Genomic DNA, 250,007 nt, shown 5'->3' with positions numbered 1-250,007 from the left:
GTGAAGTCAGACAGGCATAGGCTCACAGTGAGCTAAACAAAAAGCCTTCTTGCTTTCCACACACAGACACACTGCAGACTGACACTAAGGTCTGAAAAAATTGCATTTAAAAATGTTCTTTCCAATGTGCAGCTAACTATATAATACTAATATTATTAAATATTAAAGCAAAGTGGGTTTTTAACTACGCTTATTTGGAAGCCATAAACTTGTAAGACATCTATGTAAATTTCTCTGCAGAGTGCATAAACAAGTTTCCATCACATTTCTGCAAATTAGTCCACCGACTAACCACGATTAGTTTCAGTTAAGCTGCGATGACAAACTGAATTATTGGAAATAATTATCTGCACCTACTATTGATAGCTAATAGTCCTCTATACAATGTTTATACGAAACGGGTAGCAAGTCTGCACATTAGGGAGCACAACAGCAACTTCATACATATTGTCAAAAGCCTGATTGAGATTAATCTGAGAGACGTTTTTCACTCTGGATGGAAACAAGAAAAATGAGGAACTGGAAATCAACAGATTGCCTTTACACTTACCGTCAAGATCAGACAGTCGAGACTAAGTAAATGTAATTTGTGAAAATCCTTTCATTTGAATGGCAACCCAGTGAAACGGCGTTCGAAGCAACACGGGCTGTCACGGCAAAAATGCAATGCCATACTCAAATCTGTTTTCCACAGTACACTGCAACCATCCGAGGGGTTGATGGTTGGAAGTGTATAATTGCAGAGAAAGGCACATTTACATGCTTTGCTTATGTTTTTACATTGTTAGTATGACACTATCAGTTGAAATTAAACAGGATTAACTACATTCCATTGTAAATACATATTATAGTATAAGATAAAATGAATTATACACAGAAAGAGAAGTAAATAGATTACACCAAATGACTGATTATATTAATTTGCACTGCTATGGTTAGAAAATAGCAATAGTATTTTCTAACCTGCTTCGACTGACGTATTTTCCCCATGTACCACTAATTCCAATATTGGATATAAATCTCCTCGTGTGGGTTGAATTTCACACCAGTAAAGAGCAGATCAGCTTCACACAGACTGACTTTCAAACAATGAGTGTTATTGTTGGTTTATTTTTACATACAGCATTTTCTGTGTTTATACCTTTTTTACCCATTTATACCTATTTTACACATGACTTACTTTGTATGTTGCATCTTGGCAATACCAGCACATGAAAAAAAGTACAGGTAATGCATTAGATGCTTCCAGAAATTGATTTCTGGCTCAATCATTTCAAAGATATAGGACAAGCACCTATGTATCAACGTCACAAGCACTATCCAAAGAACTACAATAATCCTAAACCCATTCTGAATAATCAGACCCCAAAAGAACTGCTGTGTGATGATATATACCATATATTCTATTTCTGCATATTCCATGTTAAAGGAAATATACTGAGGTGATCCTACAGTGCTTTGACTTTGCTGCTTCATCTCAATTCGCTGTGTCTATTACAGCCAGTTGGACAGCTCAGAGTTGCAGCATACAGGGCTCGATGATTATTATGGAACCTCAGCAGGTCTTTTCTCAGTAAGACTGCTGTTGGTCTGTACGCATACGGCCCCTGTTACCACTCCCCTGTCAGGGCCCTCTGCTGGGAGGGTTACCTTCACTGCTGCTGCTGCTGCTGCTGCTGCTACTGTCCTCGCTGCCACTGCTGCTTCCAGAGCCCTCTTCCTCTTCTTCCTCCTCCTCCTCTTCCCCCGAGTCCGAGTAGAACTTATCTTCGGACTTGGCAGGCTTCCCCTTCCCCAGAGGTTTGGCCCACTCTTTCACCTGTGCACAGGGTTGGTGAGGAATTCCCCAGTCAGAGCCCCAGCCAATGGGAGACACCCTCTTGGTGGATTACTGAAGTTTGCTGGGAATACTGGATTGAAGATTATTTCACACAATTAATAACAAGGCTGTCAGAGTCTGCTATAGCTATGCAGCTGTAGCTACCATACGGATCAAACTGCTCTGGAAATTATTCTATGTGGAGACCACACACATGAGCCAACAATAACTTCCAATAGGGCTGTACTAATTTGTTAGGTGTTGAATGTTTTTTTTTCATTCAGTGTATATACTTACCTTTAATAACTTGCTTGCTTTAACAGAATCACTGCTGTTAAAGTGCAAACATAACTTAAATCCAAACTCAAATCTGTGCTTAAATCCAACTTCCACAGCACTACGCTGCCATCTGAGATGATATGGCTGTAAGTCAAAGCTGTTAAATGACTAAGACAGGCAAGTTTATTCATTTGGCTAACATATGGTATGACCAACACTCTGGGTACCACAACTGAGTATCTTCTACTCAAACAAGGCCGCCTCAAATGTGTATACGTATGGCAATGCAGATAGAATGACATAACCTACACATCGGATTTTGTGCATATTCTCAGAAAAAAAGTCTTATATTTTCAGCACTGCCCCTCATACCCATAATATTCTCTGACATACTTTGACTGATATGTCTTTGCAAAACGCAACTTAGTCTCATGACGACACCTCCTTATGCGGACTTTGTGCCTGCTGATTACAAGGTTAGGCCTGTGCAGACCCTGTTTTGAGCTGTCAATTGTGACTTGTATTTTCATTTAGGTTCTTCAGCTGCAAAATCATCAGCTGACTATTGCATGCGGGAGTATATCAACTGTGCACATCATGCAGAGGATGATGGGCAAGCTTAAAACTGTTGGGCAGTAAATGATACGAGCTAATGCTCTTGCTCGGTGGTGAAGTGAAACAATAAGCGTCTCACAATTATGGCAGTACAGAAATGCCTCACGCGGGCACCATTTTCTGCAATCACTCATCTAACATTATCATCAGCTTACCTAGTTCACACAGAGGAAAGACTATGTAATTCGACAACTCTGATTGGAGCACGGCGCCCGAGGCGAGCGTGCGTAACCAAGCGGGCGTGGCACGGGAGGCCGCGTGACAGGCCGACGCGTGTCCGTACCGGCTCAATAACCTCCACGTTCCTCACGGACTGGTCGGGGGCCTCCGTGGGCCAGTCGGACAGCTCCAGGTAGCCGGTGGCCTTCGTGTTGAGGGTGTGGGAGAGGGTGCCCAGCTGGAAGCGATCCCTGTCTGCGGGAGGAGCAGGGGAGAGAGGAGCGGCGTAATAAATAACAGGCGCCCCGTGTCACATGGCTCGGTCTTAATCAGAGCCGCTGGTAATTGGCACTAAATTAGCCGAAATGTCACGGTATAAATACAAACTAAGGAGGCTCCTAATGGGTCAGAAAACTGATTTCAGCCCATAGATTACAATAATCTTCCACATAATGGTCAATAAAAAAGGTAATCAGTCAGTGTGTTTAGGTGTTGCTCTGAAATGTAGCTTCTCTAAAAATGACTTTTCTGTGAATATTAAGAATGACAGCACAGTTAAACAATCCCCATACATGTCTTGGCACAAACCCATTCAGAATTTTAATGTTTCTTTCTTTTTTTCCCCCTCCTCTCTCCTGGAAACGGGAGCCCTTCTCCGTCTGCTTTTTTTTTTTTTTCCTCCGCCGATGGCAGAAAGGTAGGAATTAACATTGCAATTTATATATTTATTCGGAGGCGAGTGGGAGCTCACAACCTGGTGACCTTCTCACAGTGCGATCGTGGCAGCTGAGCATTTTAAAATAGGCAGCCGGCCTCACTGTGGTATAACGGGGGGTGTGGGGGGAGAGATATTTGCATGACTCCAAATGCGAGACAGCCAGGCTGCCACTTTCAAGTGCACACATGAAGAACTGCATTCTGGAAGCAGACAGAGCTGGAGGGGATGGACACACAATAATGGATTCCGCACAAACTGAACCTCTGCCTCTCTAAAGTGATGAAAAAATGGCTTTGTACTGTGTGTGGACTGAATGGCAAATACCAATGTAATGGGAAACGAGGGAATTCCTCGTTTTTTTTTTATTTATTTTTTTTTTATTCATACCACTCACATTTCGCGTATGAAGATCAAAAAGGGTGTGGAGCACTGAAACACTCGAAGGGAAATACTGCTGTTACAGCTTTTAGTACCCACCATTAAGAGAAAGACACACATTAAAGGTCCCGTGAAAGCACGCAGTAAAAATCCCCTGTGACAGAGAGCATCAATCACACGCCACAGCGCGACTCCTTGTTTAACCTAAATTACCCAGTGGAAGGCTTCTCCTTTTCAAGGGATTTCATAACTATGTTCTTGCCTTTGTTTGCTGCTACATTATTAACAGGAGGAGCAGAAATGTGCTGGAGAGGGGTTGAAAGGTGTGCTGTTGTGACCGTCGCATGGCATCACCGTGCAAGCTGTCAGATTAATGGAGGAAAACTATCAGCCACCTTTTGGGGAATTAGATGAGGGTTTAGCGCGGTTACTTCAACAATCTTAAGGTGGGAGTTGTGCGTCCCTGTTCCGTTTTGTGGAATGAATCTCATTCACGAATCGAACACAGGGTGTGATCAGGAGAGACGAGCAGAGGGCCACTCTACCTTTGAAGGACGACTCAAGCACTGGGGCCGGCTTGGGGGCCAGGAGGATCCTCTTGGCATACTTGCTGAGCGCCCCGCTCTTCTCGTTGGGGACGATGAGCTGCCTGATAAACCTAGTGCGGTCCCTGATGTCGTAGTTCTGATCGTACTTGCCCAGATTCAATATGTACTGTGTAAGCAGTTTCGTCTGGGCGGAAAAAAAACAGAGAAAGAGCGAGAGAGCGAGAGAGAGAGCAAGAGAGAGAGAGAGGGTGAGACAAAGAGAGTTATTTATGATTATTGATAATTCTGAATAAACATATTTAAAGCGGTAATAAAAACAAATGGTTATGGGCAAACAGACATCGCCCGGCGGGGGAATTAGCTCGGGTTCTGGAGTGGCGGATCGAATCGGTGAGCCAGGAACGCGTGTCCTCTCCCAGCGGCGGGGGTAGGTGAGCGGGCCCCCGGCTGCTCGGCGAGCCGGGCGTGCGCCAGATTATTAAACCGCTGGGGCGGAAAGAGAGGCGTCATTAAAAAATAATCATATATGGCAAAGCCGCTGAAGGCTCCGTGTGAGGATAATGAATATAGAAATACAACTAAAAACACTGCCCTCCAAACTTAATCGGAAAAATATGCGGGACATCAAAACATCGGCGTGTGTTAGAGTGGGGGTTTGGTGGGGGGGGGGTGTGCGGCGGAGTGGTGGGGCACTGAGGTGCCGCGGCTTTATGAAGAGATACTTTCCGCCGGTGCGGGCCGCGTCCCGCTCCCCGGACCCACTCGTGTGCTCTCTCCCTGAATTATGGCCCATTAAGGCTGGCCCATGAATCACCGCAGTGTATTACAGCAAATTATTTGCAGTGCATTTAGCTGCTACTTCCTCTCTCTCTCCACCCCCCCCTCCCGGAGCTCAGTGGAGATGCCGGTGCCCTTTCACTGGGGGAGCCGGGGATAAGTGACTTCACACCATCCTTCCTCCCATTTATGGCCCCGGGGCTAATGCTTGTCTTTTACTGTGAGGGGAAAAATAAGAGTTACTGTCCAGAAGGTGCCGCCGCGGGCCCGGGCACATTACCGCGGGAAGATATAATGATCCGCTCGTTGAGGAGGTATCAGCTCCGCTATAAACCGGGGCCGCATTTACATTTATTTAAATGAGCTCGCCCATGAAGCAACCAATGAGATGCGGAACATTAAGGCAAAATTTTATAGCGCTGTGTATGTAGCAGAACATTGCCCCCATCTACGGCACTTTCCCGATGGCCCGGCGACCAGGGTCCTCCATCGCCGTTAAAACATCTAAATTTAATATGCAGCGGGTTTGTAAACCCGCAGAGGTAAGCCAATATGTTTTTTTTGCCCCGCTTTAAGTTTCATATAAATTATGCTTCCATATAAATTACATATGTGCTGCGGGTCCATTTTTATGCCTGCATCTGTTTGCTGTTTATGCATTTATGTCACACCGCCAGAACTGATATCCATCTAAGGTGTATTTCTGGGAAAACAAGTATTTCACCTCATCCAGTCCATCTAGCATGGATAACATGTCTTGTTACAGCACAGATTTCACAGCTGAACTTGAGGAGAGAGACCAGTGAGAAGACAAAGAGCGAACTGCTTATGCAGACAATGCTGTTGGTAATATGCAACACCTCAGAATGCTGACTCCACTGCACTCACCCCAAGCTAGGGGAATTGATCCAATTTCTTATTGTAAACTAGAGTTTGTCCCCCTCTATTCCTTTAACTGCCACTAATAAGTGCAGTTATTGAAATTATTAATTAACTATTATTAATAATAGTTAAATTTAGGCATTTGAACTCAAAAGTCAAAAATGCTATGTGGAGAGCATTATGATGATACTTCTGATTATAAAATGAATGTAATACATAGACATATAGTATTTTGAACAGGAAGATATATGGGTAGGCAGCAAAAACAGCCACAGCATTTAATAATATCTTAACACACGGCAGTAGCTTCAGCAAGTTAAAAAGTAACTATGGTTGAACCAAAACAGCTGCCTCTTAAATCGTCAGACCCTTAAATACTGTCACTTTCTGTTATAAGGACAGCTACATCTACCAAAAAAACTGTTTGTACATATTGCTTCTAAAATGGTGCAATTTGAGATGCAGCTTTCCCACCCACTTCTACTGACTCTGAGGCACATTCTGCCCCCATGTGGCTCCTTTGCATGTCATACTGCACTTAATCAGAAACCTCAATACGTTCATCAGCTTTCATGGGAAAGCGCAGATGTCTGACGACACATTTCGGAGTCTCTTTGAGGTTGCATTTTCCACCATCTTCATAATTATTTCTCATTTCGCCTTGGGTCCTTAGCCTCCTTTTGCGCTCATGTTTCTAAAAAGCAACTGAGCTGACCGTTCCATTTACCTCTAAAAGCAGGAAACCTCTGAGCACAGGCGAATCAAAAGGGGACTGTAAACAAGTGCAAAAACGAATGCACTTTCCCTCTGATACATTTGTACAAAAAAAGAAATACCTGTTCCTTCAAGTGCTTGAGTTACCATCCATCCACTTAGCCATCTAATAACGGCCATAAAAATATCGAGAGTAGGAGTGGGGAGTCAATTGGCTCTAAGTGATGTTTGTTCTTACCGTTTTTCTTGCATGGCAGACCTAAGAGGCTTAACAACTATGTGGGAAGACTGCCAGAACACAATGTACATAAAAGTGTGCAGGTCAAGACTGGGACGTCCTATTTTGATTCTGAAAGACAGCAATATTGCAGGATTAAAAGTTCTCATGAAACCACGCACTGCCACGAACACTGCCAACTGTAGCAAAGAGCTACAGTTAAGTTAAGATAGCAACTAGCCGTATGAGAGCGCTCGCTGTGCAGGTGCAATGTTGACCTGTTGATCTGTGAGCGGCGGTCCCTGCTCGATGTATCGGGGACTACGGGGATCGAGGGCCTCTCACCTGCTTGGAGTTGGTGAGGTACAGTTTGGCGGCCAGGTTGACCGTCTGCAGCTTCACTATGTCCTCCTCGGAGGTGAAGGTCTTGGCCATCTTCCGCAGGACGTCGGGGGCGATCTTGGGGACCCGCTCGCAGTACTCTCCAATCAGCCACAGGATGCTGGCTCTGGCCATGGGCACCTGGGGAAAAAGGAGCACTCCAAGGTTAGCACGCCCGCTCCAACAGCTTCATCTAGGAGAGTCAAAAGCATGCAGCTCGTGTAAGCAGCAGGAGTGGAAAGACTGAGGTTTTGGACAGGGGAAAAACATGTGAAGCGCATTTACAGGATACACTACATCATTACTTTGACAGTAAGGTGGACTCCCTGAATGTGGTGCCTTACACTTAATGCTCTCACTCTTGCCGAAGAGCGAGTGACCTGCGAGCTGGCACATATTGTCCCTACTGGCGCGGTGAGGTATTGCGCATGGTAATAGCGCGTGTAAGTGATGGATGATGTCGAGTGGACGAGTGAGTGAGCGAGCGAGCGAGTACGGGGCTGCGGAGGGCAAGCTCTTACGGTGATGTTGTCAAACAGCTTGGCCATGTGTTTGATGATCTCGCTGTGCTGGGAGGGCTGGGTCTGGAGCAGCTTCTTGATCACCACCACGCTCTCTGCAACCACTATCTCTGTGTGAGGCAGGAAGGCAAACGCGAGTCTGAGCTGACAGACACTGATAAAGCCCACCGCAATTGTTACTCATTCCTCCATAGTTTTGGTTTCCTCCTCCCTCTGGCTAAGAGTCTGCATGGAAATGTGGCTGTTTACCCACTCAACTCCCGATTCATCACTCTTCGTACCTAATTTTGGTCAGGAGTTAGGATATTTGGCAATCTACAACAGTGTTTTGTAAACATACTAATTTCTCTCTTTTTCTACACCTTGTCTTCCTGTTCAATTCTTTAGTTTCTGCTTGCTGTTGTAGTGCCATTAGAAATTACCAAAGTGTAAAGGCCTTTCAGTACTTAAGAAAAGGACTTGTCAGGATATTGCTGCAGCACAAAGATTGACAACTGTCTTGCAATAAATATGCAGACCATTAACCACAAATTACCTCAGCATTAGTTTGAACCAGTAAACCTGGTATAACTACTGCATAAAGTCAAGGGTTACTTTACAGCAATATCCAGTCATGACAGACTATAGACAACACCAAACTTTTTTATTGCTAAAAAGTAAGTATACTTTTTATTACTTTTATTTCACTCTTTAAAATGAAAAGAACATACATATCTAATAACTGATGCTATCCTAAATCTAGTATAAAACCACCATTTCCAGAAAAAAAGGACTACCATACCCAAAGGGATGGGCGTTCCTTTTTATCTTTAACATAACATTTTAGGGGAATTTAGCTACACCAATGCATTTAAAATGACCAACCACTTCGAGCTTTCATAAATGAACACACAATAAATACTGCAGAGAATTTAGTAGCCATTGTTCCGTGTTGCACATGATAACAGCACCATCTGTACTCTACTTAACAGTGAAAGCATGATCAGGACTTCCCCAGACTGACGACAGGGGACAACACAGACTGACAGGTCTCTATTAGAGACTCGACCACTGCCCAGAGATAGTACTGTACTTACCATCTCTGTTGGACAGCAGCAGCACCAGCCCATTGAGGCAGGTGTCTGTAACTTCAGAGATGTTTGTTGCGCATCTTCCAATGGCCTGGATGGTGGCAGCGGCGAAGGCTTTGTCCTGGCTTTTGACGTATGTCTGAGGGTGGAACGATGACCCGGGTTGGGAAGGGACAGCACAAGGAGCAGAAATCATTTTAACATGCTTCCGTCTAAATACTTCTCATACAAATACAAAATATGTAACCACTGTAACTGAACAAGCGTTCGTAAGATGGAGCCGACAGGAGCGATTGACAGGGGGGAGAGAGGGAGATGAAACACTTGCCTGGAACTCCCGCAGGATGGTGGAGATGTTCGCCTCATTGGCCAGGTTGGTCAGGATCTCCAGCTGGGAGAACGGGAGAGGTCAGGGGGAGAGGAAGAAGCAGAGCTTAGATCTGGAGCCACATCCAGGGGCACTGAGAGCAGCTGCTGTCAAACCATTCCCTTTCAGATGAGAATATTATTGCACGGTCCTTCTCATTTAAACATTCCCAGAAACAGATTACAATCTGCAATTAAGACATATCTTAAACAATGAGTATTTTCTATCATTTTGTAATTGATCATTTGAAAATACACATTTATTGTGCGAGTCTGCAAATGGAATTGTATCCTTGGCCATAAGCAGACAGCACTGCAGAACACTCTTACAACACAGTGTCTAATAGATCTAAAGCTTCTGTTCATTAACAGCTGGGGAAAAGGACAGTCTCTTAACTGACTGTGCTGATTGCCCTGCACTCAAACTCCAAGCCATACGGTGCTGCCGATAAGTTCATTTCAATTTCGTAATTGGCATTAATAATTTGCATAATTAAAAAGTTAGATTAGTGCAGGGAGAGCACAGCGCAATTACCTTCAAGGTCTTGATGTGAGTGGCATCTGTAGATCTCACATAGAAGCTTTTCAGGTATGGCTCAAACATGCCCTGGTGGGGAAAAGTCATTATAATGAACCATGCTGTGAAGAGTAAGATTTCAAAGGCCTCTATAGAATGAGTCTTATCTAAAAGCACTTCGGTGAGCATTTTAACAAATGAGCATTTATATATTAATGTTTATATTGGTCTGAAAACTAATCAGAGAGATCAATAGTTAGCAGGTACATGTTCATAACACTCATTTCATTGAGCCATACACAGACATACAATACATAAAATAAGCCAATGATATTCAAGGTAAATGTGTACATCTCTCCATTTTCTGCAACATATGAATGGCAGATCAATGATTTGTTGGTATATTGCAAGTTTGTGTGATAAACTGTTCCATATATTTTTATTGCTGTTTTTAACTTGTCATTGCAGGTTGATGGAAGTTATTAAAAGTCACTGAATTAGAAACTGAAATAATTACTGAACAGATTGGCACAACTGAAATCATGAAGCTATTTTGATAACACATGAAAAACCAGCTTGTAAATCACTTGCGAAGATAAAATAATAGAAAATAATGTGGAAATAACATGGGTATTACATTAAACAACACCGGTATATCTCTAGGTAACCTACAAATATCACAGATTGAATGGGAAAACTGCATTAGGTCTGTCTACATTTGTCCACAGTTACACTGAGGTCAGCTTTAAATACACTCAACAGGTGGATGGAAAAAGGCCTACTGGGTGACATCAGCAGACAGATGAATGGTAAACAATCACTGCTTGCCCCTGACCACTCACATTAACACCACACCACCCCTAACACTCACCTTTCTCTGGATGGACATGGTAGCGATGTTCTGCAACACAATATACTGCACCTCTCTGTGAAAACAGGAAACAGCTCATGAGAAACCCTGTGTTGCTTTGCATCACATTTCAGCTTGTTCTGAATCTATATATGAAATATGGGTGTCTCACTCTGTGCTAATTCGTTTTTAACTGTAGTAAAGACTCGTGGATTGAACTGACCCCTATGACTCTGATAAAGAGACTTGGTAACTTTACTTACCCCTCTAACAGTATTACAGACCCAGTGACTGTACAAATTCCTCTAACACTGTTACAAACTCACTGACCGTACTAATTCCTCTAACACTGTTACAGACTCGCTGACTGTACTAACCCTTCTAACACTTACAGATTCAATGACTGTACTAATTCCTTTAACACTATTACAGACTCAGACTGGCCTAAACTGCACTAACCCCTGTAGCACTGTCACAGAGACTCAGCTGTAACTGCAACAGTTCCCCTGACACTGTCATAGAGAGTCATTAACTATACTAGATGCCCTCACAGTCACAGAGACTCAGTAACTGTACTAGCTCCTCGCTAACACTGTCACAGAGACTCAGTAACTGTACTAGCTCCTCGCTAACGCTGTCACAGACACTCAGGGTGGTGCATGGAGTGGAAGGGGCAGTACCTGTGGCTCCGCAGCAGTCGCACTAATGACTTGGTTACGATGCTCACTTCATGCTTCGGGGCCAGGTGCCAATACAGCTGGGCCACCGCCATCACCACCTGAACACCGCAGACAGGGAAAGAATTATTTAGTCTTTTTCTCTGGAATATCTGCCCCAGAGTAAACAGGACAACCCCCCCCCCCATTCAATACTGAAACCACTGTGTCACGCAGCCCCCCCATTACAGAAATGAAAGCATTGATTATTTGTTGTGCGTATCAGGAACTCAAGGGCAAGAATGACTTTTTTCTACCGAGAGGCTTAGTAAAGACAAACTGATCCAGGCCACTAAAAGAGAGAAGCATCGTCGTGTAGACCCTCGGTCCAAACTGCTCTATTTGTCAAGACCAGCACTCGGTAATCCGTCGTAAACTTGTAGACAGAACAAACTGTCACGCTTAAGGAGGCCGCTGATGGAAAGAGCAACTTTTCGCAAAGCTTAAACAAAGGTACATCAAGATAAAGCGCTTTGCTTTTCGCTGGGGCAACATGACATGTCACATTTTAATCAACATTTTCATGTGAAACCCATTTTTGGTCTCCAGCATTCAAAGGAACGCAGACCTTGAGTCCCCTGGGTGATGGAAATCTAGAGCCTGCCGAGTGCGCGGTAATATATAAAGTGCATCGCCTCCGGCGCCGTAGCCTTGAGGGGGAGAGCGTTCCCTACGATAACGCACAGACTGAGGACCGAAAGCGTGCGCTTAGGAGCCGCTATCAAGGCTGGCTTTATTCTTCACACCAGGTTCAAGTACGGCGCAGACTGTCAAATCCCAGCACTGCGCTCGCCTCCGGCTACACATTACAAATTATATATGCTTCTAATTCCAAATATTAAACCTGGGCCCGCGCTGGATGGAAGAAAAAGTGAGCAGCGTGAACGTCACACTGACTGCGGTACAAGTTAGGTGCGCTGATAAATTTCTTTTGTGATCTGGTGAGGGACGCATCTTCTTCAAACACTGAGACAGAACGGATAGGTAATGCATAACTAAGCCGGTACAGTGTGTATTTTTTTTTAACTGTTATCAATTTGCTGTTAATTTCCAAACGTATATGCTGTCTGAAAATTTTCAGAGAACATAGATCTTTCAACAACTCAACAATTGTCTCCTAATCTTCTTCCCCACTTCACTTCTACCTATGAGCATTTTAGTTTCAAGATGTAAACTGACAGAACTGACTTGCAGCATATTAAACACAATTAAGTATAAGGTCTACACTGTATACATACCAATTGTCCACTGCTTTTCAGCTCTAGAATAGCAAACAGAAAGGGTATGTGTTCTCACACCGCTGAAGTGCAGCCAGTGCATTTGGTCCTGCTCTGTGGTGAAGGGAACTGGCAGGGAGTGTATTCCAGCCTCCATATTAACAGTGAGCAGTGTGTGTGTTGGACTTCGTAGCTGAGCTGAAAGCGTGTGTACTGCTGCGCTGTAGCAGTGTGGACACTGAGTCTGTATTGCGTTAGCACTCAGTGGTGGAGTACAGCCCGTGCGTTGCCGGTCTGTAATAGAGGGGACGAGGTGTTCCTGCTTTGCAGTAGAGAGAACCGTGAATGTATTTTATCTCTGTGTGGGAGCTGACAGACAGGGGAACTCACGGCTGTGTTCCTGCTCTGCAGCAGAGGCTTAGTGTTTCTCAGGAGGAGGCGGTGGTCTGGGTCCATCACATAGGGCTTGGATTCGGCCTTTTCCTTCTTCTCCTCGTCAGAGTCGTAGAAGGCCTTCTCGCTGTTCTCGTCAAAAAGGCCATCCTGGAACACAGACGCTGATCGTGACCACCCTGCTCAAAATGAAATGGTTATGTGCTTACGCCTCAAACTACAGCTAGTTTTCTTGAATAATTCCAGATTGACAGCTCCTCCCCCACAAAACAATCGCATTTAGAACTATCTCCATTTCACCTTACTCTTTAGCAAGTATGTGCGAAGCATCTTCTAAAAAAATCCACACGTACAGAGGTAATAGACAGCTTGCTGAGCGCCAACCTGACAGCAATTACATACTTTAACCCTTACTTGTCCAAAACCACTTCATTATATAAGCAACCAGACAAATAAACATGTACAGGGAAGCAGTTATTGATGGTTCCAAAGCACACGCCAGTAATAAACACCAGCAATTCAGAGACAAAATTATTTCCTCTGCTGCAGAGTTGCATTAAAAAGCCTTTTATCCATTCTTCACAACAGCACAATGGTTTTTTTCCCCCCTTTCATTGGTATTCAGGATCTTTCGTCAGCGGCCGGCCTTAATGATTCTGCTGAAAATGCATTAGTAATGAGCACTTTATGGCAGCGGGAGTTCAGCGCCTCAGACTGCATTAGCATGCTGCGGGAGCGGCTGCCAGCCATCAGCGCTCAGCCGCACTTTCCCGGCCCCGCGCTGGCACGCGAACACCACCGGCACACAGCCGCGCACAACACTCTTCCACCTCGGCTCGCTTTGGACCGTCCGCCGTCAATCAGCGGCTACGCCCACGCCAGCTAAAACAGGCGGCAGCGGCGCGGGGGGGCGACAAGGGAACTGGGCAAGCGTTGTGTCTAGGAGGTTGCAGGTTCGAACCCTGGTTGGGACACCGCTGCTGTACCAGTTAATCAAAACATGACAGCTTTCTGTGTTTCTATCAATAGCACAGTGGACGCACAGTAACGTTTATACTGATGATGTGCTTATGCCAAATGGGAACAACAGGCAATTCAGCAAGACCCCCCACTGAAACAACGTTTTCCACTTTCCATTGTAAAAATCAAACCATTATGTTATGTACAGTGAAAACCCCTCTGGGGACCCTGGATATTTCATAAATAGTTAGCCGTTGAGATGGAGATGTAAACTCACTAGCCAGCTTGAAGTGAAGTGATATGAATGAGACATTTACGAACTCCTGATAATACTCACAAAGCTGGACACTGATGCCAGACAACCACCAGAGGCCAGGTAAGCATGACATAGCTACTACTTTAACATTCACTACATTCACTTTCACACTAGGCCCCTGAGCTATGCAAATCAAAGCCCCAATAACAAACAAACTGAAATGGCCACATTTCCAGACAGCCTGTAACCACACAATCCCCTTGCTGCTACGCTCCTCGGGCGTCTCATTTTCCTTGGATTTGTCACTTCAGAAATGTGTTCCGTTACCATGATAATGCCATTTTAAAACAAGTCACCTGTGTTTCAGTTTACATGTGACCTTTCCCACTCTGCATTTGAGACCTGGAACAGTGTAGCAATTTCCACTAATTTCCAAAGTTAAAACTGACGGCTCGGCACAAAACCAGTGACCTTCAGAGAGAACTCATTCTGAAAATTACACTCCACACCTCCAAAGCACAGCACGCAATGGCAATCTGGGATATCGTAGAGCAACAAAAAAAAAGGAAAATCAGAATCACTCAAGTTTATAAACATTGGAACTTCAAATAGCATATCGAATTTTGGTTGCATTTTTACACTGCTCATATGCTGAGAGGAGACGTTTGCCTTTCAAATGTGAACCAAGGGTACTCTACTTAAATCTGACATCTTAGGCATGCAAAGTGCCACAGCACTTTGTACTTAACTCTGAGTGACAAATTTAAAAAGAATGACATTTTCTTCACACATTTCAGAGACTGCCAACTTGTGACGAGGTCTAAGAATTTGAAAAAAAAAAAAAGAATAATTTAAGTTTTTCTTAAATTATTAACTCAGAATTAAGGACAGGCAACACTGTGGAAAGACAGCAGTCACTTATCTAAACTTCATACCGCCACTGCAGCAATGAGAGCAGAAGGGAAAGCTGCCGCATTGTTTGGGAGAGCAAAAAACAGACAAGAGAATCCCAGATATGCAAATGTAACTGGCTCATCATTACCCAAGAGTCCGGTAATTTGCAAAAAATGAAAATGCAAATACCTCACGTTAAACGCATTGGGGGGGGCGGGTTTCGAACGTATCAAACTATAAGGTTTAATTTCCATTTTTCCCCTGCATCAGCTTTATTTATAAATGTCGTGCCCTATGAATATCCGGTTATTTTCTTATACTCAAGCAGCCTCTTAACAAATCTTCTCATTAATATGTAAATTTAAAGTCAATCGGTCTTTCCTCTGACAGCACACCAAATTCCTAGCGCACGGTGTAATCAGCTCTGACTGGGCGTCCACGATTCATCATAAAAGATGTCCCTTTAGAAAAATTACCGGGAACGCACCGCAAACAACAGAACCGCTCTCTCTCTGTTTAATTGTCCTCAAATTGCAGACTTACATCCTTAAGGGCTGGATGTTGCTTCGCAAACAATTCATATTTTACGTCAATAAACTGCGGAGCCATTCTGCGGGGGGAAATCCTATGTTGCTGAGTGCTGTGTTCTGAGAACGCAGACATAAATTTGAGCAAGCTCTTTTTCTGGAGACATCTGAGTGCCGGCATAGTCTCCACCAATCAGTCAGCTTTACCATTTTCTTTTCTTTTACATGAGTATCTCACCCTGATATGACTAACTACAAACAACAAAATATTCAGACTAATTATATCTTTTTATCAATAAGTGATTTTCCATTCTGAATGACCTGCTAGACCACACCGGAGCCTGCACTCATCAAGCATCTGAGAATTACCCCTAAGAGTCCTGCTAAAAGCACTTTTAGAAGTAAAAAGCAATGGGAGTTATTTATGAAGCCTCCTACTCCTCCTCTCAGCTGGGAGTAAGACCATTTTCTACCAGTAGATACCAGTAGTTGATTTTTATGACATGAAGTGCTGCATACAAATGGTAGTGATGACATTTTTCACAGTTCACCCGTAAGTGGTGGTGGTGTTCTTCTCAGAGAAAGAGTGACAACATTTCTGATGAGGTCGGTGACAAATAAAATAACCTCCCTAACTGATTGATATCTCACTGGATGAATGCTCACTGGATATCTATCAGTTTTTACTTATTTTAAAATACTGATGCCAGCTCATATTCATATATTTGTATGTGTACATTCTTGTATGTTTTTATTGTGGTGGACTTATTTGATATAACAGCATGTTTGATGCAAAGCAAATTTCTGTGCACAAAAGACAATAAAAACTTTTAAATCTAAATCTAAAACGTATTTGTTCTCCCGCAAAATGCATGGCCACCTGTCAGAAACTCCTAACTGGTTAGGACCACTTGCAATCACTCCTAAATACCTGCTGAGGCAGGAGTATTCTTAACTCTAAAGAGTTGTGATAAATTTCTTTTACTCTAAGGAGTAAGAATAGGACCTAACTGATGTCACTCTCAGAATTTTCTAGCTGTTAGGACCTATTTCCTACTCTGAGACGTTTGGTGAATAAAGGCCCTGGTTCTGTCTCTCAAACTCTCCAGGTCATGCTCCTTTCATTACTCTGGCCTCCTGAAATTACTACCCTCTTACCTGTGAAACTTCCTGGATGGCTTTAGGGAAACAAAAATAAATGGCAAATTAATACATAAAAGCCAAGGTCTGAACAAATTTTGACATGAAATTGAGCCATTGACCAGAACAACTAACTCTCCACCCACAAACGAAGACTGAAGAAGTACCAGCCCCTTTCAGGTCAGCTGACAGAATAAGCCAATAATATAGCTTTCCTCCACAGCGTGCTATAGTATCACAAACTGAACGACACCACTATTTCAGGTGCTTAAATCGTGTAAAACAATACAACACAGTTTTCCACCCTCTGGACTGACTGGTTTTGTATAGTAATTTCAGTTTGTTCAGCTCTACAGCAGAATTCATATAAAACTTTGTACTGTGGGCAGATTGCTTGGACTCTAAAGGCAAGCAGTCTCTGGCAATCACATTGCTGAGCCTCTAAAGGACAGGGTTCTCTAGCTATCCCATTGCTTAGCCTCTAAAGGACAGGGTTCTCTAGCTATCCCATTGCTTAGCCTCTAAAGGACAGGGTTCTCTAGCTATCCCATTGCTGAGCCTCTAAAGGACAGGGTTCTCTAGCTATCCCATTGCTGAGCCTCTAAAGGACAGGGTTCTCTAGCTATCCCATTGCTGAGCCTCTAAAGGACAGGGTTTTCTGGCCATTCCATTGCTTGGCCTTTAGGACAGGGTTTTCTATCCATCTCATTGCTTGGCCTCTAACCCCCAGCCTCCACCTCCCTTTGCCTTGGCCCCAGGTGACCCACCTCCTTCCACGGGCTGAGGAACTGTGTCCGGGCGTAGCGGGTCAGCATGTTGATGATGACCACCTGGCCCCACTCCTCCACGTCCACCAGCAGGTTGCAGAGCTTGCGGTAGTTCTTGTGGATCAGGTCGATGCGGTCAGGGCACACCTCCTCGAACGCCATGACCACGCTCCCGGCCACCAGCTGCAGGAGACAGGAAGGGGAAGGAAACACGCTCACTGCGGCAGCCATTACGGTTCAGAGCGGTCTTCAGGACCACTGCCTTCCCACCAACGTGCTGCAACACTCCGCCATTCAGCAACCAGTCTCCCGATATCATCTATTACAACAGCTTGAGAAGCCAAAACCTTTGCTTTGAACCCAGAGAAACCAAGTCGTAAAGGAAGCACTGAGGACTCTTCATCTGATTACACAGCCATGACGATACAGAATGAGAATACATGCTTCCTGTTCTGCTCCAAATACTAAAACCATGGTGGGGCAAGAGGTAATTAACACAAACAGATCCAATGACCACAGGAGATGAACGCTTACTGTATAAATAATAAACAAGGATGGTGCAAAATTAAACAATTAAGCAAAAACAAAACAATCATTAGACAAACAATAAGGAAATGTTAATCAGATAAGATGTAAAACACCCTAATTACATTAACCAGTGCAATTACATTCTGCACACAGCAGTGCATGGCTATTCTGTGATTATTGAACTACTATGGCTGCAAGCCTATTACTGAGTTTCTTTCCTCTATGAAAAAAAAATGATAATAAACAGAGAATATGTTTGAGATTCACTGTGTTCTCCGCCTATGTCTAATTTCCCCACCTGATTTAGGTGGCCAGGGAGGAGAGGGTTTGTTAAACGACACATTATAATACTGGCATTTTACTTACAAAAAAAAAGATCTGGCTCCCTGAAGTTAGCAATTCAGTTATTTTTTTTTCCAGGCTGACTGACACGGGTTTATTAATATGCAAACAGCATTAAACCCGGGAGCGGAAGGAGCCGAGAATCTAGTTTCCCCATTATAATTGACTGCTGTTGGGCCCTATGGGGAATTTGTGCGTTTACCCATCAGCATAAACGTGAACTCGCATTTATGGGCTCCAGGCCTGCTGATGTTCTGGTAACCGCTGGGCCCAGCAAGGACACTAATCATTCGCAGATCTGCCAAGTTTGGGGCGTAAACAAGCGGCGCACATCAAGCGGCCCCGGGTCTACCGGCGCTGCCAACCGCCAGGCTGGGAAATGAGGCTGCTGTTTTTAGTCGGAGAAGCTGTCCCCCTCATCTCTGCCATGTTTTTCTGTCTTGCTGTAGAGTGAATGGGTAAGTAAATATGTAAGAGATGAGTAAAACGGTGCCCTGCTCTATTTCAGTCCTGAATCTCATTAAAGCAGAAAACACAATTCAAATCATTTTCATATTTTAAGCATTACACTTGCGCTTACAGTTTGTAATTAGCAATCAAGCTCGTTGCGGCTTTTAATTTCAGCGTGTGATGCGGTTTCGAACAAACAGAGACGCGGGGCTAAAAATACACTCTACTCCGCTCTTAATCTCTCGCCTTGAACGTGGCCCGCACTTCGAGGTAATGAACTAGGTCAAATATGAACTTGGAGGGTGAGTCGCTTATTGTGCGCGCAATTTGGTATTTGCGGAACATTCCCCATTTATGTATTTTGGATATTAAAGCGATAAGCAGGAGCCATTTGTCTTGCCTCTGTTCCTGAAGCCGGGCTTGTTTCGCGCGCTTGGTGGGAACTTCAGCCATTAGCTGTGCTCCAAGGTAAACTACTTGCCCCATCAACAAAACTGACACCCAATCTATGGAGTTCATATTTTCTCCAGATTATCTATGCTAGTTGACAAGCCAGTAATGGAAAAATCACACTAAGCAAATGGTTCCTCTAATAACAATAAATTTCCTATAAAATTATGAAGGGTACAAAACGTTTCCTTGCATCTATTTTGTCATGAATTCTAATTACGGTGGCGGAATCCTGAGAACGCTGGGTCATCACTGGGAGACTGCTGAGGCTTGATTGATAACGCGGCGCGGGGTTGGCCCTCCGCTGCCAGCGTTCCCTTTCTTTTTAAATTAATGGCCATCCCACCTACCCTAATCATACAGCCCCAATGATATTCCCCTTCTTATTTCAATTTTCTGGAGGAGCGGAAAATGGGAGAGATCACTCATTTATCTTGTAATAGCTGGATAATAGATCCATCACAATGAAACATCTGCACAAACTCACTGTTTTCTCCCCCCCCCTCTCCTTCCCCCACCCCCAGTAACGCTAAACAGCAACCCCCTCTTTCTTCCCCCTCAGCTACCAGCAACAAAACTAAATCAATACTGTGTGGAGGCTGTGCCCTACCTTGCCTTTTCATTCTAAAACATACAGATTCACATCTATGCTGTGAGTGAAGAAAACAAGAATTTCTCCTGTAGCACACTACCATAAGGGATAAAATATGTGTGTGGTACAAAAGCTTTGGATCGTGTATTTGGTTCACTGTACCACTACTCTGTAAGTCACAGCAGAAAAGAGTATCCACTGTATGACTAAATGTGAATGTTCATACATTCCACTTTACTTTGATACCTTTTAAATCCACTGAATATCCGCTAACAAGCTACTTTTAACTGACGCATGAGGCTTGCTGTACACAAGTTACTCTGCATGGAGATGGAAAATTCAGTGAGATTTGTTACGGCTTCTTTCTGACTGCCTGTGGAACACACATACAAATGAAGACCCCTGGCGTCCGACGTTAAACCTAAATGCACAGAATCAGAGCATGATCTAAAAAGAAAAAGTGGTTGACACTTATGGAAAGAAAAATGTGAAAAATTCTTCTCTGCCACAGCAGTGGGAAGTGTAAGATATGGAGGAAAATGTAATCAAGATGGACGCCGTCATCCTCAGTGCAGTATATATTGCTGAAAGAAGGTTATGAACTGGGGAAAAATGGTGGCCTGCATGTGAGGCATTACCGCACTAGTGTGAAAATAACGCAAAAATAAATCAAACACATTACAGCACTTTTCAATTAGGCTGTGCGAGCAGACAGACATGGAAAGCACGCTTGACACACTTCCAGAAAACCGAAGCACTCTAACAGCATACAATGTCAACATGCAATTCCAAGAAACAAATTCAAGAAAACAATTCTAACTGCTACAGAAAACTATGCGAGTCTTTAAAAAAAATAATGATGAGAAATACTACTTCAACAAAACTAAATTCTGTTTCACATGTAATTATCTTCTCTCCCAATTCTGCCCTCCCTGCAAAAATATGTTTTTACACAAAGTAATAATTCTTCAAGACCTCTTCAGACCTAATGTTCAATGCATATGGGAAAATGCATTGCAGTGCATTCCAGACCACTCCTGACCTTTTAAATCCACCAAACATGAAATTACAAGCTACTTTTAGACCAGTGCAGAAGGCAGACTCATACACTATATGGACAAAAGTATTCGGATGCCTGACCATTACACTGTAATGACATTGTATTCAAATACATATACTTTAATATGGAGTTGGTCCCCCTTTTGCAGCTATAACAGCTTCCACTCTTCTTGGAAGGCTTTCCACAAGATTTTGGAGTGTTTCTGTGGGAATTTGTGCCCATCCATTCTGTAGAGCATTTATGAGGTCAGGCACTGATGTTGGACGAGAAGGCCTGGCTCGCAATCTCCGCTCCAGTTCATCCCAAAGGTGCTCGATGGGGTTGAGGTCAGGGCCAGTCAAGTTCTTCCACACCGAACTCATCAAACCATGTCTTTATAGTCCTTGCTTTGTGCACTGGGTCACAGTCATGTTGGAATAGAAAAGGGCCTTCCCCAAACTGTTGCCAGAAAGTTGGAAGCATAGCATTGTCCAAAATGTCTTGGTATGCTGAAGCATTAAGATTGCCCTTCACTGGAGATAAGGGGCCTAGCCCAAACCCTGAAAAACACATGTGGCCAAATACTTTTGTCCATATAGTGTATATTATTCCCCCTCTGTATTTTGATAGTAAAATAAAATTTGGGGCACAAAAAATATATAAACACCCCTTTGCTTTTTACAGTCATTTAATGCAAAATTGTGTTCAAGCTCCTTGAGGTAAAATTACCGTGCAGGTGCCGCATCTCTGTTGTTGTGTCATGGCGGTGCACTGTCCTGTCAGCCCACGCTCTGCTTTCCCCTGACAGCTTTTGTTAAATGAGTGTGGCTCCCAAAAACAATGCCCAGACCCCTCTCCCCAGCCGGCCAGGACACCAGATGATGGGCTTCAGAGACGAGCTCGGCCACCCCATCTTATTTGCGCTCAGACGGGGCCCCGCGCTTTCACAAAAACACCCATGTAGAGACGAGCCACGTAAACCAAGCAGGAGGTTGACCCTTTCAATTCCCTTAACTTGTGTAAAAAAATCACAATTGAGCTTAATGTGTGTCATTTTTGGTGTACAGTCAAAGTGAGTAACTGAAAGCAATGCGTTCAACACTGAATTCTTAACACTGAATAGTGTCACCCCCCTCTCAGGTGATTAATGAAGGGTGAACTATCGTATCCATTCACTCAGCGACAGTGTTTAACGAGCATCCCCAAATGACCCTGGCCAGGTGTTAAAGAGGGATAATGGGAGAGCCATTAACCCCTTGTCTGCTATTCGGACCAGGCCCAGGTGAAGTGGGAACGGCGGCAAACCAAAACGCCAAACGCTTTCCATTGCATTTCCCTTCACAAGCCCGGCCAATCAAGGGCAACTGAGAAGTGTCATATTTACTTCATTACAGGGCTCGAGTGGCACGGCTCCGGATTGCATCGCCCTCCTTTAGCCCGATATGAAACGCAGCAGAAAAGCATTTGGAAAGAGGACCTCGGCCTCACTGCGTCCAGCTCTGAGGGCGGGGCTCTGGCTCTGGGGCTCAGGCCACGGCTGAGGCTCCGCTCCCTCTCACCTCTGATGACACAAGCAGAGTGAGACGTGTGTGACGCTCGTGTCTCCCATTTGCATTTTGGTCGACACACGATGCAACAGTCACGCATCCCCCGTGGGGCATTACTTGAATTCCCTGCCGTAGCTCCGCTCTGCCTCTGTAGCGGCACCAGTCCTCCTGCCTAGGTGAGTGGCTGTTTCACTTGGTTACTCAATGCGAACAGTCAAGGAAATCAGATTAATGGATCACTCTACAGCAGGAAGGCATTGTGCGAAAATGCAATGAATTATTCAAAATGGACAATAACCACTGCACGGCTCTACAACTACACAACACCCCAAATGGGTATATTTATAACGCCTTGGCAGACATGCTATGGGGCTCATCTCCATTAATCGTGTAACTTCACACACCCAATATAAACCCACAGCACCTCAGTGAAATATTTTTCACTGAGGTGCTGTGGGTTTGTATTGTATTGTAACTTCACACAACCAATACAAACCCACAGCACCTCAGTGAAATATTTTTCACAGAAGTGTCAAACACTTGTTATCATTTATATATAATATTACTATGCTCATATACAGTCAGCATGATAATGGGCGTCTATAATAGCCATTGTATTGTATCGTGACCTTCTGAGGGCCAATTCTACGGATCCAGTATTAGGTTTTTCTGAATGCCTTTCATCGCTTAGCTGGCTTTGAGCAAAGACTGGTGTTCAGGGTTACAGCGTGCTCAGACATCCTTTCTGAGAGTTTCCAGCTTTGCAATGAAGTTCAAACTCAAGTGCATTTCATAGCACCAAATGAACACGGCTCTTCAACAGAGCAACTCATAGAGGACTGCACAGTGCCAGGAGTTTCTCTTTAAGCTGTGAGTGAGGCAGTTGGCTGCGTGCACCAAAAAATGACACTAAAACCGCCTCAGAAATGTCTATAAAACTGATCTCAGCGCAAAGGAAGAATTGAAGATGACGGTATTAAATTTCATCCGTCACACCTGTCCCCCGATGTTTAAATAACCGGAGAACATACTTCAGAATATTCAGACGAACATAAAAATCGTCTTCTTGAAAGGCTAACTCCAAAAAAAAATGGAATGTGTTGTTCCTTACCTCATGGTTGAATTTGTAGGCACATTTAAAAGCATGAAACTGACTTCTTTCTACAATTCTTTCCATGCTGTAATGTCAGCACATGAGGCTTCCCTCGAATGCATGAGTGATGAAACGGACCTTGATTTATGCCTCCCTGCAACAAGTCAGTTTTTCCCAGTCCTCCACATAAGCCTTCAAAGCATTTATAGGCGGCTACCATGAAAAAATTAAAGCCATTCATTATTTGGCTGAACTTGTTTTTTGTGGAAACTGAGCACACACCACACTTTCTTCCTCTCTAGCTTCAGTACACAGAATGCAGTACGAAAGTGGTTAAAACCCATCTGACTGTTAGGATAAAGTTACCAGAAGAAAGACTGACAGGCAATTACAAAAGTAGATTACACCTACATGTTTGCTAAGGACTTGGAATCTGTATTTATGAGTTCATGTGATCACGAATGTTTTTTCAAGAGTGAATAACACCAATTCGGCTTCGAAATGTAATTGTGAACAAATGCACGAAGAAGCAGAGAAACAATGCCTCATGGGATTTGTATGAGGGCTCCAAGAAAAGAAAAGGGTTTACAAAACTGTGACAGGATTTCGTATTATTTTGTGTTGAGTTTGAACGTTTAAAATGGTTTTTCAACATGAACCCATATCATTTAAAAGGTAAGGAACAAAATCAAATTTAAAATTCACAGTGAATTTACCTTTCAGTCCATGACTAATGCCATGTCAAGTAGCTACAAGGGTTTGAGATTAATCATGAAAACCAAGATTATGTAAACTAATGATTTCTAAAAGTTCATTTACATTTTACTGTCTTTTGACAGAGGATTTGGAATTTAATGGGACAGTGCATTTCCCCCAGGAAGGGTAAGAAGGTAAACAGCTGTACATGAAAACGTGACGGTAAAAACTGCTTGGTTGGGGCTCCCCCATGTGTTCAACTGCTGCTACTGCACCACAATGAGTACTGCTCCCCCTTTACTTGCCTTTTGTTGGAAATTTAGTAGCAGTCTTCCTGACATCACACAAGTACCCATTTCATAAACAAAGTTGAAGTGTTGGCCACATAATCTGTCAGTAATTCTCATTATGTTTTTAACTGCAAAATTAATTTTAATGAGAGCTGTGAAAAAAACCGTACTTACAGTGCTTTTGTCCTTCAGGAGTTTCTCAATCACTTCAATTAAATGTTCTTTTTGGTCCGGTTCAAGACTAAGAACACAAACAGAAACAAGGCAGCCCTCTATAAAATGCAGCATCTTAAAAATTTGCTTAACTGCTCTGACACCACATCACTTTCAAATATCTAATTGAAAAATTTCGTGTAATTCTCCACAATAAAACAGAGAACGCTACAAGAAAACGCAAAATAAGAGTTACCACCCAACCGACACCTACAATGGTATACTCTTTGCATCTGACGCTTTAAAAAACACTGATGTCCCTGGACATGTGCGTGCCCTCACTCTTTACCTGTAAAGTTTCTGGATTGCGTGAGCGGCGGTTTTCCTGACGTATGGGGACAGGTCCGTGGCGGCCTCCTTGATGGCCAGCATCATGATGGGAACGATAATGGGCACCCGGATGCTGGACAGAACTCTCAGGGCGCTGGCCCGGATCAGCTGGTTCGGATCCTTTCGGTGGGCATTGGCAAAGACAGACAGAAAACACCAGCGTTAAGCAGTGTCCCTCTGCCCCATCCGCCTCCTCTAAACCAGAGGAACGATGCCTTCTATCCACAACAAACTGATTTAGCAGGCGGTGAACTGGATTCAACACACAAAGCACATACCTAAATCAAGGGCATTCATGATGGTACACACTACACATTAAAGTATCTACACACTAAACATGACCGACACCACGAGACTTGTCCAAATGTGATGTTGTATTGCATTTACACCACATTTACTTGGCCTGCACTCTAAGCAGAATATGTAACCCAGACACTCCAAGCAAGCCATGTCCATTGCTGTAATCCACAGCAAATTACATGTGTCATAATCATGTACATGTTATCTGTTTATACAGCTAGATGTTTGCTCAGGCGATTCTGATTACATACGTGGCAAAAGGGTACAGGATCAGTGCCCCACCTTGAGATTTGATCCTCAGTTTAAAAGTCCTGCTGCTTATATAATTATAAATATCCATGCTGGGCAACACTCCCTCTTCTTAAAATGCACTGCGCGCACACTCCCTGCTTTATATGGGGCCATTCTGCCACTGGGCTTTCATGTTAACTTATATCTGGTTATTTATATATTATATCCATTTATTGTATTATTAAATATATAAATACATTAATCACTCCTTTGCTGCATTATTGCACTGTTTTTATACTGAATATTTGGTTATTTTGGTGTTGGGAACGAACAAGAAAGTCACAAGAAACTCGTTACTGTTCGGATTTACCCACTTACCCTGTGGGGTCTGTAGAGAGTATCTGTGGCACTCAGAGAAGGCCAGCATTTCGGTCTCACACGGACAGGTTGTGGGGCGTGCCCTATCTAGTTTGCAGGATCAGCATGTGAGATAGCAGTGGTTTTTTTGGCAAGAGCCTCTCGGAAGCAGAAAAAAGCAACTTGTATAGATGCCTCTGAGGGGCTTCCAGTGACGCCTCGTGTTGGGTGTCGATTCCCGCACGACCAGTGGCCTGTCCAGAGAGTCACCGTGCGCCGGCCACACAAGTCACGTGCCCCTCTCTCCTCCCGCCCGGTGAACACGGTGTAACACTCAGAGGCGGGGGAGTGGTAAGGGGGGGATTGGGTGTACGGCACGTCGGCCCCAGGCCCGGACAGGTCCGTCCACGCTAGACTGCCCGCCGGTAGAAGTGCTGCGCCAGCAATCCGACGCAGCCAAAGAGAGGGGGCCGTTTCAAAGGCCCAGATGTTGGGCTAAATTGAAGCATGATTGAGAACTAGCAGGGGTTGAAATGGGTTTTTCTGCACGGGGGCTGGGGAGCGCAGAGGCGGCTTTTAAAACATCGCCGTTCCCCGGCGTCGGGACGCGGCCGCCGCTGCTGGAATAGCTCAATACTTCTCCTCCGGGTGGACGCCAAACCCGCGCACACCAGAATACAAAGACGGGAGGCTCACACTGCACACACACACTGTCCACAACTGCGGTGTGCCGTGCTGTAAATTCACACGCTGGTTTTAAACCCAGTTACTAGTGTGTCACAAATACAGAGTTTGGGGCAATTCCACCTTAATTCAGTCACTTCAGGAAAGGGACAAAAATTCAACTCCCTGACACAAAAATCTTCACAGAAAAATGACTGGCGACTCAATGTCAATTCATCTCCTCAATATACTGAATTGAAATGGTACTGACTGCAACGCTGATGCTTAATGAACGTTATTTTAAAAAAAATGACCTATTCACTTCTTTAGACATCTTCCTCATTCATTTCAGTGGGTTTTTACATGTTTCCTGGAAATAAGACATTGCTTGGCAGTTTCCTGGTGAGAGAACCATCCACCCAGGTTGGGTCTAGTCAAACAGTCAAAATGTGGTATTTATTCACAGATGCTCACAGTGTCACTCACAGGGCTGTGAACTGTGAAAACACCAGTCTGAATCACTTCCATTTTGTAATGACTCTTTCCTCCTGGTTGCCTGTTTTTATGTAAGATTGGCACAGCAGTAAGATGGCTGCCACCAAAGGTAAATGACACAGTGATTAAACAGATAGAGTGTCTGGCTTCAGAGACCACAGTGTATCACAGATGAATTAAACTGGATAACCAGCAATATTTAGTATAAAAAGTCTCAATATAATGTCACTTTGAACACCGTATTTCAGACGAGAATTGTGGACAACAGCTGGGCAGTTAATCTGGTTTCCATGTGCTAGTGAAGAAAGTTACGCTTCACAATTCAATACAAAACCCACACACTAACTATCTCTGAAACAAATGGTGCAACACTGTGGATTATAGCAATGGTTATAAATGTTACATTCATAGGTGCATGTTCATCCATTCCATATGTATAGATGAGTATGCCAAAATCTTAGATCTTTCTGTAATTGTCCAAAAACATACAACTCAAATACCAACTGAATTCATCTGCAATCACACCTATAGACAAGCTCATTTTCCAAGGACGCTATTGAACTCCTGGACAAAATCAAAGTGAACCGCCAAGACAATTCCGGTAGAGTTCCAACAGCAAGGCATTGTGGGAACAGAGCAGGGACTGACCTTAAGGGCGCGCTGGAAGGTGCTGATTGACAGGAGGGCCAGGTCTTGCTGCTCCTCGGCATATCTGACGAGGTAGACGTAGACCAGCTTCTTCAGCTGCAGAGTCGAGGGAAAAAAAAAAAGGGAAAGCGACACATCACTCTCATCATCAGGCCAGAAAAGCCAGCGGACAACGAGGGCTAGCCTCCGATCGCGCTCGTTCTCCACAATGGTATTTTCATTTCCTTTTAACTGCACTTCATTAGATAAAATGAACCCCACAGCTGCCAATAAATTGCTTTCGACAGCATTCGCTCTACCCGTTTGCTTTAGGGGAGCTGGTCTGGACCTTCCTGCGTTTCTCTGCGAGGCGACAATGGCTAACTTCCTCCCTCTGACACGTCCGGCGCTTTGCTCAAATTCTTTTTAAAAACTCAAGTGCCGACTGACCTCTTGTTATGCTTGGAAGGGGCAACAGAGCCATTCCAGGTTTCGGAGGCCGCTCTGACGAGGCTTTTGTTTGATAAGGCGCGGCGGTTAGCCAGGTCGGCCCTTATCGCTTGCCTGCACTCTCCCCGCTCTCTTTTGCACGGGAGAGGAAGGCTGAGCAAATATTTGCCGACCCGCTGATGAGTTTCGCTGGCCGGGTCAGAGATCGGACCTTTCATAATTCTCTTCAATTCCTCAGGTGAGGGAGCCCGACCTGGCTCTCCCCCCCACCCCCCCAACACCCCCGGCCGTCCTCCGCGTGATTATCCTCCGAATTAACGCCCTAACTCACTTAAAACCCGACACAGTGCCAATCTGTCCAGCCTTTTCAATTCAATTTATACGCCCTGGACTTTGATCTGAATTCTAAACAGAGGAGGGCCTGTTACAATGAGGGGATTCTCATGACACGGCAGCCACACCATCAGCCTGGAACAGCTAGGTGTGCCTTCAAATAACCAACGTGCTTTAAACAAGAACGCTTTGTGAGGCAGATCCATTAATATTAATTCTTGGGGTGTATAGTTGAAAGCATAAGCATAATGACTATTTTTTCAAATTCGTATAAATTTCTAACCTGCCTCTGGGCAATGTGTCCTTAAGACTTTGCAGCAGGTGTGAGAGAGGCACTCTGATCATAGGCGTGATCTTACAGCGCACTGCATTTTTGCCCATCTTAAGGGAATGTTCCTTGTTTAATTCCTTTTTAACATATGCACTGCACTACAGGCTATACCTTTCTCCTACAGCAAAAACAGAATAATTCAAATATGGATAACACCATATTAAAGAATGAATCTGATAACTGAACAATCGTTATAGATAGGATTACCTACAATAGGCTTCGGGACTTCATTTGCGTGGATTCCCATGTAACCAACCTCCATCCTGAAATCTGGTTTATTTGGCCGTTCATGTGCTTATTTAGTGAATATTCACAGTTGTGTGACCCAGTTGTTTCACAGATGCATATCTTCAAGAGAATAATGCGTCTGTCAGTCAGCACATATGTTATTGAGGTGATCTGCGTTGGATGTGAATAAGGCTCCCCAATTTTTTGAAACAGTAAAATCAAAGCTGACCCAACCTTTGAGAGAATGAAACCCGGGAAAAGAGTGTGGATGAACCAAAGACCTGTTAATCCGCCTTGCAAAGCCCACTGATGTGGCATCTGCTTAGCATGTGCAACACTCTCCCTGGGTCTAATTTTCAGACAAAAGTGAATTATATGGATCACACACATGCACAACATGGTGCAGATAATGTGTTCTCATTTCAAGGTTGTCAGCTGGAGCTCAGAGCGTGCCATAACCCCAACACCAAGCTCATCGCTAAATCCTGGCGCAATTACACAAGAGATCACTTACACAGCACTTACACCGTACCTTTCAGCTAACAAAATTAACATTGGGAAGCCTGCAAGGGTTTTAGCCTTACAGTAAGGATTTTTTGTTTAATCTTGGGAAGACAACAGAAAAAAAAAATCGATACGGAAGCCAAACGCCGGGCAAAGCAGGGCTTGTCTGGTAACGCCCGTCACTTGCTCAGTAAACTTATTACCGCTGAACACATCGTGGCGGCCTTTACCGCATCCAGAGGTGAATGACAATTAAATCAGAAAATAAAATCCTGACCTCTGGAGTCTTTGACCAGCGACCACCGTACCCAGAGGACATTGGCCGCCTCCGCCGCCGTGGAAACTCTTGAGCACTCATAACCCAGCAATCTAAACGAATAAACCACTTGATGGATTCTGTAATACTTTCTCTTTGAAGGGAGTGCGAGCGAGAGAGAGAGAGAGGGAGAGAGGAGAGAGAGGAGGAGAAAAAAAAAAAAAAAAAAAACACACACACAGCTGAAGGTTGCTGTTCCAAAAGCACTTTTTTGCACTGGTTTAGGAACACAGCATCCTGATATTAAATCACAGAAGGCAGCAAAACACTCGATTTGTTCCTGCGCCGCCTCTGATTAGATGCGATCAATGTCAGCCAGCGGGGGCCGGTGGTTCGGGGGCCGCGGAGAAGCCCAGGCCCGTCGGTGAGCCGGGGGGAGGGAGGGGAGGCGGGGGGGAGGCGAGGGGGAGGGCGGCGGAGTCGGACGTGACCGCGGGCCCTCCATTGCCAATTACCACTCCCGGCAACGAGGTGCCCTGCCTGGCGGCTAATCAAAACAGAAACGCATTAGGCCCCCAGAAACACGGGCGGCCCTCCCGTTGCCAGAGGTTTCATTTATTAATCGATATTCACGGGCCAGGCTTCGTGACTCATTGGACCCAGCATCCATTCCGCGGTTCACCGTGCCGGTGAGCCTTTACTGGGTCACACAGAAGCTCCCGCTCCGCCTCCCTGACACACCGAACATCCTGACACCTCGTTACCAGGCAGCGGGAGACAGAATTCTAATGTGATTTGATAGAAGGCCAGAAAAGCCTTGAATGGTCTGTGTGTTTTTGTTCTTTTTTTTTTAACTAAAGCAACCTGGTCTAAACAAAAGATAAAATAATTGGCTACTCCTTTGGTTGGTTTATCGTTAAACTTACTTACACAGTGCATCCAAAACTCAATCTTTCTCTGAGGAAAAAAACACACCAGCCAATCATGCGGTCAATAAATCTGGCAAAAACGTGAGCTCAAACCCAGTCGTTTTCAGGTTTCGTGTTAATCACCTTGATGCTTACATTCGTTTGGGTCTGCTAATGATCTGTGCAACGGCAAACGAGGGTCAGTGCGGGTCTGTGCTCACTGCGGTCTTAGACACGTCTGACGCGGACTGCGCTCTCATGGCACGGCGTGCGTATGTGAACAGAACGGCCGAACGGGGTCATACCTCGATGTTTTTACTTGCGACGTTCTTCACCACCGCCGGGAAGAGCTCCGATGCGTTCTTGCCTTTGGCAATCAACTGCAAACAGAACACATGAACAGAACAAAAAAACCCCACAAAGCATTACTTCAACGCATCCAAGCCATTCACGCTCACTGAACACCACAGCAGCTGGGTACACTATGTTTAACACTGCAGGACATGGGCACGCTAAATGACATCAACAAAGTCAAACACTGGAAATGAAAGAAGAATACGTAAACACCAGCGTTACTAGCATTACTGCACTGGTTTCTCTATAAAGGCTGTCACGAGTTTGAGTTTGCGGAAACATCTTCTCTGTTTCCCTTCGCACGCTTTAGTCACAGCTCTTACCCCAACGATCCTTTTCATCGCCTCCAGTTTGAGGGATTCCTTGTTGCTTTCCAACATTTCTTTGAGGTCATCATTCCTGTAAAGAGAAAACAATTCATGAAGTACAGCTGGGTTCACTGGCACAGGTCAAGGTTTGGTGTTACGCTTAGAAAAGGCTTTTAAAGTTTTTTTTAAAACCCAGTTGAAGAGACAAGGCCTAAGAAAGATGACAGAACACACTAAAACTGTGTTTAAACCAGTGCCATCTGCAGATTCAAATCTAATATGGTGACACTGATCTCTCCGCAGCCCGTTAATTTTCTGTTTAAAGTGACAGCGTTCAGATGATACCTGGTGAAAGTCAGGCCACTACCACTTTGAAACGATATGGAGTATAAACTCTTGTGCTATCAGATAATGCTCCAGACACACTCAACATGGACTCCAGTTACACCTATCAAGTATGTGCCCATTTGTATATTAACTGACACTCTTCCAGCTGAAAGACTGGGTCTATTGACTGCACCCATTTCAAAGACCCTGTTACATCTCTGTCCAACCCTGTTGAATTATGTTGCCTAACCCCTCTTTGACAACCCTGGAATAATACGGAGGCAATCTAAAAAAAACAGGCTAATTAATGCGCATAGTACACAGACGGATTGTGAGTATTTATAACACAGAACACAAAAAGCTTTACTGTTACGCTCCTGAGAGCAAGTCAGTGATGTACATTTTGAAGGTGACTCATGAGGTTGTCACGCAAAGAATTTCAAGTGTTGCCTTAAATGAATTCGTTTTCTGTTTTGACTTTGAAAATTTTATCAGTCTTCCTGCAAAATCTGCACTAAGCGATAACTGCAAGTTAGCCAAGTAAGACCAAAAACACAGACCCAGGGCAGTGCAGCTTTCAAATGAATCATTTATCATCAAAGACAATGGAGAGGCACCGAGCTTCATTGCAGAGGCCCAGGTAGCGTCACAAACAAAGCAACACGCGTTATGAATGCTGGGTGGCTACAGTGATTACGGTGTCAAGCATTCTAATATTGTAATATTCTGAAACTGACAAAACATGCATTATTGGCTTCTGAACCACCCGATCCATTATCTTACACACACTGCTTGACACTGTTTGAAACCTGTTGAATATGATCACCTCTGAGCCATATTAATTCACATCTTCAATATGCCTGTAATGGGACTACTGGGGGAATGTGGCACATTAATCACCAGAGCCTTTGGTTTCAACCTCTTTTCCCTGTTAACCTTACGAAAGCAATCTTTCAAAGTAAACATTTTTTTCTTGTAGTCATTGAAGAAGCAATTCAATTTTAACTTTGCAAAGAGGCTTAATAGCTGCCATTAGGTAGGGTGACTCAATAACACTAATAAAATCAATAAGATACTGAGCACAACCTACGATAGTATTACTATTTAAGCGTATCATTAAGCATTATGCAATCCTATGCTTACATTCTGTAATACCAATGCTCAAACAGTCCCAGCTGAGATTAAAAGCCACTCCTGCCAGTTTACTGCTATGACCACTATTCCATATGTTTCCTTAACATTTTGTTATAGAATCACAATTAATATACATGGTATTTAAAATGGCTCTTACTAAGACAAAAACAGGGATCATCAATAGAGAAGATCACACTGCATATTTAATTTGAATCATATTCATTTTTGTGCATCTTAGAAAACTCATGTAATTACATCTTTTTCGTCTTATTGCTTGGGACGTGATGCATAATTTCGAGACTGATTTCTGTTTTCGTTTTAACTGGTGCAATACAGGTGATCCTTAACAGCACAACAGCAAAGCCTCCTCAGCTCTGAGTCCAGTGACCTTAGCTCACAATGCAACACCTGAGGAGGGGGTGAGATCATGCACGTACACACACACACGCAGCATATACACATTATACATACAACACGCATATATACTCCATGCGTGCAGAAACACACGTACCCACAGAATAACTCTCACACACACACACCGCCACGCTCTCAGACACACCCATACCCGGCTCCCTGAGCCTCCTCCACACTGCCGCTGCTATTGGTCAGCGCCTGCTCCTCGACGGTGGGCTCGGGGTTGATGGCCAGCTGCAGGTTCTCGGCAGTCAGCAGCGCCGTCCTGACCGCGCACACCGCGTCGACCCTCAGGGTGGCGAAACCCCCCTCCATGCCAGACCCTGCTCTCCTCTCTGTCCTCGCCCTCCCGCTCTGCGCTCTCCGCCGCGCTCCTGCTGGCAGTCAGAGGACTCCGGCTCCCCTCATCGCGGCCGCTCGGCGGGAGCTGGGCAGTGACCGGGAGGCAGGCCCGAGCGGGGTGGTTTGCATAAGGTGCTTCCGCGGGGAGGGCCGAGGGCGAGGGCGACTCTTATCGCCTCGCTCTGTAAACACTGGGGAGCTTTCATCGGTCGCAGCGCACAATGTCCTCCTTCAAACATCCCCCCCCCCCCCCCCCCCCCCACAGGCAGGACGTGCCAGAGCAGCACAGAAGCAGACGCTTCCCCCAGCCGGGGCAATGTTTTTCTTCCCCTTCCAGCCGGCTGTGGTGGTCGCGATAACCAGGCCCTGATGGCCCTGGCTCCGACACCCATCCTGCCTCCCTCTGCCCTGGAGAGAGAGGCCCTCCCGACACTGCCTGTGAAACTCACACCGCCTCAGACGCGGCGCAGAACAAGCCAATGAAATGAGCTTTAAAACCTCCATTCTTGTTTTACTCGTAAACCAAACTCATAAATCAAGTTCAACAGAGACAGAATCTGGCCTTGAGATTTACTTTGTGGGGGGAGACCATGACATGGTATGGCTTTATGGAGTGACCCAGCTGCACTGACAAGCATCTTCATGTTAAACTACAGTGTTTGTTGAGAGTGCAGAAAACTTATACCATGTGTTTAATGACACACACATACTGTATCCCTAAATGCAATTCACACAGCATGACTTTTATGTCCATGTAACATTTCAGTAGCAGGGGGCCAGTCAGAAGCAAAAAGGAGAGCCAGCGCCTCAGTGTCGGGGGGCCGGGGGGGGGGGCGCTAGGTAACTCAACCGAGCACATGGACTCACCAGGGTCAATAAGGCAGAATATTAGACGCCCCACCCCCCGGTGTGGTGAAAGGTGCACGCCTGTCACCTGTCAGCCAAGCAGAGGCCGCCCCACCAGGGTCCTGCGTGGCTGTCTGGCCCGCTGACGCCCCGCTCACCAGAACTCTGACGAAAGGATCATCTGCCATTCTCCACAGCTGTCACCAGAACACAGTCCTCACTCTATTCTGCCTTTCCTCCATGTTTCCGCTTTAATGCCGTCGCGTCCGCCGCCAACCCCCCGGCTCTCCTCGCTATCCTCTGAACGCCACGTTTACTGAGCGATTAACCCCACTTACAATGTTTGTTTTTTCCTCAACAGGTTGCAGGATTGAGCAGGTCAGGGAAATGGACATGGATGTCAACATCAGAGAGCTATGCACACAGTCGTACATTACTCCTAAAATCAGTGGAGTTCAATTAGCCTGCTGTGGAATAATAAAGGCTAAGCTGGTAGGAACTGAGTTCTCAGACCATCCTAGAAACATCATTTCATTTGGCCTTGGAAATTGCACTTAGAAACTCAAAGTTATGGCAAACAAATTCTTAATAGCAATGAGCAAGTGAATGAATGAATCTCACAAATGAATTTAGATCTGTGATATTGCCTGTGTAAGCTGAGATTTAAAGGCATTCAAATAAAAGCCAATTTTCCAATTTCAATTAGTGTAAAACGCTGCCCTCTAGTGTTCCTCTCGAGCTCCACTAAGTTTTCTTGATTGATTGCAAAGAAATACACCACAAAACAACAGCATGTGGGAGTGCTATTTTTGAGGCAGGAAATACAAAGATTTGAAACACAGTTATCGGGTACATACATTTCCTTTTTAAAAAGGTTTAACACGCAGACCTAAATGACCAATTAGTGATGGACTGTGTTCCCTCAGCCATCTGCCGCTGCCTGACGATCCTTTGTGTGACTGCTTTCAGGTATACTAAAAATACGCCCATCTGCTTTTGCTGCAGTGGCACGGTCCTTCCCTTGAAATTCAATAAACTGGAGGATATTTAAGCGAGCAGCGGCCCAAAATGCAAGCCTTGTGTCGGGCTGATTATCAGAGACGCAGAAGCATCATTAAATTCCAGACGCTTCATTCCAGATCCGCGGCCTCCTCAATGGGCGCCTTCTTCCCAGCGACCGGCCCTGGGTGAATTGCGACCATGTGACGGCGGTGAGTTAGTTAAGCCGAAATGACATTAGCCCCCGCTTGCTGACTCAAGCTCCGTCCCTCCGTCACAACGGGCCCTCACCCTCTGGCCGGGGCGGGGAGGAGAGAGAGAGGGAGGGGGAGAGAGGGACAGCGAGAGAGGGAGAGAGGGAGAGAGGGGGACAGGGAGGAGGCATGTCTGAGAAATGTACACGCCGCCATGTGTTGATCACAAGGGGGGACAGTGAGTGACACGGAGCGCCGAGGGTGCACAGCTGCCCATTGACAATCAGGGAAGAGTCATCAGGCGTGTACAGTGACATGGAAGAGCAGGCTTCATTAATACCCAATTAATCCCCTTTGCTCTAATTAAGAAACGATCATGCTGCGTGCGGCGCTACAAGATGAGGCTTGTCTTTTCGGTGAATTCTAGGGACAGCTGCAGAAACCCAGGCCGAGTCTAAAAAGCGAGGCGTGTTATGCATAGAAAGCAAGTGTTAAATACATGAGATAGGTAGCCGTGTAAGGTTTTCGTTTTAAGCATTCATCCCCTGACCTCCAGGGTGTACCTTAGAAATAAGACATATTTCCCTTTCAGAACGCAACATGATTTAACTTTATACTTCTCTTGTCTTCTTGGCATAATATTTGTCACAAGAAGAGAACAGGGAACAGAAGTAACTGGTCATTTTGGAAATGAAAACACCGCCTTAAAACTAAAGCACTCGGGCTACGCTAAATCCATTCAAATTCTACATGGCTGACAGATTTCGCCGGGGTCACATGACTGTGCTCGGTCTGAGCGGAGGGGTGTGGCGGGGGAGCACCCGAGGTGAGGGGTTGGAAGCGCCTGCGGTCAGTGCTGCACATCTCTCAGCCCGGGAGACAAACACAAGGCTCCCTCACATGGCCAAGCGGGACAGAGCGCCATTCCAGGCCTCCCTCCCAGCGTTAACCCTTTCCACTCCTGGCTCAGCCTGCTAAAAATCTAGAAAAACAGCAATGAGCCACGGAGACGAGCCTCTCCGAAAAACCGTCTGGCTCAACAAACAGACAGTATGTAGAAATAACATGGCTTACTATTAACTTGAATTGTGAAGGTGGGCAAATATGTGGAGGAATGCAATGAAGTTATTATTACTGATACTGAACAATTCAGTCAAAGAAGCGCGACAGACTAAAAATAGGCCTCTTAAGCATGAACATTTTGGTCACATGTGACCAATTTTTTGTCAATCCAGCATTTATTTTCTTTTAGATGATTCAGTAAATTATAACACCGGTGGTTAGCAGTGGCCCTAGTTCCTCCCGGCAGCTTCACACTCGATCGAAGGCCATCAATGGATCACTTTCACAAACAGATTAAGTAAACCTCTCAGGTTTAGTATGGATTTAGTGGACTTAATGGTATGGGAAAGTTAAAACAAAGCTGTGGGCAAGAATTCCCTCATAAAGTCAAATACTCTGTCCTAAGACCAATACACCTGCTGCATGAAAATGCCGCATTAGAAATCATCAATATGAATCAACTGTTTATACCTCACGCAGTCTCAGCTCTGATAAAACGCATATTGAAAGGTCTAATTTTTTGTTACATTTTAAATTAACAAATTCTTATAACTTTGTGTGTTTTCTTTCCACACATTTATATTCTTAAATTTAGTTAAAACAGTGCTCCTACAGATGTATAACTGTTCATAACAGTACAACAATGCAGAATACCACCTTAGCACACATATCTGTTATTTACTTCTCAGCTGCTAATATCCCACGCTAAACATCCAAGCTGATTTTTAACATGCCATTGATTTCATCAACTGGCATGTTACACGACAAATCCTCTAAAAACACATCTCAAACCACAAACAAAATCCATCACTTTCCTGCACATAATTACCAATGTAACTGCAAGTAATATCCACAATATTCTTTTACCCAGCCATTTTTTTTCTAAGGCAGTTCAGGTTAGGTGCCTTGCAAAAGGATACATCAGCAGTGCAACACCTGGGTACTGAACCTACAGCCACTGGGTTAAGAGCCCTGCTCCTTACCACTACTCCACACTGCCGCCCAAGAAATTTCAATGGAAATCACACAGAAACAAATTGCATTAATGACAGACTGGTGGTAATCTAATTGGGGCAGCAGTGTGGCGAAGTGTTCAATGCTCTGGACTGTGAGTCAGAATAAAAAAAAGGATTACACAATTTCAGCAATCATTTATAGAAAACAAAACCAACCAACGACCTTGACAACAAACATCCTTGGTAAAACACTCAAAGAGCATGTTAAAGAAAGAACAACGCAATGTTATACTATTTATAAGAAATAAGAATTTTCTTTTCTGGAAGAGGGTGAGCTGAAGATAAATCCTGCATTTTATTCTCGAAGCAAGAGACACCGCCACCTGGATGTGGTAATTCACTGACATCTAGTGGTACATATCCGAAAAACACTGCTGGTGGATTTTCATATTGGTTTCGGTACCTACCTGGACTGCAGCCGAAAGAGGGAAGTGTTAATCGAGAAAGCCATGTACGTGCAATGTCATGAACAGCACACACAGCTTTACATATCCTGATCTCTTTACTGTGCTTCCCATGAATATACTATTGTCATACTTCCGAGAGGTTTCAGTGTATTCGATATCAACGTGCATCACTGCAAAAAGTGCTACAGGTGTGCCCCTAGCTGACTACAATCGATGCACTGTATCTCCAAATTGACAGCCTGGCTTTAATAACTGAACATACAATTTTAGTTTCATCTGAATTTTTAGTTCCTTAATTGTGCTTTTGTCCATATTCCAAATAAATTAGCTAGGCCTTTCCCAAATTATCAACAGTAATATAAAACAAAACGCGCTGCTAATGCTGTTTTTTTGCTTGCACGTACTGTTTCATTTGGTTGATGTCCCCTTCACTACTGTGCAGCCCTATTAATTGGGAGACTGTTTCGGAAGTCTTCATTCTGACAGATAACTAGCCGGGACAGTAACTCCAAAATAGCTAGCTGGCAAGGTAATTCCTTATCTCCTCGACACTGCTTCCATGACTGTCAAATGGCACCAAGATGATGTCAAAAAGTGATGAATTGATTACTACGGTTATATTCACCTCATATAAGACGTCGCCGAGGACAAATCTGAGAGTTAAAAACACTACCTTAGCTCAGTTTGACCACTGCCGGATTTATTTTCACAAAATCTTAAAACTAAGAGCTAACGGTAGTTCGGCGAGCTGTGATGTAGGTTGTTAGCTTAGCTACTCAGCTATCGGGCTGGTTCACCAGCCAACCAGCTAGATCATATAATGGGCAACCTTGCTACCTTGCAGATGTATCATAAAAGTGAATGGACTTACTTTTTAAAATCACTGCTGAAAAGGCCTAATCCCATCCCGGAGGTAATGGTGCTGGAGGAGGTCGGAGTGGTCTCCTGCCCAACTTCAACAGCAGACTCCGCTCCTCCTTGGTCATTATACGACAAGCTGTTCGTCGACATGCTCAACATCTGCCTTTTCGTGAGCGCACCGCGAGTAAATTGTGCCGTCTGATCGTTTTCGGAACCCAAATCCTATATTTTACGGCGGAAAACGGATGCGCGACAATGCAAAACAAAAACAGAACTTTTCATCAAACGTGTAACTTTTTTCCTCCCCTCCACGCAATACCGGAAGTAGCCGTGAGACCGAGAAGAGGTCAAGTCACATGACTGGAGCATGAGGATGAATGAGGCGCCTGACCGCCCGGTTGCTGTGGCAACTGTGGCCGCAGTCCAATCAAAATCTGGATCTCGTGGCCGTGAGTTCGTGGTTCCAATCAATGGGGTGGATTGACGCGAGTAATTTTTGCGCATTGAACGCGCAGGGCCATCGCAAATAAAATCAAGCTGCACAAGAACTCCATTGCGGGTGGAGGAGCTGGCGTGGCGCTGGGTATGTACCGTTTTGCAACGGTGGAGGGAGCTCTTCCAAACGGAACGCATTAGTTTCTCGGCTCGTTAGCTCCGTTTGTTGAAAGAGTACTTCATGTTTTCAAAACTATTAACTCAAAGCTTGAAACGGTTTGTTGACACAGCAAAATCCTCACAAATCCTGTGCAGAATGGAACCTTAACCTCAAAACCCTGCTAGCACTCCCTAGGATCGAATATTTGCTTGAAGATACAGTTTTTTTTTTCAATTGATTAAATGCATTTCTTGAATCACTGTCTACATTTTCAAACCATTGGGTGCAACTCCCGCAACAATAATGTGTTTCCTCAAAAATCTATATAATTTCCTGATTGCTTTCACCCAAAATGTAAATGCAAAGCACAGTTTTGCAAAACAATAAACACACATTTGAGTACACGCAAAAAGAAATCAAGTAAGCCTTGTGAACCAACATGGATTATTTTGGTTTTAATTGTGTGCTACCACTTCCATATTAATTTATTCATGTATTCCTTTGCTCCTTGTTAATATCAATATATCTACATTTAAATGAGGTTACAGGAAGTTGCACTGTGTTGTTGATTTATTATATATGTTATATACACACATATATACATACACACACACACACACACACACACATTTTGGCTGAGGGAAGAGAGCTGATGAAGTCAAAATTATGTGGAAGTCTGGGACAGTGCCACCTCTGTTGCTGTCCCACCATCGAGTACAAATTGAATAACTCCTGCCATTTTTCCCTTTCTTCAACCGTTCTGAAGAGTTCTTCTCTGGAGATGGAGCTAGAAGGTCTCTGACCACTGGTCTCGGTGTAATCATAATCATAATCTCAGTATAATGAACGTTGGCTGCAAGGACATCACAGGAGAATCATACAAGGGATGGGAGCAGCATGCATTATCTTTTTTCCCACATTGTATTATAGGAGACAATATCAGATGATATCTGATGTGGATGAAAATTTGTGGCCAAAAAGAGAGGACAGACTGAATGGTCAGTGACGCTTTGAGAGAAATTTTACAGAGAAATTGATCTCTCTGGATGTTATGTTATACTACTACAGTTTGGCACAGCTTTTTGAATTTACTTTGCAAAAAGTAGCATTGTTTGTAATATACAGTAACATTGTTTTGCTTTATGTATTCGCCTTTGTTTCATTGTACTGTACTGAAAGAAACATAACTTGAAACCTGTTCCTCAATAACACGTTTGTACTGAGAATTTCGTGTGTGGCAACATCATTATTGACAACACATCTTTGATCACTAGTATCAATAAGCTATAAGATGAAGGAACATGCACTCAGATTTGTCCGAATCATACTGATGTTTTTCTTAGATAATTTAGTATTTTTGGTACCTTTGTTTACACACTGATAAAGAAATCGTTCCATAATGTGACACTGTTGCATTGTTTGATGTATTTCTCTGCTTTTGAAACGTTTTCAGTGTCAGGGCCTTTGCAGCTGAAGTGTGTGGTTTTGCCAACACTTGTTTTACTGCTGCGGGCTTTGCAATCACTGTTTTGAGAATACATAAAGTATTGCAAGAAATGCATTTAAGGAAATGAGAAAAATCGATAGCTTGTAGAACAGGAAATGCAGGCGAGCAAACACAAGGTGAATGTACCAGCGAATTTGAATGTCATATTCTATTGGCATGACACTGAAAATTGTAACATTTTACTCAGGTTTCAACAGATTGAGGCAGTTGCATTGCATTAAATATTTAATTCTGACCCAATTATTCAGGCCTGTAAGAAAACGATAGAAGACAATGTTAGGGAATCATCAAGACTCCTGTTCAAAATGATGTTTCATTTTTATTAGTGGTAGTAGCACTTAGTCAGTCACTCAAATCTCAATAAAGGAAATGCCACGGAGCAGTTTGCAGGGCACACCTCAGTGAAAGTCATAGATGATGTAACTTGAAAATCAATAGATTCATTGAGCTTTTGCAACAGTGAAGACTGTTACCTTGGGGAACAGTAGGATGCAATCAAACTATGCTCGATCCAAAACTGAAGCATATCTGCTTGTTTTAGTAGATCATAGAATTGAGCTAGGGAAGAAATAAAGCTGCAACAGATATCTACCATTGATACTGTCAGAACTTACTAAAAACAGAACCAGATAAAAACCAGGGGCAAGTTCTGTAGTAGCACAGAGCCTCTGCACTGATCGGGGGGTGGAGTAATGGATGTACTGAAGTGTATGTTTAATCTTCTTACCGTATCCAGCAAAAGGGGTCCTGTTGAAGAGCACAAGAGAAAAGAACCCACTGGTGCCTTTTTGTCAGTGGGTGACTTTAAAAGTGTGATCTGGTTACTTATTTATTAGTCCACCAGCTTTGTGAAATACGCTTTTGGGGTTGTCTTTATTAGCTTCAATAAGGTCAGAGAAATAAAATGACCTTGAGGGAGACAGAACTTTTTGTATTTCACAAGTATGTCTTCAGGCTAGGATGAAGGCATACAGTTATTGGTTTCCGGTTTAAACTAAATGTAAAGTAAGTAGGCATATTTTCACATTGTTGGAGGGCACAGGCCTTATAAGTAATCCTTTTAACTTAAGTGATGCAAGTATGTAGAGACTATTCTACAGAAATAGAAATAGGTCTGTGGAGCCAGAGGGTGTTCTGCATTCAAGGGAAACTGTACTCAATAGCCTCTCCATTTGCAAGATAAGAAGAAAAAAGATAAGAAAATGGGAATTTTAAAAATAATTGATACAGATGAGGAGTCAAGTGAAGGGCAGTGAAAAGCTCACTGTAAGACGTGATAATATTTGGCTGTATTATTTCAAACACAGTAAAGAACAATCAAATAGGGAAAGATTTTAGTGGATTTTATGTCTGGTTAAGTTTCTCATGAGCAGGCTAGGTGAGATAAACAAGGCTAATTTATGATTGCATATATATATATACCTAACCTATACCAAAGCCTAATGAATTGGCTATAGATTGATTATTCTCTTTAAATGAATTATTTTCTCAGTCAACATGACAATTAAAATATTTGCAATTCAAGGTTGTATATGTGTCAAATCCTAGTTTGTTTTTGTTAGTTTTGTAGGCCAATAAGCATTTATAAATGTGCAGTAAGCTAAATTTAAAGATAACAATAATAAATGCTTTGTGCTGTATGGCTTTGGCCAGCAGTAACTGCCCATTCTACAACATTGCAGGGTACGTGCTCAGTGTATAGATACCTCACACCATGGATCAATAAGCTTATTATGAAACCTTCCCCATATGATCAAACATAGACCTTTGTTCAATTTTCAGTTCCTCCCCCCCCCAGAAAAATTGCATTCACTACCTTTTGGTTGTCACTGGGCCCCTGAAATGCCTGGTTCATAGATCATCACACACATTGACTGACACATTTTTCATACTGCTGTTGTATTTGTCAGATGTGTCTAGTGCTCATAGCCGAAATCATCTTTGTTTGCTCGCCATGTTGGTTGGTAACTTCGCCTCAATCCTACAGCCTGCAGTGTTTGGCTGACACACATCTAGATCTGACACTGCCCAGCAAGGGACTGTGTGTTGGCTTCTCCTGCTAAGTGCAGACGTTCCTGGAGTCTGTTAATTCATGATCCAGCTACACCACAGTGTTTGTTATGCTTATTGAAGTCCTTCCTTCTCTCCCTAAAGAACTCAAACTACATTCTTTCCTCAGTCAATTTATTAAAACAGTGAACTTTACATGAAATCCTTCTACCTTCCTATTTTTTGATATATTAAGACTGAACAAGAGGAAGAGTTCATAAATTTATCTGATTGTTTGGTGTGTAGAAATATGTAAATACTTACTGTGGTAAGCCTGAAAATGTGGAGCTGGCCTACGTAGCAGTGAGAAGTAAAATGAATTTTACAAGTACACAAAATTCAGCAAAATTCAACAAAAGGTTATATATTGGGATGATGTATTCAAGGGAATGGATATTGACAGGAAAACTTACAATTCCAGGCATAACGTAATTATCCATAACACAAAGCTCTTAAGTCCATAAATCAGGTTCAGTTATCCTTTCGGGTGTTCTCTCCAAAGAAAAGTCAAAACCATGGTCAGAATATATGAAAATAAAATAAAATTAAGCTATCTTTGGGCCATGTGAGGATTGATAAATACGGCAAAATATCAGTTTTAACTGACTTACAATCAGTCATAAATGTGCTTTTTATGCATTATAACACACTCCGTTACATATTTGTCGCAGTACATTTAAGAAGTGCTTTGTAGTCCCCATATCCTGCATGGATGCATTCTAGAGAGAATCAGTGCAGCTTGGCAGCGCGCCCGCAGCTGTGCCGGGGCTCTCCAAGCCCGTGGCTGCAGTGGAGCATGCCAGTCACACTGCAAGTCTATCATTCTCCGGGCAGCAGACCTTGTGAGCAGTGGCCTGGAGTGCTGACTCAGCATCCACAGTTCAACATGCCCAGTCACATCCACACTTCAGCTTCATGCTATCTGCTGTGCTGTCTACTGTTTGGAGAGGTCGGGAATAGAGCTGTGGCATGTAGAAATATACTACCACTGCGCTGCTGTCAAACTCAGCTACCGTGCAGCTGCTTGGTTTCTAAGGCAACATGAATAAAAGAGGGTGTATGTTAAAAAAAAAAAAAAAAACGGCACCATGCTATTATTTGAGTTAATGCTTCATTTGACATTGTTTGATTTAACAATTGTTGAATTTTTTAAGATGTCAGTGCTGTGACACGGGCAATGAGAAAAGTGAAGTCGGAAAATCAAGTATCTCTCGTGTTAAGATGAGATGTGTTTACTAACAACTATGTGACAAAGTGGTCACTCAGTGCTTTTATACCCTTGGGCACGGTACCTGAATTGCATTACATTATATTACATTACCGACATTTAGCAGACACTCTTATCCAGAGTGACTTACATCAGTTACAGTTCTTTACAATGCTATCCATTCATACAGCTAGATATTTACTGAGGCAATTGTGGGTTAAGTTGCCCAAGGGTACAAGAGCAGTACCTTTTCGGTTATGAGTCCTGCTCCTTAACCACTGTGCGACACTGCCTTAGTATGTATCCAGCTGTATAAATGGATAACATTTAAAACTAAGCTATGTAAATTACTTTGGATAAGAGTGTCTGCTATGCAAATGTAAATTGACTACTATTGCCTTGGTCTCTAAAAATGTTATGTAAAGCTTGTAAATGTGAGGCTCAGGGTACAATGTGAAAACCCTGGTTTCTCTTGCGTACAGAATGAGGGTTTCCCTGGAAGACAGCCCTGAGCCTCCCTGTCCGCCTTTGTGCATCAGACGTTAAGGAAACAAAGCAACTGTCACACAAATATCAGGCCATGGAGATTTCCCCTCCGAGATCAAAGATGCCGTTGGCTTTGCTGACAGTTCCATATGGAGCCGCAGTCTGATAACTGTCTCTGAACCACACCTGACACCATTTTTCATTTTCTGCATCTGATCACCTAGAATTTATCAATGTAATGTCTTATATATTTGTAACCCCACTTCTTTACCAGCCCATAGTCTACATTTTACAAATACCAAACTGGGGGGCAATGGGGTTACATATGACATAGTGTTTGCTGTCATGAGTCCTTGACGACCGGCCCCATTTCCAACATGCATGCAAACACATTGAGAAGTTAAAAATTGAAACATAAACATGTAAAGTAGTGTATTGTATATGCTCACCTAACCTCATTTGGTTCTTGTACATGGTTGCTATAGGGGTACAGTGCACAAGGTAGAAATCTGCCCTCATTGCACTCTCACTACAGAACTAAAGAAAATATATAGATAAGTATTTTCAGTAGCTAGTACTAATGTTTTCATGTAATTTGGGGTTGTACATGTCTACCTTGTATAAATTTTATCCAAATAAATCAAGTAAAAAAGAAAGAAACAAATCAACCAAAAAGATGGCAAACTCTGCATACTGAACGTATCACTTAAATTCAAAGTAAAATTGTTTATGTTGTTTAAACCCAATCTTTCTACTGTGAAATTAATTTCATTTCAGCCAAACCTACATGCTACTGGGCAACACATACTCAAAAGTAGTTAGCGAATGCGTAAAGGAGCATCTGATATGTTTTAGCCTACAGGGGGGATACAAAATAATGGAAAAACCAAATAAAAAAGTATTCATATTTTGAATATACCAGCTGCGATAGAAAAGGTGCCTACGTATGTTTAATTGCGTTTATGTCAATACTAATTACCAATATGTTTCTACTAGGCCTATAAAAGATGTAAAGACAACACTTTAATATGTGACTTTTTAAAGCGTCATGAGAGATCACACAGATATTGAAAGAATTGGTACCCAAGTAGCAGGTGTGTTAGTGACAGACATGGCGAACAGCATGCACCAAACAAGGAAAAACTGCATCAGGAAAGCGGAGCAATGTTCACAAGTTGAGACTCACTAACAGGGATAGGCAGACACTTAAAAGGGTGGTTGCTAAAAACCACAAAATAGTGGTTTTGAAATTACCGCGGAACTGAATCTATGCTGCTGTGACCCAGTCTCAACAAAAACCGCATGTCATGAGTCTCACAGAGCTGATATTTATGGTAGCACTGCTGTCTGGAAACCACCTGTAACCAAGGCCAATGCTTAACGATGCATAACCGGCTGTAATGAGCACAAAATCTGTACGTCTGAGCAGTGGAAGAAAGTGATGTGCTCTGATGAGTCATCCTTTACTCTTTTTCCTTCATCTAGATGCGTTTATGTTTGGAGAGACTCAAAGGAAGCCTTCAGCCCACGCTGCCTGTTCCAAAACTGTTAAACATGGTGATGGATATGATACGGTATAGGCAGCCACCTTGTGGGAGTCATTGGGTCCGATACTTAGTCTGCATGGTACAATTATGGCCGGAATAAGAAGCCATTTTCATTGACCAGGTGCACCCTATGATGCAAATATTGCTTCCTCAAGATGTTCCCATATCCCAAGACGACAATGCCACCATACACATTGCAAAACGGATCCAAGAGTGCTTTTAGTGTAGAGCAGATTCATCTCTCAAAGAACTGCAGGCTTTCCATCTTGGAAGAATGGTCCAACATCCCACTACAAATAGTTCAAAACTTGTTTAGCATTGCAAGAAGGACTGAAGCTGTTCTGAAGGCAAAGGCCGGGCGGACTCCTTATTAAATAAATGCTCATATAGTATTTGGTGCTTCCATTATTTTGTCTCCTCCACTAAACTTTACAGTAGGCACTGTGCTTTCCGGTAGGTAGCGCTCTCCTAGTGTCCGCCAAACCCAGATTCATCCATCAGGCTGCCAGATAGTGAAGCGTGATTCATCAGTCCAGAGAAGGTGTTTCCACTGCTCCAGAGTCCAGTGGTGGCATGCTTTGCACCACTCCAGCTGTCGTTTGGCATTCCACATAGTGATGTTGGGCTTGTGTGCAGCTGCCATGGAAACCCATTTCATGAAGCTCCCAACGCACAGTTCTTGTGCTGATGTTGCAGCCAGAGACAGTTTGGAACTCTGTAGCGAATTATTCAACAGAGAATAGGCAGTTTTTACATGCTACGCACTTCAGCGCTCGGCAGTCTTTTGTGGTCTACCGCTTCGTTGCTGAGCTGTTGTTGCTCCTAGATGCTTCCACTTGACAATAATAGTACTTACAGTTGACCGGGGCAGATCTGGCAGGGCAGGAATTTCTCAAACTGACTTGTGGCAAAAATGGCATCCTATGACAGTGCCACTTTTAAAGTCACTGAGCTCTCCAGTACGACCCATTCTACTTCCAAGGTTTGTCTATGGAGATTACATGGCTATGTGCTTGATTTTATGGACCTGTTAACAATCAGTGTGGCTGAAACACCTGAACTCAATAATTAGGAGGGATGTCCACATATTTTGGCCATATAGTGTACATCAGATAGCTAAATGAATGGGTAACGGGGAGGGCGACTGTATGCTGTGACGGGTTTGATTGAAGTCGGACATCACTTCCGTTTCTGCCATTTTGCAGCTGAAGCCGAGAGCGAGCGGTATTTGCTGCGGACGCTGTGCTGGGGGGACAGCCCATATATTTGTAATTACTCACTGGAAACAAAAAATAACAAGAAAGGAACTATCCCCAGAAGACAACACCTCCACAGAATGTCAGATTTCGACAGCAACCCGTTTGCAGACCCGGACTTTAGCAACCCCTTTCAGGTAAAAACAAATTTAAAATGTGTTGACTTTCATGATAGCTAGTCTAACTTAGCTGTTAGCTAGCTAGCTAGCTGGCAAACAAGTGATAAAGTGCCTCAATCTTTATCATTTAGTTAGCCGTAAAACTCGTTACAGTATGTTCAAGATAGATAATAGCTAGCTAGTAAGCTACCCGACAATAAACAATATTTATCCGACCTTAGCGAACTTACTGAGTTATCTAGCCAACAATTAATTGAAATGAAAGCTTCCCAGGGCAGTTTTCCGTGGCAGTCGGGTTAGGGAGGAAGTTCATCTTCGGTTTCTCAGAAGGAGCAACGTATCGTTAGCTTTCTGTGTTGCCATTTCATTATTATTTGCGTACGGGATCGTTATTTTAAACTAGCTATTCGGGGAAGCTAAACAGCTACATGGTTGACTATCTGCAAGGTGTCGATTATTGTCATTGGCTTCGTGGCGCATTCCCGGCTAGCTAACAGCAGCTAGCTAGCTAAGTCATACTGATTAGCTAACGTTTAGGCAAGTTATTTGAACTGCAATCTCCTTAAAATGCAGCTAGCTAGTAAATGGTTAGGCGGGCCCTTGAAACAAATTGGCATTTGTATTTTTGTAATTTTATTTATTTTAATGTAGACCAGTTATACTATCTATACTATAGAGCTACCCAGGTAACGTTAGCTATCGAGGCTAGCGACGTGCGTTTGACAGCATCAGTACCGGTTAGCCAGCCTTGCTCGTATTTATAAAACAGGATCTTCCATCCAGCTCAGCACCACATCACGGATATACACAGTGTAGGTTAACTTTACACCCAGTGCTAGCACGCAAGATAGGATTACAGCAGTGAGCCAGCTAGCTAACTATAGTCTAGATAACAATAATTTATAAATGTCAGCTTTAAGCACTGTTTTGCAAGTAACAGAAGGTGGCAACATTTTGAGATCGTTGTTAATCGAGCAATTAAAGTCTGATTGTTGTGGCTATAGCTGAACTTGTCTGTTCTTACTTGCGAACTCACTAGCCTGCTGGCTAACTAACTGTCCAACTAGCTGGCTAGATTTCACTAGAAGCCACAACGATCTAGTTGCTTTAGTAGCCATTAAGTCCAACATTAAAGGGAACACTGAATCTTTTGAGAATCTGAAGCAGAAGAAAAATGCAGATCTAATATTGTTAGGTTTAACCGTAACACCTCACTGTCATAACAGCGCCGTTGCGAGTATGAAAACAAGACCATCGATCTAGCAAGCCAGCTGCGGTCTGTCATCCATGTAGAAACATTTTTACAACATCGCTGTAGGTATGTGGCTGGGTGGCCCAAGAACACTTCCCCTGTTTTTGCTTTGAAATTAGTAACTCGTTAATACAAATTAAACTCACACCGCCATCTTTGAGTTCGCATTGCTGAGGGATGTTGGCTAGCTATCCGTAAACATGGCTAAGCGCTGGAGTGTGCATAACTAGTAAGAGTAGGTCTGACTTCATCCTACCATCGCGCAAACAGCACTGTTACTCTATTTCAGACACAATTTCTTTAAGTTTCTTCTGCAAGTTATGCTCTGCTTAAACCAAGCTGTTGATTTAAACAGCAAAATCTTGATAACCACTGCGTTTTAGTTTGCAGCTTGCTAGTTTAACTTTTGTGAAGGGGTTTTTCCATTGTGGTGAGGTTGCATAGTTCACACCTCTCCCGGTTATCTAATGCGTGTCAAGTGCGTTAAGTAGAGAAATGTGCCACAAGCTGCTTGCCAGCAGTGGTCATTTTCTGCATTGCAGTCTGTGGCTAAATGTGCCATTGTTGATTTCAGGCCATATCCTACATGTTTTAGGGGGGTTGTAAAGGGAGGTTTCAATTTCAGCTTTTGACTTTTGGTTTCTTTGTCTGAATGCGTGTAGGCAGTATTGTGACTGCAGCCTTACCAAATGAAACCAGAGAGGAGACTTATAACCACAGCGCAGGTGATTGCGTAATCATTCATGAAAATGAGAGGGACAACAATGCAGCTTTTGTGAGCGTTCAGATCACCGTCTTGGATTGATGAAGTGGTAGCAGTCCCGTTCAGAATTAATACACACTGATACAGAATTGAGGTGGCAAGTCAGGAAGCCCTCCCTGCCTCACACACAGGCACACACATCACAATACAGAACATCCCTGTCTTCACAATCCCTCTGTTTACACAAACATCATTTCCACAACACATCCCTGTGAAAAATAAGTTGTTTTTTTCCATTATTCTCACAAGTTATAACCAAGTACTCCTTCACTTTGCAAGTAAGTGATAATGGCACAGCTAATAGAGCTGCCTATAGCTGCTGTTTAACCGTTGCTAAAGATACAGACAATGCAAACAGTCCTTCTGCTTGACTCCAGCTGGCGGGAACACTGTAAGTTGACCTTTGACCTATTGACCTTTGACACATTGTGCTGACCATGTGACCTCAAGCCACCACCATGCCAGGTTTGCTTTCACACTATACCGGGTGTCTCACGGATATGCCATAAGTGTGTTCCATGGTACCTTGAGAGGTGGCTGCTACTCTTTGTGTGGAAGTTGATTGTGGATGTGTGTTTCTTTCTCCATACACTACACTACTAAAACTCAGTTTTGCAGATCTCCTGAAAAGCCTGGATCCAAAGCCGCAGTGTGAGTCATTGTGTAAGGAGGGTCTTAAGCCGTTCAGTGGTAGGGTTATACTAATATGGTAGGAGCTTGTCCACGAGGACACTGTGTTCTCCTCAAGCTTGGAGTATTCAGTGTGGTGACAGCGTCGGCTGTCTGTAAATAATGTAGATGCCGCCAAAGTGAAGAGAACGGGGGGACCTGAATTTCAGTAGTGAGAGTGGTGGTGTGCCTGTTTAGGTGTTTGTTTGCGTGTGAGCATGCGCTTGCCCGGTGCGGAAAGTAACAGCAGGCTTGCGGCGACAGGGCAGTGCCTGATCACAAGACGGCGGGCGGGTGACCGGGATTGTGCAAAGCCAGTCCCGGTATCCAAGCGGGGGCTCATGTGTCACTCCCTCCGCCCGCTCTCTCCGCTCAGAGACATGCCAGCGGAGAGACCTGTTTACTTCTGCCTGCTTCACCAACACATGCAGGCAACCTGTTACCAGAAAGCTGACATTTTCAGCTGTATGGAATTTAAATGGGTTAGTCAATGACAGAATGGAATTGTGTCTAAGTATGTAGCATGTAAAGTTAGCTAGATAGTTAGATAAAGTTAGTATGTCACTGTAGCATTAAGGAGCACTTTTTCTGTAGCACAGCAGAGATGCGCAACTGGGGGGAAAAAAGCTTAAGAAAGTCATTTCAGCCACTCACCCAGACACTACTAAACAGAAGCTGCCAGCCTTTTGTTGAAATCAAATGTAACCGGCAGCTTTTTTTATGGTATCAAAACTAATAAGAAAAGAACCCATTACTACATTTTCTGTTGCTCTTTTTTACCTTGGGGGGTTGATTCTGAAATGGGTGAAGGTCTAATTCTTTCCTCATAAGGCACATCTCTCTTTTAATCCTGCATGGCAGTTTCCAAGGACTAGTGATTATCAGGTAGATTGGTAGAGATGCATCAGACCTCTCCAGATCAATAATGTCCCGCAGTGAGGTAATTAGGGGTGAAAAGGGAGGATGAGTTCTACTACACGCATTGGAGAAGAATAAGTCGATTTATAAGGGAGTCTCCAGCTAGCTGATGTGGAGGTTATTGTGCGTAAAACAAATGATTATTCATAGAAAGTGTGGTTTATCTGTCTTCTCAAAAGCAGAACTGGTTTTAAATGCTTTTTGTTAGTTCCGCAAATGGCAAGTGCTGATTAATGAAGCATGTAGCTTTTTTGATTGATTGTTTGAAGTTTTGTCAGTTTCTCAGAATGATCTGGTTTTAAAGCCAGTGGACTCTTCTTTGAAAGCATGTGAGCAGCTGTGGTCGTTGTGTGGTTTGTTTGCAATCCAGAAGCCAGAGGGTTGCAGTTTTACATGCTTCCAGATAAGCTTGTCTTGTGGTTACATCAAAACAGATCTTTCTCTGTAGCATACAGGATGGGCGATGGGCTAGAAATATGATTTTGGTTATACACCTTTTTTATTTTTCATAAAAAATAGCCTTCATATCCACTGTGACTGAGGCAAGAAGCCTGGATTGACTGCCTGAGAGCTTCGTCATTCCGAAAGTCATTTCGTTATCGGGCTCGTCTCCTTTGCTCAAACAAATTACTCACCAGAGCACAAAGAAACATATCTGCAGACTCGCTATTTAACCAGTCTTATCAGCAGTTCAGCAGATGTGCCCCTACAGTATGCTGTTCCAACCACACTTTCATGACGTGCGGGTGAGGTATCGTTTGCAAAGTTAGGTCGGGATCCCTCGGTAAACAAACTTAATAAGATTTATAGAACATGATAGTGTTATACAGAGTGGTTTGATTGCTTGCTGCTGGTCTACACACGTTGGAAAGGTGATTGTACGTGGTGACAGGGGTGGGAGGAAGCAGTCCAAAACGATACTGCCTTAATGGGGTCTGTGACAGGCAGCAGGTTACTCTACTAGGCCAGTAAGAGCAGCAGGCCTAAAGTTCCAACAGGGCACAACCGCACTACCTTAATAGGACGTCACCAGCTTGGTTCTCACCTCCCGGTGGTGGGTGGTGGAGCGCCGTGGTTTGGTTTCTGACACAGCAGCCAAGAGCGTGCCAGAAAGCGGCTGATTTTGGTGATGAACTCAGCATTTAAATCCCGCGGTTTTGAGTTTGAAGTTTAAAAGTATAACAGGATGTGACTGTTGCAAGTTTCTTATCATGTAAGCCACACCTGCTCGTCTGATCATTTTGATTTGAGGAGTGTAGCAGATACGTGAGCATGGTACTACACTCTAAGATAAACCATGACATACAGTAAAGGTTTATTTCGGCCCCCCCGCTCCCACATAATTGGCTGTAGAATGCTTGTGCAATCTAATACTGATACCCTAGTTAGTACGCTGAGCATAGAACCAGATAGTCAATTATTTATGAAGTGCCATTATTCTGTGCTTCTCGGAAAGGCTTTGTAATGGGAGAATCCTAGCCTTCAGTTTTGTACTGGGTATTCTGATCTGTAAATGATTGTAAACTGTTAACTTGCATTGTTTCCACAAGGTTACTGTTCTGAATCTGCATATACTAGAGTCTGTACTTCCATGGTCTCAGAATTGCTAGCAGAATAAGGGAGTTAATGTTTGAAAGTGTTGTGGTTTTCAAATGGAATTGGGCATTTCAAAATGGAATCCAATACTTTCCATGGCCATATTATTTGTTGCATAACAATTAGTGAGTTAAACATATCGCCTTTTTCAGTTGTTTTAACAGCGTAACATAAGGTGGAGGGGGTATGCGTACTGATTGATATTAAGCTGCATGCTTTCTCAGGATGCAGGCATTACTTTAATGCAACTTGCTTGGTCTGTGTCTGTTTTTGGTGTGATACCTCCTCAGCACCTTGTTACTTCACGAAGGCTTGCAAGGACCAAACTAAGATTTAGCAGATCAGGTAGTTCTGGTGTGGGATATTGTTATATTAAAATCACTATTATTGCAGTGTGATCATTGACTCAAACTCTGAGTTGGTTTTGATTACTGATTTTAAATAGTAGAAGTAAGAAAGCAGTAGATATTTTGGATGAGGTTTGCGCTGTTTACATCTAAAAAGCCCTTTAGTGCTGAAATATAAACAGATCTTTGTTTTTACATTACATTATTGTCAGTTAGTAGACACTCTTATCCAGAGCAACTTAAGCCACTTTCAGACATGCACGTCAACCTTGAACTTATCTAGACATGACCTGAAGGAGCTGTATGTGAGAACGCAAATGTCCGAATCAGTTGGACTGGACATTATACGGACTTTACCCTGCCAGCTCCCTAGTACAAAGTCCATGTAATGTCCAGTTGAGTCCATGTGTGAATAGAGCAGGTCATTGTCTGGAGAATTCACCACGAGTGAGTGGGCGTGTTGATGACGTTTCTATCATGCGACTGGCGCAAAACCGAAAGAATACAAACAACCGAGGGTGAGGAAGAAGGGTCATTTACACGAAGACGCCAACGAAAATGTGTAAGTGGAGAGACAACGAGATTCAGGAACTTCTGTCGGTGAGGACCGATGCCGAAATCGTCAGACAAATTCAACGAATGTCAAGAGACTCGGTTGTCTATGACCAAATTATGAACCAGCTACATGACCGCGATTTCCGCAATGTACTTTTTGCATCATGTCCTGCCTCCTCGCTCTACCCAGGTGCCACCCCTCACCTAAACCAAATGGAGTTTTTCCAGAAAATGAGAATGCATCTGACAGGGACACTCTCCTGTTGTGTGCTATATGTGTGAAAGGGCAACTCCAGACAATCTCCGGACATTGCCCGGAGTTCATATGAGAAAACGGCTTTACATACTTTACAATTGTATCCAATTTGTACGTCTAGATAGTTGCTGAGGCAATGGTGGGATAGGTACCTTGCCCAGCGATACAACAGCAGTGCCCCAGCGGGGAATTGAAACAGCAACATTTCAGTTACTATTCCTGCTACTTACCACTGCACCATTGTCTCAGATGAGCTCAATAATGTGCATTAAATGGTGAGGGTTGCATTGCCCTTTCCCTTGTATATTATTTAGGAAAAAATATCACTTTAGCACCAGTTATGCACTGACTGGCTACACACTGTGCACTGCATGTAGTGTGAGGACAGCACAGAGATCTGACTGTGTCACGAGATACAATGCCTCACCAAGGATTTTTTTTGGCTGAATGGGGCAGAGTGCTCCAACAGAATGAAGGAGCAGGCTGATTAACCAGGATCCAGAAGCAGCCTGTGCGGGCATATAATCAATACACCACTAGCAAGCAGATGAGACTGACCCTTTCTGTTACTCACTTTCCTTGCAGCCGGGAACTCAATAACAGTGGAATCATTCAATTTGTGAAATGCTATAGGTGTCTCAGGTCGCATCTATGAACATCTGTGAAGAGTATCACCTGACCTGTATTCCGACATATTTTGGTCTCTTACAGTTGTTATGGTTGGTATTGATTCAACACAACGAATTGCCGTCATTTTCTGGAGTGAGAGTACGGTGAAAATGGTGGTGTGTGTCCACTTGGAGAGGAGTTTCATTCTAATTGTGATAAAGCTCACCTGATTATAACAATGCAGTGAAAGGTAGCTATGACCTATGAGTTCCAGCAATTACTCACATCAAAACTGGCCAGCTGGAAAGAGCACATTAAGGATCACATTCACTTCGCTGAATTGGCTGTAAGAAAAAAAAAGTCCCTTTGTATAACAGTGCCATCCTCCTTTTAATGAAAATTGTAGGTTTCAGTGTAGAAGTTCAGTTAAGGCATTTCTCGCACTCTGGAGAGCCCTTTAAGGGAATTGTATTTCACAGTAATTGAGCAGTGGGTAAAAAGTGGGGAAGGATGTTTCAGAATTGGTTTGCATTTTTCATTTTTCCGTTTGCTTTGACTTGTAGTCAGTAAGTTTTGTCTGTGTGGGAGAAACCTGTTATGTGTTTTCTTCAAAAATGTTTGATTCATTTTTCCCCTTCTTTTAGTTCGCACGTAGGCACAAACTTATTGCCTGGAGATTCAGTAACGCTATCATTGAATTACCGTAAAGAAAAATAGGTGCTGTGTTTTGTCACATTAACAACTATGTAGTTTTATAGGTTAGAGTGTGACTGTTCTGTCAAGGGTGCATAGATGGGCTGTCAAACCCAACCTCTGGTCAAGAATGTGGAAGTTGTATTTTTGGAATCGCTTCACCTTGAGAGATTTGGTGACTGGAAACACATAACCCCTTAACACCGTGAGCACACAGAAAACAAGTGTTTCATATAAAGCCCATAAATGCTTTGTCTGTGCTTGTCCTTGATTCAGCACAACCTAAAACCACCCGCTTACTGGTCCACAGGTATTCTTTGCTAGCGCCAGCACAGGCAGCGAAAGACTTGTGACAGATGTTGAAGTCAGAGGATGCTGTGTTCGCCGTGTGGAGCGTGGGGTCACTGATGGAAAGTCGCGCTTCAGGTTAGAGCGGGGAGGACCGCGCTGTGCAGCTCTGACAGCGGGCTGACGTGTTGCTGTGGAAACGGTCACATCCTGCTCAGACAGCGTTGGCTGGTGCTCTCATTTGTTTCCGCAGTGGAGAATAGTTTCGTTTTTAAACCCAGGACAGTGTGGTGGTTGCGCTCATTATTTCTGTGCACACATCCTCAGCGCGGGCGCTTTCATGGAGTCGCCCCCTGCTCTTTTACACAGCATCCAGTCTTTTTGTAAAAGTATCTGTGTGTGTGTGTGTGTGTGTGTATTGGGAGGGACTCTCACAAAATAATGAACGAGCAAGATTTAATATTTCTGAACTGTTGGCAATACCCAGATAATTGGACCAGTTAAATTAAATTAGACATATTGACAAGTCACTCAGGCTTATAAGTAAAGATGCATTCCAACCACCAGTCCTAGAACACACACACACACACACACACACACACACACACACACACACACACACACACACACACACACACACACACACACACACACACGCTGCATTTCTGTCTGAAACCAATTTGGTATGCAGTTTTTTCCCAGAGCGGCTTTTGCTGATGCCTCAGTTAGTGCTGTCTTCTTAAGCCATTTATCGGTGTGTGTTTGATTTTGACTGGCACTAAGCAGCACCGCAGACCTTATGAGCAAAAGGCATCAGTGCTTCCTCATAATCAGATTCTGACTTTTTTGATAAAATGTGCATAATGGCCATAATCATGTGGTTCGTACCAAAGGGGTTGAAAGCTGTGTTTTTCCCTGTCTCTCAATGGCTTCCAGTAACATCAACGCACAGAAGTCATCTATTTTGTGTTGCCCTGTGAAAAATGTGTGTGTTTCATTGAGTTACTGAGTATGTTTTATTATGCTTGTCCAAATTTGGAGCAGTTCCAGACAATGTCCCTTCATGCTGCCTTCTGCACTGCACTGCATCATCGAAGTGTAGCATTCCTTAACAAATGCCGCATGTTCAAACACGTTCAATTTGTTTATTATTTTCCTCGTGAAAGTGAAACTGAAACAGCACGAAACAGTCAGTATTGTGCTTATCCATTCTTCAAGAGCGAACACGTCCTGTGCGATGAGGTCCCTGATGGCAGGGAGTAAAAACTCAATACCAGGCGCCAAGTCCAAGCAGTGGCCTTTCGTGCTATTGATGTGAGGCAGAAGAATATGTCAGTGCCTCTCCAGAATCTTAGACATGAGGAATGTGAAGTGACCAATAGCATGCAAGGATGCACAGCAGAAATTAAAAAATAAAAAATCTCCTCAATTTCCAGTCCTTAGAAGGGCAACACCGGTTCTGTGGGCCTAGAGGAACCAGAAGCTGCCTGTGATCAAGAAGTGTGTGTTTGTGTTTGTATTTGTGTGTGTGTGTGTGTGTGTGTGTATGTGTTTGGTTGTTTGTGTATGTGTATGTGTTTGGTTGTTTGTGTGTGTGTGTGTGTTTGGTTGTGTGTGTGTGTGTGTATGTATGTTTGGTTGTTTGTGTTTGTGTATGTGTATGTGTTTGGTTTTGTGTGTGTGTGTGTGTGTGTGTGTGTGTGTGTGCTTGGTTGTGTGTGTGTGTGTGTGTGTGTGTGTGTGTGGTGGGAGTGAGAGAAACTGAAGGGCACAAATGTAACGCTGGCACATTAGACAAAGTTAAGTGGAAAGGAGTCAGCTGTGGGGATCCTTGCCAGAGCTCATAAGCACTAATAACAGTCAAATACCTTCAAGGGTCATTTCTGATTCCCTCTTACTTCCAGCTCATGAGCTGCCTCTGAGCTCTACACTTCCCCATCCACCCGGATCACATTAAGTGTCAGATATCATTACACTGAAGAAACAGGTAGGTACAGTCAATGGAAGAAAATAAGTTAAACTGGCTATTTCCATCTTGTATAGAAGCAACAGGTCCACGCGAATGAAATGTCAACAACAGCATGCGGCCAGTAGTGCAGGAGTTGGTTTAAGCATACGATTGTCCAGGAAGAATTTTTTCTGGATGCAATAAGCTCTTAAAATATTCAGCAGAAAACACCTGAAATATTCATGCTGTTCTCCTCATTGTAACTACTTTGTGTGTGTGTGTGTGTGTGTGTGTGTGTGTGTGTGTGTGTGTTTGGGGGGGGATCCAAGTGTGACCAGCACACAAACTTGATTTTGGAGTCAGAAGCTGCTCTAAGACTGTGCTGTTTGGTGTCAGTGTCCTCGTGGTACATAGGGAGCCAGGTTTCGCCCTGACCCTGCCCACATTAGCCTTTTATAACCATGTTACGGGTGTGGACACGGTTTTGACCGTTCTGAATGGGTTATATTCTGTGTACAGGGCCCATGTGTATAATTCAGCGTTTTAGGGCTGTGCCCCTGGAGCTGCCTCCTTGTCTAATGTTTGATTGATGTGCGGAGACCATTAGCAGCTGTTCAGCTCACCTCCTGCCAGATATGATGGGCTGGTGCTCCCGCTTCCCCAGATGATTCACATTAACTTTGTGTGGAGACAGTGATGTGTTAACACTAGTCCTTCGTCTGGAAAAACTTGAATTGACTGAGAGCGTTTAATCCAAGAGGAGCTGGTACTGCTGTATTGCCCTCTCTCTGTGCCAGACAGGATCAGTTAGCTTTGCAAATGTGAAGGATTGATGCCTCCATCCTTATCAGTTTCTACACCGCTAAGTCCTGGGCTGTGTACCAGAGTAATTCTGTTTTTTTATATATGTATATGTATATGTGTGTGTACATATATATATATATATATAAATATATGCCTTTTCCCTGTACCCGTGTGTCATAACTACAAAGCACACGCAACACCACAGATACCACGCTACGAATCCGGAAGCCTTGTCACAGCATTCCTTTTGGATCTTTAGGAAAACCTAGAATGCATCTGCGTAGCTGCTGTCTTAACACTGAGTAAATATTGCGGATGTTCTGTGAAGAACTGAGCAGGAGTACCCTGGGCTGAGAAGCCAGATGATTTGTGATATCTGCGTGGCAGCAGGTCTTTAGCGCAGCTTGCTTGGCTCACTCATGCGCCCCCGTCTCCATCCCGCTCCCCCCCCTGCCTCTCGTGTCATACCCCTCAGACGGATATTGCCCCACGTGTATTTTTCTCCCTCCTCCGACACTCGAGGAGGTTATTTATAGATCACTCACAGTGGGGAAAATTATTAGAATCTTCCCTCCATGCCGGTTTTAAATTATAGCCCTCAATTCAGAATTAAGTACAGCATTTGACTGTTGCAGAAGATCAGGATGTTGAGAAATATTGGTTCGCCCTAAAAATAAGAGCTCAGCTGCTCGGCGGCACACGCTCAACTGTTTCGCGCTCCGGCTTAGCGGAAAGCCATTTTGCATCATTGAAAGCGTTAGCGTTAATGCCCCGCGGTACAGCAGCAGCTGTATGTGAATGGGGAATCCGGGACCCCCTTCCTTTGGCCCCCCTGCAGTGCTCCTCTGTCATTTCCAGCAGCACAGTGGGAGCCCTGTGGATGTGAAAGTAGGGGCGGCTTCGCAGCACGTCTGGAACGGCGGAACGCAGTCCACAGAGTTTGCCTGTGCCGTGCCGTCGATGGAGTGAAGACGTGCGCCTGCAGTTGCCATGGAGTCTTCAGCTTTGTCACACGCTCAGTGCGAAGCGAGCGCTCGGCGCAGTAGCCTCTCTGTATCTGCGTTGTTGCGTAAATGTAATAAATATATCTTGTAAGTACGTGCTCACCATCATTCACCGGGCTCTGTGTAGGACGTTTTTCCCATTCTCGGTGGTTGCGCAAATGAAAGCTGAAAAAAAAAGTCAGAAGTTAATCATGTTGATTTACCCCTGGGGCAGATGAGGGAGGAGGATATTAATGTTTTTCTCCTGGTATTTGCGGGCCACAACTTCAACACCAGCCAAAGTGGTAAAAGGACTTGAATTGCAGTAGCTGGTTTGAAGCAGTGTACTACCAGGCTACAGTTTATTTTTCACTTGTGATGTTTGATTCAGCATGTGAAGTCAGACAATAGCGGATGTTTCAGCACATCTGCAGCGGTGGCCAGTAGAGGTTTGGTTTCAGTGAGACTGCACTGCAGCTTTTCCCAATGACGCTGTCATGCTTTGCTTGGTCAGACCATTTCTGTCAGTATTCCCTCAGCAGTAGCCGTGACCAGCTGTAGGTGAATGTACATCCCAAGTGGCAATTTATTTCAGAGTGCCAGTAGGCGTTTTTGAGATGTTTCTGTCAGATATGTAGTGAGTCAGGATTACCCATAGTAAGGCTTCCACCAATGTTGTGGCAGATCCAATACCAAGTACCTCTTTTATGGGAATCTTCTGATACCAAGTACCATTTGAGTACTTTGAGGATGTAGGCTAAGCTGTAGCTGTACATAAAAACACTAGGCCTATGCTCTGACTTACCACATTCCCCTGGGCAAAGCTCTGTACCATAGCTCTGTACTCAGCCTATTAGGCTCCAACAGAATTCCAGTTAACATAAGGAAAACCTAATTAATTCAGTGTTTCTTAAAAAAATGTGTTCCCATTCAACAGTTCTGAATATTTTTGGCAGAATAAAAAACATAAAATAAGAAACATATCTCATCTGTAAAATTCATGAACAGCATGTTAGCAAAATATATGGGGAGAAACGAGGAAACCAAACGTCACTGAGGAAGTGTTGCAAACCAGCTGTGATTCATCTGTGTATTTCATAGCAGTTGGCCCAATACAAACTCAACAATTTTCCACATAACAAAGGTATCTGCCAAATGAACAATTGCAGGCAGATACTAACAAAAGCATTGACCTACCTAACAAAGTCATATGTATGGTCTAATCTACAATGGGGAAGCCTACCTGGCTCCTGCCTGGAGGAACTGGAGGTGCTTCAGCATCTCTGCCTTGTCGCATGACAGCCTGTTTCATGCCTCATCCAGTATGCATGAGACAGCGCTGAAGAGCTGCTCCAGACAACGGTGGAACCCCATGTTTTCCGCATCGTTGAAAGTCTGACCATCAAGGGCTGTAAATTCTATTACTTGCTCCCTATTACTATTCCCTAGAGGCAGTAGATGGAATATTCTCCTGTATTTCAGATAATTCTCTGGTTTCTGCCAGCGTTAGCTGCGTTACTGGTTTCCTTCTTGTTGCGTCAGAGCAGTCATTGTACTGTTTAAAGTGATGTGATTTTAAATGCCTGATCAGGTTGGGCGTATTGAACGCCTCTGAATGATCTCCTCCATGCGAGATGTTTTTATTGCATTTTACAATGTGCCGATTTCACATCGCTCTCGTTTATTGTGAAATAATTTCCGGATAGGTGACATTTGACCCGTCTGGAAATTCATCTTGTCGAGTGGCGGGTTTCGTCTACCTGCCATATGTCACATTTTAGAAACATCGCATAGACGTATCAGAGCTGGTACCGGCCTAATTTTCTCCTTTTTTTCTTCTCCCAGGACCCTTCTGTGACACAGGTAACACAAAATGTCCCTCCAGGTTTGGAAGAGTACAACCCTTTCACAGACGCTAAATCAGTAAGTATCATCTGCTGTATCAGATATCTTTTGATTTTCAGTATGTTCGTCATGAGGCTGTAACAAAGTCGGCAGCATTTTCATGTGTATCATGTGGCTGCTCTTTAAGGTTTGCCCTTAAAAGTGGTCTTTCAGGTCCTCTGAGGTAAGTCTTTCAAATGGGTTCCACGTCAGACTCCTGTACAGCAAAGAAAAATAAATCTAAAATTAGAGAGTAAAAAGTTTTTTTTTTTACTTTCGAGCCTGGGGTAATAGAGTGGTTCATCTTGGGTCTTTGCTTAATGTGGATCAAAGCTTTCACTTTCAGAAGGTGACACTTTCATTTTTAGGAGAAAACCACTGTAATCATATGAAATCTGTCAGAGCTATGTAGCATATACCTGAATCGGTTACCAGCTCTTGTGGTTTTAGTACATTTACACCCAAAATGTGTCAAAGTGCAAAGCAATTGCAAAGTGTCCTCTGCCTAGAAAATTGAGTTGGAAGCTCCACTCAGTCCACCGGGGGACTAAAATTTGAATAATCCCGTTCACGTCATGTGCATTACCAAAGCGCGACCCATGTATGCCACTGATATAATTCTGGTGTAGGAGAGAGTTTGGTAAGCCTGCTGCAGTCATAAAGTCATAAAGGAGCTAAACTGATCCCAGAACAGTAATGACATTAAAGCTCATCTCTTTGACCAGCAGTGAGGGATATTCAGATGGTTGTCCATCTGTACAGAAGTCTCTGCGCTGTAGCATGAGAGACGAGAGGCACGGCTCGAAACGAAGAGCCGCCCGGGATGGATCATGCCGTGAGCATTACCCGGAGGACATGATCATTTGCATGCAGCCCATGGCGCTTGAGTGATTCGCATTTCAAGATGAGCGTTCCTCCAGCTGGCTTCGGCGGTAAACATCATCACGTGATCAACCCTTTAGGGTTGGACACACGGCCACCGGTCGCCTTATAATATTAATGCGTCCACCCGTGCTTGGATGACACATTTGGCGGCATTTTTAATCGTCTCTGGGAATGAGAAGCACATGCCACGCGGCCTGTTGCTGAGCAGGAAGGGTTTAGGACAAAGGGGACAGTCAGTCAGTTTGTCCCGCGGCTCAAGTGCCCGTAATTATTAATGAGCTCCCTTTCCTTCTGCTGCATGAGAGATACTGTTCTAGTGACCTGATTTGCTCAGCTGACGCGGGCCTGCTTCATTCCAATATGCAGACCGGTGTAATTCGATGTCAGATCTGTCAGCTGAGTTGAGGACGATACTGGGACTGAAGTCACCTGCAGCTGGTTGAAAGCGGCGGCAGTGACGCTAGCCATGCAGGCGTGCACGCGGGGGACTTTCGGTTTTAAAGCGGCGGCGAGGATTCGTTTTCTCGCGCGGCTCCTTCTCTTCGCGGGCGCCGCTGACCGGGCCTGGGCAATCAGGAGATTTTCTGGCTCCTTGTCGTGTCACTCCATGAGTTTCGGTAATTGAATTTTTAAATTGTTTCCCTTCCAGGGGAGGATGAATTGGCAGCGCTGTCAGACCTGTCAGGATTACGGTTGCGGTGTATTTAATCCTCCAGCAGCAGCTGCACTCCGCAAACACCATCTGCATCCGCAGCGCTCCTGCTCCCTCGGCCCCTCTCTCCCTCTCTCTCTCTGTGTGAGCTGGCCCCTTCTCCCGCACTCTCACCACGCGCAGAGGCTCGACGTGGATGTCACCAGCATGTGAAAATGGGCCAAGGGTAAAAACCTGAGCTGATCCCGCTAACCCGTAAAAACACTCGTTTGCGCTGCTCCTTTCTGGGATGATTTCAGCGCAGTGCGAATGTTCTGTTCACCGTCAGGGCTGCTCAGCTCCGGTCCCAGAGGGCCGAGGCCCAGCGGGTTCTCACAGCTCGCTTCAAAGCGCCAACGCTGAGAAGTGGGGAGGGAAAAGCCGAAACGCTTCAGTCAGGATAACGATTTGTTGATTCTTGTGGATAAATGCCTGGCTATAAGGCAAACCCCGCACACGCTATTGTCCTCCAGGACCGGGCTTCAGTTAACTCTGCTCTCCATACAGTTCTAATGTCTCCCCGCCCCCCGGCCTGAAGGATTCTTCTGCTTGTTCACTGTTGTCCGCCATAATGTTAGATCTACACTTCCTTCCTCTCTCATCTCACATAATGCAGCGCTTAGCAATTCTTTGTAAAGAAGCAGCCGGTTATTTGGATAGCGGTCCTTCTGCAGGGTCTATGAATTAAACACGCTCTGTGAAGAAAGGGGACGTGTTAGTTAAGGGGGAGGGAGCGTTATTAAAGAGTGGATGGCGTTCCCCGCGGTGGAGTGCGTTTTCTCTCGGCCCGTGTGAAGGTGTTTTAAGCCGCCGCTGCTCTCGCCCATCGCTCTTTGGTCTTAAACACGCCAAAAGCACGGGGAAAATCAATGCAGCGGCGCTGGCCGAGAGGTGGGCCAGGTGCCCGCAGGAAATCAAAGCCTGACACATCACTCAGGAAATCAAACGCTGCCCTCAGCAGATGGCTCTTACCCCAGAAATCTGCCTGAATCCGGTTATAAAAAAAAAAAAAAAAAAACACATCCATCCCCACTATTCACACAACAGGCTGCGTTGGCCAGGTGTACATGGGGGAGGTGATAAATATCATGCTGGTATTAAAAATAGATCATGAAATATCTCATTTCTGCTAAGTAGCTGCTGCCATTTCATTGAGCAGCCGTTGTATTGGTGGTGATTCACGGAGTAATCCTACAGGAGCATGGCAGCGATAGGTTCACAATAGGATTTGGAAGCTTAGGGCACCATCTTCTTGTAAAGATGGTCAAAAATTTAAATCTGACGTTTTACCATGTGTAAATGAATAGAGATATGAATGATTGAGCTGTAAGTTCACCTTCCTTGTCTAGCTGATGTCCTCCCTGCAAGCCGCGTTATTGCAGGTTCGAGCTTTTAATCAGCCTGAGTGGGTAAAAACTACATCTTGTTGAAAACAGTGTTGATGATGTGTAAGAGGTTGTGTGGTTATGAATAGTTTGCACGTGGCCTTGTTTAAGGAAAGCCGGGTTTGTCTTTGGGAAGACTATCCCCCATTGGAAGGATCTGCATCATCTATTCTTTCATTTGTTTAGCTTAGGCTGAAGTTTAAGTCTAAGTTCTTATTCAGTTTCCAAACAGTGAAATCATCGCCCTGTGCGACACACACATTGATACACTCACAAGCGGTTTTAATGCTTCAGTTTATCTTTTTTTGCAAGTGAAAGAAATAAAACGATCACGTAGGACCAGATGGATTCTGCAACGCGGAGAAAACCGGAGGATTTAATGGAATCTGGAGTTTACTACAAAATTTGATAAATTGAGGCGCCGCTGCAAAATTCCATTTGGGAAGCTCTGCAGGCACATAGTAAATCCCGGATTCCCTGACAAAGACATCCCTGCCCCTGATTAGAGCGATGAAGCATGGGTCCTTGAGCAAGCGCTCAGTGACTGAGCAGCAGCGTTGCGTGATTCTGTAATGCAGGGACGTTATGTTGATGCGCTCAGCTCAGGACGTAGGCGGCAAGCTAGCCAGTAACCTGAATCATGAGCTAGTAAGTTGAATCATGAGCAGTAAAGAAACTTCGACCAAAATATTTTACAGTAAAGTTACAGTAAAGTTCATGGCAGATGAGTATCCCATTTTTTTTATTTTGTATAGAAGTATTTAAATTCACATTTCTGTAGGAATACAGAGACAGTGCTATTTCATTTTGTTCAGATTTTCATTCCATTGTATATATGAATTGGTCTTTCTCATTTTAAACACTAAGTGAAAATGTCACGTGGTGTTTATTTGTCAAAAACGTCAAAGTCTGGACATTTTACATTGAAAACAGAAAATGTGATTTACACGGAGAAAACAGAACTCAAGAAATTGTAAAGTGGAAAATTGGAGATAATATAATGAGTTTCATTAGGCCCTAGTTATAGTAGTGTGCTCCTTTATTTATATCCTCAGTTTTTAGCACTGATGGAAGCAGTATAGTTACTCCAGATGCAACCAGTCTGTCTCTTAATCGCCCCTCAGTCATGAGTGCAAATGTCAATAGTCAAATCTAATCCTCAACAAACTCCCCTCCCCCCCAAAACTGTTCAGAATGAAAGGGTACCATTAAACATTTCTGGGACTTATTGGATATGCAAGGAGGGTGGGAGTTGCTTTTTACTTAGGTTAGTTTATTCGAGTTTACTATGAAGAAATGCTGTTGTACTTTCCATGGAACAAACTTGGTTAGCTTGGTTATCTAGCTAACTAACATTAACATCAGTGGAGCATTACAAAATTTAGCTGACATGACAAAACAGCAAAATACACTTCATATTAATTATGAAGACTATAATTAATATTTATATTAATTATGAAGGTGTTAAATAGTACTATTTATGATTTTGAGGAAACGCCTTCAATAAACGTTAAATAAATAAAGTGCTGTTATGATGGAATTCATTTGCAAAAAATATCCATAATTTTCATTAAATACATGCTTGTTGATTAAATGTTGATTAAAGTGATTAGTGCCTTTTTTATCAGCAAAATCCTATCAAAACTTAAAAAAGACTTACAGTTACTGTTAATGTATCTCATGCTCCATTAATAACGATAAATTGTTAATCAGCCTTCTCTGCCATCAACTAATCAGGGGACAGAAATGTGTCATTTACATCCCTGGTTATTACTCGGCTTGCTGATTCCACCCACAGCTACCATGTAACTAGGCCAGCATCAGTAATAATAGCTTCCCAATTGGATTCATAGGAAAGAGAATGGAAAACTACCCAGATCTTGAAGCAAACATCCTGGTTCCAGCTGAACAGTGGAAAAGGGTTTAAAACACGATTCAGTACAGTGCTGACTGACTGCAATGGCATGTAGTCTCCTTTACTGCCACAGTTCTTTCCAGGAATTCTCTCACCCATCAGGTTGAAAGGTTCACAAGCTGGGATTTTCCCAGTGTCCTTTCCAGGAGCCTGGGAGCTGCGTTATAGCGGTCACATTTTTCTTGTTACTTTTATTCTTCAGTGTGTCTCCACTTTGGGTCGTCATTGTTCTGACGAAGCCAGCAGCTCAGAATGTTACGTTAATATTTAGTTGAATTGAGTTGAACACTGAGGAATGACCAGTCCTGTGATCCGTGTTTGCGTTCGGTGTTTTCCCAGGTGCCGCCTGGCAATGCCCCCAAAGCGCCGCCCACCACCAACACACAGCCCGCCATCATGAAGCCCACAGAAGAGCCCCCGGCCTACTCGCAGCAGCAGACGCAGGTACCGCCCCGCCCCGTTCTCCCCGCCCCGTTCTCCCTCGCCCTGTTCTCCCTCGCCCCGTCCCCTGCCCGCCTCTCGCCCTCTTTCAACCCTGTCCCCTCCGCCTCCCCCGGCAGCCCCCCTCCCCGCCCCTCCACCCAACTGTTGCTGGAGGAGCGACAGACTTCCTCGCCATGTCTGTCCAATGGGTTGCCAGCCTTTGGGATTAAAAAGTACGCTGAGTTTCTGTGAAAAGCAACTACAGGGAATGCATTGTATTCATTTTTTAAGACTAGGACAAATCTCCCCCGGCTTTGTGTACGTTCAATTCCAGATTAGGAGTTATAAAGCAAATTAAGTGTTAGAAATGCATAGCACAGACCATAGTCCACGCTGTGGTGTTGCAACAGTTCTCTGCATTAGCCCAACATGAGGAGCGGACCTTCATATTACATACTGCCTACTGCATATCTTGCTTTATATTGAGAAGACTGCTGTCATTTAAAGATGGCTTTCATTGAAAATGAAGATGCTTTTGTGCATTTCCTATCACGCTAGAAACTCTTCAGTCTCGGTTATATAAACATTCCTCGTCTGTCATGTCTGCATTTCGGTGCGCTGGAAGAGAAAACCAAACAGTGCTCTCTCGTCTAACATCTACAGACACACCTGAGTGATGCTACAGATTTTAAACTGCAGCGGTTTGTAGGTTGTTTCTTTTTCTTTGAACATGTCAGTGTCGGATGAATAGCACTCATAGTCAAAGCACAAGAGTGGTTCCGTTTCCAATGAGAGGGGATATATGACAGCTTTTGCGAGAGATTCAGAGAAGGATATGTGAATTGTACGTCCACACAGAAGCCCAGAAGGAGACAGGGACTGTAAGTGAGAGGGGGGGACATGTATAATTCAGAGCTGCCAGAGGCTTTTTTGATTTAGGGGAGTCCACATTCTGTGGACAGGCTTTCAGGGAGGCTGTTGGCAGGGTGTCTGTGACAGTCAGGCCAAGTCATGTGACACTGGTCCTCGGAGCACTGAGAAGTGAGAATTAAAAACAGCTTGAGAATTTGTCGTTTAATTGGTAGTCAATTTCTGTGATATCCTGTGCAATATTGAGGATTCAAAATTTAATGAGCTTTTTTTAGTTTAAAAACTAATTACATCTTGTCACAGTCCTGGAGTGAGGATACGGACTGTTCACAGACCACTGTGATGATTCACCCGGGAAATGCAAGGCAAGAAGAAAATCACAGCAAGCATGCAGGGGCATGAATTGCAACAAGTCACCAAGACAATATTAAACTTCCATTTCCATTAAAGACAGTACAGCCACCAGCTGGGCACAGCAGTATCAACATAGCTGTGTGCACACATGTAACTTAACATAATAACTTGTGTCACGCCACACAGAGCTGTAGGTTTGTGTGTGTGAGAGAGAGAGAGAGAGAGAGAGAGAAAGAAAGAATATGTGTGTGTGTGTGTTTGTGTCTGTGTGTGTGTGTGTGTGAGTGAGAGGTGAGAGAGAGAGAGACAGAGGATCTTAAACACCACCCTGCGTGTTCCCCAGGACCAGGCCCGAGCCCAGGCAGAGCTGATGAGGCGCCAGGAGGAGCTGGAGAAGAAGGCCGCGGAGCTGGACCGGCGGGAGAGGGAGATGCAGTCCCTCAGCGCATCGGGAGGTGAGGAGCCGAGGATGGGTCCATGGAGAACACCGCTCTCAGGCCTCCTCTCTGTTACATTGCAGTGCACTCTAACCTTCATCTGAATCAATTGCAAATCTCAATTCTTTACACAATATAGTGAAGTCAGCTTTCACTGAAACGCATGACAGATTTTGTGTGGCTATAAAAATGTTTTACTTACAAAATGCATCGTGGGGACGTTTAATAAGGGCCTCACTGCAGAGGCTACTGCCCATACTCAGGGAAACTCAAAGACCGTTGTATCTTGTTTCTCATAAGGAAATAAGTAGCTCTGTCAGTTTAGTGATGTTTTAATTACAATGCTGTTATCTTTAATTGTTTGACTACTGAGTAGTTAGTTTATTCAAAAAACGAACAAAAAACTTGGGCTACCAATGGTTCTGCATATTGTATTTGAAGTAATAATGGTTTCAAATAGGAATATTTTAAAAATGAAATTACAAGACAGAAACCTTTTGCTCAGGTTAACATATTGATCCAGGTTCAGTCATGTCATTTAGATCTTTCATGAAAATCCCAGCCAGTCAGTTGCTGGTATAAAAGTGAAACATGTCTTCATCCTTCTCTTTTTTCAGACCATTTTGCAGTTGGGTAAAGCACATTTCTTGCTCCTTCTGGCAGGTTTACAAGCATTACCCACCCACTTGCCCCACACACACACACACACTCACTCACACTCTCACGCACACTCACGCACACACACGCACGCTTTCTTACACTCTCTGTGTATGGTGCATGTTCTTGAGGATACTGCCCCAAAGTGGTATATATTTTGTGCAGGTGTACAGCAATACCTGTACTAAAACATACTGATCATATTAGGAAAATGTATGGCAGACATTAAGCGCATGTATTGTAATTATTACTTTCTGGGCAGGTTTGTGTAAGTGTATGTGTGCTGGTATCAATTAGTTTTCATATAGAAGTGTCTTTGTGAGTGTACATTATCACGGTCCAGTCTCAGTTTGCCTAATCATGCATGTGCACAGTCAGACCCCCCCCCCCCCCCCCCCATCCCTAAGCATGAATATCAAGTATTTCTGAGTTTGTTGACTCAAGTATGACCTTTAAAGGTTACTACCTGGGCTTATTCTTTCTCTTTCCCACAACAGTTCATTTCTTTGTCTCACCAACTTGCACAGGGATACACATGTGGTCCGCAGAAGTTATTGTTCATTTATAATGTATTCTCACATTCTACTCCATTGCTGTGGTGTGCACGGGTTAGTGGTCCAGCGTTATTGTCAGCTCTTAACACTGGTCCCCTGTATACCTAATAATCTTGGAATGATTAGCACTTTTATCTCACTGACTGTTTCAGGGGGAATCTTGTTTAAGCGTAACAGTATCTCAAAGCTTAATGCCTGCAAACGAAATCCATGAGGCTTAATTGTTTTCTCCTTATTGCATCCCCCCGACACATGCACGCGCCTACTTACAGATTTCTGTGAGCGTCAGTAATTTAACACACACAATGAGCAGCTTACACCTATTGAGATCAGACAGAATTTTTAAAGAGCAGACAGTAAGTAGTTTTCCTTTGTGTGCCACAGTGCAGAATTCAGTATTTATAAGCAAATACTTATTCAACCCTTGGCAGGACTGAATGAGGCTACAGGAACATTAATGACGAAGATGAAGTCTGCCTTAATTTATCTGCTGCTTGTGCCTCTGTCTGTTCATTGTTTCAGATAGCACACTGTCCAAAAACCCCCCCAGAGCCTGTGGCGTTTTTGCTGTTCATATTTTAAATCATGACTTTCTGGGGGGTATCGGAATGTAACGGACAAGGACTATTGCCGCAGCAGTTGTGATGTGCAGTACAGATCTGCTTGTTCTGCCGTTGCCCCGGTGTGGGTGAGGGTAGGGGAATCCGCTGAAGGTGGAGGGCGATGAGTTCAAGAGAAGGGATGACTCAACCGATGACGCTCACCCATGCAGGAGTATTTATAGCGATAGGGTGTATACTATATACATATTTACAGTGCTGTAGTGGAGGGGAGAATGGAGGGGGTTGGGAGCTGAATGACGCAGGACAAAAGAACAAAAGGACTAGGCAGACAAAACATACTTTGGCCTGTAGAATCCTACACAGTTTGCATAGCCATCTCCTTTCAGACCTAACCTCACACTGAATTCAGCCTGCTGGATGCTCTACTTAAACAAAAAGACTAGAATTGTTCTCTTCTAATTAGAGTGCAGAGGAATCCCTTGCTCCGGTGCAACTGCCATTTTTGATTAGGTTTGTCTGTGATTTTGTATGAGAATTCAATCTGTGGTAAATTTGATGAAATACAGTAATCGTGTTTTTCAGTGCTGCTATGATTTAAAGGGACTCGTGTAAATTTCACAAAGAGGCCTGTGCAGTTACACACCCTTGGGTTTCAAACCCAAGGGTGTGTAACCCAAGGGGATACTGGGATACCAGGCCAACGTGAAGGGTACACATATGCATGACCGGTTGAAGGGAATGACCAAGCGCGGGTGAAAGCTCCTTTCTCTGACCCGGGGCAGCCCCACACACATAATTTGACACCATTTTGAGGTGAAGTGCATATGGCAAGTATGCAGAAATGCAGCACAAGCTATGCCTCGGTGTGGGTCAAACCACAAACACTGAAGCAGGAAGTAGGAAGGGTCTGCTGAATGCAAGGGAAGCATGAATTCATCAAACGGCAAGTAAACATAATTAAGCATGTAAAAAACCATCAAAGCATAATATGTTATCTGCGTGTTTTGTGAGAGCTAGTAACTTTGAGCATGGTTTCTCTACATTTTTGCATCAGCAAATTGACGGTTCATAGCTACATAGCTGCCAGTTGGCTCCATACTGTAATGGCTTGTAATGTGTGTGGCATAAATAAGAGTTGGGTGAGAGGGAAAGGATTCTGTGATACAGAGGAGTAAAGAATTGTTATGCACTGCATCAGGATAGCCTACTCTGTCATGGTTGTCTTTCTACATTAAAAAGCTGTGGAAAAAGTCTCATTCATAGTCTTCTTGTTTCCTGTTTCTTCCAGGTAGGAAAACCAACTGTCTACAGTGCAGAGCTATAAAAAAGCAGAACTCATTCATATTCTTCTCATTACTTGTTTTTTTTTTCAGCAAGGAAAAACAACTATCTACTGTAAAGAGCTATGAAAAGGAGAACTCATTTATATTCATCTTGTTTTTGCTTCCTCCAGGAAGGAAACATAACTATACCTACATTGTAGAGTGGTACAAAAGGAGAACTCATATGTTTTCCTTCTCTTTCCCGTTTCTTTCAGGAAGAAAAAACAACTGGCCACCTCTCCCTGAGAAGTTCCCAGTCGGCCCCTGCTTTTACCACGATATTGCTGTAGACATACCTGTGGAGTTTCAGAAGACAGTCAAGATCATGTATTATCTATGGATGTGTGAGTGTTGCATTATTGCACAATATCACGTCACAGGCCAAAACAGGTTGTTTGCGGGTAGAACAACCCAATTTTTTTTTTTTTTGTGAGGATGAGAGATTAGAGGCTGTATAGAGATCATTATTCAAGATTCAGATTTTGAAGTGTTTCCTTTTTTTTCCAAAACATGTCAACTGTTGTGGTTAGTCATTTAATTTCAGATATTTCTTGAAGAGTTGTTTTCACGGATGAGCTCATGTGCTGTGCTTGAAATGAAGTAAAATGGAGGAAACGATTCTCACCTAAAAGATCTGAATTAATACTGCATGCAGGCTGATTGTGGTTACACTCCAAATGTTTCTTGTTAGCTACGCTTATCAGATACACCTATTCCTTGACAAGTCTATTTCGGATCTGCTGTCAAAAGTGAAAAATTCCTGAAAGTTTGTGTCACCAAACCGATATCCTGTTTAACGCAGAAAGTATGTTATCTGTCACATCTGTTGCTAAAACGGTTAGGGTGTAGCGTGCGCTTTCAAGTTGCTGTTCCACATACTGTCAGGAAAAGCCATGTCTAAGAGCATGTCCACCCTCAAAACCCTTTTCCTCACGCAGAACTAATTCCCTGCGGTTCCCGTTCACCCAGCACCCGTATCACAGCCTGGCTTGCTTTTCTTCCAGTGTGTTCCATTTCCCTTCATGGCTGTAATTCAGTTTGTGCTGGGATAACAAGTGAGCTCTTGTCAGCGTACAGACAAACTCTCAAATTCCTGACCCTATTTTAACTTTCTCCAATTTAATCAGCCTGAACCGCATGCCTGGCTCCTGGAAAAAAGTGTGAAATAACTCGGCTAATCTCGTATCTCTGGCACCACAACATAACTAGCCACACATGGCTGAAAGCTGTCATGGAACTGATGAGAATTTGGATGAGAAAACATGTATTAAATACAAAGACAATATTTGATCAATTTGTATCCAGTGTGTGGCTGGGCGTTGATGCTGTATTCATGTGATAGCGTCATGTGACTAAGAATGCCTGAAAGGAAGCATGTGAATCACTCCCACAAGCACATGCCAATTAGCAGTGCACCAGTCCATTCACATGAGTTTAGCCTGACTTTTGTAGCAGACGATACTGCATTTTCATCAGTCCGTTTTCTCATAAAAAACTGGCATTTTCTGCTGAATTGGACATAGTTTTACTCCATCCGAAAGCGTGATAGCTACCTCAGACTGAAACACCAGGAATAAGCCATTTTCCATTTTTTTTTCCGTGAAATATTTAGCGTGAGTGGTCCTTTAATGCTTGCTTTAGAAAAGCTTCAGAAGGTGTGGAAAGGCTTTTTAGCTTGCTTGCTCTCAGAGAACCCTGAAGTCCAGCGCCTGCCGTTTCCATGGGGTACTGTGAGATCTCACAGAGCCGTGTGAGATTCAGAGGCATTTTAACAAAAGCAGCCGCAGCTACTACTACAATGAAAGACCCTGGATGACATGTCAGAGGCCTTATAAAGGAGCTGTCGCCCTAAATAATTTAACTGACAGCTCTGTTCGAAATCATTCTGACGCTTTCTTTGTGCTGTACTAAAAACTGTCTTATATTTTCCTTGTCTCCTTATTATTAGATGTCATTATTAACGGCTCAGTTGTGGAGGTCATGTTTTTGTTCTTTTTCTGGGTGTGTATAAGCGTTTGAATGAATGTGCCTCATTTTTAGAGTTTGCAACAGCTAACATTTCAGCCCTTTTAGAGATGAAAGGCACTGTAATGATGGTGTAATCGGTAGAAGTCTTTGGATTGCTGTGTGCGCCCTGCTGTTAATGTGGGAAGTTCTGATGTGCAGGGCTCGTAGGCAGTGACGGAGAGGTCAGTTAGATAACCGCAGCCCTGTTTTGTGGGGTACACCCTGTGGCCGCGGGATGTGTGTGTTTAGCAGTGACGGCCTAATGCGCAGCCTGCAGGCCAGTCTGTCACCTGACCCTGTCAGGCAGCTCTGGGTTATTCCATACCAGTGCAAGTGAACTACATGATTTAATTCAACAAAGTAGTTTGGTGTGTGGTCGATTTTTGACGGTGTTACTCTGGGACAGGAAACAGTGACCTGTTTTCCGTCCCAGCCCTTGTTCAGTCTCTTATGACGCGTGACTTTCCCCCGCAGTCCACACGGGGACGCTGTTTGTGAACATTTTCGGCTGCCTGGCGTGGTTCTGCGTGGACGCTTCAAGAGGAGTGGACTTTGGCCTGGCCATGCTGTGGTTCATGCTCTTCACCCCTTGCTCCTTCGTCTGCTGGTACAGACCCCTGTACGGAGCCTTCAGGTAACAGCACCAGCCTCACACTCCAGCACTGAGGCCTCACACACCTTCCATTAGCAGCTGGACCGTTTTTTACTCTCTGGGAAACATTACATTACAATACAATACATTACATTACATTACAATACAATACATTACATTACATTACATTACAATACATTACATTACATTACATTACTGTCATTTAGCAGGCATTCTTATCCAAAGCGACTTACGTAGGTTGCAGTTTCACATATTTTCCATTTAAACAGCTGGATATTTACTGAGGCAATTCTAGGTTAAATACCTTGCCCGAGGGTACCACATCAGTGCACCAGCAGGGAATGGAACCAGCAACCTTTCAGTTCCGAGCCCTGTTCCCGACTGCTGTGCTACACTGCCGCCCCTCTGTAAAACGCTTCTGTATTTCAGCTCTCTGGCTAGTATGGATTTTCCTCTGCGGGTCATACTGTGGTCACTCTCTTACAGTCTCACCCTGTGCTTGTGTTGCAGGAGTGACAGCTCCTTCAGATTCTTCGTCTTCTTCTTTGTGTACATCTGTCAGTTCGGCGTGCACGTGCTGCAGGCCATCGGCATCGCGGGCTGGGGGGCGTGGTGAGTCACTCACAGGAAGTGATGCGTCTGCGATTACACAACTGACAGCTTTAAGGGAAAACACAGTGGTCACGCAACCAGAAGGCAGGAGGCCTTGTCAGCATTTAGTCTTCGCAAAAAATATCTTGAAGACATGTTTCTGGAAGAGGATTGACTACAGTATCAGTCAAAAGTTTGGACACATTTATTCCTTATTTTTACTATTTTCCAGATTTCAGAATAATGGTAAAGACATCAAAACTATGAAATAACGCAAACATAGTTATGCAGTCACCAAACAATTGTTAAATCAAAACTTATCAAATGTTATATTTTCAAAGTAGCCAAAAAGTTCTTTTAATAATAATTATTTTTTGGAAAGAAATCCATACATATGCATCAACGTCAAATTTAAAGCATTTAATCATAAGTCTTAAGGTCAAGATGTCTTTGAATGCACATTTCCCATTATTTTAATCAGGTAGGTCCAAACTTTTGACTGGTAAAGTATTTTGCCATCAAATCAGTTTGTATGGAATGTAATTATCAAAAATTGACTATGTCCAAGTAGTCAACCTCGTCACCAATAAAATCAAAAGCAAATGAGATTAGTGGAGACAGTGTCTTTGACACACGGTCTTTGACCCGCGGCTGTGGTTGTGCTTCTCCCGGACAGCGGCTGGATCTCGGCCCTCACAGGCCTGAACACCAGCATCCCTGTGGGCATCATGATGATCCTCATCGCGGCCCTCTTCACCGCCTCGGCCGTCATCTCGCTCATCATGTTCAAGAAGGTAGGACTCTAAGCTGGCCGCTCATCTCCATCACAAAGGGATCGAAGGCAGGCCGCTTTCTCTGGCACACGCTCACACAGGTTATGCTTGTGATAACACCGTGGGCCTCAAAGACATGCTAGGCTCAGTCCTGATGAACAGTTGTTAACAGCTGACGCATTTGTATGGCTGGCTTTTCTGTGAGCATTTTGAAGGGTACGGTGCTGTTGTGTCAGCGTCAGTATCCTTTATCTTGCAACTTTTACAAATTCAAGCAAGAGTTAATGTTTCCAATTTCATTCAAAGAATGAACTCATCAAGAATTAATCCATGCAGCCCCTACAAAACTATCTGTAGTATGCCTTAGTAAGGAAAAAAATTGCTGAAGATTATTCTTTGTGCTGCACTCTGGGTTATAGAGGGCTCCGATTCAACCAGCAGGTGGCAGTGTAAGCTGCTTTTCTGATGTAACTCAAATTTGCTCTGCCACAAGCTTTAGTCCACAAGCAAGAGAAGGCAGCAGCGCAGGAAAACAAAGAACAGGCTCACCATGGCAACATCTCAGACACCCAACACAAGGAGAAATCACGTAGGAGCACTCTGGATGAGAGCAGAGATCCAGTAGCTCCAGGGTTGTGATCACAGGAGAGCAACACTCTGGAACCCAGGTGGAGCCGCTCTGGTGGTTGGCAGCTGGTTGTTTCCTCTCGAGTGGGGTCAGTGCTGTCAATAGGGCACCCGTATCTCAGAAACAGCAGTGCTGGGGTGCGCCTGTTTCAGCAGGAGCATCCTTCACAAATGGATGAAGAGAGACCCAGAGTGCCATTAACTCAGAGCTCTCAGACCACTGCCCGGTTTAGAGAAGAATCATAGAGACGCTGGGTGGAAGGTTTTTATACCGGCTTTATCACAGAGCTTGGTGTTCGTGGCCAACAGCATCTCTCAGAGCATGATGTGAAGGGATTTGTGGTTCTGTGTTGGCCGTTTACAGTTAACGGTGCATCATTACACTACACTTCCCAGTTTGCTTTGCAGCGTCCCTCTCAGGACTTGCACAGCGGTGTATAGTTTCACACAGTGGTGAAGATGCGGGTCATTGAGTCCAGGTCTGATGGCCGCTCCCTCTGTCGCTCTCAGGTCCACGGGCTGTACCGCACCACGGGCGCCAGCTTCGAGAAGGCCCAGCAGGAGTTCGCCACCGGCGTCATGGCCAACAAGACCGTCCAGACAGCGGCGGCCAACGCAGCCTCCACCGCCGCCCGGGGGGCCTTCAAGGGAGAGCAGATCTGAGCCTCCCGAGGCGCGTCATCCTCCACTCCCCCCCCCCCCCCCCCCCCGAAAACCCTCCTAACCACACTCACGCTGCCCCCTCCCCACCCCCCCGTCACTCCATGCCCCGCCCCTCCCCCAGTCCAGCGTGGAGACCGTAGACTCCACCTCCGTTTTCATCTAACGCACTCCAGTGACTGACTGACTACGCCCCCCACCCCCAATCCTTTCCGTGTCGCTCAGCATGTCTTTTAACCTGTCCTTGAACGTGTGTGCATGGGCTGAGAAATGGATGACCTAAAGCTTGGCACTTTCAGTCACGTCGTGTACCTCCAGGCCATTGGCAGGTCTGTTTAATCACCACCCCCTCCCCCCCCAGGGTAGGCAGACATGGGGCAGCAGCAACAGCCGTGACATAGGGGCCTGCTGCCGAAACCGCGGCGTGGTTTAAACCATTCTCTGCACGGGAAGCACGGAGAGGGATGGAACCCTTGTCCTCCCTCCTCCGTCTCTCTCTCACGTCCTCTGTCCAGCAACAAGGTTGTCCAATTCCTGTGCTGGAGACACCTCCCCCCCACGGTCCATAAGTGGTCCACTCCAGTCCTGTGCAATAACCCTGTCCCCCCCTCAATGTCTTGCTGAAAGTGCTCTCTTCAGAAAGCGGAGTGATGGTATGGTTTTTCTGTTATTTCTTTGTTTTGTTTTGTTGCGTTTTTATCAATGTCTCACTAAGAAACCAATGGATGGCTGGAAAAAAGATATTTGGAATAGTGTCCTTTTCAGAAGAGAACATTTCTGAAGTAATTCCCCACGATGCACTGTGCCTAATGACTGAGTGGCACACAGATGCACACAGTTTGTATCCATCTGTATTAATTTAAAATTACTGTTTCAGTGTAAGGTTTATGCTCTTTCTGGCAGTCGCTTGTAGCAGTCAGATGTGAATTAATACCGCTAATCAGCAAATGCTCAGCTAAGGTAGAGCTCTGGGCTTTGTTTAGCTCTTGTGCAACAGCCCTCTGTTTCAGTTCTGAAAAGCCACATTCATTAGGACAGCATGGACCTCCAGGGCCCTTATGTGGTCTCCTACAAGGCATAGTGCTTTCATGTACTCAGCGATGAGATATTATTTTTGGAAAAGTATCAAGGACACCTCTTAGGACCTTTTCTCAACCCCTCTGGGCTTTTTACTATAGTTTCTCCCGGATTGTTTGTGCTTTGTGCATCTTACAGCTTCATGTGGGCGTCCTTGTTAAGTTTAAAAGGACAGAAACTACTGTAAACCCAATATTCTAACATTCTAACTGGCTCCTCTCCATATCTTTGATGCTAATGCAGTACTTTGGGGGTTCTGCTATACCATTAAATGATCTCAGACTTTGGCGAAATGTCCACTTTGATGGTGTGTATGTAGGGGCATTGGCATTCTGGAATTAAGGCAGCAGGAGATCTCAGATAAATGTGAACATATGCATACCAGATGAGCATAAGTTTTATTTCAGCAGCAACCACACTCAGATTAAGGTGTGCTTGAAATCTTTTTGAGGCGTCACAGTTTTTCTTTATTTTACATCTTGCTGTACGTGCAGCAATTTTGTAATCTTCTGCCCTTCCAAGTACAGTTAGGCAGTCTTATTCGATGCCAGATTTTCAGAATGAAACCTTTGAAGATCGTTTGTGATATTTCATCTTCTGATTCAATGGTTGCAGGCACTGTGGTTCCACCTGTTTCAGGCATTCCCTGTTGTCTCCATTTACCTCCCATCCCCAACCACCCTCAGCCGCCGCCCACTGCTTCTCATTGGGTGTCTCAAGTGTCAGTCAGTGCGTTTGCATTCACTGCACTGATCCGTGATTCTGAGGGCCTTTTAAGCAAACACATTGTATAAAAACAATTAACATTTTTCCCGTACGTGTGTGTGTGAAATAGCTACCACTTTTCTGGAAAAAAAAGCTTGAATTGAACAGCTCCTGGAGTGAGTTGGGGCATAGGTGCATCCTCTAATGGTGGCGTCTTGCTTCTTCTGCTAGTGCGTTGGTCTGTGCTGTGCTCGGTTCTAGGCCTCCAGACTTGTATCAACATCTGTGCAAAAATGCAAATAGAACGATTCCATTAATATGAAGGATACTCCAGCCTTTTCATAATGAAAACCAACTCAAAAAGGCGTTTACATCAGTAATACTCAGGATGTGTGTCAGCTGCATGAAAATTTGCCTCACAAGTTTGCCAGGACTTATTGGCTTTTTCACTGGGACGTGAATGAAGGGAAAATTGAATGGGGATTCAGTGGAATAGTAGAGGAAACTTTGCGATGGAAACTACCGGCACCTTATATCCCAGGTATACTACTGCTGTCTCGCGTTTTCAATCTCATCTGTGATACGATGGTAAAGCAAGAACACCTGTAAAGTCACCTGGTAATTCATAAATGGGAAAACCTTCAGTTTTTTCCATTTATAGGTGGTTTAATAATTAGTACACGTGAATATTTGTGTCTTGAGAGGCAAGCTCGGTTGAAGCTCCATTAGGTTTTTAGTGTCTTGTACATTTGATAGCAGCTTATATTTTCGTTGTTTCGGTTGGTCACAGTTTGTGGTCCTGGTGGGATCGAATCTGGAGGGCTAAGCTAAATTACTGCCCTGTTAATTGATATGATTTTTTTGATTCTGTGTTTTCTTTCTCTCCAGTATTGTTGATTGCATGGTCTGTAATGTTTAGCCCTCCATTCATTTCAGTGTTTTCATTTCTGATGCGATATGATAGTATATCTACCACAGTTGTTTCAGTTTTAAATTCTGAATGACGTGTTCCTGCAGACAGTCTCTGTGTGGTGTCATTGGCACAACTTCCGTGTAATTTAAATATATTAACATGGTGAAAATCGCTCAGTAATGGTCATTGCTGCCAGGCAAATATAGTCAACTTCCTCATGTGCTCTTTTCTGAAGTGTGCATTTAATCCGTGGAGCAAGGTTTTAAAATGTCATGTTCAATTATGAAAAAAAAAAACTTTGGTTATCTTATTATTTTCTAAACTTGCGATTTATTTTTAAACTGATAAAGCTATCCCACATTTCTTTGTGGTTCCTGCGTGTGCGTGTGTGCGTGCGCGTGTGTGCACGTGCCTGTGTGTTGAGCTACTGCAAGCTGTTCTTCCTTTTTTTTTTTTTTTTTTTAATAAATTCAAACAAATGGCACCTGAATGTTCCTGTTAAAACTTCTTTTCTAGTTTGTTTCATTTCAAAATATACAATTCAAAAGGGGGAATTTTGAGAAAGTCAGTCAGCCGATGTCGTTCGAACTTTCTCTGTATTGCAATGGACTGTGGCTTTAAGTTTTACTTATCAAACAATGACAGAATTATGTAGTTGAAACACTGAAAAGAAGACGTAAGTGGTTTTAAGTCAGTTTGTGATTATGGGTTTGAGTTTATTTAAAACAGACATTAAGGGATATTTGTATATTTTGTAAAATTGGCAATTGGTCTGCCATTGTCCTGAATTTCACTGTACTGTATAAATGCACTCCTGTCCCCCCTGTCGCATGTTGAGTAGTTTGAGTTTTGTATATTTATTGTATTAACACAAAATAAAATTAAAAGCCAACTACTCCGCTTGTGCCCTGTACTCCTTTTTACAGCATAGTTTCTTCTGGTTTCCTTCCCCTAATGGACCCACACAGGACCTGCAAGGCCACTGCATCCTCTGCCTGTGGTTTTCCTGTAATGGTGGTTAACACCCTTTACCAACAAGACTCCCTGGCCCATCTGTTTATAAATTTCGTTAATTAATTCATTAAACTGTAGCTTCCTTTATATCAATGTTTAAGTAATAACTCTACAGCAGATGAAAACGAATGGCTCAGAACTACAGCTGTAGTCTTCTACATCCATGTTGTGACCAGGTGAAAATCCAGTTCTGGTCTTGATGGTACTTTGACGACGGATAGAGATGATGAAGAAGGAACGTTTTAGCCACACCCCTGTAATCTGGGTTCCCTCAGCACTACAGCTGCCAGCAGGGGGCAGCGTAGTGCAGGAAATGTAGAGAAGCACTATTCATGCAGATAATGGGTTTCCTCCACAAAAAAATACATTATAAGTGAATCCAGTATTTTCTAAGTCAGCATTGTTTCACAATACCAGTTTCTGGCCTTGTGCTGTTGTAATTATTCCAGCAGCAGAGATAAATGAGGGACAGTGGGGTGCTAGGTACCCAGTGATTACAATGAACACATATGTTTGTCTTGACGCCACCTAATATGAATCTGATAAATTTAAGGGTACAGAGCCTCACCTTGTCTGTTTGTTTTTAGGACCAAATGAACCACAAAGAAATATGTCTTCAGTCTGAGTAACCAGTTCAATATAGTATTTTTCAGTATTTTTCTATACACTCTTATGTTAGTATGTCCTTCCATAGAGAATACAGGGAACTGCAGTGTATTGATGGAATGAAGGAACTGTAATCCTCTAATCACAAAGAAGTGTTCATTCAGAAGATACACTTTACCTGTGTTAATTCTGTTATGGCCTTTGTGAGTGTGGAACCCTGGAACACCCAGAGAGCATGAGAATCTACCCTCTGGGTGATTTTTACAACAATGGCAGATGAGCAAACACACCCTAAAACCTATTTGCTCTGTGATCCTGACATTTATGGCAGCCAGATCACAACTTCAACAAGTAAAGCTTATACAAACCTAGTCAGGTTGCACAAGTTATCTTGTGGTAGGGCTTGAATAGTGTTATGCTCACACTCACCGGTCTGGGGGTGTTGTGCACCTGGTCTGACACTGTTGCTCATTTGACTTGAATGGATACACTTGTGTTCTGTCATGCTGGAAGTCACTGGGTGAATGAATGTCATGTAATGTAATGTAAAGCATAACAGCAACGAGATCAGACCTAGGGATAAGATCTATTGGTGACTCTATAACCTTAACAGGTAATCATAAACAAGCTGAACTGCCTTACCATACTTGGTAAATTCACCACTCTGGCACAAACCTTATCTTTTCTGATTGTTAGTGTGCTGTAATTGAAACCTTTCGGCCACAGTCATGTCGATGCCCTGTTGATTTTGTGCTTTATGCAACTGACGAGTAAAATGTTCCAAACATCTGAGCATCTCTGTGGCTTGGCTCTGGCCCTGTGAAATGTGTGTCCATAGCTGGGTAGCCCTGAATCAGTGAAGCATTCCTTTGTAGTTGAGAGTGATGAATCTTGTGTTGGATATACTGCCTGTCACCGGAGCCACAAGCCCAGCTGAAGTCACGGCAATCTGTGAAACCGCATTCGGCGTTTATCCCGCCCATTAGCGGTATTAAATTGTTTGTGCCAAATAGCGGGCAGGTCTTTTAAACTTCCCAGATGGGAGATCAGTGAAGGACTCCCAGTCTTGCCAGGGAAAGACGTCTGAACATCAACAATGTTAACAACACAAACATGCCTGACTTCGCTGGGGGACCTGGAGTGGGTATTTGTGATGACCCTTTGAACAGACTTTATCCCACAGCTATTGAGTGACTTCACCCGCTCTGCTGACAGAATAATTGGCTGCAAGCTGCACTGCTCCCCCCCTAAACGAGTCAGAGCTGGCTGTTTGAAGTCGAGGGTTCCTCCGTCCAGAGCGGTACGGATCCTAAATCAAACCTCCATTCAGCTGCAGCAGGGGGGACGGGCTGCTTTCAAACGAAGCTAAGATTATCGAACTGCACAGTGACGTCTACCCACCCGTTCCGCATATCACTTTGCTGGGAGAGGCTGTGCGAATCAAGAGGGCCGACTCGACGTCTTCTCGAGCAAACCAGATTTATTTACTTCCAAAATCAGCGCAAATCAGTGTGGGCGTTGCGGAAACGGCGCACGCGTTCTGCTCGCTGCCCCAAAACTTTACTCCCCTCGACAAAGAACAATAGACAAGCCAGGAAGGGGCCGACTGGAGGGACACAAAGGACTGAGACTCTCACAGAGTTTTTCCCACACGAAGGGACGCCGGTGGACAGATGAAGCCAATAAAGGGCGTATAAACACAGCCAATAAGGCGTGAGGCAGATGAGAGCGCATTGATGAAAAGAGGCCTGATTGAAAAGATGTGTTCGGTGAAACCCCACATGAAAGGAGCAAGTGTCATGAGAAACTTGATCTGTCCTTAATTCCAGCATCAAGGGATTTACATGGCTGCTTCAGGAACGAAAAGCACTGCAATTTGTGGCGGCCTCCACAGTTTGAGAAATGTGGAGTGATGTCCTTTCCTGGAATGGGAACTTGAAATTCTGTTAACGGCTGGGGTACTGGTGACAGTTTAGATTTAACTGTGCCAAGGTCATGTTGAAGTGCCTGGTATTGTAACATTTCAAACATCTGGTGCACTGGGAACATTCTGCCCTTTCTATTGAATTAAAGGCAACCTGAGATGTACAGATATCTTAGACTGTCAGGTTAACTGTTAATATAGAACCATAGCACTCAGTTTGCATTTTAACTCAACATATACCAACATATACTGACTCAAATGGACAGACAGAAAAATATCTATTTAAGTGGCAGTTGAGTGGTGCCAGGTAACAGTTCAGAGAGGGGGGGAATATGAGAACTGAGGCCTCTGCAGGCTCCAGGCGGAGGGCATTATGACATTATCAAAACCGTCCACATTCATATTACCCAAGCATGTTTGTTCCTCTAATTTTTGTAGCAACAAAGCGGTTTTCTTACTGTTCACCCTCGGTGCACAATGGTGCCTGCAATGCCAAGGTCAGCCACAAGTTCCTCTTTCCCAGGAACGCCAAGCCATCAAACTCTTTTGTTTCCTTTTTTTTGGGGGGGGGGGGGGTTTGCAATGTTTTTCATGCTAAGCTACACCACTCATCATTGAAACACACTATCTCGCTTGTGCTAATGTAACAATCACATAAGTGGGCCCAGTGAAGTCAGTGAAGTACACTGCAGCGGATCATAAGCACACATGGATCTGTTCAGAAACAGGGCGAGTTTAAAAAGAGATCTGTGGCAGCCGACGTTAGGCCACATCCCTTTATTATCATTCCATTATAAATGTCATCCGCTTGCCCTTGCACATATTTTTGTCCTGACTCCCAGGTAGGCCTCAGTTTCTCAATCCAAGCCCACCTAAGACAGAAACACCTGCTGCCATGTAATATTGCACGTTTCTTACAACATTTTAGGTTTTTAAATGGTATTACAATGGTTATGACACTGCAGAGCATGCATGCCTCCTAACAGTCAGTCTCAGTCAGGTACATTCATAGAGAGTGGAGAGGGGCTAGATGACAAATGAGCTGAAATGCAAATGTTCTTTACACAGGACCAATGAATCCTTGCCATGTTGGAACAAACACAAGGAAAGACACAGATAACCCTGATGGAAGAATGTCTTTACAGTACCTTCCTGACTGGTTTAGTTTCATTGTGTCCACTGCAGCAGGAATTTGGAGATCATGCTTTTTTGTTACTCTCAGTGGACACAGCACTCAACCCACTTTCGAAGGACCGCTTATTACCAGTACAGTGATAGTCAGTTGTATTTCTCATAACTGTTTACACAACACAATGAATGAAGGAGGATTTAAACACAGTGAGTAAACAGCACAAGACCAGAATCCAGTCTGAAGTGATTTCATGATCTTTATTTAAGCTGAAACAAAACAAATGATCTGAGATCTGGCCACCAGTGACCAAGACCATAGTGACCCGGTTCACCATTTTCACTCTGTCTCCCAAACAGTCTTTACAATTCACTCCCCCCCCCCCCCCGCACCAAGGCCACTGTAAAGCTGAAGTCGACACACGTACCCCACTTGTCTTCCTGTTAGCGAGAGGGCGTGCAGTGAGGAGGACACGCCAAAGACACGCGTAGAAAGCACAGTCAATGCTCAACACTGAGCTGCCTGCGGTTTTGAGGCACGTTGCAGTTTTTTGGTCTGTTCTTAATAGCCCTCAGCACAGAGACCGGAATGTCCCTCAAACTCAACCACAGTGGACATAATGGCAATACTTGAAGTGCAAAGGTCAAGATGTGTTCAAGTCTTTACAGGTTAATAAGTAGGGAGAGGGGTACCAAACCTGCACTGCCATTATCAAGTTACTTCCGTAGTAAATCCCCAATGGACGAAACCCATTTTGTGGAAACAGGGCAATGGAGCATCACAACCTTCCCATGTAAATAGCAGGAGAGTACAGTCTTAAATCACCGGCGGAGTGACTCACATTAAACTAAAGTGCTGATAACTTCCTCCACCCTAACGTCTTGAACAAAAGAGCAGGAACCTATAAACGAGGAGAAACTGTGTCGTATCTGGAAGCAATTGTGTGGTTTCCTGGACCGAGTTCTGGGCGGACCGCACCAGTTATACTGCCTCTAACAGCGGCAGTGCACGTGACACAAGCTGTGACTCACCTCCTCGCCCCAAATCCACGCTGCAGTGGATGAGCTGAGGGGAAAGGGGGCGGATTCGGTTTCAGCTGGTACATACTGGTGACGACCGGTGCACGCTTCCAACTGCTACATATAAAACCTGACAGACAGACACTATGATGGGCCGAGTGGAATAGTGGAAAACAAAGTCGAGCTGGCAGCCCACAGGAATGATGGAGACAGCTGGGGTTACACAGTGTAAAGCAGCCAGAGTCTGAGAGCTTGATATTCACTGTTTTCCTATTAGCAAAGGCTGAAAAAAAAAATATTTGTACCAGAAAATGCTGGGAATCAGGTCCTCACGGATGGCAAATCACTCCAATGTAAGAGGTGGTTTCCTCACAGACACACAGCTGGATATTCCCCTACATTCAGAGTGCTAATACGTTTTAGCGATGGAGAAAAGCACCAGCACTTAGGTGTAGATGTAACCACCTCTTTTGAGGAACGTTCTTTGAGCTAGATTTGGAGTTCCCGAGGCGGGGGTGGTGTGTATGTGGGGCCTTGGAGGCATCAGGCTATGGCTGGCTCTCTGTGGAGGTCTGGTACGAGACATACTGAAAACAGGCACCAGTCTCTCCTTCTCTTCTCATTTTTCATTACCAGAGACCTTGAGAGTCGGACGCTTGGACCCTGCCTCACAAGGAGAGCAGAGCTTCTGGGAGAAAGTCACTGGTGCTACGCTCACACAAAGTTCTTCTCTGTCTCTTGCGTAGGATCCTCCCAACACGCTTCACTGGTTGGTCTGGAATCCCCACATGGTTTGTGTTAGGAACGTGATTGACAGAAGGTTCTGCAAATGGCAGTGAAGCACAAGCAATATGAACCTTTTTCTACATTTAAGGATGAAGCTTTCCTACAATGGAAGATGAAGCTCTTGGAACGAGAAGGCAGGATTATCCCACAGTCCAGTTACAAACAGTCACGGGTAAATCAAAGACCCTTTTAATCAAGTGATAACCTGTAATCAAAGCAGGCATTCCAGGAATATCTTCAATACATTTCTTTGGGTCAAAGATACATCTAATTTTTTCCATCTACATTCAGGAAATTGCCAGGAAGCAGAGAGACCAGGTTGAACTGAGGGCACTTCCAAGATTACCATTTATTTACCATTTAGTGGTTTCCTTGTAAAGTTATTTCAACCTGGCAAAAATTAGGCAATGAAAGTAGCTGCTAACCACTGTCTGGTAAATCTGCTGGTTTTCAAGGCTGGAGGAGAAAAAGGTACGACTCCAAACGAAAATCCAAAATCCCACAATGTGTATGAGGACAGTCTGTACAGTATATACAAGCTTATTTACAATTCATTCCGTGTCAGGACAGCTAACATTGGCACCGTTAGCCAGAGAAGCACACTTTTAAATGGCGTCATGGTGCAAACGGGAAAGAAAAAAACACGAAAAAGCTCAAAATTTTGCCACATGTTAACGAAGAAGCGGACAGACTGGTTAGTTGGTGCTAAACAGCGTCTTGATCCCTTTATCGAATGGGGGCAGGAACCCGGTGGTGGTGGTGACCGTGAGGTGACCTCACAGCAGGCAGATGAGGCTCTTCCCTTCCTCGATCTCCTCCTGCACCTTGTCGCTGGAGGTGGCGATCTCGGCCTGGGCGGAGAAGACGGCGCAGATGAAGGTGAGCACCGTCCCGCCGATGGCCGTGTAGAAGGCCCAGCCCAGCGAGCACAGGCCCACCTTGTAAGGCGAAGCGTCCGGCCCGCAGTAGGCCAGGACCTTGTCCGAGCCCCAGCCAGCCGGGTACAGCATCAGGCCCATGATCAGAAACAAACCTGAGAGGGGGAGAGAGAGAGAGAGAGAGAAACACAGTCAGTCCTCTGCTCCACTTCCAGGGTCCCATATCCCACAATGCTGTGCTGCAACCTGCCATGTATTAAAACAATCAACAAACTCTGGCAACCCATTTTTGCGCTCTGGCAACCCGTCTTCGTGCTCATTTAAGTAAGAGGAAATTTCGTTGCATCAGCGCGATGGATAATGTGCTGATGGACAGCCTTGATTGTGTCGATTGCAGGAAGGGGAGCACGCTTTGAGTGTGTGGAACAATGCGGCACAGGGAGGAGTGAACTGCATAGACTGGCCATTGTTGGAGCTAAGTTTAGCAGCAGCGGTCATGGCTCCTGGACCTTGCCAGGGTGGCCTGAGATGTAAAAGGATCATGCTTTCCTGTTATTCCCGTCACCTCTTTGCAGCACCGCAGCCCCCCCCACCACCCCATTTAAACTATGCAAGATTTCTGCTACCATCATTTCCTTCACATTAGCCCTTACTCAGGGAAAACACATTCCACAGCAAATGCTCAGAGCCAAATGTGAAAGGACCAAGTGCAGTGATTTAGAAAGACACCACATGAAATACACACCATCTGCTTTAACAGCAACATGGCATTCAATGATTTGGATGTTGTACATTTAGCAGGCCCTGGTCTGCAGCTACACCTTCCATACAAATGAACTATCAAGTGTCCAGCACAGTGCGGGATGTTGTTAGGAAGTCATTGTTCCCTGCTTACACTGACTTTGAATTCAAAGAGTTAAAAGGCAAGGACGCATATCAAACTGAAACAAAATCTCGGACTAACTGAGACATTTGCATTTGCGTCTTTCAATGCTTCGGGTGTACATGTGACCAGGGTTTTTCTCAGGACCCCAGGACTGTGTGGAGGCAGGGGAAGACAGCAGAGAAGGTGAGCTGCTCAACACTGGCCTAATTGCTGGGGAAAAGACAGAGGAGCAACAGGACTTTCTGTCTCCCATCTCTGGAAAAACAATTTCCTCAAATCAAAACATTTCCTGTTCCAATAAAGGTGGCTCTGATCTCCTACTTGCTTTGGGTCACGATGAGACCTGGACCTCTCATTTCACAACCGTGGCCTAGTTTCGAGTGCACTGTCTCAGTCATTGTTGTTTTTATTGCATATGTAAGGAAGGTAAGTGCCCAACCCTGCAAATTAATCACACTCCTGTCACAACTCTATGGGGACACAATGTCACTCTCACATGGTCTCTCACGTGCACTCTCACTCTACTTAACTGATTGGAAAATCTGATCTAAACCTGATCTAGATTCAATTAAAGAGGAAGTTAACATCCGATCCAATTTAAACAGAAAACAGCCTATAGCTAGGTGCCTGGCAAGGTACTCATTACTGATAATGTAGCTCTGTCACTGAAGTGAGTCCTAAAAGGCAGAAGTGATCAGCACCCATTAACCTGATTTCCCTCTCCATGACAATCAGGAGAGCGTCCTCTAAAGTCGCTTCCTGATCAAGTGTTGGGGGCAAGTGTACGGTCTGGGAAAGAGCCATTACCTGTTATAACACTCGGTTATTGTAGACACTGTCTCAAAAACGTAGTGATGCAAACAGTAGGACCCCTATCTGTCCTGACAACATGCCTCTGAGGGCTCACTGTCACAGAAATACAGGGTGATAGCTCAGGGTGACAAGTTAGCCTTTCAGACATCAATAGGGGTTGCAGTGGCCCAGAGATTTAGAAATGGTCTCTTCATCAAATGCCCAAAACAAATGGCATTGTTATATTTTCAGCTCACTAAATTGACAGTTTCTCCACATTCACTGTATATAGACATATCAGTGCCATTCCAACAAAGACCAACGCTGGCTGGAAAATGGAACTTTTATTCCCCAGTTCCAAATGTGCTTATTTCACAAAACAAAGACAACAAGCATGATCCTAATTGCTACGCCGTGGAGGGTGGAAATAGCCAATTCCAGATAAGATGTTCTCCAGAGCCTTCTGGAATTGCAACACAAAGGAGCCAAAGTCCTACGCTGGAGTCATCTGTTTCGCATTGGACAGAAGAAAGGAAGGCTTGATGAGACAATATAAATACAATCTGTTGGCGGCTTTACCGTGGCATCCTTCCTTAAGAGAAAACGCCATGCTAATTACACTTGAGTGAACCAATTATTCAGGATAAACACTCCGTAATTCGCTGACACAGGGCCCCTCTGCCCAGGAGGGACTCTGGGTAACCGCTCACCAGCTTGGCTTGGCTTGGCTGCCCCTTAGAGGGGCAAACAGCAGGAAGAGGAAGCCAGGTTTTCCATAGCCACTGGCTGGTGCCAACTTCCTGTGTCTGCTGACAGAAAAGGCCACTTCCACCAAACCCACTTTATCAGCACGCTACTGTATCAGTAACCCTTCAGAACACATCTGAGAGGGCACAGGAAGGCCTGACAGACCTTCATGGGGGATATGACTGTTACCGACTGTGAAAAATAGGCCTATCTTACCACATGGTGAATTTCACTCACCTTTACAACACAGACAGTTACAAGAAGAGTAAGACCATGAAGTGCACTGACCAATATCACGGATTGTAAGATGCTTTAAGATGCTGACTCCTGTGTATGTTATATTACACCAATGAGGGGAAAATCAATAGTCTCTCTGATTTAACCTGCCAACAGATGAGCGCAGGAGGAAATGACGCACCTTGCTGAGAGGCAGCAGTCAGGTGGTGCAGAGCGCTGCCAGGTCTGGCAAACCTCTCGCGGCCGCTCTGCTGCAATTACACGGCCGTCCAGCTCTGTAATTTTCAATTGCGATTTCTGAAAGCTTCAAAAAACTTCAACTGCTGCGCTTTGGCAGACACACGCAGACAAATCCATAAAGCCGGTGTCAGTCCGCCAGGTCCCAGGTCCGACGGTGGGGTAAGTTTTTCCGACAGACTCATATGCTATCTAATCCCCCTACTATTCATGACTGTTAAACGTGTGTGTGTGTGTGTGTGTGTGTGTGTGTGTGTGTGTGTGTGTCTGTGTGTGCGTATTGGAGAGCGCGAGGGGGGAAAACACAGGGCTGAGACACACACCCCCTTGGCCCATTATGAGAAAATAATGGCTCTGCCCTTCTTTTCACACCAGTGGCAGTGCGGAGGGTTACTGGACAGGGGCATTGGAGTCTACCAGGCCATGGTCCAAGCCCAGAGCTACTCCTAATGTGGGGCACTGCTGCGGTTCTTTACCCAAAGCTATGTTCTTTACCCAAAGCTAAAAGTCTGCTCCCTCTGGTGACAGATGAGGAAGAAGTCTGATATAGGCTAAAACCACTGGACTTGCACATCTGAACACTACCAATGCCAGCCTGTAGCTTTCTGCACTTTGTCATTTCCTGTCTGTTCAGTGCTGCCTCTCCTACCTTTCCCCTCTCCATTTCACTTACCTGGACTGTATCAAACCCTTTCAGAGAATTTTCAGTGCCCAAGTACTACAACACAATCCTGCTTCATCCAGACATTCCTTTGATGGGGGTCTTAGACATGCAACTACCACCATCTTTGTCTTCTGGTTTTAACATAGTAGCAGTGAAGCTCTGCAAAGATCAGGGGGTTCTACAGCTGTTGTTAAGACTGCCAGATGCCCAGACTTTTTCATATGACTACACAAATCAGTTGCTGTGTGCATGCCGGTAAGTAGGGTTTCAGCTGAATCTCCGAGAGGAACTCAAAGTGATTGGATTAAAATGACAGGGGAGGGAGGTGAAGGGAACAGCCGTAAGCGCACTCCGCCCAGCCGCAGCCTCCCCCCCGGCCCTCGGCAGCCAACCCCGCTCCAGCTCCACCGGTCTGGAAACTTCACCGAGGGGATGAAAAGCCAAACAGAACGGCGACATCAGCTTTTCTTTACTCGCAGCGCAAATATCGTATTAAACGCGGAAATGAAAAGTAGGTCATAAATTCTTTCCACATGTTATTCGGCCTGACAGCCAGACAGTTTCTGGTAACTGATGGAGGTGGTATGGTTTCAATTCGCAACCCTCCCCCGCGCCACCCCCCGCTCCCTAGAAAGGGGCTCAGAGCTGGGCTTTCAGAGCCTTTCAGCTCCAGGAAGCCACGCTAATGTCCCGGGAGGGATCCTCTGGGCAGCGGGGGGACTCGTTATTGCGTTCGTCTTCATTAGCTACAGCCTGCTCTGCGGGCCAGTGAGGCTCCCGGGCCAAGAGTGACTTCATTACTGCGCTGGCCATAGCGCTTCCCGTCAGACGACTGTGTTAGAGCACCTTCAGTGCTGCGCCCGCCGAAGCAGGTCACCTCAGAAAGAGTCCGGCCCTTGTGGTCGGTCCACATTAGTGTCCAAATGCAGACCACAAAAAGAGGGTTCCACCATCTGGAAATGAGGCCCCCTTGAATGCAGGTCACAGAAACTTGCTCCCATCAGGTACCACTGTGAAGAGAGGCCCCTGCTGAACCTCCATTTGAAATCGCAGTCCAAGTCCTGGAGCTTCACAGACACCCCTCCGATTCTGATTGGCTGGCGGTGTTTGGAAAAGCCTGCCAGCATTGAGCTGTTTGGAGCCCTCCAAACGCTGTGATTTCAGGCGCACTGTAAACAGCTCCTGCTGATTAAATGCGAACAAGGCGGATTCTGTTTCATGCGGCCGAAAAAAAAGAGAGAGCACCCCTTGATTTCTTTTCTTGCGAAACCGCAAAGTAGACTCAGCTGCCTGCGTTTGAAAAGAGGGTGGCGGTGGCAGAGAGGTAGAGCGGTGGCTCTGGGCGATTACATCGGCGTCAGGCCCCCCCGCACACACACACGCCTGTCGGCCCCGTGCTCGAACGGGCACATTTCTGCACCCCGCCCCCGAGTCACTGCGGCGGACAGGCGGAGGCGACGTCCCGCTCCGGAGACCTCCATGTTGCCGACGACCTCCTCGTTGCCAGGGTTCCCAATGCACCACGGTTGTAAATCGCTCAAAGGGACGATGAGGTGGGGAGGCTCCATGGCTGGGCGACTCGGACCCCTGTGACCCTCCTCCCTGGGCAGAATGGGCTTCCTTCCTTCCTCTTGGTCAGTCACTGCCCCACATTCACATTTTATCTACCAAGCAAACCACATTCCCAGAACAGCCCTCACACAGAGCAGAGGGCCTGGACCAGTCTCAGCTGCCGGGCCTTCTGCGACCAAGCTGGTTATGATAAATTAAAGTAATACAGTCTCTCTCCATCTCTCACACACCTGGATCTGATACTGCTCCGAGTTATGAATTAAAATACAACACTGGGCAGACTAGAGGGGCAGCAGGGCAGGCAGTGTGGTGTAGTGGTAAGGAGCATAACTGAAAGGCTGCTGGTTCAATCCCCCTCTGTTGCTGTACCCTTGGGCAAGGTCATTACTAACAATGGCACTGGTAAATATCCAGCTGTATAAATGGATAAAATTGTAACCTGTGTAAGTGACTTTGGATAAGAGTGTCTGCTAAATGACAATGATAACAACAGTAATAACAAACAGCATGAGATGCTGGGGTGGGCAGTATGAACCCATCTTGGACAGCTGTTTTCTCAGCATCTGTTCCAGCATGGTTACGTTCACCCAGTATGGTGGACGGATCCTTCCAGGGAACAGGGAATGCTGCAGCTCACTCGTGAGAATAATTATGAGGAAACGCTCATTTGTACAATACCAAAGGTCACTTCCTGAGAAACAGATGGCATCATGGCATCTCAATTACTTTGGCAGTACACCTCATGAATGCCACTGTGCGGGGGAACAATAACGACTCTGTGGAGCTTGCCAGTATCTGAGGAGGTGATGGAGAGTGGCGGTGTGCAGAGAGCGCAGGATGGAACTGGGCCCACACACTCAAGAAGCAGCTATGCTCATCTCCGAAGCTATACGCAGGAAATGCCGGCGAGGAGGTGATAGGCAATGGTGAATCGGGTACTGCCGAGAGAAACTTTGAAGGCTACCCAGATGTTTAGCTTTGACGGATATGTCAGGGAAAAAGATTATTATCTGCACAGCGTGGCGCAAAGAATTTGAAACCATGTTTAACAGGCAAAACGGGTTTACTCTGAAGAGCGATCCACGTTCATGCTTTCATGCCATCTGTAATCCTACCTCACAGGTCTGCAGTTTCCCACAATGTCTTGCTAGGCTTCAATACCTTTGAAGACCTCTAAAAACATACACCGTGCTCTGTGAGGGATGGCACTTGATATTGCGCTAGACGGATACAAACGTGCCACTCAGGTACGGGGCCAGAGTGAGACCCGCGTTTGAGGGCAGTGCCGCTGGATTTCTTAAACCTTTCTCGTAACTCGATTCTGGAGAAACGCACTCAGACAGGGGCAATCAACGAATCTTTCCCCGCCGTCCCACCAGCGGGGCCTTCCTTCACATTGCTCTCCCCCGGCGACAGTATCCCGGGGACCAGAAAGAAAACAAAGCAGAGAACAGCCCAGCTGTAATCGTTAGCAATGATAAACCAGGGAGCCGGGCCTTCCCTTTGAAAGCGGCTGAGCCGTGCGTCCAATCCCCCCATTTCCAAAGCCCACTCGTTGTATGCGTGCACGCTGTATATTTCTCAGTCCCTGTCAAACCTAAAGGTCAAGTGCACTGTATTTCTTACAAAGCAAACATTCGCATTAGCAACCGGTTTCCTGGTAACCATTACCGCGGCATCATTCATTTGAAAAGCAGAAAGTTTTATACATTTGTCGACACAGCACCTGGGTTTCCATCCAAAATCGTTCCGGGTCGATAGCGCGTGACTTTCAAAGCCCAAGAGGCTCGACTTCCGATCCTTGATCCGATCCTTTTCCTGACGCAACAGATTTCTCCGATGGCGACTCACGCCTCCGCCACTCCCGCCGTGTCAGCAGGTCACATCTGGGTCCGATCAGACGGACGCAGATGTCTGGCAGTAAATATGATATATGCTTATATCAGATAGATACAGATATGCTTCAAGACTGCACCGAAAATCGGAAACTGCTCGGCCTGGAGCTCTTCTCCAAAGCACCCCGCAGCTCAACCGCACTTGCTGTCGCGTTTGGAGACATAGCGTTAAGCAACGCGAGATGCGTTTACCATCAGGTGCGCGATCGACGAGGTGCCAGGTCACCGAGCTCCAGCGCAACTCCGGCGCCACTGCCTGCCTGTCTCACACGCTCCGAAACATTTGCTCCGAAATGTTCACTGCCGTCCCGGAAATTTTTACTCAGCTCCTCGCGTCTCATCTCTCCCGCCGCTCAGGGGACGGCCGGTAAATTGACAGCTACTAAAACAAACAACTGTAACTCACCGGACACTTCCCGCGACTGCGGAGCTGCGGCCAAAGTGGACATTGTTTCCTGCGTAAGCAGAGAGCTCTGATTTATGACACGTTGGAACATTAGGAGAGCATTCGTCTCTCCAGAGGTGAAATCACTCTCGAGGCTGGGCAGAAGAATGTAAGGCCAGGCTCTAAAAGGTTTCCTTATCGGGATTAACGCAGGCCAGCTTGATTAAGTCCCCCACGTACAACATGTACCTTTCTATCCCAGTGAGAGATTAACTTGCTGATAACTATTACAAGACCATCGTCCTCCAGTACAATGCTTCATTCATCTGAGAGGCAATCCTAAAAAACAGAAACTGTGGCAGGCAGCATGCGGTCTAAGGAGCTGCATCTCCCGGCTAGCCTGTGCCCCAAGGAGAGTGCCACAGCCTGACTACCTCGGACTAGGTGGGGCTCTCCACAGTCTGGAACACCAGACGGTGCCGGAACATTCAGGAGCCCTCAGCCTCATTCTGTCTAGAGCCCCAGAAGACAGGTGGTGAGGGCGTTGCTGTGAAACAGAAAGGCAATCAAAACTGAATCACATCACATGATGGTTGGGACAACACTTGCACTGACAGCAATGGGGGGGGACACTGGACTCCTTATCTGAGGGTGTGCCCTGTGGACAATGTTTGCCTCGTGTTGTGCAAACAGAGCTGCTCAATTCAAGTGAAGCTTGAAGCTGTTTGCGGAGTCTCCTTCGGAGAAGAATGGGTTACAACTTTTGGCCCAAAAACGTGAAGTTCAGCATTCAAATGGTCAACCAAAATCTGCAGTGAGCTGGGATTTATGGTCACATACGCAATGGAATTTGAAGACTCGAGAGTAAATGGCTCTCTCGTGGCACCTCCAGTTTGGGTCACTCCTGTTGTGCCCTTGAAATGGGTATTTTTACAATGTCTCCAGCCATACAATGTAAGTCTTATCAGATACTGACATCTGTACAGCAAATACTGTAATGGAGACCAAATGGAATCCAAGGCTGACACAGGCTGCCAGTACAAGACAGACACTAATCAATCAGAGAAGTCTAAGCAGGCTACACTTGATTAGCGAAGAGGTGCTTGCATCACACAACCTCCCAGAAATCACCCAGCCAAAAGCCAGGTTATTTCCAGTTTCAGAGCAGTGTGATTTAAGTTTAGTCAGCACACATGGTGGAAAATCCCAGCGCAGAGCAAGAAAACCCAGGGAATGGAAACACATGCCGGCCGATTGTGTATGTAATCAGCACTCTGAGACGAGACAAGGGGAAAAAACCAGGCGCTTCTCCAAGCTGCGTCCTTGCAACGATCTGAAGATCAGAGGCTGTTAAAGCAGGGGGAAAACAGCGCCCAGAAGGTGGGACTCTGTTCCACATGAGCGGAGATGGGCCGCAAAGCGCCGGGGTGGCATGTATTCTGGCCCCCCCGGCTTCCTGTGAGCAGACATTTCCACTGTTGTGCAGTAAGCGGGACAGGTCACAATAGGAATGTCCTGCTGTTATCAGAAGGTGCGCTCGCCCACTTTCCTCTTCCTCCTCCTTCCCGAGGCCACGCGACCTTGTTTCAGACGCTCTAAATCTGCTTCATCCAGCATGCCCTACGTTACATTTACATTACATTGCATTATTGTCATTTAGCAGACACCTTTTATCCAGAGCTACTTAAATAGGTTACAACTTAACAGGTTACCAATTTATACAGCTGGATATTTACTGAGGCAATTCTAGGTTAAGTATCTTGCCCAAGGGTACAAGAGCAGTGCCCTAGCGGGGATTCGAACCGGCAGCTTTTCAGTTATGAGTCCTGCTCCTTAGTGCAGGGACTGCACAGAGCACAAGGACTTCACAGAGCTCTGAGACTGTGCACAGCACAAAGACTACACAGGGCACAGGGACTGCAGAAAGCACGAAGACTGTACAGAGCACCGGGACTTCTCGTGAACAGCGATACAGTACGGAACCATGAGTTCTGAAGTTCTTGCTCCTGGCCCAGTGTGAACCCATAAAGCCCCAATCCCTGGAGCAGAGCACAGCACAACAGCTTCATTTCAGCGGGGTAACCCAGAGTGTGAGCGAGCAGCGTGTGGGTGCTTTTCCCATAGCCTCAGCTGGTAGGATGAGCGCTACGACGATCTTCCTCTGCGTTAGCGTCAGTTTACCCACACTGGCAGTGTCCGCTCCCGCTGTTTTCAAGCATGCTGGAATCACCACTCTCATTTTGAAAGCCAATCAGAGCAGTGAACCAAAATCCAGGCACTCACAGACAACAACTGGAGCTGAGACACAGTCCTCTATCTACCTTTAAGCGCATGTTCGCGGGCATGAATGCGCCGACTGTAGTGTCTCCAGGGCAGCTCGGAGAGCCACAGTTCAGGGAGGTCACATTCTCAGCCAGTTCCCAATAACTGCCTGCTTAATAACATTAACTGGATGGCTCTTCAAATCTCCCCCCGCTCCACCGGAGCTGCTTTCCTCCTTGCTTTTGACAGGAAATTAAGCAGACAACAGATTTCATCATCCTTCAGTGCCAAACACCGGCATAATCCCGCGCTGCCATGCGTTTTATTAACAGTACCATATGTAATAAAGTCAGATTTCTTTACCGGTACTCAAAATGATGCTGGCTTGGACACAGGAAATAATAATAATAAAAAATAACTAAATACATTCCACAAAATATCCTGGTGCAAGTGGAGTTATGTGACATGAATATAAGGAGAATCATGAAGTTGGTGAAGTTGGCGGACTGGTTACACCGCTAGCAGCCGATCGCTAGGACGCACACATGCCTGCAACGTGTTGCAAATACGGTGTGAGCAGTGCTGTAAAGCCGAGGAACCTTGGTCATGGCCCTTGCTCATGAATCTTAGAGCACAGTATTGCAAGTGAACTTATATGAACTATGACTAATCTCCCCTTATTATGACCCGCAGCGGGAAACTAAAAAACAAAAACATTCAATAAGAGGATATTCATACCACTGAAAGGTAGCAATGCTAATATAATATAATATACTGTTAACTACCATTTAACAGATCAGATGACACAAACATCAAATTGCATGTAAATAATGATGATGGTGTTGATCAGAATGCACACAGCAGTGTATTAACAGTCAAATCTGATTAAATCAAAACACGTCCCCTTCAAAAAATGATCTCCTCACACTCAAACCCCATGCACTAGATTTCAACCTGTCACTTAAGAATGCAGCATCAGTGCATAGCAAAGTTTCTTGTAATGTAACCAAAGCTGCGTGCTTTTGCGACCGCTCTGGTCAAACGTGCACCTGGTATAAGGGAACACCCCTCAGCTGATCCGAGGCTGCTGCCTGCTGCCCTGAATTCCTGAGGGTTGGAGTAATGCAGGCCGCTTCCCCAGGTTAAAGACACGGCCCTGTAACAGCGAGCAGGATCTCCATGCAGCCTGCAGTCTCAAGTGTGACTCGTGTCAGGGGCAGGCTAACAGAGGGGCGACCCTGAGGGCTTCAGTCACCTCGCTTTAGTTAAAAAAAGTTGTGCTTTAAGGGACTCTCCCTGTTCCCGGCCCAGCCTGTCACCGCCGGCTCGCCGAGAGGACCGTTCCGTCCCGCTGTCCTCTTGGTGACCGGCAGGCAAGCGCGGCGGGGCGTCGTGGGAACACCGCACAGCCGCAGGGGCGAGGACCGGCTGTGGGAAAGGACACGGACGGCCGCCTTCCCTCCCTCGGCGTGGTGGCAGCAGCCAAGTAAAACAGGGACTCTCTCGCTGCCCGCTAGTGCCGGCTGACACGAGCGTGGCCAAATATTTGGGACGGCTCAACCATGGCAACGGCTTTAGCGAGCGGCCAACCCTGCCACGGGGTCTCTGCCCTGCGATTGACCTTGCCCTCACCTCCATCAGCTCTCTTCATATGGCACAGTGAGAATGAGCCAAACCATGGAGATTTGGGGGCAATAACATGCTTTCAAGCAACTGACAAGTGGTCTTTAACTGGATTAGTCAATGTTTAAAGGAGACCGGGGCTCAGTAATAATGTTGGTGGTTCAGATTCCCTAGACCACGCACCCTGCTCACCCTCATGTCTTCCCTGCTTAACCTCCACATTCCTGATACTCATAGCATTAAGCTGTGTCAAACAACAGACAAGAACACAGAGAACATCACAGCAAGCGATTTAGGTCAACGACACAACACAAGCCCTAACTTTGCAGTGGACAGACAGCTGAAATAAGTAATAATTCCCTAATCACACAATGCTATAACAACTTAGTTCTGTCAGATGAGGCAAAGTCGACAGGTGACTGCGTTTGTGGTATGCAGGTGACAGTGTGAGTGACAATGGCTTAATGGAAAGGTGACTGTGGCAGGATGTACGGTTGACATCAGCAGAGTGTGTGGGTGTGATGTACAAATGGCAGTATATGTGACGTACAGGCGACGGCAGCCTCACCTGCGATACCCTGCAGCAGTCCGCACACGTTGAAGATGCTCTTCTTCATGATGCTCTGGAAGCACATGGTGAAGACGGAGATGAAGGCCACGGCACACAGCAGCAGGATTCCTGCCGCCAGAAAGATGGAGGTGGCTTGCCAGAAGCCGCTGGCAATCTCGCCGAAGTGCACGGCGTAGGGCCCGCACAGGATCCCGCGCCGGTGGCCCGTCACCTTGATGCAGCGGCCGTAGATGCCCAGCGTGGGCCGGTACGGCTCGGGCGTCCCGTGGTGGCCGATCTTGCTCTCGGCCGTGCGGGGGTAGCCCACCAGCCAGTCGGCGCTCATGAAGGCGATGAGCTCGCCGAAGGCCGCCACGATGCTCAGCAAGGTCCACAGCATGGAGCGGCACGTCACGATCACGTGGCACATGGCGCCGGTCCGGTGCAGGAGCCGCTTTACGCGGGTCTGAGGGGAGGGGGGTGGGGCGCCTCGAAATCTCTGAATCCCACCTAGGGGCGAGCACCGTACTCCTCGGACGGGGAAAGCAGAAGTTCAGAGGAGGAGGAAGTGGAGCGAAAAGCACATTCGGGCGGGCGTTGTCTCCCCAGCGCTGCGGTCAATAATTAACAGCTTATCTTATCTCCTGCTTGCGTCTCCTCTCGCTCTCCACTCTCCGCCCCCCTCTCTCTGCTGGTGCTCTGGTGACCGCCGGAGCATGCAGTGCTGCCTTACCCATTCACACACTTCTCACAACACTACATCGTCCTGGGGGGGGGGGTGTCCTCAGGGCCGGCCTGCTGACATCGCAACGAGAATACAGTGCCTACAAGACAGAGAGAGGAGGAGAGAGTGAGAGAGAGATTGAGGAGATTGAGTGAGTACATAAACGCCAGCATACACTTAAAAGAACAGGCAGTACTAACCACTCCAGAACTGAACGGCATGCACGAGAGCTCCGCCTAACTTACACAGCATCAGCTGGAAGGCTCCCAAGTCCCTTCGCCCTGACCCACTATTTATCTGCCAGAGTTTGGGAACACCCTCCAGCCCCTATGCAATCTAAGGGAAAGGGAGCGGGGACTGCTTATTGCTAGCACTGCAAAAAATTCAAAGCGCTGCCTTCTGACCAAGCTCTTAAAAGGACTTTTAACACATTCATTCCACTCCACTTCTCCAATGATCTCAATATGGTGCAGAGGTTTATCAATACATATCATGTGATCATAAAACTGACACAGGGGACAATTTAAACTTTTCTGCAGGAGCAAAGAGCAGATATTCACTTTGACAGAGCCAGCTTTCTTAATATCAACCCAAATCATACAACTATACCTTAACTAGAGAGGAGAATGACAGGTTAAAGTTAATATGATTTTTTGGCAGTTCTTTTCATATGGAAAAAGCACATTACCTCAACCCACAACTGAATGGCAAACAAAAACAGAAACCAGTCTGAATGACAACTGTAGTGAGCTCTGTAACTCTAAAGAGGCAGGATCTTGCACAAACACGTCCATCACAGGCGATTACCTGAACGATAACGACTTCTTAAAACGGCAGAGCTCAAGGAAGGAGACTACTGATAAAGCCCTCAGATACGCCGGAATGACTCCTTCCCCAAAAAATGCGTTCACATCAGACAGCCCCCCCCCCCCCCCCCCCAAAAAGGGACGGTTTGTTTCAGATCTCCAAATAATCAGCCTGCGCCTGGACTTTGAAGCGAGCCTTCCTTATCGCTGCTTTTGAAGTGCGCCTGTTTCTCCCGGAGCCCGGAGTTCGGCCGCTCACAAATCCGACCGGTGTTTTGTTCCCCTGGAGCGCCTCGGCTCTGTTTTGTGTCACCGCCGCGGCGGGAATGAGGGAGAGCAGACAGGCGCGGGTACAGGGGCGCTCTCCTGGTGGGAAAATGAACCCCTGCAGGGGAGCCCTGATTAACCCCCCGCGCTCGGGCCCTGACGTTAACCAACAGCTGATAAGGGCTGGTCCCATCAAACAACAGCAACAGCTCACAGACAGCGCTGCCACCATCATGTGAAGCGCTGCTTTTCGGAGGTTGTGAGTCACACCCTACAAAACAGCTTTAGTAATGCCGCGCCTGCCAACCACGCTGCAGTGTAATTTACTCTGAGGATCCAGCCTTGTCTGGATTTCATTTACTTTCACCTCACAATCGACTGGAGACAGTCAAGATGATCTACTCGGGAACATCAAACTACCCTCCACTACTGATAGGGAAAACAAGCACCACACAAAATGCTGAAAGTCAGCTGTTGTGTCCTGAACTTTAATGTCTTTAATGTATCTTCAAATTAGTGAAGCAATTTAACATCACAGCCTAGTGATGTAAAACCAATGCGGAGCAAGGCTTCGTGCTGTGAAAGGTTTCACCTCAGTTTACGGCTGCGCAGCACTTCCTTAGCTCTGAACACACTCGTGTGGGTCAGCTTGAGGTCAGTCTGTTTTTCTGTAACCACGGCAATATATTTTGGAAATACTAATGAGTATTCTGAGTGGCATCGACATTGTGCTTTCCTCTTGGTCACCTTTGTCTGAAAAAAAAAAACTGAATTACAATGAAAACACCCTCCCCCCAATACTATATGGCAGCTGCTGTGATAATACAAACTGAAATCTAATCTCCACAGATACTCGTAGGCTACACTTCAGTTGGTTCTGCAAAGTTTATCTAGGTTTTGCATAAGTCTGGAGTAAATGGGGGTTCAAGGCAGGACAACCTTTATCAAACATACCTCAGATACAAAAACACTATAGCATACACTGCAGTAGTCCACCACCTTACTGTAATCTTTGCTTGTCAGAAAGGGATAGGGGTCTTAAAACCGCTTACTGACAAAGCCCAACGCAGAAAGCACCGTAATATAGTTTTCAACTATATAAGTCATTTGCTGGAATGAATGTCATGTATAAACAGCATACCTAAGAAGATTATTTCACATAATTCTTTAACACCATACCATGCTATTAAAATGACAGCTTGTGTTCCTTTCACCCAAAACATTTACATCAAGATGAAATCAATCTATGCAAATCTTATGATGACTAATCTACAAACAACTTTCAGAAAAAGACACATACTGTCAACTCTACAGTCCCAAAAACTGTCAGTGAGGAAAAGCACTTGCTTGGAGTGTCTCCTTTAGGGAAGAAGTGTTAAACTTAGCTGATGTTGTTACTGGACTATGCAGAACTTAGCTGAAAGAAAAAGTGTTTCCCACCAATTTAATTTGGTGAGGGTTTTTAGGAAATAAATTGGTTTTCAACAAACTTTAAAGCCAGATAAAGCCGATTTTCCCACGACAGAAGAGTTAACCTGCAATGAATACTTGATACTTGATATCAGGACTGGCTGAGGATCGCCCCTGCGGCCGGAGAAATAATGAGAAGGTATTGACAAGCAGAGCTCTTTGGAACCAATATGTAACACCAATACATCAAAGTAAAAGTCCTCTTGAGGACTTTGTTCCAGTTCATAGACTGTCCATTTACCCTGGTCAAGTGAACACTTTCGAAAGCAGACACAGTCACGGGACTCAGATCTGGCCTGCAGATGAGATGTAGATTCCTGTGGTGGCTGTTTATGAGCCTTGTGCCCTTGCTGGGGAATTCGGCACAGCTAACTGACCCTAAGCTCCACACTGCGTGCACCCCCACCTCCATGCCTCAGGTGTTTGTGGGATGTGTGAACTCAAGCCTTGGGGAGATGGAGAAACGCACTGGTGGAGATGCCGACCGGTGACCAGTACTGGTGGAGGCCCGTGTTTAACAGAGGGAGTCTGCCAGGCTGTTAACTTTCCCAGCCCCATGACCGACCCGCACCATGACAGGGCGTATTTAGGCACCAGGAGGGAGGGAGGGCTGTCCTGCTTTCCCAGTTACCTCCCTGGGAGCGATGTGAGCTCCGCTTTCATATGCAAACACAACAGTGTTTTCACATCAGCAGCATGACGCATAAATTCAGCACTCTGCGGGGGACGGGCAAAAACCTGAGTTACCAACCGGACAGCCAGAGCTACAGATACAGAACACACGTGTAAAGCTCACACGTTCACACTGACCACACAAAACACAGCAAACCATGACAATGGAAAATCCACTAAACCACATGTGACTTTGCGAAAATGCACTAGCCATTCTACTCATTGTTCTTGGTGCCTCTGTATCTTGTCATTGATCTGGGGCTTCCAATATTCAAAATCAGCTACCTGTTCATTCTGGTTGGTCAACAGTTGTGAAGAAAATGTGCTGTGGTTGGCAAAAAAAAAAACAAAACAAGCACAATCCCCTGATCTAAAGAAAAGAGGGAAGCTAAGAGCAGACTCCACTACAGCAATGCCCAAAATGGCTCTGCTAAATCTCTGCTTTAAAGCTTGTGAATAAACTGAGCATTACAAAGGAATGCTTTGGCCAGGCTACTTCATTTCAGTGTGGACTTCTTTCAAAATAAAATTTACAGCTGCAAATATTACAATATTGAAATAAATAAACGAATAAATCAGGCAAAAAGTTGGAGGGGTCAAAGCAAGACAGAGATGCCAAATTTTAAGAGATTATCAACATGATTCATGTGTTTGGGTCTACTGTATTTTTGTACAAGTAAAGAAACTGGATTCATCAGTATAGGGCAACAGTTTCTTGGACCACTTGGACAGAAAGAATAAAATCAGACAATCAGTTTGGTGCCACATTTTAACATCTGTATGAGGAATTAGTTCAGTATTGTTTTACAGAAGAGGGGTATCTCATTAAGATCTCTATCGTTCAGCTGCTATGATGAAATGACATTTCATGGGAGGAGGAAAAAACAGTACAAATCCCTGTCGCGAGGCTGGGAATTCATTTGGCAGCACGAAATCGTCAGTGTAAGAGTTCTGGAATGCTCCAGTTGGGAATGAAGTCACAAGGTTTCGTTCTTACTCGACCCCTCTGTCTCTCCTAATGAAAATCCCAAATATAAACTCCACATTGTCTGAGAGTGCGGAGCCCTCCAAGTGCATGTGCTGCCGACTGTCTGGTTCAGAGGGGTCCTGGATCGTTTTTCGTCACACGCCCCTGTGGTCCGCTGGGGGATTAGCCCATCGCGGTGAGGTCAGACCAAAGCAGAAAGGACTGGAAGGCCGTCGTGCTTGTTTCTTCAATGATTCATGCCTCCTCGAGGGTCCTGAGGGGGCCTCCTTGGGGGGCGGCGTCAGACATTTTGAGGAAACGCTTTGACCCCAGTCACTGCAACAGTCTGCATCAACACCCCCCCCAAAGAGAAACCGTCCCAGAAATCAGAGAGGTTGATGTCAAAGTGGGAAGAAGTCAGACAGCGTCAGCCATCTCCATGTCTTAGAGAAGAGTTCCAACTTCCAGGAGGTGACATTTTCTTATGCTCAAGTAGTGGGTAAGAACTGACTTTCAAATTACCAAAGAGGATGCAAACCAGCCAAAAAGAGGACTGAGGACATATCCAGACAAAGGAGGCCCTCAAAACTTCTCTCCAACCCTAAAAACATTCATTGAACAAAGGAGACAAGTCCACCAGTGATTCTACATCTGTAGATACAGTAGAATATGAGGATGTCTTATATGAATGAAAAAAAAAACTATGAGTACTGTCAGAATAACTGTGCAGGGCTGTAAATGTCACTGACCGCATCATAAGCTGTCTCATCCTAACAGCGAGAGAGGACTGATGCTTCCATTTTCCAGAGTAATATAGTAATAATTGAGTGAACTCACTGTGAGTTTGTAATGTTGCTCTGTCCCCCTGTGTGATTCCACATTCTTTTGAGGGAGGTCAGGGTCCTTTTACAGCACCCTTAGATGGACTCAAATTGCTTTCATGATATACAGCCAGCCCAGTCCTGACTGAAACACTGACCGTGGCACTGCTCAACCCCAAGCGGGAGGTCACACACGTTTGCTGTTAAATTGACGAAAACTAATTTCGCATCACCAACGACCTGTAATAAAGCGACAACAAATAGAGCAAAACCACAGGGAAACCCTGCAGGAGGCTGGGGCCAGAGCACATGTGACCCGCTCTGAAGTCTTGACCCTTGACCTCTGACTTTGGCTTGCTGGTGCCTGCATTAAGCGGATAACGGCGAGAGGGGTCATTCTACCCTGTTTGGGGGACAGATATGAAGGTGTTAGGCAAAACGCGTGAGGCTGGAGTCATGCTTCCTGGCTGCGGTGAGGATGTCCCTGCCTTGAGCCCCGCGGGCGTGAGGATTGATGGCGTGCTCCTACTGTCAGAGTGTCAGAGGGCAGACAGCAGTCTGTAGACCCCCGCCAGTGCTTCCTGGAACCTGCTTTGGATGAACCCACCGATCCCTTGCAGACCTATAAAGTCATACAGACACTACTGCTGCAGACAAGTCAACACTCAGGATGAGGGAAAAACATCTAGTGTATCTAGTGATGCAGGTAAAGCTCATGAGTACCATCCATTACTACATCCTCCCTTTCTCCCATCCTTCCTTTACTCCATTATAAATTAATGGTCCTTGCTGAACTATCAAGTCATCAAAAAAGGAAATGCATCAGAATGAGGCTTTCAGTGTCACCCAGTTAAGTGCTGCCCCATACATTGAAGGCAACTAGCTGTCTGCAGTTTTGGCTGGCTGACAAACATTACACAAATGTGATGGTAACACAGACACATGTGGATAGTGGTACATGGATAACACTTCTCATCCCAAGTGGACTAATGGCAACTGACTAGAAAGATAAACCTCAAATTTTGAAAAAAAAAAACCAATCATTATCCCTCCAATTATACTGTCCAGAGCAATAAAAATTAATGCATGCCAAAGGAAATTTATGATGCACATACTTTTGTTTGTGAACCGCCTAGTTCCTGACCCATGGAAACAGGGAGCTGTAAAGTATTTTGTAGCTTGGATTACATCGGCCTGTGTTCATTTAGTGCCCTCACTCCACTGCCACCTGCAGCTGGCTCCTTCTGTGACCCCCTGGGCCCTGTGACGAGGGCTGAGCTGGTGGGTTACTCACTGGCTTACCTCCCTCTGCCCACTCACTGAGCAGCAATGGGCCTGTGGGCATTTCTTGCTCATAATCACAGGACTTGTGGGTAATTTTAAGCCTTAACAAATGGGCAGTTTTAGAGGCCTGAGCATTCTTGTGCGAGGGGTGGAGGGATCAGGGGTGATGACGGAGGTCATGGTTTGGTGACACTGAGGGTTAATGACAGGGTACGACAGGGTCAACCGAAAGTGTGTTCTGCATAAAGCAGATAACATGGTTAGTGAGGCCTGGAAATGGGAAGGCGTCAGGTTCGTCGCTGTGCCATTCTTCTCAACTAGAACCTGGTGCTCTGGGGCTTCAGGGGACTACTGGAGTGGGAGAACAGCAAGCTTGGCTTTAAAATTGACTTTACAGTATTTCTTTCTCAACCAGAACACGTCACTGAATTCAGAATAGAGAAAATATACAAAAGAGAAACAGATAACACCTTTGCTGGCAAAGAAAATGAACGTTGACAAGTACTTACTACCAACAAGCCAAGAGCGCTCTAACAACAGATGATTCATACAAAGGTACTAAAGTTCAGAGCACTCTGTTTTGTAACTGCTTGTAAATGTGCTGGTAGATAAGCTATGGACTGTCAAAACACAAATGACTCAGAGACATAATTACCCCCCCGAGCTCCATATCCTCTTAATATGCACAGCTGTTGTTTCCTTATCACTTATGACATCACCAGGAACTTCCTTCATACACAGCCAGGAAATTGAGTAAGCCTGGCTGGGGTGGCTGTAAAAATGGTAATACTCTGTTTGGTAAAAAGCAGACTGCTCTCTCGGTTCTCCTGGTAAATGACTGTTTACACACTCCAGGAGGTAAATGTAGGAGGAGCAGTTCGCCAAGAAAAATGGCCTTCTGTTTTTGCCACATTCTGACTTCCCCTGCATTTCCATGAGGAAAGGGCTGTGTACAGTACAATGTCTCCCCTCGCCTGCCGGATTGGAGCTAACAAGCCAACTCCCTGTGAGACTCACACGGGCCATGCATAACCACCCTTTACAAGAATGGAGATGCTGTCTTATTCATCTTTACCCTCCGCAGTGTAGGGATAATAACAATACACTATCCCTGCCCCCCAAAATCTGCTACTTCTAGTACTTGCTGTTTATTTTATGTGTAGTATTGTGATGTGTTTTGGGTTCTGTGTTCTAACGACTGTTGCATGGTAGTACACCCGGCTTCTCTTGTCTAGTCAGGTTGCACAAGTTAATTTAGGATAGGGCTTGAATAGTGTTATGCTCACATTCACTACTCTGGGAGTGTTCTTAGCCTGGTCTGACACTGTTGCTCATTCAACTTGAATGAATACACTTATGTTCTGTTGTGCTAGAAGTTGCTCTGGATAAGAGCATCTACTAAATTAGAGTAATCTACCATACTATCAATCCATAGTAGTAGAGCTTATCGTTAGATCCAGACAGGATCTTAGATGCACCAATCAGAAACGCAAAGTGACCAAAAAAATCCAGTCACAACAATGAGCTGTCAAACTGCCCCACTGGCTGACTGCAGGTGATCCAGTGTTGACAGACTCACATGCAGGGCTACAGGCATACTGAATCACAAGCCCCAGTGGGTTTGTGAATACTAATTAAAACATGACACAATACAATGTGGGTAAGAGTGACACACACTCTAACAAACTCTGTCTGTCTGTTACTCCACCACGCTCTTTAGTGCCATTAACTGGCTTGGGGGAGTCTGAGCTCAGTGAGGTCATGTCTACAGAAACAGAACAAAAGTCTCACTTTTTGGGTAAAACTCAAAAGTGACACACAGTTTATTTTACTAACCCACAAAAGTGGTAGCTAGAGTATATAAGATCAACTGCTCTAATATAGAGAAAGCACAGAAACAGCATGACAATCTTTACAGAAAGTGTAATAGGGGCCCTAACATGACTGCCTTCATATCTGGGCATGTTGTACATCTAAGAGTCTAATCTCAGCATAATCTCAGTCTAATATAATCTCAGCATTATCACCCTGTTCGGGAACAACAGAGGTGTCCATTCTGTACAACCCCTCTGCACTTGGTTCTAAATGTCAGTGTGGTGGCACAGCACGCACAGAATTTCGAAAGATGCTAAAAAGGGCAAAGGTTGCATCCTTGTCTATACTGTGTGATCCTCAAATGTGTAACGATGTACTGTGGATATCGAGGAAGCGAGTCCCAGCGCTCTCACTTGGGCAGCACAGTCTCCATGGTGACCTTAGCAGGGGGATGCCGTGAGCCTAGCCAGTTCCAGCCGGCCGCTAGAGGAGGGGGAACGCAGAGGAACAGCCGAGACCCACAGAGTCTTTCAGCCCCCATCCAATGAGGGTGCGTTCTCAGTGTTACTGCAGGTCACTGACTCCTTGTTGCTCACAGCGGAATGCCTGGCTTTAACTTTGCAAACAGACTTTAGTGAGGACTCTTAATTTGCCTGTGATCTGTTCCTCTCTGAGGCAGTGAGCTCACAGTGGAAAAGGAGCAACAACAGCCTGGGCACAGTAATCACACCCTCTCCAGCACCACAAAATGGGACTTACAGGATTCTTCTATTTTAAGTATGACTGACTCCATATATTACGTCTTCTGACATAAAACAGAAGAAAATGTAAAAAATGTACATCTAACTTTTTTTTTTTTTTTTAGAAATTATAAACCCCCACATCACAATGCTATTTCGGACTGAGGAACTATTTTAGCATTCTGTTCATTTTATTCCTGCAGTTTTTCTGGTTCACTGGTTTATCGACTTGCCTTAAATGAATACTTCTGCGTTATTATACATACAAAGGCACAGGAAACAGACCTTCATTAAGCTGGAGTTCAAAGGCTTCGCAAGTAAACACAAGTGTGCAGCATCTGTCGGGCAGACTGAAACCAGAGCTTATCTTTAGGGCTGCGTCACTGAAACCCATTTTAGGGAGGCAAGGTATCTTTCAGCCATCGACGCTTAGCCCATCCATCGGGCCAGCCCCCTGACAGCCCCATGTCATATTACGCTAACAACACCGCTTTCATATGTCCTTCAAGAATGTTTCAACAGTAGTGCACAAATGTCCTAGGTAGACTGGTTAAAATCCAAGGCTATCTTACCACTGTAATAACACAGCCTAATTGTTCAATGGTGATGAATGAGAAATGTGATACAAGTTCAAGATTTAAACACGTATTTCCCCATCAGGTTTAGCTCCCTTCTTCAGAGGTTAATGTGGGTGGGCTACCCTTACACTGTACAAGTAGTGTAGACTCACAGCACTACTTCAGAACTTTAACAGAGTCTACACACTCTGAAAGCCTACATTCATTCAAATAAAACATTTGCCATTCAATACCTAAAGAACAGTAAGGAAAAAGCAAGAGCACATTTTTGCTTTTTTGGTTTGTGAGCACCTTTACTGTACAATATAAAAGAGAAATTCCTATCTCCCCTGTTTATACTCAGGAGAGTGAATAACAGTGTAAAAGAAGAAAAAAACCTATAAATTAAAGGCAACCATATGCAACTCTATCTAATTCAGTAATTCTCTAAGGGAGAAATAACAGTGGAAGAGAAAGAGCCTTCACCTAAAAACCATCATTATTGGTATTTTCCCCTTCCCAGAAAGCTCCCTGTGGACATCGTTTCTGCCTCAGACGCCAGGATTCGGCGGAGCGAACGGTCCCTCCCTGCTGCTCGGGACAAAGCCGTCAGGCTGTCAGCCCCCCAAACACGCCCACTGATAGGCTGCACATGGCGGCCATATTTCACTGCAGGAACTGGGTTAAAACAACAGAGCCGCAGTCAGAGAAGGCTTGGCGCTGGGGGCTCCCGGAGCTCGGGGAGGGGAAAAAAACGTTTGTTTTCATTCATACATTCTTGCTCATCATGAAACGTCTGGAGCGCCGCGGCCCTTTGCAGCGGACCCCTGACCAGCCCCCTGTGATGGGAGCACTCTGGGAAGTGGCAGGAACCGGCGGTCCCCCGCTGACGCCTCAGTTAATTATATCGAGAGCCCCTTTTTTACTGCCCCGTTTCTTGTGCAAATTATAGTGTGACATGTCTGCCAAAAAGTCCTGTGACGGATTTGACTTGGAGTGGCCGGAGTGCCAGCTGTTCGCAGGTTTGCTGGGGTACTTCAGAAATGCGGCATGCAGATATGCTCCTGAGACTGATGCGGGATTTCAGTGACTTTTATCATTCTGCAATGGGTAGAGTTCATCTGAGGGTTTTTTAATAAGAAAGTACCACCAGTAATGGAAATTAAACCTTTCCTTTCATTAACTCTGCGGTAGAAAGAAATATTTATCCATTAAAGAGAACACAGGGCGCACGGGGCATTTGTACATTTTATTCTTTAGTCTTTGGAACAAACTCAGCCAAACTGATTACACTGCCCACTCAGGCGCGTTCACTGAAATATGCATTTTTGTTAAACAGGAAACAACAAACTTAAACAGGAAGTTACTAATGCATATAGATAGTTCTGAAGGGCTTGGGGTGAGCCGCATTGAAAGGACAGTAATGTTGAGAATTCCATTAAAATGGAGCCATTGGGTTATTAAAAAATTTTTTTTTTTTCTTTCAAGTCCATGTTACTGCCTACAGCGTGGCAGACAACTACCTCTGTAATATATATCACAGAAATTCAGGTCAACAACAAGGCCCCCAAAAAAGGCCCTCTTCTGACCCAAATAGCATATTGTAAAAAGACTACTAAGTGCAAGTTCAAATTTCCCATTGTGTAAAAACCAGTGCACATACTGTTGGTAGACTGGAATAACAGGATTATGTTGCATTAAACCAAACACAACAGCCACTGGTTTTAAGTATCATACAATACTGCCCTGTTTTCAGCACACTCAGCAATGCATGCATGCGATCCCCGCAGATCCTCCACGGCATTTTTTCTCTAGCTGTTGAACTGTCACTCGCAGCCGTGCAGTTGGTGCTGGGAGAGTGCTGGCCTAGCCTCGGCTCTGTCTGATTTAAATGGATCCTGGCACGGGAGCCGAGTCTGACACGGCGGCCCGGAGGATCGGCTTACAAAACACCGGCGCGATAAACCAGACCCACTCACTCGGCAGACCTAACGATCGATTCCTCCTGCCAGCTCTCATGCGAGCCACTCGGAAGGCTTTCACATCAAAGAGGGGAGACAGGTCAAATTAGAGACAGGGGAAAACCTAGAGGCCTAAACAAAGAAATGCATTTAAACCCCTTTGGTCTTTGCACTCAACAGAGGTGCGCTATATACAGTACCAGTTAAAGGTCTGGACACACCTGATTAAGATAATGGGAAACATGCATTCAAAGACATTTTGATGTAAAGAGTTATGCTTAAATGCTTCAAATTTGTTTCTTAGACAAATAAAAATTGTGAAGTTGATGCCTGTGTATGAATTCCTTTCCAAAAAAAAATTTTCTGCCTATTTTGAAAAATCTAAAATATAAGATAGATTTGATTTGAAATAACACATTTTTGGTCACCGCATAATTCCATTTGTGTTATTTCATAGTGTTGACGTCTTTACAATTGTTCTAGAATGTGGGCATTACTAAAAATAAGGAAAGTGAGTCTAAACATTTGACTGGTACTGTACTACAGACAGAGGGGCATGTACGTCCCAACACGGGTCGAGACTAAATCAACAGTTTCTCGCAGATCTGAGAGGAAATGCCGTAACGCACATGTAGGCCGGTACACTCTGAACGAGGACGTTCGGAGCGGTTGCTAGGAAATACGCGAACATCATCTCCAACACAACTTTTCCCCGCGCTGGAACGACGACTTGATGAGACCAAATTCAAAATGGCTTTTGTGGTAGGACAAATGCCACACATGTGAATCTCATCTTCTTTTTACATCCCCCCTCTCGTTCATGGCCGTCCCGTTTCTCAGACTCTGCATAATATTTTCCAGCTCCCCGCTCCCTGGAAGGAAATGAGCTTTCAGCCCAGTTCTGTTCAGACATTGTGCACCTGAACACGGAGGGATATCGTTTCAAAAGTTGCACAGTAAATGCGTGTGTATTGTTAAACGCCCTCGGCGACTAAGTGTGCACTTTTCCACGGACACCTTTTAAAAAATAAGAAACCCGCCACACATTAGGCCCTAATGGCCTTGTGTGCGTGTGCTTAAAAGCACTTAACCTTTATCAGCGGTATCAGATTTAAAGCTGTGAATCACAGCCATCAACAGTGGATTTATTTGCTCGTATGGTCAAGCCAAATCCCTGCATACCCTTTCACTGACGGAATCATTGAACTGGTGCCAAAAAGCATTTCTTATGGACGCACAGAAAAAAAAGCAATCCCTGTCCAATTTAGCTCATTAGATTTAGAAAGGCTAGATGAAACCTGGAGTCTGCCTTCATCTTTATCGTTGTTCTCTCCTTCTTTCATATTTATCCTTTTTTTCTCTCCTTAGATTATTATATGCATTTCAGATGGTTTATTGGACATGTCCCTGTGGATTCCTTGGGGTTTTGGGATGAATATTCCAAACACATTCACATTTCACACTGTGAAAAAAATGACAGGTTTTTATCTCCTTGGAGGAGCATGCTTCCAAACCGCTCCTTAATCACAAACTCCAACTTATTAACCACAGTCAGCTCAGCACCCGAACGCAGTTGTTCCTTCCAGTGAATGCGCGGCAACATATTTACTACAATAACGGGGTGCTAAAACCAAGAGATGTTATGAGGTGCCGATTTAGCAGACCCAGATTGCCACAGCATTCCCATCATTAATGAAGCCAGCTGTTCAGGGGCTCACCCGACCCAAACGAGGCCCCCCCGGCTAATTTTTCAGCCCTCGGGCGCGAAATGCACACCTCTCATTATGTCCTGGGACAAAAAGCATAAACAGTCCCAGACTCAGGTTGCAAATCACCAGCCCTGTTATTGCCCCCACAGGACCGCCACCCACTCAGGAACGCTCCGGCACCAGAAACCCAACTTCCCCCCGGAGCTGCGAGGCTGAGGCTACTGTGTCTGTACGCGGGAGGGTTTGAGAGTTTGCCTTGATTGTCACACAGCATTTAAGAAATTATTTCCTTGCTGCATTATTCAAACACTAACCCTAACCCTAACCCGTATGGCCAAGTCCAATCTCTTTCCAAGCAGTTGTGTTATTGAACAGACTTTTGATCAGACTTCATACAGGAGAGAGTGGGGTAAGCTGAGCCTGTGAGTAAAATGAGCCATCTCTTGTTGCCAGGCAACCTGGTACAAGATTAACCATCTGGTGCTATCTACATAAGGAGCTGCACTTCACATTAGCTGATACGGAGTTGACGGCATTGTGTACACGATGAGTGAACAGTGCTTTTTGGCCAAGACAAGTAATTTTATTGTGTCTATGATGTGATTTCACCTTTATCTGATGGGGAGTAGACTGAGGAGAGGCTGTATTTGTAATGCAATGCAGTACCTCTGTTAGCTTCAAGCATGACAATTGGTCAAGTGCTTTTTTCTGTGCGGTAGCGTTTGTCACTACTATGGGGCCAAGCTGTCATAGCAAATCACCTGCAATGGATATCCAACCACCCATTAAAGTTACTTCATTTTTGTCCCCTCGCACTGTAACCATCAATGCTTCTCAAACTTCTCAAGAGTATGCATGCTACGTGAAGGCCATACACTGCCATCTCCTAAAGCTTCCCCAACAGAAATGAAGAGGAAGTCAAAGAGTGGTAAGAGATCAGTCCTTAGGCACACTCTAATCCTCACACAAAAATGTGGATTCGAAAAAGGAGTTTAGAGAATATGGCTGCAAAGTATGCCAGGAAACAAAGGGTAAAAGCGAACACAGTATGTCTTTTTTTACTGTGTGTGATTAAGTAGTAGTAAAATTCAATGGGAAATCCAAAGATTATGGTTATATCAATTTAGTGGGGAAAAGTGACAGCAGTGACCTGGAAACAAAACACATAAGAAGAGGTAAGATTACTTGGCTCAGACCAGCCAACCATTACATTCAAGACAAAGGATTAGCACTCTTTCCCCAAGCAGACTGTCATCAAAATACTCAAGCTCCTTTTCAACAGGTGGGCCAGCTAGGGGGGAAAAACTATTCATCTTCTTCTGTAATGTGACCGAGTGGCATGCTGAGTTGGCTATAACAGTCCCATCTAGCATGAGCAACTTGACAAGCTGTTGAGGTGTTAAAGTTCTTAAAGCAGCCTGAGTACCTCCATTGATAAATGAGAAGAAGCTCTTTCAGTCAAAGCAGGGACATGCTGTCTTTGTGTGACATGCCCTAATGGGATAAACAAGTTACTAACTGATATTTTAGTGGGGAAAACGTTAAGTATAACATGGCACCATTGACAGAAAGAAGCGCCTGTTCCCCTTGCAGTGAAGCACAGCAGAAAGGAGCAGAGCTTGTAATCAAAAGGATGCCAGTTCAATTCCCCACTGAGGCAATGCTGCTGTACCATTGGTCAAGGTACTTAACCCAGACTTTCCTCAGTAAATATCCAGCTGTATAAACAAATATAATGTTAATATTAATAAAAACTTTTAAAGAGTGGCTAATCTGAACAGCCCCCCCTACAGTATGCATCATGGGTAAAGACAGCACAATGGAGGCTGTGGCTGGAGAGGACCTTTCAGACAGGCAAAGTGAGAACAGCTAAAAATGGCCCAGGACCTCTTGTAGCCCACATCTGAAAGTGTTAAGAATTTCAACCTTGGAAACCACACCATCTCAAGTGGTCTGAAGCACACAGAAGCTCTTGAATTTGCCATTCTGCAGACAGTAGCTTCCTGGTGCTGGATGAATGAGAAAGGTGTTGACAGAACTCTTGAGTGACAGGGTTTAAAACTGGAGTACAGTAACTGGGTCACTGCTGGGTGTTTTGGGAATGGGAGTGCTGCTCGACCGTGGCCGGTGTGCGGGGTAATCCTAAGCCCCCGTCAGACCCTGTAACTGCATAAAGGGTGTCCCACATCCACATGTCCATACTAGGAGGCTCCTCTACACAAATAAATCAGATTATACTGAAAACATTCCACCAAGGACCCGGCTACAGAAAAACAAAGCACACACCCATATTAAACACAGCTGCTTTCACTAAAGCAGTCACCAGAACAAACGGCAGCGTCATTATTCTACTCCAATTCCCAAAAAGATGAATCTATTATTAATAAACCTGTCTTGACTGAGAATGGGCTATAATGCATCCAGCCAGAAACTGACTGCCGTGGCTTTGAGAATGTGTCAGTATATACCTATATCTTCCATATGTTTCTCATAATCGTATCAGTAACAATTTCATTAAGCAGTACAACAGAGTTAATTTATTTTCAGTATGCCTACATCAAGTCTGGAGAGTGTGTGGTTATGTGTACCTCATAATTTTGAACAATTTTGCTTCAATACTGGGAAATGTGATCACAATTGGTCAGTTCCAAGATCTGGGACGATTACACTGGATGGTTTGATGAAATAATTACCAGTCCAACAATGGCTCAGTAAGTGACTCTGAAGGCACCACGTCTATGGTGCACAAAGACACAAAATCTATGCACCCATCTCATCTAACCCTTACCCAGTGGAACTGATATTTTGCCCAATTATGACAAAAAAAAGTCATTAGGACATTAAGAACAACGTGAACATGGCATAGGATCCAGAAGAGCGAACATGCTGAAGCTATCACGGCCTATTTAACAAAAGCAGAGTGGAAACAAAGAGTGAAGAATGGAAAATATTGCTATTCCAGTTGATGAGGGGCTCTGATGTCATCCAGAAGGGAAATGTTAGACACTTTTGCGCAGCTGGGTGACGAGCCAATCTGGCGACAAGCTCCTCTCCTTCCATATACCTCAGCCAACGAGAAGAGGAGACAAATGTAGATCAGACACGAGCTGTGGGGACCTCTCCTCCCCATCAACAGACTGTAAACATCATATAAGGGAATTTTCAACTTGCAGCTTGCGAACAGATTGTAAACCTTATATTAGTGTATTTTCAAGGACACTGAAGTCTACTGATCGCTGCACTCCCCTTGCCAAGAAGCAGGTTCGGACTTCTTCCATCCAAGTGCATATGGTTGAGGCTTCCTTAGGTAATGATGAGAAAAGAAGCAGCCCTGCTTCCTGGGTGTCAGACCGGGCTAAACAAGCACTAATTGCTGACGGACATCCTAAGGACGTCCCAGCTGGGAGAGACAGAGACAGAAACAGGAGCCAGCTAGATCCCTCACAACCTGAGGGCTACACTGAACCCTGCAACGCACGCCCTAATCCTGCCCCACCTATACCCTGATCCAGCCTGCAATTCCCAGGGATTTTTCAGAGCGCATTGACGATGCTCAGGTCTGGGAATTTGCACCGTCATCGTATTTTACATCGATTTTAAAGGAGGAAAAATAAATCCATAAAGCTTGGAATCTCCATTAGGCCCTGAGAAAAAGCAGCGAACGGAGGCCGTAAAATGCGAGTCGTCCGGCCATACTTCAGACCAAATGGAGTACACAGATGGGGAAAGCTGTGGGTGTTATATGTCTGTATGGGGTTTACAAGCTCTCCCTCACTGTCCTGCCTCGGTTTTGACCACCTGAGAGGGATTTCTGCACGAAATACCTGAACTGCCAAAGTACCCTGCTTGTCAATCTGTCCGCTCTGCACCGGTATCAAAAGGTTCTTTCATTACCTGTGCCTTGTCTAAAGCGGGGATAAAACGCAGCCCTGAAGGAGCTGACATCAGGTCTGGTGACGTCTTAACATCAGAGGGAGTAATGTCTACACGTTACATGCGTGTACAGTTTGCAGACAGCAGACCCCAGTCCTTTATGTATGGTCAGTTGGACTGCAGTCCCGAGAGCAGGGAGGAATGAGAGGTGCAGAGATCTACATGCTGCCCAGCTCCCGCTGGTGCCACTGCAGGGCCGGTGGAGAGAACAGCTGCTAGGTGTAAAAATCAGCATGTCAAACCCAGGCACAGAACGGCTATACTGGGGCGAGAGAGAGCAGAGACACCGATGCTAGGCAGTGAGGGAATATGGCCAAGGGGTGTTCCTAAATTACATTGCATTCGTATAACAGTTTATTACATTACTGTACTGTAAATCACATTGTCTTCATCAGAGAACGCATGGACATGCAAGCACGCGCACACACACACACACACACACACACACACACACACACCCATACGCAAACACATGTGGAGACTGCGTCACGGTTCCACCTGCACTTGCCTGCCCGCCCCAGAGTCCCATCCAGCCCCAGCTGGAGTCCCCCCTGCCCCCCCGCCAAGCCCTAACCAAATCACCCTGTCCCAGCAGCACCTCCATTCCTCTGTCATTACAGCGCAGCACGCACAGCTGAATAGACATTCTGCCCCTGTGAACATCTGCTAATCACATCCCCCCCCCAGCAACCAGACTCGCGTCACTCAATTAGCTCTGCCTCTGGGGCCGAGGGGAGGAGCACTGATTCACTTACCCATGGACATCCGCAGACCCGGGGGGGTGTGGGATGGGTGACGGCTCCTCTCAAAATCCAATTAATGCTGTGCGTGAGGGAGTGTGAGGTAATAACTGACTGCCTCAGCCGCGAGTTTCACTGTCCACCCATTCCCCGAACCACAGGTCTGTGACCACAGAGACCAGGCGGACCCCTGAGCTCTGTGACCGCATGCGGAGACAGCTACACCCACATATTCCCTGGTCATATCATGTTTCCCAATGTTATGCAAACAATGAGAGTCTCATAGCGTGGTTTAGTAAATTAAAAAAATGGGGGACTCAGAAGACAGAAACAGGCTAAAAGTGGTATGAAAAGGGACTGAAAAACTGAAGATTGTGCAAGTTTTGAACTGCTTATTGATGTAATTCTAAAAGAATTTTGGCAAATAATGGCATCTAACACCTTGGCTGCAAAAGCTGCCTATGACACTAAGGTTGCCATCCTGACTCCCAGGAGGGACATTGCTGTCGTGCCATTGAGCAGGGTGGTTTCAGAAAGCATCTAGCTAAATAAATGAATAATATGTTAAAAAGTAAGCCTCCCCAGATAATGGCACTTGCTGAGCAGAATATGTTTATAGGTAGCAAAAAAGCTACCAATAAACGGTTGTTAATGTAAAACAAGAATCAGCATCTCCTTTAGAAATGGAAACAAGGGCAACCGTGGTGACAAAGACGAAGAACATCTGCAGTTCCAGCTCGCCCCGTCACTGCGTGAGGTCTGCCCAGCTGCTCTGCTGGGAGAGAAAAGGGCCACACGGACAGCGATCTTTCTCAGCCCTTTTCCAGAAAAGAAACTTTCCCCTTATCAGCCAGTTAGCGCGTGTTTAAGCAGTTACAACATTGCGATGTGCCGCCTCATTTATTTAACAGAAACAAAGATATCAAAATAGTTTTACCTTACTTGGCACACACAGATGTAGAAGTAACCAGGCTGGCACACAACGGAAGAATTAATACTTCTTCATGCTGACCCACGGGGTTTGTTCTGAAATTGTTCTGATGTTTAACCTGGATTACAAAAACACAGCTACTGCGTCTGTTTTAAAGCTGTTAATACTGAAACACTGGCCTGTGTGGACATTTAAGCTACATTTGTATGCGGTTGCTCTCCAATCAGGCATCATTGATTTCCACTACCCTCCTTCGAGATTAAAGAGCAGGCAGGTCAATAGAATGGATTGGAGAAGTTGCATTCCTCTCAGTCCTTATTGGAAGTCACATATTCCAATGAAAGGTAAACACCGCAATTCCAATTTCTCTTTCTACTTAACCTTCAGTCCACAATCATTTCAACGAAGGTCATGAGACCTTTGACTCCAGGTTATCAAGTTTGGGGGAAACAGATGTGCACAGTGATCTCAGAGTAGTTTCTACCAGTAAGCCTTGTCATTTCTGGTGTTTATTTTGGCTCACATGCTGTTCGTGTGACTGAAAGCTAAGCCAAATTATTTATTAAGTGAATCTGATTGTTTAATCCATCCACTATTACTTTTTAGGGTAAATTTAGTGTAAACCTTTGAGTAAATTTCTGCGGTGCACTGTGTATCATCCAGAAAACAACAAGGGAAATGGTAGATACTAATAAAATAATATAAAAAAAATAAATTTTACTTAAAAACACACAACTGCTAACAATAATATTAAAAAATACAGCTGTAAGCAGTGACAGCCTGATGTTGAGCATTAAAAAACACAGATTTTGCCACCAGTTTCAATTTCATTGCTGTGGCTCTGGTGTTATTTAACAGAGCCACTTTCCCTTAGCATTCTTCTTCCTTCCACATTTCTGAGTATTATTTTTACTGTTTAAAAATGTCCAGAATCCTTACCTTATGGACATGATGTGGCCTATAGCCCTTCACCCACCTGCCAAGTTTAGTGAGTTTTCAACAAACCTTTGATGAGGTTTTGATGAAACTGATTTTTACAGAAGTTATCCCAAGGTGGTGGGGAAAAAAAGAAAAATCCACACAATTACAGTAGGGTTCCTGCAGCTTCAGTGTATAGGCACATTAATAATGATAACAATAATAAATTAGCTGGTAAAATTGACCCAACAAAACTGAGCAATTATCGATCATGATAATAAAACAATAACACCTTACAGGTAAGTGTTTGATGACAATCAGAAAGACCACATACAATGATGCTTAGGGCAAGGCTAATCCATGCATTCTGGAGAGGAGAAACCTAAACAAGGAATTTCACACCCCCCATGGTTTTACAAGGAAAGGAAATACCTTCATTTCCTCTGCTGTCAGTGGAGGGAGTTCACCATGATCACTGTCTGCAAATTTTGAGGCATAACAACTGGTCACGAGTGTAATAAGTGAGATCTTTCAAAAACACACTGTTGACTCCTGAGCTGTGAACATCCCTTCCTCCCTTGAGGTAAATGATATTTTTCCAATAAGCACAGAGGCTTGTTTGGACAGCGATAGCCTTTAATCTCGCTGGGCTGGTCAACTGTGACCCTGGTGTTTTTACTCTCGGCTTGAATGAAAAGTTCTATTGCAGAGGGGCACAAGGAAATTGTATTCAGCATTAGATATAATGGGGCAGATTCTGCAGGGAGATGCAAAAAAAGCAGAGGCTTGACTAGGAGGCCATGAACAAGACTCTCCGAGTGCGTCTCACTATAGCTGAGTGATCGGGGGGGGGACTTTTCAGTTAAGACACACTCTGACACAACGTTTTGAATGTTCGCAGTGAACAGTGACGTAAAAATCAGACATGTCATTTGAGGTGTCACCAGGTCCCCTGGATTACTGTGCCCGTGTCAGCAAGTGATTATCCTCACTGGCAGACTACAACACTTTTATATTATATGGTAGAGTAAAAAAGACAGGGTGAGCCCAGGGTTCTGCATAACTATAAAGCATTCATCTTAGTCACCTCTGTTTTAGACACCATCCTGGACACAAGGACCTTAGACCAACTGAAACCCAAGCATCAGGCCAGGAACAAGCAGCTAAGCGAGGACACCGCCTCGGCCATTTATCTTCTTAGAATAAAGTCACTTATGTGTGAATGATATGTATCTGTTAAATAATACATGTGCCCCACCCTAAACCATATGGCACCTCAGAAAAAGCAGAGTTTAAATCTCTTGTATGGGATAACATAATGACCTGAAAGGATTTCCTGCTTTTTATGATCGTACACACAGGAGATCATTTTACCCAATCCTGAAAAGCATGCTGGGAATTATTTTTCACAAAGTGATTTGACAGGGCTTGACATTTTTTGTTGTGGGTTCTCTGTAAAGTTCAGAGATTTCTCTTTTCCTCCAATCTGCAGTTAAGGCCTGGTTAAAAGGGAGTTTATGAAAAAAAGTTTATGAAACAGGCTCAGCCTTTTTCCACAGTAAACCAGAGGAAAAACAGGCTTTTTAATCATAACAGAGTACACTACACTTAACCATTTCCAGTTCCTTTATAAACAACCCATTAGCTGCAGGGGAAAAAGGTTTTGCCTATACACTCTCCTGTATAGAGGTGCTTTATGAACTATGAACCCAAGCCTTGTGAATGACATTTTGCACCACTCTTGAGAGAACCGCATTGTTCCCTATTGTGCCAAAGGAATGAATACCGATGAATCCACCTCATCCTGTGCCTTGTTCTTAACACAAAGGGTCCCACAATAGCAAAGCAGACCTCAGCGCACTCAGGCTGTGGCCCAGGTATAGCCTCGAGACCAGATAGAACAAAGTACACATCGGCCCTGCGTTCAGCTGGGGGATTTAACATCGTGTCGCGTTCTCAGAACAACAAGCAAGGCATTCCCCAGAGTGCTGTGTAGCGCTTTAGGGTTTCCCAACACTCAGAACAAGGACTGGATTGTAAAGCCGAGGAAAAAAATCTGAGCAGCGTTTTTATTTGGCTCAGGTTGAATCCCTGCTTTTCCCCATGCGGCACAGTGCTTGTCCGTGTCTGTCACCCCTCTCTCTCTCGGGGGGAGTGATGGGGGGTCGGAACAAAACACCAGCTGCGAGGGAAGCTCGACAGCTCGGTGTCTGACACACTCTGAAATAACAGCTCTCATAAGAACTGGAACCCACCACTACACCAGCCCGCTTGTACGCGATGAATCCATAACTGCAGCATTGGAGTCCAGAGACAAGCCACAGTAGGTCCGCTTACAGGCAGCTGCCTTGAGGAATCTCTCACATAAAAACAAATCCTTTAAACTCTGCAGTTTCCCACAGAGAGGCTTCCCACAGTTTAAGACACTTATCTGGACAGTGTCAAAGCGAAATCAGCTTTTGATTGAGCCTGCATCAGTTACTTACGTGGATAAATAAAATCACACCAAACGCACACTGACAGACTTCTCAATCATTCTACGCTCGCGTATTTTGTAAGCGGGGGGGGGGGTCCCTGCGCACACCTGGGGCGCGGTCGTCCTCCCCCGGGAGCCCCGCAGAGGGAGAGAGCGCCGTGTTTGCTCAGACGCCCCAGTTTCCGTGAGCGGTGTGACAGGCCTCTTCCCTTAGCACAAAGGGAATCAAACTCCAGCCGCGCTTACGGTGGTCCTCACTTTGATGTTGAGAGCACAAACACCTGCCCGTGTTACACAGGAGAGGAGCACTGGCTAAAAAAGATGGTTCTATTGTGCTTTTACTCACACAAATTGCCAGTAAGGAGCAAGTCACTGAAAGCATGGCCTGAAAGAGCTAACAGCAGCTCATTCAAAACACATAAAAATATTTTCTATTTAACAAATGTTCTCCACTGCGTTCACTGTATCTGCCTTACATTGTAGTCTTCGGCAACAACTTCTCTGCATTCAACTGATTTTGCACAACAGGGATTAGACTCCACGCGGGGTGCAAAAAACAGTACTATTACACAAAATCTTCAATGTAGGCATTGGATCTCCATTGTGTACTTTAGTGCAAACCTTAATCACACACAAATCATTACAACTCTTCTTCAGCTTTAAGCACTGCCCATATCATAACATAAACTAACTGTTTACTTGTTGCCATAGGGCTAAAGCATTGTGTTCTTGGATCCATGCATATGTTCATGTTCATTTATATGTTAAAAAGCCACACGCCACGCTGTCTGTAGATCAGACCACACAAACTTTGTTTCCTCCTGGATTATTGTTAGGGTTCTGGTTGCTCCAGCGAGTCAGAGTGATGGAACACTTAGTCCTCCAATGCAGAGACAGAGCATGTGGCATACAGACAGTACAGATAGTGCGTCATCTTGTTTTTCTACAGTAATGACAAATTAAACAACCATGCACAATTGATAACAAGCACTGTGCAATAACAAGCACGTGTATAATCCCATGTATATCAATGGCAGGTAACCCTATCACTGGAGTGCCACATTTTTCAAGGGTCTCTCTGAACAGAAAACCATTTATTAAGTCCATTACACAGTAATTCATTTAGCTTAACTTAGCCAGTTATATAATTAAGGGTTCAGGAGGTACCAAAAAGCATAAATCATATCTTGTCACTGTCCACTGGGATTTCCTACCCTTAATATACATAATTAGATGGTATGGATTATTTTGTCTGGTGATAGTTTCTGACAAGGCAGCCATTAACATTCCACCTACATATCGACACTGGGCGTTCTATTGATATTTGGACATTACAGGAGGCAACTATCATAACTGGCCCACGATAACAGGAAGAGACCCCCCATGTAAAGGCCTATTTTAAGTGCTGGTGACAGCACTGATTATTCTGCTTATTGTTTCAAGCTCTTCCTTTGAAATGGCCTCTGCAGGTGGCTTTGCAACAACATCAGTCACTCTTTTATAAACAAATCCACAAAGTTCCTGCCAGCCTCACATAAAATACCGGACAGGTTTTCGGCATCAGCAACATGCCGGATTGGGAGACAGTTAATCTATTTATGGACAAGGATGGGGGGTTCCCTTTTTCCAAGGACATGCTCCTCTCTTCCTGTCTGCTATTTCAAGAGCAGCAGGGCAGCCGTGTGACATAGTGGTAAGGAGCAGGGCTAGGAACCCAAAGATTACTGGTGCGATTCCCTGGTGGGGCACTGGTGTTTTACCCTTGGACTGTACAGCACAGTATAGCTGTATTAGAATGTATACTGCTTTGGACTGGATTGCATGTAACTAAGTTGTGCAGATCACATTGGATAAGAGCATCTGGTAAGCAACAGTTACAGGTTACAATGAGACACAAGGAAAACCAGAGACGTTTAGTCTGTGGGCTAAGTACAGGTCTCCTGTCTACTGCTGATTAAAAGCTAGTCACAGTGAATCCCTGGAAATGACAGCAAAACCTGTCAATTACAAGGTGAATTACACAGAATGGCAGGGCACTTTTAAAATCCACCTTACATACAAATCTGGATGTTTCAAGAATCCAGACTCCTGTAATTTCTTGAACTACCAGTTGAAAGAGTCCTGGCAAAGAGCTATCATATCTTAATGATGAATGTGAACGTGAATTCTAGCTTTCCAGCTCATTTCACACAGATGATTCCTGGAAGGTGGCCTCTTGTAAAGGTAAACATGCAACATTTATAACATATTGAATCACTTCATTGAAGACATCAGTGAAAGGGAAATGTTTTCAGACAGAATACTACACTTCACTATGGAGATTTCAGAATTATCTGAATGTGAAACAGAATGAATGCTCATGACTGTTGTATTTAATGGGTTAGATCTGTTACGCTTGGCTGAACACACACTTTCAGCATTTCCCAAAAACAGCGTGCAGCACTCTTAAGCAGATTGTTACATAAGCGTACGTTGAGCGCCGTATGTCTTGGCATCTGCACCAACCTTGTCCGTAGATCTTCAAGGCAGTCCTCTCAGCAGGTTGCGCAAACAGCAGCTCGGTCGGACCTGCAAAGCCAGTGACAATAAATATAAAGGGCTGCTTACCCAACTCAAATCGCTAAGCCACACCATTAACTTCAGGATATACTTTTGGCTAACTGGTCTGGAATTTTGATATTTCCGGCTTGGGTACGAAAGACTTCTTCTCCTCTATAATATATTCCCAACCTAAACAGCATGCACCATGGTGGTTTCAAAAAAGACAGAACCACCTAACTGCTATTGTTCACAAACCCCACCCCCCCCCCCCCACCCCCCAACTATTTGTTGATGGAATCTTCTGAGTGCATCATTAGTTGCACAGATTATTGAATGACAGATTACTACAAACCTCTCTCAATCAGCTCCTGACCTCCTCCTTTGCCTCCTCCTCAGAGCCCAAAGAGTATCTATCTTCTAAATAATATTGGAGAGTGTACCAAAATACCCGACAGGACCTCTACACCTTGAATGGAGCATTTTATTGCAGTAATTTGGTCAATAATCACGCAACACAATGACGTCTATTCACTAAATGGTCTGGCATTTGTCAGTATGAGCTGGAGGCCAGTTCTGAGGAACTTCTTTATTAGGCTGGGTTTGCCATCCCAAGATGCACATTTCCACAACTGCTAACAGGTACTGAGTTACAGAGAAACAGGAGAATATCAGGAGGAAAACGGTGACATGCTTTATGTGCGGGTCGTGCCAAAAAAGCATTTGTAATTTGGAAGACCTGCCGTCCCATGGAAGTGCAACATCATTTCTTTGTATCCCAAGGGGGAGAGAGGTCCGATTGAGCAGGCAGTGAGTGTCTCTAATCTCCTCATCGCCGCTGGACGCCTGGCGGCAGTCAGGTCGCTGCTCAGCTGACCAGGCCCTGCGCAGGCCAGCCAAAGTAAAGCCCCGTTGATCTCAGGCCCAGAAACACCAAAAACATCCTGAGAGCGCGGGGGTGGAGGAAGAGCCCGGGACAATGGGGCGTCTGTGATTCGGGGTCCCAACTATTATAATACAGGTCACCAAGTACAGTGGGACCCGAGGGGAGGGGAAAAACAGGAAAGGCAATGAACGAGGCTCCTCCGGTCATCGTCTGTGCTCAAACGGCACTGAGCTTTAAAAGCTGCTTGGGAGAAAACAACACAAAAAAAATGGCAGCTGAGAAGCTGCGTCTCACGTTTGAAGCGAACCAGACGATTCAGTTCCTCCAGTGGTTCTGCATTTAAAACATGGACATATTCCAGAGCCTTCAAGCCCACCACTGAGACTTTAATCAGGCTTGACACTCGGCGTGCCTGCAGATGCATGGAGCAGCATCTAGGGTTTTAGTCATGAAAATGGTCATGTTCTATTGCTGTGATGCTAAAAATACTTTAGGGGACAGTTACATGGGTAATTTACCTCAGAATCACAACTGGAATTCCATCAATGACATCTAGGAGACTGATTAGTGTTTTGTACATAAGGACCTAGATTGATTAGTGCTTTGTAAACAGGAACCAAGATTGATCAGTACTTTGTGCATAGCAACATGATTGATCAGCACTTCAGTACATAACATCTGAGATCGCCCTGCTTTATTTTAGGATTATCTGAAGGTGACTCCACTGTGTAATCTACAGAAGTTCTTAGTGAAACAGCACATATTGAGTGGCGAGTGAGCTCTCCTTTAATACACTCATACTCCCTGCATGGTCTGGTTCCCTAATAGTTCTGGTTTAATCATGTAATGGAAAAGGCTCTCACTCGGATCACCTGCCTTGATTCGGGTTTTAATGGGTCAGAACAGCTATGTATGGGGAAAATGGGTCCATTCCAAGCAGGTCATGTTTGAACGTACCACACTGTTCCCATTACAGTAAGGACACAGCAGCCTAACAACACCCCACAGAGAATTCAAAAAGACCTAATTCAAATGCTTTGCCTGTCACGTTGGGTAAACCCTTGGATACACATGTCAACAGGAAAAACTAAAACAATCTGTGAGAAGAAGAAAAAATCCAATAACAGTCAACACTGACACTAAGCACATGTTCCTCAGCAAATTCAACTTCCTTATAATCGCACATATATTAAGACGCATGGAAAAATTAAATCATTTATATTAAATCATTAACAGATAAGAAAATAATGCCACAAAGCTAAAACCTGAGACTGGAAACTTTCGCTGCTTGTAGAAAATGGATCTAGTAATACTGGTAGGCATCCTACTCTCTTGTGCCAGACATTCTTTTTTTATTTCTATAAAAAGTGAACAACTGTGCCGAAGAGAGGCAAAGGCTGCTGTAATTCCGGGTCAGCTCAAAGAGAAGGGTCCAATAAAGACACGTACACATACAACAACAGCATTGTTAAGGGTCCTCTGGTTTTGATTTCCCTGTGTCTCCAGAGTCTTTAAATCACGGCTGACAAAGAGCTGGCAGAAGTGCTACAAGGCCAGGAAACGGTCTAATTGGGCCTTGCAGGGTACTGGTCAGTGTTACAGCACATTTTTGAGCCAATTAAATCCGCAGTAAAAGTTGAGGTGGTCTCTCGGAAACTCGACTCCGCCGGCCTCTTGTTACTTGCGTTTCCTGACGGCGATCCCCTCTAGATATGCGTGAGTTGGGACTCAGGGAGCCGTGCAGATCTCTCATTTATTCGATGCTTAACTGTGCAGCGAAGTCAGACACAGATGAGCCACCCGTGGAAAAACAGCACGCGTATGATGTACGGTTCCTTCGCAAGATCAGCCAGGCTTGCGCGACCATCTCGGATAATGCACGGCAGGAACCTGGGCCAAAGCAAACAGTGCATTTGCAAATGAACCGCAGATCACTCTCTCACTGAGACAGAGCTGCGTCCAACATGCTGCCGCCCCTTCCTGCACCGTTCAAAGGCTTTTATCTGCCCATCCGATCAGTGCGGCGTTCCAGAGGGCGGCTGCTTCCACTTTTCTGTGCATCCTCAGGAACTCAAATGACAGCACCGGCATGACACGGGAGCTCGCTGTGCTGCTACACAAAACCTCATTTCCATGCCTTTGTGACATGGCCCACCCAACGACGCTCACAAAAAACCATCCCATGCATCACCCACTGCAGAATCTCACAATCCAGAGACCATCCAGACTCCCACCCCCCCAAAAAATAACAAACAAAACAAAAGACATGTATAAAAGATTATACTGATTATACTGAAAGTGATACTGATTATATCACTGACATTTGTGTTAAACCTGGAGTTTAGCATCAACGATTCCGTATTTTATTAGTGCGATCTGAGAGTTTTCAGATAATGGAAGTGGCTTCTCCTGGATTTCTCCATGAAGATGGAAGTGAAGTTTTTGGAAACTGTTTCTGGACCTAACCAGCTGTTTTTTGCCATTTCAGCCACACTGTCACGATCTACCATCTATCAGACTGAAACCCTTTGCTGTGAGAGGTCTCCCATGACCTGCCCAAGAAACGATGGCGCTGCAATGTGCACAAGCCGCAAAACCCGCTTGAAAACATCAGAGAGCAATTTAGTGCAGCAATTAAGGCCTCCGGCTCATCAGCCCAGCACAGCGACTCGTACATCATGTGAAACGCCCTGAGGAATATCTCTCCTGCTCTCTCCTCCCTCCTGGCTGTTCACATGCGGAGGTTTGGAGCCGTTTTTCCACACATTCTGTGGCGTAATGGTTTTGCCAGGGAAGGCGTTGGCTGCTCTGTGCAATCGTCGCTTTCGCTGAGCCAGCTATGATACTTGTGTAAAGAGGAAAAAAAAGGTGGAGAGGTCACAGAAATAAAGATTGATTTACAATAAACCCCGCTGCCGTACTGTAAACCAGTCGCTGAGAGGAGACGGGGATATAATACCCTGACTGCAAAACCACATGTGGAAGGACACTGCACTGTGAACGGGTCTTCTCTCAGGGAAAATGGAGCGAAAACAAGTATCCCTGTGTAGCTCGGCTGGGAAACGTGTTAGAACAAATGCAGGCATCTTATCTCTGTCACAGATCACACCGCTACTGTAAAGCGGATCTTCATACCAAAACCATAATCAAGTTCTGATTCCATTAACAATGCACTGCAACTCTGCCTTTGGTTTTGATTGTTCTCGATTTCACACATTCTGTTCTGGAAGGAGTCTGTGAATCTGCCCAGGCCATTGCTTTATATTCATTGGGAGTGGTGGGGATTGCAATCACATCCTTGCCAGTGGGCCTCTTAGCCCATTAGCAGGGGTAAGCTATGGATGGACATTTTCCTCTTTTACTGCCTGGCACACACAGCACAGTTCTTGAGCTGAGGATCCTGCCTCAGCCCTCTGCTAAACGTCGGCAGGGTGAAATCTCACACACAGCAGGCCTGGCAGCGGAACTAAGGAAGCGAGCTTCCTCTGAACTGAGGAAGACGCAAGGCCAGAGTGAGGCGCTGCCATTGCCATTGACGTCAAACTTGTTGGATTTTATGCAACGCTCAACTTCACCGTCTGCAAAATGTCTGAAAAAGAGACAGATGCCTGGATTGGTCTGTGTTCTTTTACAAACTGGAATTCTCTCTCCTTGTGCACAACCTGTGGCTAGTCCAGTCCCAACCATCCGACTATGCCTGCTGCTTAGCAACAGGGTATAATTGAGCGCATGAATCTGTGATACTTGTGAAGAGCTGAGACAAGCTGCCATCTAGGAAGCCCCGCTTGCATGGAGTTGTGCTCTGTCCGTCCTCCAGGACCCTCCATGCAGATAGAGGACCCATCCACACACAGTGAGACATTCCAGGACTGTTAGGGCAAGGGGGTTTGGGGTCAGTTGGGGCCACCACACTGGAAATTTGGAGGAACCCCGTGCTGAAGATAATGTGCCAAAGGTTCAAGCAACTTCACAGCTGGGGCCCTGAGCCGGCCAGCCAGGGGATACTCCGGAAATTCTGTGTGCATGTCAGCTACGGCTTCACTTGCCACAAAGAGGGCGTTTTTCTTGCAATTAGGGGTTTTTTGGGAGTAATTTCAAGCATTTAGAGCTAAGAGTCCTGCAGTTTTAGATGTTTTTCATGCCATTGCAGGATGACAGAAGCCAAGGTTGTCATTAATAATAGCCCTGCCCAACCGCCTCAGAGGTCATCTCACTGGGCTCTGGGCTTTAGAAATGTGGGTTACGGCATGCCAGGGTGTGTGGGCCAATCCTTTAATTCACGGATGACAGGCAGACAGAGACAAGTAGATGGAGCATATAGGCCCAAGGGAGTGGTTAAGTACAGATAATAGACTTCATAGTTGTATCGTTTCCTGGCTGCCAGAGAATGCTATGGGAAGAGTTGCGGTTATATTGGTCAGGCTATGGCCTCTGTTCAGTTCAATTTTCAACGGACTCTCTCCAAATCTAAGCAAGTGTTATGTGTCTTGCACAGCATTTTTCTGTAATTTCAGGGACCACTGAAAATGCTTTGTAAAAAAACAAAAAAAATTACCTTAACCAGTGGCTTCCATCCGTAACTCAAAGTAAAGGACAAAGCTCATTACTGAGTGTAGACGCCTATATTTAATTTGCGGGTTGACTGCACAAGTCTTGAACTGTAATCTATGGCTGCTGTCTTGCCATTTGCCGTCACCGTCCACATCATCTTATCATCACAGTTAGCTCGTCCGCAGCTCCGATTCTCTGAAGATGAAGGAAAAAAACAACCAGCTCTGCGTTTCCAGGAGCTCCATACGACAACCCCTCGGCAGGGCCGTTTCCCCAGCCATGCGGAGTTATGCAAAGAATCACGTTTCCCCTTTTGCGGATTCTCGGGAGGAGGCTCATCCAAACAGCGCTCCCTCCCCACGTGGAGGAATGCGTCCAGCTCACATTTTCTGCCGCACTTCGCCGCTGTTCAGCTACAAGCCGAGGGGCGTGCGGTCTCCCCCTCTGCGTGTTTTGGACAGCGGAGCTGCACTCCTTCCATCGGCGCTCCACATCTGGAGCTCGGGACAGTCCAGGTTCCACGTCGGTTTCCTCCCCGGCCCAGCGGGACCATAATCAGAAGCAGCTGAGGCCCTGCGTTCACACAGGAGGAGGGGAAACGCACCCTTCCAGAAATGTCCCTTGCAGGCCAACGCATTATGGGGATCTGGCAAATACACCAATAAGGTCTGGCGAAACAGGCATTTCTTGTTTCAAGTTACTGTAAGCACAGACAGATTATCATAAGGATATACTAATTAAAAGCTGTAGCATCACCTTTAATTTCACAAAAAACACAAACTCGTGGTTTTACGCCAAAAAAAGGCTAATAATTTCAATTTATTTCAAACCTGTTGTGGTCACAATTCGATGAAAGGACTATTATGCTTCCGAATACATTGGAGATTGTTTTTTCAGCAACACATCTGAGAGCTGTAGATTACCTTTAAATTTCTGAAAAGGCAGGAAGGTTTAACTAAATATGAAGGAGTGAACTAGTACTATAGCTTTTTAATGGTTAACCTTAAGAACATGGCTGTTCGGGCTTTATTAAGATATGATACATGAGTGTAAAAGTTCCTGTATTTTGCACAAGCACTGTATCAGAGTTGGGGTCAGTTCCATTTTAATTCAGTCAATTCAGGGAATTAAAATGCAGTTCATAAACTGAAAACCACCCATCATGTTTTAAGAATTTGAATTGAATTGCAAAGTTTATTATGCACAGCAGTATTTTCCAGTATTTTCCGCAGGATTTGTAACTTTAAAGAAGAGGACTGTGTGTTAATTCTGCTCTCCTTTAGCTATACTGTATTATTCCCATTGTCCTATGAAGGGATGCATGGTGGGATGATATGGTAATAATGTGGTCACTCTCCCACTCCCCCATCCCCCGCCCCCACAAAATGGAGACCACAAACATGACCAATTACTTTCCAGAAAAGAATAACTCTGGCTTTATAAGCGAGACAGTTTGACGGCTGGTTTGAGTTTATGGCTGCATTATTTTCGGAACCATTCAGAAGAGCAGCAGAACTTTTGAAGGGCTTGCCAGAGGCACTTCAAAGGGGTTGGAGAATCTTTGCTTTCCCAATGCACTTCAAGTTTCGGCTTTGAGGTTTGTACTGTTCTCCTCACTGATCAGTTGCTCCACCTGCATTCTATGTGGTCAACAAATCAGACCTGGATGAACACTCAAGGGAAGGTGGTGGGAAATGTATATTGACCTCAAGGTTAGCCAGCACCCCGGGTCCAATACTACAACTCATACACAGGAGACCCCCACAAACCCACTGGGATTTCTCTGACTGCATTACACGATCGTAACATTACAGCGGTCATGTTCAGTCAAGACATCCAAGCATGTTTGGAAATTAAAGCCCAACATCTTGTACAAATTACGCTAAGAGGAATGGATAACTCTGAAATTGTAGGAGTCTGATATTTAACTGGCTGTCACTTGACTTAGACATCACTTTACATTCGACCGAAGTGTGCAATAAATAGATCAAAATTCGATGACTGTAGCATTTTTAAAGACAAAAACCTCCAAACTAATCCCGTCCTGTATCATTCCATGCAATCTGCTCTCATTTTCAGATCATTTTCAGAGCAATCTACGCAGCAGTTTCACTGTAAGCAGCAATGAAAAATAATGCTGGTCCACAGAACACTGTTACTGTCTGAGCCCCATTTTGAAATTAAGGTCAGTGGAAGCATAAAATCTAAGACTCAGGTGGCTCCATTATGAGGTCACCACTCTGACAGAGTCCTTGTGTCCTCCCTCCATTCAGTGGTTACCACTCTGACAGAGTCGCTGTGTCCTCCCTCCATTATGACGTCACCACTCTGACAGAGTCGCTGTGTCCTCCCTCCATTATGAGGTCACCACTCTGACAGAGTCGCTGTGTCCTCCCTCCATTATGACGTCACCACTCTGACAGAGTCGCTGTGTCCTCCCTCCATTATGAGGTCACCACTCTGACAGAGTCGCTGTGTCCTCCCTCCATTATGACGTCACCACTCTGACAGAGTCGCTGTGTCCTCTCTCTTTGATGTCACTGTGCAGATTGTGACCGACTATTTTCAAAGTCAGCTGCCTCTTACTGCCTTCATGCCAACAAAGGCACCTACTTTCTTAGGTCAGCAGGACATGCAGCCTACCTGTAAAAGAATGCATATATGGACACCCTTTTAAGGCAACGTGCAGGACAACATTTAAGGTTAGCAAAAGAGCCATACTCTTGTGTTTTTACAATCACATATGCAAGTCAGGCTCCTTTTCACAAACAGGAGATCAAGATAGGCAGGCAGGTCTCATTCTGTTGACCAACATCTTTATCATGGCCATTTTATGTGTTATCCATCAACAGCAAGGTTTTACTAGGCCAACTGAGAAGTACTTGTGAGCTCACCACCACTTTCTCAAATGCAGTTAAAATGCAGCACTACACTCCAGTTCTACTGCCCTAAATCTTAACTTTGGCAACGGCAACCGCATGTCAGTTTACTGTAGTTTCTCTTGACCCAAGCACCAGTATTAACACAAGACCAAGAGCAATGCTCCTCCTCCGTAGTTCAGTGGGTGCCTGACAGGCTTCCCCTACACGTGGCCCTCCATTGGTACGGATGGGAAACGTTGTTCACACTGTCAGGAAAAAAGCCCAAAATAAGATGGGAGCAGAAAACACATAAAAGCCTGCAAGTTATGTGGGTTCCAACCTAAACACCCATTTCAGGGCTGCAGTTAAAAACAAAGTTTCTGCTCCTTCAAGAGCCCTTTAAAGCCGGCCAGTATTTTTTTATTGATGGAGATTTTAAGGGGGTCATAAAGTGTCTGTGTGCAATCGGCAGGGCTTTGCTGGAGGGAGCCTGCACGCTCTGAAACCTGGCCTCCTGTTAAGTGACAGTGCTGCTTTAAATGGAAACGCACAATGCACTTGTATCCCTGCGCACATCTTCCACTGATAATATCTTTCACCCTCAGGAATTCCCTGGTGTCTGGCGTCTGCGGCAGTACTCCAGCTGACCTCTGACCTCAGATGCTCGCTGTCATATGGTAGCAATTAAACATAATTACCTTGAGTCAAATACCTGGAAGTGAAATGAAGGCTGCTTTAAAGGTTGTTGTGGAAGTACGCACAAACACAGCAGAAGACAGACTCTGGCAGCAGGGACACAGTTGTTATATAACAAGCCTTTTCTTTTTGCCAGTGTAGAGAATCCCCCACGTGCGGCTTTAACTAAGGCACCACTTGGCCCCGGCCGGTCGCAGTCAGTCTCGCGAAGCATAATGATTCTGTGTCTGCAGACCACACCACCCAGTCTCCCTCCCACACTTCCATCCGGGCCCTTGGCAAACTCCCGTCTCCTTTAGATGACATCACCCATGCGAGCACTGCGCCAGCCTAATTGCTGCTTGAGAGCAGATTAGAAGTTTTAAAATAATCTCTCTGCCCTCGACTGCCGCTTCGCTGACGCGAGAATGGAAATAGAAAAGTCACTGTCTGTAGCTATTTCAGGCACTTCTGTCTTGACCATAGATATATGCGGATTGAGCAACAGTTTACAGTAATTATAATGACAGTGTGCCATCCACAGAAGTACTCAGACAGTACTTTTCATGTACAAGAACATGTATTTAATATAGGCTAGCTAATGCTCATGACTCCATTAATCTAACACTTATGAAGAGAATCAGGATTTTCTTGTTCTTGTGTTATTTTTTTCACTACCTCTATTTTCTTCACTATGTATCTACACTCAAATACAGAAAATCAACGTAACTAACAAGGACAAAACTTCAAATTTCACATGTACTGAAATACAAATGTAACAGAGAAAATGTGAAATCAAGGACAAAAGCAAATCAAGTTGACTGAATACAGTGCCCTGAAAGTCAAACCATCACCCACTGTAATACACTGCAACACACTGTTCTGTCAGAGAGTTCATGAAACTCATTCCCAAAAGTCAAAATGCAAAATCGAGTTAATAAAGTAGTTTCTCAATTCTATTACTGGTCCTTACTGTGTGCATGTGGAACCTGGCAATCGTACTACCACATGCAAAGCAAGCTCACATTGGCTTCAGCTCATAGCATCTTTTTAAGAGTTGCTGACACAAATATAGCTGGAATTTGCTATTTACAATGTATAGACGAAGCGCAACATCCAGCAAACGCAACTACCTCTTCAAACCATATTGAAGCTGAACTTTTATGCTTCCCCAGGGTGCTTGGAAACTCTTAGCGCAGTACCTGCACTGATCTGTCAGGAGACACTGACTTACACATTCACTTTTCAGCAAGCGATGTTGCGTAATCATGACCACCGCAAGGACACCAGCTGCAGATGTAAAAAAAAAAAAGAAAGCAAGGTGTTCAAGCCCCCAGGGCCCCCCAGCTTTACCAACAGCACTAAACCCATGATTACACGCTCAGCACTTGTTCCCTTGCTGCCTGTGGACTGCAGACCGCACACTGTGGTTACATCATCTCACAGCTATTACTTTAATGAGTCATTGTGGTGCTCCATCTTCACTGGAGGCCGGAGGAACCTCAGCGAAGCAAAGGGGCTCTGCCTTTCCCAGCGCGCATCTGCAAGCCCAGCAGAGTGTCAGTCCCCTCCCAGGCGTCCCCCTATCAAGCTGGGGGATGACTTACATGATGGGGACTGCGTGGGACATCATTTCATCCACAGAACTGAAAGCTAAACCCGCAGATTTGCGTAGCGTTCGAGAAACCACTTCTGACGTGCCAAAGTTTGGCAGCCTTCCGCGCTGGGAGTTACATCAAAAAGGGCTTTTTAAAGAAAGCACATCAAAAGGGTACTCAGGGTAACAAACATTTTCTTCCTTGCATTCCCTTCCAGCACTCATCTTTTTTTTTTATTTTTAAAAAGCATTTTATGAGGCTTTAATAATTTCCACGTATGAGCAGTCACAACCATCTGGAGCAATGTCTAACTGCCATGATTATTTATCTAAGCATGCAGAGCTACGTTACATCAGGGTTCCAGCTGCAAGACCCTCCCTCCTCGAGCACATATCAGTCCGGCTTACTGCGGGAGTCTGTCCTCAGTCTTGTCTGCCAGTTTGGTGTGGTCCATTTGTGTTTGTATTTAGACATCTTGGTTACAATGAAAGATTCTGCAGTTTACACAAGCTGCATTACCTTAGACAAAAAGATCCTCCAATAGCAACGCGGGCAGATGAGTGTAGCAGCAGACAGAGAAATGGACCTGTAACCAGAAGGTTGTAAGTTTGAGTCTCAGATGTGATACCACTGCTGCCCTGCAGCTTCAGTAAACATCTAACTGTATACATCTCAGTTAAAGTAAAAACATGGCAATTACACATTTTCTTTTTTCCTTAAACTCTCTATGAAAACCCTATTGGATGGTTTAGCCTAACCTAACCTAACATTAATCAGAGTTGCACTGTCTTGACACCTTTTGCTCTGTTGTCCTTGGAGTTGGATGGCTGCTGTAATCTTTTAACTTAAGGTTACTCCATGCACCCAACAGTTCTTGCCAAAGAAGTCAGTCTCGCTAGAAATTTAAGAAACTGATGATCAAAACCTTTAGTCAGCAACAGCACTTAAGCCAAAGGGCCTGCAAACAGCGGAGCCTAATCTGCTGACTGGATGAGGAGTGAAATGGGTTACGCTTCTTCCCTATGCTGGAGAGCATTTGGCCTTCAGTTTTACACTGGAAAGAAATTCAAAAAGAGTCGGTTTATTACAGTTTGCTTTTTGCAGAGCCAGAGAATTCAAAAGCCATCAACAGGGCTCGAATGTAGGTCATTTGCCTTCTGTTTATAGCAACAAAGGCAAGTTTAATAATTGCAGTTTAATGACTGCCTGTAACTTAATAGCGGGCGACTGGACGTGTGCCCAGTCATATGCACCGAGGCCGAATATACAGAAGAGCGGCTGCAGAAAGACAAACAGTCACGTGCTTCAGGGCTTACCCAGACGGCTTCCTAGTGGAAGGATTCCAACAAAACCACTGGCGGACTCCCTCAGGATGGCTCTGCGAAGCAGCTTTACTTCAAGTATGCATGTGGGCATTAGTTTTTGCACATGAATGCCTCCGCAAACACTGTCATAGAACATGTCACATGTCAGTGACGCAAGACCAAATCATAGTGTTTTGCTAAGCACTACAAAGTTTACTCAGTGAATCATCAAAAAGTAGGTCAACCCACTGCAGGGTTATGATGCCTCATTCTCTCATTGCTGGTGTTCGATCAATCTGAAACAGTGGTCTGGTGCCCATCTCCACGCAAACAGAGGCCTAAGCATGCTGTACACATTGGCATGGATACTCAAAGATGATCTCCAAGCAGTGGTTTTTGTGTGTGTTTAAGCATGCAACCTTGCAATGTGGCAGAACAACCAGACCTATAGACTCGAACTCTGTGTTTGGTTTTTAGTACATACTTCACTGGTGGGTAGAAAGGGTCTCATTAATTTTCCCACTGAAACAAAAAGCCCATAGGCCCCAACAGGTATGCCATTTGTTCCAGAGGGACTTTTGCTGTCATGGCATGAAAACATCAGCCACAACAAACTGGAGTCAGAACCATGGTTTGACCCAGATGCATCTGGCAGGAGTCTTCCACATCTGGCTGGTCCTCAGGATTCAGCATTCCAGTAACATAAAGGCCAGACTGCTGTTTACAGCACCGAACAACACCGTTTTTAGGCTTTTTGATCAGTTTCTTATCTCAATAAAAAAGCTAATATTGAAACTTCCTCCTGAGCCAGACACAGGAATTTCTTGTCTGAGGATTCCCCTTTTATACCCCTCTAGAGTCCCATAGTTGCCAGATCTGAGCTTGAATTTCCTTTGATATTACCACATGGGCCAAAGATATTCCCTGAAACATGCAGACCCCTTCCTTGGTGCACTGCAAACTCCGCATTATTAAGACTTCAATGAGAGGACATGAGGACTTGTACAGAGAGAGCACAGGTTTCTTTAAAGCTGTATTTCAATGTAGGTTTGACTGCAGTGATGATTTAGCAGAGACTTGCGGTACACTATACCATGTTCTCGTTTAAATGGGTTTATACATTTGTTTGGTGCGTAGCCTCTTCACTCTGCTGCATACAATTTACAAAACACGACAGCTGCAACTGTGAAATACCTCAGACTGTTTTCTCTCAAACAGGACACTATCTCTCTTTGCAGGATAATATCAGTAAGATTTGATAAGAGGTTCTAGAACCAAACAAAGACAAAACCCCATTAATCCAGAGTCCTTCCAAATAAATAAACTAGGTACAAAGGAGACTACAAATATTCAGCTCTAGATGGATCATAGATGCCTGACCTTTGCTGCAGGTGTAAATAATTGTGAAGCAGAGCACTGTTCTTTAGGGATCATTACTACAGTGTCCTTACCTGCTTATTATTATTACTGCTGGTATGACAGCATTGCTTTACCATGTTGAAATTGTCAACAGTCCTGTATATAGTTCACCAAAGCACAGATTTGCCCATATCCTAAGGGTATGGTATTATGTATCAGACTTCTTGAGAGCTAAAATGCTACCTTCTGAATGTCCCTTTATAACACACACCCATTCACACAGATGCAGATTTACAGAGCTCTCAGGCAAAAGCCACTGAAATAGGCATAGTGAAATTTGGAAGAAATGAAAAAAAAATCATCTGAATACAGCTCACTATAATTATGCACTGCTGAGTCAGAAATTGTCCACGACCTCATAAATTCTGAAAGGAGAAAACAAAGCTTTAAATTTGAAATGTTACAGGCAGACTGTACCGCGGTAAAGTTTGTCACAAGAGACGGCCTGACTCATAGTTACCCCAAAGTGGCCAACCACCTGTGAGAAAATAGCACGTGTCCATATAAATTTAGGTTTCCTTTGTGGAAACCGTAAAAAGCAGCTCCTCGCGACCGAAGCTCAGGAAAACGTTCATAACGGTCTGCAAACCCAAAAAGAGTGGCGTTTCCATGGCATCGGACAGCGCTGCCGTAAACATTGAGGATGACAGACCACGTCTTTCACCCAAGAAACAACGTGTGCTACTCCTGAAGTGCCTTTCACCCGCTGCCCATTTCCGCCCCCTTTGAAGACGTCATTAGTGGATAACTTAAGAGACCTTGGGGTTGGCATTACACTGGTTTGACAGGATAGTGACGCATCCAAATATAACGCACTCTCCAGGAGAAGGAGAGCAGACAAGTGAGTGTGAATGCATTTCAGATGCCCGGTCTGTCAAGGCATCAACGCTCTTTGAGCTCTGTATTATCTTCCATAGGGCAGATTTCATTGTTGGGCTAGTAGGATCATTTCATTTACATACAGCTGTGAAACTGCGGCACTTATACACTTCCAGCTCCAATGCCTGTCTCCATGTTCACTGCTCCCATATGAAGCACAGTTACCGCAACCTTGAGCAAGGTTCTAACACACTGGCTCAGTATATAGCCCACTGTATAAGTAGTTGTCTAATGTAATGTAATGTCAGATGTAAGCAAGAAGAGCTCAGGATAATAGAATCTGCTCTGCAAATAACAGTAAAGAAGGAGGACATTTCTATTGTCCTGTTTCTAGCCCTTTAACACTTAAAAAGCTCAAAACTCACTTTGCCCTTTCAGAGTTTGACAGTCCAGACTTTCAATATCAGATTAAAAGATGGTTTACTCAAAATTTCACACAGGCAAAGTGAAATCACTCATATATAAACATATAACATATAAAATATAAACACAACTACTCAGCATGTCATAGGTACACAGCAAATGAGCATATGTGACAAAATCTTCAGCAAATGAACTATAGATATATTAACAATTCTGGAATGGTAAAACTAGTCACAAACAAGCAAGAAAGATAATCCCTAACTAACAGTGGCAACACAGGTGTATCACACTCTTATACTTCTGAATGACTTGTTCAAATTGTAGGAAACAGAGGCGTCATTTCCCAGGTAGTGGGCTCTGTTATTAGGAGATGGGGACACACACCCTGCTGATCCTGAAAAGACACGCTGTCAGCTGGCCTATCCAGTGGCGATTTATCTCTATCCACAGGGCAAACCAGACGGAGGCCTGAAAGCGTTGGAGCCAGCGCAGCCTGAAAGTACATGCACACAGGGAGCTCGGAGCAAGCCAGACAGAGAGATTACTTGAGCACCACCTAATCTCATCAGCACGCATGAATGCCCTTGGGTAAAAGGCAGGGGCGGGAGGGAAAAGGTCTCCGGATTCATCGGCAATCACTGTGGCGATTGACCACCTCCATCTGTTGCCGGCCAGCAAAGGGGACAATGGCCACCCCCGGCGTTTGGCTCAGCGGCACTTTCACTCGGGCTCAGCTGGCCACCGGGCCCGCCCCACCGCATAGCAGCAACTCAGCAACGCACACAGATGGGCCGGAGTGGAGACGGACTGGGACTGGGACATGTGACATGGGGGGGGGGGGGGGAACCCCAACCTCTGTGGGCCTCCTCTTTCTCTATGTCCTTGTCTTTGTCCTTAAGACAACTGTTTTATTCAATTTTAAGGACAAATTTTCTCAGGTCCTTTGAAAAGGCCCATCTGTAAAGCTTTTCACACAGATGGCTTAGTTTAGGCTAATTCCAAGAGATGCCTTTAGGGAGGACTAGAAGACAAATTCATGTCGCTATCCCCCCTGAAATGAATAGCACACATCTATTCTTCACACTGTTTGGATCAATACAGTCTCAAGTTATACTTCCACTCTGACAACTTGGGCACTTCTGACAATAGAAAATCTTATCTTTCAAGGAGAAGAGGTGGCAATTATCCACTGCCGAACAAAAACTTCACAGAGACTGGGAAAACTCTCTGGCCATCTGCAACAGTAAAACCAAAAAGATCACGGGGCACCAATAACAAAAACACTGCCTTATAATTAGGCTTATAGCACCCCTCCCCACCCTCGGCCGGGTTTCAATAGGTTCAGTCGAGCAAAACTGCAAACAGATGTTGTGGCTACTTAAACGCTGTGGTCTGACCTTTCAACCGGAGCCTACATTCAATTAGTGTCTTTAACACCTCTTTCATGTTAACAGCATGGCAGCCTGCCTCTACAGTACCTCCCTCCCTCCATGTGTTTTCCACCACCGTTGACAAAACAGACACAGCGATGGGAGCCTTTGGTATGCATAGCAATGTAAATACACCCCTTGACAAATGAAACACTCTCTCAGATGCTGAAAGGGATGATTATCACTCTCTCGTAATGAGAGCCGTGGACTAGGGTTACATCTATCAGACGAGAGAATCATTTTAAGTGATAAACCAGTGGTAGCACACTCAGCAGAGCTGATACATCCATTGCCTTTGAAAAATTATGCTTTATTCAAGAGCAGGGTGTGTGGTCTAGATGGCCTGGCTTGTACTCAGGCAGTACAAAGTAACGGATTTTGATTTTTGATTGGCTGGATCTAAGAAAGGCCAACGATAACTAGGCCACATGAACAATGCGTCAGCAATACAGGCTGATTACTTTTTCCATTCTTTGAAAATGGATGGCTCTCTTTTTTAGTACATTAAAAGAAACTCTCAAAGTAACTGCATTACGGTTTGCCAAGTGAGAATGAGGAGGCTTGTATTTTCCTCTCAGGCAGACCAAAGTTGAACAGCTGAGGGGTTTCCAAGCCTATAATGAGCCGGGCACATTTTATTTTAGCTTTTTATGGACCAAATGAAGAGGCATAAGGCAGCCTATTCCCAGGGCTCTCACCACCAGCAACAGGCAACTACTGCCTACACAGGGCTGCCATCTTTATTCTCGGATTCTATAAAGTTAACAGCCACTGATGACCTACGTGTCACATAATTCAAAACCTTAAAACAGAACCGGCTTTCAGAGTGAAAATATATTAATTTTTCAGATTTTTTTTTGGAGCAGCTACCATTTAAAAGTCAGAGTGAAACAATGTGTTCAACAGAAAACAGTCATTCAGGCTCACTGAAACATGCAAAACCACTTCCAAAATATTTCTTGTAAATCTGCAACGTCCAGCTGGAGTGTGCTTGTGCATTGGACGTTACCAGTGAGTCGAGAGAGAGAGAAAGACAGAATAATCATTTACGTTATACACAGGGAGAGGTTAGATGATGTGTCTGCTCTCACACTTTCCAGCGTTGCGCTCCTCAAAGACAGGGATCATACGAGTGTTTTACCCCTCTTCGAACAGACAGAGTCAGTCACAAGCCAGGTCATAACAGGAAACCATTCTTTCCAGCAGTCACAATTCCAGCGCTGTAAGTTTTTCCAGGAGCAGATTTCGATTACATTTGTGACATGAATTCCAAGCAAATACAATCACTAAAAGCTACTGCAAGCCCACTGCAACTGCACTGTACTTGCTATTGTAGCTTTATCACAATATACCAGGGAGGTAAACAAGGTCAGATTACAAGACGATGTTAATAAAGTGTCATGCTGACTTGAGGCATTTCCAGGAACTTGAAAAAAACAGGCCAGAGAGACTTGAAAGGTAGGAGGACCTGGGTCACACTGAAGAACTAAGTAATGAATATGTCATGCCTGAGGCATAGGATACGTCATAAAGAATCAAAGGGTTGATGGTGGAACAAAACCATACAAAATTTGTGGATGTAAAACTAGATAAAAATAGAAAATGTCAGACAGAGCTAATATACCATTGCAAGTGTGTATGTGTGTGTGGGGGGGGGGGGGGGGGGGGGGGGGGTATTGACAGTGGAATCTCCCAGCGAGTTAGTTTACAGGCACAATCTCCATTTTCAGCCCATTATAAGGTAAACAAAGCAAAGGTCCAAGAGGTCTTATCTCAACATGTGATTTAACCTTTACCACAAAGAATTCTCCAAAACACTGTCCCCTGGAAGAAAAAATGAGGACCACAAGTTGCACTGACTAACCAGAAAGGGAGCCCAGAAAAAGCACCATTCCCTTCTCTGATCCCAGGATTCACAACTCAGCACACACTTTCATTATAGAGAGATGTGCTCTGAATCAGAATTTTATTTTAATGACTGCTACTCTTATAAATCAAAGACTGATTTTTTTTTTTTTTTTTTTTGCTCTCGAGTACAGTCAAAACAATCAATATATTAAACAAACTCTGTTCACATTTCACGGGAATGGGAAAAGGCAAAAAGATCGTTAAAGGTCACTTACATCACACATACTCTTTCATAAATCAATCAAAAGAAAGTGAAGCATAAACCATATTCATGGTTTGTCTTACACACTGTTTTAATACAGTTATGACCCAATATTAATTTCAATCAAAAGGCAACAGGCTTGCTATAAGATATAGGTATCTGCAAAGCAGCAAAATAACCACAGATGCACAAAATTCCGCGATCATTTGGAAAGTATGACTCGTCATTAATTTTCTCAATTTCGTCTTACAGCAAACAAGTAAATACTACCAAAAGAGAAAGTAAACCTGGCGAATTCACCAAATCAATGTTTTCTCCTTGGATGTACTTTCTGTAAATTCGGTTAAAGTCGATATTCCAGGCATGCGACTGAGCGCTACTGATTACTGTAACGTTAGCAAGAAAATTACCCAATTTAAGACTGACAGGGCAGATTTTTTTCATAGCATACCTGTTTTGGATCTATGCGTTTGGAGATTGAAATGTTTAAATGACAATGGTGAAAAGAGGACAGCTGTAATTAGCTAGACACTTAGATAGATCGTTTGGTATTGCTATTGGGATCCGATCGCATTTACACAGTATCTAGTAAACTAATGGATTACTTACTATGGCTTCCTTATAGTACTTTGCAAAACTTTGCACGTGCAGTCATGATGTGGCTGCAAAGTCATGTAAAATAAAAATTCAACGGCAGCAACTCTTCTTCGCTAACTAGCTAGACAGAGCTAGCAAGACTTCACCTAGCGCCACGACTTCGACTGCATCTAGCAATCTAGGCTATCCGCTTGCGGGGTAGCTAGCAACTTGTGGAGTTAGCTACCAGCTAATTAGAGTATGACTAGACTAATTAGCTAGTCTGCAGACTTCCCTATCAAAATCAAAATTTTGAATGTAATTTGTCAGTGCAAAAAAGAATGCATTGTGGTCCTTACACTTACAAATCGTGCTTCCCAGAAGAAATGTCCAACAATGAATGAGGCTGAGCTTTCAAACGTCCAAGATGCGGGTCCGACGTTCACAATTAACCAGCTAGTGATCTAAATGAACTAAACTGTCTGATAGATAGTCTAAAATAGTCTGATGAGTGTGTTGCCTTTTTCCACTAGGTTTGCCCCTTTCGCTGTGCTTACGTTTTCGGTTACCATTGAGTAACGGAGAGCTTTTCTCTGTCACACAGATTCAGTCTTTAATGCCAGCCTACATCGTGACGTTGTCCTCATTCACAGGCAGAGCTCCCTCTCCCCCCTCCTGCCTTTCGCTCGCTCTTTTGTGCTGTATGTCCTTTTACTTTCCTCAGTTTAGTTTGTGGAAAATGGGAAGATATAAAGGAGCGACGGACCACCAGCATCACCAGTGCAAGAGTGGTTAGAAACAACTTTTTTTGTTAATGTTATTATGTCATTCTGTATACGCTATCTGCGAACTACACGCGGAATGTTGTGACAAAAGGTGACACTTTTGGTAGCAGGAATAAATTCCTGCCCCCCAATGTTTAAAGCTGAGCACCGAACTTTGTTCTGAATCACTTTCCTGGACTGCCGTTAGTGAGTTTGGATTATAGTAAAGATCGGTATATAAAATAAAGTTAAATCCACATAGCGTGTTGTTTTAAGAGTCTGGTAATGGCTATAATGTGCATTATAACAGACAAAAAGAAAAGTATTTAGTGTGCAGCTCGGTCTACAAACCGAGGGTTTACCATGTTTTCGCCAAAAAGAACAACTTTATATGAACACCCAGCCCGTAGTTCACCAAAAACCTCACTCTCTTTCCATTAAGATATTCATAGACATCACAAACTCCGAACAGCACATTTTATTCGTCGTTATTGTTTTGCAATGTAGCACATTGGCGAGGAGCTGGCTCGTAACCAAAAGATTGCTGGCTCGATTCCTTGCCGGGACACTGCTGCTGTACCATTGGATAAGGTAGCTAACCCACGTTCGTCTCAGTAAATATCCACCTGTATAAATGGATAACATGTAAAAATTCTTCCCTATATAAGTCGCTCTGGATAAGGGCGTCTGCTAAATGTAAACAATGTAATGTGCAAGCACCACGGAACTTTTCTAAATCTTCACGCCAATCCCCTGACTGAACCGAGATAAGAGACTCTAAAGCTGGTTGTTTGTCGTGAATGAAGCAGAGGCAGAGTCGGCAGAGTGCCTGTCTGATCAGCCCTCTGTTTTGACTGTAATCTGCGAAAAGGCACTCAGTCTGTGGAATTTGTCAGCACCGAATAAAGAGAAGCGCATGCCTTCCACACCCCCAACAGTTATAGTGCGAATAATAATTGTAGCCGCAACTGCAGCGCAGGGTTAGGCCTACATACGTATGTTACACCAAGGCCGAGACAATGGGTAAGCTTTAACTGTCGAGTACGTTTTCTTCTTTTTTAATATGGAAAAGCAATATAAGTCATACACCGGAAGCCGTTGTTCAGGGTTTTGCAGTTCAAGGGTTGTGGGAGCTTGCAACATAATTAAACAGTTGTATCTAATCCAGGTCGACTTCCAATGTGCAAATACAAAGTGCATTTAAGAAAACAGAATGAAATGTTGTCTAAAAACAAGGTCATGATTCATCTCATGCCAGTGATTTATTTGATGATTGAATAATGTTCACAATTTACTCTTTCTAGAGATAACGGTACTGTTTTGAAGGGCACAATTGGCAGCACTCAATTTAAGAAGGCTAAAAGCACAATTAATGGAGTAACCAAAGTAACCAAAACATCTGAAAAGGATATGAAGCATGAAATATGAAAAACATCATTTGAGAGCCTACCCACTGATGTCATGTGTTTTATGGGCAGGCAGCATATTTGAGCATTTATTATATACTTTTTCTCTGTTTTTTCATTTATTGGGTCATTTTTCCGCATAAAATACATCCCGTGGGTAAGATGCAGAGTTGCCATTCTCATTTTCAGTTTGATTCATGTATTTATTATTGTGAAAACCCTGCATAACCAAATGAGATCTGAGCTTTTAATTGGAACATAGGGCATATTTGGACTCGGTCCAAATTGGTCCTAGAAATGCCTCAAATGCACTTTCATTGCTCTTGACTGATGTATAATTGAAAATCATTTCAAGACAGATAATTAATCCATGAGCGTGTCAAAATAAGGGTTCATAATAAATAAAGATTCATGACAGCAAGAAGGCAACAAGGCAAATAATATGCTACTGCACTAAACTCGTTTTGACCTGTTGTCCTTTTAGACAACATTTGAACAGATAGAGTAACTGACCTGATTTATGAGTGTGACTGGCAGTGACTTTATCAAACAAAACATCTTTCACTGCATTGATTTATGTTTGGTTCATGAAAATATGTTTGACATACCCAGAAAAAAAAACAACCAACATCCATAGTTATATCTGTGGATATGTCCATTTGCTAGAACAGCCATACAACAGAGAACTCATCATAATATTACATTTTATTGGGCCTCTTAAAACAGAAATGGATTATCCTGATCACTTCTACTCCAAATGGACCCCTGACATGCCATAGAACATCTGTGCTCACTATAATATAAGCATACAGATTGTGTGCACAGATTAGTGAAGACAAAAAAATGTCTTTTGATGAAATGATGTTACTTATTCTTTGATTGCATACCACAAGGAAAATCATTTGACATTGACCCAGAGTCAATTCATTCCAAATCTGGGTATGAGAGATGGTTAACTGCTTATACTCAGGATGGAAACAAATATGTGGGTCTTGAATTGTTCCATAGACATAAAATATTTATGGAAGGTTTTGAGTGATGTATCATTAAGGGTTCTTTGTGAGACACTGGAGGTTCCTCACATTCCAAGCAGTGCTGGTCAGTCTGAATGAGGGATGCTCCTACTGTTTTCCCAGGCAGCTAGTGGCAGGAGTCTTTTGTTTTGAATTCCAACTGGAAGGGTGACCTTGCCTCTGTACAGACCTTCCCAGGGAGGGTCCGTCTCAACACAGCAGATCAAGCCAACACGCACTCACTGCATGTGGTCACCACGGTGCATTTCACAGTGACAGTGGTCCATGGACAGTCGAGTAAGACAAGTTCCCTGGCTGAAGGCGTGCGCTGAGTGATTCCGACCCAGCTGAGAAAACAGCGAACATGTGAAGTCAAGTTTTTTTGACTGTAAATCCAGTGATGTCCAAAGAATGACAGTGATTAAGTGACACTGGAGCGGAGCATTCATGGGCAGACCTCATGGCCCCGTGTTGAAGGATACAGAATATACTGTACCTTCACAGGCCTGAAAGCAGACACCACAAGGAGCAGTAATGATATAATTCAAAATGACAAGGAAGATAGGGTAAATCACAGAGTAAATCTACACAGAAAGCTGTGAAAAAGATCATAGTCTGAGAACAGGCTGCAGTGATAACTTTTCATTACTGCCCTTAAAGTTAAGTTACAAATAAGATGCTGCTTTGAGCTAAGACGCAACATGTCTTTTCCCTTTCAGAGGGAAACAGCAAACACTCATACTAGATACAAGTATACATTTTTGGTATGACAGTCTAAGGTTGAAAACTACAGTGCAATTTCCTGCGTGCTAAAGAACCTGAGGTCTCTTACATGGTTTTGCTAAACTGCTTGCAAACACGTTTGCCATTCTCTCTTCCTTATTGTGTGAGTGTGTGCACTACACCACTGTGATGGAAGGGGCTGAAGGCAGAGATGATTTTCAAAGTTGGGTTTGAGTTAGCACCACCAGAAGCTTCCTGTAATGATAGTGGTATGGTGTAGCGGTAAGGGGCAGGGCTTATAATCCAAAAGGGTGCCATTTTGATTGCCAGGGGGTCACTGCTGTTGTACTGATGGGAAAGGTGTCTAACCTGACTTGCATCATTAAATATCCAGATGTAAATACATAACGTGAAAAAGCTTAGCCATGCTTAGTTATGCCATGGATATGAGCATGTGCTATGAAAAAATGTAAACATAATGAGTTGAGAAGGCAGTGGTGTAGTTGAGAAGAGATATGTCGAAGAGAAGGCCATGACTGAACAATTCTAGTCTTACACTTCTCACTGATACCAGCATTGTTTCACCATTAAGCACTTATGCCACAGTGGAGTTTGGTCATATGTGCAACCACCAATACCCCTTGTTTTCTCATGTAAATCACAAATGGGACACCTTTGTATCTACAATAGGAAGTGTGAGATATGACTTCATGCTAAATTTTAAGTGCATCTCACCTTCTTGAGGATATTTCTCTAAATTTCAATACCAGAGATTCGAAAATAGACATTCAGTTTCCATTGGATGAAAATAATGGCAGGTTGTGGATTTCATGGTATGCTTATGCAAGTCATATGGCCTGTAAAGGGCACCATCAGACTCAAGACTCATATGCAAATTCTTTGTTTTGTTCTGTAGTACTTATGCAGATGTAAGAATAAACAGAAAAGCTATGGAACAGCCACTGATGTACATGTATAGAAGTAAATTCTGGCAGTTTCCTACATAATTGTTACACTTTTCTTTGTCCTACCAGGTGACAAACTTGATTGGTCAAAGAGAAGGCAGGCACTAGGTGAGGATATGGTAGAGTTCTGTCTACAGGGAGTGCTTCCAGGGGTAATCAGCATGGCACAGGTCAGAAAATAGAAAGGTCACTCACCTCTCAGTCACTGCCTGTGGTCAAGGAAATGAGAAGCTCTCCAATGCCCTAACCAACTCTTGCATCCAGCATAGGTCACTTGCAAAAATTAATTGGCCCTATCCGAAGCCTGACTTAAGGTTTTTCCAGCCAACAGCAGCAATATATCATCCTGCTGCTCAATGAGAAACTTTGTGGAATAGACAGTATAAACAAAGAGTTAAACGGTGGTAAGAATATGCTTAAAACACTCAAAAACTGTGGTGACTGGGCTGTGTCTAAATGCATATAAACATATAGAGCAATTAATCAAATATGTATAAATACTACAAATGGGCATATAAACATATGGAAAAAGGATAAGACAGAGCAGAAAACTCCAAATCATTAATTGAGTCACTGTCAGAGCTGAAAAATGGCTATTTATTAATATTTATCCATAATCTTTCATCATTTATTCATACTACTGGTCTGGAACGGCACAATCCATCATCTTCCATAAACTACATACAGATCACTTGATCAGGGTCTCAAGTTCACAGCTGTTGAAGGGGCCGTTTGAATACTTTTGGAACCTTTGACATTTGTCATGGTCTTGTTGTCATGGACATGATGTTGACAAAAGTCCATGCCAGCTAAATTTGTACTTAGACAGAAATAATTCTTAAAGAGGGAAACCTATGTGCAACAGCAATCAGTATCCTCCTCACTGACAGTGTTGTTTCGTAAATGGTAAAAAATTTCCATTATAAAAATGCGGCAGTGCAGATGAACTGTAGGTCACCTCTGTTAGGCAGCATTTGGGTAGATATTACAGCTGTGCAGAAACTATGAATTTATGAAATATCATAACAGATAGGAAAAATGATAATAATATATAAAAATACCTACAAAAGTAGGTAGAAAATCACTTAAACGTGTGTAACAGTCACAATTTACAGAACTGAATTGGAAATGAACTGGAACATTTAGTAACCTCAATAAAATTTAGCAGCAGAGTATTCTAAACTGCTAAATAACTATGCTTATAGTCTCTTTGGTAATTTAAAATATTTAAAATGAACCATACACCGTTTAATGAAAACAATTATTTGACATTGTCCTTTTGATTTAATGCTCTTTTGACGTATTGTTTATAATTTGCCATTCATCACAGTATCTTCTTTGAATACAAAACACATCTGCTAGAAATTTTCGTAATACAGCACTGATTTTTTTCTACAATTGTATGTATAGAGTGCAACAAATTAGAAAATGTAAACAAATATTACATGTCCCACAGGGATGCTTCCAAATATAAAACTTATTTTATGTAAAGATTTTATGTTAAAAATCATGTCTGGACTGGTCTCAAATCCTTTGTGGCAGTCTGTGTCACATTCAGACAGAAGAGTGCCTTCAGGGTGACTCAATTTTCTTGACAGCCAGCTCTTAAAAACATTTTCCAGCACATTTAGTCTTGTGTCTTTCTTAAGCCTTTCATATCAGAGGGACATCAGCCAGTGCGCTATCACAGTCGTAAATTCAGACATCCTACAATCCTACAATCACTTGAGTGATTTCTCCAGCTCAGGGCTATGAGACGCAGCCAAGGGTGTGTGGTGGAGTCTCCTCAATGGCTGCTGAGGCTTCGCCTTCCGGCCTCTACTCCCAGGGTCCCCAGGCCCCTGTGGGCCCCGGGTCACACCTGGGGTCGTCGTCGGGGAACACGACGGGTTTGGAGGTCTTCTGGTAGTGCTCCAGTCTGGTGAGGAGGAAGCTCACCACCTCCGGGTGCTTCTCAGACACTTCGTGCTTCTCCTCAGGGTCTGACTCCACATTGAAGAGCATAACAGACTTCAGAGGAGGTGCTGGCCTGCTGGTGTCTGAGGTGTTGGACAGCGGTGGTGGAGGGAACCAGTGGTCACATCCTGAAAAGACACATGGGGATCAAGTCTGCTGTCAATCACACCATCTAGTTGAAGAACATGTATTATATTCTATGCTGGGACAAAGACTTACTGTGCAGTAATTCAACTTAGATGTAGACACAAGAACTGAATATTTTCAGTGCGTTAGCTTACGGCAGCAGTGTGGCATAATGGCAATGAGCAGGGCTCATAGCTGAAAGTTTGCTGGTACAATTCCCCACTGGGGCACTTCTGTTGTACCCTTGGGCAAGGTACTTAACCCACAACTGCCTCAGTAAACATCCATTTGTATAAATGGATAATATTATAACCTATGTAAGTTGCCAAATGTAGGTTGCTATGGATGAGAGGGTCTGCTAAATGACCATGCTGTAATGTAATTTCATTGTCCTCTGTTTCTTGAAAGAACACTTGATATAGTAAGCATTTTATAAGGACGGAAAATGTGACGCACTAACAACAAAAAAAACTTTAAAGTATAAAACCCCCTGCTATTGTTTGCAGCAATTCACTGTAATCAAAAACAAAAAAGAGGGGAAAAAAAAAACCTTTTTCTCGTGTGTAAGCTTAATGCCGGCACCCCACACACAACAAACAGAAAACACACCGCGGGCAAACCTCAGCGCCCCCTTCTTTGTTTGTTGCCCTGTTTACTCGGAGCATTCATCCTGGAACCGTAAACAGAGCTCGGTATACATGAGTGGAGCATTGTTCAAATAATGGGTTCGTTTCCTGAACTTGAATGACACTAAGCAGGGCGAATTCGCCCAGCGGGGAATGCTACAGAGTTTACAGCACTTCTCAGCGTGCCGTCTCCACGCGAACACCCACAGAGAAGCCAGCGCGCCCATGGCAGTTGTGGGGTAATCGATTTCCCACGGCACCGCAGGGGTGTAAAACTCCTGGCGGGATGCAGCGCCCGCTGCTCTCTGTTTTTTTAACTTCCCGACGTTCACCGCTCGGCGTTGACCACCTAATTATTAACTGCTTTCTCCCCCCCATGTAATTTACGGCTGACAATTTCTCCTATGCTTTTAACTCAAGAAATGTTTCCATAATGAGTACTCGGATTAGTGTAAATGTACGTATCATTAACAGATTAGACCAGTTAAGCCACTGTAAAATAAGCTGAAAGAGAGCTGGCACATGAAATGGAGTTTGACATGCTTGCCACAGAATGTTACCTCAATGTTTTCAAAGAAACGTTCTCGTTTCCCCGCTACAAATTTCCATGTAAAGTTTCGTGACTTCTCACAGATTTTACTGCAGGGTAGTGTTAGCTGAGGTTAATCCATGGTATGTGCCTTACTAAATAAATCTCTGCAATTGATGTGGCTGGAAACAGAAATATCTGTGTTCTTTTGGACAATCTCATTTGCAGTCAGACGCAAATGAACGAGTGGTGCGGTACCTGGGTATCCAGTCAGCAGTTTCCAGCTCTTGTAGCGGATGGCAGCGTGAACAGACACATTGAAGCCGGAGTTAGACCACGGGCCTGGGCTGGGCGTCGGAGCCAAAGTCAACCTGGACTCGCTGCCAGGGCCTGGACAAGAATAAAGAAGGAAAGCTGATAATGGAGCCTATTACTCCTTCCAGCCTTCTGGTTTAACATGCTATCACAGAGATATGCCCAAACAAAACAGGCTTCCGTGAACAGCAGCAAAACGGAACACCTTTGCTGAGAGTAAACTGAAGAGGGACAAGATGGTGGTGGGCAAACACCTGAGAAATACATACTTTGCAGGGAGGAAGTATGGTGTACAGTATTAAAATAAACACAACATAAAAGAGCCTTTTTCTTCTTGGGAAAAGCAATGGAGAAGCTGCTGAAAGGCAATGAAATGTGAATTCCAACAAAAAGACTGTTTTAGAATACCCATAAGTTTACTTTTCCATGGTTTAAAATCTACACAATCTTTGGAAATGGACCGGACTGCCTAAATGGAAAGGAACAATCGATTTCATTGTAATTTCATTACAGTTAATCTCCTGAATTTTTGAAATGAGCTCCATGCAGAGGTACAAGGTTGAGGTTTAGAGATTGAGGTTAAGTGCTGAGATGGATTGGGTGTAAGGTTAGGTTTCCTTGCATAACCACCTCAACTCAGCATTTGGCATGGAGTCTTCCTATAGTTAGATAGATGTCTTTATTGTCTGTCGAGCACAGAAACTTGCTTTGCATCAAACTTGCCCTCACAGTTCTAGCACAATGAAAAGGACATGCACGAATATATACACAAAACTATAAGAACATGAGCTGATGTCAACTTTATGTAAAAACTGACAGATATCCAGTGAGCATTACAAGAAACTCAGGAGAAACAGCCGCTTTGCACAACCAACAAATTCATGACACATGGTTCTACACATCCCTCAGTTTTTTTATTTTGCTTTACCATAATTTCAAAACCCCCCTTAAAAATACATGGTAGAGTCATCCTTTATGTTGCACTGCTCCCGGCCTGAACTTTTATGATTACCATCAACTGAGCAACTGAAATAAGAAAGGGACAAATGAATTTTTATATTTACTGAGTTTGACATCATTCGTGTACAAGGTAAGAAGAACTGGGGATCTTACACAGAACTGTGATGCCCCACCACTGATTGGGAGGAGAGAGAGAGAGAGAGTGTTATAATCTTTAACTAGATGGTGCGCATTAATTAAAAAGGAATTAGACCAGTGTATGGAGAAAGGATACTTAACTGCTTCGTTTTAGCCAGGGGGATGTTGGGCATTTGTATCAAATGCTAATGGAAAATCTATAAATGATGCTCTGGCATATGTTTTTGGTTGTAACCAAAAGGTTGCTGGTTCAGTTCCTTGCTGGGGTACTCCTGCTGTACCTTTGGACAAGGTACTTAACCCATAATTACCTCAGTAAATATGCAGCTGTATAAATGGATTAAACTGTAACCTATGTAAGTTACTCTGGATAAGAGCATCTGCTAAATGAAAATAATGTAATGCAATGTAATGGTTGCTCAGTGTGCTTCAGCATTAAGTGAGAGCAGAAAACCATGGCATCCTCTGCTACATCAATATGAAAATAGATAAGGATCCAAGTTATCATCAACACGTGTTATAAGGTTTTGAACAACTATTTGCTCAATAGTAGTACTGAGATTAGAACTACTGATCTGTATTCGTTGTAATCCTTGGGGCAAGCTCCAGCATCTTAAAGCATATACAACAGTAATAATTTGCAAGAATACGTCTTAATTATGGAAAAGGCCTAAGAAGCCTGAATCTTACAGTATGGGTATACTTTCCTTCCCCTTCCCAGTACCACTAAGATCACCCATACAAAATCCGTAACACTGTCTGTGCCTGACTCTTCTTTATAACAATAATGATAATAAAAAATTATAGCATGCACGCACACATGCACACACACACACACACACACACACACACACACACACACACACACACACACGCACACGCACATGCATTGCACACACGTGAGCACAAGTGAAATACAGTTTGCTCAGTTGCCTGTCTGGGGAAAGAACAGAGTCTGTCTCACATCTGCGACAGGAGAAATAAATTGATGACAGCCTTTAACATTTTACAGTGCACAGTTGCATAATCAATGCCTCAACTGTCTCAGCTCAACGGCTTATCTGTACACTCAGCACCACAGCGCAAACACAGAAATTTTAAGAACGACCATGGGTTGGGATTGAGGCTGACCACAACAATATGCTCTTAACTGCAAGTAATTAAGACCAATCCATTTCATCAAAAAGGAAATTTCCCAACATTCCTCGATAGAACATACACCCTCAACGCTAATCCCTAAACATTAATGTTTTATTAACTTTCTTTGCCATAGCTTGCCTACCATGAGGTTGCTACGTATAAAACCACCAGCCGAAGCAGGGACATAAAAAGATTACTTCACTTTATTATCTTGGGTTGGCTTTACGAAATGTTACTGTTATCCAGCCGTGCCTTTTGGAGTCAGAGTGCCAGCCTCCGCTCCAGAGAGAACAGAGTGCTCCATTCTTTCCTCTGGCCTTGGGGGAACCTCTCCTCGCATTCCGAAACAACGGTGAGGTGCTGCTAACCGTTTCCCACATCTGGATCCAACAATGCAGCAGGGGAGATCACAAAATGTTTGGAGGGGGTGTATTTGGGCAATGTCCAGCACCTCCTCATGCCCAGGCCAGTCCGAGTCAGACCTTAACTTACAAGAGATTTGATCGGGGCCCTCGGAGGGAGCTGATGACCAGCCCAAGGCCTGATGTACCCTTTATGCTGCTAGCAGGTTTTTGGATTCCCTATTTGAGACCCCATAGACCAACAAGTATGTTCAATGTTTCTGCTGAACTTTTTATCCATCCATACATATTTATATATGCATGGATTTGTTCAGTAAGTGTGCTTACTGCAGTTTACTCTGTATACATTAATCTGAAAATGCTCTCTCCATGACCAGACAAACTTTGCACAACATAATAATCTGTAACCGGGCTAACCAACAGCAAGTCCATCAGCAGGGGCACGGTCCTCAGAAACAGGCAGAGCATCTCTCTTGTTTTTCTTTTCAGGCTAACACCTTACACAGTGTATAACCTTGTATGAAGTGGACCAACTCCCTGTTAATATCAGAAGAGAAATGTTTAGGGGACAGGTGAGTCCAAAATAGAAATTGTTGGATACAAATGCATCTTCCCAAACAATGCACATATCAACCAACAACCTATTATAGACTACTGCACACTTTGTGCAGACAATTAAGTCACTATCTTTGTGTGGGCTGAGAGCAGATGGAGAAGGCTTTCATTCATTAATAACCATTATCCAACAAAGCTCATATTGTACATAGGACACTTGCCTTTTGGCACAATAAGTGCTTGCTTTTCAGACTGCTTGTTGAATTTGTGATTCTTAAAATGCTTATCTTTTGCAACCCAGTGGGCCAGGTCTTTATCAGTTTGGCTTGTGTTGGAACAAGATTCTGTTATTTCCACTACCCTCACAGCAAGAGAAACATTCCAGCTTTTAGCTACCCTCGAACAATTCAACACTGAAAAGCAAATGCGTGTCAGTGTCCTGTAAAACAACAAGGCAGCCTGTCAGGTTACCCGATGAAACCGACAGATCCCATCACAGACAAAGGCAAGACCTGAGAAAGCGTGCCCTTTCCGACTGGGCCACTCACGGGGAGCCAATCACTGGCCCTGGTTCCGACGCGGGCTTGGAAGCGTGAACTGGTTTATTACATCTCAAGAGATCACAAGTATTCCAGGCGAAGTGCCTGATGAGAACGAAACCTTGAGGGCTCCGTCCAACACAAGCTCCTCCCTAACGAACACCACGGGGTGAGGAGAGGACACGAGCAGAGATAGGTGTCAAACATTCTTCAGCTCTAAGACTCATTCATGTGACTTATCTGATCCCACTCAACACTGCTTTTATGTCCGTTCACATCCTTTGAAAAACATTTGCCTTGTGTAGTCAGGGTTCCTCACGCTAACCTACAGTGACCTCATCCTGTAAAAACAACAGCGACTCCTTCCCCTGCCCATATTGAAAGATAAGCTATGCGCTCTGTTGTTATGGTTGCCTAGGATTAATCAGAGCTGTTGTCACACTATTGCCGAGCAGCCTGATGACAGGCCTGTTCTGAAACTAGCCTTGGAGACGGATCAACCGGTTTGTGCCAGCGGGGAACCTGAATTTGAATAAGGCTATAAGTGGGTTTATTTCTTGTGAAGTATATCATTTCCTACAGGCACTGTCAGCTTGCCAGAAAATGCGCCACAAGTAAATTGGCCAAGGCCAATTTTCAGGGTACCTTTTAAACTTCTACTTGTGTGCCCACTATGAGGGACGCTTGTGCCAAGTTGAGCAATGCTCAATTTGCAGCGCACACCTTTCAATAATTTCAGGAGTGAAACCACTACTGATGTTATGATAATCTTAGTCTAAGAATGGTGCCAGTGTTATACCTACAACTAAGGAGTGGTTTTGAGGATTCTGTCTACTTTCTGAGACACTGATCGGCCAAAACGCTTTCCACCGATACAAGATCCAAAGGCCAAATTCAGTTTGTGCCTAGTTCAATTTATGCTGGAAAGTCTGGCAAATTAAGGAATGTAAATGTAAAAACTGTGGCCATCATAATAATGTTTGACAAGTGTGTCAATACCTGGAAATGTGAAGAAACCTATATGAATTTAGTTTGACATGATGCCTGAGAATTGAACCTTCGTGTTGACGTATGTATGAATGGTGTATGGAAGTGGAGCCGTGGGAGCTTCTTCAGGTAGCATCGGTTTAGAGCAAGCACAGGTCCCAGTAACAGTTCCTCATCAGGAGTTTGTACTTCCTATCATGGTAGTTTTGAGACTGCAACGTCTCACATCTCTTTCAGCGGTGTCATGAAGACAGCCAATCTATTCTGTGAAATTAAACACATTTATGGCATTCATGCCTACTTTACACATTACAAGCAGACACATAAATCTTAATCTCATTCAGTGGGCTTTCCATTCTCAAATCCTTCTCTTCCACATTGTAATAATGTTGATCCAAACAGAAACCACTAATTCAACCACAATTCTGGTCCGCTTATTAATTTTCATCTCCTCATTGGACAACACAAAGAAATTTTCAAAGTCCACCCTGGAATGTGTGCCCCAGCATTTTATTTTTACACAGATCCAAAACAAACTAATGAAAAACAACTGAGTTTCAATAAGGATTCCTGAGAAATTACTCTTCAGAGATTTGGTTACATTACAATGGTGAAAGCTCACTTAATAAAAAAAAAAGCTTGCTTAAGAAAAATAAACAATAAATCTAAACTGGGTGAACTTAATGTTTCATGACAGGACATATATCATGTAAATTAAGTTTGGATAGTCAAAAAAGCATATGAAAGATTTTGAAGAGGACTATACACCACAAACACTTATAGTATTGTGCTAACAAATCAGTTTGAATCAGCTGTATGAACCATCAATAATTAAATAAATTTAAAAAATTACTAGCAACACAAGTAATATGGAAATCTACATAGCTGTGGCAAACACAAATTAATGTTAATTTAATGTTAATTATGATAAAGCACAACTGAAGAAAATAGAGGAGAGTGTAATAACAATGGATACCAACAGAAGGATATGCTTTTCCTCACTGTATCTGTGTGATGAGGTTCATGAACCAGACCAGACAAGAATATACAATAATGTAAAATGAACTTCTGTCGTCATGTGCTCATTGCAGTTTCCCCATGAAAACGCTTCGCCAAGGCTTCCCTCTCCATGAGCGAAAAACATAGGTCAATTTGCATTAAAGAACAGCAGCCATAAGTATTGCTTGGCAGCCTGCTCCAAACCGTCACATGTTGTAACCGGCAGCTGCTGTTATTCTACATGAGGGGGAAGCCCTTTGAAAAGCACGGACCGCAAACGCTCCTCCTTCCAGGCGAGAAAGGCGTAATCTCCTGCCCAAATCTAAAGGACTCGCTATTGTTGCGCTGGGGTCCGGCCAGAGCATGAAAGCTGGCGCGCATAAGTATCATCTCAGCTCAAGGCGCGGAGTTACAGAGGGAGCCACTCTGGCATTACGGGAGGCTAATAATTGAAAATAGCCAGCTGGATCGCGGCGCATCGGCGAGGCCGCGGCACAAAAGGAGCGATAACTTTGCAGAACAAAGGCCGCTGTCTCTCCCGGGGAGCGCGATCGGCGGCCCCCGGTGACCTTTGGGGCCGCGCTCGCTGTCAGGATAAATCGAGCGAGAGTGGGCTCGCATGCCTGGCTGATTGCTGCGTAATTACAGCCTGGATGAGCCGCCAAGCCCCGCTGTCCCCAGCTGGCACCGCAGTAAAACCGGCCTCCCTGGGTCCGGTGGGAAGGCAGAGGGGCCCTCTCTCATTCTCTCCCCCCTCCAGGGCTCTCCCTGGCGGAACGCTTTCATCAGCGGGCCTGGCCTGTGGGGCGCATTGCAATGGGAGGGGTGATGGTGGTGGCGGGACGGGAGCGGCAGGAGGCAGTGACTCCTTCAGCCTCCTCACACCTAGCAGTAGTGGTAGTTGGGAATAGGGGACACTCCTCCCTCTGTAAGCAACTTCAGGTGACAAGTTTCTTGACGCTAGCGATGACCATTTCATGATAACTGCCACACCCCTTTGGATGAAATATGGCTCCAGTTAGACTCACGTTTGTGTGTCTGCTAGTACACAAGGAGGGTTAAGAGCGGTCACAAAAGCATGAGTAACCTGAAGGCTTGTCCCAGAGGGACACTAGTTTCAAAGAATATGGTAAAAACAATCAAGTGTTTTGAGGCCGAGTCTGCAGTTCTGTGACTCACCAGGCAGGGAGAGTGTTCGAACACACAACCCATTGTTCAGCAAGCAGTGAGAGATCCTGACCCCAGCGCACTTGTAGACCAGGTGGCCTACACGCTCTCAGAAGCGGAAATGGGCCCTCCTGCCAATATTGAGGGGATTAGGAGAAAATGAGCGCACCCCACAGCGTCTCCCAGCAGGGCAAGCCACAGTCTGGAGTCACAAGACTCGTTCCCTGGAGCTCTCCTGGGACGTCTTCTCCAATCACAGTGTGTAAGCTAGCCATACACTTACTCCCTCTCACATACTACACCATAATGTGCTTATGTACTCAAGATAAGTAACTCAGATGAAACACAAAACAACAGACAGATATAGATAAACCTAAATTGGAACATTATGCCAATAACAATTATTCAATATATATATATGAATGTGCAGTTGCCAAATACATCATGAGTAACCATGAAAGGTCCACCTCTATGGTATGGATGGATATTTACATTTACATTTATTTATTTAGCAGACGCTTTTATCCAAAGCGACTTACAAAAGTGGATATGACACTGATGATGGGGCAGTGGGCATCTAGTCATATATATATGACACTGATGATGGGGCAGTGGGCATCTAGTCACATGTTTCCCTTGTAAGCCATACAGTACACACTGATATCATTCCAGATTTGTAACAAACTCAGACATTAAACTGAAACATGAAACCAGACATCTCACATCCAGACAGAAGTTACCTTCAGATTGGGCTAAACGTCGGAGCTGATAAAGTGCTGAAGAGCGCACGATAAACCATTAATCATAAAGCAAGCACAAAAGCTTATCACCACTTAACGGTCGCCAGCGGGCCAGCGCACATGAAAGACATACTCAGGTTTCATGTTAATGGACTCTTGTGTATCATAAAAACATCACTGACGAGCAGCTAAGCCACAGTTGTTTTCACAGGTGAAACATCACTTAAACACTGTTTATAAACAGCGCCTGTCAGTTTGAGTTAGCGTCTATGCACGTACATATCTACATGCACAATGAACACGACTGTGATAAAATGAGCAAACACAGCTGTAATCTATGTGCTGTGCTACAGGTGATATGCACTACCTACTCTACACATGTACCTCATGTACAAGGCACCAGCCATAAACACAGCATATTATAAACATACATCATGTACTGTTATCCATATATTGTAAACTGTCTTCTCTATACATGCCCAGAAATATGTGCAATATATTACACACATCACATGTAAGGCATCCACTTTGTACTCAGTATAAGTCATGCTCTGTATTTGTACCCCACGTACCATACATACTCAATGTATGTTTTGGAGAGAAGCACAAACCAGACCAGACCAACGGAAGCAGGAAGAGCCTTTCTGAGTGCCGTACTCACAGGGTGCGATGTCATCGTAGAGCGGGTCGATATTATGCAGCAGTTCCACTCTCGGAGAGGCGGTCCCTTTGCTGCAACAGACACAATCGGCATATTTTTAACATTTCCCCTTCAAACCACTAAAAGGAGTCCCCCCCAGAGCATACTTTCCTGACTTCTATTAATTTCCAGCACCTAAAGGAGATTCGGTGTGTAAGTCCAGAGTTTGTGCGTTTACGCAGCTGTCAGGCCTGCCGACCGCACACCTCTGAGGAGCTCACACGAGGCTCATTAGGATCAGTGAATGTAAACAGGAAGTGGAGTGGGTCTAGGATGCAGTTAATGACAGGCCCGGACACTTGTGGTTTGTGTAAGATTACACACACATATACAATGTCACCAGCCCACAAGAGAACAGTGCTGTATTGGACACACAGGCAGGAAGAGGACAGCGTGAGACTTTTAATCGATCCTTTCCCCTATGTGCAGAATGCATAACATAGTATGACTATCATGGCTAGATAAAAATCTATATGACTCGTAGTTTCACATTTACAATATAACAAATACAAACATCCTGATAAAAAAACTACAGTTTGCATGTACAGTTTATAATACATTATTTACAGTACAATGGGAGACATTATGAGGTGCAATATATAAAGGAGGAGGAGGTGTAATATATAAATGATTTTTTAGGGCACCTCTCTGAACAAGGCGCCCAGGTAAAACATTAAATGTGTGACACCTTGGAACCTTGCATTCCGTTTTCTTGCATTTACTTTTATTTTATTTTAATTTTTAAATGCTTCAAGAGCTTAGAACTGAAGATAAATTCCAATTTCTATGTTAAATGATAGCTATGATACCTATTGGCAGATTTTAGCAGGAAAACTCTTAGTGACCTTTGAGGACAAAGGAGCTAAAACAAGACTAAAACAACAGTAACAGTAAAACCTAATCATTTTCACTGCAGCTGCTGTTTTAGGTCTGGTTTGCAGAGGCAGTATGGTAGAAGCAGAGGCAGATACAGACCAAATATTTTAACACATTGAGAATATGTCAGATTCTGAGTGTGTTACTTCATAGGGTCACATGAAATTCGCACAGAGAACCCAGGAAGCGCAAGGCCCCTCATGACAAACATCATCAATACACCCCAGAGCTGGTCCAATGGTAGACTCTGCTGGCAATGGTCTGAACTGCCACATCTAGCAGACAGCCATGCAATGTTGTGAAAATGAGTAAAATACACCCTCTGTCTCCCAAAGTCAAGTGCCAGTGTCAAGGAAAAGAGAGTGAGAGTGACTTGTGGAATTTCCTCCTCATTGACACCTCATCAGTCCTGCAACAAAAGGCTTACTGACTGATGGAGCTCCTACAGAGAGGGCCAGAGTGGTGGGGGACATCAAACAAGGACATTTTTCCATGCACTGGATCCGAGACCAATGTCAGAGAAACAGAGGGTCTGGGGCACTGTGGGGGCCAGTCAGCGGGAATGGCTGAGAGGTGGACAAACAAGCCAATTTGGAATAACAGGGGGAGAGGGAGGGAGGGCAGACCCCACTGAGGCTTCTCTGGCAGAGACGCTTCTAAAAACCCTAGAATCAGACTCACTGAGAGGCCTGTGATCTGGGGATAGGAATGTGTCACAGCCTTTGCGTGCAGAACAGAATATTTGGATAGGAAATGTGCCCTTTGACAGGTTCCAGCCTAACACAATGAGTGGGCAGGACATGACAGAGATCTGAGATATCCTGGTGGACATACTTTGGTAGTTGTATCACCATCAAGGAGCATCTCTGTGGGAGAGGGGCTTGGCACTGGAACCTGTCCTACTGACCACATTTACATGGCAGCAAAATAAACATGAAAATAAGGGGGTGCTTTTAGTATTCGGTGTTAGCGGTGTTGCTTTACCCTCAGACCAGGCGATTTATCCTGGAGTGCGGGACACCTTGCACACATTGACACCTTTTGGCTCAGAGAAGGCTGCTGGGTGATAGCGTAAACGTACACGCCTTAAGACCCACCTGATAGTTTTCCATACGTCAAAGCCATCCAGGGGCTGGGTGCCATTGATGACTCCCCCAGCCAAACCCACCAAAGTGGGGAGCCAGTCCGAGATGTGGATGAGTTCTCGGTTTACAGTGCCAGGAAGAGCCAGCAGGGGGCTGGCCACGAAACCTACGCCTCGCACCCCTCCTTCCCACAGGGACCACTTCCTGCCCCGCAGTGGCCAGTTGTTGCCCCCGCTCAGCGTCTGCCCTCCATTGTCTATCAGAAGAATAACAAATTTTATTAGTGGTATCCAAAGGATGATCACTTATCAACATTTCTATAATATATACCACACAGGGACTTGAGCATGTGATACTTGTGCATTCTTAAACATTATGAGTTAGGAGGTCAGTAAAATAAATCATATCGAGGATAAAATGTCATTTTTGACCACTTCTTCTGCTTAATTTCAAAACTTGACGCATTCCTGTAAAGGTGCCCACTAAATTCGATTATATACTTCCAGAGAGAGGATAAGGTCAAATACATGGAGAACTTAATGGAGATTTTCTTGGCTTTCTTAGAAAAATGTTGAAATGCTCAGCTGGTAAGGTAGAGTAAAGGTCAAGACCATTATTTACACCTAAATAACCAGTTCAGAGAAGTCCCTTTATGACAACAGGAAAGCTCTGACCATGCAACTCGCTCATATTAGCACTTCAGAGGGTAGTTTCTAGAACTAATTTTTTTAAAAGACTATACTAATGTATTTATTTTTTCCACATCTCCATGTGAAAAAAGAACATGAACAGGTGGGACACACCAGGTGAGTTCATTCAATAATTATGATCATATACTTGCATCGATACATATTCCAATGTGTGACAAACATAATACACTGAAGTAACAGGCTACTTAAAGCAAACAACAGGATTTAAGTACTTATTTCTCCCTTCAGTTATGACTTGGACTTGGTTCTGGTGATTCCACGTGCTCTCTTTATTTTCTCTGACAACTGCTAAACTTCTCTCTCTGTGCTCTCGAACACGTGCTCCTGCATTTAGCCCAGTGATGTCTGAATCTTGTCACATGCAGACTCCCTTTCTCAGATTTTCCTGCCCTGTAAACCTCCTTAACTTTTTAACGTTTTTTTTCCCCTTTTTGTTAGAACTGTACACAGACGTAGACTCGTCTCACCAGTACAATCTCTGCCCTTGTGCGGGAGCACTGAGACGAGACGAACGCAACCCTCTGACACATTTGCATGCAACCAACGGTTATTTTTCACAATTCAAGACACACGACACACTGCAGCAGAGTGGGCGCTCACTGGAAGATGGGTTTCTACTCTGCTGACATCACCTGAGAAACTCGCACGCTGATGAATTGCAGGGTGCCACAGAGGGGCACGACAAGCAACCCTTTCCTTGACTCGCGGTCACCATTAGCCAATGACACAGCTGAGATCAAGCTACAGAGCTCAGCTTGCGCTCAAGGTGATTGCCACTGAGCTACTCAGGAGCCCCCTTCCCTGACTGTCTTTGCCTCCTCCTCCTTCCTCACTAAACCCACCCTCCTTCACTCGCTTTTCTCAGCTTTCATGTAAGCCACCCCTGACAGCTGCCTCATGTCCTTATTTTAAAGTTGCCCTACAATCTACCAAAGTGTGGCTGAGTTACTCGAGTCCACCAACCTCAGTCTGAGGCCCGGAAATCTGTCCCTCTGCTGGGAAACGATGACGTGACAATAGCAAAAAAACTTACAGCAACCTCCTCATTCCACCTGCCGAATAACATGGAATGTGTTCAACACAAACAGAAGGGCCCATGGCTGCTCTGAAGGAAAAACGGCGTGCTAGCTCAGTGCATTAATGAACTCCAATGGCCATTTAAGGGAAGAGTTAGTTCGAGGTGAAAAATGAGGCCTCTGTTTCTCACGCACAAACAAACTCCCTGGAATGTCATTGCCCAGGTCATGGAAGACTGCTGCACGAGTTCTCCCTCTCCGATCGCAGAGCAAACAGCAAAAATCTGGACTTCATTTGGTTGTCCCCTCCAAACCCCCTGCCCCGACACATCTGGGGAGATTCGAGGAAAATGGCGGTAGGAGGTGAGCTGCGTGAGATGAAGCTGCATTGTGGATGAACGCCGCTTCAGACAGACTGGCAGCCGCTTCCAGGCCTGTCCAATGTCAACACTGCCGACCAATCAGAGAGCAGCATCCGTCCTGCTGGGAAGCACAGAGGAGCGTATGTGAGTCCAGGCAGCAGAGCTGGGAGGAGTAATATTCTGGAAAGCGCTCTCCTCTCTAATTCATTTTCAATCCGGTCTCCTACTCTGCGCCAACACACTTTTCCGGTCAGAGCTTCTCTTCAATGCTTACAGTAAGCCTGCTGTAAAGATGTGAGTGAACTGTTAGTTATATTTTGAATAAGTTCCATTTTAACCGCCGCCTTGTTTTATAAGTCTTAAAAGTGGCTTCTGTCTAAACTAGGAATAACTTAAATGACAGAGCAATAAAATATACTCAGGAAGAAAACTCTAAACACTGCTTACTAAACCTTAGCTAAAACAGAAAAATACAAAATGTTGATATTTTCAAACATACCTTGTATATTGTCTATCACAAGAGAATATAAAAATCGTAATTTACCCTTACTGCAAGCAACACAGAAGTAATGACATCCTTTTCAAAACTGTAACAATTTTGGATTCTGAAATCACAGGACTTTTAGGTTATGACTTTGCTTTTTATTATGCATAAACTCACCTACACCTAACTCACAAATGACAGACAAAAGGAAGAGACTGTGACGGGATCAGATATAGTTTTTATCAGAATGAAGAGTGCATATTTAACAAAAAGAGAAGCACCACAACTGGAATGAGTGCATCAGGATGCTAATGCCTGCACACCAGAAACACTCCTTTCAGGACCTTCCAGTTTACCCCAATGGAAAGATGAGTAAAAATTAACCAGGCTGATTACATCGCACAACTATCAACGGCAGCCATCCACAACAGTGGACTTTCAGGGAGTGATCACCATGACAATGAGGGTAACAGCAGGTGGCACATTTCAATATTGCATGAGAGACTGCCCACTGGGGCTCCATCTGAGAGTAGTCTGTCTTCAGCGCAGCACACGTCCCCTAGCCTGTTCTCTCGCTCCCTGCCACCCCATCAGCATGTCAACCTGCCTGTAGCACTGGGGAAAGCATCCTCCCACTGTTTCCAATTGCAAATGTACTCATTGGCAAAATGATCCAACCTTCCTTTGTCCTCAACATGGTTCCTGTGCTCCTGACCAATAGTTTCAGAGGCTGAAGGTTTCAGAGAGCAGAAATGGGTGGCCAGGACTTTGCGGGCACTGCTTCAAACACTTAAACGAGTGCACTGGCTGACTACCATTCATGTCCTCTTCAAACAATGTCACAGCAATCACTTCAATCAACATGATCACTGATGTGGATCACTGGATGTCTCAGACCGATACTGATGGACAAAGAGAGTTACTTTGTGTGTTGTGCACTTTCGCAGGGGCCCAAAAACCATCAGTCGTCCTGACAATTGAGTAGTGAGATTCACACATGCCAAAGATCTAACAGCAGAGTAGTTTCTTCTGTCAGGACACACAAAAGGCAAAGGACACCTTCACTGCTTGAGTGTCACCATTGACACCAGGGGACAAAATGCATACAGACTGATTGGTTCCACTGCAAGGCAACTGTACTTTATTTATGACCTCCACTTCAAACATCAACCTACGTGCAAACTAAGTGCTAATGAGCCAGGACCACAAAAGCAGGGAGAGAGTCAAGAGTACTGAAAGAAAACAGGGTAGCAGTAGTGATGCAGCCCCCCCTACTGGATGATCTAAGTATTGCAGACACCACTTTGAGATAATCATGTCACTGTGAAACACATAACTACATGTATTTGTACTTCATCAGCTTTATACATATCAGCATGTCATTTCATATTTATGGCAGTTTCATAAATCTTTTGATGAATGTAATTTTCCTGTGGTGCTCTTGCAAGTTATCTCTGTCAAATGTATGCGTGTTCATTGTATTCTATATAGGTTGGAGGACTTATGGTCCAAAACTGTAAAAGCCTCAACTAGTTTGCCTTCTGATACAACAAGTTGGCATGTTTAATGGAAAATATTTGTTGGAGCCCAGAGATGTAACCATGATTACAGCGGTTTTGGGGAAATGTCAGGACTAACACTGTTTTAATGCAGCTGAGGTCACAATGTGCAAGTAAACAAATTAAATTATCACTTTAGTTACCATGACACATCGTAAAAGTTTAGCATAAGCTGGAAACAGTATGTGAGCATCTGTGCTGGTTACAGGAGATGATTGCTGTACTATTTGCTTTCGTCAAACAACAATTAGCCTATTGTTGGTAAATCGGATAAGCCATATGTTTAAATAAACATTAAAATGATGTTTTTGACATAGTTTGAGGAGTCATTTTGTTGTGTGCTTTTGTAAGTACGTCATGGAAAATTATAAAGGCTGCATGACATTTTAAGTGTGAAAACTAACACCACAGTATCCACACTTCAAAAGGAAGTTCTGATAAAAATGAAGGCCATTTAGCTGAAGCAAATACACATGACAAGCTTGTTTATTAAGTTAACATGAATTACTATCAAACCTACTGTCAAATAGAAGATGAAATCTGGAGGCCTTGCATTTTGAAAGATGCGTTTGCACAACAAATGTGTAACACCGAGTCGATCCTCTGAGAGCGAGCAAAATTAGGAAGTCCCTGCAAGTATGTAAAGCTTGCAATACAGAGTAGTTTACATTAAAAAAAGCTTATACTTCATCATGTTAAGACACAGCGCACTCTTTATTTACTCACATACCTGAGTAACTAGGAAAAAAATATGCCCGCTTGTAAAGGTTTACCATGCTATTGATTACAGGAACCTGGAATGTTCATTACAGAGGATGTTTTTTTCTCAATCTGAGAAGAATTTGAGCATCTTTTTATTCTTTAATCATGAAGAGTAAGCAACAAGAGTATAATAATCCACATCTGTTGTTTTGGGTTTCACGATAAAACCTTTTGAGAGACTATATCTTCTTTCTGGGTGGACACAGAAGGAGCAGAATGCATGGATTGCTTTGATCCAAAACACAAAGTGGAAGTAATTAACTACTATAGGCCGTGGTTTTGTTGAGTAACATGTGTGGCTGCCCTGTGACTGACTGGAGAAGCTACATAAACCCCATACAGTATTGCAGTTGAAACTGTTAAATTTCCAATGAATTTGCAACTGTCAGTGGGGGTTGTGACATCCCTGTCAATTTTTACACAAAATACCATCTGAAAGATTCATCACACAAATTCAAGAATTATCATTATAGCCTTGTTGCTCAGTCTGTGCAATTAAAGAACAGAAAGATACAAAACAATTCTCAGTTTCCAATTAGTGAAAACATCCTCCATAATTAATGCTACAGGTCGATATTGCAATCAGTCTCTAAGCTTTATATTTGGACATCCATTTTTAATTTTCTAAATTAAAAAGGAGAAGGGCTCAAGACCCATTAACAACGCTGGACAGATGCTAATCCCAGCAGATCTTACCAGATAAGTGAACTGTTGACCCGTGCCACATCTGTCATGTAACTAACATACCGGTAATCAGTGGGTTCTGTCCCTGAAAAACAGAAGCACAGAGCTGCACACCAAACTAATGAATCCTGTGGCAGTGGCTGAGTGCAGAGGGGTGTTGCTCCCACGTTCCCTGTGGAAAAGGAGGTGTTGCCCAGGTGGGCAGTGCTGTGTCGAGTGCCCTACCTGTGGAGAAGACCAGCACGGTGTTGCCCCACATCCCGCTGTCCTGCAGCGCCCGGGTGATGTTGCCCACCGCCTCGTCCATCGCCGACACCATGCCCGCGTACTGCCTGCGATGGGCGTCGCTGATGAACCCGTAGGGCTCCACATAATGCTGCGGTACCTGCAGGGGAGCGTGGACAGCCTGCAGGGCCACGTACAGGAACAGGGGCTGACAGACAGGGCAACAGGTCAGTGCAAGCACCATCCAGAGAAATTCACCCTAGCTGACCGCTGAGTCCCTGAAGTCAGGCCAGAGTACCACAGACAGACCTTAAATATGGAAGTGTGGCCTCCAACAGGGCAACAATGTCAATGGAATAAACAAGCATATAGAACAAAGGATGACAGAAACTACTAGAATGGATAGATATGGTGTCATTATAGTACTTTACAAACCCCATATGTAGCCTTCAGAAGCAATTCAGCCATAGAACATACTGAAAGCATGACTAGTTTCATTTATCATTATTAGCAATATTAGCGTAAAAAACATATTTTTCAACAATCTCTCAATAGGTTTCAACTAAAGACTCAAATGTATTTTACATGTTGTAAACTGTAGATTCGAACATGGTCTGAGGTCCAGTGAATAAAAATACTGAATTGGAACAAACTGCATGGCACTCTGATGTACCTGGAGACAGGCTTCAGTTACCTTTTGTGGATCGTGTTTTGCGATGATGCGGGTGGCTCTCTCCGTGAACAGGTGGGTGGAATATTGCCCAGAAAACCCAGTAGCTACCTCCTCTCCATCTCGGAGGTCCAGAGCACAGTGGGACTGGTTTGCCGGGGGGACAAAGCAGCAGCGTACATGACTGAAGTAGTCTTCACTTCCCGTGAGGTAGCCTGGGAACGCACCGTCAGACTTAGTACAGACAGACACTCTCAGGCCTACTTGAGAGAACAAAAAATCTGCACACAATTTGCACTAGTACCAAAGACAGATTTCTTTAAATCACGCCAAGTTACACTTTCCATATGTTATGTGACAATTCAGCCCTCATTTACTGCCTTCATCCTACCTTATTCATAGCTGTCCATTAAAATACTTCATTTTTACATATTTTTTATTACAGGCCACCTCATTTTTTGCCAGTTGGTCAGCTGAGCCAAGATTTTGAATCTTGGCAGTTAATTGTTACAATTATTATTCCTTTGTTAGGAAAATTGGAATTCCCCCAAATTTTATGTGTAATATTTCATTCTAGAGTCTATGATTATCTTTATGTTTGATGTTGTTCTTAAGGCTTATTCACTGTGGACAGCAGCCTCCATTTAGGAAAGGTACTTAATAATTATCTAAGGCTGTACAATATAGCTGATACATTCAATCAACCAATTTCCCTTCCAAAAATCTCTATGGGATATGGGAGAACTGAAATTTCCCGCAGCAGCAAGTACCAACCCGATAACCTATTTCCTCACTGTTCGCGATAAAAGCGAAACTGTTAGCGATAGAAAGTCAGATAATTCTACCAAACTTCAGACCCCCAGGACCAAGGCTGTGAATCAAGTTTGAGTCCAGAATTTACCGAAATAGGAGTCAAATCCCCTCCGGGTTGGCAGGCAGTCTTTCTTATACATGCCCAAGTGCCACTTGCCCACCATGTGTGTGGCATAGCCTGCTTCTCTCATCAGCTGGGGCAGCAGTTTCTCTTGCAAGGGCACGCAGTAAGGCTGACACGGCCAGATAATCTGATGTTGCATGCCTGTGTGGATCTAAAATGAGGGAGAGAGACAGAGACCGCTTAACATACCATCATTGCCACTCCAGAACTTTGGCGGAGGTAAGTCTCGTTTACAACACTGTCAGATGAGCGACGAAGCTGATTCGCTCTGCTAAGTCAAATATCACCTGACACCCACCTGGTATCTGCCGGTCATGAGTTGGTTTCTGGACGGTGTACATAGTGGCTGGACGTAATAATTCTCCAATCTGACTCCCTGAGAGGAAAGTTTGTCAAGGTTCGGGGTTTTGATTTCAGATCCGTGATAGCCCACATCGTTCCAGCCGTAATCGTCAGCCAAAATAAACACAACGTGAGGTGGCTTCCTGACAGGTTCATTTGCCTCTAAAATGGAAATATACGACACCAAAACAATTCCTACCGCTATGAAACAAACAGACTTCACATGAACCATTCTTAGTCCCCGCCTTCTTCACTTGAACTGAAACAAACTAGGAAGTAGCTGGTTAAAACCTATGACAGTTTCCCGCAATTTAAAGATACAGTCACTCCAGCTTCCACAATAACAATCGCTCAGTTGTAAGATATGCACATCTGAAGACCAGTAAACGTCTGTAACACTACTCCAGCAATTACCACTGGTTTACGACACTCTTCAGCCGATTGTTCTGTATTTGTTCAGCAAATTATCAGGCTACATCTTTAAATCCAGAGACTCTGACCAATGAAATGAGACTCAGTCATGTGATTGTGAAAGCTAATCGGGGTTTTTTTAACCAGTCGCCAGCAATATAAACTCAGTTTCCGGAGGGCGCAGTAGAGGCTACTTGACTGTCAAATTTGGTAGAACGCCGCCATGGAGTCTATCGGCAGCAAAGACTCAAATTACTGTCGTGTGGAAATTGAAATACTGCAGCTACTCTTCACTGTATTGTTTTTCTTCTGCTTTTTAGTAAACCACTAACTTTCGCGACAATGGAAAACATACCATTAAATGCAAACAGTACAATAACAACCATATAATGATTTTGTAATGTAATTATCTGTCCAATGTTATGCCGGAGTTCAAAAAATCACAACTAAAGCATGGGTTAATCAAAGACCTTCGGTTTAATTTTAGGATTTAGGCTGTTTTTCTTCGATAACATCTGAATCTAAGTGAAAACAATCCAGTAAGAAAAAAGAAAAGACTAATTCACATTATTAAAAGCTCTAAGCAGAATTAAGGTAAAACACAGATTCAAAATTGGGAAAGAAAAATGCTAAAAATGGCCAACTATGGGAAAATTGCACATGGGCAAGGTTCACCTATGGGCTATTCTGGTCTAAAATGATGCACTAGTCATCTTGGTGCTGTAATTTCACATGTAACCAAAATATTATGAACCAGTTTCTTAAACAGAAACATGACCGACATTGTACTTTTGAAGTCTTGCTATCCTCCTTTGTTGTTCCAAATTAGTGCACAATATCACAATATGCCACTGCAGACATCATTTATCCTCAAGGACCATATGTATTCTTCATAAAAATGTTATCCATAAAAGCTGTGCATGTCTCCCCATTCCATTTAAAAAGTGATGACAAGCAAATAGAGAGGAAACAAGGCAAAAAAGTGTAGCAGTCTGTAGAGAACTTTATGCACCAGACAGACGTCTATGCAGTAGTTCAGGATAAATTCATTTGTATGGCTAAATTTGCAGACTAAACCGAGGCAATGCTTTAGTGAGTATTTGAACAATCAACGATTCAAACACACAACCCATTGCCCTGATCATTACATCACAGTGTTCAGCACAGGGGAAAAACTGACAACAATGTGACACGTTTAAAAACGACACAAAGCCATATCATTGCCCTTTATTTACCACAGTGAAAGCATACAGCAAATGACATGGGTGAAACAAAATGCAATGTTGCAGGAAGCAATCTTAACAAAATACTGTTTACATGTGTTCCTCCAGATTTATATTTATAGTAATGAGATTTCTTTCTCCCTGAGCTTTTCATCATTGATAATTACCTTGCGCCTGCCTCAGTTAAAAACTATGCAAAAGCATTTACCATGTATTGGCTCAAGTACACAAGTACTAGTACATAGTGCATTAATAATCAAAGCAGATAAAAGTCCAGCACCGTTCAATGTGGCAGGTGCAAAAACAACCTTACTGAGGTGGCTATTTGTAATGTAACCCCAATTGGTAAGACATTTAATGGAATTTACAGATGGCATTATTTCTGCCATACTGTATGTTTTAAAAAGACAGCACAGATGTCACAGATGTTTAAATGTTGGTTTTCAGAGCATGCCCGGTGCTTTTCCCTTGTTCCTACACTCTAAAATGTATTGGGCGAATGCTGTTGTCACCATTCCCTTCCTTTCACCTCTTCCACAGCCAGGCCACCAACAAGAAGTGGAGGTTGATTCTGTGACAGTTAGAGCTTATCAGTCTGCTTTTTTTTTTTGCCCTCTTCCGGTGTGCTGGTGTGGGGTGCACAAGGGTCAGCTGACCCAGGATCCGGCCTGCCGCGGGCCTCACTACGACGTCCTCTTCGCTTTCTTCTGCAGCCGAGTTCTGGTCGGTTCCGTCAGGACCAGAGGCTCCTGGACCACCATGGCAGTGTACTTCCTGCCCAGAAGCTCCACCTCCACCTTCTGGCCCACGGAGGCCAGCTCAACTGGCAGGTATCCGAAGGCCAAGCTCTGCTGAGTGGTGTAGCTGTAGGCCCCCGAGGTTGTGTTGCCAACCACCTGAACCAAACAAGTGAGAGGATTCAGCAGTTAGCTTGTGTAATACTGTTTATATTGGCAAAGAGCAAAATATAAAAATGATTTACAGCAAGACCTGACTCATACAATATTTACAATCATGCCACCTATTCAGATTTTAAATCTATGCGAGTCGACTAAACTGGGCCAGTGTTAGACTATCACCACAGTGATGTTATTATTATTGCCATACTGTATAAGGCATCATAATATGTGATCTAGCATTCACATTTGATTTGGGTATGTGAAAAGGTGCATATCACTACAGACATCCTGCCAGCAAAAATGGGGTTACTGTAATCACACAAAGACTGCTTTATATTTGAACACTTGAGCTTGAATGTCCTTCTTCAGTTCCGCCCCTTCAGATCTTCAGGAACACACCTTGCCCTTGTGCCAGATGGTCTCGTTGCCCTCGGGGTCGATGTCCTCGGTGTCCATGGTGAGGTAGGCCAGCTTGCGCTTCAGCCCGTTTGCCTTGATCTCCTGCAGGGCCTTCTTCCCTATGAAGTCTGCGGGCTGGGAAAAGGAAGGGCGTGCATGTGAAAGCGTTTCACCAGATTCCTGCACCCTGGGGCAGTGTCAGGTCTCCCCCAGCCATACTTAAATGGCTTCGCGCACCTGCTTTCTCTATTGCTTTTAGCCCCTGTCTCATAAGTGGTTTATGTTTCTTTTCTTCTGAGAGGAACATGCCTTGATCCACTGACAATATTAATACTTTCTGATTCTCTATAAGGCACCAATTATAAAGCCATCTGCTGAATAAATAATCGAATAAAGGATAAACGGTGACTGCACTGGATTCAGTGTGCAAATCCCTTCATAGAAACATACCACGTAGCCACTGGTCACAAATCTTTGTGGGTGAACTGAACTACTCAGCGGTTGTGTCCAGAGGGGTTTTATTAGTCACTTACATGATGCTTCCCAGTACAGCATGGAAGGTTTTGGCAGTGTCTAGCGCTTGGATTCCGGTTCCCTACATCTTTTTCCACAGAGGCCTGTCTGTGCTTTGTGGAGACCTTGACTGATTTTCCTCTGTCCTGATGACTGACCTTTGGGTGACTCTTTCTCTAAATATATTTATTTTCCTCAGGAGCACGACAGTCACCACACCGAAGTCTTGATTTAGAGCCTGCTGTTTTGCCCTTCAGCCAGATTTCAGCTCATCTGTTCCGCTACCACTTCGATAACTTGGTTCTGCTAGTTATGTAACAAAGTCATTCATTCAAATAGCTTATAATATACATGATTTTCCATAATTTATTTACATCCAAACCATGCAATGCTACTTACTTTCTGACATTAGTAGGTGTTAAAGTCTGTTAAGGATAACGCAGACTTTGTGCAAAGGACAAATTAGCTCAAGGTTGCTATAAATAGCAGTGACTCCCCTAAAGGGTGCTTAGGACCTACAGTGCCACAGTCAAGGCACTGTCTGTCACTGTATTGACGAGTTGTGTGTGTGTGTGTGTGTGTGTGCTTGTGTGTATAACTGTGTAGCTGTATGTGTGTGCAACTGTGTATGATGAGGAATCTTTGAATTGTTTAAAATCAGTGACATTATGCTTGTTTCACAAACTTCCTGAATCATTCTTGCTCTTGGTTCACACAGATTAATATATGAACGTAGAAATCGTTGGGTATTTGTGTGCTGTTGTTTTGTGGCTTTTTTTTACAAGTAAAGAATTTAAGATAATTACTTTATTTGATAAACTACCAGCCATTTGTGAACCAGCCTTACAACATAACACACAGTTTAGCAGAGTTCAGGGCAGAACAGAAACAGAGATGCCAAACCTGGTTCCTCTGCGTGAAGTGTGCAGCAGCACCTCCTAGAGGCCCAAAGGAAAATGCCACAACAGTCTCAAGCCCTATTTCCAGATACTCAACAAAACAAGGCAATGCTGCATGAAAAACACACAATGTAATCATAAAGAGGAAAGAAACATTACCTTATTTAATTTGATGAAGTAGTCCAAGCCAGCTTCCAAGGGGTTGGTATCGCAGTTCATCTGTGTAGAGGACATGGTTCAGAGACTAAAAACCAGGAGCATTCCCCATATGATAATCCTTAGTCAAGTATGGCTTACCTTACATTTTACTTAGAGTAAATTGTGCAAGAATACAGCAGTAGCACCCCGAGGGATTGAGCTGGCAACTTTTTTGTTACAAGCCCTGCTCTTTACCACTATACTCACTGCTACCTCTTTGTCACTCTGTTGCCCCAGGATACAAATGAAACATCACTAAGATCACACTATTGAAACTATATGTTTGCAACACTGGGTTTAGTTTCCCTCCCCCCATTTTTTTGACAAAAAATATCACTTTGGCTTCTGCTTTTCATGACATTCACCGATGTTCACTATTTTCGACACTTTAAATGTGTCATAATGCTTATTTAGCTACGGCTCACAACATGAAATGCATGCATTCTACTGAAATACATATATGTTATTAAAGACGCAAGACATGAATATTGTTTCTAAGGGTAATACGTAACTTCTATATTATGCATTTATGAATAAGTTTTAAAAATACACATCATAGTACAGCTACGGTAAACAGTATCTAATAAGACCTGATAATTCTAAATACTAAAAAACACGTAACCTGCTGAATTTTTCTTTTATCCCTGTTCTGTTGTTGCATCAGGCTAAACTGTCAATTCCCATTATTCAAATTTCCGTAATTTACTGGGAAAGACATGCAATAATGCATCTCCATAACAGCTTCACTTAAACTGGGGAGAGTGGAAACTATATTTTTCCTTAGTCACACCTCATGCAGGCAGCTGCTCAGCTTTACATGGCCACAGTGTGCAAGGGCAAGGGCAGCAGTCTGTGTTCACTCTGAATGGGCAGTGCGGTAAGTGCCATCACTGAATGGAGGACAACACGGTCGCCAGCCCTGGAGGGAGCGTAGCCTGTGAAGCCGTCCTCTCACCTCCGCCCCCCAGCCTCGGAAGCCCTTCTCCAGCCTCAGGGAAGCCATGGCGTAGGTGCCAAAGTTGTCAATGCCCTCCTTCTGCCCGGCCTCCATGATGGCCTGGTACACGGCGGCCATGTCCTTCATGTCCATGTACAGCTCCCAGCCCAGCTCCCCTGGATCACAGACACGGTCAGCGGCACGCAGTCAGAGGCACAGACAAAACCACGGTCATGTACAGTCACACACATAAAAAAAAAATAATCACAGACAGGAACAGTAATGTACCACTACTCCTAATGTTATTGTTATGATTATCAGTTCAAAGTTCAAAGTTTATTGTCATATGCACAGTAAAGAAACAAGTTCCCTGTACAATGAAATTCTTCCTTTGCCTTCCACTTATAAATGCCGTTAAGAGTAAAACACAAGAAAACACAAGAATTTAAGAAAGAAAATATATATATATAAAAAAAAGTGTTAACACCAACAGCAACATCATCTACAACAATAACAATAACAATAATACTGTTTTTGTTGTTGCAGCTGTTAGTATCATTATTATTACTAGACAAGTGTTAGACATAATTCTTACACTCTCAGACAGTTATGGACTCATGCACATGTAGAAACACACATGGTTCTGGCAAGATGGATGTGTGTCTATGAATTTGTCATTTTAGGCACATATTGTTGTTGTATATTCCCATCCCACCTGTGTAAGATATCCTGATGGCTCTCAAAGGAACCCCTGCCACTTTGATGGATTTGCAGTGGAGGAATTTGAAGGCAGCATCACTCATGTCTTCATCTGTCAGCTTCTGAAGGACTTTCCTGCTACTGGGTCCCGCTACGCCCAACACCCCAATGTCCTCTGTTACATTGGTGATATCCACATCATAACCGCCTTCTGCCGCTTCCCTTTCAATCCACCTGGGACAAAGAAAGCACATCCTAGAGCCCAGGCCGCAGGGTAATTGTCTCCCACTGCAGCTGACTGCTGCACTTGAAGTACTGTTCACAGCCAACAGAGGGCGATGTGACACTGCAAGGCTGACAATGCGATGCTGAGCAAACCGATTAAAATGCTGGAGGGATTTCGGTTTTTATCACACTGTGTCGGAAAGCCCCAGCTATTGGAGCAGAAGAGGGGAGCAGATGCAGTGGCACAGCTGTTCAGAGGGGGCTGGTATCTGTCTGCTGCATGAACTTCAATGATATCACGCAAAGCTACCCTGGGGGCGGGCGGAGAATGGATCAGATAGGGGGACAGGGGAACAGAGGAAGAGAGAGGGATAGAGGAGAAGCAACTGCAGAGCTTTGTACCTCCATCTAATACATTCCAATGAGTGGGATTCTCTCACAGTTGTGTCATACTGCTCAGACACTGGTCAGACACTTATTTATCGAGCTGAAACGAGCCGAATGGAACTGTATGCACATGCTTTCACACGATTTTACATCCACAAGGACTGACCTAAGGTCGTGGAGCTCGGACCCAGACCCGGTGATCAGGAGGAACTCTCCCGGGGCCAGCTGGGTTACGGTTACCTCTGCATACACTCTTCCTGTAGGGGTCAACATGTGGCTGATGTTGGTCAAGCCAACCTGGAAGAAGGCACAGTCACGACAGGTGGTTTAACTGATGTAAAGGGTCAGAGCAAGTTTCACACACCTTTTTGCTTTCACTGGTATCATCACCTGTCAGCATCATTTCAGTGGTTTACCCTAGTCACACAACACAACACAGTGAATAAATTGTGTCCTAACGTATCATATCCTATCATAACCTAATTATTTCAGTAAAAGAGAAGCTGAATATGGGTGTCAGTCTTGACATGAGGGAACAGGACTAATAACCAAAAAGTTACAGTGTTGGATCTTGGCTGGGGCTTTACTGTGCCTTGAATATGGTACATCAGCTGAATCTCTTCAGTAATTCACCAAAATGATACAATATGAAAACATAACCTATACGTGTTGCCCTGGGTTAGAGGTTGTGAAAGCTGTACTTTTGAGAAGGGACTACATTATTTAAATGTAAATGAACTGACAGAAATATATTGATAGTGAGGAACTTTTATGTCATTTCTGGGAGCAGTGCAGGTAGACTAGTGTATGTGCTCACCTTTGGCATGACGTTGGCAAAGAGACGGTCGAGCAGCTTAACAGAGTCCTTCCCCTTGACCATGAACTTCCCAAAGGGTGTCAGATCAATGACCCCGACCTTCTCCATCACCAGCTTGCACTCCCTCCCGACCGGTTCAAACCAGTTAGTCCGCCGGAAACTGGGCCTGGCCAGCAAAGAGAAACACCATGTTCACAAGGTACTGTACAAGATGTTTGAAATGGGGTTGCCAGCTGTTCACTGACAGGACACGCATATCCAAATATGATTTCATTCCATATTAAGCAATGCAAGAAACAGCAAATGAAACTATAATGACCAATATGATGTGTCCAAAAGGTGGCAATAATTTTGGGAACACTTCATCTTTTGTTTCAGGAACCCATTCAATGACTGCATTGCTTCACAACGTCCTTTGGGAAGTTGTCTGTCTTATAGTTTTTATTAAGCCTGCATGAGGAAATGTAGCCAAGACTACTGGAGTAACATAGGCAGACCAATTTCCCCCCTCCCTCACTGAGGGAACACACAGTCCTGTGTGGACAGCAGCCCAACCACAGCGGCCTACACATACTATTCAGACCCTTCGCTCCAGTAACTCTACACTGAGAATGGGCGCTGAAATAGCTGAATGCCCTTTATGCTGAAATAGATATTGACCAATCATCAGAAAAGTAACTGCCTGTATTAACTTTGTCATTTCAATGTCTTCTTAGAGTTTACATTAACCACCATACACAGCTCAAGATTACACAGTATATTTGTCTGGTACACCTGAGATTATGGGTGAGATTAAGTCAAACTTTACTCAACATCTAAATGACCATAACAAACATGGTACTAATATTTTTGTGCCTGAGGGACACTGATTTCACCTTGATGTGAATTTGCTTCCAGTATCTGAGCCAGGTCTATGACACCTATGTGCAGCAGTTCATACATCCTAGCCTTAAGTTAAGGCTCCCAGGCTGGAGGGTGTCACTCACTTGTATCCCACATTGTCTCCAGGTTTGTAGAACCAGTGGGGCTGCTCCCAGCCGGCATGGAAGCCCATGGAGGCTTTGGATTTGAGAAGGTCGTACACCCCACTCACCCTGTGTGTGGGACGGCCTGCAAAGCGCTCCTCCTTTGGATACCCCACTGGAAGAGGGGAGAAAAAACACAGAGTGTGGGTCACTCACTCCCCATACAGTGCACACCTTTGACAAGGGGGAAACAGGGGAGATTCGATTGACTAATCTGACCAACATTCGACTTTGTTGTTTGGGTTGATGCAGTGGAATTCTGATTCTGGCATACATTCTCTGCCTGGCCAAATCCAATGGCTTCCTGACAGGTTTGAACCAGTCTGAACCACTGATACATGGGATGAACACACAAGGGATGTGGAGAAGGGGGTTGTACCATATGTGGGCAGAACAGAATCAGCGCATTATTTACTAACCAAGACTGAACAGATATTGATAAAGGTATGAAATATTATATAGTAAAGGAATGTTAAATAAAAAGATAATTACCATTTGACATGTATACTAAATGTTAAACAACAATGGAAAAAAATCTCTTTTTAGCACTTTTCCTCTTAAATACTTTGGGAAAATGCATTTAGAGTTCATTACAAATTTTTGAAACCTTTATAAAAGAGAAAAAATGTCATTTTTTTCTTAAATATGGCATATTCTTTAGTTTACAAATTTATTGTTGTAAAAATTCATTTTACGTCATATTTTCAGTCCATAAGCAAATAAATAATAACATTAGCTTATCCCCTTGTTAATGTTTGCGATCACCACCAAAATCACGGAACATGGGCTTAGCCCCAGATGTTTTCAAATCCTAACGATGTCTCTGGTTAATATAGTGAGAGAATGGGTCCATGCAGAGAATGAGTCCCTGGTTAATGTAACAAGAGAAATTCTAATTTAAGAAGCACTCTGACACAGCAAATGTAGGACTGGAGAAAAAAGCTTGGATGTACAAGCTGAAATTTACATTGGCCTACAGCAGCTGTATACCATTCAGTAAGGGACAATCAACATGGTCAGCAAAACTAAAACTTCCACCTGCCCTCTTCTCAACTTTGTGGGGTAGGATTTTGCGATGCACCACTGCTTTGAACTTCCCTTTCGCATTTTAGGAGCTGGAGACTGCAACAAGCTGCGATTGGGGGCTGTCTGCTGTCTCTCCCTGTAGAACCCACCCCACCGTCTTGACTCGTGGTGTAGAGTTACACCTCCGCTGCCTTACCGACGTTGTTGAAACCGTAGGACTCCCTGGCCTTGGCGCACATGAAGGGCACCGTGGTCCACTTGGAGTAGCGGTTGGGGTCACACTCAATCAAGTCGAAAGGAGGCTCCCCATTCATGATCCAGTCGCTCAGGAACTTGCCCATCCCTCCTGCGTGGATCACTCCATACCTGTGTGACACACCGACTGACATCAGCCAATCACAGTGGGTCTTACACCAGACACCCACTCAGATCAACTAGTATTAATTACTATAGCAGTCATTAGTATTATACAGTGGGGACTGCAATGAATGAGTAGACACCCAACCCCAACAGGATTCGCACTTAAATATTCTTTCTTGTGTGCTTTTTTGGCATATTTTACTTTTAAAACCATTAATGAACACAGGTGATGTGCTTATTGGTGGAGCAGATTCAACTATGAAACACTAAGTGGATGATATTTATGCTAGGTTAGGGTGTCTGCTGGCTAAATACATACAGTATAATATTGTATTTCTTGGATGCATTGAAGGTCTTTAGCAGTCACCCAAAGCCGATGGCCGTCCAGTAGTTGCGGACACCCTGGTGAGGTCCCACCATCGGCAGGAGGTCTGGGGTGTATGTGATGGGGCCGGACACAATGTTGATGATGTCAGCGTTCTTCAGGACAGGCACCATCTCCATGGCGAACTCAACGTGCTCCATGATCCTGTCCAGATCTGACTCAAACAGCTCCTTCCCAAAGCCTACAGTGATGATCATTCAATCAGCCCTCACACAAAATCAACAGGGTTTTCAAATGGGAATACACACTCACAGCTGTCTCCGTTAATAGGTATTCATAGCACTCTGCACATATAGCACATATGAATGTGAGCATAACTGTTGACTTACATATTCCTTACAGTGACACAGAGTGATAGTGGAACAGCCTAGCTGCATGTACTCTCCAGGGCCAGTGGTATATTTTGGGGATATCTGGACTCCGTACCTGGAGGTACTCCATCTCTGACCCAGGAGTCCTGCAGCACCATCTTGTCCTCCTTCTCGTACGGTCCGAAGAGCAGGCCGTCCCGCTCTTGCCGCAGGTAATACGAGCCCTCCAGGTCCCGGATCACAGGCAGCTCAGTTTTCAGGGCCTTCACCTCTGGCACCGTCGCTGTCACTACGTACTGGTGATGGACAGGGATGGTGGGGTGCTCAAAGCCAATCATTTTCCCCACTTCCCGGGCCCAGAAACCTGACATCCAATACAATAAATACAAAAGACAGAGACAATGAAGCAACATTAAGTATCCATAAATTACTGGGCAGGCTTAGAAAGCAATCTAATTCTTCAGTGCTGTGCAGTAGGGGCTGTGAGGCTCAAATGGTTAACCTCAGGAAAGTAAGCAGTGGCCTGGAGAGCCACTCACAATCTTAGAAAACAGCAATTATATCCTGCTTATTTTCCACCGCATGGGAGAACCAAGAGTGCCAAGAAAACAAAGTTAAGAATAGAGCGATTCAGCTCTACACCCCCCCCCCCCCCCTTCCTATGAACATGTTTAGATCTATAGATTGGACTAATGTTGACACACCTTATGCGGCTGTCACTTCTGACCAGGGCATTCTGATGGGTCTTAGACGAATTGTGCTGAAAGAGGAGCGTACACCAAACAGGAAATGGGCAAGGAGGGGGGTTGCAGCCCATGTTCATCCGAGAGGCAGAGAAACATGCACTGCGAGTTTTTCAACCTTGGGCATGCTCTTCTAACCCCCGGGGTGCAAGACACCTCATTTTCATTCAGCAGTGATCTAACAGATGGTTGGACGCCTTTCTCACCGGCTCTTACCCAGTCCTAGACACACACCAGCGATAGCAACATGAGTAGGCTTTAGGTGTCTGAACTCCTGCTCACAGTCTTTTCTTTGGTGATGTATTATTGAACATAAGAACCCGTATGCATGGGAGCTCATACTTTGCTCTCATCACATTTGCTTATTTACTCACACCTTGCAGGCTAAGAAACACACACTGTGCTACATAGTTTGTGAGGTGTTGCATAACTTCCAGTCACTGTGGAACCTTGAGGTTGTGATTCACTGAAAGTCAACACTTCACAGCCACGAATGCTAAAAATAAAGCCGGCTAGGGGTTGGGGAAGGACATAAGCATTTGATAAGACGAGCGACATGACGTTAAGGTTTTGCAGATTAGCATGTAGGGTACAGCAGACCTGTACTGTAGACCTCCATACCTTGGGGTGTATTCAACATGACTGCTGGGGGGCTTTGTCCTTTGAGTAATGAATTTAAAGTAAATGTTACATTGTTTTATTTGTAAGCCCCATCACGTGCTCAGCTGTGACTGAAATTTTTTTTAAAAATTGCGGACTTGTGGAAAAAAAATGAACAGACCACATTGTTCAGACTGTTCAGGACCAGACAAAATGTGCAGGAATTTGTGAACAGCTGCATAAACTATTACGTAAACGTTATGCAACAGGACAATTTATTCTATATACAGAATTTTAAAATTTTGAACATTTATGAACAGATATTGATAAAGGTATGAAATATTATATAGTAAAGGACTGTTAAAGAAACATATAACTACCATTTGACATGTATACTAAATGTTAAACAACAATGAAAAAAATCTCTTTTTAGCACTTTTCCTCTTAAGTACTTTGGGAAAATACATTTAGAGTTCATTACAAATTTTTGAAACCTTTATAAAAGAGAAAAAATTTCAGTTTTTTGTTAAATATGGCATATTCTTTAGTTTACAGATTTATTGTTGCAAAAATTCATTTTACGTCATATTTTCAGCCCATAAGCAAATAAATAATAACATGAGCTCATCCCCATTAATGTTGGAAATGTATTTCTAGCCCAGTCCACTATCAGACTGTGGCCAAAACTGTTCATTACCGCAATGAAGGTGCTGAAATGGTAAATAGGGCAGCTGCTATCTAACTAAAGCCATTAAGATTTAGGAACCACAGAAGATGGCATCAGTCATCCAAAATGTTCATTTCCTTTTTGTTTTTTGGGAACATTTGTACATGTTGTACACAGTGAATAAACAGCTCCTCACTGTCCTTGCAGCCTTTCCATATTAAAAGCCAGACAGCAAATATTTCTCTTCACAACAAAAAACATGTAGCCCTTTCGCTAAGACCATGGGACTACAGCTGTTTGCCTTTAAGACTAGCTTTGACCTGCAGGAACCAGTTGTGGCTACTGAGATAAATACCACTTGGTACAGTTGTTGACATATGCTATTTCTGCCATGCAGTAAGCAAATCTGAGGTCTTCCTTCAGTATATCAATTTTCACTGTGCTTTACTGAACTGATGCCATCTTTGCCTCATTTTTCTTTGTTTAACACCCCACAAATTTCTTCATTGCATTTTTATCCCATTTATATTCTTAAGAGTAAAACACCAAAAGAGACACAAACTGGGACAAGCAGTCATGCTGTAGATGGGTAGTTTCAGTCTACTATAGTGCAAAACACACAAGCGACATTCATGAGCATCTGTAAAAATAGCATCGGGATGAACAGAGTGTCATTTTGTCGAAAGGGTCCAGTTTGCAGCAAAAGAGCAGCCACGTATGGTACACACCCCCTATCTCTGCCCATAAATTGTGTAGGAGCACGATACACTGTGACAACAACAGCTGGCCGCATTTAAATTTTCCCAACAAACTTTCTTTTGTGCTACAAAAGTGAACAGTTGCTATCAGATCTCAGGAACTTCATGAAGATACGTAACCAAGTTCCTGCAATCTACCAGTCCAGATAATATGTCACATACATTTTCTAAAAACAATGCCATGCTCAACAGAAAATTAATACAGTATTGTCAAACCCAATTTCAAATTTTGCTCTCTATTACAAACTAATTTTCTTCAAATGAAATCAGCACTCAGTAAAGTTCACTTTCTGACCACCTTTATCTCTTGCTGAAAGTTTAAATGCAATAATGATGGACATATTCAATTTTCTTAAGCACACTTTAATCTTGTGTCCTTACTGTAACTTGTATGGAAATACAACAAGTAAGAATGCCTTGAACTAAGAGTTGAGCCAAGAAACATGACCCTCAGCCGTCTCCTGGTTTGCCACTGACTGTGATATCTGATATGGTGACCAGCATCTTAAGACACACCCGAATCATGTGAAGGAAACCTCTGACAGGAATTGTGGTGGCCTTGTTTCTAGCTACTGGCCTCCAGTAACCTGTGAGGCAACAGCTGTTCCTCAGTGACCTACATGGATACCCATGATGAGAGGGAGACTCTCTTAGCTCCCAGAATGCTACGCAAGCACCTCAGGATCACCTTTCACAGACTAGCTATTTATGGAGACATGGGAGACATGTCAGTCAACTGTCAACATCCAACATCCAACTCCATGCAAAAGCATGACCCACAAACTGTACCTTCATGTAACTCATGCAATTTCTAGGGAAGTATGGCTCCTTGCTTGAAAATGCAAGCAAAATTTCAAAGGATCACATAACGTTCCACAGAAAAAAGCACTGAAAGTGTAAAGCTTTGAGTTGGGTTGCCCTGAAATAGATGAGAGAAATGGACTTTGTATAACATTTGACTGTGATCAGAGGAAGCAGCCTTATGAACAGCAGTGCCACTCACTCATTGACTCCCTGACTCACTTGACTGCTGAATGAATGGTTCCAGCAGCAATGTGACATTTTATCACTGAAGGCAATAGAGGTGGAAATGTGAAATGGTCACAGTCAATATGAAGTGTCTGTTCAGCTCTGTTTTAACAGTTTCTTCTTACAACAGGTTAGAAAATTTTCTTTTCCCACTTTTTTGCTAACCAGGGAGTTACTCATACATACAGGAACAGAATTCCTGAGAGCTAACTGAGCTGAAATTAGGATTCACTCAAAATCTCCTTACAAGAGTTTTCAAGCATAGCATCTTTAAGGCAGATGCTTTAGTTACTTATGAAAGACTCTCAGAACAACATGAAGGCAGTCATCATTCCAGGGTGGCTGCTGCCAAAAAACTCTAGTCTGGGTGTGTTAACACATTGTTGGCTGGACAGGAACATTTACACAAACCAAAATTTATATTTAGCTGATTTCAACACTGTGTAACTTAAGTCTTCTAATCTAATTTAGTGAGCTATTTCACTTCCTAAATGCCATACAGGATAAATGATTATTCATTCATCATTCATTCACCATCACCAATCATTTTACCAGTCATCAGCTCATCTACCCGCAATAAATTCATTTATTTATTTGACTTATATCACTATATCACTCAATCTTCCGATAATACCCCGCCCCCCAATTCTTCAAATGTGTACTTTTACAATATATTTATAAAATTTTTATGGTTGCATATGTGACTTTCTGAGGGCTTAAAACACATCTACTGCAAACTCAGGGCACAATTTACTCCATTTGCGGGACCTGGAGAAAAGATCACAGCTGTCTTCACAACTGCAAAATACCAAACTGGGGCTAAAAGTGGGAAAAGCTCAATAAAATAGCGAGGAATCTTTATTTTTAGCTTATCAAACAATGCAGCTATTCATTAGACAGATGATTCCGCTAAGGGGGTTTTGTACTTCACACTGATTGATGACCACTTTGCAAATGCGCTGCCGCGTGGGCAGTCAAGTGTACATACTGTACTACATCCTCTCAAACGCATTATCACCCAAAACGGGGGAACGACCCTGCTGGGAGAGAGGGGCAAAGATCACACTGCAGCTAAAACAAAAAAAAACCCTGTTCCACAGAAAGATCCGGCAGTGGTGATGTTAACAGTTTGTGCAGAGGCGTGTGTGAACAGCAGCTCCAGGATTGGCTGAGGCCGACACTGCAACACTTCTGGACTTCCTGGACCAGGAATCTAAGCCAGAGCAAATGCACCACCACATTAATAGGGAAACCGTGTCCAACAAAAGTCACGCACCCCTTGGAGATACCCAAGACAAAATGTTCACGAATTTGGAAACAGCTGCAGAAACTGTTAGTTATGCAACAGCACATCTGATGAAGACTGCAGACCCTGTGAACACTGACAAGAATCCCCCTTTATGTCAGTAGTAAACGATTCCCACACAAATGAATTTACAGTCTCTGTGCACATTACTTAACAGCAAACTCAACCCAGGAACCTCTTTCAATTCATTTGAGCTAGTTTGATGAATATAAATGAGACGTTATAATTACAAACTTTTAAACTAGAGCTTGCAAGCATCTTGGAACTGGGCCACCATACGAATTGGCAGCCATAAAATGTCTGTGACAGCAATTTTATTTCAGAAAGAGCTGCCTATGTATATCTATAATCCAGCCATATTTCATGATGGTAGCTCAAATAGGGTATATTTTACTGCCCATGCACTTAACTTTTGAAAACGTCAACTTTACTGGCTCTTGCCATCCATGGCCTTGCACACATCAACTTTCTTTTGATACCGTTTGTACAAGTGAGTTCAGAATAGAGCTGAATGAAAATCTTTTGATGAGTTCATGAGGGCATTTGTTGTGTGCTAAATCTAAAATCGTAGCCAAGACCCAAGATTTCTCTAAAATGGATGTTATGTAATTTCATGATATGATTTCATTTCTATAGTATTTATTGTATATGAGCTATTATGTTCTGGCAATTTTCCAAATATGTAAAAATATAACACTTTTGTACATTTGGTGACCAAATGCCACAACTGTTACTCAATCACAACATCTGTTTCAAGACTTCATAGAAACTTTTAAAAATAAGCAGGGAATTTTGAAAATAAATCCTTATAAATAAAATATACACATCTCTTAGACCTGAAACATACACTGATCAGTTTCCAAACACACTGTGATTTGACACTTAACTTCAGCAAAACTGGGACAGTTTTCTGAACTTTGCCTGATAAACATCCAAGGGGAGATTTTGTGTTTACCAGCGAAATCCCCCCATAACTGGTATGACCCAGGACGGGCAGCCTTCTAAAGCCCTGTGACTCTGTACCTACGCTGTAATACTTGTCTGTGGTCAAAGGTCCCAATGAGAACTCAGCATCCAGAATGAGCTAGTACAGGACAGTCGGAGACATGGCCCGAGGCCAACCACACAGACTGGAGGACAAATGTGAATTGTACCAGGGTATCAAGAAATAAGTACACGGCCAAACGTCAAGGCCCTCTTTCCTGCACCTCACCTCAAATGACTGCTGTAACCTGACACTTCAAAAGCATTGAGCTGTTGAGACTGATGAATACTGCTGAACTCTTTCATTCTGGTAACATTCCTTCTTTGCTTGAATTTCACTGACACAGATTCAAATGCTTGCCAAAAAAAAACCTTCAGCAACCCTCAGTCAAGTCCATAGTCTCTGTTGTTGTTGCTACAGCCTGCTGTTAGTATGCTCTACACTTAAATCAGGACTGAGAGGAACAGAATCCTTGTCATAGTATTTTCTAAGTAGTTATTCCTATAAACACAGCATTTTCATTAAATACCAAAGCACTGGTAACTGAGGGAAACATTTAAGAAGTACAACCACCGGTTTACACTCAATGATGTATTTACACTGAACTACAAGGACAGCGGGGAGGTCACTTTGCCCAATAAACAACGGGGGAAAAAAGTAGGATTGGTTAACACAATCCTCCCAGAACTGGTACTGCGTGGACTGGGCAGACTTTGGCACAACGTGACTCTGCTCTTTGGCTAGAGAGCCTCTCTTTGGTCAAAGGTCCCTTACAGAGCTCCATCATTTAGGGAATGCTGACCGACTGGAGCAAGTCGCCCCAATTCCAATTCACAGTCCTTGCCATGGCTGTCATTGGTGAAGCCCGATGCTGGCATTTAAATCAGTAAGGTGAACCCCATTTGTATGCTGCTCCTCAGTAACCCTGTGTGATGGCTGTAGCTACGCCCTCTTTCACCACGCTCGAAACTGAGAGTGACGTGACACACAGACCTGTGGCATTGACGATGCGGTTGGCCCGGATGGTCCCGTGCGGCGTCTGGACGTCCCACTTGCCGTCAGATGTGGGGGTGAGGGCGGTGACGGGCGCCGGGTTGTATATCTGCGCGCCGTACATGCGCGCGCCCGCTGCGAGGGCCATGGTGAGGGAGTAGGGATCGATGTGCCCGTCTCCAGGGTTGTAGAGCCCAGCCAACACCTGAAGGGGGCGCCCACACAAAGGCACACTTCAGCGATCAGCTCAGAAATGTGCCTACACTACTGTGGTTTGGCAAGAGAAAAGCATGCAGCATGTGGGAGGAATACTAAAAACTCTATGGAATGAGAAAAAAAATGGTGATACATGCAGCTATTGCATGTTCTGGGGGCAAAACAGAGCTACTGTGCTTTATGCAAAACAGTGGTCAAAAATGTAGCTTGAGTATTTATTTGGAGATGGTACCCAATAAGCATCATTTATACACCGAATGGTACAAAATGTAAAATAAATGAATTGTCAGGGCTGCTGTGTGACACTGCTCAAAAGGTATGGCCAATGCTCAGGACTCCATACTGTGTTCATACTGTACAGACCTTATTCATGTTCAGCAAAGGGAAGAGCTCATGGACTTTCTCAGGTCCGATCAGAAACTGGGGTGTGGGATGCCAGTGTGTCCGCGTCATCTGGTACTTCATCTCGTCCACTCGGGCCGCAGTGGACGCGATGCGGACGCTGCCTGGCTGGTGGAAACCTACAGCCTAGCAAGAGCCCCAACAGTCACAGCCGAGCTGGACACCGAGTGCACAGAAGCAAACTGGAAATTCATCACAGGCTTTAGCCAAGTTCTGCTTTAGACTAATGGGATTGGAGGTCAAAAAATGTCTAAAATATGGGACTTCTCTCACCTCTTACAAATGTTGCAAACCTATGACCTTTTGACCATTTCAACCTTCAACACGACTAATCTGATTTAAGCAGAGTTCGGGGTTTTGCTTGGTTGCGTCATTCCTGACATGCCGTTTACCTGGCCTGTCTCCTCTTCCAGCTTCTCATACAGTTTAATGCTGTAGTAGTGGATCTTTTTTAAGTTGATGCCTGGGTGATAGTACGTGGTCAAGCCTGCCTGTGGAATGAAACATAACAAAAAACTCATGCATGAACGTCAACTCCATTGTAATGCTGAGAACCACACTGTGATCAATATGTCAGCAACTTTGTTGTTTTACTGACTAATTTGTTTGATAAGTTTGTTACTGTGTGTATACAGAGTGTCTACCTTCTTATGTACCACACAGGGGCTGTAGGAGTGATCATGCAGGTGAACAGAAAATGTTTCTCAGTAAAGCTATTTTCCAACTCTGGTTTCTTTTCCTTTTACTTACATACAGTATATCCCTATAATCTAAAACCTTTCCACACCCAACCTCCTTATTTAACCTAACCTAACCTAACCTTATTTCTTCCCAGCCCTTTGTCAACCTCCACTGGCATCTGCAGCTCTGTGGATTATATCACACTCTCTGTGCACAAGTAAACAAACCTTGATCTATAAATTTCCAGATCTGTGTACATTTTTTCTCTCTCTGGCACCTGAAAGTTCTACTTCCTGTCAGTAGCATCAGTAGAAACTACCCTTTCAAGCACATCATACAGAACATCAGGTCTAAGCTTCAAGTGTAGGGGTTCCTTTCTGTGATGAGGGGGTAAGTTTCCGTGGTCAATAAATGCATCATTTAATGACATTTGTTCTTTAAATTTTTTTTTAATAATTTAATGTACTTTGTATTCTTTGCTGCAATTTCTTGTTCATCACTATTTTACATGATTATGTGTGCTTCATAGATTATTTTAACTGTATTTACCCTTGCTGTCAGTCTTTAACTACTTTGCCAAATGGCAACAGAGAAACAAATCAGTATCAAAAATTCTGTGTGCATATGGCCTAACTGGAAGTCAATCTCAACCCTAACTCATGTATACTGATTCAAATAAGGAGCTATAATGTGAAATCCCAAACTGATGTCTACTTGTGATGCTGAAGTACTACTAAGTGCTAACATTTGACCCCAAACCACATCAGCTTTGACTGATAGCCCGAAGTGACGTACAGCGTGCCAAGTAGAGCCAGCCGTCAGCTCAGACTTCTCCAGAAGAACCACATCCTTCATGCCAGCTTTGGCCAGGTGGTAGGCCAGGCTGACCCCCACGCAGCCCCCTCCGATGACCACCGTTTCTGCAGTGTCCTTCCATCTCTTCCCCAGCACAGTGGCGCCATGGTCCCTGGCAGGAGGAGCGAGGCAGGGCAGGTTTACCAATCAGTTCAAACATGCAGCTTCAAAGTGGCAGAGATGTCCATTACTGAAAGAGCAGCTGTGTGATTTGACACCACATGGGGGATTCCTTGAGGGCCAAGGTATTAGCAGATATTACTTAATTATTCACCTGTATAAAGGGTTATAACACGAAAACTGTAAAGAATGTATGGAAGTCAGAATAGACAGCTGAATAACTAAATCATGTATTTTTTTTTAAGAGCTGTATTTCTTATTCTCTGTTTCTAGGGGCTTTCAAAGCCATTTTGAGCAACATCTGCAGCACTGAAATGACGTAATGAAAAATGAAACAATGCATTTTAAGCATGTAATGTTAAAATGTCACAGCGTACTGCAAAGTGGGAGATTTCAAATGAAAGCTTCATGCATCAATTCCCTGATTATGAAAAAAACTTTCGAAAATGGTGTCAAAATTTCGATTCATTGTTGACGTTTCATAATAAGGTACAAAGGATGTCGCTTCATAAACTAACGTTGTTTATAAACATGTTGTTTATAGTGGTACTGTACATTAAATGGTACTGGCACTCCAGGGAAAAACTACCAGATATCGAGAGCAGTGATTTTTACTTCTTTCTAACTCACTGGAACTTTTTCGTAGAGCAGTTGATCAAATAACTCAGTGGCGGGGTTGTTACTTATACGCCTCGTACGACGGCTGGAAAAGCAATTTTATTGCTAACGAATACAGTGCGAAATCCATATGAGTAGATGTATTTACTGTATAACTGTAAGAGGACTTACCCCTCCTCTGCACGTTTTTGCGAGGTGCAGCTTATGGTTCGCTGGGGAAGTCGCCACAAACATGAATGCGCGTTTATATTTCTTCGCAATTGGATGTTAATTGCTTTCAGAATTGCAGACATGGTTCAATATATTCAATAGCTACTACTCTGCACGACTCAAAGCCTACCTAACTCAGTAAGGCAAAATCTACACGCTAACGCGGTGTAACTACTGTCACATTGCTAAGGGTAAACAGTTGAAGGGTCCTCCCACCTGGCTCGCCTCTTCAAATTGAGTACAGGGAAACAGCACCCAATCGCTCCCCTGTCAAGTCTTCCTCACGGGTTAACTATTGAGCCGCCGGAGGTCTAGGACAGGCAGAATTGGGTCATGCGTACTGATAGCACAGCGTGCCTCTACGTATAAGTGAGATTTGGTTTTGCATATTTGTATGTATTTGCTTCTCTAGTAGTTGAAAAACAGCGGTGCAATCTAAAGGACAGGAGACAGAAAAACGATGTGTTTTATGCATGACATATCACAGTTTTTTAACATTCTTTTCTACAATTAAACTCAAAACGAATACATCACAGATATTAATTTTACTTGATTACATTCTGACTAGTTTGTGCAAAGTAAGAAAGCATAGCACTTGGCATTAAAGTAAGTCTCGTGTCTACGATCACATCTCTTTAGTCTGCTCCTTCAGTGGAGGAATATGATTACACCAGAAAGTGATTTATGTCTTGAGGATGTAAAGAACAAGATGGTGTAAGCACTCTCGAGTTTTTGCTGGGCACTAAGCTCAATAGCTAGATAACAAACCTGAGAAGAAAAACTTTCACGTTTACTATTGTGCTCAAAATAGTTTCTGCATATGCTAGACCAACATGTGGTTTAAATTAAGTAGATATAGTCTGCAGCCAACACTAGAGAGCACATTCTCTTTCTCAGGCCTAAGGTTTCTCACATGAGAAACAGCAAATGAGGTTTACTTCCTCACTGTCCGCCAATATAATTCACACAGAGGAATTTACAGTAGGTTAAAACTCAAGAGTTTGTGGAAATAATTCAATCTTGCCAAACACACAAAGTCCTCGGTAAGAGGAGGTAACAGAATTCCTCTTAAAACCAAGCTGAAATAGTTGTGTGGCTCTCTCCCTGGTTGTGGGTTCCCTAAATATGTGCTGCAAATTTGGTTGACCCTTGTGCTGTAATTTCCATGATATGAATGTTAAAAAGGTCATACTGTACTCACCTTTTTCTGTTTTGATATGATGAACTATCAGTGTATGAGGTACAAGTCGGCAGGTGTTTTCTCCTGCTCAGTGGTGGGTAAAGAGGTTAAAGGTTGACTGGAGCATCTAAAATAGGGCCAAGTGCCAACAGTTTACTTAATAAACCTCATCAAACAAATAGTTACCAATCAGAGAAGCTTCTGGGGATGAGATCGGACCCACCCATTTTCCGTTTCATTAATAAATACCAACGGATGGTGCACAACTACGTGCATCAGGTCTCAGAAAGGGTTTGCTGTTGCATAGTGCTTTGTGCTACTTCTGAAATTTGGAGAAATGGCACCCGTGAAAAAGGTAATGTATTATCCAGTGTCTTTTTATTCTTCAGAATTTGTAGTTGTTCTTTGCCACAGTTCATGGCCTAAAAGCATACTCTTTTTCTTTGCAAAAAAGTGAAGATCCTAGGGTTTTTGAATCACTGTCGTCAGCACTGTTAACTTTTAATGTAATTTTAAAATACAGTTGTAGTGTGCAGATCAGTGCCATGCACAATGCAGTAGAAATATCTAATATCTGTGGTAGTTTTTAATTATTCTACTTCTCAGTCATTGTCAGCTTGGTTAACCATTATAATTATTTATGATTATCAACATAGAGGTCTGGTATGGGTATTCAAGATGGATTCAGGAGGTGAATGAATGCTTTTTTGCATGGGAGAATTTACAGTTACACACTGCTGTACCAATAAAAGTAGCCAGCTTGAACAAGTCAGGCCTGGAAGAACACATGAGGATGTGAATAAATGAATTGCTTATCCGAGTCCTTGAGCTCCAGCAACAGCAGCGCAGATGCAATATCGCTTGGCCTGAAATCATGGCAAGCAGTTGAGATTGACTCTCAAATCAACAACAGATGGGAATGTACAATATTTAGACTAGTATGAAAAACGCTGTGGTAATCCAATGAGAAACATGCCGCGCAGAGGGAAGCAGAGCGGAATACTGAGTTCTTCTCTGCAGGGCATTCTTGAGCGTCTGAATGCGGGCGAGGTTGTCATTGGAGACGGAGGCTTTGTGTTCGCCCTGGAGAAGAGGGGTTATGTGAAGGCAGGACCCTGGACTCCTGAGGCCACCGTGACACACCCTGAAGCAGGTGAGAGGGTCTGCGCGCATCAGCAGGCGACCAATCATTTCGTTCTCAAAAATCAGTCGGTGCCATGAAGAATGCGCAACAGATTTGTGACATTGTGCTTGGGCAGACCCTAACATAAAAATGTGTGTTTGTCCACCTGGTTGTCAGTTCGACAGCTGCACAGGGAATTCTTGAGAGCCGGGTCGAATGTCATGCAAACTTTTACATTCTACGCCAGTGATGACAAACTAGAGAACAGAGGCAACAACCTGCGGCTCACTGTGAGTGCACCACTACGCGCTTCTCTCTGCACTCTGATTGGGCTAAAGATTTAGACACAAGACAGCTGTACTACTTTCATTCCAAGTTGATTTAAACAGGGCCCATTTGTTTTACAATGTAAGTCCTGAATGACACAGAGGTGATATAAAGTCTCTTTTCTGAGAAACCAAAATCCTTGTCTTAAATGAGGCCTACCTACAGTATGGATTCAAACTATGAAGATACAATAACCAAACTCAAACATGCATAATAAATGTGACAAATATTCTACGTCTAACATAATGTCAATCCTGTTATGATCATACCTAATTGTTATAAATCATGCCTTGAAAATTTGTATTGACCTCAGGGGCAGCAAATCAATGAGGCCGCATGTGACCTTGCCAGGGAGGTGGCCAATGAGGGTGATGCCTTGGTTGCAGGCGGAGTCTCCCAGACACCCTCCTACCTGAGCTGCAAGAGCGAGAGTGATGTGAAGTCTATCTTCAAAAAACAGATGGATGTCTTTATCAAGAAGAACGTGGACTTTTTGATTGCTGAGGTAAAGTAAAAATTGTAAAATCAGGATACCTGCAAAAAATAAAATAAAATAAAAAACACTTGCAGAATCCTTGCAGCCACCACTCAGAAAACTCAGAAATGCATTAAATCAAAATTAAAACCAAACCATTAAAACCATTTTTGTTTGTCTGCTGATAAGTGAGGATGAGTGTTTAGTGTGTCAAGAGCAAGATTTGACCTCACAGAGCAGCAACACATAACCTCTAAAGCAGCATCTAAGTCTGTTTTTTTCTGCTTGAAACCAATGGGTAAAATGAAATTTATTGTCTGATACAACACCTGTTGTGCCAGAAATAATCATTGGGATTCATGTAAGGGGGTTTCAGCACATGTTGCATAACATTTAATCACATTTAATGAATTTGCCTTGGCCACAGTGCAAAAATAAAAGAATAAACCCTCTCCTTTGTCAGAAATGGCCAATTTTTCATTTTGTTGTGTTGGGTAATTGATTTATATTTCATTTCATTGATTATATTTAATAAAACGGCATATCAGAAGCTTTGGGAAAAATCACTGTTTTTCAGTTTTGTGGACCAAATGCTTTTCTGCTGATTTTTAACATGGTAATGGCCAGTCGTATTACTCCAAATGCATGTTTACACTTCAAATAAAAAATTTCTAAAACATGTACTAAAAGATGTCAGTACAAAAGCTTACATTAACATGCTGTTGATGAATATGTTTACTTCATTGGAAATGTTGTTGTTGTCCCATCATGTTTCATCAGTTAATTGCTAGTCATGACATTCTATTTAAGGTTCTGATGATCATATCACTCAAACCCCATCAGTGAAGACATCATAACTTCTGTCCCCTGCAGTACTTTGAACATGCAGAGGAGGCTGAGTGGGCCGTCCAGGTTCTGAAGACCAGCGGGAAGCCTGTCGCAGCCACGTTGTGCATCGGACCTGAGGGAGATCTGAATGGAGTCAGTCCAGGAGACTGCGCAGTAAGGCTGGTCAAGGCTGGTATGTTCCAAGAGTCATTTACATTACATTACATTATATTCATTTAGCAGATGCTCTTATCCAGAGCGACTTCCAGCACGAAAGAACCGAAGTGTATCCATTCAAGGTGAAAGGGCAACAGTGTCAGACCAGGCTAACAGCACCCCCAGACCAGTGAGTGTGAGCATAACACTATTCCTGCCCTACCAGATGTTAACTTGTGCAACCAGACTAGACAGCCCATGGTGAAGCTAAGTACATGCACTACCATACATCACAGTCACTGGATCACAGAATTCAAAACACACTGTGATACTACACACATTCTTACCTTACCTACTTGCATTAAATTATGCTCATTAGAGAAAAGACTCATAATTACTTCTCCTGCCACGTCACTGGAGGTTACACGGAGAAGGACTCATCTAATCTAAGCGAAGCCTGCCCTTGTCCATTCAACGTGAATTAACTTTCTGGAGAAGACAGCCAGGCAGCATTCTTGACCTCATTCTGTGCCTCTCTCAGGAGCCCAGATTGTTGGGGTCAATTGTCACTTTGACCCCATGACCTGTGTGAAGGCAGTGAAGCTCATGAAGGAGGGGGTGGAGCGTGCTGGACTCAAAGCTCACTACATGGTCCAGCCCTTAGCTTTCCACACCCCAGACTGCAACCGCCAGGGCTTCATTGACCTGCCTGAGTTCCCCTTCGGTAAGCCAGGCTGCAAGTTTTTTCCAGAGGGTATAAAGAAATGACGCCGAACCACATATTTTCACAATGCTATTGCTCCTATTTGCAGCATTGGAACCCAGAATCCTGAGCAGATGGGACATGCACAAGTACGCCAGGGAGGCATACAAAGTGGGCATCCGCTACATCGGGGGCTGCTGCGGGTTCGAGCCCTACCACATCCGCGCTGTAGCAGAGGAACTGGCAGCTGAGAGAGGTTTTAAACCCGCTGCTTCTGAGAAACATGGAATGTGGGGCAGTGGCCTAGAGATGCACACCAAGCCCTGGGTCCGAGCCAGGTGGGTAGTGGCAATTATTGTAAGGGAAGCAGAAGGGGACCTGGTGATTTTACCCTGTACCTCAGTGCCTGAATTGCTCAGATTTTGGGTCTCCATGCTATTTTGTGAAATACACTGAGAATACAGACACATGCACTGATGTGTCTATCTTTAAAGAATCTTTAAAAATGTTTCTGCTGTGTGTCACAGACATTTTAGCCATGACTACAGACACAGGTCACATTTAAGACATAGCGGAGTCAGAAATTAGGATCGTGTTAGGTTTATGACCATGTGCTTCTTTTGTTTGTGAAGGTCCCGCCGTGAGTATTGGGAGAAGATTCAGCCTGCATCTGGGCGTCCCACATGCCCCTCGATGTCCACCCCGGAAGGCTGGGGAGTGACCAAGGGACACGCCGATCTGATCCAGCACAAGGAGGCCACCAGTGAACAGGAGATCCGACACCTCCTGGAAATGCAGAAGAAGGCCAAGGCCAGCACATGAAGTCAAGACTAACACCAGGAGGGAGAGACAGCGAGAGGGAGAGAGAAAGCCTCAGGACAATGCAAGCATCTGAGCCAGATCACCTAGTTGCTGTCACTCAAGCAAAGGATGCAAGACAAGCCACGCCCCCAGCACAATCCCATATCAGCTGATAGATATTAAGCACATGCAACAGCCGGTTTTGCTTTGAAATAAATATCTGAGCATTACCCCGAAACCCTGTTATAATAAACCAAACTTACAGCCCATGTTGCTGTGTGATGAGTTTTCACTGAAGGCGCACATTGAGCACATTTAGTGCATGATTTCTATTAGCACAAAGTGCTCCTCAGGCTATAACTGTTATACCATTGTGTGCTGCAGCCGTTGTGCGATTCTGCATATTACTGACCACACAAAGAAACACTGTTAAATGTTTATTAAGAACCTGTGCTTCACAACATGCTTAGGTGCAAATTATGAGGAAAAAAAACAGCAAAAAGTCCCCATCAAAACACAACCAGTGATACTTGGCAAAACCTGGTAGCTAAGCTATATTATGTACCAATCAGAAGTAAGTAACCCTAGAATGGAACACATTCCTTGCAGTTCTTTTTGAAAAGCTATCACATATCAGACCTCAATGGTTATATTCATTCTGCATTGTGTGACATACATGCATGTGTCATACATGCACACATTTGTGTGACATATTAATGTGAATAGGACTGACTGGTGTAGCTCACTCCTAGCCACACAGTGAACCACCAAATCATATGTGTTCAAGCACTCCTGGCATTTTAAACGATTAAAAACCTGCTTTTGGATGCCAGATACATTCAGATCATGACTGATATCATTCTTTCCAAACGTCTGAAAACACGAAAAGTCAAAAAACTGTCTGAACACTTACAAAACCAGAAGTGTGCTAGGCTACAAGGCACTTACTGCTTGCTGGTGCAGCAGCCTTTACTCTGCTGTACACACTCGTACAGTTTTGTTGGGTGAGGCAGAGAACAATGACAAAGGGAAAAAAAAGTCTATATGATATCATGCTACATGAAATGAAAATGCAGCCTGCGCATCAAACTGATGTAATCTAAAATAGAAATTTAGAGTCTTCAAGTTTGTAACATCAGAACTGGAAAATAGAATGTGTTCAGACAGTTTGCCTCTGAGGTTTACTATCCCAATGTACTTAGCCCCAAGGTGAAACTGTGAACTGTATGGCTTGGAACTAAATATGAGCAAGTGGAAATTCACAGCATTAAATCTAAAACGTTCAATGCGTCATATAAAGCCCTTTGCCCATATGCAATAAAACTTGTGACAGAATGTGTTCAATTTGTCCTACCAAATGGAAATAGTCTATGTAGGGATTCAAATCCAGTGGTTAAAGTGATCATGTTAAGCTGACATCATGCACCCAATCACACTGCTAGCTGATTGGTTTATAGGGAGTGCTATTGGTTTACGCCCCATCAAATGAACAATATCATTCTGGAGTCCTTCAGCAGTGGACTAGCACAACGGTCTAGTGTAGTGGTTTGCCACCTCTCCTCTACAATGCCACCACAGCTCTACAATGCCACCACAGTGGTACACTGCCCCTCCTTAATTGGACATGCACAGCTGAAATGACTCTCAAAGCCCATTTTATTCTCCTCATGCTGCCAATAGTGTTCAGAGGCATCGTTACTGCAGTTATTTGCTCAGATTGTTACGTGTGGTCTTAGTGCCTTAGTTAACCGTGTTACTTCAGAATGTTTCCAGCATGCTTTTACAGATTGACTTATAGACTTAAAATCAAATCGGAAGCAATATATAGAGGGAATATAAATAGAAAATAACACTGAAAGAATACCATGTTAAGAGAGGTGTATGTACCAAGCTGATGACACATGTTTAGATTGCAAAATACAGCAAGGATGCAGGTTATGATCAAAACTGATGTCTACATTTTTGTCTATTCATTTCCAGTGCACACATGCTACCATAATGAAAAATGTAAATATATGCCTATGCCTATATTAAAGGTGCCCACAAAAAAGTACAAACACATTGGAGTGGAGGGACATAAACTAAATGTTTAATTTAAAACATATGCTCTTACGTACGACTGGTTTTGTAGCACTTTGTTTCTAAAGCTCTTTGTTTATACCTTCGGTTTGAGTAGACTTACAGACTCATTTTGGAGCTTCCAGCTGGTGGAGTTGAGTATGGGCTACAAATGAAACCTGAAAACTGTCACAGGACCTTCCATGCCTTGCAGAATGTAGAAAAATTTCAACACAACAGCAGCCCTTTTCTGTAGGAGTAACCAAGAGACACGTCCATAACCTTATCTACATGTATTTAAACAGATTTAATTTTGAATCTTTACATATAGAAGGTCCCCATGATCATCCATCTAAAAATAAACACAGTTTCCCCATATCTAAAATAAAACATGAAAGCTATTATTGATTTAAGTCTAATTTCCTGACATTTCTTACTCCAACGCAAAAACTGCAGTTTTATTGCATGGGTTCACTAATGAATGTTTATCTAGACCAATCAAAAAGAACACAGCAAAAGTAAAAAAAGAAAAAAAATGGATTGTTTTTTAATGATTGCATAACATACAAATTACCAGCCAAATGCATGCTTTGGAATGACATCAGAAACCCCACACCACACCCCTCCTTCACGCAGCTATAAACGTAGGTGCAACATCTACACAATCTCTCTCCAAGTGCAGACACGCCACGGCAGTGAAGACAGTTCTCCATACATTTCAAGATAGGAAAATGGCACCAGTTGGACCAAAGAAGGTTAGTGCAAATTTATGCAAACTACAGCTCATTACAGTATTATATGCTACAACATTGCACAACCAACGTATTTATTTGAATCACATATATACCGAAGTATAGGTAATACTGTACACAATACTGTACATCAGTGCATGTAATGGGAACGCTAAACTTACACCCATTCGCGCTGAGTGCAAATAAATTGTAATCTGTTAAAGTTTTAATCTATGCCAAAGCATGTTACGTAGACACGAAGCTGCCCTAGAGGAGATGACCGTATCTATTAAAAGAAACGTTGCGAAAGTTCATGGATTGGCATTTCCTTCGTGAACTGACAAACACCCAGTGGTGCCGTGCTATCAGACTGTTTGTGAAGAAAGTAAAATTGCATATGGGGTTTGTAGGGTATTCTGGAGCGCCTCGATGCTGGCGAGATTGTCATCGGAGACGGGGGTTTTGTGTTTGCCCTGGAGAAGAGGGGTTATGTGAAGGCAGGACCCTGGACTCCCGAAGCCGCCGCGGAGCATCCCGAGGCTGGTAAACATACAGTCATTTCCACCTATGTATGCAAATCTGTGACTCGATGTTGCCGCACCTGAATGGGCGCAGAAATGCCGTAACGCTGCTTGTAAACTTCTTGCAATTGCTCCTCAGTTCGACAGCTGCACCGGGAATTCCTGAGGGCGGGGTCGAATGTCATGCAGACGTTCACGTTCTACGCTAGCGACGATAAACTGGAGAACAGGGGCAACACTCTAAGCTTCACGGTATGTGGTACAGTAGGCTAGTGTACCTGTTGCGAAAGTGACACATGGGCATGTCCACTACTGCTGAATACACGCGATGCGTTACATTATATTATTATTATTATTCAAGGGGATCGATTCCTGTTGTCTGACACGAAAACATCATTTTAACAGATGTTTAATGATTTCTCATTGTACTGAACTACTCAATTGCCCCGATCTAAAGCTAGAACTCTCCACATTTTATATAACTGAAAAACACTAGGAAGCTTGACACAGTACCCTCGTATTACCAAGAAAAAAATAATTTTAAGGATCATATTTACCACTGCTTACTTTAAACTTCGATCGTCTGGGCGAACATGAACCAAAAAATGATATGCTCATCCGATACTTTGCTTCAATACAAAATTTGCATGTAACTGTGAGAATTGTAAAATTAAATACATAATGCAGACTTGTGACTTGTAAGACCAGTTTAATGCTTGGCGTGAATGGTGGCACGACAGGATTAGTTTGTATGTAGGTTATGGCATAGAGTCAAAATTGTTAAAGTGAGATTAAAAATATCATGTTAATGTTTGTAATGAGTTCATCTTGCTCTTATCTTTTAGCTAGGCATACATCCTGCTAGACATACACCATGTAACCATAGCAAAGACTGTGTTCTTCTGAAAAGCAGAACTCCTGAAAGCATTGTCCTTGATGTGTCTCCATGCTTTCACTTGCTGGAAATCAAAGGCAGCGCTTTCAGGCCTTTTTATATGTATTTTATTTTACTTCATTGATTTAATTCATGTGTATCTGTATTGCAGTGACAGCTGAGCTGGTTTTGGATGATGCAGAAGCTCTGAATATTTTTATGTGTATGTTTTATGTGTTGCATTCTTACACAGACACTAACAGACACCTCATTTCATTTAACCTCAGGGGCAGCAAATCAACGAGGCCGCTTGTGACCTTGCCAGGGAAGTGGCCAATGAGGGTGATGCCTTGATTGCAGGTGGAGTCTCCCAGACACCCTCCTACCTGAGCTGCAAGAGTGAGGATGAAGTGAAGGCTGTCTTCAGGAAGCAGCTTGATGTCTTCATCAAGAAGAACGTGGACTTCCTAATTGCTGAGGTACAAAACTGTCAATTACGAAATGGTGTGATCCTGAAAAAAGCAGAACCACAAACTGAAGTATTCTTGAAGCAGAAACATAAACACAATATATCAAAAATAAAAAGAAAAAAATCCTCTGCCAGTAATCATGACAGTTCTGTATGGAAGAAGGTAGATTGAGTTACAGGTTAATTACTTACTCTGTAAAAAGGTATATACCCTAGAATATCACATGATAACATTAACAAAGTTACATTTGACTGACATTTTTGCATATACAAATATTCTACTATTTTTCAACAGTTTTTCTACTGTAATCATACATATTTTTTTGAAGCAGCATTAGCTTTGGACCACTGGACACTGCTTCAGGTGTGTATCCCTACAGTATGTAAACTTGGGTCTGTCCCCTGCAGTACTTTGAACACGTAGAGGAGGCTGAGTGGGCCGTCCAGATTCTGAAGACCAGTGGGAAGCCTGTGGCAGCCACCTTGTGCATCGGACCTGAGGGAGATCTGAATGGAGTCAGTCCAGGAGATTGCGCAGTCAGGCTGGTCAAGGCTGGTACGCTCCACTATGGAATTTATTTGACTGACATCTTATTTTGGTGCTTTTGGATCCCAGAGCCTGACTTTTTGTGAAAATATCCATCCGGATAAGTGTGCTAGCGAATGTTAAAACAGGGGACCTCTGGAGGCATTCTGAAGCCTGTAATGAGAAGCCAGACATTTAAAATGTAACCTCTTTAGTGGTTGTGGCCGGGAGCCCTGAGACAGAAAGACAATGAAATATGTCACGGTTAAGGAATGTAACTGAGCCGGTCAAAACCCACAAAATGCATTGGATGGCAATAACAGGAGACACATAACATCTTCAGGGAGGAAAACAGACTTAGTATTTTACCATTGACTGAAAGGCTTAAGAGTCTTAAACACAAGATAGCTTGTCCATGACACTACTGACAAAGCGGCAGCAAAGCTGTGCAGCGGCCAAGGCTCCTGAACAGTATTAGACGATACTAGGGTGTGGTATTTTCAAATCCCAAGTGGGGACACTTGCACCTTCAAGCAGGGCACATTTAGACCCTCAGAACCAGATCCACTCTGTATTTGTCAAATGAAATGCAGATAAAGAGGACTTTGAAAGCAGGATTCATTGTGTCAGATCTGTCTGTCTTAAAGGCTACGTATGATTTGTTCCTCCAGGTGCCCAGATTGTTGGGGTCAACTGCCACTTTGACCCCATGACCTGCGTGAGGACCGTGAAGCTCATGAAGGAGGGGGTGGAGCGTGCTGGACTCAAAGTTCACTACATGGTCCAGCCCTTGGCATACCACACCCCAGACTGCAACTGCCAGGGCTTCATTGACCTGCCTGAGTTCCCCTTCGGTAAGACTTCTAAATCTGTAGAATTATGCAATTAAACCAGTCAGTAACTGTAAATGAAAAACCTAACAATGGTTTTGGCGCATCTCTGCAGCCTTGGAACCCAGAATCCTGACCAGATGGGACATGCACAAGTATGCCAGGGAGGCATACAACGTGGGCATCCGCTACATCGGGGGCTGCTGCGGGTTCGAGCCCTACCACATCCGCGCTATAGCAGAGGAGCTGGCACCAGAGAGGGGCTTCTTGCCCACTGCTTCTGAGAAGCATGGCAACTGGGGCAGCGGCCTGGAGATGCACACCAAGCCCTGGGTCCGAGCCAGGTGAGGACTGCCTGATTGGTGTGCATCGCAACTACCTTTTTCCATTAATCAGTGCAGGTGCTGACCAAATAGTGTGGTGGCACGTCTTTGATCCGATGCAGTGCTCCACTTTGGCTCTGGCTTTGGGTTAATTCACACAGTCATGTCCCATGTCTGCACAGAAAATAAGAACCAATGTAACACGAAGGATCTGAGTTTATCTGCTCATATTTCAGTGTTAACTCAGCATACAAATCTTACTGCAGGGTAACATACCTACTTGCCATTACCGTGACATTCTTGTCTGTGCCTCAGGCAGCAGCTGGCACTGCAGGTGTTTTACATGAAGATAACCGTTTCTGTAACTTTCCAGGGCCCGACGCGACTACTGGGAGAAGCTGAAGCCGGCGTCCGGGCGCCCCAAGTGTCCTTCCATGTCCACCCCGGACAGCTGGGGCGTGACAAAAGGACACGCTGACCTGATGCAGCAGAGGGAGGCTACCACCCAGGAGCAGCTGAAGCAGCTGTTCCAGAAGGCCAGCACTAACAACTGAACCCGCTACCTCCAGCAGGGGAGAGCGAGGAGCCTCGCACTCATTCCCAATTCCAAACGGCTAATGAAGCTATGTTCATCACGCGTTTTTAGGACCATTTTTATGTAACCCCTACTTTGATAAAAAGAGTTCCTGTCACCAACAGCTCGAGTGTGATCTCTTGCTTTTTATTGTTCTGTTATGGGCAGCCTGCTCCTGCACCATTTATTGTGGTTTCAATGTCAGAACATATTTCCAGTACAATTTTAGACAGAAAATATATCCTATAAGTCTTATAATTACAGAGATGACTGCAGTGATATAAACACAGAGGCTCTGTATTGTGGTCCTATTGCAATAAACTGAAAACAGGATATGAACATAAGAGGATCCCGTGGTTAGTTTGTAGCTGCATACTAAATAAGTACGCCTTGTAAATTCAAATTGCAATGAGCATGGGTCTCTTGCTTCTCCCACAGTAATTTCAAGACACTTTAATACAATAGCACTGCCTCAAAAGAATGGTATAGTATACAGTACAAGACTGATGACCAACTATTTATGTGGATTAGGTCAGAATGCATGTTTCAACAAAAAATAGAAGATGTACAGATCACAGATACCTTTTCTTAATTGTTGAACATAATATCAATATAATAGCATGCCCTACAGTGAACATGTGATATATTACCTACAACTATAAAGTAATTGGTTGGACTGACAACCTGTAAAAAGTTATATCATGACAGATTCAATAAGCAGACGTATACTGTGTTTAAATTTGACCGTCTTAAAGTTCGGAAGCTGTCAATCAAGGTTCTAGGAGGTCGTGTGGGTGTGACTGCGTTGAAAGTGACCGATCGTAAGAGGGCCAGTGCCTCCCTTGGTTTCTGCCCCCAAATTGTCGAAAGTGAAGTCGATTACCGCGAGCAGAGCTAAATGTCGAGAGCAGAGGTAACCTGTGAGAGCGTGGATGCCCTCCAGCGCTCGCCAAGCAGAAACTCTCTCGCGCGCGTGGTGGCCGCTTTGTGCGCGAGGACTTATGTCGTGCGGGGGGCAGTTAATATCTGCGCGTGTGAAATGATATAATGTGCTCGTGAGCATGTTTTATCGCGCTCGCAACATACGACATAAATCTGACGCCATAGATTTCCCTCATCACCCTCTTCAAGTTATCCCCTCCCTCCAGTAGTCTGTGTAAAAGAGAAATGTTTCTGAATTGACCCTACCTAATTGTATAAATACTAGAGACTAGCTTTGTCCAATGGCATAGCTTTGTTACAATTTTCATTCAAACTGATTTTGTCACTCACAAAATTAATTATGTGTCTTCCACATAACTCCATACACCACCACTACTAACTTATTTCACATCATTTTAAAATTCATCATTGGTATGCAACTGTTTGCAAAACTGACAAACAAACAACAAAACTTGCTTGAATGAAGCCCTGTGATCGCAAAAAAAGCGAGTAAGTGAAATACTACTCCCTCTGGCTCACAAATTAATTGGCATATGACAAGGAGGTTTCTTACAGAGAGGGGCACTGGTACCATAGCCATCCCATTTTACTGTACAGTGTTTGCTTGAAGAACACTTGGCCTAGGTCGAAATGCATAACAAGACACAACCCACTCCCTCAGCAAACATGGTGTGAATAACACGTCCATTTATCGCGAGACTTTTCTGTGTGTTTTTCTTACTTACTACTACTACGAATGAAACTTCACAACAACATGGCATTTATATGCTCCATGATTGCACAACCATGTGTAAAACTACACGAAACCTCCTAAATATTTATTATTAACAATTATTGCAAAACGGGATATTGTAGAAACGGTGAAAATGTGACCTAATCTATCTCCCTAAACGTTGCAGAAAAAAATGCTAAAAGGCACTGAATAGTTATTTTCGGCTAGTACCAACGTACTAGAATTACGAATTCCACGGGCACAGTGTGCCATCTAGTGGTCACAATGAAAACATCCCAAAGGAGAATTGAAAGTTCATCTGTCGGTTTTCACATGTTGTCAATATGAGCCATTTAAAACCACATGCTGCGCACTCACACATATCAATGACTTCCTCTTTTTGACTTTTCAATGAGTACTTGAATTATCTTCAGGAAAAATGGCGTTTAGAATCTTTTAAATAACGTTTTATGCCGAAACAACGCAAATTTATTACTGTTGGCTATGTATCACGTAATAATAACAATATTAACAACGCGCATGTTGCGGAAGAAGTCACGTGGCTTCTTAAGCCCCATTGCTGTGTCATCGGTACCTGTGGTTTAAATTAATAACTTACTGCTGAGGTTTAGCTTGATCTCAGTTGCTGTGTCTTCAAGGAATTTCATATCAGCCACTAGAGGTCACTTTTTGTGCGTATTTGCTTAAACCTGACACTGAGGTGGTTTAAGGAGAGACTAAACCATCTCATTCGCAGAATGAGACCTACATCACATCCTACACACAAACTGTAGTAATATTTTGTTTTTTCTGCCCCCATGTAGGCCTATGTCGTCACTTACTTTGACTGTGTGAAATTATATAGTCCTATAATTAAGGTTTGCGGAGATAACTCTCTACATCTTCTTCAAAAAAATTGTAGGCTGTTTTTTCTAATCACAGACAGGCAAAACACGCTTAATCTAAATAGTGCATTCTTTATTCATAACCAGGATTTTTGCGCCGTGCGGCACCGTTAATTTAATATATATAATATATAATATAATATAGATACATATTATATGCACAACAAACAATTTATTTACATTTATTTAACAGCCACTCTTATCGAAAACAAATGTCTATGCACGTCCATGAGTAACACGATCCAGACCAAAATGCTTATAAATCGAGGGTTACAATAAAATCGTAACTTTAATTCCCTTTCAGACACTTCAATAAGGACAGGATCCAGGAGGGGTCTTATTATTTATTTATTTCAGCGAAATAAACTTTATTTTTGGCGGATGTGAAGTCGATTGTATAACATTTACATTTACATTTATTTATTTAGCAGACGCTTTTATCCAAAGCGACTTACAAAAGTGCACATAGTGGGCAAACAGGCACAAGAGCAAGATGTGTACAGGTGATACAATGCAGATAGTGCTGAAGCTGAGCACAAGGTCGGTGTAACGAGCCAGAACTAATCTGATCTAAGGTTACATATATAGAATACAATCACTGGGACAATAAAGTACCGCTATACTACCTAAGCAAAAAACGTGCTACAAATACAAAATAAGAGATAGAGCTACAAGTACAAGCCAAGAGTCTTAGATTTTCAAGGTCAAAATGGCAAGGGTGTCAGTCCAGGTAGAGTCTGAAGAGATGTGTCTTCAGCCCACGTCTGAAGGGTTGGAGTGAATATAAATGTATAAGAAAGAGTGTATAAGAAATATGTAAGCCTAATAGCAATTACAACAGGCAATAATATTTATATTACATTGAGGATCCAACTCGCAAAGAATCTTAAATTATGTCATTAAGCGGCATTCTTGTTAACTCTATGTTCTGGCAGAGAATATCTATATAGAGGGGCTCTGGCTCTGGGTAGATCTCCAACTTCCGGTTTCCAGACAGGTTAACTACGAATCAGCTGAACCCGTGCGTGCTGTTACACAGCAATCACGTTTATCTTCACACGCAGCTGCGCATAAAAGTCGTGATACTCCGGTTTAAGTAGTACAGTTCTAAAGCGCAGCTGAGCTAGATGACAGAGCAATTGCCCCATTATACAACGGAATTTGGAGGACCATTCCTTTACTCTCTTACATTCCTTTATTCCAATAAGAAAGGAATCCATAAACATCTTCGAACCACACCTGTAAGAAGTCTGAAAAATGTCTTCAAAAAGTCCATAATACAGTATGCATGTTATGGACGTGTTGGGCGTCCTCAACAGATGCCTGGTCCTCTCAGTACAGGCATATTTTGGTATTTTGTGAAGTCACATATGCACTTTAGTCGGTCGCGGTTACCTTGCCTTCACTGGTACCTGACAGCCTCGTAGAGCTTCTATTTGAAAACACCTGAAAGCGAACGATTCCAACTGCAGGCAACCCTGCGCAGAGTTGCTAACGACGCTCCACATGACTCCCCAGGCTTTTTCCATTTCAGACGCGCCCATACGTCACCACGTTCACTGCGTGCCCCACGTGTAGATGTTTACGCTCCTGTAGCAGGACTACGTCAGCAGCAGTTCGTCAGATGAAAACATTGTTATGGGGAGATGCAGACCGCTGTCCGCAACCGAGAGGGGCTTTACCGATGAAATTTCGCGATGAAATCGGGACGCGTATAGGTCAGCGTTTGGCTGACAACAACACCAATTGAAGAGGGTTTTTGGCCTTGTAAAAACAGGTTATTCTATTTTGTTAGATTTTGCTAGTTAGCAATCCAGCCAAGTAAGCAAGGAGGTCGCTAGCTACTGCGATTAAGGGGGGTGAAGAAAAAACGGCACATCTGACACAAGGGCTGCTTTTGCTTTGGCTACCTGCTGACTCCGTCCGGTTGTAAACAGATACTCACACGTGATGATGTGAACGGGTCCGCATTGTGTCGGGGATGCACAAAAAGGGGTCTCCGCGATCGAGTGTCAGGTGAGGGAAGCAGGTGGAGAGAACTGATGGAAAATTTGGGACCAGTACGAAATACCCGTTTTTAGTGGGAGGCTATTAAGAGGCAAAATGGCCGTTTTCCTAGCGATTTTATGATATCGCTTTGCCACCGGACTTGGATTTATTATCGGCCTTAAAATCTGTCTGGATACATTGACCAACAAGATAGCTAGCTAGCTAGTCTAATCTGTATGTAGTCATCGGACGGGTGAAAATATATTCGCTGTTTTAAGATGTCATTCACAATGGAGGACACTTTAGAGTCGGGGTGGGTTGCCGTTCGTCCAAATGTTTTTGATGAAAAAGAAAAGCACAAGTTCGTTTTCATTGTAGCATGGAACGAGGTGGAAGGGAAGTTTGCCATCACTTGTCACAACAGAACGGTACAGAGAAGGACTGCTGCCAGGGATTCAATCGTAGGGGGGGAAGCCACAGTCGTGGCGGCTGAAGGACTAGCCTCCGGAATGACCGAGGACAATAAACCCAAAACTCCCAAAAGTCCTGTCAAAGAAAAGACTGTTGGTGACAGCGCGACAAGGGTCAAGAGAAGTCCAGCTAAAGGAGAACATCCCACACGCGGAAAGGATCCGGGACTCTTAAGTCCAGGTAAAAGCGCAGCATCGCGGGGCACTGGGCCTGCTAGAGTGATGGACATCGAAGTATTGGATCCCACCGTTATCAGAGGAGAACCTCGCTCTCCCGATGTCGAACCCGGGGACTCGGAAGATCTGGAGAGCAATGTCAGAGAGCACTGTAGCTGGGCCGGGCTTTTCTCCTTCCAGGACATGAGAGCTGTTCACTTGCAACTGTGCTCCGTCAACTCGGACCTGGAACCGTGCTTGCCCTCCTTCCCGGAGGAGCCATCGGGAATGTGGACTGTGTTGTTCGGACCTCCAGAGGTCAGTCAGAGAGAAATCGATGCCCTGTGTTACCAGCTGCAGGTCTACCTTGGTCACGCTCTCGACACCTGCGGGTGGAAGATTCTCTCCCAGGTGCTTTTCACCGAGAGCGACGACCCCGAGGAGTATTATGAGAGTTTGAGCGAATTGCGACAGAAGGGATATGAGGAGGTTCTGCAGAGAGCCAAGAAGCGACTGCACGAGGTAAGCCACCGTCCATGTGCTGTGTTTGCCCGTCTACTGTACGATTTTCACGAAATCAAATGGGTCTATACAGATGTGCCAATATATGTAGTCTAAATATTGAGGTATTCATACGTTCGTTTTGGGAGTCGGCCGGGACCTTATCAGGTATTTTATAGTCGATATAGAAGAGTTGCTGAAGTCAGCTTTCATCAATAGCTGAATCATCCTCATTCACTTGGCATCTTGAGACTGCCTCTGTTGAAAACTATGAAAAGCTCCCACTGTGCCATGGCGTTGCTGCCACAGGCTTGCCAAGGGTCTGTATTTTTTTCGTGCTGCGTTTAAGCACAATCCTCAGACAGGCAGGGGTGGGTGACGTTCCTTTCCAAACACTCAAGCACACTGACCACAGCGGCTCTTTGTTTCCAGGTGTTCCTAAACTTAGCTCTGTTGCTTTTGCAAACCTGAGAAACCTGATCTGTGGTGCAGAGGCCACTTCTTCAAAAGGTCGCTCACTGGGGAGAATGGTGCACGCAGGATCTCCTCTATGGTTGCAGATTCAGTTAGACAGGGGTTTACTGTAATTGCTTCAATGTCATGCTCTGTATGCAGGGTGATGGCTTTTCCCTGGGACCCTCTCAAGACACTCTTTTGTTGATACAAAAGGTTTTTTCTCTTAAAAGTGAGTAAAATGAATGCACCGGGGAAAGTCACATTAGCATCCTTTCCAGGCGCTGCGTCAGCATTATTCAGTGAACATATGTCTGTGCTTCAGAGGAGAACGATGTCAATGCTTTGTTTGGAGCTTTGCCCATAGGAGCTTATGGTTCTTTCTTCCCTGACCCAGCATCACAGATCACAGTCAGGGCAGCCGGGCGGGCCCTGTTTCTGCACAAAACCCCTACTCCGTTATGGTGTCATAGATGTCACTGTGATGAAACAGGCAGCGGGGAGGTCCTGTCTTAGTGACCAGACATGCACAGGCATAGTGCGGGGCGGGGTACCACCGTGTGCGGACAAGGCGGCACACTGCCTTTGGCCTCTCGGCAGGGGATGGGATGACACTGCTACATTTCTGTGTAGGCGGTACCAGAGTGTCACCATGCCTGTGTATTGTTGGTGTGTTTGACTGACTGAACTGAATAAAGACAGGAGGGGGAGCCTTCATTTCTGCTGAACGCTGGACATGTTACCTGAGGTTCTGAGGTTTAATAAAACTCCCAGCTGTAGCTGAAGTGGAGTAGGCGAAGGGACAGCACTATAGCGTAGTGATGAGCAGCAGAGCTCATAACTGAAAGGTTGCTGGTTCAGTTCTCCACTGAGACACTGCTGCTATACCCGTGGGCAAGTTACTTAACCCAGAATTGTCTCAGTAAATATCCAGCTGTATAAATGGATTACATGTAAAATTGGAACCTATGTAAGTTGCTCTGGATAAGAGAATCTGCTAAATGTCAATAGTGTGACATAGTGAAGTTTTTTTCAGTAGGATGGTAATGCTGGCAAGGGCAAGCACAGAGTTCACAGGTGAAAGAAGCCTGACTAACTGTGGTATGTCAGAGTAAAGGGTGCTACTTTTGTAGAGCAGCCATGTTCACATGTTACATGACAGATAGTGTGCACTCAGTCTCTTTATCCAGGTTTACATTTGCATTCATTCACTTAGTGGACTCTTATCACATTTTACATTTATTTCACTTAGCAGATGCTTTTATCTAGAAAGATGTATGAGATGTAAGTGCATTTAACCTTACGTTTACATTTTTTAACATCTAGCAGATACTCTTATCCAGAGCGAAGTACAAGATGAAAGTACATTTAATGTTGCATTACATTTCTGAATTCTTGCTGATGGTCTTATCCAGAGTGACTCCCAAAGTCGAGCACAAAGTTCATCCAACAAATGACACAATGTTACACAGACAGAGACACCACTATCCACACACAAACAAACACAAAACCAAGCCAAACACAGGGTCAAGACCACAAGTGTACACCTGGCCCAGCATGCAAGCACAACACAACATAACCGACAGAAGAATTGTACCATGCTAACTCAATATTAACACATACCCTGAAGTAAGACTTCCACATATAGTGGATGTGTAATGCATGTAGTTAATCGAATCACTTAAAAATCACAACATGTGATTGTGATGTGACAGGGCCTCCTCCAGGGGCTGTTATTGATAGACTCCAGCAGATATACTCCCTTGTCTTTGTACAGCTGAGTCTTAGTATAGCAAGAGGGACTTACATAAGCATATAGAATAAGGCAAATGAACAGTAGCATAGGTACAAGAATTACTCATAACACAATTGAAACAGTGTCATTGTGTAACAGAACACTACAATCAGCATGTTGTCATGTATAAGCGTCATAGTGATGAGGACGACACAAAACGAGCCAATTATAGGAGTGCTGTAATAGGAATCACACAGTGCACTAGCAGTCAAGGATGTTAGTGCTAGGTGACAGGGGAGTCTTAGTTCAGGGAACCAAGATGCAATCAGAAGATATGTGTTTTCTTTTGGCACCACCACGTTCTGTTTGTACTGTCAGGCCTTGCATTACAGAATTTTGAAATATGATGCTGACATTTTTAAACTTGTAGTTTTTTGTTACTATTGTTAGTTTTAGGACCAGATTTAGCATACCATCGAAAAGCATGCAGGCGTCATATCCAAAACCGAATTGTGTGCAGTGATTTTTGATTAATGGACAGGTCAAGGTTCTGAGTTGAACCAGCTCCTTGTTTTTTGGGGAATTTGAAGACAAGACAGCCATTAAAAATTTATCCATTAGTATACATGAATATATGCTATGTAAGCTGAGGAAATCTGTTATCTTTAGACAACCTTAGAAGGCATAGTTCTTGTTTGTCCACAAAACTGCTTAACAATGGTATAGGCTGTTGCTTCACATTCATGCTTCTCTGGAGTGCTGTATCGATCAGACCAATTGTTTATTAAGTAGGATTTACGGCAGATAACATTGAAAGAACCTTCAGCAGTGTTTGTGTTTTTTTCCAGTAAAGGCAGTGCTTCTATGTACAGCTACAGTATCTCCAATTACTCCCATCTGGCAGCTCATTGTACTGTTGTTTAAAGGCAATTTTCAGTCAGTGTGTTTGCTCAGTAATAGAAAGAGTTAAGGAGATGAGACACACCAGGCCTGAAACTAGGCCTGAAAAGACAAGATTACCCACACAAGATCTTGATGTTTGGAAAATTATGTTTTTCTATGAAGACTAAAAGAAGCTTATGAAGATCCCTGGTGATCACATTTGCAAGTTTTCTTATACTATTCATTGTTGGAATGAAGAAAAATTGAGGCAATTTTCATGTGTCCTGTGATGATGAATGGAGGAAAAGATTTAAAAAAGGCCATGGGCCACCATGTTTTTTACATATCTCAATCAAACGGAATCATAGCCATGCAAAGTTCAAAACCTTTGCCAGCAGTTCCCGTATTGCCAACACCACCGGGTTTGGAATGGGTGATGAGCAGACATGCAGGCCGAGCCCCCGTCCTGCGAGCAGTGCAGTGATGTATTCCATGTTGCGTTACTAACGGCAGAGCGTCGCCCTCGGCCTGACCCGTATCCAGTCTGCGGGAGGTCAAAGCGGGGAGGGTGGCTGGCAGTTTGGATAGGGGCATTGGGGATTGGCGGTGTGGAAACATTCCGCAGGGGCTTACTTGCAAAAGCCAAATTTGTTCTGTGTGTGACAAGGGTTGTGGATCCACCTTTGCCAGGGCCCAAACTATGGATTTGTGACCTGGAGCTGTCTTATTGGTAATTATTTGGTGAAAAAATTCTTATTGGACTACAGTGAAACTTGTGACTGTGATGAAGTAGGTAGTTCATAATGTTCATTAGAACATTATGTGGCTCTGTTTCTTTTTACTTTTATGCTATCAGTGTAATAATACAATATGGTTCATTATTAAATGTTATGTTTTTTGTCTGATAATTATATGGCTATTTGCTTTGCAAACATCCTTATCTAAGGTAAATTAATGAACTTTATTTTTTTATTTTGTTTAAACACTTCAACCTCAACTAGTTGACACAGTTATACCATATGTGGGCTTCACCCTATAAACTTCTGGTAAAAAGACCCAAATGACAATGTTGCACTGCTGCCCCAGAAATACCATGAGAGACATGGGCTTGGTTTGGGATTCTCTGTTGGAATGCGTGTGGCTGAAAATGCATCTCCACTGTGGTTCTCAAGCCTGTGTAAATGAAGCTGGCGGTATGTGTTGTTGGTGAGGCCAAATCCCCGGGTCACCCTGCTGGGTGCAGTTCAGGCGGAGCGGGGGATTGTTTTCCATCGTTCGGCGGTGGGGGGAGGTGTCGGGCTGCCCGTTTTCCCCTGCTTGGATCCCTCCTGACTTGTTTTCACAGGATGCCGGTCAGTGGTTCTGCCTTCCCTCGCTGATTTTTAACTGGAGCCGCCCTGGCCATGCAAGGGCTTGCACCGCAACCTTGCCCTATCCCGTCCTTGCCCCACAGCCAGACCTCTCATTCAACCCTGCACTGTGTTGTAACCCATGCGCAAAATCACTAAAAACCCCTCCCTGAAAGGGAAATCAGCCCATGGTATCTCTATGGTGTCAGAGACATTTTTGTACATCCTCTATGGCTGTAGTGAAGGAATAGCCACCTTTGTTTTAAGCGTTTCAACGTCTTTCAAGCTTACATGGAAACATCTGATGGCGGTGCTGTTCCACTTTCATCACTGAAAACTATTTTTGGCTTTATTGTCCTTATCTTGATCATGAGAGATGGTGATAGCAGTGCCACAGAAGCAGACATAAGAAGTGGGAAAATGAGTCTAACTTTAACTTAACGAGATAATTGTCATTTCTGCATTGCAGATTGTAATTGGAAGTGTAGCAATCATTTTGCATGGCTGTTGGCAAGCAGACAGACGGTTGGCAGAAAATGTTGGAAAGCATTTCGCAATTCACTAATCGCTCTGAATGCCAGCTTCTGATCACTGCCATCGAAGCTAAACAAGGAAAAGGCCCTAATATGTAAGTCTCTTATCAATCTGGTTGTGAGGTCAGTTGTACCATCTTGAGAGCAAGCCAGTGGGAGTTACAGCTGAATATTCCTTTGCCAATTGTTTATATTTGACATAAGGGGTTACTAATGAAATGTGGTTTGTAGCACCATATGATTACAGCCAGTCTGTAAATTCCATTCACATGACCAAACATTAGCTTGCAACAACCTTTACTGCTGTGTGTAAATCTTATCTGATACATGGATCAAGTTATAAGTAGCTGAAATCCTGGGCTTGCCAACCACAGAAGGCTCAAAGTCAGTTTCCAGACAGAGGAAGAGACATTCAGGCCTGTTTGCTGGCTGTTTCAGAGTAAGAGATATTAATCGAGCTGTCGAGCACAGCAAGGAAGTGAGTGGGCCGCTGATCACATTGCTGAGTCTTGCTGCCGGGACCACGGAGAGGAGGGACACTGTAGCTGGGCCCTGTCTGGAGCAGTAACCGGATCTCCGCTATCTGCTGCCTCTTCGTCTAATCCTGGAGGAACTTCGGCCCCAGCCCTCGGCTCCTTTGTTACCTTGAGCAGGCAGCTCTGACGGGAGTGGCCTTTTTTGTCTTTGTTCCTCCCATTTAATTAATTTGATTTTACTGTCAGTGCTGGTCTTTGTATATTTGGTCCTCTTGCTTGTCCTTGTTTAAGACAATGTGTCTCCACAAGAACATCCAGAGGTAATTACGTGTGGGTTCCAGACATGAAAAGGCATTGCTAGGTAGTCAGCTAAATGCAGAATAAATTGACTACCCTAATGCGTTTCATGTGCATATTTGATACAGTAATGAGTTTATGTTGAAAAATAAATGGATATTTAAGATAACGTGGGAAGACGTGAAAAAATATTAGTATGACGTCCATTAAAACAACATTAGGAGTTTGTAAAGGTTTGATGTAATCTTAGTGTTTTCATGATCTTTTATGGGTGTGGTCCTTCAAAGATCCCCCTGTATTTACTGTGGTAAAGTAGGTGCTGTGGGAAATGACTCATTCCTCATGGCTGTGAGCTATGAGCATGGGGACAGGGCTGTGATCTGGGCCTTCTCTTTCTCTCTCTGGGAGAACACTGGTCTTAAAGAGGAAATTACTGACCGCTTAACTCGTAACTCTTTGACTCTCCCATTCCCAAGGCAATGGACCACAGCTCTGCCTCAGCAAAACGGGTTCAGGAAATGAGTACACCACCACAATATTCTATGTGTTTTGATGCTTGGAGGAATGTCTGCCAGGATTTTCTTGCAGAGGAAAGTCAGAGGTTTTGGTATGGTCTGTCCCTCTTTCATTCTGACTTACTGCATGCAGAGCAGACAGACAGCACAGCACAGTACAATGCTATGGCTGTTTAAGAGCGGTGCTGTCTTTTCCTGTTTTTAGCAGATGTGCCAAAAAGGTAGACTAATATTAGCTATGCGCTCTGACAGGACAGAGCAGTAAAGAGCCGTAGACACAGGAAAAACATAATTCATCCCCAAAATTAGCCTCTTCCCTCAGATCAAAATAACGGGCAGGTCAGAACGGCAGGAAGCAAATGCATATAGCTGTGAAAGTCTGGAATGTGGAAGGCGGAGGGCAGCAGCTGTGTGAACAATGGCTCAGATTGTGGGCCGTGTGCACGAAAGTGCACTGTTACTGTGTTTAACCCGGTTATCTCCATTTTAGCGATGCTTCACAGAAAACGGCTTCACCAGATCCAGGAGGAGACATTCCTTGTTTCTCTGTTGCCATAGCCTGGGAATTCCATCATTGTGCGTAAGAGCTGGCACCTATGCCAAATTCAGGATTATCAGGACAAAATGTTTGTGTTACAAACTGCCGGTATCATGCTGATGGCAGGCGAACATAAGCAGCGGGTAGTGTTGTTGATACAACCACCCGCCAGCCACCCATTCTCTTACACATTGCAGTTGTGGAACGTCACCGTGTAGCTGCATAGTCGTCTTTTGCTTCAGCTTGCAGGGTTGCGTTGCTGCGGCCACCCTCTGCTTTGAAGTCTATTTGAGTGAACTTCCTGTCTGTCTAGAGCGAGGACTGAACCAGTCACATTCAGGCCCCATAGTCCTGCTTCCCCTGGCTTAAAGTACCAGAACCCCATGGTAAAACAATGCTTTGCAGGTGTGTGCTGCGGTTTCAAAGAGCTTAGTGTAAGCCGGTTAATGCTCCATCTGTAAGTCAGCCAGCCACTCAGATCCCTAAATATGTAGTAATTTACAACTTTTTAAGAACTACAGCAGAAAATTGAAGGATGTCTTAATGATGGAAAAGCAATGCATAACAAGAAGCCTAGCTTGCGCTTCATGTTTACCCCAACCTGTAAGCTTTACGTCAATGTATCAGGGGTCATATTGTTAGTATTTTGCATGGATTTGTGAGGCAGTATCATTGTAAAGGATATTAAATACAAAAAAAGGATTTAAAAAAAAGCCAGCATTACCTGTAATAAGCTTTCAGAGAATGAGTTGTAAAAAGGTTTCTTGCGCATTTTAATCATGTCTGTCATAATAATATTAATGATGAAACATTTGTGATTAACAAACATTAATGGCACTGTTACAGAGAGAGGCAAGGAATACCTTGGTAGACGTAATCCTGGTCAGCACTGTTCTCTTTAACCACTTGCCCGCAGCGTGTTGGAGTAAGTTGGGCCTACATTTCAAAAGAGATTTCACCTCCCCCGCCTCCAGTGGATCCATGGTTACATTAGTTACAGCCAAGTTAGTGTTCTACAGATAGCCCTGCCTGCCCCCTGCTAATGTGCTGGACTAACAAGCTAGCAGGGAGGTTTCTTTCTCCAGTGGCGTGTAGTGTGTTTACTGTATTAGCTGCAGCCCACTCAGCAGATAAGCAGCTTTTATTTCCCATAACTCACCCCCGCACGCATGCCATTTTAGATACGCATTTATTACAAAAAAGTGAATCACACTTGAATGTCGCTCTGAGTCGGACGCGTTCGGTTTACGCGTTTTTGACTTGTGAATTTAATGTTCGCGGCGCTCAGCTACACACCCTTTAACAGCTTGCGTACACATGCTGCGAAAAAAGACAAGCATGCGGCAGAGATCAGAAAGTAAACAAACACCATCTGAATACTGATGAGTCATGGGTGAAATTGCCTCTGAGAACATCGTGTTGTAGTGGGTGTGTGGCCTCACAGTGTAGCTAACTCACCAGGCGGTCAAGGGCCTGGCTCATTCCTGCATTCAGTTCATCAACAGACCTCACGCTCCAGCACCGATCCTCTGGTCAGTGACCTTTTGTTGTCTTGCAGTTCATATCCTCTGTCGCCGCCCATCCTATTCTAGTCATTTTTGCTGAGTGGCGCCCCCGGTGGCGAAACAAGCTACCTGCTACTTTTAGAGCTGCAGAATCACTCATAATCTTTCCGGCACTAACCTCTACCTGTTAAGACTTCATTTGTCTTCTCAGAACATGGACATATCCTATTCCTAGCAGTAATTTTCTGATCAGTCCAAACCCTTAGTGAGGTCTGATAAAGTGTAATGTAGCTGAGATTGTTGTTAGTCACTGTGAGTACGGTAGAATGATGCAAGATAATGTTTCACTTTGCATCATGACTTGTCACCATGTGAACTCTGATGCAGGTCACATTGCTGCTGTGGATCATTATTAGTCTCGTATGTACATTGGACTCAAGGATCATACACCACAAATATAACTATTCGCCTTACACAGGTGAAATTATGACAGTGAAATTGATAAAACGGGATACATTATACTGCATTCTGTCCCTGCCTGACTTTCCTGCACTTTCCTCTGCACTGCTCCCGGGCATTTGTCCTCATGTTCCCCATGTTAGCATCCAGCTCATTATAGTCTCCCTTGGCAGATTATGCCTGTCATTTACAAGTGCAGTTTGGCTGCATGGATGCACATCCGTCTCTTTAATTAAGCTACTTTGCACAAGTCTAGGCGCTGTTATGAAAAAAGACAACCACTGTTAAGTCAGAGAGCGACCAACACGGTCACATTTCATGACATACAAATGACATATAATTTCTCAAAAGCCAACTGCATCTAATTTGGTTATGTTATTATGGTTTTCAGTAGCGTATTCCTTTTAGAATCTAAAAGCTCTGTGCCCTGTGAAGAAATAAGCTAACAAATGTGCTGCACCTAATGCCTCACACAGGAAGGTTTGTCATGAGTAATGGACAGTGCTCCACAAGGGTCTATTATAGCCATGACAATGGCAGCTGCTCAGCCAATTCCCGCTTGCGCCGAAGAAGTCTGAATGAAGAGTTCTTTCACAGAGGTAATGCAGTAGTTGGTAAAGCACTTGGAGCTTGGCCTCTGTACTGCCATGGCAGGGCTGTTGCTACATAAAATGGGGAAAAAAGTGTGCCTTCTCTGCTCTCTTTCTGGCAGAAGAGCTCCATTCACAACAGCACTCCATTCCGTGTTTGTTCAGACCGTGTCGCCCTCTTGCTCAGAAGCAGTGTGTGTCACTGTTGCTTGGAGACTGTTACACTCTACAATCCGAGGTGAGGGAGAAAGCAATAACATCCAAGCCCATCCATCATTTCACCTGTGTGCGTGTTGGGCTTTTTGGGTTTGGCATGACACAAGATTGCGTGATACCTGGCCTTTACAGTTACTGTAGGCATAGACCTACATGTGATCTGCGTACACTGACATCATTCGGGTGTTAATTGGACCAGCGAGTTGCAGCCTGAAGTTCAGGGCAGGCCTGCTCTGAGCTGACGCCGGCACTCAACATTATCTCCAAACAAAGATTAGCCCTTACATTCAAATGGGGTGATCGGAATGGCTGTTTATTAGATGTTGGCTTGTTTGTTTATGTTAAACACCAGTGAAAATTCATTAAGCTGTCAGGTTTACTCTTTTATGTTTCTTCCAGACCATGTCGCAAACAAGAGTTTCTGGAATTTCTGTCTCTGTTCTTGAGAGTGCAGAATGACTTGGGGAGTGAACTGAACATTAACAGGTTCTTTCCGTAAGATGAAAACAGAGTAAAAGACCAGCCATGATGTCTTCATTTAGCTTAGAGATAAAGAAAACAGTACATTTTTCCCATACAGTTATCAACAAACCTTCAATCCCTGTAAAGCTTTCTGTGTGATAACAACCATGATGTATGAAAGAACAGATATCCGTGCATGACATAGACGTGTCGTGCCCTTTTTGAAGAAGAGAAGGGGCCTAGAAGTATCAGTTCTAGAGAAGGAAACATGCAATTTGGCTCCATGTATCTTGGCTGTGGACTAGCAGTGAGCTCATGTCTCGGCTTTATGGCTCGACACAGGTCTACTCACTGACCAGCAGCAACCGCACCCCCAAGAGCGACATGCTTCCAAACTCTGGTCCCTGTTGGGCTGTGAAGCACTTCAGACAGTCAGCTCAGAAAACTCTGCCACAATAACCGCACATTTCATGCCATTCACTGCAGCTTATCAACAGCCATGTGGCCTGGAGGGTTAAAGGAAATGATGTCATGCAAGACTCTTAAATCAGCACACCATGTCAGGAATTCCTGTAAGGCTGGTTATTTCAGTGTCACTGTGAGCGGATGAGGTTAGCAGCGGTAGACAATGGTACCTGTCCCTTCCCCTCCATGTGACATGAGGAGCTCTTCCCAGGGCGTTTGCGCCATTGGATGGCCCTAAAGGGGTAGCCCGCAGCTGCTGAGGCCCAGTTCGGAGAGGGGGCTCTCCTAAATTCCCCTTGGGGCAGGATGGCCAAGGTAAACAGTGGCTGCAGTGTTAGGGCTGAATCGCACAGTGTTTCTCTCCACAAAATTGAAAGCATGAAAGAAATCAGTTGAATTAGGAGTAGAAGGAGAAAAAAGATCCCATTCATATCCATGGGACTGAGAGAGATTTATTTTTGAAAGCGGGCCTGTATGAAACAGCACTTTAGTCATTGGTAGCAAAAAGATATGATAGTGATACACGTCAACATTATTGCTGTTATGAAACGAAGGGAAAAATACATGACAGAAATTATTCACGTGTGGTCAAGTCATTTACAAATATTATTTTATAGAGAAATGGGGAAAATGTGGTTCACGTCACAGTTTGCTGGTTTTGTGGGCACCTTTGAGGTCAGCGTGGATCCTGAATGGACACCCCCTGTTTCTCAACTGTGAAAACAACATGCAGTGAAGCCGTTCACCCATGGTGTGCAGGGAGTGCGGGGAGGATTCCAGGGAAAGGAGTCAGGCTTCCCCTTGAAAACGCTGCCACTGTGTTCTGTCACGTTAACAAATCGAATCGTTTGGTGGGAGGGTTTTACCGTCACCGATTCTGTGAATGTCGGTTCCAGGATCATAGCCCCTGTCTGTCTGAACTGACAAAGACGTGGGCAGAGCGGGAAGCCTGCTGCACTGCGGTGCTTTCCTCACACAAAGTTGACGTCTTATCCTGTTTTAGCAGCTTGCCCTGGCTGTGTGAAGAGGTTCGTCGAACTCATTGCGAAATGGAAAAAAAAACCCCTCTGCGTAGAATCCATGATAATTTTTTAGTAGGCCTGGGTAGACTGAATCAATCGGACAGCTTCCATTTAACACCCAAAGCGTAGGGTGGGGCTCAGTGCAGGTGTTTGTATCACTGATATTTCAGTGGATGCTGTGTGGAAATGGATGTCATGCAAAATGTACATTCTCCATCTTTGCTGGCTCAGACATATCAGCCCCTTGCCTGTAGTTCAGTGCTAACGCTTGTAGGGCAGGGGAGAGCATTCTTTACAAATAAGCAGTTTAAATCTTACCCGATGAGGAAAGTATTTCTGGAAGTTAAACCAGAGAAATTCAGCATGCTGCTCTCAGATCCATAAAAAGTGCCTCTGCTCTTCTATTTGTTATATTGCATGTTTTGAGTACATTTACATACCTTCTGTTATCTTGCTGTATTACTGTACCTGTTAAATACATTATTTTCATATGATATTTGTTTTGCACTTTGCAGCTCAGGGTAGGGCTGGGCAATATAGTCTATAAATAATGTTGCAATATTTTTAGGCTATATTGCAATACATATCTCAATATTTTGAAATCTCCTCTAAAGCACTTCATAAATGCTTGATTAAACCCTTTGTAGCATACAGTCACTCCAGTATGATGATTCTAATAGTCCCTGCAACCAGGGTTTCCGTTAGCCGGTAATTACCAGTTTTTGCCTGGTAAAATTTATTTAAAAAACGTGCTAGTCAAAATGTCCGGTAATAATGCTCATACACAACGTAGCTATAATGAAGGCTATCCCTAAACAGGACATTTGTGTTTTGATGAATTTCGAATTATTTATGAGTTCAGCGAGCTGTACCCCGACCGGGCTACACTGGCTAAAATTGCCCGTATTCTGCCTTGTCAAGTGTGACAGCAGACAAGGGCTTCTCTCTGCAAAATCGAATTAAGACGGCACTGCGAAGTTGTCTGGAGGAGGAGAGAGTGACGCGGCTTATGCGCATTGCAAGCTGCAAAGACATGTTGGACATGTTTGATTTCAAGTCGGCAGCAGAGGACTTTGCTGCAATGAAAGAAAGGAGAAAATAAAATGTTACCTGGTAGCGTATAGGCTACATTTGATGCCACGTAGGCCTAGCCTTTTTTTAAACAGGCTACAGATGTTACAGGTTACAGATGTTTCGTAATAGCCTACAATTTAGCGGCTAATGTTGAGGTTTTGCTCAATCGTTACTGTTTGTTTTGCTTAATCGTTACTGTTCATTAAATAGTCAAACTGATTTGAGGTCGTTCGTCAACCTAGGTGTTCATTATATTTGCGTTTGTAACATAGACTGCTATTGAGAGATGACTGGTAAGTTTCAAATTTGTCCAGTAAAATAAATTCTGTCCAGACACCGGACCGGCAAGAAAAAATCCTAGCGGAAACCCTGCCTGCAACATTTGTCTGCATTAAAACATTCTTGTTTATATTCATAAGTGGTTTTGATTGGAATAATTTTAAACTTGCATGCAAAAAGGAGAAAATCACAACCAAGTTAAATTTAACAAAACAGTATTTATTCAAACCAGGCAATGGTTTTGCTGCATATTTTGCTGCATATTTTGTTCCATATCTTCCTTGCGATACCTAAACCACTGCCAGACGATGGATCCAGTGCTGTTTCTTTTCAGAATCAATTCGTCTGCCTCCATCTTCTATTACTGTTTCCGAACTCAACACGTATAAACTCGCTTTGGCGCTTTGCTTCTTTCGCTCTCTCCAGGCTCTTTTCCTGTTCCTTCCAGATACAAAAACACACGTCTCGCCTATATACGTCACACACACCCGCCCAGGAGAGTGGTCTCGATGAGCAGGCGAGCGTGTGTGACGTATGTATGTAAGTTTTTTCTTTTTGTGTCTGTGAGAGGGAGAGAGCCATAGGAGAAAGCGAGAGAAGCAAATTGCCAAAGCAAGCCTCATGCCAGCGGCTTAAAAAATGACATGACAGTTTGTACTCGATGTTCGCGATATAGTCATTTACTACATACCACGTAGAACAAGCCGTGATACATCGAGTATATTCAATATATCGCCCACCCCTAGCTCAGGGTGTCAAAATTGTCAAGAGTTAGCAAAGAGCACTGTAACAATCACACTGAAATGAAGTGGTATCAGAGCTGTAGAGTAAAGCTGTTACATGCCAAGTGCCTTCTCCTGAAAGCAACCTTTCAAATGACCTCAGTCCCTTACAGTGTGTTACTTTATGCCCCCCCCCCCCCCCTTCCCCCTCAGCTCCTGGAGAAGCACAAGGCCACAGAGAGCATGGTGGAGCTGCTGGAGATCTACCAGGAGGAAGACGATGCGTATGGGGCGCTGGCGGAGGCCACCACCGAGCTCTACCAGTACCTGCTGCAGCCCTTCAGAGACATGAGGGAGCTGGCCATGCTGCGCCGGCAGCAGATCAAGGTGAGGGGGGAATTCCCAACGATCTCCACCCTAAAACTCAGCTCAGTTAACACCAGTGCGCCAGTCACATATCAGAGCTTATGCTGTTCACACAGCTTAGAAACCAGGAAGTGCAAATCACCCCATCCCTCAAAAAAGACCGGATATACACTTTGTACAACTGTAAGTGGGAGAGCGTGAGAGAGAGATAGGCACCAAGTGTTTATTCAGACGTAGGACAGAGAGGCAGACGCAGAAGATCAGACTCCTGCTGTCACAGAAACATGAAGGAAAAAATATCCTGAAAATCTGAAAATATCTTGCTCTTATGAAAGATGGGAGAGATGGTTATGTCTATGAGTCTGGAGATCAGTGTAAGAGACACTCTGGCTGTCAGCGTGACAGGAAGCCAAGGGAGAATTTTTTTGTCCAAATCGGTGAGTCACCGATAACCCATTTTTGGGGTTCATGAAGCCTCACCCTCACTCTCACTATAATCAAACACACATCTTACTCTTGCAGACCAGGCATGAGACGTGGGCAATGAAAGCAGGCCCTGCTCTCAAGTGGTCTTATCGGAATGCTAGCGGGATTTCCTGCTTTTTACTGGCACACTCTAACTCCACGGACTGGGGGTATGAGGTAGGGGGTGGGTGATGCAATGAGCTGAACAATTAAACATATTATTCTGAACAGAAAACACAGTCTGTGTCTACAAAGTGGCTGTCTGCAGCATGGAGTGACAAGCACTTAATCTCAGACCTGACAGGGATACATTCTTTACTGGCAACAGAGTGTTGACTTCCCTGCAGGCCCTGCCAGGAGTTCTTTGTTGGGTGAAGGGCCCTGATGTGGGAGAATGCTTGCAGTGTAGTGAAGCAGTGCATTTTGGACAGGGCCGCTTTAGATAAATGTCCTGTTGCCCAAATGCTTTGTGCCAGTGCTCTGCAAGCCTGGCTGTCTGGTCATGGCAGCTTCTAAAACATAAATAAAATGTTCGTCCTCTCCGATCCTTGGGTGAGCTGGGGCCTGTAGTTAATTTCACCTGTCAGTTTCCCTGAAAGGGAGTCCTTCAGTATGGGGTCTTTAGAAACTCATGCACTCAGGCTCTTATTGCCCTGTTGTTACCAAGGCAATCTCTGCGCATTCTGCAGGGTTGTGAATTGATCTGAAAGTAGCAGCTTTTTTGGAAAATTGCCACACAGTAATTTTAGTGAGTTGATGCAGATTATTTATTTTGCATTTTAAAACGGTGTATTAACTGGCCACCATGCGGACATCGGCTGTGCTATTACCACTACAACTATAGATTAATCCCAGTTAGGATGAGTTTACTGAACAATTTTACTGTAAATGGATCAACAAGAAATTTTTCGAGTGTAGTTTTGTGATTGATTCATATTTTTGAACACGTGATGTGAACTTGTATGAGTCAAACAGTAACATAAATGCAGACTGCAGGTTGTGTTTGTGTGTGTGTGTGTGTGTGTGTGTGTGTGTCTGTGTGTGTGTCAGGGGATTAGGGTTAGGGTTTGGGTTAGGGTTAAAAACACAAAGCGCTGTACCCATTGGACCATTGTAGCCAGAAGTCCTGAAAATAAAGCAGTATGTCTGTAGTTGAGATTTGCGGTATCAGGTTCACGGCCACAGCTAGCATCTTTCCATCCATCTCTACAGCTGGGTTCATTCTAAAGGATGAGCTGCTGGTTCTCCTTTGTCTTTGCGAATTGCATTAGACTGTTAATGGAACACCCCCGATAAATTAGTCAAATGTCAGCGCTGCTTAGTTCCAGCCTAATCAGTTGCACGCCTGCTGCTGTTTTGTGCACTGGAGTGCTCCGAGTCTTGAAGGGACCCTGACCTTTTTTCGAGTGGCCTGGTTCATTCATCTGTGTCTTGTTTTTCTTGCCCGCTGTGTGATGAAATTAACTTGCTAATTGCGTGGCTGTTGTTGCATGTGTCTGGAAACGCCTGCTCGAAAGGACCAATGGGCTCCGCTCCAGACAGAGCAGATTAAATGTTAGACTCGTGTTATTACAGTGCTGCGATTCCATAGCAGTTCTGCGTTGTTGTTGGTCTGCATTGTAATTTAACAGATTATCTCGCTTACTGACATGATGATTGCTGTTTTTAGTCTTAGTTAATATAGGTTCGGTCACAAAGATCAAAAACTCCTGTGCTTGGAAAAGTAAAGCTCACTGTCCCGTATTCGAATGTTGCCTCCCTGGGGTTGTCATTTTTCTAATCTGTTCGGGGATGTGTAGGCCTATCCGTTACATGCCCCTGACATGAAAGTCTGAGTTACTGTGTTTGTATTCCTGGACACTGCATTCCCTCCGCGGCGGGCTGCCGTCTGCCGCTTGCTCCGCCAACAAAAACAGCCCCGCCACAAAGGGCGATTCTTCAGCGGGTCTGGGCTCTGCGGACAATGCGGCATTGTCCTGCTCCGTTTCGGTCGGGCCTCGCACGGTGCGGCCTGCCGGCAGCGTTTAACCTGGAGGCCAGATGCTGGCGCTGTACGCGCTTTAAATATAGAAAGGCACACATTAGTGGTGGCCAAGGTATATTTCTGTATAATGCATCACCACTAACTGTACAGAACGTTACGTTGAATCTGCCTGGGAGCTGCTGTTGAGATCCTGTGGTTTTGCTTTGCTTTTTTAACTCTAGGTGTGATGTTTTGTTTAAACGAGGACGACACTGTGGTTTGTAGGCCTTTTCCTGCAGATCCTGCCTTGATTTGTGACTCAACTGGGCTGGGTTTCCTTTTGGATGATACATACCCACCTAACACGGTTGAAGTTTACTCTCCTAGGCATACTACATGACACAACATGAACCTTGCTCTGACCACCCTTCATCACTCACTTACTAGCCTGATGGCTTTTCCAGCCAAGTAGGGTATAAAATCATATTACAAGCTATCAACTAACAAGGCTTTTACAATGGGTGAGTTTTTGCTCGGGAAAAAAAAGGAAAAATGGTTTTCTTTGGTAGTCAGTGGTGTTTGTAACCTACACTGTTTTCCCCTTTCCATGACTCACTTTGGTATGATTTCCTCCTTCTGCCTCTGTACCGCTAGGACCAAAACCCATTGGCCCATTTGTGGAGCTGCAGTTGAAAGTGGTTGTTGGTGTCTGTTTTTGAACTGGACACACAATTTGAATATGTCAGATCTTGCAGTTGCGGGTTAGCTTTGGTTTGGCTGAGCCAGGAACTGTTGTCGTAAATACAGCACCGCCACCAATATGAATCAGTCAGCAGCACAGTACAAACACAAGACTTTGGGGGGTGGGAAAGTGGGCAGTCCAGAGCCCCCCTGCCTTGGCTTCCAATTTATTTGTATGTTTATTTATCAGGGACAGTGTACACAAAAATTCATGGCACATTGCATGATAGATTCCACCCAAATTAGTTATGGGCTATTTCATTGGTTGTCACAGTGCAGAAGGATTATGACAGCAGCGAACCTGGGAATATGGAACACAGCGGTGTGAAAAGGGACGGAGGGTTAAAGGAGCCCAGAGGTATTGTTGGGTAAGAGACCTTGCCTTGCAAGATGGCGCGTGGAAAACCGCGAGGCGCTGGAGAATGAGAAGAATGCTCCTCTCTGGCCCGGATCAGCGGGGCGCTGTCAGCACGCCCCCCCCCCGGAGCCACCATTCAAAGGCTGGTTTGTTCAGGTGGGCCCGCATTCCGCCCTCACAGCTATGTCCGGGACGTGCCACGCAAATAACTGCTGCCTTGAGGAAATTCTCACAGCCTTCAAAATAGGCTGTGGCGTCTCTGAAATTAGGGGATGTTGTCATAGATGTATTTGCTTCTTGATGTTTTTGGGGTTTCGGTGTTACAGGGCAGTGTTCGGATGTGCTGAAGGGGCAGGCCTTTGGTGGCCCGTGATCTGGGGTGGTGACGTGTTTTGCGACTTTTAAACATCCAAAGGGACTGTGGTGTAGTGAACAACATGGAGAAAAGGGGACGGCAGTGCAGCATAGTGGAGCAAGACTCCTGCCAGTTTAATTCCCTGCTGGGACACTGCTGCTGTACTCTTGGGCAAGGTACCTAACCCACAATTGCCTCAGAAAATATCCAGCTCTACAAATAGATAACATGTAAAAACTGTAACCTATGTACGTTGCTCTGGATAAGAGCGTCCACTAAATGCCAATAATGTAACATAATGTAAAAAAGTATATGGCTTGATATTTCCATCATTTTTAAAATCACAAGAAACAGAAACTGTAGTTTGATATGCCTCTGCCTTTTGTCTTTGTACAAGACTAGTGCAGCTACTCCTGTACAAAGCTATGTAAGTTCACACATGTACTTTAGTTTGGTCAACTGAGAAAAGGAACTACTATTTACTATTATTTTTTTGTCAAAAATGCAGAGCGAAAACTTAATATGAACCTTTATGTGATAACAGTAGACATACTATAAGAATAGAATGACTGCAAGTCTCTTTCCTCCCCTGGTACAATAAAACTAGTAAATAGGGCATTAATGCTCTTTTATACACAGAATACACTGGGTTCTGTCAAACCATCCCCCTCAGCACTACGAAAGAAAACATTCAAAACACTATTCAAATGTCACATACACTGCAGCCAGCCAGATTTCAATTTGAATTGCTTATTCCATTAGTCACAAGGCAGTACTGATGATATGGGGCATCTGGACTAAGCAAAATGAAGAGGCAGATATGCTGATGAATCTGATTGGTTTTCTGTTTGTCTACAATCCTGTTGTCAAACTGGTAGGGAAAAGCCCTGCTGTAAGCTGAGCTACAATAAAGATTTTAAATGTACAGGCAAATTTAACTGCCTATGGTTCCTCTGTTTCTCTATGAAAATACACCTGTTCTGTGTAAGATTCCACTGTGATGCTGAAGTGATCCCTGGGTCATTATGATTGACAGCTGATGGCCTTTCACCATGCTGCACTTTGAATTTGTTTGGCAAATATATACAGAACTGCCAAAGTAATGGAATCACCAACAAAAAGTGTCATAATAGGGTTTTGGGCAACTATGAGTGCCAAAACCGCTACAGTGAAGCTTAGCATACATTTTACAAGTGTCTGAAAATGTTGGAGGGATGCAGCATCATTCTTCCATGAGAGGTTCCTCTGGTTTTTTTGTTGGTGGTGGTGGAAACCGCCTCAGTTGCCTCTTCAGAATCTCCCATACGTGCACATTTGGGGTGAGATCTGGTGACTGACGTGACCATGGCATACAATTTATACTGTTTTCATGCTCATCAAACCACTCAGTGACCACTCATGCCCTGCGGATGGGGGCACTGTCAGCCCAGAAGACACCACCTCCATCAGGATAGAAATGCTTCAACATAGGATGAAGGGGATCACTCAGACTGGCTTTGTATTTATTGGCATTTACCTTGCCCTCTAAGGGGTTGAGCGGACCTAAACCACGCCAGGAGAATGCACCCCACACCATAAACGAGCAGCCATGGTTCCCTACACCATGGGAAACAAGCATTCACGCCTGTAGGTTTCTTTTGCCATACATGCATTCATCTGCTTGTTGCTCTGAGCACATGACTGTCCTTCCCTGCTCAGTAGACCACTGCCAGGTTTAGTGAACTACTTTACTTGCGAATATGCATTTTTAGGTGCAATAAGGTGTTTACGCACTGCAACCCAGCCATAGTATCCCTCTATGTGAGGTCCGTGATGATTTGGAAATGGAAGATTTCCTTGTGATTTACTTTGCATAATAACTTACTATTATATTTATTTAATTTTGTTCTTCAATTTGTAACATCTGTTGTTAAAATGTTATTGCAGTACTGTTTAAGAGTGTGGCTAAATCTGTGATAAATCACAATATATTTTTTTAAGCTGCGCAGTTAATTTTTCAAATTGTTTGACAGCCCTAGTTGTAAAATATTTAGCTAAACATTGAGTCTCACGCTGAGCTGCAGACAGTATTTTCGGTAACAGACCTTGCACACAGAACGAAGAAGCAAAGCAAGTAGAGTAATCAGATCCTTTTGATAAAAAAGAAATAAATAAATGCGAGTGGAACAGTGTAACAAAGTGAAATTTGATCTGCCATCTCATCTTTGACAGCCGTCTGTTTTATTCTACACATGTTCTTCTTTAATTTTTGTATTTCATTTCTGATTGGCCCCAACAATAGCAGTCTGTTTAAACATACAGGGTGGAACGTCCACAGCTTGTGCTCAGTGAGCTCTGGCAGCAGGCCGTGTGTGTGCTGTGAAAGGGTTAAATGCGTCCTATCCCAGCTTCCCTCTACGGACAGCTGCCGTGTTGTCTCTCTGGGTGCGCGGTGCCTTAATGCATCCAGTATCTTTCTGCAGATCTGAAATCTCAGTGCTACACTATTGCCAGGGATCACCTTGAGAGTTTCGTAAATCATACAGAGCAGCTCTGGCTGTGTCTGCGTTCATCCAGAACATCTCCTCGCATGGCCTCCTCCAGCGGAGCCCGTGAGAGTGCCTGCAGTTGCCTCCTTCCCTCAGCCTACTTAATATAACCACGGTTACTATAAATTCAATCAAGTGGCAAGTTAACATTAAGATAATCATGAATGCTAGGTAACTGCACAAAGCAAGCATTAAGTGAATGCTTGACAAGCGTTTATGAGGGTCTTTGAAATTATTTACCTGAAAATATTATGCGTTTTATTGTCATTATCGTTACATACTACACAATAAGTGAATATAGCTAGCATTGATACTCATTTGCTGTAGCTGATTGCTCTTTTGGCAGGCCAATGCGTGTTTCTGATTATCAGTGTCACATCACATTATCCAACATGCCATTTCAGGGAAATTCTCTACAAATTCAAAGAACCTGTAGACAGAGTGGAACTCTAAGTCAGAGGTAACTCTAATACTATAGAATCTCATCTGTCTGTTTGTGTGTGTGTGTCATTGTGTGTGTCAGTGTGTGTGTGTGTGTGTGTGTGTGTGTGTGTGTGTGTGTGTGTGTGTTTGATTGCCTGTGTTCTCTCCGTTGACCTCCCAGTATATTCAGGGTCACCGGTTAGGAGGTACCGATGGTGGTTTCCCAGCCATTTCCTGTTCTCACATGGAGCCTGGCTTTCCTGCACAGTTTACTGTGGGAGCTTTCTGCAGCACTGCGGGTCAGTGCTGTTACAGTGCTGATGGAGATCCGCAGAAAACGACACAGGAAGAGGACTCCACTATTCCATCATTCCAGGCTGACCTTTCTCTTCCTGTTTTGACTGTAACTTGTCTGAGTAAATCTTCTGTGAAAACGCTAGTGTTTCCTTGAGTCAGTAACTGTGGAAGAGCAGCTCTGTCAGCATACAGTCTTGTAAAGTCCCATGAATGTGTTCACTGTGAGGGATTTTGAGACATACCAGTGGTGTTACCCACATGGAAAGTGGCTGAAGCATTATGGGATTGTCTGTCAGGAGCTGGGGTGGTGTGGACTTGGTCTCCTGGTGCACTTTGAGAGGGACATGAATAAGTCATGTGCTGTTTTTATTTATTTAATTATTTTTTGCTTGTTGATGAAGTCACACACAGTGTAGTGGAGTGGGCACAGTCCCCTTGCTGCCTCATTGGTAGGTTGAGGTCTCTGTTGCGGAACCAGCCCGTTAGTAAATGGGCCCAGCAGACTGCAGTAGCACAGAGAGCTGGCCTCCCAGTGCCCAGGACCGCTGCTGTAACCTTAATCCAACCAAACCGCATAAATGGATATTATCTGAGATGGAAACAATGTACTGTCTGCTCGGATGAGGACGTCTGTAATCAAATACTTGAATAAGTAAATTGATAATGTGCAATTAAATAATTGATGTGCAATGTACGATAACCCGAATAGGCTGGTGTCCAGTTGTAGAGGGAAGTGATGAATGGATTTCCTGTTCTAGAGAGTGGTAATCGGGCGTCCGCTGGAGGCAATTGAGCCTTGTTTAGGGACTGATTTGAAAAGCCTTGTCAATTAGGATACAGTTCTAGTTGCAGCTGCACCAGCTGTATGTCAGTTTCTTCATTCCGTGTTGAGTGTATTCGGCTTTTGAATGCAACTGCGCAATAAAAAGCGTGCGTGGCTGCGTCCCTATTTTGGTGTGTGGTTGCCCTTCGCGTGGCTTCGCACTCGGCTGTGCTAACAGCACTATTGTGATCAGCTTCATCCTTTGTTCCTTGCAGTACATTGGGAGCTGTCAAGGGTGAAACAGTGTAAACAAATTTGTGTGTGGTTTTGTCATCCTGAGTGAGACAGGTGCAGGTGCAGATCCTGCTCCACCACAACGTGGTGATGGAATGTGGAGCGGATTGATGGACCCGTGAGCTAACTAATCGACTAAACCAAACACTGCAAAGTATTGCACGATAGGTACCCTGTCTCCATCTGAAAGTGGAGATTAGGAACGCAGTCTGCAGAATCAGGGTCTCAGGGTCTCTCCAGTAAGACACGGAGTAAATTCAGTCAGATGGAACCTAGAGGCGGCGAGTGAGAGATGAGGAGCAGTTTGCTAAACGCACTAGGTAACCTTTCCGGTGAAGCAAGTACGTCCTGAACTCCCGTGTGCAGGAAAAGCCCTGGAACACCAGCAGCCTCTGATCAGCACACCGTTCAGAGGTAGAGCGGGGAGCCCAAATGACTCAAATGACTTCCCTGGAACACTGAGAAGGGGCAGAGTGCTGCCGTATCCAGTCCGGGGGGGGGGGGGGGGGGGGGGTTCCTCTGTGCCTTTTTTCCTGCTCTGTGCTCCAGGCCTTGACCCCTTGTCTCATCTCTCAGTGGTGGGCCCGCTTGAGCTCGGTTTCCAGAGGCCCACTGGTGTCTACTCAGTGACTCTACACATCCCGGAAAAAAGCCCTCTTTGTACTGCATGTTACAAACAGCACACTCGAAATTTAGACCTCGTCTACTTAGCTGTGTGTTTGTCAAAAAAATTTGGATAGGAATTTACTTGAGCCAGTGGTATACTAAAAAATGAAAAGTTGACACATTTTTGTGCAAAGCATTGAAAGGAAGCCACTGAGCAACCAGAAAGCACTGTAATGCACTATGAGATACAGGTACTGCAGTTTACTCAGTCGTTTTCATTTGATTTTCAAATTAGCAGTAATTACATTCTCGCATACAGAAGGATTTGTGAAAGCGGCATTCAGGCTGAAAGCGGTCTGTGATTTGATCTGCCTGCTGTAGAGTGCGGCCGTCGGGGAGGTGGAGCATCCTGCCCAGTTCGGCTGCTGCCCTGTCATGGATCAGACTGTGGAAAAGGTGAATGACAGCAGCAGCTCTTAAACAGTGTTGGTCATGTATTATTCAGGTGCTGGGGGTAGGATGTCTGACACAAACACCAGGTGAGGCTACGGGAACTGAGTCAGAGAATGACAGCTGGTTAACCTCCATGGTGGGCGTGTGATAACCGCAGCCTTCATCTGGGCTCTTAATGACATCACCCGGATGAAATCGTGTCACAGACTATTACCAGCCTGAAGGACGGCATCGACGCTTAACAGCATAAATGAACCAGAAAAGCTGCTCGAAGCCGCCGCTCCCTTACAACATGAGACAGACAGTAGCCGGTCCTTGAAGTGTCCCGGGGTCACTGCGGAGGCAATCTGAGTCACTGGAGAGGACCTTGTGTGGCGCTTGTGTATTAAACCAGCCACTCGCACTCACAATGAGCCAACAGCACCCCCTGCTGTGCATCCTGAGCCCTGCAGCTTCCCTTTCCGGTGGAGGCCTCGTGTGTGACTGTTCAGCGCTTAGAGAAGCTTCTGCTGGTTGTGGGGCAGGATTGCGAGGGAGGACTGCAGGCTGTTCTTGGCCAGTAGGGTTTGGCAGTGGTTTTTCTTTTGCTCAGGGTTACTGCAGGTCAGGGCCTCGTTTTAAGGATGCATCCTGCCCGGGACATAGCAGCAGCCTGCCCGCACTCGCCTGGGATTGATCCTTTTTGTTTTTGTCTCCTGCGTTCTGCTCGGGCCCTGGATCCGGAGAGCACAGAGACCAGAATAGACTACATGTAGAGGACTCACAGGAAACTGCTCTGTGTTTGTGGGAAATGGAAGACGTCAGGGTCAGAGCAGACTGAGGAGATGGCACAAGGCAATCACGGATGACGCAAAAGCTTTATCGGGCTTTTTAAACACACTGTCAAATTCATTGAAAGGCCAGTAATGATGATTGGTTACATTCAGAATGTTATTGATTTTGTATTTGTTGTTGGTCCCTGACACAATAAAATATTAATGCAACTTTTCCACATAATGCATGTGGTCTGAGCCAACTTCAGTTTAAAGAAAATAAAAGGCACTGTTTTCAGTATAAAAACCCAACATCTTGTAATTGCCTAAAAAGTGCAATCCTCATTTCTGTGTCCTCCATCAGACTCTGAAGGGAAGCGCAGACCACCCCAAATATCATTTGCATTTACTGTAAGGTGAGAGCTGTTAGAAGCGGTGAGGTACTGATCCTGACATCTCACCTCCTGCCAATCCCCTCTGTGAAAATGACCTGCCGCGCCCAGCGCTTACTCAGTCAGAAGTCATCTGAAATGATTAGCGTGTCCAATTAACCTTTCAGCATGCGGAGAACAAACATGGCTGGTCATGCCTCAGATCACACGCATGTGGAGACGCGGTCATGCGTGTGATCTATATCATCATATATATATGATGTATATTTCTTTGTGTATTATATATATTTTTGTATATTTGTGGGGATTTGGAGCTGTCCCACACATCCATCCGTCACCTCTGACCTCACAGTGACTCATCCTGCATCAGTCCTAAGACTTGCCTGTCATTACATGTGCTGATGCCCAGTACATCCCACCATAGCCATTTCTCCATTCCGTGTTGTATGTGTGGCCATTGTCTTTGCACTCCAGTATTTATACATATCCAGCTTGTATTTTCTATGTATATGAACTGCACTGTTATGTGCTTTTTAACCCTCTCCCTTCAGACTGTACTGAACCCTGTAACTCCACTCTTGTGTTGGGGGAGGAGGATAGCAGGTTCTCACTCTTTCCCAGCAGATTGCATTGATGTCTTCCTGGTTCCAACTGAACAGGTGGCCTCTCTGTGTGTCAATGGCAGTAAGAAGAAACAGGCTGGTGTTCTGGGCCTTTGGAGTGAGGCATAGCAGCCTGTTCATTTGGCGCAGATGGGTGATCTTATGGATAGTCTAACCCAGTGGTAATGACAGCCCCAAAAGCAAAGGCAGGGAAAGCTCAATATGTTCTGTGATGAAGGCTTGTCACATTGGCATCATGCACTTCTCAGGGACATTATGGATGTCTGTATTTACCCTCTGAGTGTAATCCCATGGTAAGGTGGCAGGTGGTACTAGCTCTCGGTGAGTGAAGTCACTGAATCATTCATGCTTGAGTTAGAGATTTGGGTTCTGTTTTCTACAGTGCTCTCTCTTGGGAAACTAGATGTAGCCAGATGTGTCACAGCCATGTTTTGTATGTGAGAACAATGTTTGACCAGCATGCGCCTCCACACAGTCCTCTTTAAAGTGCAACCATTTTCCCTATGACGCCTAAAGTCTATTTAAAATGAAACACTAAAGTCATTTTACCCTTGTACTCTTGTTTTAAATGGCCTTGTATAGGACTGGCACGTAACCCACAACCCATTTGACTGTGGAGAAAGCTAGTTCTTCTGCAGTATGTTTATTTTTAGAGGTATCAAAAGAACCAGGGACATGGGTGGTGGTATATCAGAAGGTGACAGAAGAGATTTAACAGCTTGAGTCTGTTAATTATTAGGTGTTTATATTCAGGATAGGCAACTTCCACACACCGCGGAGGCTTTGATGTTCGTCACACAGCCTTGATTACCGTAAACGCATTCCAGCGACAGAAAGGGCACTGCGCCATAGCTGATGCATTTATCATGAGCTGCAGATTTAAAGTTGCGTCGGTTTCCGCTGCAGTTTTAGCCTGAGGTTTTGAGCGATAAGCACAGAACACTCAAGGAACATTTGCTGTACAAGTGGCAGAAGCATTGTTCACTTGTTCCCTCTCTTTCTACTACAGCACTTGAGTATTTTGGAGCTCTTTGTCCTAGTGCCTGATGGGATAGCTCACCAGTGAGGTCATGTCTGAGCGTTGGTGAAAGGAGTCTGTCCAAAGCATGCAGGGTCTGGTGTGCTGTAACACCGACCTGTGCCACATGGGCAAGAAAGGTGGGGGGAGGGGGGGGGGCACATTACAGCAAGGCCTCACTTAGGCACTGGGTTACCACAGACCTCAAAATTGAGATTGTGTTGAGAACAAGCACACTGGTGTTTGTCAGCTCTCGATTGCTCATCGCCCATTCATAGGTAGTGCCTGGACTTGCCCGAAAACATCTGTTCGCACTTTGATTATTGGCACGCGAGTAGGAATTTCTCGGCACACGAAACAAAGTTCAGGGAATTCACCGTTCAAGGTTGGCTTGATCGGGCTCAGGCAGCTCCGGTAGGAACCTCTAGGCCAGACACCCAAAAATAAGCCTGTGGGTTCCCCCCCCGGGAGTGCAGGGAGGAGTGAGGACCGGGCTCAGGGCGTGACTCTCTGTCCCTCAGATCTCCATGGAGAACGACTACCTGGGCCCGCGCAGGATCGAGGCCCTGCGGAAGGAGGACGCAGACTGGCAGAGGAAGGCACACGCAGCGGTCCTCTCCATCCAGGACCTCACCGTCAAATACTTCGAGATCACCGCCAGGGCACAGAAAGGTAACAGCACAGCCCCGCAACATCACCTGTGCATCTGTTACATCCCACTACACGTCACTTGTCGGCCTACAGCCTGATCCCAGTAATTAAGGTGTATTACCCAGTAATTAATTACCCTGTAATTAGCTTAAATCCTGTATGAGAGCTCTGCCTGGAGTCTGAACATGCTTATTTGTTCACCAGCACCCTAACTCTAGCCTTAGACCCATCAGACACCTGTATCCCAGCCCTGACTCTAACCATTGTCATACCTGCTGTATGATTACTCTTGGGCTTGGCGTACCTTTAAACCCACGCCAGTTTCATGGCCATCGGTAAGTGTTGTAGATGGCCTCACTCAGAAAAAGTGGAAATGAAATAAGATTTGCTCAAGAAGTACATTCATTACATCCATATCCAGTCGGTGCTTAAGAAAATAAAAAAGCACTGTGTATGAACAGAGAGCGAGTCTGTTTCTGACCTGTGACCCATTCCACTGCAGCTCTGCATCACCTGACTTCCTGTAGAGTCTGACACTGTACAAGGCCGTGAATTCATTGAAAGGATGCATTGATTCATGCTATTGATTTTTCCATTTCTATCCGCGCTTCCATTTTTAGGCGTTGATTCACAAAGAAAGAGTAAGGCCAGCTCCAGACGAAGTGCTATAACCTGATTCCAGGAATCTGTAGGTGCAGTTAAAATCTTGCAACATCTTTAGCCAAGAACTTCTTCCAGTGTTGTTGCAGTGGCTTTGTAAGACCACCAGGTGTCTCTGTCTCCCCATGTTAATAGACTTCTGCTTAAACGTGCTTCCTTTTTGAGCACTCCAAAGCATCCTCACTCAGTGTATGTTTCCATGAGACTACATTAGTATATTGATATGAGCCGCGTGATGCGTGTAGCACGGGCCAGCAGGGTAGCATGGTGGTAAGAAGCAGGGCTCGTTACCCGGCAGCAGCAGGTACAATTACAAGGTCGGCATTGCTGTTGTACCCTTGAGCATAGTAATCCAGATTGCTTTTGATAAAAATATCCAGTTGTATGAATGATCAATATATAAAAAATGTAGAGTATGTAAGGTACATAAGAGTGTCTGCCAAGCAAAACAGTCTAATGTGAAAGTGTATGAAAGGCAGTGCCCTGATGATGTGTGAGTGTGACCAAAAGGAGTCAGTGCGAGTGTGTTTAAGACTCATCGCTTCTCCTCACAGTGGTGTACGAGCGCATGCGCACGGACCAGAAGAAGTTCGGCAAGGCGGCGTGGGCGGTGGCGGTGGAGCGCATGGAGAAGCTCCAGTACTCCGTATCCAAGGAGACGCTGCAGCTGATGAGGGCCAAAGAGATCTGCCTGGAGCAGAGGAAGCACGCGCTGCGAGAGGAGGTACCCACAATGCCCTGCTTCACAGCTCTGCCTCCTAAAAATACCAAAGGTTAACTAAACACTACACTGTGCTACTGTTTGCTAGATTCTCTTTATTAAATTCCATGCGTGACTGTATCACACAGAAGTCTCATAAAACTGACTTGGAGGCTTTAGGGAACACCTAAAGATTTACCTTTCTAGCTTTGTGCTCTTTGCCACCGTCTCTACTTGTCCTGTGTTTCTCTATGTCCATGTGTCCTTGTATTTTTGTGTCTGCATGTCTTTGTGTCCATGTATATTTGTGTGTGTATCTCAGATGCAAGGCCTACAGGGAGGAGAGGAGGCCATGACACGGCTGGACCAGCTGGAGGCGCTGTACTATGAGCTGCAGCTGCAGCTCTATGAGATCCAGTTTGAGATACTCAAGTGTGAGGAGCTGCTGCTGACTGCGCAACTGGAGAGCATCAGGAGACAGATGACAGGTGAGTTACACAGCGGGCAGTTGGATGAGTGGCGGGCACCTCCACGGCAACCACCTTACCTGGGGACACGCCCAGGCTTTGCTGAGTCACAGCGTGTTCCTGTAACAAGCATGTCATCATCAACCTGTGCAGTGATTTATCTCAGCCTGGGCACTCACCCATCTGCCAAAGTACACACAGCAACAGCTAAATTTTATACAGCTCTGGGAAGTATTTTCTGTAGAGGAAACTCTGTAGCTTACAGTGCCTTCAGAAAGTATTCCGAAAGTATTATCTGCACTTTTTGCACATTTAGCTGTGTTGTACAGTAGACTTGATCTAAAATGGATTAATTGCATTCTTTTGGCTCTCAGTTTACATGCAATAACCCATAATGACAAAGCAAAAATTTGTTTTTAGAAATTTTTGCAAATTTATTAAAAATTTAAAGCTGAAATATCTGAGCAAAGTAGTTTTTTTGTTCAAAAGCAGCTTCTCAAGCATAACTGAAGACCTTAGCCTTCTGATATCATGTCTTTGACTGCTACTCCACACTGTGGTCTCCACAGAGCCCTATCCCAGTGGCCCCAGGTGATGAGATTCATGTTTGAGAACAGAACCTGTTTCTGCTCCAGCTTTTTTTTCCAAGGTCATGAACTAAATTTCCCTAAATTTTCCAAATGAGGAAGAGAGGAAAGTAAATTAGGTTTGTAAAAGCTGCCCGGTGGTTGAACCCAAGCCCAGAGTCTCAATCTCATTTCTCATGTAGATACACGTAGAGCAGATCAGCTAGACGATGCATCATTAAGTACTTCTTGCTCATGTCTGTAGTCAGAACAGAAAGAGCTTCATTGTATATCTCTTCAGCAGTCTCCTCTCCTTGAAGAACAATTTTCTTTTGCTCTGAAAGTAACTGTGTCTGTAGCTATAAGGAATATATAATATCTGTCTCAATATTTCCTTTTTGAATTAGAAACAATTTAGACACTTTAAGAACTCTCACTGGTGTGAAATTGATAAGGAAGAATCTAGATGTGGCAATAAGTCAGACCTGAGCTCATCTCTTAAGCTGCAGCTGTGTGAGAAGATTGTGCTAGGTTGCTGTTTCTCATTGACGCTTAACAGCCTAAACCTTTTCAGCATGTCTTTCATGGCTAACAGTAATCATGACAACAAACACAGCCTGTACTAAGTCGTTGGATTGATGCTACTTATGGCAACCTTTAAACTTGAACATCTTCTCACCCCTCCTGATTTTCTCAGAGGGAATACTTTTTTTGAGTTTGAGTTTTTTGAGTTTGAAGTGTGTACATTGAAATTTTATTCAGGATCCCACTTATTGCATGTTATTGGAGTAATCCAGCTGAAGCTATTTGCTGCGGTGCAGACAACAGCAGCCCTCTGATTGGCCAAGCACCCAACCTATCATTCTGTGCACGGACTGTTGGGTGACGGCGTGTGTCTGTGCACGCGTTCCATTTGACAGAGCAGCAGGACGAGGTGGTGTACTATGACACCTACGAGAGCGTGGACGCCATGCAGGCCACCGAGGACATGGCGGCTTCCGTGCACCCGCGGAGAGAAGAGCTGACCAAGCTGCAGCAGAGGGCGCGACAGCTGGAGGCCAGGAGGGGGCGCATCACCGCCAAGAAAGCCTACCTCAAAAACAAAAAGGTAAGGGTGTCAACCGGCGGCCTGCGTGTGGAGCTGCTGCCTCTGTCACGGCTTAGCCGCTCCTGGCCAACAGAGAGGCGTTATTCACAACTCTGTACGACTGGGTAGAGAGTACATGAGGAAATTTTCAGGAAAAGCCAATCAAGCTTGACAGGTGGTACCTTAGCCTATCCAGCAGACAGGTATGTAGTTCAGCATTTGTAGTTATTAGTCTATGTAAGAATTGCTACTTGTGAGAGTTCAGACTGGTTCAATTCAAGTGTGATTTATTGAAGGGAGTAAATGATGGTCACAATGTAAAAGTACACTGTGTACTGCAAGACAGGGCAAATACAAAGAAATGTGAGTGTCTTTATACCTGCCTTTTGCCTGTAGACAGAAACTCCTGTAGACCTGTAAAGGAGCCTTCCTGAGACACCATGTTCCATTGTCTGTAAACCAGTTTCACTTACAATAGCATTTAGAGAGACTGAGCAAATCATTATAGCCACATGGGTTATCTATTTCAGTGTGGTTATGTCATGAATGTGATATTCATGGTTTAAGGGGCGTTGTTTAGCCACGATATGAGAACCTTTCTGAGCGAGAGGCATATGTGTGTCTGACTGGACAGTACTCACCTTGACATTTTCCGTAAAATGTAAGTGTTGAATATTGAAGGCCCGGCGTTAACAGCATGATCCTTCCCAGGCATACATGCTTTGACAAGTGACGTCAGCTGGACAGGCTGTTACCATTTTACACTCATGTTTGCCCCCCATGTAGCTGCCTGTGTGTGAACCTAGTACTGGTAAAACACATCATTGTGATGGCAGGTATGACATCTGCCAAGATAAGGGTTGGCAGGGTGTACCTCATACCTTTTACAGCATGAAGTGTTAGGCCCTCTTTAATGTTTTCTACAGAAATAACTGCAATGGCCCTGTGGTCTGACCTCTGACTTCATTTAAGCATAATGCATTTCAGAAAGCACACAATGGAAGTTCAGTGACCCTGGTGGTATTGTAGATCAGTTTGTCATAATGTCCCTCTAGTGGTCAGAAAGTGTCTAGTGTGTGCACAGCATGAGAACCCTGGGGATATTTTTTCTTAATCTTGTAGGAATGTGCGTTGGCAGGCAGATAGACCTTCCAGTATGAAGAGCTGACAGAAACCTGTACTATTCCTGGTACATCATTGCAGGATGAAAGTAAATCAAATAAACCACAATATTTTCTCACTTGTGGAAATTATCAGTCAAGTAAAGAAAATGAGCGTACTTTTACAGACTGTGTGACGCTAGATTTATGTATCTAAAGACACACAGACACATGCACACAAAGTGGTACTTTGAGCAGGAAAATGAAACAGCTTGTGTTTGGTGTTTATCACATCTAATCTCAGGTGCAGTGCAGTTACTGTGACTATTTTTATTTTTCCTCCCAGCCCTGCTTGCCTGAAAATGAAAACTTGTGATGTTAAAGTTACAAGCTGAATAGTGGCATTTTATGTAAAGCTACAAGCTGAAAAATGGTATTTCATTTTGCTTTTGAAGTAATTCTCCCAGCATTTTATGTGCCCACCTTTTCCCTCAAACTCTGCTGATTCATCAACATCAACAGTACACATGTGTTTTATGAGTAACATACCTCACAGAGTGCTCATTAACCCATTACTGAGGAACACCCCAGGCCAGCGGACATTTTGTGTTTTGTTATTGAGCATTAGCAATATCCAAACCCATGACTGCTTTATAGAAAACACACATATTCTTTGTAAGTATGGTTAAGCAGCACTATTTATACAACATATATCAGGTTAGTCTATGTATCTTTTCATTCCTTTGTATCAGCGGTAACATGGGATGCTGCATTTCTTTCCAGGAGATTTGTATTGTCAATCACAATGAGAAAATGCAAAACCGCCAAGGCAGTCCAGAGGACTACAAATCCCAGCAGGCATTGCAGCAGGTACGAGTGTTGATGTAAATGTTGTCTTGAATACAGGGGCGAGGTGACATTTCCATCTCAGTGGGTGGCTCATTAGTGGAGCTGTCTGCTGAATGCCAAGAGGGAGAAAGAGGAAGAGAGAGAGAACATGGAAATATTAAATCAGTCCTGTTACAGGTGGTTTGCTGTTACACGTTTTAGAATTTTCTCTCCAAATATGATGCTATGCATACAGAATTGGAGAGTTAACCATTTAAAACTTGGAACTGTCTCTTCAATCTGTCCTTTATCCATTGGTATTGTCTTATGCACTGGAGTTTACTGCTATGAAACACAGTTTCTCAGTGCACAGTGTTGTGAAATAGCTGAGAATGTACATTAGAATGGTAATAAAGAGGCAAATGTAGGAACCATGCTGGGAATAGCCTAACAGGGGCCTGTTTTTTCGAACACTGCTTACATTATAGCTCTAAACCAGATGTTCTGCTCATTCTGCAGAGCTTTGATGTTGTTCTGTAAAATGGCTTTGGTCAGTCCCTGTTGTAAGCATCAAGACATTCATTACAGCATTAAGCTTTTCTTTACAGTGGCTAACAAAACAAAATGACAGTTTCTCTTCTAAAGCCATTGTCAGGACCATGATTTAGTAACTAAGAAATTAAGTAATCAAACTCTTTGCATCTGGTGCTCCCAGCCTGACCTAAGAGCGACCATGAAGCCAGTGTCTCTGGCTTCTTTTGATTAGCCTAGCTGCCCCTTTAAAGTCTTTACTGGTGAGTTAGTCCAGTAAACCCCACGCGATGTGTAGGTCACCCCCTCCTCTGTGAGAATGAGGCCTGTGGAAAGGACAGCTGTGTTGACCTTTGACCTTTGCATTTCCCCAGAGAAGAGATCAGCAGCAGCTGGAGGAGGAGCGGAGGAGCAGCCGGGTCAGCCAGGAGCGCCAGAGAACTCTGGACAGACTCCGCAGCTTCAAGCAGGTAAAAGGATACCTGGCGCTCACCACTGTCTCTCCCTATTACTCACTTGTCCAAATAGATCTCACTGCCATTGAATTAGTTAAGCAGACATTAACTAGGAGGTGGGAAGGATATTCCCGCATATGAAGTGTGGCTTTAGTTTAGTTTAGTTTTAATATAGATCTGATGGAGTGATTAGATTTTTTTCTTCCATCTTAACACAGTTTTTCTTTTTTAAGCATTTTCTCATTTTAACCATTTCTCTGCATTATTCCTCTGTAGCGGTACCCGGGTCAGGTCATCCTCAAATCCACCAGACTCCGACTGGCGTACGCCCGAAGGAAAAGCGGGAATGTCCCTGCCCTCAGTGAGGGTGTGGACCAGCCACAGCCGCTGGTGTCGGAGGAGAGCGGCGCGGCCCATGCGCTGCTGGGAAGTTCTGCCACCGCCGGCAAACTTGAAAGTGTTTCCTTACCTCCAGGGGGCGCCGCTGCTGCTCCTCCAGCCGCCACTCCTCCCACCTCCCTACCTCCAGAGAGAGATCTCTCAGCGCTCAGCTCCCCCGTGTCTCCGCCGCCTCCTCCTCCACCTCCCCCTCCTCCGCCCCCGCCTCCGCCCCCTTCCTTGGACGACAGCCCCGCTGAGGGCCTGGGGCAGTCGGACAGTCCCGTCCGGCAGCTCAAGGCGGAGGGGAAGGAGGCCTCCCAGGGGCCCCCCCTCGGCCCCTTCTCCGGCCGTTTCTTCGACAGCAGCCAGCTGGTGAACGCCAGGAAGAAGCTGAGGAAGACCACCTCTCTTGAGGCCTCCCAGAGAAGGAGAGGTAGGCCCACCCATGCAAAAGGAAGCCAGCTGAGGCTTTCAGTCTAGCTCTGTTGTAGGGATGTAAGTAAGAAAGGAAAAGTTCTTCCCTGTGTTTCATAAAGAGAGAGTTTCTGTGCAGCGCAGAGCACAGGAATGACTGGTGACTGGTGTTCCAGTGGAGTTGCAGTGTAGCATAGTGGCAAGGAGCAGGGCTTGTAACTAAAAGGTTGCCGGTTTGTTTCCCCGCTGGGTCACTGCTGCAGTATCCTTGGGCAAACTACTTAACCCAGAACTGCCTCAGTAAGCATCCAGCTGTATAAATGGATAACATGTAAAAACTGTGACCTATGTAAGCTGCTCTCTATAAGAGCGTCTGGTAAATGACAATAATGTAATGTAATGTAACAGCCCCCCCCCCTTGTCCCGCAGTGAGCTCGCCGATGGACGAGGTGCTGGCCTCCCTGAAGCGCGGCAGCTTCCACCTGCGCAAGGCCGAGCTGCGTGTGCTGCGGCCCGACCCGGGCCAGCAGGACGACAGCAACAACATCCTGGCGCAGATCCGCAAGGGCGTCAAGCTGAAGAAGGTGCAGCAGCAGGAGCTGCGCGACTCCCTGAGCGACCTGCGCGACGCCGCCGACCCGCTCACCCGCAGCATCCACGAGGCGCTGCGCCGCATCAAGGAGGCCTCGCCCGAGTCCGAGGACGAGGACGAGGGGCTGCCCTGCGCCGACTGGGAGAGCTAGGCCCCTGACCCCCCTCCCCCGCCTGCCCACCGCTCTCACAGTGACGACCGCACGCCTGCCGCCACCCTACAAAACACCTAAAACACCCTGCAAGCTTGTGCTACCGGACTCACTGTACCCTCTGTTTGCCTCTCTTGGCTTTGATATGAAGTTGTTGTTTCCATTCTAAAGCCTCACATAAGCCCAACCTTCCTGACCCTTTTTAGGGCTCCATTCAATGCGTTACATTGAAGGTGGTCCATCACATTGAGGAGCATGTGTGGGCATCCCTACACCACTGCTCTCTTATTTTGGGGAACCATAACAGAGCTGTATCCACGCTTGTTCCCTTGCCCAGTGCATAGTGCTCTGATGACTGCCACAGACACAGTGGAGGGGCCTGAAGCACAATGTGACAGTGACAGGGTGGCACAAGCTCCACAGGGTCCCAGAGCAGGGCCACAAATACCACCCCCCTCCCGCACTGATTGATACTGAGGTCTCATAATTTAAGTCCAGGGTCAGGAGTTATACAGCCAGGTATGGGTAGAAACTCTCCAAAGTTGTTTAGGAAACAGTAGCTTTGATGTCCTCACACCACATTCACCGACTGATTCATTCCTTCCATTTGATTTGCTTCTTTTCACTTGTATTTGTTTTTGTTTGGTAAAGCAGGAAGAGGCCATGATAATACAGCACAGCTCCTCCCTAACTGTAGATTTTACCATGTGGGAGGTTTGCCTGGCTGTGGAGCACAATCAGACTGCATACAAGTACTCCCATTCACGGCGCAATAGGAAATGGTCAGTTAGTTCTTAACCAACATCTCCCTCTGATTGTGTATGTCTTTGGAAGGGTGGGCCACCTCTTCTTGGTTACCTTATCTAAATATGTGCATTCCTGGAGTGGTGTTCCACTTCCTGAACCTATAGAGTCTGGTGTTACTGAACTCACGTCTGAAACCAAATCACACGTGAGCCCATTTCAACCAGTGCTGCCAAGCCTTTCTGCTGCAGTGTCTCTGTCTGTAATCATGTCCTTTGTGTCATGCCTCATAGTGGACTTAATTAGTGTTACCACTGAGGGGGACTCCAGCACTGTGTTAGACTTGAAGAGATGGAAACATAGAGCATCCAATGCAATGAGTAAATGGACTGTTTCAGCTTCTGTAGTTTCTTTTATTCAAAACTGTAGGAGACTAATACATGTTTTATGGTTAGCCTTTCTCTACAGCTTACTCGCAGGCCAAGCCCCTTGTTATTCAGACTATTCAGGTTATTTATTAAAAAGACTACACAAATCCTGTCTAAACAGAGGCCAGGTTTGAAGTGCATAGTAATTTTTGCATCAAACAGGGTACAGACAAAATGTGGATGGATTCCGTCTGTCAGACTGCCTAATTAAAGTTTAAAACTAAAATGTCAGTAGCATTCCTCACAGATATATAAACATTTAGTTAGGATGACTGGACATTGACAGTTGAGCATTTCATAGAATGAAGCACTCTTTTGCAGCAAAGGCATGAACAATGGCATACCATTAAAACTGCAAAGTCATGATGTCTGCTGGGCAACTTATTTCAGATATATTGTTTACTTATATAAATATCCCAATGTCTGTTTTGTAGTGCTGTATGTACCTTCCAGTCATGACTGAACTGGCTACCTTGGTGTGCTGCTGACAGTCTTTGAAGGCACTTTGAATACTCCTTGTTGTGGGTGGAGGTGAAGGGCAAGCCAAGACTTGTGGGCAGTCTTTCAGCTGGCTGAGACTGAAGCACAAACTGTGTGCCCAATCTCCAGGGATCTCACAGAGACTGCAGCAGCCAATCGTATCTCTCTCTTTGTAAAGGAAGCAGGGGGTCGTCCACACCCTTAATCATAATCCATCATTTGGAAGGAAGGAATTGCCATCTTGGCCAGTGAGGCACGGTTTCACATTTGTTTTCCTCTGCATGAGAAATGATAGACTATAGAATGTTAATAGACAGCTTTGGTTAACATAGCCTTGACTGTATTCGCCCAGTGCGTGGTTTTGTGCTTGCCCTTTTATTGGCGTTACAGAGTGAGGATCAGAGCGTAGAGCTGGAATTGAGGGAGCCAAATGGCCAAGAATATTGTCCCTCTGAGACTGAGAGGGGAGCTCAGTTTCGAGTCTCTTATGTGACTGATCTAATCCTGATAACATCAGGTTCCTTGCTGTCAAGGAACCTGACAGACAATTCAGCTTCCTAAGAAACAGAACCTTTCACTATCACATTCAGCTGCAGTGCCACCTACTGACGAACAAGGCCAAAGAGGATTTTGCTCTCAAAGGTTCAAGGAGGCGACATTTCGGTTCGCAGATGCATCGTGTGGCAGTTTTACCTGTTTGGTGAATTAATGACTTTGTAGAAGAAGTGCTTCTTCTGCACATTTTTGCAGCATGGCCATTGCATGAGAGAAAGAGACCTCAACAATCATGGTCAGATTTATTAATGTAGCAGATCTCACATCAAATTTCACAATACATTTCCCAGAATAAAATGATAACAACAAAATCATAGGTAACACATAATACGCAGCTGTTGTGTAAATAATAAGAGCAATAACATTAATCAAAATTAAAAATCAAGAAGATTTTGATTCTCTTCTAATTTCATTTGATATCGTTCTTTTCCAAAGACTGAAGTTAAAGGGGTTTAAGTCCATGTTTCCTTTGACAGTGATCATAGTTTGAGCATATTTCCCAGACATTTGATATGGTTGGTTGTGTTGAGCGCAGCTGTAGCTGTAACTGTGTCTTGGGGTGAAAGGATCTGCCAGATAATCTGCTGAGAGGACACTGCCCTTCTGTTGAACTGGAGGGTGGATGGAAGGTCACAGTCCACCCCTGCATTATTTTAGAGTCACGTAATCCCTGGTGTGGGAGAGCTCTATGGAAGTGCCTCTGAACCACTTAATATTGTTGCAGAATCTCCCATATATCTCCTATATAATCAGCAGGACATATTCCTCCTAACCGAAGAATACAGCATAAACAGTCAAATCGGCATCACTTATCTTGTCATATTGGGATTGTTTTTACTATGTCTGTCTAAAGAACTATGTAAGGGACTATATGTATGTTACGACATGTACGGCATAACAACACTGATATGGGGTTAGTGTCAGTCGAAGTTAGGACATGGATATTTTTTCTTGTGACACAAAATAATGACACAGAATTGTTCTGTGTATATGTGTGTTTTTTATTAATTTGTGTTTTACAACCAATGCACGGTGTTTGTTCCTAAGCATGGTTTTATTTTTATGAAAATGAAGTGCTGTCTTTTCCTTGGCTTTGTTTTAATGATGTCTGCGTCCTGGCTTGTTTTGACTTGACTGATCAGTTCCACCAGACTCTCACGGTTGACTTCGGTGTCTGGCACAGAGTGGTCCCGGCACTTTCTCAAAGTTCTCCCTTCACCAAATTCATCTGACTGAAATGTATATGTCTAATCACAGCAGATCTGGCTGGTTTCATAGGAAATGCATCCAAAGTGTCACTGTCTACTCTATTCTTAGAGGGGGACTGTAATGGTATTTGTCTCAATTTTCCCTGCATTTTTTTCACTAGCTAATGCAGGTGACTATATCTGCAGGTGACTATATCCATTATGTAGTGCTCTGAAGATCAAGACAAAGCAACTAGTCTTAGGCAATTTGTCCCTTCCGAAATATGTGCTTTTTATGTTTATGGGATGCTATTTTGCTTTGTTTGATGCAGGGCTGGGAACCATTTGAGCAACTAATAGCCTTTCTGTGTTGGTGGAGTATCATTCTTGTTCACAACAGAGCTGTCTGACTGTTCGAGGTTAAGCACAGGGGTCTGGGTGTAGGTAGTCAACACATGGTTCACCCAGACATTACAAGCACTTATTTTAGTCCCTGTTTTTATACATATTGCTAATGCAGGAAATGTACTGTCTGGTTTCCATTGTGTGGGACAGTTGGCCAGTGTGCTGAAATAGCACTGTTTTTGCATGTCATTTCTTCATACTGAGATTGGTTTTCAGACACTAGTATAAAATGGTGCCCTAATCAAAAGCATTCCACCTGGCCCAGCACTCTGCAACAGGAGGTACTGCTGTGGAATGCCAGGAGAACATGAACTGTGGGATCGATGTGATCTTTGTATACATTCACTTAGTGGATCTGTGTTAGTGTGTGTTGATGTGTTCTTTCCATATATTCCTCGTGTGAGAGAGTTAATGAGAATGAATGCTGACTTGCAGTACAGGAGATGTGCTGGCTTGTGCTGAGCTGGTCCTTCGAATCAGTACCTGAAAGGCAACAGGACTGGACTAGAAGATGGACCGCTCCAACCAATCACATCGCACATTTCAATTTTATGTACGTGTGAGAGATCTGTGTTTGAAAACCATGTGAGGATCAAAGTAGCAAAGTAATAATGTTTAAAGATCAGTTAGCCATGCTTGCGTTCATCCTTGACCCATAGAGAGAAATGGCTTACACCTCAGCATATTGTCATCAGTTCCATACAAAACATTGCTGCATCTGTCTAGTTTTAATTTTTGAGTGCAAACATAATGTAGGAAATGTAACCAGTTCATATAAAGTCTGAAACTGTTGCACTGAACATAAGAAGTGTAATGAAGGTCATATAAGTAGATTGCTTGTTTACTGGTATTTAAGCCTTTTTTGGCCAGTTGAAAAGCACTTGCTTGTTTGCCACACCTGAGGCGGTTATGAGTGTGCATTGCAGTGAAGTGACAACAGGTGTATGCATAAACATACAGTTTACTCGCTGGTTGTTGATTGAACAGCATGTTGAAGTCAGTAGATTTATCATAATCGAAATGAATCATGTCACGCATTGCACAGTGTTCTTCCATGGTACAGCGTAGCACATCTGTTGACCTCTTTTCAGTACTGACCTACCTTTGATATACCGTGTACCCTTGCCATGGACCAACTAGTTGTTTGACTCTCTAAATGTACTGTACTTAAAGAGTTTATTTAATGATTTTTGTCATTTCTGCTTGCTAACATTGTCCACCGCATAGTCTTTTTATTGCTTATTCATTTCCAGTCTATATGTTTTCTGCCTCTGTACTATGTCATGCCAATATTTCTGTTTTTCCACAAAACCATTTAATTCCATTTAATTTTATGACCTTACGCATCTACGGCTTGCCAGGGCTTCCCACATTCCAGCTCATCGGTTTAAGATTAGACAGTCATTAGATATGTGCAATATTATATTAAGAATAGAGAAATTGAAAAATAAACATACTTTGTAATGTATATTATATTGTAAAGAGGTTCTGCTGAATCTTCACAATACATTTGTGTGATTGCCTAAAATGACAAGATTATGTATTTATTGAGAAAAATAAAAAATATTTAAAAACAAATCAAGCCTTTATATAGCAATACCATTCAGAAGTAAAAAACTGCTTTAACTGTTTTTTTTTTTTTTGCTTTTACTCTGCCTATTCCTACCATTGTATTCCTAATTACTGCTTTGTATTTTCAAATCTGCATTTTTCCCAAGGTAATAAAACCTTGTACTGAAGTACCGAATATTGCCTCTTCTTTCTATGCAAGCCACTCTTTTTAAGAGAGTAATTTTTAAGAGAATAATTTTTAAATGTCGTATGATGACTTTGTTGTTTAAAGCCAAAAAAATTTAGATGACACTCATTAGCATATTTGTGTGATGTCACAATATTCTCGGTTTTGTTGTTGCCACACATTGGGGTACTTCTGTCAGCCTGCTTCTGTGGTGAGGCAGTGATTTCAGGCAAAAACTTGAAATCAGGCTAACTCTCTGAATTAGCCAGTACCACAAGCCTGAAAAATAAAACGGATGCATAATTTGTCAATGAACTGATGAAAAATTAGCATGAATACACACTGTCTGTATCCAGAAATGATTTATAGTGGAGAAAGCAATAAAGAGCGACACATAGTTTTGCCAGCCATCACTGTATTGAAAAATACAACCCGTACCCCTCAATACACAAGACTCCCTTGACTGAATCAAGCTGTTGGAACACGACACCATGACACCAGCTCAGTGGATGGAAAACGGCTGGAAGTCTAACAGGGGCTGCAAGGACACAGTGTCTTCCCTGCACCAAAGAGATGCATCCCCAAATATCCGGAGGCAAGAAACAAATCATGGCTCAAGCCAAGCCCCTCCAGGTAACATACAGTAGAAAATACCTACGGGGGTGAAACTACAACAAGGAATCAAACCCTTGATAAATATATAGATATATTTTTCCCCATTTTTAATAGAAACTTCAATGACAATTGTGTTTAAGCATGTGGTATAATCAGTATTTAAAAGTATTACTCAAACATTATTTCCTTTTCAAAGTTCTGTATTAATGTTTATATCAGGTAATAACATAATAACTAGCTAACTTGTAGCCCCATAAAATTCTTCAAAATAAACCAGTCCAACTACAAGCCCTTAAACAGTGTTCTTCAGGTACACATATATTATCATTTTTTACATAATCACAGATTTTTGGCAATAATAAACCCATCAAACAGTACCACTGTAGGCCACCCATTACATATCTCTGTACCAAAGGCAGCTTCAGCAGTAAATTCACTGTACAGGAAACTATATTTTGGCAAAAAAAACAGTAGAATCTGAATAATCAACATCATCACATCACTTCAAAGTTCATCTTTCATTAAACTCCGCTCAAGGATCTGTTTCACATTTTTTTAGTACGTCTTTTTTAAATAGTTCAAAAATATTGCCAGTTTTCCACACTTACCACAATCATAATACCCACATACCATACAAGAGAAAAGAAGAAAAAGCAAAAATCATTTGAGGTCTTAAGAATACAACCATCTTTGTATCATGAATAATTCAGATAATAATCATGATTATATAATATTCTGTGAAATAATCAGAAAATTAAGGGAGTCAAGTCTACCATTGCACTTCAAAAAGCAACAAAAAAAGGAGAAACAATTTTGGATTCGACCAAACAGTTCAATACAATTCAGTTTTTACAAGTAGAGTATAAAGTCGTTATATAAAAAAAGTATATAGAAATTAAAGACTGCTTTATAGTCACTGCTGACCAGCCCGTCACTATGCTAAAAAGACCCATGCTGCATCTCTGCGGCGTGAGGAATTCACCGTCGCACTCACTTTCGTACAGAGAAATTGAATACCTGATTGTAAGATTGCAGTGATTTCCAGATGCTCCTTCTTGTATTGCTCATAATA

The 250,007-nt window shown here is 44.1% G+C and overlaps 8 protein-coding genes across 12 annotated transcripts in view; 4 read left to right on the top strand and 4 right to left on the bottom strand.

Annotated features, from left to right (window-relative positions):
* Positions 1 to 39,499, bottom strand: part of ap3b1a (adaptor related protein complex 3 subunit beta 1a) — an 87,289-nt gene extending 47,790 nt beyond the window's left edge. The window contains exons 1-18 of one of the 2 annotated variants that reach the window (XM_036529222.1): positions 39,209 to 39,499; positions 31,612 to 31,687; positions 31,240 to 31,314; positions 27,946 to 28,041; positions 25,211 to 25,371; positions 24,883 to 24,949; positions 17,682 to 17,864; positions 13,135 to 13,287; positions 11,492 to 11,589; positions 10,833 to 10,887; positions 9,980 to 10,051; positions 9,407 to 9,469; positions 9,085 to 9,217; positions 8,009 to 8,118; positions 7,452 to 7,628; positions 4,514 to 4,700; positions 2,997 to 3,127; positions 1,651 to 1,819 (exon numbers count right to left, since the gene is read on the bottom strand). In XM_036529222.1, coding sequence (XP_036385115.1) covers positions 1,651 to 1,819; positions 2,997 to 3,127; positions 4,514 to 4,700; positions 7,452 to 7,628; positions 8,009 to 8,118; positions 9,085 to 9,217; positions 9,407 to 9,469; positions 9,980 to 10,051; positions 10,833 to 10,887; positions 11,492 to 11,589; positions 13,135 to 13,287; positions 17,682 to 17,864; positions 24,883 to 24,949; positions 25,211 to 25,371; positions 27,946 to 28,041; positions 31,240 to 31,314; positions 31,612 to 31,687; positions 39,209 to 39,357 — 2,155 coding nt within the window. In that variant the 5' untranslated portion in view covers positions 39,358 to 39,499. Of the gene's footprint in view, positions 1 to 1,650; positions 1,820 to 2,996; positions 3,128 to 4,513; positions 4,701 to 7,451; positions 7,629 to 8,008; positions 8,119 to 9,084; positions 9,218 to 9,406; positions 9,470 to 9,979; positions 10,052 to 10,832; positions 10,888 to 11,491; positions 11,590 to 13,134; positions 13,288 to 17,681; positions 17,865 to 24,882; positions 24,950 to 25,210; positions 25,372 to 27,945; positions 28,042 to 31,239; positions 31,315 to 31,611; positions 31,688 to 33,622; positions 33,857 to 39,208 lie in introns of those variants that run through there. The other variant, XM_036529220.1, reaches the window with a different exon arrangement.
* An 8,303-nt stretch (positions 39,500 to 47,802) lies between these two features.
* On the top strand, positions 47,803 to 76,889 carry LOC118777944 (secretory carrier-associated membrane protein 1-like). The gene is made up of 9 exons (XM_036529213.1): positions 47,803 to 47,982; positions 61,491 to 61,568; positions 66,745 to 66,849; positions 68,396 to 68,507; positions 71,801 to 71,929; positions 74,067 to 74,226; positions 74,716 to 74,817; positions 75,473 to 75,590; positions 76,707 to 76,889. Exons 1-9 carry the CDS (start codon positions 47,926 to 47,928, stop codon positions 76,857 to 76,859), a joined length of 1,014 nt encoding a protein of 337 aa, XP_036385106.1. The 5' UTR covers positions 47,803 to 47,925; the 3' UTR covers positions 76,860 to 76,889.
* Positions 76,890 to 84,580: 7,691 nt separating this feature from the next.
* LOC118777962 (LHFPL tetraspan subfamily member 2a protein-like) lies at positions 84,581 to 143,313 on the bottom strand. Of its 4 annotated transcripts, none has more exons than XM_036529240.1 (5): positions 143,098 to 143,313; positions 135,177 to 135,243; positions 124,054 to 124,116; positions 98,776 to 99,581; positions 84,581 to 87,062 (listed from the first exon to the last, which is right to left on the bottom strand). In XM_036529240.1, exons 4-5 carry the CDS (start codon positions 99,185 to 99,187, stop codon positions 86,806 to 86,808), a joined length of 669 nt encoding a protein of 222 aa, XP_036385133.1. In that variant the 5' UTR covers positions 99,188 to 99,581; positions 124,054 to 124,116; positions 135,177 to 135,243; positions 143,098 to 143,313; the 3' UTR covers positions 84,581 to 86,805. The 4 variants fall into 4 exon arrangements, with proteins under 4 accessions (XP_036385133.1, XP_036385131.1, XP_036385132.1 ...); XM_036529238.1 differs by having other exon boundaries at positions 143,104 to 143,313; XM_036529239.1 differs by lacking the exon at positions 135,177 to 135,243.
* A 5,765-nt stretch (positions 143,314 to 149,078) lies between these two features.
* Positions 149,079 to 169,582, bottom strand: arsb (arylsulfatase B). Its single transcript, XM_036529286.1, has 8 exons — positions 169,117 to 169,582; positions 168,783 to 168,969; positions 167,906 to 168,096; positions 167,212 to 167,419; positions 161,422 to 161,665; positions 159,410 to 159,480; positions 151,105 to 151,236; positions 149,079 to 149,693 (listed from the first exon to the last, which is right to left on the bottom strand). Exons 1-8 carry the CDS (start codon positions 169,390 to 169,392, stop codon positions 149,428 to 149,430), a joined length of 1,575 nt encoding a protein of 524 aa, XP_036385179.1. The 5' UTR covers positions 169,393 to 169,582; the 3' UTR covers positions 149,079 to 149,427.
* A 1,314-nt stretch (positions 169,583 to 170,896) lies between these two features.
* Positions 170,897 to 190,272, bottom strand: dmgdh (dimethylglycine dehydrogenase). Its single transcript, XM_036528952.1, has 16 exons — positions 190,019 to 190,272; positions 189,050 to 189,221; positions 187,966 to 188,064; positions 187,535 to 187,699; positions 186,956 to 187,160; positions 179,990 to 180,238; positions 179,546 to 179,744; positions 179,015 to 179,184; positions 177,754 to 177,907; positions 176,768 to 176,933; positions 176,117 to 176,247; positions 175,355 to 175,572; positions 174,658 to 174,815; positions 173,664 to 173,723; positions 172,093 to 172,227; positions 170,897 to 171,690 (listed from the first exon to the last, which is right to left on the bottom strand). Exons 1-16 carry the CDS (start codon positions 190,138 to 190,140, stop codon positions 171,478 to 171,480), a joined length of 2,616 nt encoding a protein of 871 aa, XP_036384845.1. The 5' UTR covers positions 190,141 to 190,272; the 3' UTR covers positions 170,897 to 171,477.
* A 1,244-nt stretch (positions 190,273 to 191,516) lies between these two features.
* Positions 191,517 to 195,938, top strand: LOC118777955 (betaine--homocysteine S-methyltransferase 1-like). The gene is made up of 8 exons (XM_036529227.1): positions 191,517 to 191,592; positions 192,258 to 192,390; positions 192,538 to 192,650; positions 193,001 to 193,192; positions 194,036 to 194,183; positions 194,688 to 194,870; positions 194,959 to 195,187; positions 195,482 to 195,938. Exons 1-8 carry the CDS (start codon positions 191,575 to 191,577, stop codon positions 195,669 to 195,671), a joined length of 1,206 nt encoding a protein of 401 aa, XP_036385120.1. The 5' UTR covers positions 191,517 to 191,574; the 3' UTR covers positions 195,672 to 195,938.
* Positions 195,939 to 198,390: 2,452 nt separating this feature from the next.
* On the top strand, positions 198,391 to 202,812 carry bhmt (betaine-homocysteine methyltransferase). The gene is made up of 8 exons (XM_036529228.1): positions 198,391 to 198,463; positions 198,850 to 198,982; positions 199,100 to 199,212; positions 200,122 to 200,313; positions 200,712 to 200,859; positions 201,501 to 201,683; positions 201,775 to 202,003; positions 202,356 to 202,812. Exons 1-8 carry the CDS (start codon positions 198,440 to 198,442, stop codon positions 202,534 to 202,536), a joined length of 1,203 nt encoding a protein of 400 aa, XP_036385121.1. The 5' UTR covers positions 198,391 to 198,439; the 3' UTR covers positions 202,537 to 202,812.
* A 3,935-nt stretch (positions 202,813 to 206,747) lies between these two features.
* jmy (junction mediating and regulatory protein, p53 cofactor) lies at positions 206,748 to 245,341 on the top strand. Its single transcript, XM_036529535.1, has 10 exons — positions 206,748 to 208,252; positions 222,017 to 222,190; positions 234,722 to 234,872; positions 236,066 to 236,235; positions 236,534 to 236,699; positions 238,165 to 238,352; positions 240,215 to 240,301; positions 241,165 to 241,260; positions 241,522 to 242,059; positions 242,470 to 245,341. The coding sequence occupies exons 1-10, from the start codon at positions 207,383 to 207,385 to the stop codon at positions 242,781 to 242,783; spliced, it is 2,754 nt and encodes a 917-aa protein (XP_036385428.1). The 5' UTR covers positions 206,748 to 207,382; the 3' UTR covers positions 242,784 to 245,341.
* The last annotated feature ends 4,666 nt before the right edge of the window (positions 245,342 to 250,007 follow it).

This window comes from Megalops cyprinoides, chromosome 5 (genome assembly GCF_013368585.1).
Source record: "Megalops cyprinoides isolate fMegCyp1 chromosome 5, fMegCyp1.pri, whole genome shotgun sequence".
Taxonomy (NCBI): domain Eukaryota; kingdom Metazoa; phylum Chordata; class Actinopteri; order Elopiformes; family Megalopidae; genus Megalops; species Megalops cyprinoides.
The sequence above is the reverse complement of the archived record's forward strand: the minus strand, read 5'-3'. Positions and strand labels throughout refer to the sequence as shown.

What these genes read in the sequence shown, in the direction of transcription:
- LOC118777962 (XM_036529240.1), bottom strand. Translation starts at nt 99,187, where the DNA reads ATGTGCCACGTGATCGTGACGTGCCGCTCCATGCTGTGGACCTTGCTG. An exon ending in ACTGCTGCAGGGTATCGCAG is followed by an intron (nt 87,063 to 98,775) that starts GTGAGGCTGCCG and finishes TCCCCCTCTCAG; the next exon opens with GTTTGTTTCTGATCATGGGC.
- LOC118777955 (XM_036529227.1), top strand. An exon ending in CGTGACACACCCTGAAGCAG is followed by an intron (nt 192,391 to 192,537) that starts GTGAGAGGGTCT and finishes CCTGGTTGTCAG; the next exon opens with TTCGACAGCTGCACAGGGAA. An exon ending in GCAACAACCTGCGGCTCACT is followed by an intron (nt 192,651 to 193,000) that starts GTGAGTGCACCA and finishes TATTGACCTCAG; the next exon opens with GGGCAGCAAATCAATGAGGC.
- dmgdh (XM_036528952.1), bottom strand. Translation starts at nt 190,140, where the DNA reads ATGTCTGCAATTCTGAAAGCAATTAACATCCAATTGCGAAGAAATATA. An exon ending in GGAGACAATGTGGGATACAA is followed by an intron (nt 176,934 to 177,753) that starts GTGAGTGACACC and finishes TTTGCTGGCCAG; the next exon opens with GCCCAGTTTCCGGCGGACTA. An exon ending in TCCGAGCTCCACGACCTTAG is followed by an intron (nt 175,573 to 176,116) that starts GTCAGTCCTTGT and finishes TCTTTGTCCCAG; the next exon opens with GTGGATTGAAAGGGAAGCGG.
- bhmt (XM_036529228.1), top strand. Translation starts at nt 198,440, where the DNA reads ATGGCACCAGTTGGACCAAAGAAG. An exon ending in CACCAGTTGGACCAAAGAAG is followed by an intron (nt 198,464 to 198,849) that starts GTTAGTGCAAAT and finishes TGGGGTTTGTAG; the next exon opens with GGTATTCTGGAGCGCCTCGA. An exon ending in CCTGCCTGAGTTCCCCTTCG is followed by an intron (nt 201,684 to 201,774) that starts GTAAGACTTCTA and finishes GCATCTCTGCAG; the next exon opens with CCTTGGAACCCAGAATCCTG.
- arsb (XM_036529286.1), bottom strand. Translation starts at nt 169,392, where the DNA reads ATGGTTCATGTGAAGTCTGTTTGTTTCATAGCGGTAGGAATTGTTTTG. An exon ending in GACGTATGGAAAACTATCAG is followed by an intron (nt 159,481 to 161,421) that starts GTGGGTCTTAAG and finishes TGTCTGTTGCAG; the next exon opens with CAAAGGGACCGCCTCTCCGA. An exon ending in ACTGCTGACTGGATACCCAG is followed by an intron (nt 149,694 to 151,104) that starts GTACCGCACCAC and finishes GTGTCTTTTCAG; the next exon opens with GATGTGACCACTGGTTCCCT.
- LOC118777944 (XM_036529213.1), top strand. Translation starts at nt 47,926, where the DNA reads ATGTCAGATTTCGACAGCAACCCGTTTGCAGACCCGGACTTTAGCAAC. An exon ending in ACTTTAGCAACCCCTTTCAG is followed by an intron (nt 47,983 to 61,490) that starts GTAAAAACAAAT and finishes TTCTTCTCCCAG; the next exon opens with GACCCTTCTGTGACACAGGT. An exon ending in CTTTCACAGACGCTAAATCA is followed by an intron (nt 61,569 to 66,744) that starts GTAAGTATCATC and finishes GTGTTTTCCCAG; the next exon opens with GTGCCGCCTGGCAATGCCCC.
- jmy (XM_036529535.1), top strand. Translation starts at nt 207,383, where the DNA reads ATGTCATTCACAATGGAGGACACTTTAGAGTCGGGGTGGGTTGCCGTT. An exon ending in CACCGCCAGGGCACAGAAAG is followed by an intron (nt 234,873 to 236,065) that starts GTAACAGCACAG and finishes TTCTCCTCACAG; the next exon opens with TGGTGTACGAGCGCATGCGC. An exon ending in AGCACGCGCTGCGAGAGGAG is followed by an intron (nt 236,236 to 236,533) that starts GTACCCACAATG and finishes TGTGTATCTCAG; the next exon opens with ATGCAAGGCCTACAGGGAGG.